The 288,358-nt window shown below is 42.0% G+C and overlaps 2 protein-coding genes across 3 annotated transcripts; both read right to left on the bottom strand.

The window, feature by feature from the left end:
* Positions 1 to 65,398: 65,398 nt before the first annotated feature.
* LOC134614612 (alcohol dehydrogenase 1-like) lies at positions 65,399 to 265,785 on the bottom strand. Of its 2 annotated transcripts, none has more exons than XM_063458590.1 (9): positions 265,696 to 265,785; positions 261,346 to 261,447; positions 260,967 to 261,108; positions 260,118 to 260,205; positions 259,817 to 260,036; positions 254,627 to 254,887; positions 232,468 to 232,603; positions 208,974 to 209,112; positions 65,399 to 65,521 (listed from the first exon to the last, which is right to left on the bottom strand). In XM_063458590.1, exons 1-9 carry the CDS (start codon positions 265,711 to 265,713, stop codon positions 65,497 to 65,499), a joined length of 1,131 nt encoding a protein of 376 aa, XP_063314660.1. In that variant the 5' UTR covers positions 265,714 to 265,785; the 3' UTR covers positions 65,399 to 65,496. The 2 variants fall into 2 exon arrangements, with proteins under 2 accessions (XP_063314660.1, XP_063314659.1); XM_063458589.1 differs by lacking the exon at positions 65,399 to 65,521 and adding an exon at positions 182,835 to 182,939.
* On the bottom strand, positions 87,180 to 111,049 carry LOC134614608 (alcohol dehydrogenase 1-like). Its single transcript, XM_063458585.1, has 9 exons — positions 110,986 to 111,049; positions 106,463 to 106,564; positions 104,630 to 104,771; positions 96,529 to 96,616; positions 95,167 to 95,386; positions 93,946 to 94,206; positions 92,376 to 92,511; positions 88,356 to 88,494; positions 87,180 to 87,334 (listed from the first exon to the last, which is right to left on the bottom strand). Exons 1-9 carry the CDS (start codon positions 111,001 to 111,003, stop codon positions 87,307 to 87,309), a joined length of 1,134 nt encoding a protein of 377 aa, XP_063314655.1. The 5' UTR covers positions 111,004 to 111,049; the 3' UTR covers positions 87,180 to 87,306.
* Positions 265,786 to 288,358: the final 22,573 nt, after the last annotated feature.

The following is a 288,358-nucleotide window of genomic DNA, read 5'->3' as shown; positions in this document are numbered from 1 at the left end:
CCTCTCCAATCATTTTAGAACACACCACAATGGAGATCCAACACTTCTCTTATATTGTGGCATCGAAAAGGTAGAAATACCATGGAGACGAGGTGAATTAAATAAAACCCTAACATACCGGGAAATGTTCTGGATCTATAATTTAAAGACTTTGATCCCCTCGGGTCTCAATGCAGAACTAGAATTGGCCAACATATTATAACAATATAATGATCAAAATTAAGATTGGCCTATATCATATAATTACCATCAAGAAATTAAGTTATATCTTTCCAGTATGTGGACAACAGTGGGAGTATATATTCCCTATAAATTAGGAATTCTTGAACAATAGTGCTCTATAGTGGAATGTTCCTTTAAGAAATACAACCCACTTACTCTTTAACTATAATCATAAAAGTTTTTTTCCTTTTTCAGGGAAATAAGGGGTCATTACAGTGAGTCTATAAAGAAATATAAATGATTATGAAAAATATTACAATGTATTCTTTATACTAAGTATGGTTTATTAGTGTCATTTGATGCACATATCAGTATATTCTCCTCCTTCCAGAAATACAAATTATTTAAGAGATACCATCTGTTAAGAAGTTTCTGTCCCTATGAGAAAACTTTTAACAATGTAATACTGTGCAGTGACATGTAAGAAAAAAAAAAAAAATCACTAAGCCGGGAATATACATGCCAGATTTGATTTTAAATGAACGGTAAAGAAAAAACTATGGCCAACTTTTAGATTGATATATGATGTCAACAGAAATATCCGAATTTAGGGGTTAAACGCACTAATATGCCAGCAACAATCACTGCTATCGTGATAGTTTTTTGTTTTACATTTATGTATTTTATTGGTAGTTCAAATTGTTTTCAAACTACACCTATAGAATATTGTATTTTATATGTTAATATGTATTGTTAGGAAGCATTTTGCTCCCATTTGTATAAGTTGCCGTATGTTTTAACATATGTGTTTAGAAATAAGGGTATACACCCTTAAGAGATTTGAATTCGTTTGCCTGGCAAAGTATAAAACTGCCGAGCTACGCTCAGAGCCCCTATCTTGAAAAAGCCCTTGGAAGAAGGGCGAAACGCGTTGATAGGGTGCCACAACAACTCATCTGCAGCAGACCACCTAAGCTCTCGATAGAAGCCAGACTTATTGCTAGTGTTACCCCACCGATACTAACACGGTCAGCCTTCCTGTGTGCACCAGGCAGCTGCTGTCTTTTGTGAGGAACCAGATCATCAGTCTTGACTTTGCACTACGAGCGTTTATGAAAGATTTTTTTCCTACATGATCGACAATGATGAGTATCAGATTTTATTTAGTGTAAGAGTTTTTAAGTTGGGGGCGTTACCCTTTCTTTTGTACCCTGGGCAATAAATTTTGATACAGAGTTACACTATGTATTTTTTTTGTCTCTCTTTTTCCAAGGTATCTCTACATATCTCTGAGTCCCTACATATTGCAACAATATCTGGACTTTTTTTATTGCAGGACTTTGTAGCCGATTTGTATACTCTGGACATATTTTTCATGACTTTCACATTACTACAAACATCATTTGCATATAAATGCACCCTTGTTATTTTTAAGGGGATTATCTATTAAGCGCTGAAACTTATATCAACATTGTTAAGGAACAGCTGATTGTTATAATGTCCTGACATGTAAAACCATAGAATTCATAGAGGGTGTACTTTCTAATTACCATGACTGTATGTGCACAATTAATTCATGACGTGCACAGTAGGGCACATAGTGCCAGATGCCTTTGACACCATCCGATCCTATTTAGAACATTTTTGAGTCTTTTCACATAAACAGAGGATCTCCTAGGCACACTAACCTAAGTATATTGCTATATAAGAAGTTATGGGGTTAAGATGATAAGGTTTAGGGTTAACAGAATAAAGGTTAGAAAATGATGAACAATAACTACAGAGATGCTAGTACTCAGTAGATAAGAAGCTCTAGAGCTGGGGTTCTCAACCTTATCCTCAAGAACCCACTACCAGTCCAGGGTTTAGGGATTTCACAAAAATAGAGAATAATTATGTCACTCCTTTCTTAAAAAATAGATGATGAAATAATATTTTTGCTACGTGTTATTTAATAATAATGTGAACCGGCCCAATGCCAGAAGTGAGGTCAACGGAAGGGGCCGTGACGTACCCGGAAGTGCGCCGGAAGATGGCGGAGGACCGGCATGGCGCACGGGTGCCGCGTTACAGGCGGCACTCCCAGGGTCAGGAAGCCAGAATGCCGGCGGTCTGGAGACCGTGTTGGCTGCAGCACAGCTGGGAGCTAGAAAGCTCCAGGTGGCATTGAAAGAAGAATCAGAGGAGGAGAGAGGAGCTGGGACCAGTGAACTTGCTGTACTTAGGTGAGTTGGCTTGCGCTAGCGCTTGGGGTACTGCTGGGGGGCCTGGGCAGGACAGTGAAGTTTTGCGCCTGCTTAGGTTATTGGTAGGTGTTAGTCAGACTAAGGGTAGCAGGTCAGGAGTGCTAGGGCAGGCCACCTCCAGTGAGAAAGAGAGTAGGGGTCTCTGGGATGGGGCTTATCATCCATGTATCTCTGGGTGTGAGTTGTCCCCATTAGGCTTGCATGTGCAGCCGGATGTTCAGGACAGGATTCTGTGAGGTGAGTTTGTGGATTTACGCTCTCTGATTCCTCCGGACAAAGAGTCTGTGGACAGACCACGGCATGGCGAACAGCTAGAAGGTGAGAAAGGTAGGGCAATCCCTCAGACGTTCGGTCATTGGTTGCAGGGATTTATAACCATTGCAAGTATCCTGGTGCATCGTTTCCCAGAGCGGGCCCACTCATTGTTTGGGTACCTTGACTTGATTTGGGGGACGTACAAGGTATATGGCGGACAATGCTGGTTTAAATATGACCAGCAATTCCGCAAAAAAGATGGCGGTGTGCCCGGCATGGATTTTGGGGTGCAGGACGGCAGCTTGTGGCTGCTACTCATGACCCCATGTCGCCTGTCTCACTTTCCAGGGACTGCCGGCGTGCCAGCTGGGACATCGACAGGACATAGAAAAGGAGTCTGTTGGCGCTTCAATGAGAGCCATTGTAAGTGGTTCAGCTCCTGGAAGCCCCCGCGGAATGGAAGCCCCCGTGCCTCAACCGTTACCCTAGGCAGGGCGTCGCTGATGTATTGTTCAACAGGTTTAAATTGGGTTTTTGGATCCCATTTGTGGAGTTGGAGGAGGGTCTGTTTGCAGCGAATCTGCGGTTGGTTCGGGGTAGGGAGGATATGTTGCGGGACAAACTGGATTCCAAGGTTCAACGGTGGCGTATCGCAGGCCACTTTGATTCCCCTCCTTTTCCCAATTTGAGGGTTTTCCCCTAGGTTTGGTTCCAAAAAAGGAACTGGGGGCTTTCAGGTTGATTCAGCCCTGTCATACTCAGCGGGTGGGTCGGTCAATGACGACATTGACAAGGAAGTGAGTAGGGTACGTTACGCGTTGTTTGACTCGGTGCTCGGTGTTGCAGCTGGACCGGCGGGCGGGCATAGGGGCGTTGTTGGCCAAATGAGATATCAAGTCCGCATTTAGACTGCTGCCGGTACACCCGGCTTGTTTTCATTTGTTGGGGTGTTTTGTTAACGGGTTTTACTACTATAACATGCGCAATTTCCTGTTATTATTTTGAACGGTTTGCTTCTTTTTTGGAGTGGGTAACAGTGCGTGCATCAGGGCTTGGGGTCCTTGACTCATTACTTTGACGATTTCCTTTTCGTCTGACCTGCTGGTTCGCATGATTATGTTTTCTTGTTTTTGGGGTACCAGTTGCGGAACACAAGACAGTCGGGTCCGGTGCCGGACGAAAAACTGGTGGTTTTGTTACGCCTGGTTAATTTGGTCAGGGGGTCTAAGAAGGTCCAACTGTGCGAGATGCAGGGGTTGCTGGATCACCTACAGATCACCTACAGAAATAAATTACTATCCCACTGCCAACAAATGGTGCCCAGTGGTAATACTAAACCAGTATGTAGCAACACTCATTGACATAAATCTTAACAAGGTCCTATTCACAATACAGGGCAAACTACTCATCACAGCCAAGTTAATTTCATATATCAGAACCATCTTAACTAGGCTGGGACTTAACCTCAGTGCCTTTACAGGACACTCTTTCAGAATAGGGGCAGCCTCTGCCGCATCAAGACAAAACGTCCCAGCTCACATAACCAAAAGATTAGGACGCTGGAAGTCCGCAGTGTATTCCACATACATAACGCAACCAGAGCTAGAATTGAGACAAGACTTTAAGAATCTTGCCATATAAAGATATGTAATAAAGTGAATTTCATTCAACCTTTTTTGCCCTCTTTTAGTACAGGCCTACCCGATACGTCGGTTTCGGCACACCACAACCGACTTGCTCAGATTTCTAACCTGTTATAAGTATGGCTTTTGTCCCCGACTACAAATTAGAAGGTGGAGCCTGAAGTTGTGGGAGGGGTTACCCGGCTATGTAAGCCCAGGCCCCCTACTCCACAGGGCTGATGCATCCGGGTTCATCCCTCCCACCACTCCATATATACATATACTATTACCAGGTGGGCCCTCTTTTATTACAGGCCTACCCGATCCGTCGGTTTCGGCACACCACAATCGACTTGCTCAGATTTCTAACCTGACTACAAATATATATATATATATTTATAGGAGGGGAGGAAATAGAGGAATTATGTTATTGAGAAGAGAAACATTTTGGATTCAGGAACTGGATACAGTTGCACCACGTGGATTAAATGAAATTATAACATATTCTTCATTTATATGAGTAGAAAAAAGTGCCGATAAGAATATACTGCCTACAGTAATCTCTCATTTTTGAATGACCTATGGAATCTACATTCTACAATACACAAATATATATAATGAGTTGATCATTAAAAAGATGTATAGCATGTAAAATATAAATTTAGAAAATTGTGCACACTGTACACAGTTGAGTGCAAACAAAAGGAGTTAATACCACTGTAGGAAAAAGAGGGATCTACAGTAAATAATCTCATAGTTATAAAAGTATAAATAACACTTAATGCAGAAATTCACTGTAAATAGTCTTTTTGTGTACATAATTAGCACGAGTTTCACTTTAGTGTATATACAATACTGGAAGCACTTTACAAGAGCACCAGGCTCACCTTAATAAGGGGGTTCAACTTAAAGTACATAACCAACACAAAGCACTTTTGTGTACGTAGAAGCACATGGATCACTTTAATGTATAAAAAACACTAAGCACTTTTGTGTTAATAATAGACATTAGTATCACTTTAAATAATGTAAGCATAAGTATCACTTTAATGTACATAAAAACGCTGGGCACTTTACTGTAAATAATGGACACAAGTATCACTTTAAAGCAGATTAAGCACTTTTGTGTACATAGAAGCACAAGGATCACTTTAATGTATATAAAAAACATTAGGCACTTTTGTGTAAATAATAGACACCAGTATCACTTTAAATAATGTAAGCATAAGTATCACTTTAATGTATATAAAAACGCTGGGCACTTTGCTGTATATAATGGACACAAGTATCACTTTAAGTAGACTAAATATGCAAGAGACAGAATATTTATATAATAATAAAAAGAGAAAACAATTAATAACTATGTAAATTATACACAGTGGGGATAGATGCTTAATATGCTTAATAGGTAAAATAAAAAGTCTGAAGTCAGAGACAATATTAAACCATGGATTCTGGGTCGCAATATATCTAAATACCATTAAGGAAGAAAAAGTACTTTTATGGTAGAGATTAATTATGACAAAAGCTTGTAGCATTAATGTTTTTAAAGTATTCATCCGTTTTTCTCCCATTCCTGTATGCAATATATTATTGTTACACCTAGTTGCCAGGGAACCGGTATGTATGCTGTGTAACCCTGGCAACAAACGGTGAGAGAAACACGCTACTTCCTGGTCGCGGCTAAGGACGTCATCAAGCCGCACCAGTACACGATGTGTTCGCACATGCGCAGAAACGGCAGACGGACGCCGAGAAAGTAGCGGTGCAGGTGGTGAGTGTTTTTATAATTATTTAATTAGTTAGTTTAGCTATATAAGAGCAATAGTTAGTCTATGTATTATTGTTGTTTTGTTGATCCTGATGAAAGCCACGGACGAGGGCTGAAACGTAGATTTTTTAATGGAAATGGAATAAAGAAATTATACTTTTACAGAAGACCGTGAGTGCAAGCCTTTGTTTACTATTTTTCACTATATATATATATATATATATATATATATATATATATATATATATATATATATTGTAACGGATAGCACTCCAAGGACTTATATCATATATAACTTTAATTTTTCTTCCAAATAAAAAACGGTCAACGTTTCAGCTTGAAACGGTCAACGTTTCAGCTTGATTCCCTCAAGCTCAAGGGAATCAAGCTGAAACGTTGACTGTTTTTTATTTGGAAGGTAAATAAAAGTTGTATTTTAGTCCTTGGAGTGCTATCCTTTACAATTTTTGTGTTCTTGGCTGGACAAGCACCAGACATTATACTAGTTTTTTTGTGGAGTGCAAGATTTTTTCGTTGTTTATATATATATATATATATATATATATATATATATTTAATTCTTTATTTTTGTGTGCATAGTTATACAGTAGGATTAATTTGGACACAACAGCCTTTACAAGCCTAAAATATCACATATGTAACAGTGTCATAGCTTTGATAAACTTGCACATTTTTTGTATAATAAGAGTAATGCAGGCTAGATATGTGTATCCTATTAGCTAAACTGGAAGCTTGTTGTCACAGCAATAGGGAGGATAGATACAGGGTGCACAGGTACATTATAGATTCAGGACATGCTGAGCGTTATTATGATTATGAGAGCTCAACACTATAGGTGTTGCAAGGCTGCAAGGAGCGTATTCTGCTCGTGTGTGGTTGTTGGGCGGTACCGGCAGCCATCTTTAACTGTTGAGTGTCAGCTCCCAACTGCTGGGACTTTGCTTCAATTGATGTGGTTGGTTAGTAGATACGGTGTGCTTATGGGGGCTGGGATATCCCCCCCGGTCCAGAGGGGGGGGGGGGGGGGGGGACGAGGCTGCAAGGCTAGGATACTTAGGCAAGGGGATCCGCAGGAAGAGACAGTGTCCACCTCTCCCACCGAGCAACTCCACCAGGCCCGGTCGAGATTGCCATTGACAGCACGAGTTAGCTCCCGGTCAGTTCACACAAAGCCCCCCCACCTATTCATGGGTGAGGTAGGTCTCAGTTTGGGTGGGTTTGGCAGGTTGGTGGGCTTAAATTCAGCTTAAATTAGCAGTTAAGCCCGGAGCTTGTGTTAAACATGACCAGTCGCCATGAGGTTCAGGCCCCGCCCATATATATTTTTTTTTAACTGACCCTCACGAGGCTGGGCTCTGGATCCGTCTGGTGCAATAGCGAGCATGTTCGTTTTGATTTGTGACTGTAAGCCAACCAATCAGAGCACTCTTACTGATATTACATATCGTGGGAAATTTCCCACACTTAGCAATATCAGTCAGAGCATTCTGATTGGTTCAGAGCAATGTGACAAAGATTACAAGGCGTGGGAAAGGCCTTATAAGGGCTTTCACAATTATGAAAGCTCAGTTTGGGCCTAGTTCTCATTAGTTGAAGATGGATTATTTTATTGCATTGCACTTTTTAAAGAAGAATAAATGTGACATGAGTCACCATCACTGGGAGAAAAGGACACTTTACAATGGTTCCTATATGGCTCCTGTGTCTCAGTCACCCTGTGCCCATTATAGGTGCAGGGTGTTTATAATGTGTGTGTGTGTATATTGTTAAATGTTTTGCCTGCTCTCCTTTAATGTTGAGGATTGCTACCAACTAGGTGGATTTGGCTATGGAGCCTGTGTAGCGCCCTCTGTTGGTAGCACCAGTAATACGCAGTGTCTGAAAAGCAAGGCTGGTTTATTTACATATTCATATTGCATATTGGAAATTCTGCAGGCAGGAGAGATATTTTGTGCTGGTTATTGTCTTCCCCATCCCTTTATAAATATGTTATATTGCTGTTGTAATTTCCTGTATATTTTGTGGCATGTTTTTGTTATTTGAATTTTATATTATTTGTCACAGTCATGTATATGCAATGATCATATGGGCTAGTCCCAAGTAAAATAAAGTTTTGTATGTTAGTTCCTTTTGGAACTTGTGTCCTGTGTGGAATTTTAAGGATCCCAGTAACAGAGTTTTCGGGCCTGTTTGCTGGCTGACAGATCTCTCTTGCCCTGGGATAAAACAAGAGAGCTAGGCCTGAGAGCCGCAAGTGTCTTTTTACAGACAAAAGCTATAACATTGCAGGCGGATGTGGATACCTGCCTGGAAGAAGGGCTGCAGCAGAATAGGCAGAGGGGATGATACCTGCCTGGAAGGAGAGCTGCAGCCTGGTCATGTGGAAAAGCTCATGAGAGACCCCAGTCAAGCTTCGGCGACTGGTGCTGAAGCATTCCAGGGTCCCTGCAAGCGGCAAGGAAGCGGAGGTAGACTGGACAGTATACTGCAATACTCTGGTATTTTGGCATCTTGTCTACTGGACTAATACGGCTAATCCAATCTACACTATATACAGTATATATATATATATATATATAAACCAAAAATAATCAGCACTCCCACGATTTGTAGAAAAAAAACTTCTCTTTTACTCCAATCGTCAACGTTTCAGTTCCGCTTGGGAACTTCATCAGGACACTTCATCAGGACAGCAAGCAACAAACAAATGATACAAAACTGTGCTTAACCCCTTAAGGACACATGACATGTGTGACATGTCATGATTCCCTTTTATTCCAGAAGTTGGGTCCTTAAGGGGTTAAATAAGAACAACACCCCTTCATGCTTATGGTTTTTCGGGAGTGTATAAATGACTGGTGCCCGAGGATTATTTTATGAAGAAAATTGAATAGTTGTATATCCATATATCCCGCAGTCAGTCCGAATTTGAGAGTCTTATGGATTTTTTGTTCTATTTTATTAGTTGGATCCCCTCCAAGGACCTGATAGGTATTTATATCCTCCAACTGTCTGTATATTTCCAATGCATAATCTTTATAATTCTGTATTACGATTCTGCCGCCTTTATCTGCCGGTTGTATTATAATAGAGGAATTTTTAGATAGTTGTTGAATAATCTCTCTCTGTTTTTTTGAAAGATTAGAATGTGTTGAATGTTGATTTGATAGTATTTCTTCCGTCTCAGCTTTAACCAATGTAAAAAAGGTTTTTATTGTAGGATGGCAAGTTGGCGGATCAAATTTACTTGCAATTTTAAATCTGTGTCCTGTACTCTTTTCATAATTTGTTGATAGATCTCTTTGTGACTTATGAAAAAAATCCTTTAATCTTAAATTCCTACCAAATTTGAAAAGTTCCACATCCCATTGGAATTGGTTAGGCAACGTGGTAGGGATATATGAAAGACCCTTATTTAGAAATTCTATTTCTTCTTTAGACAACTCTCTATCAGATAGATTAAACACTGGAATTATTTCCGGAGGGGTGGTTTGTCCCTGAGTCCAGTGGGGATGCCCCCTCTGGCCCCTCCCTGTGACATGTCTCTTTCGTTTCTCAAAGTGCTTCTCGTGATCTTGCGTGGAGGAGATGTCATTTCTATTTGGTCGCTTACCCCTAAAAAAGTAACCGACTTTTGTGGTATTGATCCTTCATTCTCCGAAGCCGACTCACCCGAGGTCACATCTATAGTAGAGATATTGGGTTTTATTATTCTTTTATGAAAACGTCTCGGTCTCTGTCTCTGATCTCCCATCAACCATCTGTATACCTGATTTTCGCTGTAATCCATCCTTACTCTCTCCATCTTCTGACGCTTAAATTTTACCAATTGATTTTTATACTTTAGGACCTCCCTCATTTAATTTAAGTTGTTGATTAATTCCTTCCTGTGAATTAAGGAGCACCGCATGTTCACTTTCTGTTTGTTGTATCTTCAGTCTGATGTCCTGTAAATCCTCCTTGACATCCTGGATTATAACCAACATCAAGTCCATAGAGCATTTATTGAGGACAGATGTCCAGTTTTTCCTCACTTTGGGTTTTATTCTTCCTATGGTGGGTACGTTGTGTATTCTAAAGCCCCTAGGGATTTGTGTGGCCTTATGATAGTCCGACAGGAAGAGACCATGAAGGTCCAAATCAACTTTGCTTTTCCTTAATTTTAATAACTTGAAATAAACATCCTTAATGGTGATGGTAGTCGTTACTTCAAAAAAAGGAGGGAGAGATGATCTCTTTAGGGAAATCTAAGTCCAATGTTGTGGACTTTCCAAAAAATGTTTCTATTTATAAAACTTCACTTTTATTAGCCACTAGAGGTCACTTCCTGAATCATAGCAAAGATTTCCTTTGCTAGAGCGTCGCTGGACGTCCTCATGCTGTGTTAATCCAGATATGATGATTGCAGCTTGTAAATCAGGTATATTCCCAATCATATATAGAGGGTGAGTACTTCTTGAAAAAATTCAAGAGTTTAAAAATAAAAATACAGCAATTATGTTGTCCTTATAAAAGTATGTATAATGTCTATATCCTTCCATATGGATAATAGTGGGTGCATAGGCTGAGTGTAGTGCCAAAACACTCTTCAATATAAAAAAAGAAAGAACCCTTGCACTCCTACTCACATAATAAATGACCCGGTGCTCGATTGCACTGATAAATAAAAACCAAAAATAATCAGCACTCCCAGGACTTGTAGAAAAAAAACGTCTCTTTTACTCCAATCGTCAACGTTTCAGTTCCGCTTGGGAACTTTCATCAGGACAGCAAGCAACAAACAAACCATACAAAACTGTGCTTAACCCCTTAACCCATTGTTTTTGCGATGTTGTACATTTGCGACCAGGCATCTTTTTACACTTTTGTGGTGTTTGTGTTTAGCTGTAATTTTCTGCTCTCTCATTTACTGTTCCCATACAAATTATATATTGTTTTATTTCAGGACAAAAGGAGCTTTCTTTACATACCATTATTTATATAATCTCATGTAATTTAATTAAAAAAAAATGAAAAAATATGATGAAAAATTTAAAGAAATACATGTTTTTTTACTTTTATGTGAAAAATCTTTTACTCATCTACAAAAGCGAATAAAAAAAACCTGCTAAATAGATTCAAAATGTTGTCCTGAGTTTAAAAATACCCAGTGTTTACATGCTTTTTGCTATTTTTTTGCATGTTATAGGACTATAAGTACAAGTAGGATATTGCAGTTTCAAAACATACATTTTTAAAATGTATCAATAGTGACATTGTAACATTATTATCTGTCATAAATCTCTGAATAACACCCCACATGTACATATTTTTTTTAAAGTAGACAACCCAGGGTATTCAATATGGGGTATGTCTAGACTTTTTTAGTAGCCACTTAGTTGCAAACACTGGCCAAAGTTAGCGTTCATATTTGTTTGTGTGTGAAAAAAGTAAAAAACTAAATTGAACGCTAATTTTGTCCAGTGTTTGTGACTAAGTGGTTACTAAAAAAGATTGGACATACCCCATTTGCAATACCTTGGGTTGTCTTCTTTTGCAAATGGTATGCCATCATTGGGGTAATTCTCATTCCTGGGCTACCATACGCTCTCAAAGGCAACGTAACCAACCTGGCAATTTTCAATGTAAAAATATTTGACCCATATATTTGACCCTGTAACTTTCAAAAAACGCTATAAAACCTGTACATGGGGGGTACTTTTATACTCAGGAGACTTTGCTGAACACAAATATTAGTATTTCAAAACTGGAAAATGTATCACAACAATTATATCATCAGTAAAAGTGCTGTTTGTGTGTGAAAAATGCAAAAAAAGTCACTTTCACTGACAATATCATCGCTGTGATATGTTTTACTGTTTTGAATCACTAATATTTGTGTTCAGCGAAGTCTCCGAGTAAAACAGTACCCCCCATGAACAGGTTTTAGGGTGTCGTAGAACGTTACAGGGTAAAATACAGTGCTAGCAAATTAAATTCTCTCGACTTTCGACCTGGGTTTGCAGGCAGGTCCCTCAAAATTACTTAATTATGTAAAAATATTACATAAATACACACGTAGAATTTAAATATATATGCATATTTATATATTTGAAGTCTACATATATATTTATATAATTATTTATGTAATTTTGTATATGGACATAAATATATTTCGTATTCTTTTTATTTATTTATATATACATAGATATATATATATATACAATTTCATTCTAAGTGTATTTTGATATAAATATAGATATATATTAATATCAAAATACAGTTAGAATAAAATTTCATATAGATATATAATTTTTTTTTTTAAATTCATTATTATTTTTACATTTTTTTATTTAATTTAAATTACTTATTATTTGTATTTCATAATAATAATATATATATACAATATATATAGTTATTATATATATGATATATATACGTGTGTAATTTAATTATAAGTGTATTTTTATATTAATATATGTACATATAAATATAAAAATACACTAAGCATGACATTATATATATATGATATATAGACATATATTATATAGGTATAATATATGTCTATATATCATATATATATATATATATATATATATATATATACACATATATAATTATTTTTTTTTTTTATTAACATTAACTTTATTTTTTTTAATGATTTTACACAAGCAGGGAGACTGCCTGTCAGCACAGACAGTCCCCCTGCAGGCAGACACATGGACACCTATTGTGACCATGTGGTTGCTCTGTTGAGCGATCACATGGCCCCAAGGGTCCTAATCCGCCGCGGGGAGACTGTCTGGGCTGCAGGCAGTCTCCCCACACCGGGAGCACCGCTGATCGCCGCCAGGGGAACGACGGCGATCGGGTAAGTAACTAAGACCGTTAGGACGGTTCAGGACCGTCACCGGTCGGCAATGCAAAAATGCCGATGACAGTCCTGAACCATCCTCGGTCCTTAAGGGGTTAAATAAGAACAACAATCAAAATAGACTTACAGATCAGCTGTGTATAGGGGCCGGCCATCCCAAATAATCCTGGGAGTGCTGATTATTTTTGGTTTTAATTTATCAGTGCAATCGAGCACCGGGTCATTTATTATGTGAGTAGGAGTGCAAGGTTTCTTTCTTTTTATATATATATATATTATATATATATATATATATATATATATATATATATATATATACATAGTATGCAGTGTTACCCAGCACACACACTCAAAGTTTTACAAAGTGCCGGGTGCTTAAAAAGCCATAGCCAAAAAATATAATAAGTAATAAATGTAGGCTTGCACTCACGGTCTGTAGGTAGATAAAATTTCTTGTTTATTTCAATTCATTTAAAATATGGTTGCTGCCATTATCGTCAACGTTTCAGCCACTCCTGTGGCTTTCATCAGGACCAATTCAGCATTATGCTGAATTGGTCCTGATGAAAGCCACAGGAGTGGCTGAAACGTTGACGATAATGGCAGCAACCATATTTTAAATGAATTGAAATAAACAAGAAATTTTATCTACCTACAGACCGTGAGTGCAAGCCTACATTTATTACTTATTATATATATCCTGATGAAAGTCCACAGGCTGGACTGAAACGTCGATTTTTATGCGATTTCATTAAAAGTTATATTTTAAACTGAAGAAATTCCGTGAGTGCAGCCATTCTATTTTGTATTTGGATATTTGGAGCCCTGGTAATGCACCCGGTTCATTGCAAGAACTGAAGGACAGCTTGAGTGCAAGGTATTATATATGTTTTTATATATATATATATATAAATATATATATATATATATATATATAATACGGCTAATCCAATCTACATTATATATATATATATATATATATATATATATATATATATATATATTATTTTTTTTTTCTTTCAATAGTTGTGTCTGGAATTATAGATTCTAATTTGGCCTTTTTTTTTACAAAAAGAGTTAGAAGAAAAAAGACTTCTGGTGGTAAGCAGTGATCTATCCACTCCCCTTTATATTAAAGACAGATGGGGTCATAGAAAGGTTTAACGTCTTCTTTATGGTAATATTGTTGAGTATTGACCCCATAAGCTTTTTATTTAATTATTTTAGCTAGCAAGCACTAACCAGCCACCACATAATTAACCATTACCATTGCGCTGCCGAGGGTTTGTAAAAACTTGCCTGCTAGCAGCTAGCAAAAGCAAGTGAACATTAATTTCTGAATGTGCATCCTGCTAGATGCATTTGGTTTTGAATTTTAGTACTTTCAGTGCTTTGTGACTCTCCTGACTGTATGTCGGAGTGCTTACAGAAGTTTGCAATAAAGGTATAATTTTAATTCATCAAATGGACAGTAGTAGAGTTTCCTTCACTGGTGCCAGCCTAATTTTCAGCATTATATTTGAAAGACGAACTGTCTATCTAGTGCACCATAAAGTGAGGGCTTAAAACTTGCTAGATAGCCACAGAGCACCATGTTGTTTTAATTGCCTGACACATACACGAATGAAAGCAAAGAAAGATGCTATCTTTAATATATATAGATTTTTTGATTGCTTGGTTACACACACATACATGCCACAGACAGACCACACACAGACCTCACACACAGACAAAAATATTACACGCAACCCACATAGCACACACACATACATACATAGCACAAAAAGCCCAAACACACACACACAAATATTACAATCAGCCCACATACACACTTTTAGGGTTACCTCAGTAACCAAGGGTCATACAGCTTAGATATTATGAACTTAATAATACGTATTTTAAAGTTTACTGAAATATGATTATTAAAACTTTCTGGAGGTTAGCAATTAAGCACATGGTAATCTTGAAGACAAAATACCAGGACAAACACAACTTTATCTCGGGTATAGCAGAAGCAAACTAGTAGGGAAGGACAAACTGCCAGTAGCTAAGTGGAGATAAGCTAGGATGACTGTTAAATATTCCTGTTTTTCAAAACATTCTTTTGCTTCTTCTGCTGTTTAGCTAAATTTAAATGAAAAAAAAAAATATGAATACTTATATCAAAGATGACTGATGGTCTCTTATTTTACCCTTAACACACGCGCCCAACACAAGACAGCACACACAAAACCCCACACACAAACATAACACAACTGGCATACCAAATTCACACACATAGTACCACACACAGCTTACATAAACACAATACCCATTAACAGATGTATCCTCTCTTCTGCCCCAAGGCCATTGTCCTTAATGCACTACCCATCCCCCTCTCCCAAGCACAAATCACACTTGCTGATCTCTATCCACTGTAAGTGCAATTTTGTCTCCATCTTGTTTCCAACTTTACCACTTTATGCCTGCCTACACTTTTGAACTGTAACATTCCAGAGAGTCTTGATGATGGGTTATGAGTGAGAAGGCCTTAGGGGTAGGCTAGCTTTTGTAGTACATCTCCTAAAATGCTTTTACAGCCCTACGGCTGGCAAAGTATCAAAGATGTTGATGTAGGCCACAACATTGGATTACTGAAGGCTGCCTACCCCTGCCTTAGGGTAGAGGTGTGGGGTACATGCAGGTTATATTTGTTTCTATTGTACACCTGTGCATTGCGTAGTTTGACAAAGTGAATGTTGCTCTGAAAAAACAATGTTATCAAAACAATATCTACTGTCCTGTTACATGATTGCACCAAATTAGATGTGGAAATGCTTAGGTTAAAGTTACTTACTAAATTAAGATGTGTAAGCACATCTTGTTACTTAGCAACCTCTAATTTAGGACTTTAGCTAAGACTATTACACATTCATAACTTGCATGTTGCCTGGGGACCGTGTACAAGTAGGACTCATCAAAGGAAACAAGATTAATTAATGAGTGTGATTTGTGTTTGTGGAAGGAGGATGGGGATTTTAAATATGACTCTTGAAATCAAGAATTTCCAGTTTAAATTTGGTGCAATCATATAACAGGGCAGGTGGACATACATACAGTTCAAAAGGGTATGCAAGCATATTATGATAAAGTCTGGGTATCTGCATGCAGATACCTGTAGTTGGTATAACATGTTGCATGACTATGACCTTGGATATTGAATCATGCCATGTCAATATTCATCAAGTTTGAATATTAACTAAGAGGGCATTGTGAAATCTCTAACCCAAGCTAACATAATTTATTTTACTAGATTTTTTTATGACACATATTCCAGTTTCGAGTAAAAAATGGGTCGCAAGAGAATACTGAGAACGGGCAGCAACTGAAATAGCCTGCCCTTCGGTCGGTCACCGCTCAGTTCTCAAGCTGTTTTTTGCTCATCTTGTGCCATTACAGAGAGAACTTCTCTGAAACATATCAGACTGGTCCCACCCATACGGGCAGTCCAGATCCGAAATGCCAGCAAGTTCCCTCTGCACGAGAGACACAGCAACCCCAGACGATCGTTTCAGCCTTGTAAGGCATCATCAGTGAGGCATAGCTGATGTCTCCCTAGGCACCGTGAGCAAGGGGTCCACGTCTGGATTATCCCTTAAACTTGTGGAGAGTAAAAAATGGGTCGCAAGAGAATACTGAGAACGGGCAGCAACTGAAATAGCCTGCCCTTCGGTCGGTCACCGCTCAGTTCTCAAGCTGTTTTTTGCTCATCTTGTGCCATTACAGAGAGAACTTCTCTGAAACATATCAGACTGGTCCCACCCATACGGGCAGTCCAGATCCGAAATGCCAGCAAGTTCCCTCTGCACGAGAGACACAGCAACCCCAGATGATCGTTTCAGCCTTGTAAGGCATCATCAGTGAGGCATAGCTGATGTCTCCCTAGGCACCGTGAGCAAGGGGTCCACGTCTGGATTATCCCTTAAACTTGTGGAGAGTAAAAAATGGGTCGCAAGAGAATACTGAGAACGGGCAGCAACTGAAATAGCCTGCCCTTCGGTCGGTCACCGCTCAGTTCTCAAGCTGTTTTTTGCTCATCTTGTGCCATTACAGAGAGAACTTCTCTGAAACATATCAGACTGGTCCCACCCATACGGGCAGTCCAGATCCGAAATGCCAGCAAGTTCCCTCTGCACGAGAGACACAGCAACCCCAGACGATCGTTTCAGCCTTGTAAGGCATCATCAGTGAGGCATAGCTGATGTCTCCCTAGGCACCGTGAGCAAGGGGTCCACGTCTGGATTATCCCTTAAACTTGTGGAGAGTAAAAAATAGGTCGCAAGAGAATACTGAGAACGGGCAGCAACTGAAATAGCCTGCCCTTCGGTCGGTCACCGCTCAGTTCTCAAGCCGTGCAGAGAGAACTTGCTGGCATTTCGGATCTGGACTACCCGTATGGGTGGGACCAGTCTGATATGCTTCAGATATGTTCTCTCTGTAATGGCACAAGATGAGCTAAAACCAGCTTGAGTTCTGAGCGGGGACCTACCGAAGGGCAGGCTATTTCAGTTGCTGTCCGTTCTCAGAATACTCTTGCGACCCGTTTTTTCTCTCCATAAGTTTAAAGGGTAATCCAGACGTGGACCCCTTGCTCACGGTGCCTAGAGAGATATTAGTTATGCCTCACTGATGATGCCTAACAAGGCTGAAACGATCGTCTGGGGTTGCTGTATCTCTCGTGCAGAGAGAACTTGCTGGCATTTCGGATCTGGACTACCCGTATGGGTGGGACCAGTCTGATATGCTTCAGATATGTTCTCTCTGTAATGGCACAAGATGAGCTAAAACCAGCTTGAGTTCTGAGCGGGGACCTACCGAAGGGCAGGCTATTTCAGTTGCTGTCCGTTCTCAGAATACTCTTGCGACCCGTTTTTTCTCTCCATAAGTTTAAAGGGTAATCCAGACGTGGACCCCTTGCTCACGGTGCCTAGAGAGATATTAGCTATGCCTCACTGATGATGCCTAACAAGGCTGAAACGATCGTCTGGGGTTGCTGTATCTCTCGTGCAGAGAGAACTTGCTGGCATTTCGGATCTGGACTACCCGTATGGGTGGGACCAGTCTGATATGCTTCAGATATGTTCTCTCTGTAATGGCACAAGATGAGCTAAAACCAGCTTGAGTTCTGAGCGGGGACCTACCGAAGGGCAGGCTATTTCAGTTGCTGTCCGTTCTCAGAATACTCTTGCGACCCGTTTTTTCTCTCCATAAGTTTAAAGGGTAATCCAGACGTGGACCCCTTGCTCACGGTGCCTAGAGAGATATTAGCTATGCCTCACTGATGATGCCTAACAAGGCTGAAACGATCGTCTGGGGTTGCTGTATCTCTCGTGCAGAGAGAACTTGCTGGCATTTCGGATCTGGACTACCCGTATGGGTGGGACCAGTCTGATATGCTTCAGATATGTTCTCTCTGTAATGGCACAAGATGAGCTAAAACCAGCTTGAGTTCTGAGCGGGGACCTACCGAAGGGCAGGCTATTTCAGTTGCTGTCCGTTCTCAGAATACTCTTGCGACCCTTTTTTTCTCTCCATATTCCAGTTTCAGCTTAAAGGGACAATATAGTCACCAAAACAACTTTAGCCTAATAAAGTGGTTTTGTGTATAGATAATGCCTCTAACTGTGGTGGAAGCTCGGTAGAAATTAAATTTAGTAGGCCAGGATTGCCACGTGGCATGTGTTTGTGCATATGTTGGTGTATCAGTTAGTCAGTTACACGTAGCTAAGATACAATCAACAGTGTACTGAGCAAGTGCAGGAATGCAGGAACTGAAAACACTTCCCCTCCTCCATTCTTCTGGGTGAGCCATGTGGTCTAACAGGTAAGGGAAGTTAGGCTTTGTTCAGCTGATTGGGTAAAGAGTATATGTGGGTAGAGTTATATATAATATATAATATATGATAACTAGCTCATATTTTTTCCTTAACAGAGTTGAAATTATACTACCCTCCTAGAAAAAAAAGGGCAACAGGTGGTTATACACCCTTTGCTTCTCTAAATGCTCTGCAAAAATAAATATTTATAAAATGATTAAAAATAATATATATGTAAGATAAACCAGGGCAAAATAAAATTGTAACTATACAGGATCTCTGATAACTTTTAAACTGAACTTATTAAAGGCTTATTTAAATAAAATGTTAAATACATTTACAGCTTTAAATGTGACCAAAAGATACTAAATGATGTGTTAAGCAGCCAGCCCAATTCACTAGAATAGCATAAGTATTCTACTATTTAAAGTGCACAATCCCTGCACATAATGACTTTGCTTACTCAGGTACAGTCTTTAGTCGATTGCAATGGCAGGATTAAAATCCACCAATTTTAAAAGGGAAAGCTTACTTAAATAAGTGGTACTATCCCACTGTACCTGTATTGCTAGCAGTAAGGAAATTAGAACAATGATATTGTACTACTGACTGTAATCAGATCAGACACATGTAATCTCAGTGAATTTCATAAACTAGGTTTTCATAACACATAAAATAAAATAAATACACCAATGTTGTTTATAAATAAATGTATATAGACTAGGTAATAAGAGCATTTACATGCATTCAGCAGCCTGCTCCCTCAGAGCCAGAAACAGATTTAAAAATAAAATAAAAATAAAAAGTAGGTTTTAAAAAGTCCACAGTCAACCACACATGATGGGTGAAATAATTGCTTCTTTAAAAGCTATATGCTGCCGCAATTATGTATATAAATACAGATTAGGGCACAGCGTAGAAATAAAAATACAGTTTCAAATCTCATATATGGGGATTCAGTTCCACCACATATTGGTGTATCTTACACTAATTCCAGTGGTAGATAGTGCTAATACTGAAGGAGGCTAATTTTAATAATATGTTGTAAGAGCATTGTGAATATATATACTGCAAAATTAATTTGATATTGCAAAGCCTGCAATATTCTAAACAGACATTAAAAGAAAAAATTATAAGAAAAAAAGAAAAATAATAATGCATAAAGAATAATGCATAAAAAATGCAGTGTCAATTAAAGTGATAATGCTCTGATATAGTAAATCCCATTGCATATCACATATCTGCTATATGAAAAGTATAATTAAGGTAACTTTACTGTCCAAAGCCCCCTCACATCTATTTTATAGAATCTATACTTTTCTGTGGTCACCTCCAAAGGGGCCTCTGAAACTGGGGGGCTGAGAGGGGTGCTCATCCTAAAAGGAATCAGATTTCACACTTAAAAATAAATAAAAATAAAATAAATTATAATAATAGAAGAAGTATTGTGGGAACATCCAGAACATGCATTTTTGTATATAAACTTAATTTGCAGATATTTTATACCTTAAAGACATATAAAGGATATTTAATTAAATATTCAGGTATCTTTAAAAAATTAAGCAATGGTAAAAAATAAAATAAATAATAATAAAATATATATATGTATATTTTTACCACAATATAAACAGCTTTGTTAAACAGATTTAAGTACAAGTACTTATGTCAAGAAATATACCGAATCCGTTTACAACAGGCAGGTTTAGCATAAATGAGAAGTGGGGGATTTATTATTGCCCGAGAAATCTCTGAACATATTTGGAATTTTTGAGAGCAACAAGTATAGATAGCAGATTGCAATGGACACCATTACAATATTGCTTTACCGATTGAGGTCAGAGCTTTAAAGAATAAATAAATAAATATTCTATGGCTCGCTAGACCGCTGGCTTTTAATGAACAGTTTGCACAACACTTATGAATAGCTTGTTATACTGCACATTATAGCTGTAACATAATATACAGAGTAAAAATACTATTTCACTGTTTAATAGACTTACCAAGTATTTAAGGACGACATGTTTCTTGCAAAGTAATTGGGACTTTGAGGGAAGTTCTAACTACGTTTAATTAATTAATTAATTAATTAATTTACTAAAGAAAAAAAGTTGTTTTTCTTTTCCCCTGCAAGTGAATTTTCAGCGCAAGGTCATTTTGTGTTCACAGACTATTCGGATTTACAAAAAGCTGTTCTTTATCTCACACTACGAACGGCCTTGTAATTCCTATGCACACTAAAAGTTGGCTTTTAAATGTTATTGTTTTAACTTTAATATATCATAGTTAATACAGAGGATAAAGTAATTTAAAGAAAGTATATTGAAAGTATATTAATTGATAGGATTTCATTTATCTATTTTGGTCCACTGTAAACTGATCTCTAGTCTCAGTCTGGTGTTCAAATAGTTTTTCTTACGCTACATCGTGTGTTTATATCCACAACTGCATGTTGCTTTGTGGAAACAAATTGAAAGCCTGGCATTGTAATACGTGTATGGACATGCTTATAACAAAGCATGGTCCCTCTCCTCATATAGTTGGTCATTACCAGGCACTTTGATGCAATGTGTCTACCAACACTGTGTCTGTGGTCACTGGATCACAAAAGCATACCCTATCTCTCAGTCATGATGCAGAGTTTATGCTTGCAAGGATATCCAGACCTTATCCACCTGGTATCCGTATAAATACTCCTATCGTTTAGAGGGGTTAGTTACATAATAACCATTGAAGGTAATATGTTGGTTGTTTTTCCTATAGAGGAAAGATAGACTTGCCCAAAAGTTTTTTCATCGCTAGGACAAGCTCTTATAGAGAGAGGTAATGTACTTCTGACTCCTGAAAAGGAATATTGATGGTCCAATATGGGATATACTGTAATTCATGTGTTTAGTAATCATAAGCATTTGCTTATTGCCACATTACTGATGTACTGTTTATTGAAATATTAATATCTAACGTACTTTTTGAATTACTATACATTGGAAGTTATCAACATCTCATGGTTATGAATATGATTTTGTATGTGTTGATGCATGTACCAGGTTTACTTGGATATATCCTGTGCGAAGTGCAACCTCTGATACCACGTTTTCTAGTCTCACTTCCTTAGTATGCATTTGATAATCCCAGGACCATCCATTTGGATGGTGGTCCTGCAGTTACTGCAAAGGAAACCTAAAACTGGGCAACCACATTTTGGTTACTTTGGGATTTCAGTGCCCCAACCACCCCCAAAGTAGTGGGGTTGTGGTCTGGGAAAATGCTGAGGTTAAATGATTATTAACCAAATTACTAGTTGCTTGCCCCACACAGTGGTATCTATTTATTCCTATGGTACAGATGAGCATTCACAACATACCTGATGATACAAATGGTGAGACACCATATGAAATGTTACATGTTTTTCACTGACAAACATATTTCTGCACCAGGGAGAGCTTAGAACCATTGGTTCTATTAGAGAAATTTAGGGAATTTTTTTTTTCAGCCCATCTCACCATGCACCACCAACTTTTTCTTACTGTTGGCCAGTTTGTCCTGGAGAGGGTGACTCCGAGAACTTTTACTACAGAGAACAATCAGAGCCAACAGAGAACAATAAGTTTTGATATTTTACTAACAGGACGTTCACAGAACCACTGACTGCTGACACAGTGAATGCTGTTAAAGATGACATGATAAAACAAACAGAGGATGACAGAAATGCCACCAGAACACAGCCACCAGAATCATAGCCACATAACAGACTGAATCATGATCTGACATCTGAACCTGCAAATGTGAAGGAGAAAGGATGAACAAACAGGCGTGATACATTCACAGTTAACATGGAATGTATGAAAAATGAATCATCAACATCATTATAAAGAAATGCAAAGATGGAAGCAAAAGGATGCTAGAAAATTGGTTATGGTGTCTCCTTCTTACAATCTGCAGCATTATCATAACATCAACCCTAGCTGTCGTTTTAAAACTGCATTGGGATTATGTTAACAAGCAGGAAGCACCTGAACTGAATTGGACTGCCCACTATACAAGTTATTTGATCGTGAGGACTACCTCCAAGAACTATCTCAAAAGGAGAGACATAGCTCACAGTGCAATGATTGCTAATGTGACCTACACTAGTATTTCACAAGGAACCTATTGAGATCATTCCAAAAACCGATTATACATGAGAAAGATGTGATTGGACTATTACAAATCCTAATAATGGACTCAACGATGATGGCAAAGCATGCTGAAAACAGAAAAAGATGCTTGTGAAAGACTTTGGATGCACCTATGAAGGTAATGTAAGAAAAGACTATGCAATATAGTTTATCATTGAATAACTACCGCAAACAGCCTTCTTATGCTGAAAAGAAGTGCTATGTTAATTCTGGACATTGCTATTATGTTTCCAGACAGAAGATGACCGGAAAAAGAAATAAAGGCTGATAATTGTCAACACCCAGCTGTTTCTCAAGATGGAACATGGTACTGAGAAAACCTGATTGACTATCAAAGCGCCTCACAGTACAAGACGCAGATTGTTGCCTACAACTCAGAAAACGTGGTTAATAGGAAGGAGCAGAAGAAGATGAATATAGATTTCCTACTGGAGTGAAAAACCATCCTGGAACAATATTCTGTGACAATGAACTTTATAATGACATTTGGTGGCATATGAATTTGAATTCGGCAGAAACATATCAATTAACGAAAGAAACCTTTATGCAATTAATAAATAATAACAACACAGGCCTACTAAGAGCAGATGCCCTGCAAAGAGAATGGAATATAAAAGGCCAGCAAAATCTGTCAGAAACCTTACATCATGGGACACTTGTACTAAAGCACAATTTGCAGCTTTTCTTAAACTCTACATATTATGTACATACCTGCAAAGTAAGGAACTCCTGTAAACATAAACACAGAGACATTGCTACAACAAGGAATCTGTAATGGTTCTGTTGCAGATGTGATCTACCGATGTACTCCTTGCTCTTTTGGTATAACTATACCCATCAAAACGGTAAATGGCTCCATAGAATCAAACGACAAAGGATTTTTGCTATATTCTGGACTTCCAGGAATGTGGTGCATGGACAGAAAAATTATAATTACTAAAGCAATCATGCTATTTTTTTTCCCTGTATCAGAAATGTGTCAGTGACGATGTGTAATATAATAGAGATACTATAATTAATGGTATAAAATAAACACATAATGTGTTAATTACAAAGGTGGATAGACTTTGTGAATATCTGAAACGCAATTGAAGATTATTGCTAAAATGCCATATGCAGCTGCAGTCTGGCCTACAAACAAATATATTAGACAAAGTATAAGAGCATAACAGCTAATTACCCAGATGAATAATTGAATCATGATAGTTAAAGATCATATGATTGCAATAACAACTGCAATAACGTTTAATGTTATTAGTTAAAGTTTTAATGCAAACACTTTAGAAAAAAATGTGAATGTTTTTATTACATCAGAAACTACTTGATATTCGTTTAAGTTTGCAGAGTGGTATAATTAATACAATCTAATTAATATAAGTGAAGTACTTCAACAGTTAAAATTTAACTGAAAGACAGGCAGAAACTTTACTTCAACTATCATAAAGTTTATTTATAATGATAAAAATATTCATTCTGCCAGAGCCAAGGCCAGTCAATGGAAAGTCAGAGTATTATGGATTAACCCGTCCAGGTGATATACATGATGATTTTGGAAATTGATTATTTAGGTCACCTATTGCAAACTGGTGAAAAGATGTCAAAGATATAAATTCAACATCCATACCACTCTATGTATATATATTAAAATACACGTAATCAAATATTTTATCGGTTTTTCAAATACCAAGGAAATGTTATTTGGTTTGTGATGTTAAAGGTACATAAAACCACCTATACAAAAGTAGAGTTAAAATATAAATACCTTCAATATTGTATCAGAGTGCTTTCTTAACTCACTTTTAGAAATAATAAACATTCAAATCATCTTAAGCTACACCCAACAGCCGCTGAAAAATATACTTAAACAATTAAGATTCTCATTGCTAAGCATCCAACCTCATGAACGTAACTTTCCACAATGGCTGTCAGATCTTGGTTAAAAAAAAAAATATAAGACAATTTGTGGGTGTTTCTGGTATTTTAAGCCACTAATAACTGTAGTTATTATATTTACTAATTGTAACTTAGGGAATAAGTTGTCTTCTACCTAACAGGCCAAAGAAAGATAATTAACGTCATATTTCCAATTAGCAACTATTCTAAATATATTGAGAGATTTTGAATAAAAGAGTATTTTTAACATTTAAAGAGAATTTACTTTGACATACCATTGTGAACAAAGGCGGTAAACACTTTGCTGCTTCGAATTATCCTTATATCTCTAAATCATATACAAGGGTGTTTATCTTTAAAACAAAACACTAGAAAGATTAACTATGTTACTATTTCATCTATCATTATTAAACAAAGTATAACAAATGTAAAGATTTTTCCACAGATTTTACCTGTTAACATTTTTAGCACAACAGCACCTGATGTCATTGAGATGTCTATCACTAAGATGTTACAAAGATTCCAATCCAGCAAAAAGAGGCGTTCTTGAGAATCCACTTCGATTGCTGTATCAACATAACATTTACTATAATGGGATCCATGTCACTTCAGACAATGTCTTGGAAATGCTGTCAATTAATTTATTCCGTAAAAGAATTTCGGAGAATATCCAATCTATACACATCATAAATGGTGTAAAAATATTTCATGGAAAAAAACTAAATAAAAAGCAAAGACAAAAGACAAAGACAAATACCAACGCCATCACCACGGTGATAACAGATGATGCTGATTTAATATCTGCAACCAATTCTAGCCAAATATTTAGAAAGCTGGACTCTACAACCTATACTCTACAACAAATACCCGGGTATTCTACAAACACAACCTCCAGCAATGTATCTAAGGAATGTAAACTTCTACAGGCCTTTAAAGACTTTGGATTACAAATACAATTACTACTTTTAACTTTGGATTACAATTCGTATACGGATCCATCCAAGAATATCTTACTCTGGAACTTTGTGTTCTTTTCAATTCTTTCCTAGACAAAAGCTTTGCTCATTTTAATCAACCACCTTTACAGGCAAAGATCACACTACGGATATTTTACTGTTACAACAATGATCAAAGATGCTGGGAGCACAAAAAAACCTAAAGACTGTTGGAGAACTTTGGTTCACTAATTTAAGGAAGAAATGCTCTACAATGCCCACAGTTTAATGGAGAGGGTGTTATGGGCAAATGCAAATATTACAAGTTTTAGAATGAAATGTTGTATTTCTTAAACTGTGTACTTTGTCTTTAAGAGATATTGCAAACTGACAAGGTGTTAGAAATGGAACATATTGTTTTTCATAGATGTTTCTTTAAGCAATAACCTCAGTGCATAATATGTTTGCGCCATTTTGTCCCAGACGAATTACAATAACAATAATGCATAAACAAGCTTCAAGGCTATACTACGACTCTTTCAGTACACAATATACTGTGGTAACCCCAAGTTAATGGGACTTCCCCAAATCCGGGAATCTCCCACGACTGTGCACTTATGACTTAGTATAAACAACAGATAAGCTATTCAGACTTTAAGATGCCATCTTGAACTAAGTCAGGAAAATGTCCATGACGTATGCACCCTTTAGTTATTGCCTTGTGTCTTTGCCAAATTAAGGGAGGTCCTAAATTGATTTAAAGTAGACAAGTTACTTTTTCATATATGAACTATGGTAACTCTAAAATGACGACACTTAAGGTATAAATAAGTGTACTTTTAAATGTTAACACACAGAGGAGAGACTTGGAGACAGACGCTGCTCCATCTTAAAATGACTGAGAGGCTGACATGATGACATGTTCAGAAGGGTATGTTAACCTATTAATGATATTTGCAAGCATTTAATTTCATCTTATAAACTCTGCTATAATGGATGTTATATGTCTATATTTATATTTTTATATAATAAATATCTAAAAGACAAAACTATTGCTTCCAAGACAATCCTTATTTTATATTGTATTCTCAATTATTTACATATGTTAAATAGAGGATCTCTTACTAACTATATAACATTATGGCTAAGATATCTGTATGGTTAGCCCTGCTAAGTTCTATGCTTTAAGACATTATAGAGGTAAATAAGGGAACCGCCCACGGTTACAATATGTCTATATCATGCATTTACACAGTCAGTTCTGGGCTCAGACTTTGCTGTATTTTGGTGACATTAGTCCCTCTGAGTCCCTGTCGGTGAATCGAATAAAGAATCTCTTCCTTCCTGAAGAAACCTGTGTCCATCTCTCTGTGCTTGGCTTCCGTCAGTTTCTCCGGTATCATAACGTCTAACTGCTCAATTCTCTGCCATTTAGGAGTTAAATCGTCTTTGTGTCTGTTCACGCAGACTGCATTCAAAAAATAGTTTCATTTTCAATCATATTTTACTTGCTTTAGAAGTTTTATCTCCTGCTTTGTAAATTGAACTTAAATTACATACAGGAGGCTCGTGCAAGGTCTAACAAGATATTAATACTGCAGGAGATACTGCAGGAGATAAGAAATCCTAAATTAAAGCGGCACTGTCATGCCGAACTTACTTTTTTTTAATCGATTACTCTTCTCTCCCTTTGTCAGGACCTGTTCTTCATTTCTTCCTGTCTGCTCTAGTTTTCACAAGACAAAGTAGGGACTATTTGTCTTATGGAGGTTTCCTATGCCTGACCATCTCTGACCAGCGGAGGAGCAAAGTGTGCTTAATTTCCAGTGGTCAGAGCAATTTTCCCCAAATTCTCACCTTTCCTACGTGTTCCCGCTAAGCCTCTTTTCACTTTTCCCGAACTTCCTGTCATTTAGACAGAACGCCAGTGAAACTACAGAATGAGAACAGTTTCTCCATTCGTGTCAGGATGCAATTCGGGACTTTGTTCGGATCGGAATGAATGAAACTCCGATCCTATTCGTGCCCAAGTCCCTAGTCACCCCCCAATCCAAACAAAAAATAGTGAGGGTGGGACAAAAGAACTAAGTACCTGTAAAATCTTTATTTTTCAGCCCCAAAAAGGCCAAATAAAAATCCATAATATCCGTCAAACTTGTAAAAAAACAAGAGCGCCCAAAAAAACAAGACGAAAAAGAAAAAACATGACGCTAAAAAAATTATCCATCTTCACCCATGGAGGGCACGTCACAGACTGAGCTCCGCAGGGTGGGGAAAGGCTTATAAAGCCTTCCTCTGCTCTGCAATTAGGCTCAGAGCGCTCTGATTGGTTGGTTTAAGACAACCAATCAGAGTGCTTTGACAGGTAAATGAAGAGACTGACAGGTAAGTCTCTACATTTACCTGTCACAGCACTCTGATTGGTGGCTTGAAATCCAGGCTGTTTTTACTCCTCCCACGAGAAGAATGCTGTGTCAGAGCATTGACCCAGCATTCTGCTTGCGTGAAAAACTGCCTCCCAGGTCCTACCTCTCACTAACAAAGGGTCTACTCATCACTACTTACCACCGGACCACAAGGGCTGGCAATGTTCCCCCTCCTTCACCAAATGTAAGAAGAAGGGGGGGGCGGGGAATGAGGCTTTTTTAAAATGTATTTTAAATAAAATTAGCAAAAATTACTCTTATCCTACCCTCTCACATACACACAGCACCTCTTACACACACATCACCCCTCACATACATATTGCACTCTTTACATACACACATTGCACCCCTCCCATACACACACAGAGCACCCTTTATACACACACGCAGCCCACCCATCACATACACACATTGCACTTCTTACATACACACAGAGCACCCCTCATACATACAAAGCGCATCCCTCACATACACATATTGCACCCCTCATACACACACACAGAGCAACCCTCATACACTCAAAGCGCACCCCTCACATACACATATTGCACCCCTCATACACACACACAGAGCAACCCTCACATACACACAGAGCACCCCTTACATACACATATTGCACCCTCATACATACACAAATTTCACCCCTCATACACACACACACAGAGCACCCCTCATACACACACAGCACACCCCTCACACACACACACTCAACCCCTCACATTCAGACACAGCACCCCTCACACACACTGCATGCCTCACACACACAGTGCCCCTCACTCAAACACACACACACTCTGCACTCCTCACATACACACTACACCTCTCTCTCACACACATCACCACACACACACACACAGCACCCCTCTCACACACATGGCACCCCTCACATACTGCACCCCTCACACACTATTATCTTTGTTATATTTGGTTTTATTGTTGTAATATTACTGCCATTTGGTCCCTGAGGGAGGTCCAGTGTTGGAACAAAACGCGTAGGATCTACACTCCTCAATTTTATATTCAAAGTTGATGGTGATTGTTCACCTTTTTATAATAAAACTGCTGATACTTTTTTCAACTTATACCTACTGGAGTCTTACTTTACATCTATTCCACTGGAGTGGAAGTGGGAGATAAAGCCTCCCAACAACATCGGGGGAGGCACCCTTGAGCGTATTATACGTCTCAATCCTATTTTGCCCAGCCTTATCCCACATGTTTTTTGTCTTTCTATATATGGTGTCAGGAATACATGCTTCTATACCTGGCAATACAGTGTTCCTTTAAGCAAAATAACTTCAACTAAATGAAAATGCTATGATGCCAGGAAGCCCCTGGGTACTCTCTCTCCTTTAAGGGGTTCCTTTAAGACGCTCTCAAATGGTTCAACCCCAAAGGCTTACTCCAGCTCCAGATCTCAAGGTTGCTCAGCATTGTTCCCAGATTGACACAAAAAAAGGATGATATTATAGGCTAAAATCCATTTATTACAACAAAATTCCTACAGGGGCCCAACCCAACCCTACGCGTTTCGTCCGTTTCCCCACGGACTTCCTCAGGGGTACTTGCTGTCAGACCACCCATGTAGTATGATTTCCTTCCTCCCGACGTTTATTTAAATCGTTCGGTATCCCTTCCGCCTTTCTTCTCCGCCTATCAGCGGTATATGTTCACAGCTGCGGCTCATCTTTCACAGCATGCGTTCCAAGCCTCATTCTCGCATGTAACGCATACTAATGCGCATGCGTGATATTTTGTCGGTCGGGAGATTCAGCGGATACTATTGTATCCCTTAAGCAAGTCTTGTATCAACCTCATAACATCCTGAAAAGTCCCATGCCACTCAGGGGCGAGAGAAACAAAAAATAAAAGATAAGAAATAAGAAATCAAAAGTAAAATATATATATAAAAATAACAATAAAAATATAACCATAAAATATTAAAGTGATGAAGAAAGGAACAACAATAAAAAGAGACAAGGAAAACAGAGCAACAGAGCCTTATGCCTATCCCACGCATGCTTAAACTCCTTTACTGTGTTAACCTCTACCACTTCAGCTGGAAGGCTATTCCATGCATCCACTACCCTCTCAGTAAAGTAATACTTCCTGATATTATTTTTAAACCTTTGTCCTTCTAATTTTAGACTATGTCCTCTGGTTGTGGTAGTTTTTCTTCTTTTAAATATAGTCTCCTCCTTTACTGTGTTGATTCCCTTTATGTATTTAAATGTTTCTATCATATCCCCCCTGTCTCGTCTTTCCTCCAAGCTATACATGTTAAGATCCTTTAACCTTTCCTGGTAAGTTTTATCCTGTAATCCATGAACAAGTTTAGTAGCCCTTCTTTGAACTCTCTCTAAGGTATCAATATCCTTCTGAAGATATGGTCTCCAGTACTGTGTACAGTACTCCAAGTGAGGTCTCACCAGTGTTCTGTACAATGGCATGAGCACTTCCCTCTTTCTACTGCTAATACCTCTCCCTATACAACCAAGCATTCTGCTAGCATTTCCTGCTGCTCTATTACATTGTCTGCCTACCTTTAAGTCCTCAGAAATAATCACCCCTAAATCCCTTTCCTCAGATGTTGAGGTTAGGACTCTATCAAATATTCTGTACTCTGCCCTTGGGTTTTTACGTCCAAGATGCATTATCTTGCACTTATCCACATTAAATGTCAGTTGCCACAAGTCTGACCATTTTTCTAGTTTACCTAAATCATTTGCCATTTGGCTTATCCCTCCTGGAACATCAACCCTGTTACATATCTTAGTATCATCCGCAAAAAGACACACCTTACCATCAAGACCTTCTGCAATATCACTAATAAAAATATTAAAGAGAATGGGTCCAAGTACAGATCCCTGAGGTACCCCACTGGTGACAAGCCCAAGCTTCGAATATACTCCATTGACTACAACCCTCTGTTGCCTGTCACTCAGCCACTGCCTTACCCATTCAACAATATTGGAATCCAAACTCAAAGATTGCAGTTTATTGATAAGCCTTCTATGTGCAACAGTGTCAAAAGCCTTACTGAAATCTAGGTAAGCAATGTCTACTGCACCACCCTGATCTATAATTTTAGTTACCCAATCAAAAAAATCAATAAGATTAGTTTGGCATGATCTCCCTGAAGTAAACCCATGTTGTCTCTGATCTTGAAATCCATGTGTTTTTAGATGTTCAACAATCCTATCCTTTAACATGGTTTCCATCACTTTCCCCACTACTGAAGTAAGGCTTACTGGCCTATAGTTGCCCGACTCCTCCCTATTACCTTTCTTGTGAATGGGCACAACATTCGCTAACTTCCAATCTTCTGGGACTACTCCTGTTAACAATGATTGGTTAAATAAATCTGTTAATGGTTTTGCTAGTACACCACTAAGCTCTTTTAATAGCTTTGGGTGTATTCCATCAGGTCCCATTGACTTATTTGTCTTTACTTTTGACAGTTGAAATAGAACCTCTTCCTCTGTAAACTCACGTGTAATAAATGACTCATTTATCCTTTTTTTTAACAGAGGTCCCTTTCCTTCATTTTCAGCTGTAAATACCGAACAAAAATATTCATTGAGGCAGTCAGCTAGACCTTTATCCTCATCTACATACCTTCCTTCTTTTGTTTTTAATCTAACTAATCCTTGTTTTACTTTTCTTTTCTCATTTATGTATCTAAAAAAAGTTTTGTCCCCCTTTTTTACTGACTGTGCTATTTTCTCTTCTGTGTGTGATTTGGAAGCTCTTATAACTTGCTTAGCCTCTTTCTGCCTAATCTTATAGGTCATTCTGTCTTCCTCACTCTGGGTTTTTTTATAATTACTAAATGCTAACTTTTTGTTTTTTACTATTTTGGCCACATCTGCGGAGTACCACAGTGGTTTCTTGAATTTTTTGCTTTTACTGACAAGCCTAATGCAATTTTCTGTTGCCTTCAGTAGTGCAGCTTTTAAATAATCCCATTTATTTTGGACTCCATTTAAGTTGCTCCAGTTTGATAATGACTCCTTTACACATATTCTAATTTTAGAAAAGTCTGTTTTTCTAAAGTCTAAAACTTTTGTTTTTGTGTGGTGTGACTCAGTCACTGTTCTTATATTAAACCACACTGACTGATGATCACTGGATCCTAAACTTTCACCTACAGTAATATCTGATACCAAATCTCCATTTGTTAACACTAAATCTAGTATGACCTCTTTACGAGTTGGCTCCTCAACGACTTGTTTTAGAGACAATCCCAGTAGGGAGTTTAGAATATGTGTGCTTCTGGCACAAGTAGCTATTTTTGTTTTCCAATTCACATCAGGAAGATTAAAGTCACCCATGGTGATAACTTCCCCCTTCATTGTCATTTTAGCTATTTCTTCAACTAGTAGATTATCTAACTCTTCAATTTGTCCTGGGGGCCTATAAATCACACCTACACGAACTACTGTGTGATTACCAAATTCTAACGTAACCCAAATGGACTCTATGTTCGTCTCACTAACCTTTATTAGGCTAGATTTTATGCTATCCTTCACATACAGGGCCACCCCTCCCCCTTTCTTGCCTTCCCTGTCTTTTCTATATAAAGAGTACCCTGGTATTGCTATGTCCCAGTCATTTTTTTCATTATACCATGTCTCAGTAACAGCGACTAAATCTACACTATCAGTTGCCATTATTGCCACAAGTTCATGGATCTTATTCCCTAAACTGCGAGCATTTGTAGACATGACTCTAAGCTTATCATTTTTTAACACACTTGCTACAGGCACCTTCTGTCCTTGTTTTGGGGGACAATTGGATTGATGTTTTATCACCCTTTTGCCCCCCCCTCCTAGTTTAAATACATCTTAGCAAAACCTCTGAACTGCTCACTGAGAACATTTGTTCCCTTTTGAGAAAGATGCAAACCATCTTTTTTGTACAGTTTATTTCCATTCCAAACAGAGCTACCATGAGCAATAAAGCCAAATCCTTGCTCCCGACACCATTCACCAAGCCACAAGTTAAAGTCCCTAATACGCATCCGCCTGTCATTCTGAGTGTTATGCACAGGCAGAACTTCAGAGAATGACAGTGTGGAAGCAACCTGCCGTATATCATTGGCAAAAACACTAAAAACTTCCTTAACCTCTGAAACCTCATTGCAAGCCAAGTCATTTGTCCCTAAATGGACAAGTACATCCAATTCACCTTCCTGCTTTGCTTGCTTAACAATATTACAGATACGTCTCCTGTCTCTGTGAGCAGTAGCTTCGGGAAGACACCTCACAAGACCACCATTATCAATCTCCACACCTCTTATGATGGAATCCCCCAACAACAACTGCTTTCTATTAGGCCTCATCATAGTCTTCAAGCCTCTCTGCACAACACCACTAGCCTCAGTGCCTCTTTCCACAACACCTCTAGCCTCAGTGCCTCTCTCCACAACACCTCTAGCCTCAGTGCCTCTCTGCACAACACCTCTAGCCTCAGTGCCTCTCTCCACAACACCTCTAGCCTCAGTGCCTCTCTCCACAACACCTCTAGCCTCAGTGCCTCTCTCCACAACACCACTAGCCTCAGTGCCTCTCTGCACAACACCACTAGCCTCAGTGCCTCTCTGCACAACACCACTAGCCTCAGTGCCTCTCTGCACAACACCACTAGCCTCAGTGCCTCTCTGCACAACACCACTAGCCTCAGTGCCTCTCTGCACAACACCACTAGCCTCAGTGCCTCTCTGCACAACACCACTAGCCTCAGTGCCTGTCTCCATGACACCATTACACTCTGAAAGTGCAGAAAATGAATTATGTAGAACAACAGACTGTGCAATATGCCTTTTATCCACAACTCTAAGTCTACCAGATCCTACAGTAATCCATCTGCCATTCCTAGTATGTCTCTGTGGCAGTGGCTTTGCAGCAGTTCCAGCCTGAGTTTGTTTACCAGATAGTTTACAAATCTCAGACTTCAAAAATACAATCTCCTGCCGCAAGATAGAGAACTGTCTACAGATTAGACAACAACTAAACCTCCAAAAAGTGGAACGCGAAACAAATGCATAGCAACTATTACACTGAACTAAGTCTGCCATTCCAATAAGATCAATTATTTAAATCAAACGAATCTTAACTTTTTATTTATCCTCCTGAATACCTCAGATTACCTCCAGTTTATCTCCAGAATATCTCGAACCACAGACACTTAGAAGCAGCACTCTCCAGAATATCTCGAACCACAGACACTTAGAAGCAACACTCTCCAGAATATCTCGAACCACAGACACTTAGAAGCAACACTTAGAAGAAGCAACCAAGCTCTATTAGCCAAGCTAATGACAACAGCCCTTATATACTCCTAAAATCACCTCCCACTAGGAATGTTTAACACCTGGGTAGGCCTCTGCTTATTAGCAAACAATAGCTAATTTACACAGCAATCAATAGCAAGTAGCTACCTAATCCAATCAAATGCCTTATAATTACCAACAGGAAATCAAACCTTGTGCAATCAGTAACCTTTTCCTACAGATGAATCTTACCTGTAACAGTAAAAAAGAAAACTCTTAGCACAACTCTTAGGCAGTTGAAGCTTCTGTAAAACTCTCCAGAATATCTCCAACCACAGACACTTAGAAGCAACACTTAGAAGAAGCAACCAAGCTCTATTAGCCAAGCTAATGACAACAGCCCTTATATACTCCTAAAATCACCTCCCACTAGGAATGTTTAACACCTGGGTAGGCCTCTGCTTATTAGCAAACAATAGCTAATTTACACAGCAATCAATAGCAAGTAGCTACCTAATCCATATATAATATCTAGTCCCATAATGCAGTGTCCAAATAACCTAACAAAATCTTCCAGTGTTCATTACCTAAAAAAATGGAAATTAAGAATATACCACTACCCAAAAGAACCCAATAAAATACATGGCAGACTTAACACTGACCTATAATTCTAAGAAAAAACCTCTTAAAGGGGAAATTTCATTTAAGGAAACACACTAAATCGAAATCCACATTAAGGCCTCTGGGTTGCATAGTCTTCAGCCTATGAATCCAGAAGCCTTCCCTTTTCCTCAATTTCAGCATTAGGTCTCCTCCTCTTTCATCTAACTCTACTTTTTCTATCGCTATAAAGTTAATAGTTTTATTTAAAACGGGGCATTTATTGCAGTGTTCTGGAACGGAGTGAGTGGTGACTTGCTTCCGTATATAATTGTAATGCTCCAAGCATCTTGCTTTTGCCTTTCTGCCCGTCCTCCCCACATATTGCGACCCACACCCACAAGTGATGAGGTACACAACATGTGTGGAGGAACACGAGATACGGCTTTTAATCTTGAAAACCTCCCTTGTTTGAGTACTCTTAAATTCTCTATACGATGTACAAGTATACCTGCATGCTTTACAGCTTCCACATGTGTGGACGCCAGCATTGGGTTTAGTCTTCTCTGTTGTTTTACGAAAGGTGCTTGGAGCTAAAATATTCTTAAGGTTATTCCCCCTTTTAAAAATCATTCTAGGAATATTGGGGATTTTCTTTTTAAGAAAATCATCTTCCAGAAGTAATGACCAGTGTTTCTTAATAATTCTTTGAATATCAAAAGCTCTAGAGTTATATTGAGTATTAAAAGCAAATTCATAGCTAGAAAACGTAATTCTAACATGGTTTCCTCTTAATAAGTCCTCCCTATCTTTTTGTCCTATATGATTGATCTCAGCATCTAAGAACTCTTGCGTGTAACCCTTTTCTAAAAATCTGTCCCTAAGAATACCACTTTGATTAAAAAACGTATCTTTATCGGTGCAATTTCTCCTAATCCAGGTAAATTGACTCTTTGGAACTCCAGTCAGCCACCTCGGATGGTGGCTGCTCTTCTTGTCTACAGGGAGTGCAGAATTATTAGGCAAGTTGTATTTTTGAGGATTAATTTTATTATTGAACAACAACCATGTTCTCAATGAACCCCAAAAACTCATTAATATCAAAGCTGAATATTTTTGGAAGTAGTTTTTAGTTTGTTTTTAGTTATAGCTATTTTAGGGGGATATCTGTGTGTGCAGGTGACTATTACTGTGCATAATTATTAGGCAACTTAACAAAAAACAAATATATACCCATTTCAATTATTTATTTTTACCAGTGAAACCAATATAACATCTCAACATTCACAAATATACATTTCTGACATTCAAAAACATAACAAAAACAAATCAGTGACCAATATAGCCACCTTTCTTTGCAAGGACACTCAAAAGCCTGCCATCCATGGATTCTGTCAGTGTTTTGATCTGTTCACCATCAACATTGCGTGCAGCAGCAACCACAGCCTCCCAGACACTGTTCAGAGAGGTGTACTGTTTTCCCTCCTTGTAAATCTCACATTTGATGATGGACCACAGGTTCTCAATGGGGTTCAGATCAGGTGAACAAGGAGGCCATGTCATTAGATTTTCTTCTTTTATACCCTTTCTTGCCAGCCACGCTGTGGAGTACTTGGACGCGTGTGATGGAGCATTGTCCTGCATGAAAATCATGTTTTTCTTGAAGGATGCAGACTTCTTCCTGTACCACTGCTTGAAGAAGGTGTCTTCCAGAAACTGGCAGTAGGACTGGGAGTTGAGCTTGACTCCATCCTCAACCCGAAAAGGCCCCACAAGCTCATCTTTGATGATACCAGCCCAAACCAGTACTCCACCTCCACCTTGCTGGCGTCTGAGTCGGACTGGAGCTCTCTGCCCTTTACCAATCCATCCATCTGGCCCATCAAGACTCACTCTCATTTCATCAGTCCATAAAACCTTAGAAAAATCAGTCTTGAGATATTTCTTGGCCCAGTCTTGACTTTTCAGCTTGTGTGTCTTGTTTAGTGGTGGTCGTCTTTCAGCCTTTCTTACCTTGGTCATGTCTCTGAGTATTGCACACCTTGTGCTTTTGGGCACTCCAGTGATGTTGCAGCTCTGAAATATGGCCAAACTGGTGGCAAGTGGCATCTTGGCAGCTGCACGCTTGACTTTTCTCAGTTCATGGGCAGTTATTTTGCGCCTTGGTTTCTCCACACGCTTCTTGCGACCCTGTTGACTATTTTAAATGAAACGCTTGATTGTTCGATGATCACGCTTCAGAAGCTTTGCAATTTTAAGAGTGCTGCATCCCTCTGCAAGATATCTCACTATTTTTGACTTTTCTGAGCCTGTCAAGTCCTTCTTTTGACCCATTTTGCCAAAGGAAAGGAAGTTGCCTAATAATTATGCACACCTGATATAGGGTGTTGATGTCATTAGACCACACCCCTTCTCATTACAGAGATGCACATCACCTAATATGCTTAATTGGTAGTAGGCTTTCGAACCTATACAGCTTGGAGTAAGACAACATGCATAAAGAGGATGATGTGGTCAAAATACTCATTTGCCTAATAATTCTGCACTCCCTGTATATAACTGTTCTTATCTGTGCTTTTAAAAAAAGTTTTGGTTTTAATCTGGTTATTATCAATATAGAGGGTGAGGTCCAAAAAATCGACCTGATGTTTCCCCAGGTTGGGGGTAAACTTAAGGGAAAAATCGTTTTCATTGATAAAATTAATAAAATCCAATAAACTCCCCTCTAGGCCCTTCCAAATTATTAAAATATCATCAATGTACCTTCTCCAGAGCACCAAATTCGCGCCAAATGGATTGTTACTCCAGATACTAGATCTTCCCAACAATCCATAAAGATGTTCGCATAACTGGGCGCGAACTTGGTGCCCATGGTAGTACCATTGATCTGAAGATAAAACCCATCATTAAATATAAAGAAATTGTGGTTAAGAACAAAATCTATCGATTTGAGTAAGAAATCTGCAAAGGTCGAATCTAATTCTTCATCTCCCTCCAGGTTCAGCCTTACCGCTTCCAACCCTTTTGAGTGCTCTATGATGGTGTAGAGGGAAGTAACATCCAAGTGGCCCACATATATTCCTCCTGCCATTGAATTTCCTCTAATTTCACTATAAGGTGCTTGCTATCTTTAAGATATGAACGTGCATTCTGAGCGTATCTCTGTAGAAAAAATCAATGAATTCTGATAGTCTCGGGGTCAGTGAATCAATACCACTAATTATAGGTCTTCCTGGTGGTTTCGTCCTGCATTTGTGGACCTTAGGTAAAAAATAAAAGGTGGATATTCTTGGGGATTCTAAAAACAAAAAATTAAAAACATTATCATCTATCAACTAATCTGCTTTGGCTTTCTTTAAAAGGTCCTCCAATTCTCTATTAAACCATAAAATCGGATTCGTGTGAAGTTTGAGGTAGGTTGTGTGGTCATTCAATAACCTATAAGACTCCTCTAAATAATAGTCTGTGGCCATAACTACCACTCCACCCCCTTTATCTGCATTTTTTTATTATTATGTCCTTTCTTTCTTTAAGATTTTTAAGAGTGGTATACTCAGATTTTGTTAGGTTATTCCATTTCACATGTTTTTGAGATTTATTGCACATAATTTCGAAATCTTTATTTAACATTTTTTGAAAGGCCTCAGATGAGAGCCTTTATCGTTCGGGAAGAAGGTTGGTTTGGGTCTAAATTTAGCATTAAACTCTGAATTCTCTTGTCTCAAGCCATTAAAAGGTCCTTCCATTTCTTTCTTAATGAAGAATCTTTTAAGGCACAATTTTCTTATGAACTTTTGAGTATCAATATACAATTGAAATGAATTTGGTGGTTCACTGGGGGCGAATTTTAAGCCTTTACTCAATAGGGAAATTTCTTGGTGCGAAAGACAACAGTTAGAGATATTGAAAAACCCCCAAGTCCTCCGCCTCTAAGTCTCTCCTGTTCCACTCATCCTCCTTCTTTTTCCTGGGATACTGGGACTTTCTAGGGGGGCAAATCTGTTCTTGAGTCTGAACATCTGTGACCTCGGTTGAAAGAACTCTGTTATCTCTCCCAGGGCCGGCCTTAGGGGTGTGCGACCTGTGCGGCCGCACAGGGCGCCATGGCAACAGGGGCGCCGGGCGGCCGACACAGCTCGCACTCAGTCACTCACAGGCCGGTCCGAGTTATGTGCAGAGCAAGTCAAGTGCATTGTGCTGTGCACTTGACTTGCACATTATGAAGAGAGCAGCGGCCGGGTGAGAGAGGAGGTCCTGGAGCACAGAGGAAGAGCATGCTCCGCCTCCACAGTCATTCGCGGAAGGATCCGCACAGTGAGTGTGAGGGAGGAGGTCAGTGCTGGTATCAAGGTCGGCAGACTGGGACACTGTCAGGAGGGTCCAGGGAGCAGCAAGATTTAATGTGAGTCTGTTTAATCTTGTTATAACTAGTGTTTTTCTTTTATTAAATAGATTGTTGGGGAAGGGGTTTTGTAGAAGGGGAGAGGTTTTGGTTTAGGGAGGAGCAAAGGTTTTATACAAGAGGTTAGGGTTTTGGTGTAGGAAAAAGGTTTTGTAGAAGAGGGGGATGGCATTTCTGGTGAAGTGGCAGGGGCTTAGTATAAGGGGGGCAGGGGCTTAGTATAAGGGGGGCAGGGGCTTAGTATAAGGGCGGCAGGGGCTTAGTATAAGGGGGAAGGGGTTTAGTATAAGGGTGGCAGGGGCTTAGTATAAGGGGGCAGGGGCTTAGTATAAGGGGGCAGGAGTTTAGTATAAGGGGGAAGGGGTTTAGTATAAGGGTGGCAGGGGCTTAGTATAAGGGGACATGAGTTTAGTATAAGGGGGCAGGGGTTTAGTATAAGGGTGGCAGGGGCTTAGTATAAGGGGGCAGGAGTTTAGTATAAGGGGGCAGGAGTTTAGTATAAGGGGGAAGGGGTTTAGTATAAGGGTGGCAGGGGCTTAGTATAAGGGGACATGAGTTTAGTATAAGGTGGCAGGGGTTTAGTATAAGGGTGGCAGGGGCTTAGTATAAGGGGGCAGGGGCTTAGTATAAGGGGGCAGGGGTTTAGTATAAGGGGGCAGGGGTTTAGTATGAGGGGAGCAGGGGTTTAGTATAAGGGGAGCAGGGGTTTAGTATAAGGGGAGCAGGGGTTTAGTATAAGGGGAGCAGAGGTTTATGTAGAATGGGAGCAGAGGTTTATGTAGAATGGGAGCAGAGGTTTATGTAGAATGGGAGCAGAGGTTTATGTAGAATGGGAGCAGAGGTTTATGTAGAATGGGAGCAGAGGTTTATGTAGAATGAGTACAGGGCTTTTGTAGAGGGTGGCAGTGGTTTTGGTGGAGGGGGAAGGTTTTAGTGATATTATGTGTACATTGCTATATAGTTGATATATATAATGATAGCATGTGTTTTGTTAAAGGGGGAGAAAAAACTTTGTAGAAGGGTGGGCAGGGGTTGTATTAAAGGGAGAGCAGGGGTTTTGTAGACGGGGCAGGTGTTTTGTAAAAAGGAGGGCAGAGTTTTTGTAGAAAGGGAGGCGGGGGTTTTGTGGAAGGGTTTTGTAGTAGGCGGAACAGGGCTATTGTAGAAGGGGCAGGGGTTTTGCTGAAGGGGGGGGGGCGCCATATGTTGGGCTCGCACAGGGCGTCTGATCACCTAAGGCCGGCCCTGATCTCTCCCCTCTTTGGGTCTCGCCACTTCTCTAAAAAATCCCTTCTGTTCTCAATATTCTGTTCCCTAGAGTGGGCCCCCCCCATTGCTTTTATCGTGAGACATATCCCTTAATCTCTGTTTCTCTCTTATGTGTTGCATGGGTCGTCTAAATGATTCCACTGAATTCCACCTTTCAAAATTGGAATTTTTAAATCTACTTATATCATTCTGACCTCTCTTATCACTACCATGATGTTGGACCATGACGCGTAGGGTTGGGTTGAGCCCCTGTAGGAATTTGCAAAATTTTGTTTTATTTTATTATTGTCATTTTTTTAAATTTTGTTGTAATAAATGGATTTTAGCCTATAATATCATCCTTTTTTGTGTCGATCTGGGAACTAAACTGCGGATGTTGGCTGAGGATGATGGCTGAGGAATTCACACTGTGATTTTGACATGCTGATATAAGCGCTGCTTTCGTGTAAGTATGATTTATTATTGCGCATTTGTGAGTGTTTATAATCTACACTTATTGTGTATTTCTACTTTTCCTACATGCCCAAATCCCGTGTGGAGAACCTCATAACACCTTTAACACTGAGATACGCCTACTATCAATACACGCTTGTGAGTGTAACTTTGAACTTTGGTTTCCAAATGCATAGTGGTGATATTACTCTATGAGTTTTATGTTTTTTCTGTAGATTTTTTCTGTATATTTTGTCTTGTGAGGACTGGGAGGAGTCCTGCTTTTCTACAGTTAAGAACATTTAGGTATTTCATATGAATTATACACAGAGGGTGACTAGTTTGTTTGGCAGCATGTGACCCAGCCTCTATATATAAGCTGGAGTCATGTAGAGCCGCACGTCACATGAGCTCTTATTAGTGTAGGGAGAGGATGCTGTCGCTTTCAGGGACAGATTAGCAAAGAATTCTGCAAACTAGTACATTAGTGGGGTGCACTTCATATCTGAGAGTCAAATAGAAGCGTCAAATACTGCGGTTACATTAGAGTTTTAAAAAGTCAATTAAATAGAAGCGTCAAATACTATGGTTACATCAGAGTTTTAAAAAGTCAATTTTTTTAGGTGCTAAATAGTACATTTGGGGTGTGCACTTCATATCTGAGAGTCAAATAGAAGAGTCACATACTGCTGTCACATTGCAGTTTTAAAACTAAATTTTTTTTGGGTGCTAAAAATTACATTAGTGGGGTGCACTTCATATCTGAGAGTCAAATAGAAGCGTCAAATACTGTGGCTACAGCGCAGTTGTAAAAATTCTAATTGTTTTGGTGCTAAACTGCTAAATAGTAAATTTGGGGCGTGCTCTTCATATTTGAGAGTAACATAGAAGCGTCAAATACTGTGGCTACAGCGCAGTTGTAAAAATTCTAATTGTTTTGGTGCTAAACTGCTAAATAGTAATTTTGGGGCGTGCTCTTCATATTTGAGAGTCAAATAGAAGCGTCAAATACTGCAGTTACAGCGTAATTGTAAACATTCTTATTTTCTGGGTGCTAATCTGCTAAATAGTAAATTTGGGGCGTGCTCTTCATATCTGAGAGTCGAATAGAAGCGTCAAATACTGCGGTTACAGCGCAATTGTAAACATTCTTATTTTCTGGGTGCTAATCTGCTAAATAGTAAATTTGGGCCCTGCACTTCATATTTGAGAGTCAAATAGAAGCGTCAAATACTGCAGTTACAGCGCAGTTGTAAAAATTCTAATTGTTTTGGTGCTAAACTGCTAAATAGTAAGTTTGGGGCATGCTCTTCATATCTGAGAGTCAAATAGAAGCGTCAAATACTGCGGTTACAGCGCAATTGTAAACATTCTTATTTTCTGGGTGCTAATCTGCTAAATAGTAAATTTGGGGCGTGCTCTTCATATCTGAGAGTCAAATAGAAGCATCAAATACTGCGGTTACAGCGTAATTGTAAACATTCTTATTTTCTGGGTGCTAATCTGCTAAATAGTAAATTTGGGGCGTGCTCTTCATATCTGAGAGTCAAATAGAAGCGTCAAATACTGCGGTTACAGCGCAGTTGTAAAAATTCTTTTTTTCTGGGTGCTAATCTGCTAAATAGTAAATTTGGTCCCTGCACTTCATATCTGAGAGTCAAATAGTGCTGTGACATAGCAGTTTTAAACATTAAAACATTTTGGCTGCTAAATAGTACATTTGCAGCCTGCGGTGCACTTCATAACTGAGAGTCAAATAGAACCGTCAAATATTGTGCTTACATTGCAGTTGTAAAAATTCTAATTCTTTAGGTGCTAAAAAGTCAATTTGGTGCCTGCACTTCATATCTGAGAGTCAAATAGAACCGTCAAATACTGTGGTTACAGCGCAGTTTGACCAATTCAATTTCTTTTGGGTGCAAATAGTATATTTGTGGCCTGCACTTCATATCTGACAGTCAAATAGAACCGTCAAATACCAATATAACAATATTGTAATTCAGGGGCAATACCCTCACAAGTCAAACTGAGAGGTCAGTTTATAGGGAAACCTGTTGCCTGGATACAATTCTTAAACAATTCCTATATGTCCTTTGCAGAGTTGTGTGGCTTTCTGCCGTGTGCAGACCGGGTGGAAGATGATGAGGTCCTAGACCCCACATGGAATCAAGGTCATGCGAGTGACGTGTGCAGTTTGGAGGAAGAGGCTCTGGTCACACAGAGGCACCAGCACAGCATAAGAGGGAGCAGGGTGCAAAAGCGGAGCGGCCGTCACCTAGCATTCAGCGGCATGTATTATCTTTAGAATTCTCACAGTTATCCAAGTAACAGATGGAGCATTAAAAGGAACCATAACAGATTTAACAAGTGATTCGCAGTTTCACAGTCCGGTGACCGGGACCCAGACACTATCTGGGCGGCGGTCGGACGACCGGGACCCAGTATGCCTGATGTTGAAGTTAGGAGTCACAGTGTGGAATGGATAAGCAGGGTCTGGTGCAGGGAAACCGCACGCCCCCTGTTGTTGAGCACCAGCGTTTGTGCGGCCACATACCAGGACCCTGATGCAGCTTCAGTCACTGGATACCAGAAGCCATCACCAGACTGATCCGCAACTTGGAACAGGATGTGAAATTCACTGTAGCGGCTGTGCGCGCTTTCAGCGTTCTCACCCTGCTGCTGCTCGCCTGTCTGCGCTGCAGCGTAACTTTGGCCTTCCCACTCAATGCCTCATATGCGACGTGCCCACAAGGTGGAATTTCACCTTGAACATGCTGGAGAGACTGTGCGAGCAGCAGCAGGTGATAGTAGAGTTTCAGCTGCAGCACACACGGGTCAGACGCTCTGCACCAGACTTGCCCTCCAATGGTTTAGAGTTAAAGGATTTCAAGTGGACTTATTACAATTACAGGGCCTCTAAAGAGTCCTGTATTGTTATTTGTCGTCACTACCTTCCCGCGTCGGGAGTGGGTCATTTGCGCGCCTGCTGCCTTCCTTGTTTGTGGTAGTCGTTTCTCAGGCTCCATCTCCTGAATCGAACCCTGATTCCCCGTTACAAGTGGGCATCATGGTAGGCGCAGAAAGTGGCATCGAAAGTTGATATGGATGACATACGAATGCGTCGTCGCCTAGTCGTTGCGGAGCCCATTGAAAAAGTGCTCTAGCATGACAAGCTGGGTGATCTCCTCCGGGAACTTGGCTTGATGGGAGCTTAGCCAGTTCTGGGTGGCCCTTGTGATGCTGCATGCCCACTCCGCATGGGAGTCCTTCTCCCCTTTCCGGGTCTCCCTAAACTTTTGGCGGTATTGCTCGGGGATGACCGCATAACGGGCCAGGAGGATTTGGGTAATACAAGGATAGTCTCTGATCTGCTCCTCTGGTCCAGCCCGGCAAATATCCGCTGTCTTCCCCACTAGTTTGCTGGCCAGGTTGGTGACCCAGTCGCTGGGGTCCACGTCTTGGAGTAGGCACTGGCGCTCAAAGTCTTGTAAAAAGTCATCGATGCCTTCTTCTGCTTCCTTGAAGTCTTTGAAGGCATTGCATGGTAGCTTGTGGGCCAGGGTGATTGTGCTTCCTGGTGCCCTCTGCTCCCTTCTTCCTTCATCTGTGTTCAAGGAGGCTGCCCTCTGTCTATTGGCAAGGACATAGGCTTGCACCTCTAAAAAGGTCCTGCTGACAATCTCCTCTGAGGGTTGCTCTCTGTAATATGCAAGGCGCATTTACACCTCCTTGCGCACTTCCTCCTCATCTCCGGCCCCTGGCTGGGGTTCGTTGCCTCACTGCATGCCTGGTCGTCCTCCATGAGCGCAGCAGTCAATTCGGCCTTGTTACGCCCACCAGGCGTTATTCCTCTGTCTCCACACAAGTCCTGCAGTGTAGGTCGCTTTAGAACACTGTAGTCCAGGGGTCTGTTGGCAGGGACATGGGATCCCTCAGCTTGCCACCAATTGAAGCAGGACCTGGCCCCTTTGATTAGAATAGGTCAGACCCATTTCCCCAGTAACCGGATGGGACACAGATCCAGGATACAATGTTTGACAATCTTTATTTGGGTACACAGCTTTGCCTCCTGTTGCCTCCTCCTCCTACTCAGCTTCTTCCTCCTCCTCCTCTACCACCTCCTCATCCGGTCAGCGTAACACCTTCACCACCAACTTCAGCACAGCCAGTGGGAAACGACAGCATGTTGTTTTCAAACTCATATGTTTGGGGGAAAAACCCCACACCGCGTAGGAGCTGTGGACGGGCATGGAACAACAGACCAATGAGTGATTGTTGCCACTGAGCCTCAAGCCCGGCCTGGTGGTGTGCGATAATGGGCGAAATCTCGTAGCAGCTCTGGGCCTAGCCGGTTTGACACACATCCCTTGCCTGGCGCATGTGCTGAACTTGGTGGTGCAGAAATTCCTGAAAAACAACCCAGATATATCAGAGCTGCTGCAGAAAGTGTGGGTCGTCTGTGTGCGCTTTTGGCGTTCTCACCCTGCTGCTGCTCGCCTGTCTGCGCTGCAGCATAACTTCGGCCTTCCCGCTCACCGCCTCATGAGACTGTGCGAGCAGCAGCAGGCGATAGTGGAGTTTCAGCTGCAGGCCTTAAGGCGCCCTGTGCGAAACATCTTCACAGCGCCCCTCCCCCATCATACCCCTTTATCCATGTACTGTGTGTGTCAATAGGTGGTGTAGTGTCTGTATATAGGATTTATTAAATGAATAATTATTTAAAACAAAAATAATTCCCTCTTCCCTGTTGTTACCTTGCAGGGAAGTGGGCTTGCTGATCTCTGGTGATCCAGTATGCTGAGGTCGGCGCCTCCACCGGGTGCAAGTGACAGAGCTTTCCTGTGGTAATCCGTGGCAACGTTCTGATTGCCCGGAGCTCGGAGGACAGCTACATATTGCATTTTGTATGAGAGAGCTCTGCTGTTATAAATCTCATAATAATATGATGTAGTGTGTGGTGTCTGTGTGTGATGGGAGTGATGGCTGTGTGTGATATGTATGCTATGTGTTGGCTGTGTGTAATATTTGTAATTGCTGTATTGACTATGTGTGATATATGCGTGTATTGGATGTGTGTGATATGTGTGCTGATATGAAGAGCAGAGGTCGTGTACTGGTAGGTGGGGAACAGGAGGCATAGTGGAGGAGGGTGGGGGAGCAGCGGTAGTGTAGTGGTAGGTGGGGGAGCAGGGCAGTGTAGTGGTAGGTGGGGAGCAGGGGGATCAGTGGGGGAGCAGCAGTAGTGTAGTGGTAACTGGGGGAGCAGGGGCAGTGTAGTGGTAGGTAGGGGAGCAGGGTGCACAGTGGTGGTAGGTGGGGGACCAGGTGGCACAGTGGTGGCAACTGTGGGAGCAAGGGTAGTGTATTGGTAGGTTGGGGAGCAGGGGCACAGTGGTGGTAGGTGGGGGAGCAGAGGTAATGTTGGTGGGGGAACATGGGGCACAATGAGGGAGCAGGGGTAGTGTAGTGATAGGTAGGAGAGTAGGGGCACAGTGGGTAACTGGGGGAGCAGGGGTAGTGTAGTTGTAGGTAGGATAGCAGGGTCACAGTGGGTAACTGGAGGAGCAGAGGCACAGAGGGTAGCTGGGGAGAGGGGGCACAGTGGTAGTAGTTGGGGAAGAAAGGGCACAGTGGTAGTAGCAGGGGGAGAGGGGGCACAGTGGTGGTAGCTGGGGGAGAGGTAGCTTGGAAGCAAGGGGCACAGCGGGTAGGTGGGGAAGCAAGGAGCACAGTGGGTAGGTGGGAGAGCAAAGAGCACAGTGGGTAGGTGGGAGAGCAAGGGACACAGTGGGTAGGTGGGGTAGCAGGGGCACAGTTAGGGTAGCTGGGGCACATTGGGTAGGTGGGGGAGCAATGGGCACCATTAGGCTAGGTGGGTGAGCAGGGGGCACAGTTAGGGTAGGTGGGGGAGCAGGGGGCAAAGTTATGGTATGTGGGGGCAGGGGGCACAGTTAGGATAGGTGGGGGAGCAGGGGGCACAGTTAGGCTAGGTGGGGGAAGGGGGCAAAGTTAGGCTAGGTGGGGGAGCAGGGGGCACAGTTAGGGTAGGTGGGGGAGCAGGGGGCACACTTAGGGTATGTGGGGCAGGGGCACAGTTAGGCTAGGTGGGGGATCAGGGGGCACAGTTAGGGTAGGTGGGGGCAGGGGGCACAGTTAGGGTAGGTGGGGGAGCAGGGGGCAAAGTTATGGTATGTGGGGGCAGGGGGCACAGTTAGGATAGGTGGGGGAGCAGGGGGCACAGTTAGGGTAGGTGGGGGCAGGGGGCAAAGTTAGGCTAGGTGGAGGAGCAGGGGGCACAGTTAGGGTAGACAGGGAAGCAGGGGGACAGTTAGGCTAGGTGGGGTAGCAGGGGGCACAGTTAGGCTAGGTGAGGGAGCAGGGGGCACAGTTGGGGTAGGTGGGGGAGCAGGGGGCACAGTTAGGGTAGGTGGGGGAGCAGGGGGTACAGTTAGGGTAGGTGGGGGAGCAGGGGGCACAGTTAGGGTAGGTGGTTGGCAGGGAACACAGTTAGGGTAGGTGGGAGGCAGGAAGCACAGTTAGGGTAGGTGGGGGAGCAGGGGGCACAGTTAGGCTATGTGGGGGAGCAGGGGGAACAGTAAGGGTAGGTGGGGGAGCAGGGGGCACAGTTGGGGTAGGTGTTGAGCAGGGGCACAGTTGGGGTAGGTGGGGAGCAGGGGGCACAGTTGGGGTAGGTGGGGAGCAGGGGGCACAGTTAGAGTAGGTGGGGGGGCAGGGCAGTGTGGTGGTAAATGGGGTGTATCAGTAAGGGCAGAGTTAAGAGGCATGGGGGCGGAGCGCAGCCACGCTACACAGTGCAGCCTGTATTAGGGGAGAGCTCTGAGCACTCCCTCACAGGCTGTCACTAGGAGAGTGTTTGGGCTGCATGGCACCCTGTACTGGCATGGCGCCATGTGCAGCCGCACAGCTCGCACATCCCTAATGCCGACCCTGAGCACGCACGGGTCAGTCATTCTGCGGAACAGAGTTTTCTTTTTTTATATGTCCCAATATTTTGGGGCTACCCCAATTAAAAAAAAAATAGTGTTGGCTACCTCCTCCTCCACCGCCGCTTTCACCTACACCACCACGGTCAACGCCTCCTCAACCTATGGGTCACTTAGTATAAACTATGTACACAATAGCAGAGGCTTGTGAAGGCATTTTCTCCATGCATCAGGACTGCAAGAAATACACCGCAGGCCGCAAATGTTTCTTTTTTTTATATGTCCCAATATTTTGGAGGCTACCTCCATTAAAAAAAAAAATATATATATATATATATATTTATATAATATATATATATATATATATATAGATTTATTTTTAATGTTATTTTAAGTGATTTCCCTATCCACATTTGTTTGCAGGGCACTTGTCCTACTCTTACCCCCATTTTACTTCCTTTTGCAGCCCTCTAGCCCTTTCCAGGACTTTTTTAGAGGCATTTTTGTGCCCAAAAGTTCGGGTTCCCATTGACTTCAATGGGGTTCGGGGTCAAGTTCGATCCCGAACCCGGACTTTTTGTCAAAGTTCGGCCGAACCCGCCGGACCCGAACATGCAGGTGTCCGCTCAACTCTAATGAGTTGCACTAAGTCTGATTAAGAGGTTCTTGCCTCACTTCCTGTTCGCAGTGCTGTATGGGCACATAAAAGGATTATAGTCTTGACGGAGTTCAGATGTTCTGCCTAAAAGATCGCAATAGTGTCATGGAGCTGACAGGACCTCACGCTTATCCACTACCTAGAATTAGAAACTTGCAAGAGCATCTTAGCATCTTTGATCTTTGATCTCTCAAACCTGACACACCAGATATGTTCCCAATTATAGCACCCTTTGGGATGAAGAATGCTTAGGCTATGTTTCAATGGCTCATAAGCAAACAATGGTTTCAACTACATCAATGACATCATCATCTACAGGCAATCCTTTACAGAGTCCAAGTTGTAGACATCACTATTTGCCAAAACAAGTGTCATATTGGGAAAACAGAGTTCCTATATTTAGGGCACGGGGTTGGAAGAGGACTGCTTAGACCAGAACATGTAAAGATTAAGGCTAGTGCAAAGTGGCTATGTCATCAAAGAAGCAGGTTTGGAATGTTTTGAAGACTGTAAGGTACTGTTGTAAGTTTGTCTACTCGGACAGTTCTCTGTCAAGTCCATGAGAAGTCTGAAAATTGCAAATTTTTCCAGCACAGTCATATGGCCTAAAGAGAGCAATTCTGCTTGGTAAACTTGCCTTTATCTTGTTAAGATTGGACAACCGTTATACTTTCAGTTCAAGTTACCGCCAACCTCATCCTAAAACTGCCACCATATCCAATCTGGAATAAAATAAGATTAATAGAAAGACATATCACAACATTTGTGATGTGAAACATGATTTTTTCATATTCTTACAAAGAAAATATTCGTAGACTTAAGATCTCCCTCTTTTAATACAAATTAATGCTGCTGGTGAATCCTCGCCTCCCATTTTCTAGGGTGTGCAAAGATGAATGCAGAATTCATGGATTATCCTTGGACACGTAAACCAGATTTGCATGGGAAGTGGAGTTGACACACCAGACAGTTCATCAGAACTGGTCTGCACATTTCCAAAGCCTATTTTTTTCATTCCTTACACCAGGGCACAAAGGCAAACAAGGAAAACACATTTTTCATCTTGGTACTGTCATGTGCAGTGTAAGAAATTGGTCTCTGATAAATCTGTGATGTTTTAAAATAACCATTTTGATGACCATGCTGCTGCTGGAAAGGCAAGAAGATGGCTGTCTGACCCCCAGCAACAGGTGTCATAGCATTGGCTTTTAGTTAAATGCTTGTTTAAAATCTGACTTGTGGGGGCGGAGCCGAACAACCGAGGCAAACAGATGCACAACTCTGGAGCTCCGTACAAAAATCGGAGAAACCAAGCCTAATCGCAGCCAAAATCACCCCCACTAAAAGCTGACTACACGCAGGAACCCCACAAGCTCCATGGGACGCAAAAATAAGAAAAAGTCGTCAGATAAACCAGCCCCTGGGCTTACAATAGGGGAAATGCGGAGGCAAGCATGCGGCCCGAGTGAAGCCAATATGGTGGCGCTCCACGGAGGCTGCACGGATTTCTCGGACGGCTATTCAGAGGAAGCAGATGAGGAATACCTCCCAACACCAAACCCAAAACCAAAAACAAAACCAAGCAAAACAAGGAATGACCCTGATGCCGACCTCGTGACCACCGGGGTGCTAAAAGCCCTACTGGCAGATCTGCAAAATAATATTCTCGCGGACGTCACTGCATTAAGAGGAGAACTGCAGGGCCTGACAGACCGCATTACTGTGCTGGAGGCCTCCTCTCAAGACCACCAGCGCACTATCGCCATACTGCAAAGTGATATGTGGGATCTGAGCCGCAAAAACACACTGCTTGAACGGCGATTGGATGTCCAGGAGGACACGAGAAGGAGACACAACATTAAGGTCAGGGGGATTCCAGAGGAGCTGCCGGAGACAGAAGTCCCGCACACAATCAAATGCCTCCTGACTAACATACTGCAACCCCAGGTCATACTAAACCTATCGTACCCACACATATCTTCCGGATCCCAAAACCCGCTAGGGCCCCAGACTCAGCCACAGGGGACACAATACTTACCTTTAAAAACGGAGCGGACAAAACAATGATCCTCACCGCCCTCCGGGGAAAACCCCCCCTACAATTTGAGAATGCGAAGTTGACCTTTTACAGCAACCTGTCAAGGGGAACCCTGGCGTGGCATAGATCGCTCCGACCTCTCACCGCCACACTCCAGCAAGACAAAATTCCATATCGCTGGTGGACCCCCCACTCACTCCTTGTGCAGCAGGGTGAGACAACCCACCAAATTCACGACCCACAGGACGCAGCAGAACTACTACAGACCTTGGGCCTAACTTGGGACTCACTCCTCCAAGCGGGCCTCTGAGCCCCCACCACACCGACTCACAGCTGGGACCCAGCGAACAGTGCCCCATTCGTACCCCGAAACCTCACACCAGTCACATACGCCGCGGTCACCACCTAAACAGAACTGAGGCGCCCGCACCCCAACTCCGGCACCGCCATCACCTGGCTATCCCGGACCACGGCACCTGCCTTTGCCGAGCAAAATAACCTCTGGGACTTCACTAACCATCATCTGGATTACTGTTCCACTTTCTGCTGGGCTCCAATATGGCTACCATGGGACACTAGCACAATCCAGCCATCCAGCTAAGGACTCTTACATATGTGCTATATTTTTAGGGATGGTCGTTGCTACCCAATTTTCCAACGCAGCCCCAGCTAACGAGCTACAATGGAATCTTGCATGAACCTGAAGAGGACTACAATCCTGCAGGCTCCAATATCGTGATAATGCATAATATATATGGTTTATGCTTAACGCACTGTTTTTACTTGCTCCTGTGCCTATCTACTGCACTTTCATTTAATGTTTAGACTACTGTTAAGCCGTGGCATGTTTATATATTGAGCATCCAGATATTGCACAAAGTTTGAATAGCCTTATACACCCAGCAGTCACTCACCGGAATGACTGACTAGCATTACACAGCACAACATTACTATAGTTTGATTCTTACCAAGTTAACCTAACCACTGTACCTCTTAATACCCACGTGTCACACTAACCAAAGCCAAGCTGTAGGTTCAGACGCCTCACACAAGCTACAAAATCTCACATGCACAGATCTGCTCGGGTCTTTCCTAGCCCACTATAAGCACACACAGAGCATAAACCTGACATTACTATTGATAAGCTAAATGCACTGACCCACACGCACTAGCCTACTCATGTCTCTACCAAGGTCCTCGCATGCTACCTTAATATCTTTAACTACTCAGTGTTAAACTAAACTGCAAACCTCCAGCAAACACCACGCATTCATAGCCATTGACGCAATTTTGCTTCAACATGTTCGTTACCTTTACTTTTTTTAAAATGTGCATAGTATTTCTAAAGCCATGTTAACAATTGTTAATGCATGGTCACACATCGCTATTGTGGCGCTACTGGCCTAACTGTTAATTCATGCACAAATAAAATAAAGAATTTAAAAAAAATAAAAAAAATAACCATTTTGATTGTGCAATCTTAGTTTGTGGATTTACAAATATTATTTATTGTCATAAAAGTTGCCATAAAAGACCCATGTAATGCAAATGTGGCATGTACAGTTCCTAATGTTTGAATAAGTTGAATTACAAATACAATCAAGTTGCATGTAACCAAATAATAAAATACTTGCCTCTTAATATTTATGTCATTGCTCAATCACATTGCTCAATTATATTTTAAGTGGGACACACCTTATGTCCTCAGCACGACTTTCTATGTATACCAGTCTGCCAGTTACCTATTGGTGGTTCACCCCTCAACCATAGGTTGAGGGGTGAAAAAGACATATGAGAGAGTATGCGGAGATGGCATGATGTTCACTACAGCAAGAGACTCTTCATACCAGTCACCTTTCCTACTCAATCTGCAAAATAAAAGGTATTGTTTAGTGACATTTAGCCTGCAAATGTTTAAGAGCTAAATTTTAAGGCTGGATTAACATAAAATGGAAAATCAGTAACCAAAGATCTGTAGGGCAAAGTACGTTGTTATAAATGTGCTGACTAAACATACTATGAAAATATCTTTGAACACTATTTACTAAGCTGTTCTGCCACCTTAAGATATATATATATATATATATATATATATATATATTGCACTAAAATATGTGCAACATTAAAATAAAACAAAATGAGTACAATCAAAAACATTTAAATAAAAAGATACTCACATCAAATGTCCTCCTTCTGCTGCTAATCCAATGCCCCGTTTCCACTGAGCGGTTCGATTTGGATCGGTACGGTCTGGTACACTATTTTGAGTGTTTCTATTCTGAAAGTGGCGCATACAACTGAACCAAACCGGACCATTCATGGGCCCCATTCAGATGTAGGTCCATAGGAAATGGTACAGTACGGTTAGGGCGGAGCTGCTGGCGTCACACTATACAATCCATTGATTGGCAGACAGGAAAACGTCAATGCTCACGACAAATGACACGCTAGGCATTTGATCTAAACCCCACATGCTCCCTGGCGGTCCAACTTGCAGTGGAAATACTCACCTGAATAGGCTAGACTTTTTAACCCTTCTGAACCATACTGACCCAAACCATACTGCTCAGTGGAAATCGAGGCACAAGTTAAAGGGACACTTCAGGCACCCAGACCACTTCTGCCCATTGAATTGGCCTGCCTAGGTGCCAGCTCAAATCACCCTTAACCCTGCAAGTGTAATTATTGCAGTTTTTATAAACCTACTGTTACAAATCGCTATTTGTAACTGGCCCTTTAAATGAGAAATTGCCCTGCTTCCCTGGATTGTGGAGAAGCATGTTTGCCAGCCTCCTGCCTCATGACTATGGCCCCTGGAAGATTGTGCCCCTGAAAACTTATTAACATTTATTGGGTGTGTATGGCCCTTTAAGAACCGTCTGGGGACATATTGTGACTTTGCTGAACAATGCCCCTTTAAGACTATGTCCCCAGACCGGTAAAATAACTTGCCCCTGGCTTTCTCCCACTTGGTTCAGTAAATAGGGCTTACTGAACCAAGTACCACACAGGCAGACCACCCAGAAGTTAAAGTGTGCAGGCAATTTACCTCCCAGGCTGTGAGGTTACTGCCGGTCAATTGCACGTGGCGGCGGCCATCTTGGTTTCCTCGAATGCGGTCAGCGGTGTATGCTACAGTTTCTGTGGAACTGAAATCGGCTACACATTTTGCCGAACACCGCTGACCCTTACCTTCTCCCATACGGAACTTGCAGCTCCAGAGACTAAGTCCCGTTCGAAATGGGACTTAGTCGTTTTTTCGCATGAAATTGACCGACCGCACAGCCCAAATCTATGGAACTGTTTTGGGCAGGAAATTGTGCTTGCGGTCGGTCATAAAAGGACTTCCAGCTAACTTTTGATCCACTGGAGGGATTTGGCTGATTTTTGGAAGTGTTTATGTTTAATGTATGCTGAGTCTGAATATGCAACTTTTATTGAAATTGAATGTATGGTTTTAAAGTTACAGTGTGTATGTGAAAACTGTATTTTTATTGTATGTAATAATTGGTTTAACTGTTTATCTGAGGGGAGGGAACCTGTGGGCTGTACTATGCTGTTATTGGTTAATTTCATCCTCCCCCTGGGAGTGTCCTGTGTGTACCTTATCCTAATAAAAAGCAGGCTGGGTGTTCCAGTCCTCAGACCTCTTCTGACCCTCAATACGTAGCCTTGTCTCGTTATTGGAGGGAACTGCTGTATCACACTGGGGATTGCTATGCGCTGCATATTCCCCTGAGCTCTTAATCACTTAGCTCTTGTAAGAGCTTGTTCCGGATACGCTCTCCTGGAGGAGAGGTCTTCCCCACACGGTCCTGGAGGACAGAAGCCGATCCAGGGTGGAAGGAAGACGGCGCGGCTCCAGTTAAGCTACGGCGGTTGTGGAGCCTGCGGTGGTTGTGGTGTCGTCTGCAGTGCTTGGAGTCCTCTGAGAGCGCTAGGAGCATCCATCAACGGAGGGTACTCGGTCGGAGTACACGGAGCTCCGTTACACCTACCTCTGCATATTAACCCCCTCCTCCCTCCCACTTAATGAGACCTGGCAGCTTCACCTCCTCTCTACCAGGTCTCCTGCTTCCTGTCCGACGCGGCACTGTGTGATGGGGAGAGGTGGAGCCAGGAAGTGACATCACGTCCTGTTTACTCCTCACACATAGAGCCCGATCAGCAGGGGAAGGAGCAGCAGCCTGGGAGACTAGAGGGAGCAGAAAGAAAGGTAGGCACTACTCACCCCCCCCTTAACTCCTGTCACTGTCATCCCCCACTGTGTCACTACTCACCCCCCTCTCTCTGTCACTGTCACCCCCTCTCTCTGTCACTGTCACCCCCCTCCCTCTGTCACTGTCACCCCCTCTCTCTGTCACTGTCACCCCCTCCCTCTGTCACTGTCACCACCCTCCCTCTGTCACTGTCACCCCCTGTCACTGTCACCCCCTCCCTCTGTCACTGTCACCCCCTCTCTCTGTCGCTGTCACCCCCTGTCACTGTCACCCCCCTCTCTCTGTCACTGCCACCCCCTCTCTCTGTCACTGTCACCCCCTCCCTCTGTCACTGTCACCCCCCTCCCTCTGTCACTGTCAACCCCCCTCCCTCTGTCACTGTCACCCTCCTCCCTCTGTCACTGTCACGCCCTCCCTCTGTCACTGTCACCACACTCCCTCTGTCACTATTCACCCCCCTCCCTCTGTCACTGTCACCCCCTCCCTCTGTCACTATCACCCCCCTCACTGTGTCACTACTCACCCTCCCTCCCTCTGTCACTGTCACCCTCTCCCTCTGTCACTGTCACCCCCTCCATCTGTCACTGTGACCACCCTCTCTCTGTCACTGTCACCCCCTCCCTCTGTCACTGTCACCCTCTGTCACTGTCACCACCCTCTCTCTGTCACCCTCTGTCACTGTCACCCCCCTCCCTCTGTCTCTGTCACCCCCTCCCTCTGTCACTGTGTCACCCCCTGTCACTGTGACCACCCTCTCTCTGTCACTGTCACCCCCTCCCTCTGTCACTGTCACCCTCTGTCTGTCACCCCCTCCCTCTGTCACTGTCACCCCCCTCCCTCTGTCACTGTGTCACCCCCTCCCTCTGTCACTGTGTCACCCCCTCCCTCTGTCACTGTCACCCCCTCCCTCTGTCACTGTCACCCCCTCAATGTGTCACTACTCACCCTCCCTCCCTGTGTCACTGTCACCCCCTCCCTCTGTCACTGTCACCCCCTCCATCTGTCACTGTGACCACCCTCTCTCTGTCACTGTCACCCCCTCCCTCTTTCACCCCTCCCTCTGTCACTGTCACCCCCTCCCTCTGTCACTGTCACCACCCTCTCTCTGTCACCCTCTGTCACTGTCACCCCCTCCATCTGTCTCAGTCACCCCTCTGTCACTGTCACCCCTCCCTCTGTCATTGTCACCCACCTCCCTCTGTCACCCCTCCCTCCCTCTGTCACTAGTCACCCCTCCCTCTGTCACCGTGTCACCCCCTCCCTCACTGCCACTAGTCACCCCTCCCTCTGTCACTAGTCAACCCTCTCTCTGTCACCCTCTGTCACTGTCACCCCCTCCCTCTGTCTCTGTCACCCCTCTGTCACTGTCACCCCCTCCCTCTGTCACTGTCACCCACCTCCCTCTGTCACCCCTCCCTCCCTCTGTCACTAGTCACCCCTCCCTCTGTCACCGTGTCACCCCCTCCCTCACTGCCACTAGTCAACCCCTCACTCCGTCAGTGTCACTAATCACCCGCACCATCCCTCTGTCACTGTGTCACTGTGTCACTAGTCAGCCCCTCCCTGTGTCACTAGTCAGCCCCTCCCTACGTCACTGTGTCACCCCCACCCTCCCTCTGTCACTAGTCACCCCCTCCCTCCCTCTGTCACAAGTCACCCCCCTCCCTCTGTCACTAGTCACCCCCTCCCTCTGTCAATGTGTCACCCCCCCTCCCTCTGTCAATGTGTCACCCCCTCCCTCTGCCACTAGTCACCCCCCTCCCTCTGTCACTGTGTCACCCCCTCCCTCTGTCACTGTCACCCCCTCCCTCTGTCACTGTCACCACCCTCTCTCTGTCACCCTCTGTCACTGTCACCCCCTCCCTCTGTCTCTGTCACCCCTCTGTCACTGTCACCCCCTCCCTCTGTCATTGTCACCCACCTCCCTCTGTCACCCCTCCCTCCCTCTGCCACTAGTCACCCCTCCCTCTGATCACCGTGTCACCCCCTCCCTCACTGCCACTAGTCACCCCTCCCTCTGTCACTAGTCAACCCTCTCTCTGTCACCCTCTGTCACTGTCACCCCCTCCCTCTGTCTCTGTCACCCCTCTGTCACTGTCACCCCCTCCCTCTGTCACTGTCACCCACCTCCCTCTGTCACCCCTCCCTCCCTCTGTCACTAGTCACCCCTCCCTCTGTCACCGTGTCACCCCCTCCCTCACTGCCACTAGTCAACCCCTCACTCCGTCAGTGTCACTAATCACCCGCACCATCCCTCTGTCACTGTGTCACTGTGTCACTAGTCAGCCCCTCCCTGTGTCACTAGTCAGCCCCTCCCTACGTCACCCCCACACTCCCTCTGTCACTAGTCACCCCCTCCCTCCCTCTGTCACAAGTCACCCCCCTCCCTCTGTCACTAGTCACCCCCTCCCTCTGTCAATGTGTCACCCCCTCCCTCTGCCACTAGTCACCCCCCTCCCTCTGTCACTGTGTCACCCCCTCCCTCTGTCACTGTGTCACCCCCTCCCTCTGTTGGGACAGTATATGTCTGTTGTACAGTTCCTAATGTTTGAATAAGTTGAATTACAAATACAATCAAGTTGCATGTAACCAAATAATAAAATACTTGCCTCTTAATATTTATGTCATTGCTCAATCACATTGCTCAATTATATTTTAAGTGGGACACACCTTATGTCCTCAGCACGACTTTCTATGTATACCAGTCTGCCAGTTACCTATTGGTGGTTCACCCCTCAACCATAGGTTGAGGGGTGAAAAAGACATATGAGAGAGTATGCGGAGATGGCATGATGTTCACTACAGCAAGAGACTCTTCATACCAGTCACCTTTCCTACTCAATCTGCAAAATAAAAGGTATTGTTTAGTGACATTTAGCCTGCAAATGTTTAAGAGCTAAATTTTAAGGCTGGATTAACATAAAATGGAAAATCAGTAACCAAAGATCTGTAGGGCAAAGTACGTTGTTATAAATGTGCTGACTAAACATACTATGAAAATATCTTTGAACACTATTTACTAAGCTGTTCTGCCACCTTAAGATATATATATATATATATATATATATATATATATATTGCACTAAAATATGTGCAACATTAAAATAAAACAAAATGAGTACAATCAAAAACATTTAAATAAAAAGATACTCACATCAAATGTCCTCCTTCTGCTGCTAATCCAATGCCCCGTTTCCACTGAGCGGTTCGATTTGGATCGGTACGGTCTGGTACACTATTTTGAGTGTTTCTATTCTGAAAGTGGCGCATACAACTGAACCAAACCGGACCATTCATGGGCCCCATTCAGATGTAGGTCCATAGGAAATGGTACAGTACGGTTAGGGCGGAGCTGCTGGCGTCACACTATACAATCCATTGATTGGCAGACAGGAAAACGTCAATGCTCACGACAAATGACACGCTAGGCATTTGATCTAAACCCCACATGCTCCCTGGCGGTCCAACTTGCAGTGGAAATACTCACCTGAATAGGCTAGACTTTTTAACCCTTCTGAACCATACTGACCCAAACCATACTGCTCAGTGGAAATCGAGGCACAAGTTAAAGGGACACTTCAGGCACCCAGACCACTTCTGCCCATTGAATTGGCCTGCCTAGGTGCCAGCTCAAATCACCCTTAACCCTGCAAGTGTAATTATTGCAGTTTTTATAAACCTACCTCTGCATATTAACCCCCTCCTCCCTCCCACTTAATGAGACCTGGCAGCTTCACCTCCTCTCTACCAGGTCTCCTGCTTCCTGTCCGACGCGGCACTGTGTGATGGGGAGAGGTGGAGCCAGGAAGTGACATCACGTCCTGTTTACTCCTCACACATAGAGCCCGATCAGCAGGGGAAGGAGCAGCAGCCTGGGAGACTAGAGGGAGCAGAAAGAAAGGTAGGCACTACTCACCCCCCCCCTTAACTCCTGTCACTGTCACCCCCCACTGTGTCACTACTCACCCCCCTCTCTCTGTCACTGTCACCCCCTCTCTCTGTCACTGTCACCCCCCTCCCTCTGTCACTGTCACCCCCTCTCTCTGTCACTGTCACCCCCCTCCCTCTGTCACTGTCACCACCCTCCCTCTGTCACTGTCACCCCCTGTCACTGTCACCCCCTCCCTCTGTCACTGTCACCCCCCTCTCTCTGTCGCTGTCACCCCCTGTCACTGTCACCCCCCTCTCTCTGTCACTGCCACCCCCTCTCTCTGTCACTGTCACCCCCTCCCTCTGTCACTGTCACCCCCCTCCCTCTGTCACTGTCAACCCCCCTCCCTCTGTCACTGTCACCCTCCTCCCTCTGTCACTGTCACGCCCTCCCTCTGTCACTGTCACCACACTCCCTCTGTCACTATTCACCCCCCTCCCTCTGTCACTGTCACCCCCTCCCTCTGTCACTATCACCCCCCTCACTGTGTCACTACTCACCCTCCCTCCCTCTGTCACTGTCACCCTCTCCCTCTGTCACTGTCACCCCCTCCATCTGTCACTGTGACCACCCTCTCTCTGTCACTGTCACCCCCTCCCTCTGTCACTGTCACCCTCTGTCACTGTCACCACCCTCTCTCTGTCACCCTCTGTCACTGTCACCCCCCTCCCTCTGTCTCTGTCACCCCCTCCCTCTGTCACTGTGTCACCCCCTCCCCCTGTCACTGTGACCACCCTCTCTCTGTCACTGTCACCCCCTCCCTCTGTCACTGTCACCCTCTGTCTGTCACCCCCTCCCTCTGTCACCCCCCTCCCTCTGTCACTGTGTCACCCCCTCCCTCTGTCACTGTGTCACCCCCTCCCTCTGTCACTGTCACCCCCTCCCTCTGTCACTGTCACCCCCTCAATGTGTCACTACTCACCCTCCCTCCCTGTGTCACTGTCACCCCCTCCCTCTGTCACTGTCACTCCCTCCATCTGTCACTGTGACCACCCTCTCTCTGTCACTGTCACCCCCTCCCTCTTTCACCCCCTCCCTCTGTCACTGTCACCCCCTCCCTCTGTCACTGTCACCACCCTCTCTCTGTCACCCTCTGTCACTGTCACCCCCTCCATCTGTCTCAGTCACCCCTCTGTCACTGTCACCCCTCCCTCTGTCATTGTCACCCACCTCCCTCTGTCACCCCTCCCTCCCTCTGTCACTAGTCACCCCTCCCTCTGTCACCGTGTCACCCCCTCCCTCACTGCCACTAGTCACCCCTCCCTCTGTCACTAGTCAACCCTCTCTCTGTCACCCTCTGTCACTGTCACCCCCTCCCTCTGTCTCTGTCACCCCTCTATCACTGTCACCCCCTCCCTCTGTCACTGTCACCCACCTCCCTCTGTCACCCCTCCCTCCCTCTGTCACTAGTCACCCCTCCCTCTGTCACCGTGTCACCCCCTCCCTCACTGCCACTAGTCAACCCCTCACTCCGTCAGTGTCACTAATCACCCGCACCATCCCTCTGTCACTGTGTCACTGTGTCACTAGTCAGCCCCTCCCTGTGTCACTAGTCAGCCCCTCCCTACGTCACTGTGTCACCCCCACCCTCCCTCTGTCACTAGTCACCCCCTCCCTCCCTCTGTCACAAGTCACCCCCCTCCCTCTGTCACTAGTCACCCCCTCCCTCTGTCAATGTGTCACCCCCCTCCCTCTGTCAATGTGTCACCCCCTCCCTCTGCCACTAGTCACCCCCTCCCTCTGTCACTGTGTCACCCCCTCCCTCTGTCACTGTCACCCCCTCCCTCTGTCACTGTCACCACCCTCTCTCTGTCACCCTCTGTCACTGTCACCCCCTCCCTCTGTCTCTGTCACCCCTCTGTCACTGTCACCCCCTCCCTCTGTCATTGTCACCCACCTCCCTCTGTCACCCCTCCCTCCCTCTGTCACTAGTCACCCCTCCCTCTGATCACCGTGTCACCCCCTCCCTCACTGCCACTAGTCACCCCTCCCTCTGTCACTAGTCAACCCTCTCTCTGTCACCCTCTGTCACTGTCACCCCCTCCCTCTGTCTCTGTCACCCCTCTGTCACTGTCACCCCCTCCCTCTGTCACTGTCACCCACCTCCCTCTGTCACCCCTCCCTCCCTCTGTCACTAGTCACCCCTCCCTCTGTCACCGTGTCACCCCCTCCCTCACTGCCACTAGTCAACCCCTCACTCCGTCAGTGTCACTAATCACCCGCACCATCCCTCTGTCACTGTGTCACTGTGTCACTAGTCAGCCCCTCCCTGTGTCACTAGTCAGCCCCTCCCTACGTCACCCCCACCCTCCCTCTGTCACTAGTCACCCCCTCCCTCCCTCTGTCACAAGTCACCCCCCTCCCTCTGTCACTAGTCACCCCCTCCCTCTGTCAATGTGTCACCCCCCTCCCTCTGTCAATGTGTCACCCCCTCCCTCTGCCACTAGTCACCCCCCTCCCTCTGTCACTGTGTCACCCCCTCCCTCTGTCACTGTGTCACCCCCTCCCTCTGTCACTAGTCACCCCCTCTCTCTGTCACTGTCACCCCTCCCTCCCTCTGTCACTAGTCATCCCCCTCCCTCTGTCACTAGTCACCCCTCCCTCCCTCTGTCACTAGTCACCCTTCCCTCTGTCACTGTGTCACCCCCTCCCTCAATGCCACTAGTCACCCCTCCCTCTGTCATTAATCACCTCCACCCTCCCTCTGTTACTGTCACTAGTAACCCCCTCCCTGTGTCACTAGTCACCCCCCTCCCTGTGTCACTAGTCGCCCCCACCCTCCCTCTGTCACTAGTCACCCCTCCCTCTGTCACTGCGTCACCCCCTCCCTCAATGCCACTAGTCACCCCTCCCTCTGTCATTAATCACCTCCACCCTCCCTCTGTTACTGTCACTAGTAACCCCCTCCCTGTGTCACTAGTCACCCCCCTCCCTGTGTCACTAGTCGCCCCCACCCTCCCTCTGTCACTAGTCACCCCTTCCTCCGTCACTGTGTCACTAATCACTCCTTGTGTCACTGTGTCACCCCCACCCTCCCTCTGTCACTGTGTCAACCCTCCCTGTGTCACCCCATCCCTCCCACTGTCATTGTGTCACTCCCTCCCTCTGTCATTAGTCACCCCTCCCTCCCTCTGTCACTAGTCACCCCCTCTCTCTGTCACTAGTCACCCCTTCCCTCCCTCACTCTGTCCTTAGTCACAACATCTCTCCCTCTGTCACTAGTCACCCCATCCCACCTCTAGTGACAGAGTGAGGGAGGGGGTGACTAGTGACAGAGAGAGGGAGGATGTGACAGAGGGAGGGATGGGGTGACTAGTGACGGAGGGAGGGAGGATGTGACTAGCCACGGGAGGGGCACCCTATAGTGTCAGAAAAAACGCTTTGTTTTCTTGAAACTATAGTGATCCTTTAACATTTAGTTAAGCACATATATTTGTGCATTCAAAGGGCCTGGGATCTAATTTTGCCCGGGGGCCCCAAAGGCTCTCAGTCCGCCCCTGCCCCCAGTGACTGTCTGGTAGATGTTTTACATTGCAGCACTAGTTGCAAAAGGGTCACAGCACCCAGACCACTTCAAGGAACTGAAATGGTCTGGGTACCTACAGTGTCCCTTTAAGATGTGCAATTAAATTGTGCGTTTATAGTCCCTCCAAAGCATTATGGTCCAATATAATACTGTTCTCCATATAAAAGAAACTGCACAGCACTGCTGTTGATCATTACCATGCATAGGAAGGTTTATCACATATGTAAGGCTGGGCCTGTAGTTGTGGGAAGGGCTTGGGTCACCTTTATAATGGCATCCAATCCTCTCCCACTTTATCGTGGTTGGTCTGGCGAGTTAAACTTACCTGTATCCCATTGGTCCAGTCTCCTGGCTTGTTGCCTGTTTTTCTTCACGTTTGCCAATTGCTGAACTTCACCTCCCACGTGTTTTACCTGTACGATCACTTCACGGAGGTCCTGCTGCCGGGCGCCTGTTTTTTCCATGAGGTCTGATCGCTACACAGTGAGTTGCCATGCCTGACCTCTGGCACCCTGCTGGGATGCTCAGCCAGCTGGTATATGGTCTACCTCGCTCATGGTGCTCAGGCTGCGGGTATGGTGTATGCCTCTCTTATGGTGCTCGGCCAGCTGGTATTGTGTCTGCCACTCATGGCGCTCAGACAGCTGGTCTGGCGTTTGACACTCTCTTGGTGCTCAGCCAGCTGGTCTGGTGTTTGCCATTCTTATGGTGCTCAGCCAGCTGTTATGGTGTCTGCCACTCTCATGGTGCTCAGCCAGCTGGAATGGTCTCTGCCACTCTCATGGTGCCCAGCCTGCTGGTCCAATGTTTGCTGCTCTCATGTTGCTTGGTCAGCTGGTTTGGTGTCTGCGGCTCACATGGTGCTCAGCCGGCTGGTATGGGGTTTGCCACTCACATGGTGCTCATCTGGTATGGGATCTAGCACTCTTGGTGCTCAGCCAGCTGGTAAGTTTACCATCACCAGTCTTTTTATTGGTCAAACCTCTAGGGTGTTTGATAAGTCATGCAGCCAGGGAATTGTGTTCTAGTTCTGTGTGTGTTATATATTCCCATATGGTGTGTAATAGTTAATCCCCCCCCCCATAGTACATTTTCTATTTTGATACATGAAGTATGTATAAATAAATAAATTGAGAAAAAAAAAAAAGGTAAAAGGACACAACCTTTAATGTAACATTGGAAAAAAAATGTATGGTGCATTAGGTTTTCACATTTCATAATCCGGTATATGTCATGGGTGCATATTTCTCACACATGTTAAATTATTACGGTAGTCATTGTATTGTGGGTAAGTGTGACTTAGCAACGTGTGTTTTGCTATTTCTAGTGACTCTCCCCTGCTCGCTTGTTTGGTGTATGCCTGTCTCATTCACTTAATTGGCGTTTTTCAGCGTTGAGGTTCGCTCCATTACGCCTCTAAGGTACTCACTGGCATACTCTTGTTACTGGGTCTCTGTCCCTTGACCTGGATTGCCAGATGGCTCTTAACCTTTTGGTCTTTTCTGGGTTGGTCACGGTTTTGTACTTATTTTTGCCATGATCCTATACCCTCCTTGGTTTCCCTTCTCTATGGTGTAGGCCCATGTTTTGCTTATCTGGGTGGCATGCTTCATCCAACCATTGTCCTGCCCGGGAGCTCGTCCTTCCTGGCAGCATTTGCCTTTCTTGCCTCTTGTCCAACTGTGTGGTAGGTCACTTTCACTTATTCCGGTCCGTGATCCGGTCCACGCTGTAGCATACGTTCTCAATCACCATTCCAAATGGGTCTATGATCTGACTCTCACAGAGGCATACGTTTTCAGTCGCTATTCTAAATGGATCCACTATCTGGCCACACAGATGCATACGTTCTCATACTCTAGTCTAATTGGGTCCACGACCCGGCCGCGCAGAGGCATACGTTCTCGGACTCCATTCTACATGGGTCCACGATCTGGCCCACGCTGAGGTCCCCTATTTACTAGATAGTACTGGTTGTTAGGGATCTAGGTGCTCACTATGGTAGGTTTCTGGCCTCTATGCCATAGTCTAGTGGTCCCATACTCGGAGGACAACGCCACCGGACCAATGCATAGTTATTAAATTCGCATTGTTGCATAGGGAGGGCCTCACCTGTCACTCCCATTCTTTCTTATGCTTTAGTAGACACCGAGAGGCCATCACCTGACCACCCGCGTTTCGGTGGCCTCTACCTCCCTTAGGGCCGATGCAGATAGAGCCTCTCATGCCGCTTGGCAACTAGCAGGGCCTCACCTGTCACCCTCAGTAGTTAAATTCTTCGTCACTTGGCAATAGCAATATATGGATCAAACTAATGGTGGCTTTGTATAGTCGTATGTCTCCCAAGTTACTAGGGTACTGTCTCTACCCAACACCTCATCCACTTATACATTATATATACCAGAACTGGTTAGGGATTTGTCAGGTATGCGTGACTTATCTAAGTAATTTTGAAGTGTGGTAGAACGAATATATTTTGTATGGTACACTTCTTTTTGCCCTCTTTCTTACAGGCCTAATGCCTTGTCGGTTCCGGCTCACCACAACCGACTGCGGTTATTAACTATGATGTTTATTACTAATTATATGTTATCTAACCATTACGGCAATATTGCCCCGACCACAAATATATATGGCCTGTATAGTCTTATTTTAGATGGCTTGCCCAAATTGCTGATCACATTAAGTGTTTGAGATCAGAATTTGCAATATGTCAATTTAATAAGACATTTATAGCACAAGCGGTATCACCTAGAGCTTAGATATACAAATTCAACATCTTTTTAAATGAATATGAATTACACATTTGCCAAATTTATTCTTTCTAATACAGTTAAAATATCATAATCTAGCAATATTGTATAAAATACAAATATATAAGGGAAAAAAAAAGTATCTAAAAAAGAAATTAGAACAATTATCCATTTATATCTTCCACATGGTGAGCTGTCTGTTCTGTTGATAATACACGTTACAGGAATTTTGCTCTTAGAACATCAGTATAGTTCGGATGCTAGAAAAAAAAAAAAAATAGGTTAAAATAAGCAAATAAATAAGACAGAATGTGTTTTGTGTAGAATGTGTTTTGTGTTTTAAAGGAACAATTCACAAAAAAGCAAATCTGTATATTGAGGTGTGTGTGTATATATATATATATATATATATATTCCAAGTATGTAATAAGTCTGCACTCACGGTCTTCTTTAAATAAAATTTATTTTATTGCATCAAAAAGGGTCCAGGGAGATCAACGTTTCCTGATGAAAGTCCCAGTAAGGGACTGAAACGTTGATCTCCATGGACCCTTTTTGATGCAATAAAATAAAAGTGTATTTAAAGACAACACAAACACACACACACACAAAAATGTAATGAATTTTGCATTTTTTTTTCCTTTGGGGTTTTTCTTGACTTCCCTAGGGCGCTTCTTAAGGAGGTGGGGGCGCAGATGTGGGACCCATTCTTTGTGTGCCACAGGTGAAGGCACTTGGCGCTAGGAAGCACTTACATGGCTGCAGACTAGCACCCGGTGCCTTCAACCTCTGGCTACAAAGATCACAGAGCTGCCCCCCTTACACACCTGTTATGCCAGCTACACACAGGTGCATCGCACGATCACTCCGCCCTTCCCCTGCACTCTGGGTCAAGTGGGTGGGAGGATAGTGGGGGCGGAGCTAAAAGAGAGTCAAGCAGCCAGGCTTGAACTGGGACCTACAGATAAACTATTTGAAATGAGGGACTTTATGGTGTGTGTGTATTTGTGTCAGTCTGTTTCAGTCAGTGTTTGTCTGCTTGGGTCTGCCTGTGTGTGTGTCAGGATCTTTTTTGCCTAGGGCTGCAAAAATCCTTGCACCGGTCCTGTATAGAATCTGCAGCTACTGCATGCCCACCCCTTCTTCCCCTTAACAGACTTTCTTATCTGTGCCAGGGAATAATCATAGAGATTTGAGCTATATTTAAAGGACCACTCTAGGCACCCAGACCACTTCAGCTTAATGAAGTGGTCTGGGTGTCAGGTCCAGCTAGGGTTAACCCATTTTTTTTATAAACATAGCAGTTTCAGAGAAACTGCGATGTTTATAAATTGGTTAAGCCTTCCCCCTAATCCTCTAGTGGCTGTCTCATTGACAGGCGCTAGAGGTGCTTGCGTGATTCTCACTGTGAAAATCACAGTGAGAGCACGCAAGCATCCATAGGTAAGCATTGTAAATGCTTTCCTATGCGACCGGCTGAATGCGCGCGCAGCTCTTGCCACGCGTGCGCATTCAGCCGACGGGGCGGAGAGGAGGAGGAGAGCTCCCCGCCCAGCGCTGGAAAAAGGTAAGTTTTACCCCTTTTCCCCTTTCCAGTGCCGGGCGGGAGGGGGACCCTGAGGGTGGGGGCACCCTCAGGGCACTCTAGTGCCAGGAAAACGAGTATGTTTTCCTGTCACTAGAGTGGTCTTTTAAGCTCACTGAGTAGAAGACATACTCTCTGCACAAGCACCTGCATTTGAATTTAGCTCCGCAAAGCTAAACTAGCAAAAAGATGCTGACAGCCAGGGAGGTATATCAGCGTTCATTTATAAACCTGTCAATTTCTACAATGTCATATCTGCGTGGTAGTTACTTTTGGAATGGTGGAACTTTTCTTCATATTTGTATACTGTACTATGTTTTTATAAAAATATTTGTTTGCACTTTTTTAAGAAATGAAACACACTTGAGACTCTTGTCGCAAATAAAGAATTTCAGCAAGGTAAGGGGCTTTATATGTTTGGACTAATCTTTTAACCGCTTCACAACATCCAACGGAAATGTTTTGTCATGCTTGTGCTACCGTTGTGCTCACAACGTTCAGAGCCAAGGGAGGCTGCTGCAATTGTCATCTGACTCTGATTATTTTATTATTATTATTTCGTAATTCTATGTAGTTAATTAGGATGGGTGATAATTCATGGGAAATTGAATAGTTTAGTGTTACGTTAGGGGTAAAAAGACAAAAAAATAAAAGATTGAAACAATTAATAACATTATTTAGTTAAAGTTTGTGTGTAAAAAGTTTAAAATGCTTAGAAAATTCAGTGCAGAGGCGGATTCAGAATTCTGTCAGCAAAAGAGAGTTGACAGACAGTGCCTCAGAATTTGATGCAGGTTTATACAGTGATTAATATCTAATTTAAGAAATGGTAGGCCTTTGGTGGGGTAGTATTTTAACAACCTGTTAAAATACTACATATTCACCGTAGAACCAGCATCAAAATTGAAATGTAAAAAAAAACTGAAATGTCTGTGTCTCAAAATTTGCCAATTCCACATCCACATATATTTGAAAGAGGTACACATGGGGTTTTGCTGTACTAAGACGACATAGCTGAGCAACATATTAAGCGTTATACTGCCGTAGCACACATAAGGATTGCAAAATATACAGCAACATCTCCAAGTGTGTGTGTGTGTGTGTCAAAAAGGCAGAAAGTACGGTTATTACTACTAGACTTGGTACAAACTAGCAAATAAACTTTTACTCAGCAGATGTAGGTGAACACTAAATTTTGTTCAGGAATAGCACACATCAGCTTTAAGAAATACCCATCAAAAGATCCTTGTTATAAGTTTGTATGTCAAAACACTGAAAAACACATTTTCACTACAATATTTAGCAGAGATTGGCAGTGAAATTGCTATCTAAAAAGTGTCAAAATAACCTTAAGTAAATAGCTTGTGATGTCTATTTTATATACATATATACTTTTGTGCGGCAATTTTGTTTTCTTTGATGACTATTAAAGAATCACTATAGTGTCAGGAAAACAAAGCGGTTTTACTGACACTATAGTGCCCTAAGGGTGCCCCCAACCTCACGGTCCCCCTCTCGTTGTGCTGAAGGGGTTAAAACCCCTTCAGCAGCTTACCTTATTCCTGCACTGGGCTCCCTCGGTGCTGGTGACATCTCCTCCCCGTCCGATGTCAGTGGAGCCGAATGCGCATGTGCGGCTTTCCTATGGACGCAGAATTCGCATCCAGCATGGCAGATGCGCCTCTAGTGGCTGTCCGGAAGACAGCCACTAGAGGCTGGATTAACCCCAAATGTAAACATAGTTTCTCTGAAGCTTACAAGACAAACATACCAAATTTTAAAATCGCTCCACATTAAAAGTTTATTTTTCTCCTTGTATTTTGTGACCTGTAACTACCAAAAAAAAAAAAAACTTTAAATCCTTGACATATTATATATTCTGTAAATCAGAACAACTAAATGAATTTATTTTTAATTGCTTTCCCTAACTTGCACTAATTATGGGCACATTATTATGGCAAAAACTGTAAAAATATATATATTTTTTCCTTTTTATTTGCATTTTTTTACACCCTGTTCCAAATTATTATGCAAATTCTATTCTGTCACAAAGATTAAATATTTTGTTTTTCAGTTTAACTCATGGATGGCATTGTGTCTCAGGGCTCTTTTGATCACTGAAAACAATCTTGGACACCTGTGATAATTAGATTGCCAGGTGAGCCCAATTTAAGAAAAAACTACTAAAGGAGGGTGTAGCAGATGGTGTCAGGGCTGTCCTAAAAGACTGTACTATTATTGCAATTTGTGTATTATTTTTATTCCTATGGTTAAAATGTCTGTGGATTCGTATAATGGTTCGGTAGTTTCCATCCATACTCCATACGAATGTAAACAGGCCGCAAATGTTTATTTTTTTATATGTCCCAATATTTTGGGGGCTACCCCAATTAAAAATAAATAAATAAATAAATAAAAAAAACAGTGTTGGCTACCTCCTCCTCCTCCACCGCCGCTTCGACCTACACCGCCACGGTCACCGCCTCCTCAACCTACAGGTCACTTAGTATAAACTATGTATACAATAGCGGAGGCTTGTGAAGGCCTTTTCTCCATGCATCAGGAGTTGAGCTCAGTTTAAACAATGAAAGAGAATTTGGGTCTTGTGAGCTAGACCCTGGCTGTGAATTGTCAGGGCTAGTCATCATTATCTTGTATAATTCCGCTTTCCTATGGTATGGTATCCCTCTACGCCTGAGTTCTGCTGCGATCTTTGGGTTTGTCCAAGCTTTTAATGAACAGGGACTAGAGGGGTCTTGACTTTCTGCTGCTGTAGGAGACGTAGTTGGAGGTCTAGCTGGCATGCTGGGTAGTGAGAAATCGTCGCAACACACTATAAATAAGATTTAGACATGATTTTGACTTGCTGTAATTGAAATACTTGCACTATCTGGCTTTTAATTGCCTGGTGGCGAGGAACTTACTTACCAGTGGGATGGTGAGGCCCTGCTGATGCCAAGTGGCTGATAGAGGCTGTCTATGATTTGGCCCTGTGCTGTGCCTTTGAGCGAAGGCAGGGTGTAGGCCACTGGGGAACTAATACATATTATTGGGATGGGGAGACGTGACGCCCTAACTAGTGCTCTTGAGTAAATGGTGTGAGACGACTAGCTATGATTTGGACCGTTTGGGCTGGAACCTCTATGTGAGGATGGGTGTTGGTCTCGCAGGATTACGATTCGCCTTGGGCCGTTTAGTACCCTAACTGCCAGTATAACGTTGTTTGGTGTAAGTGGTATGTTTGAGACCACGTACCTGGTCGTTTCTCAGAAAAGGGATGTAATCAGTCGTGGGGCTTCTGAGATTATTGACTTGTGCCACCTATGAAACCAAGACTAACATTGGTGTCTTTTTTATGGTAAAGTGTGGTTTTAGGATAGATATAAGTGATGCATACCTGGGACAACAGTTGGTCTTCTAAGGGGTGGCCGGTGTGGTTGGTTACTTCTGGATCTAACAGCTTAAGGGAATGAAGTGACTTTTATTTAATTTCACATACGTTAAGCATGATTTTTTCATATGGTGTACCCTTGTTTGTACTTGTGATGTATTATGACCTGAACGTCAAAGTAACGATGCTAAATGTTAGCTTTTTGTATGTATAAATGGCTTTTAGCATAGTGAAAAAAACAGTAGTATACCAACTAGACTTAATTACTCAATCTGCTAAATTGAAGGGGTTCCAGGTGAACCTCACTAGCACCCAAAATGATAAACCAGAGAAAAAAAGTGGAAAACACCTTCAAATGAGCATGTAATCAATACAACTTGGAGAATGTATCCAGAATATGAATATTCAATATGAGAATATAGTGCAATCTGAAATAATAAAAATATATATCATAGCGTAATACAGTTTAAATAAAATAATAGGAGTGTAAAGCTAAATATTAAACTCACAAACGAAAATGCAAATCAGGCCTCTCACCCCCCTGGGGTATATAAGTATATGTCTTGATAGTAGATCAAAAACGAAGTATGTCTTAAAGAAATGGATAAAAAGAGCCATACATGGTGAAGTATGTATAAAATAGTACAAAAAATATTTATTGGGAGCACTTACAGACATAAAATGGTAGTAGGCATATCTCCACTCTCAGTGGAACTGGATGGCAGTGTAGAAATAGACAGCACAAATCCAATTCGAAGTAGTAGAGAGCAGGAACAATAAATCAGCATACAAATAAAAATAAAATATAAATTAAAATAGCAAGCAATAAAGTCCAATATCCAACGCGTTTCGTCCAGGTAAATAAAGGACTTCTTCAGGGATATGTAGAGAATCATCCGTGGAGGGGCTTCTTATACCCATCGCAATCTTCTTTCATGCCGTTCACCGGCAGCGTGCGTTCCAGATTGGAACGCAAGAGGGAACTTCCTGTATCGTCCGTCTTTCAAATTGCGCATGCGTGAAAAGACAAAGTTCTATGCGCTCGAGAATCGAGCTCGTTGATGCGCATGCGTGAGGTCTGAATAAAGAGAAAATGTACACAACAGGCGAACATGTCGCCATATGGATAAATACCGAGATCCACATACTGTAAAAAGAACCTATTTAAGCAAACAGCAACTAGAATAGGAACAAAGAAGTATATGTGAAGCCAATAACAAATAAATATGGCTGTAAATCGTTACCAGAATAGATGAATGTATATTTAGAGACAAAGACATTATTTTAAACATGTATTTAGAAACTAAGGTATTATATAGAACATACCTAGAGAAATAAAAAATAAATAAAATATAAAAATAAAATACAGCAAAAAAATATATAATAATACTATCAAAGATGATAGCAACAAAGCCAAATATAAATACAATAATATAATCAAATGAATAGTTAATGTTAATGAGAGAAAAAGGAAAATACCATATCTAAAAAATGATAAAAAATCTAATAAAATGTACTAATAGAATGCTAAATAAGGCCCTGTAGGTCTATTTCAGCATTAAGACCACAGTGTAATATTCTTAAAGTGTATATCCAGAAAGCTTCTTGGCGAATTAGTTCTTGGAGTTTATCTCCTCCCCTACATCCTAGGGTGACATGTTCTATGCCAAAGGCTTGGAAATTTTCCCACCTAAAAAGTGGACACGTACTACAATGTTTTGGAACACTATGATCGAGTTTGCCCTTTTTTTTCTCTGGCTTTTAGCATAGTCTTACCTCTAGTGTTTGTATCTGGTACGACTCCAATGGTTTTAGGTAATAAGTATGTGTAGGTTTATTCTGATTAACGTGTTTCTGTGAGTGTGGCCAGCTGCCTTCATCTTATTACCGAAATACTGTATTATGTCTGTGTTTAGAAACAGCTATGGATTGGGAATTTTGACTTACTGGTTGTACTTGTGAACTGTAGACATATTCTTTAATGGAATGGTAATCGTTAAAACGTTATTTAGATGATGGGGTTCTGACTGTAATAATTTGATTGACGAAGATTAGGATTTGTTATATTTGCTTTGTGCCTGAGCCTCCCTCCCCACCCCCCTTCGTTGTATGGCATGTACTATTTATTTGACGTGCCGTATGTATCAGGGAAATCAAAATGACAAAGGATGAATATTCAGAGAGTATGGCTCGGGTTCTGGAATACATAATGACTGTGTGAGCATGCCTATGATAACGCCTTGTGACTCGGCCTGTTACCCCTGAAATCACCAGGCCATAGGTTAAAAAGTATACTACAAGCTTGTTATCGTGGCTGGGGAGTTTAACTAACTGCCCATATTCGTCATACTTATTTGTGACTGATTAGCTGTTTTATGCTTATTAGTAGCAAGTACGTACCCCTATTGATTACTGACTATGCAGAGGATTTTTTAAACATAATCGGAGTACGTTCAACGAGTAACTATTATTTATGCAGAGGAACTTTTATAATATTAGAAGTCAACATACTGTACTATTGATTATTGACTAAGCAGAGAAATCTTATAACTATTAGTGATAATTGCATACAACAAACGATTGTTCTCTATGCAGCATAATTATTTAAATATTAGCAGTAAATACGTTCCACAAGTGACTGTTATCTATGCAGAGGAATTTTTATGAACATTAATAGTGATTATGTTGAACCAGCGATTAATATCTATGCAGATCAATTCTTATTACCGGTAAATACTTTTAGCAAGCTATTGTGATTTATGTAGGGGATTCAAGAAACGTATTCTTTTATCCCATGTTCAGTATTCTTAATTTTGTGAGTTTTACTTTTATGTGCAAGTATATATATATATATATATATATATATATATATATATATATTTGTCTCTGGGTTGTTGCCCTTGCTGCATACATCATGTCTTATCTCTGCCAATATTTAAATTACCGGTAGTTGCATTTCTTAGCTCAGGCTTGAATGAATAGTTACAGAGAAGTAAACATTGTGTCTATCTTTGCCTTGTAATACAAAATGAAGTCACCTCTATTCTGATGGTGACTTACAGTATACACTGTATACAAAATGTCTGCCAGTATAAATATACTGACATAAAGAACAAATAAATACTCCTGTGCTCTGGTGCTGAAGCCATGTAATGATGGCCTAGCAAGTGAGATATGCTCCACTGGAACAACTTTTCCACACAGCACTTTTATAAAAATGTAAAATATTGGGGTATTCTTGCAGAAAATGTTGTGCAATTTATGAAATTGTTAATTTACTTATGCTAATTATCTACTTGCTTTATGTTACCTCTATTCACAATCTTTATATAGAAAAGAATAGCAGGCTGTGTAGTTTCCATATATTTCTTATGGCTTGTTTATATATCATGCATGACAGAAGACACAATGTTTTATAGCCTTGCAAATCGTCTGTTTCCCTGTATAGTGCTCTTTTATAATAACTATTTGTTCCTATCAAGACTTTGCCAATTAATATCCTTGTTAAGAGTGTATTGAACAAATATGCCATCTTTTCAAATAATGAGAAGAACCCACAGCAGAATCCTGTGTCCCAAAACATATGCAACAGGGCTCTGTGGCCGGCAGGGGACTTCAAAAAGCATTGACTTGGAAATATTGTGCTGTTATAGTATGCCAAGAACTTTTTAACATATTGTAATTATTAAAGATTTCAAAACACACTTACATACTGTATGTAATAAATAAATGTGGAATGAGTACAGGTGTGCCGAGCTTTGCCGTAGGCTCAAAAAAAAAATCTACTCTTAGCCAAGGATAGGAAGGATGCTAGCTGTTTAACAGTCATATTTAATTATTTCTGTGTTTGGCTTTGGTTGTCCATTGCTTGCATAAACATGTGCAAATACACAGTTTTATGATTTATCTCTGCTCCTTATTATAGTTAATTATAGGACAATTAATTGGGCAAAAAACCTGGTATGTGTAATGCAAAATATGTTTTCTAAACCTCACTGTCAGTGGCTTAACCAATATAAATTGTGGTAAGAAAATGGATAACAGATGACTGGATATTTATTGCCTTCTATTATGTTTGGGAATCACTATATTTGGGCAGAAGGCTAGGCATCTATTGGTCCTACAAATCAGTGGGCTAGATGTAGCTTTCTCTAGTTATTATAGGCTCGCTGTAGAGTCCCAGGTACTAGAGATGACTAAAACATGAGAGAATATTATTCTGCCCACCTAACAACGACCCTGATGCTAGTAGTCATTGCCAACCTTTTTAAAGTTCAATCAGGAATCAATAAATGTAGGCCACAACAGCAAATATGATCTTGGATGTTTTTCTAACTAACATTACAATAAATATATTATTTAGATAAATATGTAGATATATTAGGAAAAACAAAACTCTATGGATTCTTAAATAAAGTTAAACACTCAGTAAATACTCATTTTGTTTTGTGAATCTTTATATTGGAAAACGATGAGTCAAAAATACTATCAACTACATAATAATACTGGCATGGAACATAAACAAGACATGCATTTATTTTGTCATGTCACCATACTCTTTATGGTGTTACCATTATCACATCACTTTTCCTAGGTATATATTAAGAAGTTGTCAATAACACTTCTATTTCCTCCAGATTGAGCATCCTGTCTCTGAAGTAATACGATGAAGTAAAGCCGAAATAAACGTATCAATACAATAGATAAAATAAAAATAAAACATTAAATGGATACTATAATGTAAGAATACAAAGCTGTATTGCTTACATTATTCTCTTTCGTACGACTCTCCCTTGCACCCCCCTTGCATTGCATGGGCTAAAAAACTATTTCTGTATGCCCCTGATTCCAGCGTTCTCCGATCTCCCTCGGCCCTAGGGCCCAATGTGAGCATTGTGAGCGCCACATGCGCATTAGGTCTTCCCCATACAGAAGCATTACTGCGATGCTTTCGTATGGGGTTTTACGGACACTGGATATCCTCATGCAGAGGATAACAAACAGTGCCGCTACTGGCTGTCTGAAATTATGCTATGTTTCTCTAAAACAGCAGTGATTTACATTGCAGGACTAAGAGGGACAGGGACACTGCACCCAGACCACTTCAATGAGATTAAATGGTCTGGGTGCCTATAGTGTCCCTTTTAATGTTAATGATAACTGTGCAGCTATAAATGCCCTGCTGGGTATGGCACTAGCAGGGATATTTACAGTGAATACTCAATTGGTGAATAACCATGTAATTTTCCTTGGAAAAGTGAAACACAGGTCAAATAATTTAGGTTTTTCTGTATTTTTGTTTTCAAAATGTTGTCATCTGAGTGTTCCACAGAGAAAAATAATAAATTCTCAATTTCAAATTCAAGCAGGGGCGGCTCTAGAGTTTGCAAGGCCTTAGGCAAAACTCAAAAATGGGGGGGGTGGCTCAGTGAGGGTGTGAGAGGGGACAGTGTGAGGGAAGGAAGGAGTGACAGGGGCCGAGTGAGGTGGTGACGGGGGACAGAGTGAGGGAAGGAGGGAGTGACAGGGGGCTTAGTGAGGGAGTGACGGGGACAGAGTGAGGGAAGGAGGGAGTGACAGGGGGCCGAGTGAGGAGGGGACAGAGTGAGGGAAAGAGGGGGTGACAGTGACAGGGTGAGGGAAGGTGGGGTGACAGGTCGCAGAGTGGGGTGACAAGGGGCAGTGTCATGGAGGCAGGGGGTAACGGGGCAGAGTAAGAGGTGACAGGAGGCTTAGTGAGGGGGTGACAGGTGGCAGTGTCCGGGAGGGAGGGGGTGACTGGTGGCAGTGTCAGGGAAGGAAGCGTGATAGTAATACCTTTCATTTCCCTGGTGGTCCAGTGTCCTGTGTCCTGGTGGTCATGTGGGCTTCCTATCAGGTCTGTAGCTCCACCGGGTGCAGAGCTGCAGACCACATCATTGGAGTCTCTCGATCTCCATTGCTGTGGAAACCTGTGGCAACACTCTGGCCAGGGATCACAAGACACTTTAGTCTGCAGCTCATACCCGTTGGAGCTGCAGACTGAAGGCTGGCTCTCTAGGCAGATGAGAGGGGCTGAGACACGGCGGGAGCCAGCGGGCCCCTCCTGATGTTGGGTCCTCAGTCATGGACCAATGACCCAACAGTTCAGGCCGCTCTAAGGTGATTTAGGCGGCCGTGAGGCCCCAGCCAGAGAAAGGCCTTAGGTGGCTGCCTAAACCACCTAATTCGAGAGCCCCCTCTGAGTTAAAGTTATCACAACAAAATACATATGCCAACTTAACATTGCTACTGGTTACCTACAGTAAATTGTTTAATTAATGTTAAACTTTTTTGCTTTGTTTTTCATTAGTTTAGATTGAATCTATAGCCATATAACTGATAAAACAATGTTGATAAGAAAGCTTTACTGCCATATTAGTGCAGAGAAAAAAACGGGTCGCAAGAGTATTCTGAGAACGGACAGCAGCTAAAATAGCCTGCCCTTCAGTGGGTCCCCGCTCAGAACTCAAGCTGGTTTTAGCTCATCTTGTGCCATTACAGAGAGATCATATCTGAAGCATATCAGACTGGTCCCACCCATACGGGCAGTCCAGATCCGAAATGCCAGCAAGTTCTCTCTGCACGAGAGATACAGAAACCCCAGACGATCGTTTCAACCTTGTAAGGCATCATCAGTGAGGCATAGCTGATATCTCTTGATATCTCTCTAGGCACTGTGAGCAAGGGGTCCACGTCTGGATTACCCTTTAAACTTATGGAGAGCAAAAAACGGGTCGCAAGAGTATTCTGAGAACGGACAGCAGCTGAAATAGCCTGCCCTTCGGTGGGTCCCCGCTCAGAACTCAAGCTGGTTTTAGCTCATCTTGTGCCATTACAGAGAGATCATATCTGAAGCATATCAGACTGGTCCCACCCATACGGGCAGTCCAGATCCGAAATGCCAGGTAGGAAATTTCATCAAAAGTATAAATATATAAGGAAGAGACATGGAGGGAGAGGGGGGAGAGAGAGAAAAAATTAAAAAAAAGGGCTCTTATTATTATTATTATTATTATTATTATTAAAAAAAGGGGAATTATGGTATACATTTAAAACGTTCTCTCCTTTCTGTCCGGAAAATTATTGAATTGTGATTGAATTGTGATGTTTTTACATATACCTCATGTCATTTCCCTTCTAATGTCTAAATGTTCAATGTTTAAGAGCAAATTGTCTTTTGTAATATTGTATGTGAACACCTTTTTCTTCAAAGGAAAAAAAAAAAAGAAAAAAAAACAATGGAAGAAAAAGGGAGAAAAAATAGAAAAAAGCTTTTCAATAAAGATTAAATATTTAAAAAAAAAGAAGCATCTGTATGACCTTTCAAACATAGCAATAAAAAACATAGCAGTAAAAGACATAGCAATAAAATACAAAGCAATAACACCAGCACACACAGCCTTTAGCTGACTTCAACTGGCTTATATCTAGAGTAGGAAATTCTTAAGTCCATGGCCATCGGTAAGTAGACATATAGGTAATGTCGACTGCTTTGGGCTTTCTGTCAGATTGTGGGCTCCATCGTGAGGTTGACAGTGTGACACATTGCTGCTCTAATGGTAGGTGGGGGAGTAGGGCGCATGATTTAAACAAAACGGGCAGTGTTCACTGCTTGATGGGGTCAGTCCTGTATGGCCTCTGTCCCTCCCAACAGCTGTCACTTGCCGGTCTGAGGGTCCACCGCCGTTTCAACCAATTCCCTGGGTTGGTAAGTCCAGAGCAAGGTTGCGAGGTCTCGGGATCATCCAGGGGATGGTAGTCACGGGAGACATTCCTCCAACCCCAGGTCTTTGTAAAAGCTGACACCTTCTGTCCTTGGATTTGGTACCGTTGCACGGACAGGTCCTGGCCCCTTACGGGGCAGTTGGGAGGTCGGGGTATCATCTGCTGCCTGCGGCGTGCGACCTTCCGCCTGTGTGGTCAGTGTCTTAGGGACATGTCTTTGGTGGATTTCTGCCTGGGAAGGCTGCCGTTGATTTTGGTAGGCTGTTGGGTAGATGTGTTCCCCCTGCCGCCCCCTGTTTGGGCTGGATGGCGGCGGATCGTGCTTGCAGCTTGTCCCAGAAAGCCTGGAATATTGTGTCCAGCCTAGATTCTATGGTGCTTTGCTTGGGCCTCTGTGTCTGGTTGCAGGAAAGTGAGGCTTGTGAGAGGGCCCCTGCCATCTTGTGTGGTCTGGGCACCATTAGGTGGCTGCTGCAATCGGTGTGTTGATGCTGTATGGGTACGTTTGTCTGTTCACCCTGGGGGGACCGGGATAACCCCCACCGGTCCAAGGGGGGGGGATAGGAGATCAGCAGGTTCATTTAGTGAGTCCAGCGCCAGGGAGAGCGGCCGCCTCCCCCCAGCTCCAGACCCAGCAGGCCGCATGTGGCGTTCCGGTCTCCCGACCTCGACGGGCATCGGAGAGGTATCTCACGAATCAGCAGTGCATCCCAAGTGTGGGTAGTGCACCCCGGTGTCTTTTGTGGCTATATAGCCGTCGATTATTCCCCCAATTCTGCCCGCCAGACAGGAGCTCGTGGCTTGCACGTCTGCACTGCTCGGAGGTCAGGCTCCGCCCCCATTCCACTATATTTTGATTATGTTTATATATGTTTTTGAATATAAGTATTTGAAATTTTATGTAGAATGACATTTTAATACAAATATAAAAAGTTGTTTTTTTTCTAATTAAAGTTTTACTTTTCATCACACCTTTCTGCAGGATCTTTTTCTGTTTATTTTATTCACTTTTTACTCAAACAAATAATATAAAATATGATAATAAGAAAATGCACATATTATATAATGAAATAAAAGATCATATGGCATTAATTTTAACGAGCCATGAATCCATCTAGTTTAAGAAAACAGCTATTAGTAGAAATTGGTATAACTGCTGGTTTGCTAGCTGCTCATATATGAAATTTCAAGATTAACTGCAGTTGTTTTTTGATATTTATTTTTAAATGTGCAATGAGCCCATATCCCTTCTTAATACCGACACCAAAATACTGGCCAAACTATACGCACTAAGACTAAGTCCGATACTGCCACACATTATACACGACGACCAAATGGGGTTTGTGATGGGGCGCCAGGGGGCAGAAAACACCCTAGAAAGGTCCTCAACCTTATGCAAAGCCTAGGGACAACACAGGCAGGGGGGTTCTGCTTTCATTGGACGCGGAAAAAGCCTTTGATCGGCTGGGATGGGGGTTTCTGGAGGCGGCCCTACAGCGGTATGGGATCCCGGGGGGCTTCATTTCCGTGGTCAGGGCACTATATTCGGCACCAAGGGCTCAGGTTCTAAATTCAGGTTTCCTGTAAAAAAAAATTGATATCACCAACGGGACGAGACAGGGGTTGTCCCCTGTCCCCTCTGCTGTATGTACTGGCGCTGGAACCTTTGGCTGCGGCAATTAGGGCTCACCCAGATATTCATGGAGTTCAAGTAGGAGACAGGGAGTACACTCTCAACCTTTTTGCGGACGACATACTCCTGACCCTGACACAACCACAAATATCCTTGCCTAACCTACTACAGAGCATACAAGACTATAACAAAGTATCCTACTACAAACTCAATCTCACAAAAACACAGGCGCTGGGAATTCACATCCCAGGACGTACCCTACAAACACTGACGGACTCCTTTAACTTCGGCTGGAGAGACAATTACATAACTTTTCTAGGGATCAAGCTGGCCAAGACGACTCACCTAATGTTTAAATACAACTACGAGAAGTTATCGCAGGAAATCACACAGACATTAGACCAGTGGAACAGTGACTTTCACTCATGGCACGGACGCATAGCCGCATTTAAAATGTCACTGCTGCCAAAATTACAATATTTATTCCGTACGCTGCAGATTCCCATCCCTAGGCAATATATGATCCCATCCCTAGGCAAAGATATGCACTCTCCACAATCAAAAAGCCAACAGGGAAGGGAGGCATGAGCTTCCCAGACATTAAACTATATTACAAGGCCGCTATTCTGTCCATGTTGGCCACGGCACGTAGGGTGGAAAACCCACCGCAATGGGTAGCTATCGAATCCCATTGGTCATGCAGGGCTGGGATGCACCACCTATTTTGGGTACCAAAACACCTAAGACCAGCAACACCACATATGCTAGAGACCACTAAACTATTGATGCACACATGGGACACATACAGGGTGCACATTAGTGGCTCAAGAGTCACATCGTTAGCCTCGACAATGTATAGCATATATCTGAGGAACCACACATTCGACTATCGGACCTGGGCGAATGCAGGGTGAACACATATACACGACCTGTACAATGGGACCTCCCTGAAACAATTCCCGGACATACAAACACAGTACAAAGTACCAAATAAAGCACTTTTCTCATACTTACAGCTCAAGTCTATACTACAACAGTCCATGACCCCTCCTACGACAACCATGATCTCCAGATATGACACATGGTGCCCCCACGGCAAACCGCACAAGCGAGAGCTCTCAATGGAGCATTAATAAAGGCACACACACCTCCACAGACAACTTCATACAAGCATGGCACAAGGACCTGGGATGTACCTTTTCAGAGAACCAGTGGTCCAGAGCCTTCACAATTCCTAAAGGCAATACTGCTTGCATTACACACTTTGAACAAATAAGAAAACTACAGTATAGGTGGTATTTGGTCCCAACAAGGTTGGCACACATGTTCCCCGGCACCTCTGCCCAATGTTGGCGATGCAACCTGGACAGGGGTTCGTTATTGCATGTCTGGTGGACATGCAAAGACATCCTACCTTACTGGACCATGGTGAGCAAAATAATCGACCACCTACTTCCTGTGAAGTTGACATTAACCCCAGCAATATGCCTCTTATACATTTGGCCAGAGGGCATGTCCAAAGTCCACACTAAACTCCTATTCCACACGATAATATCCGCATGCAGCCTCATAGCAAAAACCTGGAAATCGCATGAAGTCCCCACAAAAACCAGGCTGGTTACCCAGATCCAAACGAATTGGGAATACGAACACATAGCGGCCCAACAGATTGGGACAGGAGGGGCAACTATAGAGGCGGCCACAATCTGGGAACAGTACTGGAGCACGGTGAAACTCCAGATAACTGGAGACAAGTAGGAATTACTGTACGAGCAGTCAGGGAAGGGATACCCTGAGGAAAAGGAAAGGGAAGAGAAAAAAAAAAAGTGCTACAGAGACGAACTGAAACTGTATACCTCACCAACACATACCAGGTAGATGTAACACATATAGATGAGACTAAATCCACTTGTGTATATAGGTTAACCCCTCCTCTCCTAGTCATCCGCACCCTTCCTCCAATCCTCTTCATGCAGCATTACAGGGTACAGAGGAACTCACAAAGGTATACCAGCATGTGAAAAATAGATTGTTCGCCATTGAGATACCCCAGGGATGAGGTACACAGTTAATGTTATCCAACGATACTAGCAGAACTGTAAAGTAACAAAAATGTCAAATTGGAAAATTGCTGTACCATGTAACAATGGAAACACTGTATGATGGAAATATGTGATGTACTACCCTACCCCCTAGCTCTCTTCTGTATCCTATGCCCTCATTTCTTGGAAAATAAAAATTGTCAAATTAAAAAAAAAAAAAAAAAATAAGTGCAATGAGCAGTATTAGGGGAATATAATAGCAGATGACCCATCAATATTGGGGCACTGTGATGTAGCACAATATCATCATATGGTGTAACCAAATTCCCACATCTGTGTGTTAAAATAGGTGATTTTAAGTAGCCTTGTAAGATTTAAAACTGTTTTTTTTTTTTATATGTGTGTTGTCCCTTAGTCTGTATTTTGCATATATGCTGGTCTTTATTGCAGCAGCACTGCTGAGAAAATGCATGTTCTAGGTGTGCAGAATTAAAAACAGGTGGTGCTGAGTAATAAAAAAAAAAAAAAAAATCACAACTAGGGCCTTCCAATATATGCATGAATATATGCATGAATTGTATATTCACAGCTCATATCACAATGTAATGCAATTATACATAATTCATAGTTTTCACTTCTTACACATTAGGGGCCACGTCAGAATAATCATGAATGCCCCTTTCAAACAACTATGACAATATGTACCAAAACACAAGCAGGTGCTACACTTGGAAAAGTCGTAAATAACAGGAAATCGCCTTGAAGCAGAATGGAGGTCATGTATAAAAAGTATTGTGTCCAGTTGTTCCTATGTATTCTCTGCTTTGTTTTCATAATTTTCCTCTTTGCTCCTTTTCTGTCAATTTTCTCCTTTTTTGTTCTTTTTTCATGGTTAACAAGTGCATTGCTTCAAAAGTATATAGCAGAAGCATAAACGTGTAACATTTTTTTCTGATATATGTTTCCCACTACTGTCAGAGTTTTTGTAGGAAAAATAGTCAGTTTGTTATTCCTTATAGCAGTGGTTCCCAACCCAGTCCTCAAGTACCTCCTACCAGGCCCAGGCCCTACCAGGCAGGATTTAGGGATTACCCAGTTGTGTTGAAGGTGTTTTTAGAAAAAGGAAAAAAAAACCTCTTTAGATACAACAGGGTAATCCCTAAATCCTGGACTGGAAAGGGGTGCTTGAGTACTGGGTTGGGAACCACTGGTTTAAAGGAATCGTCCAAGCACCATAACGACTACATCATGCTGTAGGGGTTATGGCGCCATGAGTGCCCTGGGTTACCCTTCAATGTAAGTACTCAAAGATTTTTATAATGGTGCCATCATACCTTGGCTACTGGTGGGCTCTGCTCCTTGACTCCACTGCAGCCTGTGCTAAGCACAGCAGTTCATATTGTCTCATTAGCTGAGAGTGATCAGCTGATGCTCTCAGCCAATGAGCTAGCCATGCAAGAAGCATACACTTTCGTCTCTCTGTCAGATGTAGTGGAGGAGGACTGGTGCCGAGTGGACCCAAGGTAATCAGTCTAACCATTGAAATGGATTAATGACACAATTGATTAAGTAATGTCAGGATGCTCTATTATAACAGCTGGCCTTTGACCGTGATTTGTATCTTCTTCTTGTTTCCCCCCCCCCCCCCCCTGCACTGGATATCCTGTTAACACCTTGTCTTTGTGACTATTGGAAAGTGTTTGTTTAATCAAGTAACACCTTTTGACCAGCTAATGCCAAATGTGCTTTAAGTTCTTTGAATATGCAATTGACAGGACATGACTGTATTATGTAAAGACAACCCCTTTTGGATGTGTACAGAATTTTTTTATAAGATCTGTGTTTTCCCCATTAAATTTAGGAGCAGTATTTTGTCATACACTTGTGTGATGGAGTACTGCCCTCCGAGCTCGTATTTCTGCTGTGTCCATTCCTTGTCTTCATACCTGAGAGAAAACATTGCTATCTGCTGAATTTAAACCACAACAATATGGTGTCAGAAGTGGAGAGAGAATCCAAATCGGGTAAGAACATCTTCTGTTTTATTTTTGTGTTCTTTGCCTTGTTTGGATTCTCTGAACAATTTTTTTGTGGTTGCAGAAAAGTAATGTTTTTTTTGTTTTTGTTTTGCCTTTCTTTTTGTTTTTGTTGTACTCTTGGGGTTTGAGTCCCCAAGTAGCTGTGCATTATAATATTTTACATAATATTATATTTTTACAGCATACTTTATGTTATGGGTTAGAGTCCCATAATAAGTTGTTATTAAGTTTGGGTTAGAGTCCCATGTTAAGTTGTATAAGAGAAAAAATTATATTTTATGGGTTAGAGTCCCATCTTACCGGTAAGTTGTATATAGTGGGTATAGCAGTCCCACTGAGTGACCAGATTTAGTCACTATATTGGATGCACGGTTTGGACACAGTAGAATAAATCTTATTTTTGTTTATTGCAGCGCTGCATGTATAGTTGTATTGTTTAAAAAGTGTGCATTGCTTATATATAAAGTGTTATCTGTGTGAAGTTGGAAATGGGCTCCAGTAATGGTAAAAAATTCCCAACAAAATTCTGTAAAATTTAAATCATCTAAAGATGTCCCTAATAGTGCTGCGTCACGTACTCCTCAAGTCAAGTCTCAGGGTCCTCGATTAAGCCAAACTCCATGCCAGTTTGTTCATGAGACTATTGGAGATTACTATGCTGAGCCATTTTGTACAAATTTAGTTATATGGTCAGAGAATTGTGATAAAATGATTTGTAATCCATGGCCAAGAGAGGGTTCTTTTAGTGATTTTCATTTGCAAATGCTGAAAGGTATGTGTATTAAAGGTTTTAAAAAGTGGGGTCCAGGTGGAGATCCAAAATGGGATAAAAAGTATATGCATAATGCAGCTACAGGATGGTTAAAGTGTGCTCAGTTATGGGTTGTTCCTGATCAGGCTACAAAGTATGTTCAGGCTTCTGCAGCATCACCTGCTTAGGTGCCTTCTGTTGTACCATTATATCACAGTTTAGATTAAAAAAAAAAAATAAGAAGAAAAAAAAAATCTTTTTTGGAATATTGATACGGATGAAATTTTAATGGCAATTGGTAGAAGGAACAGGCATGTTGGACAGATGGTTGTGAGTCCTTCTGCAATGGTGAGATGCACTGCAGAAAGTGTTGATGTTGGTATGAAAAATGATAAAGTGACTAGAAAGTTTGTGGATGTTGGTGCAGGGAATAAGCATGTTGTTAGTGTTTTAGTGGTGGATGAGGGTTATAAGAGTTATGGTGTACTAGTTCCCAGACGGAGTTGATTGCTCTTACACAAGCTTGTGTGGCTTTTCAAGATCAAGATGTGACTATTTATACTGATTCAAGATTTGCCTTTGGAGTTGTTCATGATTTTGGTGTCATTTGGCAGGCTAGAGGTTTTGTTGCAGCTGATAGTCGAACTGTTTCTCATTTTGCATTAATTGATGGATTATTGAGGGCCATACTGTTACCTAGATCTTTAGCTATTGTGAAGTGCAAGGGCCATGATACAGATCACTCCATGGTCAGGGATGGTAATGATTTTGCAGATTTTGGTGGCGAAAAGGGCGGCTGCCTCTTTTCCCTTAGGGCCAGATTACAGTATTGTTTCTTGTGACCAGGTCTTAACTGCACTGCATATACCTCCTCATACTGATGATATTGATATTCTTTCTATGCAGGCTGCATAGTCTTCGGATGACTTAGCTTACTGGAATATACATTCTGTTACACCTGATGCAACTTCTGGTATCCTCAAGGATCCTAAAGGTCGCATAGCAATCCCTCAAGCTTCTTCTGTGTTACTCGTCTGACAGTTCCATGGCTATGGACATGTCGGACGAAGAGGGGTATTGGCTATGCTAAAAGAACAATTTGTAATTAACAGGTTAGATCAGACAGTTACCAATACTTTATCCAGGTGCTTAACATGTGCAAGAGTTAATACTACCAAACCACAGTTTGGTAAACACGACTACCTTCATGCAGCGGAAGGCCACATGTTAAATTTATAAATTAACTTCATGCATATGACAACAGCAAAAGTGGACTCAAGTATTTACTTGTCATTGTAGACACATTTTGACTGCCCAGTTAGGATTAATAGTGATAAAGGAACTCCTTTCGCTTCAGCAGTTACACAGCAGGTTTGTAAAATGTCAAGTATAGATTGGAAATTTCATATACCCCATCACCCTCAGTCATCAGGGCAAGTAGAAATGATGAATAGAACGATAAAGGAGAAATTGACAAAAGGAGGCTTGGGTAGCACACGTAATTGGCCAGACAATTTGCCAGCAGTTTTAGCTGAAATCAGAATGACCCCTAGTTCAACTATGGGTTATTCACCATTTGAAATTTTAATGGGGGAGACCTTTTCCAACTTCATGGTGTAAGTTCAAAGGTGCTTCGATGGTGAGCGGAGACCTATATGTTGTGTTATATGTATTGAACCTTGTAGACGAATTGAATGGCATCTATGGTGATTTGTCTCTATCTCTTCCTCATCCTTCAGGTACAACCACACATGCTTTCAGGCCTGGAGACCAAGTATTGGTGAAATCCCTCTTCAAATCCAGAAACTTTGATCCACCATACAGCACTTCAACAACCGTTGTTGCCATCACCAGAAGAGCTGTTCTGACAGAGGAGAACCAGATGTGGATTCATGAAAGCTGATTAGAAATATGTCCCATCAAGCACTCTGGATATTCCAAGCAAAGAATGATCAACCTCAGACTGATCCAGAATGAACAATAGTGCTCGGTGCACCCTAATTAGTCTTCTTTCCATGGGACTTGGTTATGCGCTGATTAATTTTATTTGATCCCAAAGAACAGTGATAGTAAAATATGTTATTAATATATTTCACTCTAAGCAGGCCTTATCTTCTTCATCATGGGAAACAGACAATCATTTTATTGGATCTGCAAAGAATTTATACCAAGCCCTAAAATTGAACTAATTGTTTAATAAACCTTAATTCGTCCAGGAGGGAGGGACGGTCTTATTATAGCCATGGCTCCCCGGAGATTTTCTTCAGAAATAACGGTTCTGACGTTTTTTTTCTTCCCTGAGTGCTATAATAGACATTTAATTAATTTACTGATATGTTATTCTTTCAGAAGATTGGAATGATATGGATTAATGACACAATTGATTAAGTAATGTCAGGATGCTCTATTATAACAGCTGGCCTTTGACCGTGATTTGTATCTTCTTCTTGTTTTATTGGATTTTATGGATAAGAAATTGGTGCAAGTGCACAAACCATGAACGTGAAAGGTAACACTACACTTTAAATATACAACCACAACATGTCTGAATACACTTTGTGTCAAAATAGCACCTATTTTGCCTTGATAAGTAAGATCATATATCTTCACCAAAAGCCATTTGTGGCTGAGAGGTCTCAGAAATAGAGGGAAAGGGAAAGCCAGAGAGAGAGAAACATCTCAATATTCTACTGCTATTTACTTTTAAGTATGGTGATTATATATATTATTTGTATATAAATTGCATTTAAAAGCATGTTTTGGCTAAATGATCGTTAAAGATTTTTATCCTTTTCATCGAAATTTCTGGAAAAGGTTTACTCTGTGATGTTTATCTTGATAACTTGCTGGTAAGCTTACTAGCCCATCATTATAACACTCCGTATGCTGAAAACAAACAAAAATATTGTTAGAATTGTAAAATAGACAAGAAAAAATAGGAAACCATAAAATAAAAATAACAATCAAATGTTTACACTGGCTGAAAGTCAGTATAATAAATCCACCCATAACAAGTTCAGTTATACATGTATTTCGATAAAGGATAAAACGAAATTGATACAATGAAGTTGGACTTCATAGTTATTGCTCATATTAACTACACAGTGATACATTTAAGTGGTTTGCTGCTGATGAGACTGAACCTCACCAGTTCAAAATTCAATTATATGTGCTTTGTAAAGCCCAAGTGTTTTCTAGATCACTTCCTTGGAGAGAGTAATGGCAGGAATTAAGGAGGAATGATGTTATTCAGTTGTATGGAGGATAGTAGTATTATTAAAAGCATATTTATCATAATAAATTAAATCTTCCATATAAATAACAGAACGCCGGAAGATAAGAACGTTATTAACTTTCACGTACTAGATATCTTTACCCTTTTTTTTTTGAGTAAGTTCTTTTTTTTTGGTCAACAGTTCTTGTGTTGTCAAAAAAATAAATTAAAAATATCCTAGACTTAAGATAAGGCCAGGGACTAATTAAAAGTATTTTTAAATATTGGGCAGACTAGATGGGCCGAATGGTTCTTATCTGTCGTCACATTCTATGTTTCTATGTTTCACTACTAGACATTCCCCTGGTGTTCAGTGATATAGTTTTAAAAATACAGCAATTCCATCCTTGTCTCACATGGGCATAGACGTCGTTTAGTTAGACATGTCACATAATGTTTAAAGAATATATTAGCAATATACATACCAATCAATTCCAAATTTGGATAATCTGCACATTTAACTTAACTTATGAGTAATTAAATCCTATGTTTAATTAGAGTCCTCAACACGTCTTGCTCATCTATCTTCTCACAATTAATTATATAGTTAAACCATCATACAGCACCATGTATTTATAATATTGTGATTATGAAGATCATAAACAACATAATTCTATCTAAAATAGAATTTACCTTTTGCCTGATCGCAGTAATTCAAATCCTTCATTGATCTCATCAAGTTTCAGTTTGTGAGTGATCAACCCATCCAGTTCAAACTTGTTTGCCAAAAAATCTTCCACCAGTTTTGGAACTTGATCCTTACTCTTAAAACCTGTAATAAGTTATACAGATAGTTGCATATATGTATTTAAAGAGTTACCTTAACCACCATGACCACTTCAGTGATATGTAGTGACCATGGTGCCTGGAGTCTGTATGTGAAGTATTTTGCCATGAAACACTGCACATACAGAGTTGAACACCTCTGCTGCAGGAGATGTAACTCCACCTTGGCACTGTCATTAGAATGTCATCATCTAATGTTGATTCTGAGCAACTTTTGTTGTACAGAATGTCAGTCATTGCCTGAGAGTGGTCCGCTACTCTCAGCTAATGAATGGCAAAAATCACAGCTTGCGGCTTCTACAGCCTGAAGTGCTTCACCGGGCCTTCAGCTGCTGTTGAAATTAGTTACACTTGTTAGTCAATTTAAAGGTGATCTGTTGCAGGCCTGCTTATGAGTATGACAGAGTTCAGCCAGGGGATAATTTTTCCTAGCTTAAGTTCTGACAAAGTATGACATTGTGAAAATAGCCTTTAAAAAAAAATAATAATACATTATATACACACACACACACACACACACACACACATACATACACATATATATATACATACATACATACATACACATATATATACATAGACACACACACTGAAGTCTGTGAGCTAATCACCTATCTGTGAGAGCTGATTCTCTCTCTCTAACCCTTATATGGAGTTAACCCTTACATTGTCCAGAAGATTGAACATCTTCTGGCTCCCTTCCCTCCCTTTAAAGTCCTTCAGCAGCCCTTGGGGTGGAGAAAGTGGAATCATCAGTCTCTGGGCCTCTCCTAAATTATTGGGAACCCCACTTTTTATAATTTTTAGATTAATAGATTATTAATAGTTAATTGCCATATTTGGGTCATATTAGTGGGACACATTAGGCTTCCTTCTCATTAGGCATCCCTTGGTGGCAGCTGATGATGCTGTCCAATATCATTATGGCTTTCCCTATATATACTTCCCTCTTCCTTGGGGTAATCGCCCTGTCGTGGCTTCTGTTATCCGAAAGTGCGTTCTGAGTTTATTAGTGTTCCTGTTACTGACCCGGTTTAGTTTTGACTATACTGCAGTTCTGTTATTACCTGACCCCGGCTTGTTATTTCGTTTGAGAATTTCTGGAATTCTTGACCTTGGCTATGGTAATCTTATGCTGTATTGTCATCTATCTTGGGCAAACGTTGAGCCCAGCCACTCTAAGATCTGGTGTAAGTTATCTATCTCTCTCTTTCTGTTAAATCCTACTTACTAGCTGTTACCCTATTCTGTGTGTTAAGGTCACCTCATGCTGACAGGCAGCCACTTTAGGACAGCCCAAGAATGAGGGCATCATATAATGCACAAGGGGACCTAGTGTCCCCCCAACCCCCACCCATTAAATGGTAGTGACTTAATTATGTAAATGGGGGCCTTAGTGAGCAGTGTGTGGGGGCTATGAATTAAATAAAGGGATCGGGCTAGTGATGATTGATTAATATAGAAGGGATGAACATAGTCACCACACCTCCAACATTGTAGCGACTCTCCTAGACTCACCAAGCCCCTTTACACTAATGATAATACAAGGATCCATATTAATATCAAACCTATGAAAAAAAAAATCATCTTATAAAGATGAAAGATGATATCAAAGTTTAAGTATAAAAATAACAGATGATAAAAACGTGGCAAAAACAAAACAGAGAATCATAAAAAAAAAAACTGATCCATCATAGCCTGTGGATGGCTCTGCTCTCTTGTCTCAATTCTTGTGTGGGAATATTTCCATTTATTGCATTTATCAACAATCTTTAGTTGTCAAGTCTGATTAGGCCACTTATTGAGCAAAATGTGCATGATGAATGGTAATCAATCATCTCATTCGATATTTTCAACGTAAAGTATTGGTATCGGTTTCAATATTTGAGCCGATTATTATCAGTTTCCGATAAGCATTTAATGATATTAATTGAATTGAGCAAAACTGTAGATAAAGGTGATCAACTCCATATTCCATACTCCATACTCCCACACAAGTTTTGAGAAAAGTGACACTTGCGTATCAGAGTGCTATGGTTGATTGGCTTACAGGCCAACCAAAGCACTCTGATTGAGCTTTTATATTATGGGAAAGCTCTTATAAATGCTTTCTAATTTTGCAAGCTAATTCTGCATAGAGCCCTCCATGAGTGAACATAAATACATTTTTTATGCAGAATAAATGTAATGAATAAATTGGGTAGATTTAATTTTTATAGTAGCAACGGTAATTAAAGGGACACTATAGTCACCAGAACAACTACAGTTTATTGCATTTGTTCTGGTGTAGAATCATTACCTTCAGGCTTTTTGCTGTAAACACTGTCTTTTCAGAGAAAATGCAGTGTTTACATTACAGCCTAGTGATAACTTCACTGGCCACTCCTAGGATAGCTGTTAGAGATCCTTCCTGGGTCATGGCCGCCTAAAATGCATCCAAACATTCAGTATCTCCTCCCTCTGCATGCAAACACTGAACTTTCCTCAGATATTCATTGATTCAATTCATCTCTATAAGGAGATGCTGATTGGCCAGGGCTGTGTTTGAATCATGCTGGCTCTGCCCCTGATCTGCCTCTTTGTCAGTCTCAGCCAATCCTATGGGGAAGCACTGTGATCGGATCAGGCTACCACTTCTGATGATGTCAGCAGACTGCTTGTTTTTTTGGGCAAACAGCATGCAGAGTTACAGTTTCTGGCTTGAATACAGTAAGATGTTGCTATATTTAGGGAGGCATGAGGGGCCCAGGGGGACTAGATGGTGGGTTTAGCACTATAGGGTCAGGTTTGTGTTCCTGACCCTATAGTGATCCTTTAATGGAGGAAAAAAAGATGTCTTATGATAAGTATATAAAACATTTTTTTTAACAGGTATTACATTTATTTAATGCCTTCAACAAATTTTTGTTAGGGTGAGGGTGTAGGCAGATTTCTTTTAATATGAGTAGTAGATATGGGTTAGAAGACCAATAGCTATTCAGGGTTTTTTAGGGGCCCTAATATAGGGAAGTGGTGGACAACCTTCCACCTTCCTTATTGTCATTAATACCCCCCATGCGAAGGCCGTGGGTGGACAGTAGCTTGTCCACCCCCTTTTGTTGTTAGCAGTGTGGACAACAGCATGTTCACCCCCCTTAATAAATGTAACATAGCCCTCACCAACTGTCCATGGTAGGGCTGGGGAGCTACGTCTCTATTATTTAATAGAGCCCTCACCCAATGCCTATGGGTTAGGACTAAGGAGGCACTATGTTGCATTCATTATATATATATATATATATATATATATAAGCCCCTATCCACTGCTCATGTGAAAGGGGTTGTGTGGGACACTAGGATGACCTACACATTAGGATTTAGTTTTGTTTTTTTAGTAGAGCACCCACCCGCTGCTCATGGATCTAGAGGGGACTGTGGTGCTCCCTGTATTTTATTAGTGAATGCACAGCAATAGCGACTCAGTCACTAGTTTGTATATTACAGTAAGTGGTCACTAGCCGCTAACTATTTAGTAAACATACCCTCACCTGCAGCATGGCTGGAGTAAACCTCCCTTATAGTCATGTGGGGATCATATTGACCACCATAGGCTTTTTTTCACTTTTTGCCCTCTGGTTGCTAGTGCTACAACTAAATCTAGACTTCCAATAGAACCCAAGTAATATTACTTCACTTGATCCAAAGAGATGTTGTAGTTTGCTCAATTCCTATTCCAAGTTCATTTTGTTCTCTAACATTCCTGTAAGGATTTGTAGTATAAAACTCCTCTAACATTTGTTTCACATTCTCATAATTACTTATACACAAATGAACAGAATGAGAGTGGAACAATATTATACATTTGCAGTGATATTTCTTAACCATTACCTCCAAACACAGCTCCGCACATTGTGCGGCCTGTAAGAAGCAACATTGGGTCTATCGAAAGCATATCTGATGAAGGAGCCAAACCAACAATAACTGAAGTTCCAGATCCAAAGAAAGCACTTTTAAGAGCAGAAGCCTAAGAAAGGATAGAATTTTTTTTTTAAATAAATGTTATTCAGGAGGAAAAATATGAGAAATATCAAAATTTCTAAATGAAAAGTACCTTTATGGCTGGGTTTCCCATTGATTTCCCATTGCCATTGATTGTAGTGAAAAATGTGAATGTGTATCTTATTATAATGTACCTACATATCCATGCATAGTAAATATCCCCATAAGTACAATCTTAAAATGGCTAGACGTTGTAAAAGAGAATATTCAAGATAAAGTTTAAATTTAGATGTAAACATGTAAATGCTAAATGGCTGTTCAAAAGGTGAAGCATATGGATTGTGGTGTGGCGGGCATTGCTAATCACTTGGAGACAAATGCAATTGTGAGTGGTAAGGAATATGGCTGTCTTAGATGTTAGAAGGCTGTCTGACAATATTCAGAATGAAGGCTGACAGACAAGAGGAGGATGACAACGGGTGACTTGGAGATCTGGGTTACCCATTGAGGTTGGAACACAGGAAGATATTGATGTGTGTGAAACATAGGTGATTGATAAACTTGAGGATGTGTAATACGTGGTGTAGAAAATAGATTATACAAGACACAATGCTGTATTGTTATAGTGGTGTATAACACTGGGAGTGAGACAGATAAAAGAGTGTATAGGAGATAAAGATTCTAACACCTAGAGAGAGATAAGAGAGTTGTGAAACAAAGGGCTCTGGGGTCCTCTGTAATGTATGTTATGTGGTAATAAGGGTCATGCGCATGTTCAATTTTTTAAGTGGCAGGAGAATATCATCCATGGTGACCTAACAGCAAGGGAACCAAGATCTATGTCTGTGTCAGCACAGATCTCAGCAGTTTCTCCCTTGAAATGTGTCCTGTGTAAGGCAGAATGCAACAAGCAATAGTATATAGTCTGCAGCCACAGACCACAGAGGTACACTAATAGGTGTACAGTTGTGAACACAAGATGGGGAAATGTCTCAAGACTCCTATTGTTAAGGAAAAGATGGAGTTTCCTAGAAAATATTGGTCTTCACAATAAGCAAATTTTCAAATAGCTCTCTGTTCAACCAAGTACTAACTTTCATATTCAAATTGATTAGATTTGAACATATATAATATTTTTTTAGCCTCTTTATAATTTTGCCTCTTGTGCATTAACCTTATGGCAAGTCTTTCTAGATTCCACAAATTGGACTTCTAAATAGGTCATATTTCTATAATAAAAAAATTTAAAATTAAAAAAGTAATTAAACTGCAGACATATTAGAAACTTTTGGTATTTACCCTGCATAGTTATTTATAATTTTAATGTTATTTCCTTATTTTAAACTGGAGTTTGCAACTTATTCTGATATAAACTAATGTACAATTTTTTTTAAATATTTTCAACATGTTTATACAATACCAATCATAATAGTTTACCGAGTTGTTTATTGTAACTTACCATTACTGCAGTATTTCCAATGACCTCAAAGACAAAGTCCACTCCACCATTAGACATCTCTGCTAGAACCTCATCAATTGGTTTCTTGTGGTCCTTTGGGTTGACAAAGTGGGTGGCTCCAAGTTCTTTTGCTTTTGCAAACTTGTCACTGTTTATGTCCACTGCTATAATTTTGGCTGCTCCAGCTACTTTACATCCAATGACCACTGAAAGACCAACACCTCCCAAGCCAAACACAGCACAGGTAGAACCAGGTTCAACCTATGGAAAGAGAAATGGATACATGCAAATCTTGTAATCAATCAAGAAATACATGTTAAAAGAAAGCAGACATTTTGAAATTACCCAGATTGTATTTCAGTCATTATTTCACATTAGGAATACTTTAAGACTGGAATATTCCCACATCTACATTCTTCAGAATTAACAATATACAGTAATGAAATGTAAAAAAATAAAAAATAATTAATAACTATACCCCACTCCCTCTAGCATGATATTTTTTTCCCAATTCAGCTATTTTGGCATTTAGTTGGGGGGCCTGCCCTGCCCACATACTTTAAGTTACTATAATTATACCACCTAACATTCCCTAACAAGAGATGATGCCTTTACCCACAGTGTGAACACCCACGGTAGAGCAGCACGGGTTTCCCCGACTCTGAATCCATGCCACACTGTAAGGGTATATCCCAGTCCTATAGAATGCCACCGCTTGTAAGTCCTTATCTTGTTCTCATTACAAAAATTAGGTATGCTGATATTTAATGTTTTCTGATTACTCTGAATCTGCTGAAACTTCTGTTTTGTATAAACATTTATAACTTATATAATGTATCACTATTGCCTATTAAAAACAGAGAATTTGAAAAAAAAGTGACAATTCCTTACTGTAAAATTGACACAAATATGATTACTAAAACAAATGTGTTCACTAGAATGACAATAATTTTTTTATCAAAAATTCATTTTTTTTATATATATATATATATATATATATATATATATATATATATATATATATATATATATATATATATATATACACACATATACACACACACACATACACACACAGTCAAGTTTAAAATAATAAAATAAAATAAAAAAAATAGTTGTGAAATAGGTCAATTTTCATTTTCTTTATAACTTCTTTATAACTTTCTATTTCATTTTTACATTTTTTCTTTCATTTAAAAAATTTGCCAATGTATTACCTACCTTAGCCACTCTCACAGCAGAACCATAACCGGTTGTAAATCCACAGCCTATTAAGCAAACTTTATCCAAAGGAGCCCTATCATCAATCTTAGCCACAGCTATTTCATCCAACACAGTGTATTCAGTGAATGTGCTGGTGGATATGAAGTTATAAATGATCTTTCCCTTGCAAGTAAATCTGCTGGTGTTGTCCAACATCGTTCCTTTGTATTTTCCAATACTGTTGAAAAAAAATAATGTTTTAAGAAAATTACGATTGGCATTCCATTTTTCACTATGTTTATGTCATATAATAGTTACTCAAAGCTAGTACCTCTAAAGTACACCTAAGTACACATTATAATTTTACATGATTGTTATTAGCACATTAAGTGCAATACATAACTTTAATAGAGGAGAATATAAGGGACAAGGGGAGATAGATGTATCCAACCAGGTTACACATATCTTACACCACTAAACTACACTTTATAGCTCCCAGGTTCTCCCTGACCTACATTCCAAGGTTAATAAATAAGTGCTGGTGATGCTCTTGGTAGTAATTTGGATTTTTGTGAAATGGTTAGGAGAAACAAAGCTAAGTAGCATGGCACAAGTTCATGTATATTTATTAGATTTATGCATTTAGTTCTAATCAATTGTGTTAATTGCCCTGTTATTAGAGATGTCTTGAATTTGGATTTTTAGTTATAAAGATAATAATATTGATGATATAATAAAAATACTATAAATAAAATAAGAACATTAAAATCACATAAAGGATTATTTACTAAAGTGAATTTCAAAAGTAAGTTAAAAATAGCTGAACTGGAGACATCAGTCACCTAAGATTCAGTTCGGTTAACTCACCTTAAAGGCAATTAAGTTGTTATGGTGCAAAAAGGCCCCTGGGAACACTCTTACATTAAGGGATTTAACCATTCTTGAACAGTTTAACCCCTAAGTGAGCCCCCAGCGACAATCCTCATGTTACATAGTTACATAGCTGAAAAGAGACTTGCGTCCATCAAGTTCAGCCTTCCTCACATATGTTTTTTGCTGTTTTTTATGTAAAATACTATTATTTCTACGGGGACAATTGTGGTGAATTATGATTTGTTTAGAACTTCATTACTGACCTGAAACATTTTGATTTATCTTTAGGCTAATTTAAGTCATTTGATCCCTTAATTACCAACTAAGATTAGTTTAGTAGGGCTTCAATTAGACAATTATCAGTCTTAATCAATAATTTGTTTTGCTAAATTTGGATTATAGTTAATGTAATCATTGCATTTTAATTGCCAATGGGTTCAAAATGAGCAACACATCCAGTCTTAATTAAATCTTTATATTTGTAAAAGTTTCAATAAAGTCACTAACTCATTTTTATAACATAGGTTGGTCTTTGGATCTTTACAACATCTGCATTCTCCACATTGTGGAACAAAGAGCGGAATGACTTTGTCTCCTGTGAGAACAAAACAGAGAGAGAAAAATAAACAGTAAATAAAAAAAAAAAAAAATGGAAACTTTAACAATACCATAATTTTCTTTTCCTGGTTGTAATTCGTGGCAGCAGTTACTAGAAGGTCATCTTCTCCCACTCAACTGAGAACTTTTTACATATAAAAGAGTGTATAAAACTTGCTGCCGTGGACTACGACCAGGAAAAACAAATTATGGTAAGTATTGATACATTTTCTATTTTCCTGATCTATGTATTCCAACATTTACTAACAATATATTCCTTAGTATGATGGTGGGGAAAGTAAAGAAGAAATAATCACCAGACTGCAAGTACTGCTAAATTAGAAAATGTGTTTTATTATGATTAAATGAATTGGCTTAGGCCAGTCCGGCCAAGCAAATTCCTTTGAGGAAATTTCCAGTTTTTGCAGAAGTAAATACTATATGGGGTACTCATAATGGGTTTAGTATGTTTGTTGGTATGAGACTCCAAACCACTTGACTTCTAAAACTAATTAACTTAAGTTCTAATACATGTTTCACATAATTAAGATCTCCAACTGTTATCCTCTTGTGTTTTAAAGGTTCTATTTATTATCCAATCTGTGTAGCCCCTATCTCTTGATATTTTCTTCATATACTGTTAAAGTGCCCAAAATTGATAGTGAGATTAACAGATACACATCATTCACAATAATTGACCCACATATGTACCTTTCGTCAAGGGAAACGAGGGTTACCAAAAAGGTATCAAATTGTGTTTTTACATCTGATGTTTTTTGATAAATAGTAGTTGTGGCAAAATTAACCTCGCCACTTGTGCCTGGAGAGGACTGCTTGCCAGCCTCTTTCCATGTGATTATGGTCCCTGGGAGATTTGGCCCTTTAAAAACATTATTTGGGCTAATTGATTTATATTGTGCTGCTGCTGGCCCTTTAAGAACTGCATTGTGGCTTATGGCCTTGTATTGGACCATGCTGGCCCTTTAAGAACCATCTGGGGACATATTGTGTGACAATGCCCCTTTAAGACGGTGTCCCCAGTGTCCCCAGACTTAGTTAAATATTTTGTTCCTGGCTATTTTCCACTTGGTTCAGTAAATGGGGCTTACTGAACCAAGTACCACACAGGCGGACCACCCAGAAGTAGAAGTGTGCAGGCAATTTACCTCCCAGGCTGTGAGGTTACTGCAGGTTAATTGCCGAGCGCTGGGTGGCCGCAGTTCGTGCAAACGAACATGTGGCGGCGGCCATCTTGGTTCATTCAATGCGGTCAGCGGTATGTGTAGCCTAATCCATGGAACTGAAATCGGCTACACAGTTCCGCGAACACCGCTGAGCCTTACTTTCTCCCACAGTCATTTTGCAGCCGCAGAGACTAAGTCCCGTTCGAAGATTCGACCGCTCGTTCGAATGGGACTTAGTCATTTTTTCAGCCTGAAATAGGCCGACTACACAGCCCAAATCTATGGAACTGTTTTGGGCATGAAAATGTGCTTGCGGTCGGTCATAAAGGGACCTCCAGCTAGCTTTTTACCCCTGGATGGAATTTGCTGAATTTTCACTATGTTTATAATTAAAGTGTGCTGATTGTTATGCTTGTGGCATGTATATTTAGGAAGTTATTAATATGTTGCATAAAGTGTATTTTTCCTGCCTGTGATAAATTACATTAACCCATTGTGTTCAGTAATTATATCACAGGCAGAGGGGAGGGATTGTATGCTTGTGCTGAGTGTTTTTTACGGTTTGCCTGTAAAGGATTGGTTGTACTGTGTCCCACCCTGTGGGATTTCCCCTTGCATGGGGACTTGCATAAAAGCCAGTGTGTGGTCATTAAAATCTTTGGCTCATGTTTGGGGGAAGGGATACCTACACTCTGGGGAATGTTATAATCACTTACTCCCCAGAGTAAGCTCTTGCAATAGCTTGATTTGTTCTTGCTACGCTCTCTGGATTTAGGAGAGGTTCACCCACTGGGAGCTGGATCCTGGTCGTGGATCCAGGGTGGGTGGAGACGGCTAGACCCCGGCGCAGCTGTATCGCTGGAAGTGGGGTCTGCAGTGCTGATGGTGTCGGTTGGAGTGCTTGGAGTCCTCGGCGAGCACTAGGAGCATCGATTGGCGGAGGTACTCAGTCGGAGTGCAAGCGTTCCGTCACAGTAGTATCACCTCTAAGGCAAATGTTGGATGAGACATCAAATAAATGTAATCACTACTATTAAATTCATTATTATATGTGAATGTTAAGCTCACATAATTGTCACCTACATATCCAGAAAATGTATCCAAATCTGTGTTAGAACCTGTACATAGGAATAGCAAGTCAAAAATAAGTGTTTGAAAAATGCAATACATCCCCTGAAGGGGTTCCACTCCCTAGGACAATGTTGCACATATATAAAAATGGTATAAGATGGAGCAAATGTTTCTTCCATGTTTCTCCAATGCTTATGTCAGTGTTAGTTTACCAGTGAACATTTGATTGAATTCTACAGGTGCATCTAAAATAAAGTCTAACACTAAACAACTTTAGTGGATTTCTCTTTAACTCAATATAGGTTTGTCGATCACTTAAATGGTGCATAGCCTCTTTATGATAGCCCACTGAATTAAGGACCACCACTGTTCCTCCTATATTGGACTTTTTGAAGACAATACTGGTATTCTTTACTAGATTTCTAAGGACTTTTGTCTGACCTACACTCAGGTTACGTTTTGATGTATAACCACTCCTACTTCTCACTAATCTGGCTAGCTAAAATAAAATAGAAGATTTTTCTACCACTCTATAAATATGTCACAACATATGCCAGGGAATAATGAAAGTATTTAGAAAATTGGGCAGACTAGATGGCAGACTAGATGGGCCGAATGGTTCTTTTCTGCAGTCACATTATTATTATTATTATTTTTAAAGCGCCAACAAGTTCCGTAATGCTGTACAATGGGTGGACTAACAGACACGTATATGTAACAAGACAAGTTTGACGCACAGGAACAGAGGGACTGAGGGCCCTGCTCACTGAGCTTACATGCTAGAGGGAGTAGGGTAATGTGACACAAAAGGTAAGGTATGTTTCTATGTCCTTAACACAAATTTAACACAAAGCCAGCATACTTGTAAAATATCATCTCTCACTGTAGATTATAATCTTCCAATGTCATCTAACGATGATAACACTTGCTGCCAACAATAAAGCGTCATATGAGGAATCATACAGGCTACAAAAACTGAAGCATAAAGTTTAAGTTTGCCTTTCTATGCTGGGACAAAATTGAAATAAATCATTTACCCAGCTATAGTTTATCTGATGATCCATATTTGCAGAAAGCAGTCATGTTCATTGGACAGTTATCAAGGCCACTAAAGGTGAACGTTTTGAAAGGCATGGGATTGAGTCCAAGTAAGATTGAGCACCATGCTGTCCTTGATACATAAAATATTCTCCACTTTACTGGCACTAAGCCTGTGCAAGATCTATATCTCAACCGTCAAACTAAAATATAATATCCTGATGGACAAAGCAAGTATTTTGAGTTGTTAGGTTATTGTTAATGAATGCACTTTTATACTTTATAAAGTAAGTGATAGATATATTAGTACATACACCTTTTTAAAGATCTGTGGTTGTGTTACATTACATTCTCCTTTCATGTTTTTTTTTTATTTGTATATATTTAGTTATTTACATAGACTTTCTTTTCTCCATTTAGGATATTGATTTTTTTTTTAGCTTTAAATATTTTTACTTCAACTTGTTATTTGTTTCCAATTAAAAAGCATATATGATATATATATATATATATATATATATATATATATCTTCAGGTTTCCTTAAAAGTTTTTTAAATTTGTCTAACCATGGTTCTCAAGCCTTCATGTTTTGGGTGACTGTATCTTGAATTTGTACAATCGATGTTTCCATGTTGTGTATGTGCCAAATTTTATTAAGGAGCAGTTGGGTGGATTGAGGAGTGCGTCTCCAGGTTTGTGCAAAACATCAATGCACCAATGTACAGATTCAAGGATATTCTAAGCAGTTGACATATATTGCCTATACCATTCAATATGGCCATGGCTAAAAATTGATCTTGAAAAGGTGTTCCTACTGGAGAATGGACATAAATAATGATTTCTTCCAAAATGTGTGAATTATTTGTGTACATGCACCAAACATTGAAATATGTGCTATTTTGCTCACATCCCCTCATACATAGTAGGGAGGTTGTGTGACTGATATGATTCAACTACACCAGGTCCAAGCATCTTTCAACTATCATGTTAAAAACATTTCATTTTAGGAGTGTACCGGCAGTTATTATAAAGAAACAAAAATCTAACATTTACCTTTAATTTTGGACTGCTGCATAGAGTAGAGAATTGATACAAGGCCTCTTGCATTTGAATGATCAACAAAGAGCCTTGTATGTTTTTTTTGTTTGTTTTTGTTTTTTTTAATTAGAAAATGATGTCTTAATAAATTCTTCTAAGAAATTTTAATTTCTCAGTAGGTATAACCTCTTGAATCAGGAAGGTTGTATGTTTCTGTCAGGGATGTCAATACCAGTATAGAGTTTGGAATCAGGACTAGACACCTGATTTGAGGAACAAAACCCACAAATTATTTTTTGATTTATATTTCAGTGGATCAGTCTCAACACTGTTTGAGCTTCTGAACCAAGTTACAATAGCAGCTATACTCCTGATGAACCATAGAAAGAGAGTGAATGTCGGACTTGGTTCTCTGCCAGAACACTTTGTTTTATTCAGATTGTAGTTAGAGGTTCCAAGTGTAACATTACTAGATGTGATGCTGTATTAAGCTTTAATAGAAAGTCTTTTGTCCAAGTATGCACCATTGTTTCAAACATTTTCCATTAATTACTATAATGTGTGTAATACGAGGAGTTTAATTGGCTGATTGGATGATCTATATGTACTATTTAGTAACCATTACTGTAAAGAAAACACATTTTCTACTATCTTTTTAGTCATTAGAATAGTACTTTGGACTTTTCTTTGAGCTCAAATTGAGGAAATGCTATTTTCACCAGAGATAAATAATCACTATGCTCATTAACCCCTTAAGGACCGGACTGTTTTTGCGATGTTGTACATTTGCGACCAGGCATCTTTTTACACTTTTGTGGTGTTTGTGTTTAGCTGTAATTTTCCGCTCTCTCATTTACTGTTCCCATACAAATTATATATTGTTTTTTTCAGGACAAAAGGGGCTTTCTTTACATACCATTATTTATATAATCTCATGTAATTTAATTTTTAAAAAATGAAAAAATATGATGAAAAATTGAAAAAAATACTTGAAAAGTTTTTTGACTTTTATGTGAAAAATCTTTTACTCATCTACAAAAGCGAAGGAAAAAACTGCTAAATAGATTCAAAATTTTGTCCTGAGTTTAAAAATACCCAGTGTTTACATGCTTTTTGCTATTTTTTTGCATGTTATAGGGCTATAAGTACAAGTAGGATATTGCGGTTTCAAAACATACATTTTTAAAATGTATCAATAGTGACATTGTAACACTATTATCTGTCATAAATCGCTAAATAACACCCCACATGTACATATTTTGTAAAAGTAGATAACCCAGGGTATTCAATATGGGGTATGTCCAGACTTTTTTAGTAGCCACTTAGTCGCAAACACTGGCCAAAGTTAGCGTTCATATTTGTTTGTGTGTGAAAAAAGTAAAAAACTAAATTGAACGCTAATTTTGGCCAGTGTTTGTGACTAAGTGGTTACTAAAAAAGACTGGACATACCCCATTTGCAATACCTTGGGTTGTCTTCTTTTGCAAATGGTATGCCATCATTGGGGTAATTCTCATTCCTGGGCTACCATACGCTCTCAAAGGCAACGTAACCAACCTGGCAATTTTCAATGTAAAAATATTTGACCCATATATTTGACCCTGTAACTTTCAAAAAACGCTATAAAACCTGTACATGGGGGGTACTTTTATACTCAGGAGACTTTGCTGAACACAAATATTAGTATTTCAAAACTGGAAAATGTATCACAACAATTATATCATCAGTAAAAGTGCTGTTTGTGTGTGAAAAATGCAAAAAAAGTCACTTTCACTGACAATATCATCGCTGTGATATGTTTTACTGTTTTGAATCACTAATATTTGTGTTCAGCGAAGTCTCCGAGTAAAACAGTACCCCCCATGAACAGGTTTTAGGGTGTCGTAGAACGTTACAGGGTAAAATACAGTGCTAGCAAATTAAATTCTCTCGACTTTCGACCTGGGTTTGCAGGCAGGTCCCTCAAAATTACTTAATTATGTAAAAATATTACATAAATACACACGTAGAATTTAAATATATATGCATATTTATATATTTGAAGTCTACATATATATTTATATAATTATTTATGTAATTTTGTATATGGACATAAATATATTTCGTATTCTTTTTATTTATTTATATATACATAGATATATATATATATATACAATTTCATTCTAAGTGTATTTTGATATAAATATAGATATATATTAATATCAAAATACAGTTAGAATAAAATTTCATATAGATATATAATTTTTTTTTTTAAATTCATTATTATTTTTACATTTTTTTATTTAATTTAAATTACTTATTATTTGTATTTCATAATAATAATATATATATACAATATATATAGTTATTATATATATTATATATATACGTGTGTAATTTAATTATAAGTGGATTTTTATATTAATATATGTACATATTAATATAAAAATACACTTAGCATGACATTATATATATGATATATTAGACATATATTATATAGGTATAATATATGTCTATATATCATATATATACACATATATAATAATAATTTTTTTTTATTAACTTTCACTTTAATTTTTTTAATGATTTTACACTAGCAGGGAGACTGCCTGTCAGCACAGACAGTCCCCCTGCAGGCAGACACATGGACACCTATTGTGACCATGTGGTCGCCCTGTTGGGCGATCACATGGCCACAGGGGTCCTAAACCGCCATGAGGAGACTGTCTGGGCTGCAGGCAGTCTCCCCACAACGGGAGCACCGCCGATCGCCGCCGGGGGAACGACGGCGATCGGGTAAGTACATAGGACCGTCACCGGTCGGCAACGCAAAAATGCCGATGATGGTCCTGAACTGTCCTCCGTCCTTAAGGGGTTAAATGGGAAGAATTTAGCATTGAACATTAAAAACCAACATAAAAAACCAACTCAAATTATTTTTGTGCTGCTGGTGTGAACAGTTCTACAACACAACATTTTATCTTGGGAACAAGTATATTTGCATATGTAATACATAGCTCACAACATTGTGAGGTATGAAACCATGAGAAGGGATGGTCAGGCCTACGAGGACGTGCCAGTGAAACTATTTGCATCACTGGCAATGTCGAAAGGGATGGTCATCTACGTAAGCGGGAAGAGCTACCCAAACAATAGGTGTGACAGTCAGTCAAGTGTGAATGCACACTAGGCTGACAGCCAGCCTCACTGGTCAATCCCACTCAGAGTAGACCATACACAGAGTGCTGCAGAATACCAGGGAGCCAACGTGAGACAGGGCATGGGAGTCCGACATTGGGACAGTACTACTGGATCAAGGACTCTTGGTAGGTATGGACTAATATGCCATTTGTTATTTTGATTTCATAGCATGTACTAACTTTAGAATTAATCAGTCGTGATAAATAGTGAAAAAAAGGCAAACGGTAAATATAATTTGCACAAAACAACAAGTTAAAAAAGGATACTATACTGTGCTTCAAAGCATGATCAACTAAAGTGGTAAATTAGTTATAAGGTGTGAATATATTTCCTAAGGAAATTAACTAGCTAATTGCCATCTAGTCATTAATGCTAAACAAAAAAGTAGTAATTATTTATTTAAATTATTTTTATTTTTACATAATCATAGTAAACACCTCCCTCAGTGGAGGCACACAATTAGTAAGACTATAGCATTTTGTCTAGAGAATTTTCTTACCTGGTTTTAAATTGGTTACTCCTTCACCTACACTTTCCACTATCCCGGCAGCTTCATGACCTAAAATCACTGGATAAGTCGCTTCAGTTATTGCTCCACTTAGAAAATGATCATCTGAACGGCAGATCCCGGTAGCAATAATCTGCATAAATACAATTACAAAGTAAGTATTAGAAAGATTTAAATGAATGCTCTGCCCTGCCACCATAACCACTACAGTCTATTGTAGTGTTGGTGATGCCAGGAGTGCCCTGTTGCCCCCATTAAGAAAGAGGTCAAACTGATTAGAATGGTGGAGCTTAACCAGATTCTCCTTGGGAGGACACAGGTCACTTCTGGTACCATATCCTCTACAGTAGGCTGTAGTGGTTATGGTGCTTGGAGTTTTGATTTAAGAAGTTATGAAAAATCATTCTTAATCACAAAAAAAGTTGTAGAGTCTATTTATGCTCCTACAACATTGCTTTTCTGTTGTCTTTTCCTTTAACTCTGTTTTAACCCCCTTTGCAGGCACACTTTAAAAAAGAAAGTTGTCTACTTGTGAAATACATTTTTTTTTTTTAATGGCTCTCAGTTTTATCTAGGAACGGGACAGTTTAGTGCAACACCTTCAAACATCAATTCATAGAAACAGAGGTGTAACTACAAACCATAGGGTCCTGTGTGCGAAAATTGTCCTGGGCTCTCCCCTCCATGTGTCTCATTCCCTCTCCCCCAGCCCTTTCATGTGTCTCATTCCCTCCCCCCCTAAAGCCCCTCTATGTGTCTCCTTCCCTCCCCCCTCAGCCTTTCCATGTATCCCATACCCACCTCCCTCCCTAGCCCATCCATATTATTATTATTTATATAGCGCCAATAATTACGTAGCGCTTTACAGTGGGTGGACGAACAAACTTGTAGTTGTAACCAGACAAGTTGGACACACAGAAACAGAGGGGTTGACGGCCCTGCTCAATGAGCTTACAATGAGGGAGCGGGGTAAAGGGACACAAAAGGTAAGGATAGCATTAGACTAATGACAGTTGCAAGAGAGGAATCAATCAGGAGCTATTGACAGTTTAATTGATACGCTTTTATGAAGAAGTGGGTTTTTAATGATTTTTTTAAGGCTGGGTAAGCAACTAATGGAGGAGGGAAGTGAGTTCCACAGGAATGGTGCAGCCCTCAAGAAGTCTTGAAGGCGAGCATCAGAGGTGGGAGTACAGACAGAAGATAGCAGAGCGTAAGGGCCTAGATGGGACATATGTGCCATACCCTTCCCCCCTGTCCCTCCATATGTCCCATACCCTTCCCCCCAGCCCCTCCATGTGTCTCATACCCTCCCCCACACCCCATCAATTTGTCCCATCCCCTCCAAGCCCTTCCATGTGTCCCATTTCTCTCTCGCTCCCCCTCGCCTCCCCTCCATGTATCCCATTCCACCCTGTCTACCCCCTCCCATCCATGTATCAAATTCTTCCCTCTCTCCCTCTTTCCCCTCCATGTGTCCCTTTCCTCCCTCTTGCCCGTCCATGTGTCCCTTTCCTCCCTCTTGCCCCTCCATGTGTCCAATTCCTGTACCTGATCACCAGCGCAGTTCCCGGCCTGAACTGCGCGGGCGGACAGTGAGCAATTCCTGTCCGCCCGCTTGGCCATTCTACACACAGGCAGTGACCGTGGTAGGTACGCCACTGCATAGAAAGACCAGGCATTTAAAAGTATGAATAAAGGTTTTGTTTTTTTAACCTACACCACCTAACTCAGTGTCTGGCCTTCCAATAATTACTGCCTTTAACTTTGTCTCCATTACTATTACAACAATGAACGCAATTATAACAATACTTCAGTCTTCACCTTAACACGAACTTCATGTGCTTTTGGTGGAGCAACTTCAATCTCCTCGATGGTAAGTGGCTGGTGAGGCCCCCAGGCCACTGCTGCTCTGCATTTAATAACCTATAAAGTACAAAATTAAATATATTAAAACAAGCATATAGTATTTCTCATCACATGTCCAGACCCTGGCAATCCCTGCAGAATATTGTGCCCTTTGTATATTGAATATTGTGTCCTCTGTGTATTGAGTAACGACGTAGACCAGAGCCTCCAACTGTAAGAGCCCAAAATGTTTTGAAAACAAAGAGTCTAAAATGTTTTGCTACTTATGAAAGGAAGAACCCCAATAACAACTTAAGTTAATTTAAGTACTAGTGGGGGCAAGAGTTTCTTACCTTCATGGGTAAATGAGTTATCACAGTCATGATGGAACAAAAAAACGGGCTTCAAGCTGTTTCCATGAAGTTAGAAGCACCCAATTGTCTATTATGTCTCTGCATCCTGCAGCATTGAGATGACCCTTCACTAGAAACAAAGGCCATAGCCTAGATCCTGAAAAACAGCTCCAGACCATTAACCCTCCTCCACCTAACTTTATAGTAGGTTTTATGCATTCCAATAGTTAGGGTTCTCCTGGCATTCACCAAACCTAGATTAATCTATCAGACTGAAAGATTCATCACTCCAGAGAAAGGGTTTCCAAAGTTGCATAGTCCACTGCTTTACATTACTTTGGCCAACAGTACCATTGCATGTGTAAGGAGTCCCCATGGTATCTTACCGGTCCACAGATCACGTGGTGATCCAATCTGGCAGACCACCATTTTGACATGTGCATGTTAATTTGAAACTTGTGCAAAGCTGATTAGCCATAGAAACCCCATTTATGATGTTCGTGGCACACAATTCTAGTGCTGATGTTGCTTGCAGAGACAAGTTTGAGTGATGCAACACATCTTTTATGTGTTACTCATCTCGTATTTGCCAAACTGGGGCCTATATTTCAGGTCTATGGAATTTATATTGCTAGACATGTGAAAAATCACCACTGTGTGGGTATCTATGAACAACAGTTGTTTTACTCTCCCTACTAGCATACACACAGTTAACGTGGATCTGGATTTCATGCATTTCTAAATTTTTCCTGCCAACATTTCAATTGAACAGTGAGGGGCACTTTAATTTTAGGGGTGTGGTCAGGAACAGACTGTTCTGAAAAAGTTTAGGTGACTTACTAATAGCAATTTCTGCAACTACAATATCATTTAAAACAAGTACAATGTATCTTATTTACACATTTGTTGTAGTTATAATACACATTAATGTGAGTATTATTATTGTAGAACACTATTATACATTCAGACACACCAACAATATGGAGCTAGTAGAGGGACATTAGGATAGAAAATAGGGACTGTCCCTGCTGAATAGGGACACTTTGGAGGTATGTTTCTAGGAGCTAAGACTCCATTATACTATTATTAAACTTACAGCAGGAGATTTGTCAAAGTGTCATGTTCTGAAATGAAGTTAAAAAATTTAAAAGTGGGTCTCTTAGTATGGAAACTATTGCAACAAACAAAAACCATTCCATTATTGACAACTCCATCGTCATAGCTTTACACCACTTTCCAGGATAGGATATTTTGATAAATCTCCTTCATGATTCATCCAAACATGCAACAAACATGTGCATGTAAGAATTTCTGTAATGTGAATCATTTGTGTTACTTTCTCTACAGTTTCAAATAGTGTGCACACACATTTGTAAACACACTGTGGGGAGAAAAAAAAACAACAACAACTTTTCATTACAATTGGCAGAACCAAGTTGTAAAGTGACTACTTTTAATACATATTTAGTTTGCTTAGGCTCTTGGCAGGCTGCTCAACTGCAATTAATCATTTATGGGCATAGCAGCACAAACTGAAAAATAATTGCTTGAAAAATGTAGTGGATCGTGAACAAATTCTGCCTCCAAAAAGCCATGGAAAACCTAACCTGCAGATTGTATTATTTCCTAATTTTAGCGGAACACATTTTGGACGTATACTCTGTGGCTACATATAAACATAGTAACATATTAGCATTATGCTATTATAAACCTGTTTTAGTGGATTTGCTTGACTTGACAATGCTACCTTCACTAGTTTCTTTTTAGCTAACTTATCCATCCCAACATTTCACATGGAAAAAGGGGGCACTTTAATTTTAGGAATATGAGTAGGGGTGATCAGTGGGGGATGGCTGAAAAATTGTAGTTGACTTACTAATATCAATTTATGATAGTAAAAAGTAATTTAGAATGTAATAGAACAATTTATCTTATTTACACAACTGAATTTCTAAACACATTTATGGGCGTTTAAAAACACATTACTCTGAATATTATTGCTGTGGAGCTCAGGTATACACTCAGAAACACCAATAATATGGAGCACCAAGAAAATAAGTGATTAGGATAGAAAAGAGGAACAGAGTGATTAACACTGAACATAGGGACTGTCCCTCCTGAATAGAGACATTTGGGAGGTATGTTTCTGTCAGACTCTGTCCGTATACTATTATAAGACTTCCAGCAGGAGATTTATCAGAGAGTCATGTTTTGAAATGTAGTGAAACATTTTAAAAGTGGGGCTGTTACTATGGAAACCATTAGAACCAACAAAAACATTACAATGTTGACAACTCCACCTTTATAGCTTTACACCACTTTTTAGAATAGCTTACGTACTTTACTAAATCTCTCCCATAATGTATCAAAGCGTGCAGAAAACATGTGCGTGTAGGAATCTCTGTTAACTGAATCAGATATTTGAGGAATTTCCTCTACAGTTTCAAAGAGCATGCACGCATGCACGCACATTTGTAACACACTGTGGGAGAAATAAACTTTTCATAAAAATACATATTTATACAACTTGATTTCTAAACACATTTATTGACATCTAAAATCACATTACTCTGAATATTATTGCTGTGAATCTCTGGTATACACTCAGTCACACCAACACTATGGAGCTTCTAGAAATAGAATTATGATAGAAAAGAGGAACAGAGGGATTTGTGCCCAAGATAGGGAGCATCCCTCCTAAATAGGGACACTTGGGAGGTATGCTAATTTGAAGTTTCGTGTCAAACCATGCCATTCTAAGTCCCTGATTAACCTTAAACTATCTTTAACTTCTCCACCCTGAGATTAAGCAGTGGGTATGATGGCAAAAAAGCATAACCTGAGTGCACGTGAATCCCAACAATCTTGCTACCTTTAAATTACTCTGGTTTCAGTTGGACCACCAATAAGTTATGATATAGCATACAAATATTAAGTAACATATGTTCTTTTGAAAGAGGAAATCTTATTCTTCTGTTAGCGTCAAATTAAAAATGAGCAAAGTCACAAAACCAGATACAGGTTTGAGGACTGGTCTTTTCACTTTGCGACTATTTCTCTTCACCGCGACCCAGTAAAAAGCTGTTAAAGCGTTTACTGAGGTGAGGAGTACAGCAGATGTACGGTATGTATAAAACATAATTACTAGCATTACTTCTGGGTGATCTGTGTCGCCATAATTCTGAAACACCATTGAGCAAACACACGTGGCTGTTTACTGAACAGTTTTAATTTTCATTACATTTTAGGAGAAAATTTGTTTTCATACATGTATTTACATTTTGAACATCAAGATAGTTCATAAACATGTTATAAAGGAACGAAATTTACATAGGCAAATTATCACTATATTTAATTTTTCTAGATCTATCTATGTTTATTTGTCAAACTAAACTTTATTATTTTATACCTGACACACACATATACCTGATACACACATATGTGTGTGTCAGGTATAAAAGACACCTGATTAGCACAATTTCAACTATATATATATATATATATATATATATATATATATATAGTTGAAATTGTGCTAATCAGGTGTCTATCAGCATTTTTACATTCTTTCTCTTTAACCACACAATGAACAATAACAGCTTTTATTTCTGCACAGGTGTATAAATCTGTCCAACATTATGTTACTGACAAGAATAAGTACAACACCTGTCTATTCCTACACACATTAAAAAAAAATGTATGTTGTCGGGGCAGTGGGGTAGGAGATAGATATTTTTCCAACAGAGTAGCGGTGAAACTAGATACCGATTAACCAATATTCTTGCAAGATCAAACTGGAGAAATTAACCTTAATGCAGCTCTGCATAATGCATTTAAAAATAATAAAATAAAGTTGTCTTACTGCTTTACCACATAATTTAAAGGGAACAGCAGCAATGACTGTGACTGCAAATTTAGTTTTTAGGGCTCACCAATGCTATCTAAATGTTGCCCATGTTATATCCTGCAGACATGTATAGTATGTGCACAATCACATTAACACTTTGTGAGGCCTGGTGCATTTAGCTCGTATTTATCCCTGAAATTACCCTTAATTTTAAAATAAGTGTGTTTCCTTTATAATACATCTTGCACATTTCTATGCATCAGTAAATACATTTTTTTTTATATAAATCACTTGCTTACTTTTCCAGCAGAAGCCATGGCCTTTCCTGTACGTTTCAACAGTGGAATAGCCTCTTCAATCACAGTTACATATTTATAAACAGCAAAAAAACAACCCACCCATTGTCCCTCCCCTATCAGTTTATGGAAATGCTTACAGCCCACACCCAACAGCAGACAAACAAATGTTTCTAAATCTTCTAGAAAATAAAAATTATACCGTTTATTTAAAATGGTAATCTAGGACATTCAGAGATCAGAGTTTACAGCTTTAACTTCCACCTATGAGCGGACTTTATGAATGTTCAGCTTTTCAAACATTGCTGTGCCTGAAGTGTACTTAAAGATTATTAACAGCTTCAAAAACAATGCCCGTGGTTCTTTCAAGTCACAGGTATTGTTAAGGAACAAAAGATCAAAAAAGAGAGCGCATATGGAGAGCAAATACAAGACCTGAGTAATAGTCAATATACGGTCTAAATAAAATAGTAGAGATGGTACTTGAGGTACTATGAAAAATAATAGCAGCTAAAACAATAAGAAATTTCACAATTTCAATGTACAAATGTTGATATAAAAATCAAAAGAAGTACAGTATTACCAGTGGAACACACATATGCTGAAATAAACCAAGAATTTCTCATACACCTTTAGTGAGTACCCTTCGCCCTCACAACAAACAGAATATACATACAATATAAGGTGGAGTATCTTCTTGTTTAAAATGGATTTAAAGTAACCTAGAGATGAAACAAAAAAAAGACACATAATGGTGCAATATTGTCTAAATCTCCTATGAATATCAGGGAAGTATGTGGAAATAAACTCACAAAGCAGGAGCCTATAGTGTAAGGCTCAATCTTCCAGCGTTGTGGGATTTAGGTTCCCACTCCCTTCTTTATACTGCCTGGAGGTGATGAATAAGGTGATGTCCTCTCACAGGTAAGTTATAGTAGTAAAAAGTGCTTTATTGATAAAGTGCACAAAAAATATAAAAATCACAAGACCTTACTGTTGAAGGAAATCTTGTAGAGATTGTCTCTGATAGCAACCTTCTATCCATTTTGTTTTTTCTAATATTTGTAGGACGTGAATGGTATCCTTAAGGTATGTGGGATTTTTTATGACAATTGGCTGGAGGATAGTATCTATATACTCGGAAATTCTAGTGGAAATTGAATCTATACCGGATATAATTGGTCTTCCTGGGGGATTGGTTATATCTTTATGAATTTTTGGTAATAGATAAAAAAACGGTATTTTGGGGTTATCTATCCACAAATAGTCGGCCTCTTTGTCAGTAAGGATTCCTAAGTTTTTTCCTTTCTCCACATACTGCTTAAAAATTTTTATAGTTTCATTCGTGGGATTATGTGTTAATTTCTGATAGGTTGAGGAATCCGAAAACCTATCAGAAATTAACACATAATCCCACGAATGAAACTATAAAAATTTTTAAGCAGTATGTGGAGAAAGGAAAAAACTTAGGAATCCTTACTGACAAAGAGGCCGACTATTTGTGGATAGATAACCCCAAAATACCGGTTTTTTATCTATTACCAAAAATTCATAAAGATATAACCAATCCCCCAGGAAGACCAATTATATCCGGTATAGATTCAATTTCCACTAGAATTTCCGAGTATATAGATACTATCCTCCAGCCAATTGTCATAAAAAATCCCACATACCTTAAGGATACCATTCACGTCCTACAAATATTAGAAAAAACAAAATGGATAGAAGGTTGCTATCAGAGACAATCTCTACAAGATTTCCTTCAACAGTAAGGTCTTGTGATTTTTATATTTTTTGTGCACTTTATCAATAAAGCACTTTTTACAACAATGTTGATATAAGTTTCAGCGCTTAATAAATAATCCCCTTAAAAATAACAAGGGTGCATTTATATGCAAATGATGTTTGTAGTAATGTGAAAGTCATGAAAAATATGTCCAGAGTATACAAATCGGCTACAAAGTCCTGCAATAAAAAAAGTCCAGATATTGTTGCACTATGTAGGGACTCAGAGATATGTAGAGATACCTTGGAAAAAGAGAGACAAAAAAAGATAAATAGTGTAACTCTGTATCAAAATGTATTGCCCAGGGTACAAAAGAAAGGGTAACCCCCCCCCCCCCCCAACTTAAAAACTCTTACACTAAATAAAATCTGATACTCATCATTGTCGATCATGTAGGAAAAAAATCTTTCATAACCGCTCGTAGTGCAAAGTCAAGACTGATGATGTGGTTCCTCACAAAAGACAGTGTCACGATTCTGGGAACCAAACACGCTAACACACACACATAGAAAAGGTGCTGTACCGGACCTTAGAGTGGCCGGGCTAAGCACACAAAGAATAGTCAGGAGACAAGCCGAGTAAGGGGAACCAGAAGACAGAATAACGAGAAACAAGCCGAGGTCAAAGGGTAGGAGAAAGTCTTCTATAGATGGTACATTGATGACTGTTTCTTTGTGTGGAAAGGAAAGGAGGTGGAGCTCATTGAATTTCTAGCTTATATCAACAAGAACGAATACAATTTATAGTTTACATATAAGTACAGTTCTACAGACATAGATTTCTTAGATTTGGTCCTATATATTGACCAGCATAACACTCTAAAGTCTAAGACCTTTTTCAAAAGCGTAGACGTGAATAGCTATATTTGGACCTCGAGTTGCCACTATCCATCATGGCTACCAAGTGTCCCATTTGGACAATTCTTAAAAGTCAAAAAAAAATGTACAGATCCCGAGATATGTGATTTACAATTCCAAAAGGTCAAACAACAATTTATGGAAAAAAACTATAATGAGAAATCACTAGACACAGCCCTCCAAAAAGTAAGAACTATAGAACGTCCAACTCTTTTACAGACTAAACAGGAAAAGGCCAAAACAAATAAAGACACTGAGGACTTATGCCCTCTAGTGTTCAATTATTGATACACAAGCACACTGTATAAAAAAAAGTGTACAAAAACATTGGCACTTGCTTAGGCAAGACCCTGTTCTAGCCACGCTTTTACCCATACAACCGATGGTAATCTTTAGGGGGGCTCCAACATTGCAAAATAGACTGGTACACAGTTGTAATAAGCCAATGGGACCTCACCATTTTTTAACTGGCCAAAAAGGATTTTACAAATGTGGTAACTGCAATATATGCAAATCAAGCTCCAAAGGGAAAAATTACACTACTTTCCAGTCCTCAGTTACAAAAGAAATATTTGATATTAAGGACTGTATCACATGTAACACCAAACAGGTCATCTACATGTTGGAGTGCCCTTGTGGCCTCCAATACGTGGGACAAACAAAAAGAACACTCAAAATCAGACTTAGAGAACACGCCTATAATATCAAAAGGGGTTTTGAGAAACACTCCCTCTCCAATCATTTTAGAACACACCACAATGGAGATCCAACACTTCTCTTATATTGTGGCATCGAAAAGGTAGAAATACCATGGAGACGAGGTGAATTAAATAAAACCCTAACATACCGGGAAATGTTCTGGATCTATAATTTAAAGACTTTGATCCCCTCGGGTCTCAATGCAGAACTAGAATTGGCCAACATATTATAACAATATAATGATCAAAATTAAGATTGGCCTATATCATATAATTACCATCAAGAAATTAAGTTATATCTTTCCAGTATGTGGACAACAGTGGGAGTATATATTCCCTATAAATTAGGAATTCTTGAACAATAGTGCTCTATAGTGGAATGTTCCTTTAAGAAATACAACCCACTTACTCTTTAACTATAATCATAAAAGTTTTTTTCCTTTTTCAGGGAAATAAGGGGTCATTACAGTGAGTCTATAAAGAAATATAAATGATTATGAAAAATATTACAATGTATTCTTTATACTAAGTATGGTTTATTAGTGTCATTTGATGCACATATCAGTATATTCTCCTCCTTCCAGAAATACAAATTATTTAAGAGATACCATCTGTTAAGAAGTTTCTGTCCCTATGAGAAAACTTTTAACAATGCAATACTGTGCAGTGACATGTAAGAAAAAAAAAAAAAATCACTAAGCCGGGAATATACATGCCAGATTTGATTTTAAATGAACGGTAAAGAAAAAACTATGGCCAACTTTTAGATTGATATATGATGTCAACAGAAATATCCGAATTTAGGGGTTAAACGCACTAATATGCCAGCAACAATCACTGCTATCGTGATAGTTTTTTGTTTTACATTTATGTATTTTATTGGTAGTTCAAATTGTTTTCAAACTACACCTATAGAATATTGTATTTTATATGTTAATATGTATTGTTAGGAAGCATTTTGCTCCCATTTGTATAAGTTGCCGTATGTTTTAACATATGTGTTTAGAAATAAGGGTATACACCCTTAAGAGATTTGAATTCGTTTGCCTGGCAAAGTATAAAACTGCCGAGCTACGCTCAGAGCCCCTATCTTGAAAAAGCCCTTGGAAGAAGGGCGAAACGCGTTGATAGGGTGCCACAACAACTCATCTGCAGCAGACCACCTAAGCTCTCGATAGAAGCCAGACTTATTGCTAGTGTTACCCCACCGATACTAACACGGTCAGCCTTCCTGTGTGCACCAGGCAGCTGCTGTCTTTTGTGAGGAACCAGATCATCAGTCTTGACTTTGCACTACGAGCGTTTATGAAAGATTTTTTTCCTACATGATCGACAATGATGAGTATCAGATTTTATTTAGTGTAAGAGTTTTTAAGTTGGGGGCGTTACCCTTTCTTTTGTACCCTGGGCAATAAATTTTGATACAGAGTTACACTATGTATTTTTTTTGTCTCTCTTTTTCCAAGGTATCTCTACATATCTCTGAGTCCCTACATATTGCAACAATATCTGGACTTTTTTTATTGCAGGACTTTGTAGCCGATTTGTATACTCTGGACATATTTTTCATGACTTTCACATTACTACAAACATCATTTGCATATAAATGCACCCTTGTTATTTTTAAGGGGATTATCTATTAAGCGCTGAAACTTATATCAACATTGTTAAGGAACAGCTGATTGTTATAATGTCCTGACATGTAAAACCATAGAATTCATAGAGGGTGTACTTTCTAATTACCATGACTGTATGTGCACAATTAATTCATGACGTGCACAGTAGGGCACATAGTGCCAGATGCCTTTGACACCATCCGATCCTATTTAGAACATTTTTGAGTCTTTTCACATAAACAGAGGATCTCCTAGGCACACTAACCTAAGTATATTGCTATATAAGAAGTTATGGGGTTAAGATGATAAGGTTTAGGGTTAACAGAATAAAGGTTAGAAAATGATGAACAATAACTACAGAGATGCTAGTACTCAGTAGATAAGAAGCTCTAGAGCTGGGGTTCTCAACCTTATCCTCAAGAACCCACTACCAGTCCAGGGTTTAGGGATTTCACAAAAATAGAGAATAATTATGTCACTCCTTTCTTAAAAAATAGATGATGAAATAATATTTTTGCTACGTGTTATTTAATAATAATGTGAACCGGCCCAATGCCAGAAGTGAGGTCAACGGAAGGGGCCGTGACGTACCCGGAAGTGCGCCGGAAGATGGCGGAGGACCGGCATGGCGCACGGGTGCCGCGTTACAGGCGGCACTCCCAGGGTCAGGAAGCCAGAATGCCGGCGGTCTGGAGACCGTGTTGGCTGCAGCACAGCTGGGAGCTAGAAAGCTCCAGGTGGCATTGAAAGAAGAATCAGAGGAGGAGAGAGGAGCTGGGACCAGTGAACTTGCTGTACTTAGGTGAGTTGGCTTGCGCTAGCGCTTGGGGTACTGCTGGGGGGCCTGGGCAGGACAGTGAAGTTTTGCTCCTGCTTAGGTTATTGGTAGGTGTTAGTCAGACTAAGGGTAGCAGGTCAGGAGTGCTAGGGCAGGCCACCTCCAGTGAGAAAGAGAGTAGGGGTCTCTGGGATGGGGCTTATCATCCATGTATCTCTGGGTGTGAGTTGTCCCCATTAGGCTTGCATGTGCAGCCGGATGTTCAGGACAGGATTCTGTGAGGTGAGTTTGTGGATTTACGCTCTCTGATTCCTCCGGACAAAGAGTCTGTGGACAGACCACGGCATGGCGAACAGCTAGAAGGTGAGAAAGGTAGGGCAATCCCTCAGACGTTCGGTCATTGGTTGCAGGGATTTATAACCATTGCAAGTATCCTGGTGCATCGTTTCCCAGAGCGGGCCCACTCATTGTTTGGGTACCTTGACTTGATTTGGGGGACGTACAAGGTATATGGCGGACAATGCTGGTTTAAATATGACCAGCAATTCCGCAAAAAAGATGGCGGTGTGCCCGGCATGGATTTTGGGGTGCAGGACGGCAGCTTGTGGCTGCTACTCATGACCCCATGTCGCCTGTCTCACTTTCCAGGGACTGCCGGCGTGCCAGCTGGGACATCGACAGGACATAGAAAAGGAGTCTGTTGGCGCTTCAATGAGAGCCATTGTAAGTGGTTCAGCTCCTGGAAGCCCCCGCGGAATGGAAGCCCCCGTGCCTCAACCGTTACCCTAGGCAGGGCGTCGCTGATGTATTGTTCAACAGGTTTAAATTGGGTTTTTGGATCCCATTTGTGGAGTTGGAGGAGGGTCTGTTTGCAGCGAATCTGCGGTTGGTTCGGGGTAGGGAGGATATGTTGCGGGACAAACTGGATTCCAAGGTTCAACGGTGGCGTATCGCAGGCCACTTTGATTCCCCTCCTTTTCCCAATTTGAGGGTTTTCCCCTAGGTTTGGTTCCAAAAAAGGAACTGGGGGCTTTCAGGTTGATTCAGCCCTGTCATACTCAGCGGGTGGGTCGGTCAATGACGACATTGACAAGGAAGTGAGTAGGGTACGTTACGCGTTGTTTGACTCGGTGCTCGGTGTTGCAGCTGGACCGGCGGGCGGGCATAGGGGCGTTGTTGGCCAAATGAGATATCAAGTCCGCATTTAGACTGCTGCCGGTACACCCGGCTTGTTTTCATTTGTTGGGGTGTTTTGTTAACGGGTTTTACTACTATAACATGCGCAATTTCCTGTTATTATTTTGAACGGTTTGCTTCTTTTTTGGAGTGGGTAACAGTGCGTGCATCAGGGCTTGGGGTCCTTGACTCATTACTTTGACGATTTCCTTTTCGTCTGACCTGCTGGTTCGCATGATTATGTTTTCTTGTTTTTGGGGTACCAGTTGCGGAACACAAGACAGTCGGGTCCGGTGCCAGACGAAAAACTGGTGGTTTTGTTACGCCTGGTTAATTTGGTCAGGGGGTCTAAGAAGGTCCAACTGTGCGAGATGCAGGGGTTGCTGGATCACCTACAGATCACCTACAGAAATAAATTACTATCCCACTGCCAACAAATGGTGCCCAGTGGTAATACTAAACCAGTATGTAGCAACACTCATTGACATAAATCTTAACAAGGTCCTATTCACAATACAGGGCAAACTACTCATCACAGCCAAGTTAATTTCATATATCAGAACCATCTTAACTAGGCTGGGACTTAACCTCAGTGCCTTTACAGGACACTCTTTCAGAATAGGGGCAGCCTCTGCCGCATCAAGACAAAACGTCCCAGCTCACATAACCAAAAGATTAGGACGCTGGAAGTCCGCAGTGTATTCCACATACATAACGCAACCAGAGCTAGAATTGAGACAAGACTTTAAGAATCTTGCCATATAAAGATATGTAATAAAGTGAATTTCATTCAACCTTTTTTGCCCTCTTTTAGTACAGGCCTACCCGATACGTCGGTTTCGGCACACCACAACCGACTTGCTCAGATTTCTAACCTGTTATAAGTATGGCTTTTGTCCCAGACTACAAATTAGAAGGTGGAGCCTGAAGTTGTGGGAGGGGTTACCCGGCTATGTAAGCCCAGGCCCCCTACTCCACAGGGCTGATGCATCCGGGTTCATCCCTCCCACCACTCCATATATACATATACTATTACCAGGTGGGCCCTCTTTTATTACAGGCCTACCCGATCCGTCGGTTTCGGCACACCACAATCGACTTGCTCAGATTTCTAACCTGACTACAAATATATATATATATATTTATAGGAGGGGAGGAAATAGAGGAATTATGTTATTGAGAAGAGAAACATTTTGGATTCAGGAACTGGATACAGTTGCACCACGTGGATTAAATGAAATTATAACATATTCTTCATTTATATGAGTAGAAAAAAGTGCCGATAAGAATATACTGCCTACAGTAATCTCTCATTTTTGAATGACCTATGGAATCTACATTCTACAATACACAAATATATATAATGAGTTGATCATTAAAAAGATGTATAGCATGTAAAATATAAATTTAGAAAATTGTGCACACTGTACACAGTTGAGTGCAAACAAAAGGAGTTAATACCACTGTAGGAAAAAGAGGGATCTACAGTAAATAATCTCATAGTTATAAAAGTATAAATAACACTTAATGCAGAAATTCACTGTAAATAGTCTTTTTGTGTACATAATTAGCACGAGTTTCACTTTAGTGTATATACAATACTGGAAGCACTTTACAAGAGCACCAGGCTCACCTTAATAAGGGGGTTCAACTTAAAGTACATAACCAACACAAAGCACTTTTGTGTACGTAGAAGCACATGGATCACTTTAATGTATAAAAAACACTAAGCACTTTTGTGTTAATAATAGACATTAGTATCACTTTAAATAATGTAAGCATAAGTATCACTTTAATGTACATAAAAACGCTGGGCACTTTACTGTAAATAATGGACACAAGTATCACTTTAAAGCAGATTAAGCACTTTTGTGTACATAGAAGCACAAGGATCACTTTAATGTATATAAAAAACATTAGGCACTTTTGTGTAAATAATAGACACCAGTATCACTTTAAATAATGTAAGCATAAGTATCACTTTAATGTATATAAAAACGCTGGGCACTTTGCTGTATATAATGGACACAAGTATCACTTTAAGTAGACTAAATATGCAAGAGACAGAATATTTATATAATAATAAAAAGAGAAAACAATTAATAACTATGTAAATTATACACAGTGGGGATAGATGCTTAATATGCTTAATAGGTAAAATAAAAAGTCTGAACTCAGAGACAATATTAAACCATGGATTCTGGGTCGCAATATATCTAAATACCATTAAGGAAGAAAAAGTACTTTTATGGTAGAGATTAATTATGACAAAAGCTTGTAGCATTAATGTTTTTAAAGTATTCATCCGTTTTTCTCCCATTCCTGTATGCAATATATTATTGTTACACCTAGTTGCCAGGGAACCGGTATGTATGCTGTGTAACCCTGGCAACAAACGGTGAGAGAAACACGCTACTTCCTGGTCGCGGCTAAGGACGTCATCAAGCCGCACCAGTACACGATGTGTTCGCACATGCGCAGAAACGGCAGACGGACGCCGAGAAAGTAGCGGTGCAGGTGGTGAGTGTTTTTATAATTATTTAATTAGTTAGTTTAGCTATATAAGAGCAATAGTTAGTCTATGTATTATTGTTGTTTTGTTGATCCCGATGAAAGCCATGGACGAGGGCTGAAACGTAGATTTTTTAATGGAAATGGAATAAAGAAATTATACTTTTACAGAAGACCGTGAGTGCAAGCCTTTGTTTACTATTTTTCACTATATATATATATATATATATATATATATATATATATATATATATATATATATATATATATATATATATATATATTGTAACGGATAGCACTCCAAGGACTTATATCATATATAACTTTAATTTTTCTTCCAAATAAAAAACGGTCAACGTTTCAGCTTGAAACGGTCAACGTTTCAGCTTGATTCCCTCAAGCTCAAGGGAATCAAGCTGAAACGTTGACTGTTTTTTATTTGGAAGGTAAATAAAAGTTGTATTTTAGTCCTTGGAGTGCTATCCTTTACAATTTTTGTGTTCTTGGCTGGACAAGCACCAGACATTATACTAGTTTTTTTGTGGAGTGCAAGATTTTTTCGTTGTTTATATATATATATATATATATATATATATATATTTTTAATTCTTTATTTTTGTGTGCATAGTTATACAGTAGGATTAATTTGGACACAACAGCCTTTACAAGCCTAAAATATCACATATGTAACAGTGTCATAGCTTTGATAAACTTGCACATTTTTTGTATAATAAGAGTAATGCAGGCTAGATATGTGTATCCTATTAGCTAAACTGGAAGCTTGTTGTCACAGCAATAGGGAGGATAGATACAGGGTGCACAGGTACATTATAGATTCAGGACATGCTGAGCGTTATTATGATTATGAGAGCTCAACACTATAGGTGTTGCAAGGCTGCAAGGAGCGTATTCTGCTCGTGTGTGGTTGTTGGGCGGTACCGGCAGCCATCTTTAACTGTTGAGTGTCAGCTCCCAACTGCTGGGACTTTGCTTCAATTGATGTGGTTGGTTAGTAGATACGGTGTGCTTATGGGGGCTGGGATATCCCCCCCGGTCCAGAGGGGGGGGGGGGGGGACGAGGCTGCAAGGCTAGGATACTTAGGCAAGGGGATCCGCAGGAAGAGACAGTGTCCACCTCTCCCACCGAGCAACTCCACCAGGCCCGGTCGAGATTGCCATTGACAGCACGAGTTAGCTCCCGGTCAGTTCACACAAAGCCCCCCCACCTATTCATGGGTGAGGTAGGTCTCAGTTTGGGTGGGTTTGGCAGGTTGGTGGGCTTAAATTCAGCTTAAATTAGCAGTTAAGCCCGGAGCTTGTGTTAAACATGACCAGTCGCCATGAGGTTCAGGCCCCGCCCATATATATTTTTTTTTAACTGACCCTCACGAGGCTGGGCTCTGGATCCGTCTGGTGCAATAGCGAGCATGTTCGTTTTGATTTGTGACTGTAAGCCAACCAATCAGAGCACTCTTACTGATATTACATATCGTGGGAAATTTCCCACACTTAGCAATATCAGTCAGAGCATTCTGATTGGTTCAGAGCAATGTGACAAAGATTACAAGGCGTGGGAAAGGCCTTATAAGGGCTTTCACAATTATGAAAGCTCAGTTTGGGCCTAGTTCTCATTAGTTGAAGATGGATTATTTTATTGCATTGCACTTTTTAAAGAAGAATAAATGTGACATGAGTCACCATCACTGGGAGAAAAGGACACTTTACAATGGTTCCTATATGGCTCCTGTGTCTCAGTCACCCTGTGCCCATTATAGGTGCAGGGTGTTTATAATGTGTGTGTGTGTATATTGTTAAATGTTTTGCCTGCTCTCCTTTAATGTTGAGGATTGCTACCAACTAGGTGGATTTGGCTATGGAGCCTGTGTAGCGCCCTCTGTTGGTAGCACCAGTAATACGCAGTGTCTGAAAAGCAAGGCTGGTTTATTTACATATTCATATTGCATATTGGAAATTCTGCAGGCAGGAGAGATATTTTGTGCTGGTTATTGTCTTCCCCATCCCTTTATAAATATGTTATATTGCTGTTGTAATTTCCTGTATATTTTGTGGCATGTTTTTGTTATTTGAATTTTATATTATTTGTCACAGTCATGTATATGCAATGATCATATGGGCTAGTCCCAAGTAAAATAAAGTTTTGTATGTTAGTTCCTTTTGGAACTTGTGTCCTGTGTGGAATTTTAAGGATCCCAGTAACAGAGTTTTCGGGCCTGTTTGCTGGCTGACAGATCTCTCTTGCCCTGGGATAAAACAAGAGAGCTAGGCCTGAGAGCCGCAAGTGTCTTTTTACAGACAAAAGCTATAACATTGCAGGCGGATGTGGATACCTGCCTGGAAGAAGGGCTGCAGCAGAATAGGCAGAGGGGATGATACCTGCCTGGAAGGAGAGCTGCAGCCTGGTCATGTGGAAAAGCTCATGAGAGACCCCAGTCAAGCTTCGGCGACTGGTGCTGAAGCATTCCAGGGTCCCTGCAAGCGGCAAGGAAGCGGAGGTAGACTGGACAGTATACTGCAATACTCTGGTATTTTGGCATCTTGTCTACTGGACTAATACGGCTAATCCAATCTACACTATATACAGTATATATATATATATATATAAACCAAAAATAATCAGCACTCCCACGATTTGTAGAAAAAAAACTTCTCTTTTACTCCAATCGTCAACGTTTCAGTTCCGCTTGGGAACTTCATCAGGACACTTCATCAGGACAGCAAGCAACAAACAAATGATACAAAACTGTGCTTAACCCCTTAAGGACACATGACATGTGTGACATGTCATGATTCCCTTTTATTCCAGAAGTTGGGTCCTTAAGGGGTTAAATAAGAACAACACCCCTTCATGCTTATGGTTTTTCGGGAGTGTATAAATGACTGGTGCCCGAGGATTATTTTATGAAGAAAATTGAATAGTTGTATATCCATATATCCCGCAGTCAGTCCGAATTTGAGAGTCTTATGGATTTTTTGTTCTATTTTATTAGTTGGATCCCCTCCAAGGACCTGATAGGTATTTATATCCTCCAACTGTCTGTATATTTCCAATGCATAATCTTTATAATTCTGTATTACGATTCTGCCGCCTTTATCTGCCGGTTGTATTATAATAGAGGAATTTTTAGATAGTTGTTGAATAATCTCTCTCTGTTTTTTTGAAAGATTAGAATGTGTTGAATGTTGATTTGATAGTATTTCTTCCGTCTCAGCTTTAACCAATGTAAAAAAGGTTTTTATTGTAGGATGGCAAGTTGGCGGATCAAATTTACTTGCAATTTTAAATCTGTGTCCTGTACTCTTTTCATAATTTGTTGATAGATCTCTTTGTGACTTATGAAAAAAATCCTTTAATCTTAAATTCCTACCAAATTTGAAAAGTTCCACATCCCATTGGAATTGGTTAGGCAACGTGGTAGGGATATATGAAAGACCCTTATTTAGAAATTCTATTTCTTCTTTAGACAACTCTCTATCAGATAGATTAAACACTGGAATTATTTCCGGAGGGGTGGTTTGTCCCTGAGTCCAGTGGGGATGCCCCCTCTGGCCCCTCCCTGTGACATGTCTCTTTCGTTTCTCAAAGTGCTTCTCGTGATCTTGCGTGGAGGAGATGTCATTTCTATTTGGTCGCTTACCCCTAAAAAAGTAACCGACTTTTGTGGTATTGATCCTTCATTCTCCGAAGCCGACTCACCCGAGGTCACATCTATAGTAGAGATATTGGGTTTTATTATTCTTTTATGAAAACGTCTCGGTCTCTGTCTCTGATCTCCCATCAACCATCTGTATACCTGATTTTCGCTGTAATCCATCCTTACTCTCTCCATCTTCTGACGCTTAAATTTTACCAATTGATTTTTATACTTTAGGACCTCCCTCATTTAATTTAAGTTGTTGATTAATTCCTTCCTGTGAATTAAGGAGCACCGCATGTTCACTTTCTGTTTGTTGTATCTTCAGTCTGATGTCCTGTAAATCCTCCTTGACATCCTGGATTATAACCAACATCAAGTCCATAGAGCATTTATTGAGGACAGATGTCCAGTTTTTCCTCACTTTGGGTTTTATTCTTCCTATGGTGGGTACGTTGTGTATTCTAAAGCCCCTAGGGATTTGTGTGGCCTTATGATAGTCCGACAGGAAGAGACCATGAAGGTCCAAATCAACTTTGCTTTTCCTTAATTTTAATAACTTGAAATAAACATCCTTAATGGTGATGGTAGTCGTTACTTCAAAAAAAGGAGGGAGAGATGATCTCTTTAGGGAAATCTAAGTCCAATGTTGTGGACTTTCCAAAAAATGTTTCTATTTATAAAACTTCACTTTTATTAGCCACTAGAGGTCACTTCCTGAATCATAGCAAAGATTTCCTTTGCTAGAGCGTCGCTGGACGTCCTCATGCTGTGTTAATCCAGATATGATGATTGCAGCTTGTAAATCAGGTATATTCCCAATCATATATAGAGGGTGAGTACTTCTTGAAAAAATTCAAGAGTTTAAAAATAAAAATACAGCAATTATGTTGTCCTTATAAAAGTATGTATAATGTCTATATCCTTCCATATGGATAATAGTGGGTGCATAGGCTGAGTGTAGTGCCAAAACACTCTTCAATATAAAAAAAGAAAGAACCCTTGCACTCCTACTCACATAATAAATGACCCGGTGCTCGATTGCACTGATAAATAAAAACCAAAAATAATCAGCACTCCCAGGACTTGTAGAAAAAAAACGTCTCTTTTACTCCAATCGTCAACGTTTCAGTTCCGCTTGGGAACTTTCATCAGGACAGCAAGCAACAAACAAACCATACAAAACTGTGCTTAACCCCTTAACCCATTGTTTTTGCGATGTTGTACATTTGCGACCAGGCATCTTTTTACACTTTTGTGGTGTTTGTGTTTAGCTGTAATTTTCTGCTCTCTCATTTACTGTTCCCATACAAATTATATATTGTTTTTTTTCAGGACAAAAGGAGCTTTCTTTACATACCATTATTTATATAATCTCATGTAATTTAATTAAAAAAAAATGAAAAAATATGATGAAAAATTTAAAGAAATACATGTTTTTTTACTTTTATGTGAAAAATCTTTTACTCATCTACAAAAGCGAATAAAAAAAACCTGCTAAATAGATTCAAAATGTTGTCCTGAGTTTAAAAATACCCAGTGTTTACATGCTTTTTGCTATTTTTTTGCATGTTATAGGACTATAAGTACAAGTAGGATATTGCAGTTTCAAAACATACATTTTTAAAATGTATCAATAGTGACATTGTAACATTATTATCTGTCATAAATCTCTGAATAACACCCCACATGTACATATTTTTTTTAAAGTAGACAACCCAGGGTATTCAATATGGGGTATGTCTAGACTTTTTTAGTAGCCACTTAGTTGCAAACACTGGCCAAAGTTAGCGTTCATATTTGTTTGTGTGTGAAAAAAGTAAAAAACTAAATTGAACGCTAATTTTGGCCAGTGTTTGTGACTAAGTGGTTACTAAAAAAGATTGGACATACCCCATTTGCAATACCTTGGGTTGTCTTCTTTTGCAAATGGTATGCCATCATTGGGGTAATTCTCATTCCTGGGCTACCATACGCTCTCAAAGGCAACGTAACCAACCTGGCAATTTTCAATGTAAAAATATTTGACCCATATATTTGACCCTGTAACTTTCAAAAAACGCTATAAAACCTGTACATGGGGGGTACTTTTATACTCAGGAGACTTTGCTGAACACAAATATTAGTATTTCAAAACTGGAAAATGTATCACAACAATTATATCATCAGTAAAAGTGCTGTTTGTGTGTGAAAAATGCAAAAAAAGTCACTTTCACTGACAATATCATCGCTGTGATATGTTTTACTGTTTTGAATCACTAATATTTGTGTTCAGCGAAGTCTCCGAGTAAAACAGTACCCCCCATGAACAGGTTTTAGGGTGTCGTAGAACGTTACAGGGTAAAATACAGTGCTAGCAAATTAAATTCTCTCGACTTTCGACCTGGGTTTGCAGGCAGGTCCCTCAAAATTACTTAATTATGTAAAAATATTACATAAATACACACGTAGAATTTAAATATATATGCATATTTATATATTTGAAGTCTACATATATATTTATATAATTATTTATGTAATTTTGTATATGGACATAAATATATTTCGTATTCTTTTTATTTATTTATATATACATAGATATATATATACAATTTCATTCTAAGTGTATTTTGATATAAATATAGATATATATTAATATCAAAATACAGTTAGAATAAAATTTCATATAGATATATAATTTTTTTTTTTAAATTCATTATTATTTTTACATTTTTTTATTTAATTTAAATTACTTATTATTTGTATTTCATAATAATAATATATATATACAATATATATAGTTATTATATATATGATATATATACGTGTGTAATTTAATTATAAGTGTATTTTTATATTAATATATGTACATATAAATATAAAAATACACTAAGCATGACATTATATATATATGATATATAGACATATATTATATAGGTATAATATATGTCTATATATCATATATATATATATATATATATATATATATATATACACACATATATAATTATTTTTTTTTTTTATTAACATTAACTTTATTTTTTTTAATGATTTTACACAAGCAGGGAGACTGCCTGTCAGCACAGACAGTCCCCCTGCAGGCAGACACATGGACACCTATTGTGACCATGTGGTTGCTCTGTTGAGCGATCACATGGCCCCAAGGGTCCTAATCCGCCGCGGGGAGACTGTCTGGGCTGCAGGCAGTCTCCCCACACCGGGAGCACCGCTGATCGCCGCCAGGGGAACGACGGCGATCGGGTAAGTAACTAAGACCGTTAGGACGGTTCAGGACCGTCACCGGTCGGCAATGCAAAAATGCCGATGACAGTCCTGAACCATCCTCGGTCCTTAAGGGGTTAAATAAGAACAACAATCAAAATAGACTTACAGATCAGCTGTGTATAGGGGCCGGCCATCCCAAATAATCCTGGGAGTGCTGATTATTTTTGGTTTTAATTTATCAGTGCAATCGAGCACCGGGTCATTTATTATGTGAGTAGGAGTGCAAGGTTTCTTTCTTTTTATATATATATATATTATATATATATATATATATATATATATATATATATACGGCTAATCCAATCTACACTATATATATATATATATACATAGTATGCAGTGTTACCCAGCACACACACTCAAAGTTTTACAAAGTGCCGGGTGCTTAAAAAGCCATAGCCAAAAAATATAATAAGTAATAAATGTAGGCTTGCACTCACGGTCTGTAGGTAGATAAAATTTCTTGTTTATTTCAATTCATTTAAAATATGGTTGCTGCCATTATCGTCAACGTTTCAGCCACTCCTGTGGCTTTCATCAGGACCAATTCAGCATTATGCTGAATTGGTCCTGATGAAAGCCACAGGAGTGGCTGAAACGTTGACGATAATGGCAGCAACCATATTTTAAATGAATTGAAATAAACAAGAAATTTTATCTACCTACAGACCGTGAGTGCAAGCCTACATTTATTACTTATTATATATATCCTGATGAAAGTCCACAGGCTGGACTGAAACGTCGATTTTTATGCGATTTCATTAAAAGTTATATTTTAAACTGAAGAAATTCCGTGAGTGCAGCCATTCTATTTTGTATTTGGATATTTGGAGCCCTGGTAATGCACCCGGTTCATTGCAAGAACTGAAGGACAGCTTGAGTGCAAGGTATTATATATGTTTTTATATATATATATATATATATATATATATATATATAATACGGCTAATCCAATCTACATTATATATATATATATATATATATATATATATATATATATATATATATATATATTATTTTTTTTTTCTTTCAATAGTTGTGTCTGGAATTATAGATTCTAATTTGGCCTTTTTTTTTACAAAAAGAGTTAGAAGAAAAAAGACTTCTGGTGGTAAGCAGTGATCTATCCACTCCCCTTTATATTAAAGACAGATGGGGGTCATAGAAAGGTTTAACGTCTTCTTTATGGTAATATTGTTGAGTATTGACCCCATAAGCTTTTTATTTAATTATTTTAGCTAGCAAGCACTAACCAGCCACCACATAATTAACCATTACCATTGCGCTGCCGAGGGTTTGTAAAAACTTGCCTGCTAGCAGCTAGCAAAAGCAAGTGAACATTAATTTCTGAATGTGCATCCTGCTAGATGCATTTGGTTTTGAATTTTAGTACTTTCAGTGCTTTGTGACTCTCCTGACTGTATGTCGGAGTGCTTACAGAAGTTTGCAATAAAGGTATAATTTTAATTCATCAAATGGACAGTAGTAGAGTTTCCTTCACTGGTGCCAGCCTAATTTTCAGCATTATATTTGAAAGACGAACTGTCTATCTAGTGCACCATAAAGTGAGGGCTTAAAACTTGCTAGATAGCCACAGAGCACCATGTTGTTTTAATTGCCTGACACATACACGAATGAAAGCAAAGAAAGATGCTATCTTTAATATATATAGATTTTTTGATTGCTTGGTTACACACACATACATGCCACAGACAGACCACACACAGACCTCACACACAGACAAAAATATTACACGCAACCCACATAGCACACACACATACATACATAGCACAAAAAGCCCAAACACACACACACAAATATTACAATCAGCCCACATACACACTTTTAGGGTTACCTCAGTAACCAAGGGTCATACAGCTTAGATATTATGAACTTAATAATACGTATTTTAAAGTTTACTGAAATATGATTATTAAAACTTTCTGGAGGTTAGCAATTAAGCACATGGTAATCTTGAAGACAAAATACCAGGACAAACACAACTTTATCTCGGGTATAGCAGAAGCAAACTAGTAGGGAAGGACAAACTGCCAGTAGCTAAGTGGAGATAAGCTAGGATGACTGTTAAATATTCCTGTTTTTCAAAACATTCTTTTGCTTCTTCTGCTGTTTAGCTAAATTTAAATGAAAAAAAAAAATATGAATACTTATATCAAAGATGACTGATGGTCTCTTATTTTACCCTTAACACACGCGCCCAACACAAGACAGCACACACAAAACCCCACACACAAACATAACACAACTGGCATACCAAATTCACACACATAGTACCACACACAGCTTACATAAACACAATACCCATTAACAGATGTATCCTCTCTTCTGCCCCAAGGCCATTGTCCTTAATGCACTACCCATCCCCCTCTCCCAAGCACAAATCACACTTGCTGATCTCTATCCACTGTAAGTGCAATTTTGTCTCCATCTTGTTTCCAACTTTACCACTTTATGCCTGCCTACACTTTTGAACTGTAACATTCCAGAGAGTCTTGATGATGGGTTATGAGTGAGAAGGCCTTAGGGGTAGGCTAGCTTTTGTAGTACATCTCCTAAAATGCTTTTACAGCCCTACGGCTGGCAAAGTATCAAAGATGTTGATGTAGGCCACAACATTGGATTACTGAAGGCTGCCTACCCCTGCCTTAGGGTAGAGGTGTGGGGTACATGCAGGTTATATTTGTTTCTATTGTACACCTGTGCATTGCGTAGTTTGACAAAGTGAATGTTGCTCTGAAAAAACAATGTTATCAAAACAATATCTACTGTCCTGTTACATGATTGCACCAAATTAGATGTGGAAATGCTTAGGTTAAAGTTACTTACTAAATTAAGATGTGTAAGCACATCTTGTTACTTAGCAACCTCTAATTTAGGACTTTAGCTAAGACTATTACACATTCATAACTTGCATGTTGCCTGGGGACCGTGTACAAGTAGGACTCATCAAAGGAAACAAGATTAATTAATGAGTGTGATTTGTGTTTGTGGAAGGAGGATGGGGATTTTAAATATGACTCTTGAAATCAAGAATTTCCAGTTTAAATTTGGTGCAATCATATAACAGGGCAGGTGGACATACATACAGTTCAAAAGGGTATGCAAGCATATTATGATAAAGTCTGGGTATCTGCATGCAGATACCTGTAGTTGGTATAACATGTTGCATGACTATGACCTTGGATATTGAATCATGCCATGTCAATATTCATCAAGTTTGAATATTAACTAAGAGGGCATTGTGAAATCTCTAACCCAAGCTAACATAATTTATTTTACTAGATTTTTTTATGACACATATTCCAGTTTCGAGTAAAAAATGGGTCGCAAGAGAATACTGAGAACGGGCAGCAACTGAAATAGCCTGCCCTTCGGTCGGTCACCGCTCAGTTCTCAAGCTGTTTTTTGCTCATCTTGTGCCATTACAGAGAGAACTTCTCTGAAACATATCAGACTGGTCCCACCCATACGGGCAGTCCAGATCCGAAATGCCAGCAAGTTCCCTCTGCACGAGAGACACAGCAACCCCAGACGATCGTTTCAGCCTTGTAAGGCATCATCAGTGAGGCATAGCTGATGTCTCCCTAGGCACCGTGAGCAAGGGGTCCACGTCTGGATTATCCCTTAAACTTGTGGAGAGTAAAAAATGGGTCGCAAGAGAATACTGAGAACGGGCAGCAACTGAAATAGCCTGCCCTTCGGTCGGTCACCGCTCAGTTCTCAAGCTGTTTTTTGCTCATCTTGTGCCATTACAGAGAGAACTTCTCTGAAACATATCAGACTGGTCCCACCCATACGGGCAGTCCAGATCCGAAATGCCAGCAAGTTCCCTCTGCACGAGAGACACAGCAACCCCAGATGATCGTTTCAGCCTTGTAAGGCATCATCAGTGAGGCATAGCTGATGTCTCCCTAGGCACCGTGAGCAAGGGGTCCACGTCTGGATTATCCCTTAAACTTGTGGAGAGTAAAAAATGGGTCGCAAGAGAATACTGAGAACGGGCAGCAACTGAAATAGCCTGCCCTTCGGTCGGTCACCGCTCAGTTCTCAAGCTGTTTTTTGCTCATCTTGTGCCATTACAGAGAGAACTTCTCTGAAACATATCAGACTGGTCCCACCCATACGGGCAGTCCAGATCCGAAATGCCAGCAAGTTCCCTCTGCACGAGAGACACAGCAACCCCAGACGATCGTTTCAGCCTTGTAAGGCATCATCAGTGAGGCATAGCTGATGTCTCCCTAGGCACCGTGAGCAAGGGGTCCACGTCTGGATTATCCCTTAAACTTGTGGAGAGTAAAAAATAGGTCGCAAGAGAATACTGAGAACGGGCAGCAACTGAAATAGCCTGCCCTTCGGTCGGTCACCGCTCAGTTCTCAAGCCGTGCAGAGAGAACTTGCTGGCATTTCGGATCTGGACTACCCGTATGGGTGGGACCAGTCTGATATGCTTCAGATATGTTCTCTCTGTAATGGCACAAGATGAGCTAAAACCAGCTTGAGTTCTGAGCGGGGACCTACCGAAGGGCAGGCTATTTCAGTTGCTGTCCGTTCTCAGAATACTCTTGCGACCCGTTTTTTCTCTCCATAAGTTTAAAGGGTAATCCAGACGTGGACCCCTTGCTCACGGTGCCTAGAGAGATATTAGTTATGCCTCACTGATGATGCCTAACAAGGCTGAAACGATCGTCTGGGGTTGCTGTATCTCTCGTGCAGAGAGAACTTGCTGGCATTTCGGATCTGGACTACCCGTATGGGTGGGACCAGTCTGATATGCTTCAGATATGTTCTCTCTGTAATGGCACAAGATGAGCTAAAACCAGCTTGAGTTCTGAGCGGGGACCTACCGAAGGGCAGGCTATTTCAGTTGCTGTCCGTTCTCAGAATACTCTTGCGACCCGTTTTTTCTCTCCATAAGTTTAAAGGGTAATCCAGACGTGGACCCCTTGCTCACGGTGCCTAGAGAGATATTAGCTATGCCTCACTGATGATGCCTAACAAGGCTGAAACGATCGTCTGGGGTTGCTGTATCTCTCGTGCAGAGAGAACTTGCTGGCATTTCGGATCTGGACTACCCGTATGGGTGGGACCAGTCTGATATGCTTCAGATATGTTCTCTCTGTAATGGCACAAGATGAGCTAAAACCAGCTTGAGTTCTGAGCGGGGACCTACCGAAGGGCAGGCTATTTCAGTTGCTGTCCGTTCTCAGAATACTCTTGCGACCCGTTTTTTCTCTCCATAAGTTTAAAGGGTAATCCAGACGTGGACCCCTTGCTCACGGTGCCTAGAGAGATATTAGCTATGCCTCACTGATGATGCCTAACAAGGCTGAAACGATCGTCTGGGGTTGCTGTATCTCTCGTGCAGAGAGAACTTGCTGGCATTTCGGATCTGGACTACCCGTATGGGTGGGACCAGTCTGATATGCTTCAGATATGTTCTCTCTGTAATGGCACAAGATGAGCTAAAACCAGCTTGAGTTCTGAGCGGGGACCTACCGAAGGGCAGGCTATTTCAGTTGCTGTCCGTTCTCAGAATACTCTTGCGACCCTTTTTTTCTCTCCATATTCCAGTTTCAGCTTAAAGGGACAATATAGTCACCAAAACAACTTTAGCCTAATAAAGTGGTTTTGTGTATAGATAATGCCTCTAACTGTGGTGGAAGCTCGGTAGAAATTAAATTTAGTAGGCCAGGATTGCCACGTGGCATGTGTTTGTGCATATGTTGGTGTATCAGTTAGTCAGTTACACGTAGCTAAGATACAATCAACAGTGTACTGAGCAAGTGCAGGAATGCAGGAACTGAAAACACTTCCCCTCCTCCATTCTTCTGGGTGAGCCATGTGGTCTAACAGGTAAGGGAAGTTAGGCTTTGTTCAGCTGATTGGGTAAAGAGTATATGTGGGTAGAGTTATATATAATATATAATATATGATAACTAGCTCATATTTTTTCCTTAACAGAGTTGAAATTATACTACCCTCCTAGAAAAAAAAAGGGCAACAGGTGGTTATACACCCTTTGCTTCTCTAAATGCTCTGCAAAAATAAATATTTATAAAATGATTAAAAATAATATATATGTAAGATAAACCAGGGCAAAATAAAATTGTAACTATACAGGATCTCTGATAACTTTTAAACTGAACTTATTAAAGGCTTATTTAAATAAAATGTTAAATACATTTACAGCTTTAAATGTGACCAAAAGATACTAAATGATGTGTTAAGCAGCCAGCCCAATTCACTAGAATAGCATAAGTATTCTACTATTTAAAGTGCACAATCCCTGCACATAATGACTTTGCTTACTCAGGTACAGTCTTTAGTCGATTGCAATGGCAGGATTAAAATCCACCAATTTTAAAAGGGAAAGCTTACTTAAATAAGTGGTACTATCCCACTGTACCTGTATTGCTAGCAGTAAGGAAATTAGAACAATGATATTGTACTACTGACTGTAATCAGATCAGACACATGTAATCTCAGTGAATTTCATAAACTAGGTTTTCATAACACATAAAATAAAATAAATACACCAATGTTGTTTATAAATAAATGTATATAGACTAGGTAATAAGAGCATTTACATGCATTCAGCAGCCTGCTCCCTCAGAGCCAGAAACAGATTTAAAAATAAAATAAAAATAAAAAGTAGGTTTTAAAAAGTCCACAGTCAACCACACATGATGGGTGAAATAATTGCTTCTTTAAAAGCTATATGCTGCCGCAATTATGTATATAAATACAGATTAGGGCACAGCGTAGAAATAAAAATACAGTTTCAAATCTCATATATGGGGATTCAGTTCCACCACATATTGGTGTATCTTACACTAATTCCAGTGGTAGATAGTGCTAATACTGAAGGAGGCTAATTTTAATAATATGTTGTAAGAGCATTGTGAATATATATACTGCAAAATTAATTTGATATTGCAAAGCCTGCAATATTCTAAACAGACATTAAAAGAAAAAATTATAAGAAAAAAAGAAAAATAATAATGCATAAAGAATAATGCATAAAAAATGCAGTGTCAATTAAAGTGATAATGCTCTGATATAGTAAATCCCATTGCATATCACATATCTGCTATATGAAAAGTATAATTAAGGTAACTTTACTGTCCAAAGCCCCCTCACATCTATTTTATAGAATCTATACTTTTCTGTGGTCACCTCCAAAGGGGCCTCTGAAACTGGGGGGCTGAGAGGGGTGCTCATCCTAAAAGGAATCAGATTTCACACTTAAAAATAAATAAAAATAAAATAAATTATAATAATAGAAGAAGTATTGTGGGAACATCCAGAACATGCATTTTTGTATATAAACTTAATTTGCAGATATTTTATACCTTAAAGACATATAAAGGATATTTAATTAAATATTCAGGTATCTTTAAAAAATTAAGCAATGGTAAAAAATAAAATAAATAATAATAAAATATATATATGTATATTTTTACCACAATATAAACAGCTTTGTTAAACAGATTTAAGTACAAGTACTTATGTCAAGAAATATACCGAATCCGTTTACAACAGGCAGGTTTAGCATAAATGAGAAGTGGGGGATTTATTATTGCCCGAGAAATCTCTGAACATATTTGGAATTTTTGAGAGCAACAAGTATAGATAGCAGATTGCAATGGACACCATTACAATATTGCTTTACCGATTGAGGTCAGAGCTTTAAAGAATAAATAAATAAATATTCTATGGCTCGCTAGACCGCTGGCTTTTAATGAACAGTTTGCACAACACTTATGAATAGCTTGTTATACTGCACATTATAGCTGTAACATAATATACAGAGTAAAAATACTATTTCACTGTTTAATAGACTTACCAAGTATTTAAGGACGACATGTTTCTTGCAAAGTAATTGGGACTTTGAGGGAAGTTCTAACTACGTTTAATTAATTAATTAATTAATTAATTTACTAAAGAAAAAAAGTTGTTTTTCTTTTCCCCTGCAAGTGAATTTTCAGCGCAAGGTCATTTTGTGTTCACAGACTATTCGGATTTACAAAAAGCTGTTCTTTATCTCACACTACGAACGGCCTTGTAATTCCTATGCACACTAAAAGTTGGCTTTTAAATGTTATTGTTTTAACTTTAATATATCATAGTTAATACAGAGGATAAAGTAATTTAAAGAAAGTATATTGAAAGTATATTAATTGATAGGATTTCATTTATCTATTTTGGTCCACTGTAAACTGATCTCTAGTCTCAGTCTGGTGTTCAAATAGTTTTTCTTACGCTACATCGTGTGTTTATATCCACAACTGCATGTTGCTTTGTGGAAACAAATTGAAAGCCTGGCATTGTAATACGTGTATGGACATGCTTATAACAAAGCATGGTCCCTCTCCTCATATAGTTGGTCATTACCAGGCACTTTGATGCAATGTGTCTACCAACACTGTGTCTGTGGTCACTGGATCACAAAAGCATACCCTATCTCTCAGTCATGATGCAGAGTTTATGCTTGCAAGGATATCCAGACCTTATCCACCTGGTATCCGTATAAATACTCCTATCGTTTAGAGGGGTTAGTTACATAATAACCATTGAAGGTAATATGTTGGTTGTTTTTCCTATAGAGGAAAGATAGACTTGCCCAAAAGTTTTTTCATCGCTAGGACAAGCTCTTATAGAGAGAGGTAATGTACTTCTGACTCCTGAAAAGGAATATTGATGGTCCAATATGGGATATACTGTAATTCATGTGTTTAGTAATCATAAGCATTTGCTTATTGCCACATTACTGATGTACTGTTTATTGAAATATTAATATCTAACGTACTTTTTGAATTACTATACATTGGAAGTTATCAACATCTCATGGTTATGAATATGATTTTGTATGTGTTGATGCATGTACCAGGTTTACTTGGATATATCCTGTGCGAAGTGCAACCTCTGATACCACGTTTTCTAGTCTCACTTCCTTAGTATGCATTTGATAATCCCAGGACCATCCATTTGGATGGTGGTCCTGCAGTTACTGCAAAGGAAACCTAAAACTGGGCAACCACATTTTGGTTACTTTGGGATTTCAGTGCCCCAACCACCCCCAAAGTAGTGGGGTTGTGGTCTGGGAAAATGCTGAGGTTAAATGATTATTAACCAAGTTACTAGTTGCTTGCCCCACACAGTGGTATCTATGTATTCCTATGGTACAGATGAGCATTCACAACATACCTGATGATACAAATGGTGAGACACCATATGAAATGTTACATGTTTTTCACTGACAAACATATTTCTGCACCAGGGAGAGCTTAGAACCATTGGTTCTATTAGAGAAATTTAGGGAATTTTTTTTTTCAGCCCATCTCACCATGCACCACCAACTTTTTCTTACTGTTGGCCAGTTTGTCCTGGAGAGGGTGACTCCGAGAACTTTTACTACAGAGAACAATCAGAGCCAACAGAGAACAATAAGTTTTGATATTTTACTAACAGGACGTTCACAGAACCACTGACTGCTGACACAGTGAATGCTGTTAAAGATGACATGATAAAACAAACAGAGGATGACAGAAATGCCACCAGAACACAGCCACCAGAATCATAGCCACATAACAGACTGAATCATGATCTGACATCTGAACCTGCAAATGTGAAGGAGAAAGGATGAACAAACAGGCGTGATACATTCACAGTTAACATGGAATGTATGAAAAATGAATCATCAACATCATTATAAAGAAATGCAAAGATGGAAGCAAAAGGATGCTAGAAAATTGGTTATGGTGTCTCCTTCTTACAATCTGCAGCATTATCATAACATCAACCCTAGCTGTCGTTTTAAAACTGCATTGGGATTATGTTAACAAGCAGGAAGCACCTGAACTGAATTGGACTGCCCACTATACAAGTTATTTGATCGTGAGGACTACCTCCAAGAACTATCTCAAAAGGAGAGACATAGCTCACAGTGCAATGATTGCTAATGTGACCTACACTAGTATTTCACAAGGAACCTATTGAGATCATTCCAAAAACCGATTATACATGAGAAAGATGTGATTGGACTATTACAAATCCTAATAATGGACTCAACGATGATGGCAAAGCATGCTGAAAACAGAAAAAGATGCTTGTGAAAGACTTTGGATGCACCTATGAAGGTAATGTAAGAAAAGACTATGCAATATAGTTTATCATTGAATAACTACCGCAAACAGCCTTCTTATGCTGAAAAGAAGTGCTATGTTAATTCTGGACATTGCTATTATGTTTCCAGACAGAAGATGACCGGAAAAAGAAATAAAGGCTGATAATTGTCAACACCCAGCTGTTTCTCAAGATGGAACATGGTACTGAGAAAACCTGATTGACTATCAAAGCGCCTCACAGTACAAGACGCAGATTGTTGCCTACAACTCAGAAAACGTGGTTAATAGGAAGGAGCAGAAGAAGATGAATATAGATTTCCTACTGGAGTGAAAAACCATCCTGGAACAATATTCTGTGACAATGAACTTTATAATGACATTTGGTGGCATATGAATTTGAATTCGGCAGAAACATATCAATTAACGAAAGAAACCTTTATGCAATTAATAAATAATAACAACACAGGCCTACTAAGAGCAGATGCCCTGCAAAGAGAATGGAATATAAAAGGCCAGCAAAATCTGTCAGAAACCTTACATCATGGGACACTTGTACTAAAGCACAATTTGCAGCTTTTCTTAAACTCTACATATTATGTACATACCTGCAAAGTAAGGAACTCCTGTAAACATAAACACAGAGACATTGCTACAACAAGGAATCTGTAATGGTTCTGTTGCAGATGTGATCTACCGATGTACTCCTTGCTCTTTTGGTATAACTATACCCATCAAAACGGTAAATGGCTCCATAGAATCAAACGACAAAGGATTTTTGCTATATTCTGGACTTCCAGGAATGTGGTGCATGGACAGAAAAATTATAATTACTAAAGCAATCATGCTATTTTTTTTCCCTGTATCAGAAATGTGTCAGTGACGATGTGTAATATAATAGAGATACTATAATTAATGGTATAAAATAAACACATAATGTGTTAATTACAAAGGTGGATAGACTTTGTGAATATCTGAAACGCAATTGAAGATTATTGCTAAAATGCCATATGCAGCTGCAGTCTGGCCTACAAACAAATATATTAGACAAAGTATAAGAGCATAACAGCTAATTACCCAGATGAATAATTGAATCATGATAGTTAAAGATCATATGATTGCAATAACAACTGCAATAACGTTTAATGTTATTAGTTAAAGTTTTAATGCAAACACTTTAGAAAAAAATGTGAATGTTTTTATTACATCAGAAACTACTTGATATTCGTTTAAGTTTGCAGAGTGGTATAATTAATACAATCTAATTAATATAAGTGAAGTACTTCAACAGTTAAAATTTAACTGAAAGACAGGCAGAAACTTTACTTCAACTATCATAAAGTTTATTTATAATGATAAAAATATTCATTCTGCCAGAGCCAAGGCCAGTCAATGGAAAGTCAGAGTATTATGGATTAACCCGTCCAGGTGATATACATGATGATTTTGGAAATTGATTATTTAGGTCACCTATTGCAAACTGGTGAAAAGATGTCAAAGATATAAATTCAACATCCATACCACTCTATGTATATATATTAAAATACACGTAATCAAATATTTTATCGGTTTTTCAAATACCAAGGAAATGTTATTTGGTTTGTGATGTTAAAGGTACATAAAACCACCTATACAAAAGTAGAGTTAAAATATAAATACCTTCAATATTGTATCAGAGTGCTTTCTTAACTCACTTTTAGAAATAATAAACATTCAAATCATCTTAAGCTACACCCAACAGCCGCTGAAAAATATACTTAAACAATTAAGATTCTCATTGCTAAGCATCCAACCTCATGAACGTAACTTTCCACAATGGCTGTCAGATCTTGGTTAAAAAAAAAAATATAAGACAATTTGTGGGTGTTTCTGGTATTTTAAGCCACTAATAACTGTAGTTATTATATTTACTAATTGTAACTTAGGGAATAAGTTGTCTTCTACCTAACAGGCCAAAGAAAGATAATTAACGTCATATTTCCAATTAGCAACTATTCTAAATATATTGAGAGATTTTGAATAAAAGAGTATTTTTAACATTTAAAGAGAATTTACTTTGACATACCATTGTGAACAAAGGCGGTAAACACTTTGCTGCTTCGAATTATCCTTATATCTCTAAATCATATACAAGGGTGTTTATCTTTAAAACAAAACACTAGAAAGATTAACTATGTTACTATTTCATCTATCATTATTAAACAAAGTATAACAAATGTAAAGATTTTTCCACAGATTTTACCTGTTAACATTTTTAGCACAACAGCACCTGATGTCATTGAGATGTCTATCACTAAGATGTTACAAAGATTCCAATCCAGCAAAAAGAGGCGTTCTTGAGAATCCACTTCGATTGCTGTATCAACATAACATTTACTATAATGGGATCCATGTCACTTCAGACAATGTCTTGGAAATGCTGTCAATTAATTTATTCCGTAAAAGAATTTCGGAGAATATCCAATCTATACACATCATAAATGGTGTAAAAATATTTCATGGAAAAAAACTAAATAAAAAGCAAAGACAAAAGACAAAGACAAATACCAACGCCATCACCACGGTGATAACAGATGATGCTGATTTAATATCTGCAACCAATTCTAGCCAAATATTTAGAAAGCTGGACTCTACAACCTATACTCTACAACAAATACCCGGGTATTCTACAAACACAACCTCCAGCAATGTATCTAAGGAATGTAAACTTCTACAGGCCTTTAAAGACTTTGGATTACAAATACAATTACTACTTTTAACTTTGGATTACAATTCGTATCCGGATCCATCCAAGAATATCTTACTCTGGAACTTTGTGTTCTTTTCAATTCTTTCCTAGACAAAAGCTTTGCTCATTTTAATCAACCACCTTTACAGGCAAAGATCACACTACGGATATTTTACTGTTACAACAATGATCAAAGATGCTGGGAGCACAAAAAAACCTAAAGACTGTTGGAGAACTTTGGTTCACTAATTTAAGGAAGAAATGCTCTACAATGCCCACAGTTTAATGGAGAGGGTGTTATGGGCAAATGCAAATATTACAAGTTTTAGAATGAAATGTTGTATTTCTTAAACTGTGTACTTTGTCTTTAAGAGATATTGCAAACTGACAAGGTGTTAGAAATGGAACATATTGTTTTTCATAGATGTTTCTTTAAGCAATAACCTCAGTGCATAATATGTTTGCGCCATTTTGTCCCAGACGAATTACAATAACAATAATGCATAAACAAGCTTCAAGGCTATACTACGACTCTTTCAGTACACAATATACTGTGGTAACCCCAAGTTAATGGGACTTCCCCAAATCCGGGAATCTCCCACGACTGTGCACTTACGACTTAGTATAAACAACAGATAAGCTATTCAGACTTTAAGATGCCATCTTGAACTAAGTCAGGAAAATGTCCATGACGTATGCACCCTTTAGTTATTGCCTTGTGTCTTTGCCAAATTAAGGGAGGTCCTAAATTGATTTAAAGTAGACAAGTTACTTTTTCATATATGAACTATGGTAACTCTAAAATGACGACACTTAAGGTATAAATAAGTGTACTTTTAAATGTTAACACACAGAGGAGAGACTTGGAGACAGACGCTGCTCCATCTTAAAATGACTGAGAGGCTGACATGATGACATGTTCAGAAGGGTATGTTAACCTATTAATGATATTTGCAAGCATTTAATTTCATCTTATAAACTCTGCTATAATGGATGTTATATGTCTATATTTATATTTTTATATAATAAATATCTAAAAGACAAAACTATTGCTTCCAAGACAATCCTTATTTTATATTGTATTCTCAATTATTTACATATGTTAAATAGAGGATCTCTTACTAACTATATAACATTATGGCTAAGATATCTGTATGGTTAGCCCTGCTAAGTTCTATGCTTTAAGACATTATAGAGGTAAATAAGGGAACCGCCCACGGTTACAATATGTCTATATCATGCATTTACACAGTCAGTTCTGGGCTCAGACTTTGCTGTATTTTGGTGACATTAGTCCCTCTGAGTCCCTGTCGGTGAATCGAATAAAGAATCTCTTCCTTCCTGAAGAAACCTGTGTCCATCTCTCTGTGCTTGGCTTCCGTCAGTTTCTCCGGTATCATAACGTCTAACTGCTCAATTCTCTGCCATTTAGGAGTTAAATCGTCTTTGTGTCTGTTCACGCAGACTGCATTCAAAAAATAGTTTCATTTTCAATCATATTTTACTTGCTTTAGAAGTTTTATCTCCTGCTTTGTAAATTGAACTTAAATTACATACAGGAGGCTCGTGCAAGGTCTAACAAGATATTAATACTGCAGGAGATACTGCAGGAGATAAGAAATCCTAAATTAAAGCGGCACTGTCATGCCGAACTTACTTTTTTTTAATCGATTACTCTTCTCTCCCTTTGTCAGGACCTGTTCTTCATTTCTTCCTGTCTGCTCTAGTTTTCACAAGACAAAGTAGGGACTATTTGTCTTATGGAGGTTTCCTATGCCTGACCATCTCTGACCAGCGGAGGAGCAAAGTGTGCTTAATTTCCAGTGGTCAGAGCAATTTTCCCCAAATTCTCACCTTTCCTACGTGTTCCCGCTAAGCCTCTTTTCACTTTTCCCGAACTTCCTGTCATTTAGACAGAACGCCAGTGAAACTACAGAATGAGAACAGTTTCTCCATTCGTGTCAGGATGCAATTCGGGACTTTGTTCGGATCGGAATGAATGAAACTCCGATCCTATTCGTGCCCAAGTCCCTAGTCACCCCCCAATCCAAACAAAAAATAGTGAGGGTGGGACAAAAGAACTAAGTACCTGTAAAATCTTTATTTTTCAGCCCCAAAAAGGCCAAATAAAAATCCATAATATCCGTCAAACTTGTAAAAAAACAAGAGCGCCCAAAAAAACAAGACGAAAAAGAAAAAACATGACGCTAAAAAAATTATCCATCTTCACCCATGGAGGGCACGTCACAGACTGAGCTCCGCAGGGTGGGGAAAGGCTTATAAAGCCTTCCTCTGCTCTGCAATTAGGCTCAGAGCGCTCTGATTGGTTGGTTTAAGACAACCAATCAGAGTGCTTTGACAGGTAAATGAAGAGACTGACAGGTAAGTCTCTACATTTACCTGTCACAGCACTCTGATTGGTGGCTTGAAATCCAGGCTGTTTTTACTCCTCCCACGAGAAGAATGCTGTGTCAGAGCATTGACCCAGCATTCTGCTTGCGTGAAAAACTGCCTCCCAGGTCCTACCTCTCACTAACAAAGGGTCTACTCATCACTACTTACCACCGGACCACAAGGGCTGGCAATGTTCCCCCTCCTTCACCAAATGTAAGAAGAAGGGGGGGGCGGGGAATGAGGCTTTTTTAAAATGTATTTTAAATAAAATTAGCAAAAATTACTCTTATCCTACCCTCTCACATACACACAGCACCTCTTACACACACATCACCCCTCACATACATATTGCACTCTTTACATACACACATTGCACCCCTCCCATACACACACAGAGCACCCTTTATACACACACGCAGCCCACCCATCACATACACACATTGCACTTCTTACATACACACAGAGCACCCCTCATACATACAAAGCGCATCCCTCACATACACATATTGCACCCCTCATACACACACACAGAGCAACCCTCATACACTCAAAGCGCACCCCTCACATACACATATTGCACCCCTCATACACACACACAGAGCAACCCTCACATACACACAGAGCACCCCTTACATACACATATTGCACCCTCATACATACACAAATTTCACCCCTCATACACACACACACAGAGCACCCCTCATACACACACAGCACACCCCTCACACACACACACTCAACCCCTCACATTCAGACACAGCACCCCTCACACACACTGCATGCCTCACACACACAGTGCCCCTCACTCAAACACACACACACTCTGCACTCCTCACATACACACTACACCTCTCTCTCACACACATCACCACACACACACACACAGCACCCCTCTCACACACATGGCACCCCTCACATACTGCACCCCTCACACACTATTATCTTTGTTATATTTGGTTTTATTGTTGTAATATTACTGCCATTTGGTCCCTGAGGGAGGTCCAGTGTTGGAACAAAACGCGTAGGATCTACACTCCTCAATTTTATATTCAAAGTTGATGGTGATTGTTCACCTTTTTATAATAAAACTGCTGATACTTTTTTCAACTTATACCTACTGGAGTCTTACTTTACATCTATTCCACTGGAGTGGAAGTGGGAGATAAAGCCTCCCAACAACATCGGGGGAGGCACCCTTGAGCGTATTATACGTCTCAATCCTATTTTGCCCAGCCTTATCCCACATGTTTTTTGTCTTTCTATATATGGTGTCAGGAATACATGCTTCTATACCTGGCAATACAGTGTTCCTTTAAGCAAAATAACTTCAACTAAATGAAAATGCTATGATGCCAGGAAGCCCCTGGGTACTCTCTCTCCTTTAAGGGGTTCCTTTAAGACGCTCTCAAATGGTTCAACCCCAAAGGCTTACTCCAGCTCCAGATCTCAAGGTTGCTCAGCATTGTTCCCAGATTGACACAAAAAAAGGATGATATTATAGGCTAAAATCCATTTATTACAACAAAATTCCTACAGGGGCCCAACCCAACCCTACGCGTTTCGTCCGTTTCCCCACGGACTTCCTCAGGGGTACTTGCTGTCAGACCACCCATGTAGTATGATTTCCTTCCTCCCGACGTTTATTTAAATCGTTCGGTATCCCTTCCGCCTTTCTTCTCCGCCTATCAGCGGTATATGTTCACAGCTGCGGCTCATCTTTCACAGCATGCGTTCCAAGCCTCATTCTCGCATGTAACGCATACTAATGCGCATGCGTGATATTTTGTCGGTCGGGAGATTCAGCGGATACTATTGTATCCCTTAAGCAAGTCTTGTATCAACCTCATAACATCCTGAAAAGTCCCATGCCACTCAGGGGCGAGAGAAACAAAAAATAAAAGATAAGAAATAAGAAATCAAAAGTAAAATATATATATAAAAATAACAATAAAAATATAACCATAAAATATTAAAGTGATGAAGAAAGGAACAACAATAAAAAGAGACAAGGAAAACAGAGCAACAGAGCCTTATGCCTATCCCACGCATGCTTAAACTCCTTTACTGTGTTAACCTCTACCACTTCAGCTGGAAGGCTATTCCATGCATCCACTACCCTCTCAGTAAAGTAATACTTCCTGATATTATTTTTAAACCTTTGTCCTTCTAATTTTAGACTATGTCCTCTGGTTGTGGTAGTTTTTCTTCTTTTAAATATAGTCTCCTCCTTTACTGTGTTGATTCCCTTTATGTATTTAAATGTTTCTATCATATCCCCCCTGTCTCGTCTTTCCTCCAAGCTATACATGTTAAGATCCTTTAACCTTTCCTGGTAAGTTTTATCCTGTAATCCATGAACAAGTTTAGTAGCCCTTCTTTGAACTCTCTCTAAGGTATCAATATCCTTCTGAAGATATGGTCTCCAGTACTGTGTACAGTACTCCAAGTGAGGTCTCACCAGTGTTCTGTACAATGGCATGAGCACTTCCCTCTTTCTACTGCTAATACCTCTCCCTATACAACCAAGCATTCTGCTAGCATTTCCTGCTGCTCTATTACATTGTCTGCCTACCTTTAAGTCCTCAGAAATAATCACCCCTAAATCCCTTTCCTCAGATGTTGAGGTTAGGACTCTATCAAATATTCTGTACTCTGCCCTTGGGTTTTTACGTCCAAGATGCATTATCTTGCACTTATCCACATTAAATGTCAGTTGCCACAAGTCTGACCATTTTTCTAGTTTACCTAAATCATTTGCCATTTGGCTTATCCCTCCTGGAACATCAACCCTGTTACATATCTTAGTATCATCCGCAAAAAGACACACCTTACCATCAAGACCTTCTGCAATATCACTAATAAAAATATTAAAGAGAATGGGTCCAAGTACAGATCCCTGAGGTACCCCACTGGTGACAAGCCCAAGCTTCGAATATACTCCATTGACTACAACCCTCTGTTGCCTGTCACTCAGCCACTGCCTTACCCATTCAACAATATTGGAATCCAAACTCAAAGATTGCAGTTTATTGATAAGCCTTCTATGTGCAACAGTGTCAAAAGCCTTACTGAAATCTAGGTAAGCAATGTCTACTGCACCACCCTGATCTATAATTTTAGTTACCCAATCAAAAAAATCAATAAGATTAGTTTGGCATGATCTCCCTGAAGTAAACCCATGTTGTCTCTGATCTTGAAATCCATGTGTTTTTAGATGTTCAACAATCCTATCCTTTAACATGGTTTCCATCACTTTCCCCACTACTGAAGTAAGGCTTACTGGCCTATAGTTGCCCGACTCCTCCCTATTACCTTTCTTGTGAATGGGCACAACATTCGCTAACTTCCAATCTTCTGGGACTACTCCTGTTAACAATGATTGGTTAAATAAATCTGTTAATGGTTTTGCTAGTACACCACTAAGCTCTTTTAATAGCTTTGGGTGTATTCCATCAGGTCCCATTGACTTATTTGTCTTTACTTTTGACAGTTGAAATAGAACCTCTTCCTCTGTAAACTCACGTGTAATAAATGACTCATTTATCCTTTTTTTTAACAGAGGTCCCTTTCCTTCATTTTCAGCTGTAAATACCGAACAAAAATATTCATTGAGGCAGTCAGCTAGACCTTTATCCTCATCTACATACCTTCCTTCTTTTGTTTTTAATCTAACTAATCCTTGTTTTACTTTTCTTTTCTCATTTATGTATCTAAAAAAAGTTTTGTCCCCCTTTTTTACTGACTGTGCTATTTTCTCTTCTGTGTGTGATTTGGAAGCTCTTATAACTTGCTTAGCCTCTTTCTGCCTAATCTTATAGGTCATTCTGTCTTCCTCACTCTGGGTTTTTTTATAATTACTAAATGCTAACTTTTTGTTTTTTACTATTTTGGCCACATCTGCGGAGTACCACAGTGGTTTCTTGAATTTTTTGCTTTTACTGACAAGCCTAATGCAATTTTCTGTTGCCTTCAGTAGTGCAGCTTTTAAATAATCCCATTTATTTTGGACTCCATTTAAGTTGCTCCAGTTTGATAATGACTCCTTTACACATATTCTAATTTTAGAAAAGTCTGTTTTTCTAAAGTCTAAAACTTTTGTTTTTGTGTGGTGTGACTCAGTCACTGTTCTTATATTAAACCACACTGACTGATGATCACTGGATCCTAAACTTTCACCTACAGTAATATCTGATACCAAATCTCCATTTGTTAACACTAAATCTAGTATGACCTCTTTACGAGTTGGCTCCTCAACGACTTGTTTTAGAGACAATCCCAGTAGGGAGTTTAGAATATGTGTGCTTCTGGCACAAGTAGCTATTTTTGTTTTCCAATTCACATCAGGAAGATTAAAGTCACCCATGGTGATAACTTCCCCCTTCATTGTCATTTTAGCTATTTCTTCAACTAGTAGATTATCTAACTCTTCAATTTGTCCTGGGGGCCTATAAATCACACCTACACGAACTACTGTGTGATTACCAAATTCTAACGTAACCCAAATGGACTCTATGTTCGTCTCACTAACCTTTATTAGGCTAGATTTTATGCTATCCTTCACATACAGGGCCACCCCTCCCCCTTTCTTGCCTTCCCTGTCTTTTCTATATAAAGAGTACCCTGGTATTGCTATGTCCCAGTCATTTTTTTCATTATACCATGTCTCAGTAACAGCGACTAAATCTACACTATCAGTTGCCATTATTGCCACAAGTTCATGGATCTTATTCCCTAAACTGCGAGCATTTGTAGACATGACTCTAAGCTTATCATTTTTTAACACACTTGCTACAGGCACCTTCTGTCCTTGTTTTGGGGGACAATTGGATTGATGTTTTATCACCCTTTTGCCCCCCCCTCCTAGTTTAAATACATCTTAGCAAAACCTCTGAACTGCTCACTGAGAACATTTGTTCCCTTTTGAGAAAGATGCAAACCATCTTTTTTGTACAGTTTATTTCCATTCCAAACAGAGCTACCATGAGCAATAAAGCCAAATCCTTGCTCCCGACACCATTCACCAAGCCACAAGTTAAAGTCCCTAATACGCATCCGCCTGTCATTCTGAGTGTTATGCACAGGCAGAACTTCAGAGAATGACAGTGTGGAAGCAACCTGCCGTATATCATTGGCAAAAACACTAAAAACTTCCTTAACCTCTGAAACCTCATTGCAAGCCAAGTCATTTGTCCCTAAATGGACAAGTACATCCAATTCACCTTCCTGCTTTGCTTGCTTAACAATATTACAGATACGTCTCCTGTCTCTGTGAGCAGTAGCTTCGGGAAGACACCTCACAAGACCACCATTATCAATCTCCACACCTCTTATGATGGAATCCCCCAACAACAACTGCTTTCTATTAGGCCTCATCATAGTCTTCAAGCCTCTCTGCACAACACCACTAGCCTCAGTGCCTCTTTCCACAACACCTCTAGCCTCAGTGCCTCTCTCCACAACACCTCTAGCCTCAGTGCCTCTCTGCACAACACCTCTAGCCTCAGTGCCTCTCTCCACAACACCTCTAGCCTCAGTGCCTCTCTCCACAACACCTCTAGCCTCAGTGCCTCTCTCCACAACACCACTAGCCTCAGTGCCTCTCTGCACAACACCACTAGCCTCAGTGCCTCTCTGCACAACACCACTAGCCTCAGTGCCTCTCTGCACAACACCACTAGCCTCAGTGCCTCTCTGCACAACACCACTAGCCTCAGTGCCTCTCTGCACAACACCACTAGCCTCAGTGCCTCTCTGCACAACACCACTAGCCTCAGTGCCTGTCTCCATGACACCATTACACTCTGAAAGTGCAGAAAATGAATTATGTAGAACAACAGACTGTGCAATATGCCTTTTATCCACAACTCTAAGTCTACCAGATCCTACAGTAATCCATCTGCCATTCCTAGTATGTCTCTGTGGCAGTGGCTTTGCAGCAGTTCCAGCCTGAGTTTGTTTACCAGATAGTTTACAAATCTCAGACTTCAAAAATACAATCTCCTGCCGCAAGATAGAGAACTGTCTACAGATTAGACAACAACTAAACCTCCAAAAAGTGGAACGCGAAACAAATGCATAGCAACTATTACACTGAACTAAGTCTGCCATTCCAATAAGATCAATTATTTAAATCAAACGAATCTTAACTTTTTATTTATCCTCCTGAATACCTCAGATTACCTCCAGTTTATCTCCAGAATATCTCGAACCACAGACACTTAGAAGCAGCACTCTCCAGAATATCTCGAACCACAGACACTTAGAAGCAACACTCTCCAGAATATCTCGAACCACAGACACTTAGAAGCAACACTTAGAAGAAGCAACCAAGCTCTATTAGCCAAGCTAATGACAACAGCCCTTATATACTCCTAAAATCACCTCCCACTAGGAATGTTTAACACCTGGGTAGGCCTCTGCTTATTAGCAAACAATAGCTAATTTACACAGCAATCAATAGCAAGTAGCTACCTAATCCAATCAAATGCCTTATAATTACCAACAGGAAATCAAACCTTGTGCAATCAGTAACCTTTTCCTACAGATGAATCTTACCTGTAACAGTAAAAAAGAAAACTCTTAGCACAACTCTTAGGCAGTTGAAGCTTCTGTAAAACTCTCCAGAATATCTCCAACCACAGACACTTAGAAGCAACACTTAGAAGAAGCAACCAAGCTCTATTAGCCAAGCTAATGACAACAGCCCTTATATACTCCTAAAATCACCTCCCACTAGGAATGTTTAACACCTGGGTAGGCCTCTGCTTATTAGCAAACAATAGCTAATTTACACAGCAATCAATAGCAAGTAGCTACCTAATCCATATATAATATCTAGTCCCATAATGCAGTGTCCAAATAACCTAACAAAATCTTCCAGTGTTCATTACCTAAAAAAATGGAAATTAAGAATATACCACTACCCAAAAGAACCCAATAAAATACATGGCAGACTTAACACTGACCTATAATTCTAAGAAAAAACCTCTTAAAGGGGAAATTTCATTTAAGGAAACACACTAAATCGAAATCCACATTAAGGCCTCTGGGTTGCATAGTCTTCAGCCTATGAATCCAGAAGCCTTCCCTTTTCCTCAATTTCAGCATTAGGTCTCCTCCTCTTTCATCTAACTCTACTTTTTCTATCGCTATAAAGTTAATAGTTTTATTTAAAACGGGGCATTTATTGCAGTGTTCTGGAACGGAGTGAGTGGTGACTTGCTTCCGTATATAATTGTAATGCTCCAAGCATCTTACTTTTGCCTTTCTGCCCGTCCTCCCCACATATTGCGACCCACACCCACAAGTGATGAGGTACACAACATGTGTGGAGGAACACGAGATACGGCTTTTAATCTTGAAAACCTCCCTTGTTTGAGTACTCTTAAATTCTCTATACGATGTACAAGTATACCTGCATGCTTTACAGCTTCCACATGTGTGGACGCCAGCATTGGGTTTAGTCTTCTCTGTTGTTTTACGAAAGGTGCTTGGAGCTAAAATATTCTTAAGGTTATTCCCCCTTTTAAAAATCATTCTAGGAATATTGGGGATTTTCTTTTTAAGAAAATCATCTTCCAGAAGTAATGACCAGTGTTTCTTAATAATTCTTTGAATATCAAAAGCTCTAGAGTTATATTGAGTATTAAAAGCAAATTCATAGCTAGAAAACGTAATTCTAACATGGTTTCCTCTTAATAAGTCCTCCCTATCTTTTTGTCCTATATGATTGATCTCAGCATCTAAGAACTCTTGCGTGTAACCCTTTTCTAAAAATCTGTCCCTAAGAATACCACTTTGATTAAAAAACGTATCTTTATCGGTGCAATTTCTCCTAATCCAGGTAAATTGACTCTTTGGAACTCCAGTCAGCCACCTCGGATGGTGGCTGCTCTTCTTGTCTACAGGGAGTGCAGAATTATTAGGCAAGTTGTATTTTTGAGGATTAATTTTATTATTGAACAACAACCATGTTCTCAATGAACCCCAAAAACTCATTAATATCAAAGCTGAATATTTTTTAGAAGTAGTTTTTAGTTTGTTTTTAGTTATAGCTATTTTAGGGGGATATCTGTGTGTGCAGGTGACTATTACTGTGCATAATTATTAGGCAACTTAACAAAAAACAAATATATACCCATTTCAATTATTTATTTTTACCAGTGAAACCAATATAACATCTCAACATTCACAAATATACATTTCTGACATTCAAAAACATAACAAAAACAAATCAGTGACCAATATAGCCACCTTTCTTTGCAAGGACACTCAAAAGCCTGCCATCCATGGATTCTGTCAGTGTTTTGATCTGTTCACCATCAACATTGCGTGCAGCAGCAACCACAGCCTCCCAGACACTGTTCAGAGAGGTGTACTGTTTTCCCTCCTTGTAAATCTCACATTTGATGATGGACCACAGGTTCTCAATGGGGTTCAGATCAGGTGAACAAGGAGGCCATGTCATTAGATTTTCTTCTTTTATACCCTTTCTTGCCAGCCACGCTGTGGAGTACTTGGACGCGTGTGATGGAGCATTGTCCTGCATGAAAATCATGTTTTTCTTGAAGGATGCAGACTTCTTCCTGTACCACTGCTTGAAGAAGGTGTCTTCCAGAAACTGGCAGTAGGACTGGGAGTTGAGCTTGACTCCATCCTCAACCCGAAAAGGCCCCACAAGCTCATCTTTGATGATACGAGCCCAAACCAGTACTCCACCTCCACCTTGCTGGCGTCTGAGTCGGACTGGAGCTCTCTGCCCTTTACCAATCCATCCATCTGGCCCATCAAGACTCACTCTCATTTCATCAGTCCATAAAACCTTAGAAAAATCAGTCTTGAGATATTTCTTGGCCCAGTCTTGACTTTTCAGCTTGTGTGTCTTGTTTAGTGGTGGTCGTCTTTCAGCCTTTCTTACCTTGGTCATGTCTCTGAGTATTGCACACCTTGTGCTTTTGGGCACTCCAGTGATGTTGCAGCTCTGAAATATGGCCAAACTGGTGGCAAGTGGCATCTTGGCAGCTGCACGCTTGACTTTTCTCAGTTCATGGGCAGTTATTTTGCGCCTTGGTTTCTCCACACGCTTCTTGCGACCCTGTTGACTATTTTAAATGAAACGCTTGATTGTTCGATGATCACGCTTCAGAAGCTTTGCAATTTTAAGAGTGCTGCATCCCTCTGCAAGATATCTCACTATTTTTGACTTTTCTGAGCCTGTCAAGTCCTTCTTTTGACCCATTTTGCCAAAGGAAAGGAAGTTGCCTAATAATTATGCACACCTGATATAGGGTGTTGATGTCATTAGACCACACCCCTTCTCATTACAGAGATGCACATCACCTAATATGCTTAATTGGTAGTAGGCTTTCGAACCTATACAGCTTGGAGTAAGACAACATGCATAAAGAGGATGATGTGGTCAAAATACTCATTTGCCTAATAATTCTGCACTCCCTGTATATAACTGTTCTTATCTGTGCTTTTAAAAAAAGTTTTGGTTTTAATCTGGTTATTATCAATATAGAGGGTGAGGTCCAAAAAATCGACCTGATGTTTCCCCAGGTTGGGGGTAAACTTAAGGGAAAAATCGTTTTCATTGATAAAATTAATAAAATCCAATAAACTCCCCTCTAGGCCCTTCCAAATTATTAAAATATCATCAATGTACCTTCTCCAGAGCACCAAATTCGCGCCAAATGGATTGTTACTCCAGATACTAGATCTTCCCAACAATCCATAAAGATGTTCGCATAACTGGGCGCGAACTTGGTGCCCATGGTAGTACCATTGATCTGAAGATAAAACCCATCATTAAATATAAAGAAATTGTGGTTAAGAACAAAATCTATCGATTTGAGTAAGAAATCTGCAAAGGTCGAATCTAATTCTTCATCTCCCTCCAGGTTCAGCCTTACCGCTTCCAACCCTTTTGAGTGCTCTATGATGGTGTAGAGGGAAGTAACATCCAAGTGGCCCACATATATTCCTCCTGCCATTGAATTTCCTCTAATTTCACTATAAGGTGCTTGCTATCTTTAAGATATGAACGTGCATTCTGAGCGTATCTCTGTAGAAAAAATCAATGAATTCTGATAGTCTCGGGTCAGTGAATCAATACCACTAATTATAGGTCTTCCTGGTGGTTTCGTCCTGCATTTGTGGACCTTAGGTAAAAAATAAAAGGTGGATATTCTTGGGGATTCTAAAAACAAAAAATTAAAAACATTATCATCTATCAACTAATCTGCTTTGGCTTTCTTTAAAAGGTCCTCCAATTCTCTATTAAACCATAAAATCGGATTCGTGTGAAGTTTGAGGTAGGTTGTGTGGTCATTCAATAACCTATAAGACTCCTCTAAATAATAGTCTGTGGCCATAACTACCACTCCACCCCCTTTATCTGCATTTTTTTATTATTATGTCCTTTCTTTCTTTAAGATTTTTAAGAGTGGTATACTCAGATTTTGTTAGGTTATTCCATTTCACATGTTTTTGAGATTTATTGCACATAATTTCGAAATCTTTATTTAACATTTTTTGAAAGGCCTCAGATGAGAGCCTTTATCGTTCGGGAAGAAGGTTGGTTTGGGTCTAAATTTAGCATTAAACTCTGAATTCTCTTGTCTCAAGCCATTAAAAGGTCCTTCCATTTCTTTCTTAATGAAGAATCTTTTAAGGCACAATTTTCTTATGAACTTTTGAGTATCAATATACAATTGAAATGAATTTGGTGGTTCACTGGGGGCGAATTTTAAGCCTTTACTCAATAGGGAAATTTCTTGGTGCGAAAGACAACAGTTAGAGATATTGAAAAACCCCCAAGTCCTCCGCCTCTAAGTCTCTCCTGTTCCACTCATCCTCCTTCTTTTTCCTGGGATACTGGGACTTTCTAGGGGGGCAAATCTGTTCTTGAGTCTGAACATCTGTGACCTCGGTTGAAAGAACTCTGTTATCTCTCCCAGGGCCGGCCTTAGGGGTGTGCGACCTGTGCGGCCGCACAGGGCGCCATGGCAACAGGGGCGCCGGGCGGCCGACACAGCTCGCACTCAGTCACTCACAGGCCGGTCCGAGTTATGTGCAGAGCAAGTCAAGTGCATTGTGCTGTGCACTTGACTTGCACATTATGAAGAGAGCAGCGGCCGGGTGAGAGAGGAGGTCCTGGAGCACAGAGGAAGAGCATGCTCCGCCTCCACAGTCATTCGCGGAAGGATCCGCACAGTGAGTGTGAGGGAGGAGGTCAGTGCTGGTATCAAGGTCGGCAGACTGGGACACTGTCAGGAGGGTCCAGGGAGCAGCAAGATTTAATGTGAGTCTGTTTAATCTTGTTATAACTAGTGTTTTTCTTTTATTAAATAGATTGTTGGGGAAGGGGTTTTGTAGAAGGGGAGAGGTTTTGGTTTAGGGAGGAGCAAAGGTTTTATACAAGAGGTTAGGGTTTTGGTGTAGGAAAAAGGTTTTGTAGAAGAGGGGGATGGCATTTCTGGTGAAGTGGCAGGGGCTTAGTATAAGGGGGGCAGGGGCTTAGTATAAGGGGGGCAGGGGCTTAGTATAAGGGCGGCAGGGGCTTAGTATAAGGGGGAAGGGGTTTAGTATAAGGGTGGCAGGGGCTTAGTATAAGGGGGCAGGGGCTTAGTATAAGGGGGCAGGAGTTTAGTATAAGGGGGAAGGGGTTTAGTATAAGGGTGGCAGGGGCTTAGTATAAGGGGACATGAGTTTAGTATAAGGGGGCAGGGGTTTAGTATAAGGGTGGCAGGGGCTTAGTATAAGGGGGCAGGAGTTTAGTATAAGGGGGCAGGAGTTTAGTATAAGGGGGAAGGGGTTTAGTATAAGGGTGGCAGGGGCTTAGTATAAGGGGACATGAGTTTAGTATAAGGTGGCAGGGGTTTAGTATAAGGGTGGCAGGGGCTTAGTATAAGGGGGCAGGGGCTTAGTATAAGGGGGCAGGGGTTTAGTATAAGGGGGCAGGGGTTTAGTATAAGGGGAGCAGGGGTTTAGTATAAGGGGAGCAGGGGTTTAGTATAAGGGGAGCAGGGGTTTAGTATAAGGGGAGCAGGGGTTTAGTATAAGGGGAGCAGGGGTTTAGTATAAGGGGAGCAGGGGTTTAGTATAAGGGGAGCAGGGGTTTATGTAGAATGGGAGCAGAGGTTTATGTAGAATGGGAGCAGAGGTTTATGTAGAATGGGAGCAGAGGTTTATGTAGAATGGGAGCAGAGGTTTATGTAGAATGGGAGCAGAGGTTTATGTAGAATGGGAGCAGAGGTTTATGTAGAATGGGAGCAGAGGTTTATGTAGAATGGGAGCAGAGGTTTATGTAGAATGGGAGCAGAGGTTTATGTAGAATGGGAGCAGAGGTTTATGTAGAATGGGAGCAGAGGTTTATGTAGAATGGGAGCAGAGGTTTATGTAGAATGGGAGCAGAGGTTTATGTAGAATGGGAGCAGAGGTTTATGTAGAATGAGTACAGGGCTTTTGTAGAGGGTGGCAGTGGTTTTGGTGGAGTGGGAAGGTTTTAGTGATATTATGTGTACATTGCTATATAGTTGATATATATAATGATAGCATGTGTTTTGTTAAAGGGGGAGAAAAAACTTTGTAGAAGGGTGGGCAGGGGTTGTATTAAAGGGAGAGCAGGGGTTTTGTAGACGGGGCAGGTGTTTTGTAAAAAGGAGGGCAGAGTTTTTGTAGAAAGGGAGGCGGGGGTTTTGTGGAAGGGTTTTGTAGTAGGCGGAACAGGGCTATTGTAGAAGGGGCAGGGGTTTTGCTGAAGGGGGGGGGCGCCATATGTTGGGTTCGCACAGGGCGTCTGATCACCTAAGGCCGGCCCTGATCTCTCCCCTCTTTGGGTCTCGCCACTTCTCTAAAAAATCCCTTCTGTTCTCAATATTCTGTTCCCTAGAGTGGGCCCCCCCCCATTGCTTTTATCGTGAGACATATCCCTTAATCTCTGTTTCTCTCTTATGTGTTGCATGGGTCGTCTAAATGATTCCACTGAATTCCACCTTTCAAAATTGGAATTTTTAAATCTACTTATATCATTCTGACCTCTCTTATCACTACCATGATGTTGGACCATGACGCGTAGGGTTGGGTTGAGCCCCTGTAGGAATTTGCAAAATTTTGTTTTATTTTATTATTGTCATTTTTTTAAATTTTGTTGTAATAAATGGATTTTAGCCTATAATATCATCCTTTTTTGTGTCGATCTGGGAACTAAACTGCGGATGTTGGCTGAGGATGATGGCTGAGGAATTCACACTGTGATTTTGACATGCTGATATAAGCGCTGCTTTCGTGTAAGTATGATTTATTATTGCGCATTTGTGAGTGTTTATAATCTACACTTATTGTGTATTTCTACTTTTCCTACATGCCCAAATCCCGTGTGGAGAACCTCATAACACCTTTAACACTGAGATACGCCTACTATCAATACACGCTTGTGAGTGTAACTTTGAACTTTGGTTTCCAAATGCATAGTGGTGATATTACTCTATGAGTTTTATGTTTTTTCTGTAGATTTTTTCTGTATATTTTGTCTTGTGAGGACTGGGAGGAGTCCTGCTTTTCTACAGTTAAGAACATTTAGGTATTTCATATGAATTATACACAGAGGGTGACTAGTTTGTTTGGCAGCATGTGACCCAGCCTCTATATATAAGCTGGAGTCATGTAGAGCCGCACGTCACATGAGCTCTTATTAGTGTAGGGAGAGGATGCTGTCACTTTCAGGGACAGATTAGCAAAGAATTCTGCAAACTAGTACATTAGTGGGGTGCACTTCATATCTGAGAGTCAAATAGAAGCGTCAAATACTGCGGTTACATTAGAGTTTTAAAAAGTCAATTAAATAGAAGCGTCAAATACTATGGTTACATCAGAGTTTTAAAAAGTCAATTTTTTTAGGTGCTAAATAGTACATTTGGGGTGTGCACTTCATATCTGAGAGTCAAATAGAAGAGTCACATACTGCTGTCACATTGCAGTTTTAAAACTAAATTTTTTTTGGGTGCTAAAAATTACATTAGTGGGGTGCACTTCATATCTGAGAGTCAAATAGAAGCGTCAAATACTGTGGCTACAGCGCAGTTGTAAAAATTCTAATTGTTTTGGTGCTAAACTGCTAAATAGTAAATTTGGGGCGTGCTCTTCATATTTGAGAGTAACATAGAAGCGTCAAATACTGTGGCTACAGCGCAGTTGTAAAAATTCTAATTGTTTTGGTGCTAAACTGCTAAATAGTAATTTTGGGGCGTGCTCTTCATATTTGAGAGTCAAATAGAAGCGTCAAATACTGCAGTTACAGCGTAATTGTAAACATTCTTATTTTCTGGGTGCTAATCTGCTAAATAGTAAATTTGGGGCGTGCTCTTCATATCTGAGAGTCGAATAGAAGCGTCAAATACTGCGGTTACAGCGCAATTGTAAACATTCTTATTTTCTGGGTGCTAATCTGCTAAATAGTAAATTTGGGCCCTGCACTTCATATTTGAGAGTCAAATAGAAGCGTCAAATACTGCAGTTACAGCGCAGTTGTAAAAATTCTAATTGTTTTGGTGCTAAACTGCTAAATAGTAAGTTTGGGGCATGCTCTTCATATCTGAGAGTCAAATAGAAGCGTCAAATACTGCGGTTACAGCGCAATTGTAAACATTCTTATTTTCTGGGTGCTAATCTGCTAAATAGTAAATTTGGGGCGTGCTCTTCATATCTGAGAGTCAAATAGAAGCATCAAATACTGCGGTTACAGCGTAATTGTAAACATTCTTATTTTCTGGGTGCTAATCTGCTAAATAGTAAATTTGGGGCGTGCTCTTCATATCTGAGAGTCAAATAGAAGCGTCAAATACTGCGGTTACAGCGCAGTTGTAAAAATTCTTTTTTTCTGGGTGCTAATCTGCTAAATAGTAAATTTGGTCCCTGCACTTCATATCTGAGAGTCAAATAGTGCTGTGACATAGCAGTTTTAAACATTAAAACATTTTGGCTGCTAAATAGTACATTTGCAGCCTGCGGTGCACTTCATAACTGAGAGTCAAATAGAACCGTCAAATATTGTGCTTACATTGCAGTTGTAAAAATTCTAATTCTTTAGGTGCTAAAAAGTCAATTTGGTGCCTGCACTTCATATCTGAGAGTCAAATAGAACCGTCAAATACTGTGGTTACAGCGCAGTTTGACCAATTCAATTTCTTTTGGGTGCAAATAGTATATTTGTGGCCTGCACTTCATATCTGACAGTCAAATAGAACCGTCAAATACCAATATAACAATATTGTAATTCAGGGGCAATACCCTCACAAGTCAAACTGAGAGGTCAGTTTATAGGGAAACCTGTTGCCTGGATACAATTCTTAAACAATTCCTATATGTCCTTTGCAGAGTTGTGTGGCTTTCTGCCGTGTGCAGACCGGGTGGAAGATGATGAGGTCCTAGACCCCACATGGAATCAAGGTCATGCGAGTGACGTGTGCAGTTTGGAGGAAGAGGCTCTGGTCACACAGAGGCACCAGCACAGCATAAGAGGGAGCAGGGTGCAAAAGCGGAGCGGCCGTCACCTAGCATTCAGCGGCATGTATTATCTTTAGAATTCTCACAGTTATCCAAGTAACAAATGGAGCATTAAAAGGAACCATAACAGATTTAACAAGTGATTCGCAGTTTCACAGTCCGGTGACCGGGACCCAGACACTATCTGGGCGGCGGTCGGACGACCGGGACCCAGTATGCCTGATGTTGAAGTTAGGAGTCACAGTGTGGAATGGATAAGCAGGGTCTGGTGCAGGGAAACCGCACGCCCCCTGTTGTTGAGCACCAGCGTTTGTGCGGCCACATACCAGGACCCTGATGCAGCTTCAGTCACTGGATACCAGAAGCCATCACCAGACTGATCCGCAACTTGGAACAGGATGTGAAATTCACTGTAGCGGCTGTGCGCGCTTTCAGCGTTCTCACCCTGCTGCTGCTCGCCTGTCTGCGCTGCAGCGTAACTTTGGCCTTCCCACTCAATGCCTCATATGCGACGTGCCCACAAGGTGGAATTTCACCTTGAACATGCTGGAGAGACTGTGCGAGCAGCAGCAGGTGATAGTAGAGTTTCAGCTGCAGCACACACGGGTCAGACGCTCTGCACCAGACTTGCCCTCCAATGGTTTAGAGTTAAAGGATTTCAAGTGGACTTATTACAATTACAGGGCCTCTAAAGAGTCCTGTATTGTTATTTGTCGTCACTACCTTCCCGCGTCGGGAGTGGGTCATTTGCGCGCCTGCTGCCTTCCTTGTTTGTGGTAGTCGTTTCTCAGGCTCCATCTCCTGAATCGAACCCTGATTCCCCGTTACAAGTGGGCATCATGGTAGGCGCAGAAAGTGGCATCGAAAGTTGATATGGATGACATACGAATCCGTCGTCGCCTAGTCGTTGCGGAGCCCATTGAAAAAGTGCTCTAGCATGACAAGCTGGGTGATCTCCTCCGGGAACTTGGCTTGATGGGAGCTTAGCCAGTTCTGGGTGGCCCTTGTGATGCTGCATGCCCACTCCGCATGGGAGTCCTTCTCCCCTTTCCGGGTCTCCCTAAACTTTTGGCGGTATTGCTCGGGGATGACCGCATAACGGGCCAGGAGGATTTGGGTAATACAAGGATAGTCTCTGATCTGCTCCTCTGGTCCAGCCCGGCAAATATCCGCTGTCTTCCCCACTAGTTTGCTGGCCAGGTTGGTGACCCAGTCGCTGGGGTCCACGTCTTGGAGTAGGCACTGGCGCTCAAAGTCTTGTAAAAAGTCATCGATGCCTTCTTCTGCTTCCTTGAAGTCTTTGAAGGCATTGCATGGTAGCTTGTGGGCCAGGGTGATTGTGCTTCCTGGTGCCCTCTGCTCCCTTCTTCCTTCATCTGTGTTCAAGGAGGCTGCCCTCTGTCTATTGGCAAGGACATAGGCTTGCACCTCTAAAAAGGTCCTGCTGACAATCTCCTCTGAGGGTTGCTCTCTGTAATATGCAAGGCGCATTTACACCTCCTTGCGCACTTCCTCCTCATCTCCGGCCCCTGGCTGGGGTTCGTTGCCTCACTGCATGCCTGGTCGTCCTCCATGAGCGCAGCAGTCAATTCGGCCTTGTTACGCCCACCAGGCGTTATTCCTCTGTCTCCACACAAGTCCTGCAGTGTAGGTCGCTTTAGAACACTGTAGTCCAGGGGTCTGTTGGCAGGGACATGGGATCCCTCAGCTTGCCACCAATTGAAGCAGGACCTGGCCCCTTTGATTAGAATAGGTCAGACCCATTTCCCCAGTAACCGGATGGGACACAGATCCAGGATACAATGTTTGACAATCTTTATTTGGGTACACAGCTTTGCCTCCTGTTGCCTCCTCCTCCTACTCAGCTTCTTCCTCCTCCTCCTCTACCACCTCCTCATCCGGTCAGCGTAACACCTTCACCACCAACTTCAGCACAGCCAGTGGGAAACGACAGCATGTTGTTTTCAAACTCATATGTTTGGGGGAAAAACCCCACACCGCGTAGGAGCTGTGGACGGGCATGGAACAACAGACCAATGAGTGATTGTTGCCACTGAGCCTCAAGCCCGGCCTGGTGGTGTGCGATAATGGGCGAAATCTCGTAGCAGCTCTGGGCCTAGCCGGTTTGACACACATCCCTTGCCTGGCGCATGTGCTGAACTTGGTGGTGCAGAAATTCCTGAAAAACAACCCAGATATATCAGAGCTGCTGCAGAAAGTGTGGGTCGTCTGTGTGCGCTTTTGGCGTTCTCACCCTGCTGCTGCTCGCCTGTCTGCGCTGCAGCATAACTTCGGCCTTCCCGCTCACCGCCTCATGAGACTGTGCGAGCAGCAGCAGGCGATAGTGGAGTTTCAGCTGCAGGCCTTAAGGCGCCCTGTGCGAAACATCTTCACAGCGCCCCTCCCCCATCATACCCCTTTATCCATGTACTGTGTGTGTCAATAGGTGGTGTAGTGTCTGTATATAGGATTTATTAAATGAATAATTATTTAAAACAAAAATAATTCCCTCTTCCCTGTTGTTACCTTGCAGGGAAGTGGGCTTGCTGATCTCTGGTGATCCAGTATGCTGGGAGTCTGGTCGGCGCCTCCACCGGGTGCAAGTGACAGAGCTTTCCTGTGGTAATCCGTGGCAACGTTCTGATTGCCCGGAGCTCGGAGGACAGCTACATATTGCATTTTGTATGAGAGAGCTCTGCTGTTATAAATCTCATAATAATATGATGTAGTGTGTGGTGTCTGTGTGTGATGGGAGTGATGGCTGTGTGTGATATGTATGCTATGTGTTGGCTGTGTGTAATATTTGTAATTGCTGTATTGACTATGTGTGATATATGCGTGTATTGGATGTGTGTGATATGTGTGCTGATATGAAGAGCAGAGGTCGTGTACTGGTAGGTGGGGAACAGGAGGCATAGTGGAGGAGGGTGGGGGAGCAGCGGTAGTGTAGTGGTAGGTGGGGGACAGGGGAGGGCTGGCAGCCTTAGGCTTGGGGGGCAAATCCAGTCAAGTGGCCCATTGCACCAAGAGGAGAGTAAAAACAACTTTCCCATGCGATTGAAGAGGGGGGGCGGGGAGGAGCAGTCACCTAAACAGACACTCAATGACAGGCACACATACACACTTGCTGATTTGGCACACACTACAAAACACACAGACACACACAGAAATACACACTGTTACAGAAATATCAACTCAGATAGACAGATATACTGACACACACACAGGCATACTGGCTGACACACACACAGAGACATACTTGCACACACACAGACAGACATACTGACACACACAGACATACACCCAAACTTTACACTTTTAAAACCAGTAGACAGGGGCTGAGTAATGGGACAGGGCTGTAGTGGGGGGACAGGGGCTGTAGTGGAGGGTATAAGCTACAATTGGGGGTTTAGGAAATGTAGGGGGGGATAGGGGCTGAAGCAGGTTGATGGCTACAATTTGGGAAAGGGGCTGTGGTGTGGGTGATATGGGTTGCAATTGGGGGAGAGGAGCTGTAGTGGGATGTTATGGGGCTGCGGTGGGGGGCATGGGGCTGAGGAAGGGGGCAGGAGCTGAGAGAGGGGAAAGGAGCAGGGAAAGGGTGGGACAGGGGCTGAAAGGGTGGGACAGGGGCTGAAAGGGTGGGACAGGGGCTGAAAGGGTGGGACAGGGGCTGAAAGGGTGGGACAGGGGCTGAAAGGGTGGGACAGGGGCTGAAAGGGTGGGACAGGGGCTGAAAGGGTGGGACAGGGGCTGAAAGGGTGGGACAGGGGCTGAAAGGGTGGGACAGGGGCTGAGAGGGGGGACAGGGGCTGAGAGGGGGGACAGGGGCTGAGAGGGGGGACAGGGGCTGAGAGGGGGGACAGGGGCTGAGAGGGGGGACAGGGGCTGAGAGGGGGGACAGGGGCTGAGAAGGGGGGATAGGGGCTGAGGAAAGGGACAGGGGCTGAGGAAAGGGACAGGGGCTGGGCAAAAGAGGACAGGGGTTGAGGAAGGAGGACAGGGGCTGGGCAAAAGAGGACAGGGGTTGAGGAAGGAGGACAGGGGTTGAGGAAGGAGGACAGGGGCTGAGGAAGGAGGACAGGGGCTGAGGAAGGAGGACAGGGGCTGAGGAAGGAGGACAGGGGCTGAGGAAAGGGATAGGGGCTGAGGAAAGGGATAGGGGCCGAGGAAAGGGACAGGGGCTGGCCAAAAGAGGACAGGGGTTGATGAAGGAGGACATGGGCTGAGGAAGGGGGACAGGGGCGAAGAAAGGGAAAGGGACAGGGGCTGGGCAAGGGGACAGAGGCTGAGCAAGGGGACAGAGGCTGAGGAGGGGACAGGGGCTGAGGAGGGGACAGGGGCTGAGGAGGGGACAGGGGCTGACTAAGGGGGAAGGGCCTGAGGAGGGGGGCAGGTGCTGACTAAGGAAACAGGGCTGAGGAGGGGGGGCAGGGGCTGACTAAGGGCACAGGGCTGAGGAGGGGGGACAGGGGCTGACTAAGGGGACAAGGGCTGAGGAGGGGACAGGGGCTGACTAAGGGGGAAGGGCCTGAGGACGGGGGGAAGGTGCTGACTAAGGGGACAGGGCTGAGGAGGGGGGCAGGGGCTGACTATGGGGACAGGGCTGAGGAGGGGGGACAGGGGCTGAGCAAGGGGACAAGGGCTGAGGAGGGGACAGGGGCTGACTAAGGGGACAGGGCTGAGGAGGGGGGGGGGCAGGGGCTGACTAAGGGGACAGGGCTGAGCAAGGGGACAAGGGCTGAGTAGGGGACAGGGGCTGACTAAGGGGACAGGGCTATCGAGGGGGGACAGGGGCTGAGCAAGGGGACAGAGGTTGAGCGAGGGGACAGAGGTTGAGTGAGGGGACAGAGGTTGAGCGAGGGGACAGGGGCTGAGCAATGGGACAAGGGCTGAGGAAAGGTGAAAGGGGCTGACTAAGGGGACAGGGGCTGAGGAAGGGGGGCAGGGGCTGAGGTAGGGGACAGGGCTGAGGAGGGGGGACAGGGGCTGACCAAGGGTATGGGGCTGACGAGGGGACATGGGCTGACTAAGGGGACAGGGCTGAGGAGGGGGGACAGGAGCTGACTAAGGGGACAGGGCTTAGGAGGGGGGACAGGGCTGAGGAGGGGGGACAGGAGCTGACTAAGGGGACAGGGCTTAGGAGGGGGGCAGGGGCTGACTAAGGGGACAGGGCCTGGCTATGGGGACAGGGCTGAGGAAGGGTGACAGGGGCTGACTAAGGGGACAGGGCTGAGGAGGGGAATAAAAATAAAACTAAAGTGTATTTCCCCACTCCCTGAGTCTTACCTTAGGCCAGGGAGGGGTGTACAGCAGCCAGCAGGAGCAGCAACCAGCATACAGTAGCAGCCACTGAAGTCGGCCTCTCCTGATGATGTCAGGAGGAGGGGGCGTGACTTCCTCTGCTCTTCTCCCATACTCCCCAGCAGTCCTATGAGAAAACAGTGAAAGTCACGCCCCTTCCTCCTGACATCATCAGGAGAGGCCAGCCGACTCCACTGGCTTCAGGGAGAGTGAGGTAAGTTGAATAATCTGAGTCCTCAGCCAGAGGCAGGAGATTTTCATTTTTTTGTTGGATGTGGGCAGCCCTGATCCCTGGGTTTAGGGCGGCCTGGGGGGCAATTTCCACCCTGCCCCCCTTGCCAGCCCGCCCCTGGTGGGGGAGCAGGGCAGTGTAGTGGTAGGTGGGGAGCAGGGGGATCAGTGGGGGAGCAGCAGTAGTGTAGTGGTAACTGGGGGAGCAGGGGCAGTGTAGTGGTAGGTAGGGGAGCAGGGTGCACAGTGGTGGTAGGTGGGGGACCAGGTGGCACAGTGGTGGTAACTGTGGGAGCAAGGGTAGTGTATTGGTAGGTTGGGGAGCAGGGGCACAGTGGTGGTAGGTGGGGGAGCAGAGGTAATGTAGGTGGGGGAACATGGGGCACAATGAGGGAGCAGGGGTAGTGTAGTGATAGGTAGGAGAGCAGGGGCACAGTGGGTAACTGGGGGAGCAGGGGTAGTGTAGTTGTAGGTAGGAGAGCAGGGTCACAGTGGGTAACTGGAGGAGCAGAGGAACAGAGGGTAGCTGGGGAGAGGGGGCACAGTGGTAGTAGTTGGGGGAGAAAGGGCACAGTGGTAGTAGCAGGGGGAGAGGGGGCACAGTGGTGGTAGCTGGGGGAGAGGTAGCTTGGAAGCAAGGGGCACAGCGGGTAGGTGGGAAAGCAAGGAGCACAGTGGGTAGGTGGGAGAGCAAAGAGCACAGTGGGTAGGTAGGAGAGCAAGGGGCACAGTGGGTAGGTGGGGGAGCAGGGGCACAGTTAGGGTAGCTGGGGCACATTGGGTAGGTGGGGGAGCAATGGGCACCGTTAGGCTAGGTGGGTGAGCAGGGAGCACAGTTAGGGTAGGTGGGGGAGCAGGGGGCAAAGTTATGGTATGTGGGGGCAGGGGGCACAGTTAGGATAGATGGGGGAGCAGGGGGCACAGTTAGGGTAGGTGGGGGCAGGGGGCAAAGTTAGGCTAGGTGGGGGAGCAGGGGGCACAGTTAGGGTAGGTGGGGGAGCAGGGGGCACAGTTAGGGTATGTGGGGCAGGGGCACAGTTAGGCTAGGTGGCGGATCAGGGGGCACAGTTAGGGTAGGTGGGGGCAGGGGGCACAGTTAGGGTAGGTGGGGGAGCAGGGGGCAAAGTTAGGGTAGATAGGGAAGCAGGGGGACAGTTAGGCTAGGTGGGGTAGCAGGGGGTACAGTTAGGCTAGGTGAGGGAGCAGGGGGCACAGTTGGGGTAGGTGGGGGAGCAGGGGGCACAGTTAGGGTAGGTGGGGGAGCAGGAGGTACAGTTAGGGTAGGTGGGGGAGCAGGGGGCACAGTTAGGGTAGGTGGTTGGCAGGGAACACAGTTAGGGTAGGTGGGAGGCAGGAAGCACAGTTAGGGTAGGTGGGGGAGCAGGGGGCACAGTTAGGCTATGTGGGGGAGCAGGGGGAACAGTAAGGGTAGGTGGGGGAGCAGGGGGCACAGTTGGGGTAGGTGGAGAGCAGGGGGCACAGTTGGGGTAGGTGGGGAGCAGGGGGCACAGTTGGGGTAGGTGGGGAGCAGGGGGCACAGTTAGAGTAGGTGGGGGGCAGGGCAGTGTGGTGGTAAATGGGGAAACAGGAACATCTTCCTGCTTCCCCTAACTTACCAGGCAGAGGGTTCGCCTGCCTGTAGCTCCTCCCCCTTGCAATGTCGCAGTTTAGGGTAGGTGGGGGAGCAGGGGGTACAGTTAGGGTAGGTGGGGGAGCAGGGGGCACAGTTAGGGTAGGTGGTTGGCAGGGAACACAGTTAGGGTAGGTGGGAGGCAGGAAGCACAGTTAGGGTAGGTGGGGGAGCAGGGGGCACAGTTAGGCTATGTGGGGGAGCAGGGGGGACAGTTAGGCTAGGTGGGGTAGCAGGGGGCACAGTTAGGCTAGGTGAGGGAGCAGGGGGCACAGTTGGGGTAGGTGGGGGAGCAGGGGGCACAGTTGGGGTAGGTGGAGAGCAGGGGGCACAGTTGGGGTACGTGGGGAGCAGGGGGCACAGTTAGAGTAGGTGGGGGGGCAGGGCAGTGTGGTGGTAAATGGGGAAACAGGAACTCCTTCCTGCTTCCCCTAACTTACCAGGCATAGGGTTCGCCTGCCTGTAGCTCCTCCCCCTTGCAATGTCGCAGTTTAACTCCGCCCCCTTTCCCTCACTGATAGACCCGAGTGGGGTGTATCAGTGAGGGCAGAGTTAAGAGGCATGGGGGCGGAGCGCAGCCACGCTACACAGTGCAGCCTGTATTAGGGGAGAGCTCTGAGCACTCCCTCACAGGCTGTCACTAGGAGAGTGTGTGGGCTGCATGGCACCCCGTACTGGCATGGCGCCATGTGCAGCCGCACAGCTCGCACATCCCTAATGCCGACCCTGAGCACGCACGGGTCAGTCATTCTGCGGAACAGAGTTTTCTTTTTTTATACAAAACAAAGAAAATAAATCCAAAGGTGGTCTAACTAAGAGACAACCATGAGGACAAATACCCAGTATTACAATAGTAAATGTTAACAGGAAAGAAAATAATAAATAACTTTATTAAGGTATATAATACAATGTATACATAAATACCAATCTAAATAGATAGAGTCAGTTAAGAGGAATAACCCACCATCAAAAATAGAGATAGGTGGCTAAATAGTAGCCTACTGTATATAATCCTTCTAAAAAGAAAAGTAATGACTCAATGATGCTTGGGCTAAGGGTATAGAAACACTCATATGGGTGGAGAGTCTAAGTGGAGAGTAGTGGGTAATGGAATGTGTGGATCATAATCTCACATTCACATAGCCCCACATATAGTAAACTCCTCCACAGGTAGTCACCCTTAGTGTTCCAACCCTATACTCCTGGGAAACACCTTCAAGGGTGTTCCAATCCAGACTTATCTATAATAGAAAAATACACCAAACTTAAAATAAAATAAAAACTAATGGTAACCAGTCTAAATAGAGAGAGACAGAGAGGAAAGAGGAGAGGCCAGGCACGAAATGGAAGTGGCTAATTAATAGCCTACTAAGAGAGCTACCTTTCTAAAATAGAAAGGAGATTAACTAAATAGTGCTCTGGCTAAGGGTGTACAAGCAATAAGAGAGAAGGGGAGAAATAAAGGAGAGAGGTAAATGCATAAGCATATATAAAAACGTTTTAGGTAAGGTATCAAAAAACCAACCATATAATATAAACCTCTCCCCCCACTTGTAGACTCCCAGCAAACAAACACTCTCTATGCTAAACCCTATACTCCTAAAGAAACACCTTCGAGGGTGTTCTAATCTCAGCTCAAACTAACATTGGAAAAGGTTCCAAGAGTTTAAATAAGTGTCAAATCATCTGTGCAGAGTGCTCAAATCGTGAGTGAATCAGGGGTAACGCTAATGCAGCTAGCCCAGCAGTCTGTTTTATACCCTGTATCAGTAAGTCCACCAATCAACGATCGTCCCACTAATGAGGCAAACGGGGCGTGTCTAGAAGCTCCGTTACGTGACTCATTCGGCGATCAGGTGGAACTGAAAGCATAATAGCATTAACTGTTTGGGTGCCCAATTGAGGTCCAGGATTAACCCATAGAGTGTGCAATTATACACACCAACATAGAGAATGTGAAGTACACAATGTATCTGCAAGAATAACACTGAGGAAAAGATAGCAAATGAAGCTATATATCCAACTAATTATATAGTGTTATGCTTATACTAGTGTAAATAACAACCTGTACCTACGTCAGTTTCAGATAGTATATACACTGTATATGATTGTGAATAACCTGATTACACAAGTTATGCCAGTATTGGTGTAACAAGTTGTACATATGTCAATTACACATGGCATGGATAGTGTATATAATAGTAACAAAACGGGTTAAACACAGTGTGCCAGAAAAACGTACATAGCAGGCTGTGCATGTATAGAGTAGTAGGCAAACAAATTATGCCTGTATAATGTGCATAGCTAACTGTACATGTACCAATTACAAATGGCATACTCAGTATATATAATTGTGGGGCAGGTTTAAACAGGTCAATGCTCCTTCAGAAAAGGGTATAAAAAAAGAGAATTTTAAGATATCGGTGTTAAAGTGATATATACATATGTGAATAAACTTAACTCGAAATAGCATTGTTAATCAGTTTGTCAAATAAATGGGGAATAGGAGAAGCCTTCATTTAACCCTGATGGTGACAGGGTTTTTAATTGGTAAATCCAAAAGGCTTCTCTCTGTCTCAATTTCAAATCCCAGTTCCCTTTACGTGGCGGTTGTGGAACATGTTCAAGGCCCATGAACCGAATACCAGCAGAGGAGTGGTTATGGTGTAAATGCAGATGTCTTGACACGGGTGTCTCTAGGTGTCTCCTGACAGAGTTCACGTGCTCACGTATCCTAAACTTAAAGTGACGGAAGGTCTTGCCTACATATTTTAAACCACAGGAGCAAATTAGCAAATACACTACTCCTGTGGTTAGGCAATTGAAGAAGGAGCGAGGTTTGAAATGGCTCATGCCACTACTATCAATGGTTAATTTAGAGTGTCTCTTGATAAAGGGGCAAGCACTGCAACGGCCGCATTGAAATGTGCCTAATGGTAGATACTTCTGGAAATACCCAGAGGGTGCTGTAGTCTGGAGGTGACTGGGTGCTAGCATATCCCTTAAATTTCTCCCCCTCTGTGCTGTAATAGAAGGGGAGGGGGCAATACATCCTTTAGATGTTTGTCAGAGTAAAGGATAGGCCAAAATTTTTGAAAGGTTTTTAGCATAACATCCCATCCTGTGTCAAATGTGCCGATACAACGTATTTTTGTGTCTTCGGTCTTAGTAATCCTATCAGTAATCAGGATTTCACGTTCTGAGTGGATTGCCCTGAAATAGGCCCTCTTGAGGACTCTATTGGGGTAACCCTTGTTTTTAAACATGTGGCGCAATTCATTAGCTTTTGTTTTAAACTCCTCCAAAGTTGACGAAGTCTCAAGTATTGTCCAATTGGAATTCCTGATTTAAGTGACACCGGGTGATAACTCGTCCAACACAAAAGATTGTTGGTGGCTGTCTTCTTTCTATATAGTGTGGTTTCAATTCTACCTTCTTTGGAAATCAATGAGGTTAAGTCTAGAAAGCAGAGGTTTTGGCCCCCAACTTCACTAGTAAAGTGCAGTTTGAAATCATTGACGTTCAGCAGATGTACAAACTCATGGAATCTGTCTACTGTATCTAACCATATTAGAAACACGTCGTCAATGTATCTCTTCCAATAGAAAATCTGATCAAAGTACGTTTTGAGCCTAGGGTCTACCCTAATGCACCGTTCCCACCAGCCTAGATGTAAATTTGCGTATGATGGCGCGCAAGACGTCCCCATAGCAGTACCAGTGGTCTGGTGGTAAATTTTTCCATTGAACAGAAAAATATTATGGGTTAGAATGAAATCCAGTAGTTCCATCACAAAATTGATAATGCTTTCAGGTAAATTGATTTCAAGCCTTTCTTTTTTTATATGTCCCAATATTTTGGGGCTACCCCAATTAAAAAAAAATATATAGTGTTTTCTACCTCCTCCTCCACCGCCGCTTTCACCTACACCGCCACGGTCAACGCCTCCTCAACCTATGGGTCACTTAGTATAAACTATGTACACAATAGCAGAGGCTTGTGAAGGCATTTTCTCCATGCATCAGGACTGCAAGAAATACACCGCAGGCCGCAAATGTTTCTTTTTTTTTTATGTCCCAATATTTTGGAGGCTACCTCCATTAAAATATATATATATATATATATATATATATATATATATATAAAACAGTGTTGGCTACCTCCTCCTCCTCCAAACAAAGATTCCATCTAGTGCTATTTTATGGCTCAGCTGTATTTTTATTTTTAATGTTATTTTAAGTGATTTCCCTATCCACATTTGTTTGCAGGGCACTTGTCCTACTCTTACCCCCATTTTACTTCCTTTTGCAGCCCTCTAGCCCTTTCCAGGACTTTTTTAGAGGCATTTTTGTGCCCAAAAGTTCGGGTTCCCATTGACTTCAATGGGGTTCGGGGTCAAGTTCGATCCCGAACCCGGACTTTTTGTCAAAGTTCGGCAGAACCCGCCGGACCCGAACATGCAGGTGTCCGCTCAACTCTAACGAGTTGCACTAAGTCTGATTAAGAGGTTCTGGCCTCACTTCCTGTTCGCAGTGCTGTATGGGCACATAAAAGGATTATAGTCTTGACGGAGTTCAGATGTTCTGCCTAAAAGATCGCAATAGTGTCATGGAGCTGACAGGACCTCACGCTTATCCACTACCTAGAATTAGAAACTTGCAAGAGCATCTTAGCATCTTTGATCTTTAATCTCTCAAACCTGACACACCAGATATGTTCCCAATTATAGCACCCTTTGGGATGAAGAATGCTTAGGCTATGTTTCAATGGCTCATAAGCAAACTATGGTTTCAACTACATCAATGACATCACCATCTACAGGCAATCCTTTACAGAGTACAAGTTGTAGACATCACTATTTGCCAAAACAAGTGTCATATTGGGAAAATAGAGTTCCTATATTTAGGGCACTGGGTTGGAAGAGGACTGCTTAGACCAGAACATGTAAAGATTAAGGCTAGTGCAAAGTGGCTATGTCATCAAAGAAGCAGGTTTGGAATGTTTTGAAGACTGTAAGGTACTGTTGTAAGTTTGTCTACTCGGACAGTTCTCTGTCAAGTCCATGAGAAGTCTGAAAATTGCAAATTTTTCCAGCACAGTCATATGGCCTAAAGAGTGCAATTCTGCTTGGTAAACTTGCCTTTATCTTGTTAAGATTGGACAACCGCTATACTTTCAGTTCAAGTTACCGCCAACCTCATCCTAAAACTGCCACCATAACCAATCTGGAATAAAATAAGATTAATAGAAAGACATATCACAACATTTGTGATGTGAAACATGATTTTTTCATATTCTTACAAAGAAAATATTCATAGACTTAAGATCTCCCTCTTTTAATACAAATTAATGCTGCTGGTGAATCCTCGCCTCCCATTTTCTAGGGTGTGCAAAGATGAATGCAGAATTCATGGATTATCCTTGGACACGTAAACCAGATGTGCATGGGAAGTGGAGTTGACACATCAGACAGTTCATCTGATAAATCTGTGATGTTTTAAAATAACCATTTTGATGACCATGCTGCTGCTGGAAAGGCAAGAAGATGTCTGTCTGACCCCCAGCAACAGGTGTCATAGCATTGGCTTTTAGTTAAATGCTTGTTTAAAATCTGACTTGTGGGGGGCGGAGCCGAACAACCGAGGCAAACAGATGCACAACTCTGGAGCTCCGTACAAAAATCGGAGAAACCAAGCCTAATCGCAGCCAAAATCACCCCCACTAAAAGCTGACTACACGCAGGAACCCCACAAGCTCCATGGGACGCAAAAATAAGAAAAAGTCGTCAGATAAACCAGCCCCTGGGCTTACAATAGGGGAAATGCGGAGGCAAGCATGCGGCCCGAGTGAAGCCAATATGGTGGCGCTCCACGGAGGCTGCACGGATTTCTCGGACGGCTATTCAGAGGAAGCAGATGAGGAATACCTCCCAACACCAGACCCAAAACCAAAAACAAAACCAAGCAAAACAAGGAATGACCCTGATGCCGACCTCGTGACCACCGGGGTGCTAAAAGCCCTACTGGCAGATCTGCAAAATAATATTCTCGCGGACGTCACTGCATTAAGAGGAGAACTGCAGGGCCTGACAGGCCGCATTACTGTGCTGGAGGCCTCCTCTCAAGACCACCAGCGCACTATCACCATACTGCAAAGTGATATGTGGGATCTGAGCCGCAAAAACACACTGCTTGAACGGCGATTGGATGTCCAGGAGGACACAAGAAGGAGACACAACATTAAGGTCAGGGGGACTAACATACTGCAACCCCAGGTCATCCTAAACCTATCGTACCCACACATATCTTCCGGATCCCAAAACCCGCTAGGGCCCCAGACTCAGCCACAAGGGACACAATACTTACCTTTAAAAACGGAGCGGACAAAACAACGATCCTCACCGCCCTCCGGGGAAAACCCCCCCTACAATTTGAGAATGCGAAGTTGACCTTTTACAGCGACCTGTCAAGGGGAACCCTGGCGTGGCATAGATCGCTCCGACCTCTCACCGCCACACTCCAGCAAGACAAAATTCCATATCGCTGGCGGACCCCCCACTCATTCCTTGTGCAGCAGGGTGAGACAACCCACCAAATTCACGACCCACAGGACGCAGCAGAACTACTACAGACCTTGGGCCTAACTTGGGACTCACTCCTCCAAGTGGGCCTCTGAGCCCCCACCACACCGACTCACAGCTGGGACCCAGCGAACAGTGCCCCATTCGTACCCCGAAACCTCACACCAGTCACATACGCCGCGGTCACCACCTAAACAGAACTGAGGCGCCCGCACCCCAACTCCGGCACCGCCATCACCTGGCTATCCCGGACCACGGCACCCGCCTTTGCAGAGCAAAATAACCTCTGGGACTTCACTAACCATCATCTGGATTACTGTTCCACTTTCTGCTGGGCTCCAATATGGCTACCATGGGACACTAGCACAATCCAGCCATCCAGCTAAGGACTCTTACATATGTGCTATATTTTTAGGGATGGTCGTTGCTACCCAATTTTCCAACGCAGCCCCAGCTAACGAGCTACAATGGAATCTTGCATGAACCTGAAGAGGACTACAATCCTGCAGGCTCCAATACCGTGATAATGCATAATATATATGGTTTATACTTAACGCACTGTTTTTACTTGCTCCTGTGCCTATCTACTGCACTTTCATTTAATGTTTAGACTACTGTTAAGCCGTGGCATGTTTATATATTGAGCATCCAGATATTGCACAAAGTTTGAATAGCCTTATACACCCAGCAGTCACTCACCGGAATGACTGACTAGCATTACACAGCACGACATTACTATAGTTTGATTCTTACCAAGTTAACCTAACCACTGTACCTCTTAATACCCACGTGTCACACTAACCAAAGCCAAGCTGTAGGTTCAGACGCCTCACACAAGCTACAAAATCTCACATGCACAGATCTGCTCGGGTCTTTCCTAGCCCACTATAAGCACACACAGAGCATAAACCTGACATTACTATTGCTAAGCTAAATGCACTGACACACACGCACTAGCCTACTCATGTCTCTACCAAGGTCCTCGCATGCTACCTTAATATCTTTAACTACTCAGTGTTAAACTAAACTGCAAACCTCCAGCAAACACCACACATTCATAGCCATTGACGCAATTTTGCTTCAACATGTTCGTTACCTTTACTTTTTTTAAAATGTGCATAGTATTTCTAAAGCCATGTTAACAATTGTTAATGCATGGTCACACATCGCTATTGTGGCGCTACTGGCCTACCTGTTAATTCATGCACAAATAAAATAAAGAATTTAAAAAAAATAACCATTTTGATTGTGCAATCTTAGTTTGTGGATTTACAAATATTATTTATTGTCATAAAAGTTGCCATAAAAGACCCATGTAATGCAAATGTGGCATGTACAGTTCCTAATGTTTGAATAAGTTGAATTACAAATACAATCAAGTTGCATGTAACCAAATAATAAAATACTTGCCTCTTAATATTTATGTCATTGCTCAATCACATTGCTCAATTATATTTTAAGTGGGACACACCTTATGTCCTCAGCACGACTTTCTATGTATACTTTACTGACTTGATGTTATCTGTTCCTTTTTTATGAGTTTTAACAGTTGCATAGTTTGGACAAGTTTAAACATCTACAGACCAAAGCTGTCCAGATCTTCCACAGCTAACAGTGACATCAGGATGGTGTTACCACCGTTTTTTTTTTGTTTTTTTTATATGTATATTATGTTGGTGATGTCAGCAACATAGGCACAGTTTTATCACCAGTCTGCCAGTTACCTATTGGTGGTTCACCCCTCAACCATAGGTTGAGGGGTGAAAAAGACATATGAGAGAGTATGCGGAGATGGCATGATGTTCACTACAGCAAGAGACTCTTCATACCAGTCACCTTTCCTACTCAATCTGCAAAATAAAAGGTATTGTTTAGTGACATTTAGCCTGCAAATGTTTAAGAGCTAAATTTTAAGGCTGGATTAACATAAAATGGAAAATCAGTAACCAAAGATCTGTAGGGCAAAGTACGTTGTTATAAATGTGCTGACTAAACATACTATGAAAATATCTTTGAACACTATTTACTAAGCTGTTCTGCCACCTTAAGATTTATATATATATATATATATATATATATATATATATATATATATATTGCACTAAAATATGTGCAACATTAAAATAAAACAAAATGAGTACAATCAAAAACATTTAAATAAAAAGATACTCACATCAAATGTCCTCCTTCTGCTGCTAATCCAATGCCCCGTTTCCACTGAGCGGTTCGATTTGGATCGGTACGGTCTGGTACACTATTTTGAGTGTTTCTATTCTGAAAGTGGCGCATACAACTGAACCAAACCGGACCATTCATGGGCCCCATTCAGATGTAGGTCCATAGGAAATGGTACAGTACGGTTAGGGCGGAGCTGCTGGCGTCACACTATACAATCCATTGATTGGCAGACAGGAAAACGTCAATGCTCACGACAAATGACACACTAGGCATTTGATCTAAACCCCACATGCTCCCTGGCGGTCCAACTTGCAGTGGAAATACTCACCTGAATAGGCTAGACTTTTTAACCCTTCTGAACCATACTGACCCAAACCATACTGCTCAGTGGAAATCGAGGCACAAGTTAAAGGGACACTTCAGGCACCCAGACCACTTCTGCCCATTGAATTGGCCTGCCTAGGTGCCAGCTCAAATCACCCTTAACCCTGCAAGTGTAATTATTGCAGTTTTTATAAACCTACCTCTGCATATTAACCCCCCCCCCCCTCCCTCCCACTTAATGAGACCTGGCAGCTTCACCTCCTCTCTACCAGGTCTCCTGCTTCCTGTCCGACGCGGCACTGTGTGATGGGGAGAGGTGGAGCCAGGAAGTGACATCACGTCCTGTTTACTCCTCACACATAGAGCCCGATCAGCAGGGGAAGGAGCAGCAGCCTGGGAGACTAGAGGGAGCAGAAAGAAAGGTAGGCACTACTCACCCCCCCCTTAACTCCTGTCACTGTCACCCCCCACTGTGTCACTACTCACCCCCCTCTCTCTGTCACTGTCACCCCCTCTCTCTGTCACTGTCACCCCCCTTCCTCTGTCACTGTCACCCCCTCTCTCTGTCACTGTCACCCCCTCCCTGTCACTGTCACCACCCTCCCTCTATCACTGTCACCCCCTGTCACTGTCACCCCCTCCCTCTGTCACTGTCACCCCCCTCTCTCTGTCACTGTCACCCCCTGTCACTGTCACCCCCTCTCTCTGTCACTGCCACCCCCTCTCTCTGTCACTGTCACCCCCCTCCCTCTGTCACTGTCACCCCCCTCCCTCTGTCACTGTCAACCCCCTCCCTCTGTCACTGTCAACCCCCTCCCTCTGTCACTGTCAACCCCCCTCCCTCTGTCACTGTCACCCCCCTCCCTCTGTCACTGTCACCCCCTCCCTCTGTCACTGTCACCACCCTCCCTCTGTCACTGTCACCACCCTCCCTCTGTCACTATTCACCCCCCTCCCTCTGTCACTGTCACCCCCCTCCCTCTGTCACTATCACCCCCCTCACTCTGTCACTACTCACCCTCCCTCTGTCACTGTCACCCTCTCCCTCTGTCACTGTCACCCCCTCCATCTGTCACCCCCTCCCTCTGTCACTGTCACCCTCTGTCACTGTCACCACCCTCTCTCTGTCACCCTCTGTCACTGTCACCCCCTCCCTCTGTCTCTGTCACCCCCTCCCTCTGTCACTGTCACCCCCCTCCCTCTGTCACTGTGACCACCTCCCTCTGTCACTGTCACCCTCTGTCTGTCACCCCCTCCCTCTGTCACTGTCACCCCCTCCCTCTGTCACTGTGTCACCCCCTCCCTCTGTCACTGTGTCACCCCCTCCCTCTGTCACTGTCACCCCCCTCAATGTGTCACTACTCACCCTCCCTCCCTGTGTCACTGTCACCCCCTCCCTCTGTCACTGTCACCCCCTCCATCTGTCACTGTGACCACCCTCTCTCTGTCACTGTCACCCCCCTCCCTCTTTCTCCCCCTCCCTCTGTCACTGTCACCCCCTCCCTCTGTCACTGTCACCACCCTCTCTCTGTCACCCCTCTGTCACTGTCACCCCCTCCCTCTGTCATTGTCACCCACCTGCCTCTGTCACCCCTCCCTCCCTCTGTCACTAGTCACCCCTCCCTCTGTCACCGTGTCACCCCCTCCCTCACTGCCACTAGTCACCCCTCCCTCTGTCACTAGTCAACCCTCTCTCTGTCACCCTCTGTCACTGTCACCCCCCTCCCTCTGTCTCTGTCACCCCTCTGTCACTGTCACCCCCTCCCTCTGTCACTGTCACCCACCTCCCTCTGTCACCCCTCCCTCTGTCACTAGTCACCCCTCCCTCTGTCACCATGTCACCCCCTCCCTCACTGCCACTAGTCAACCCCTCACTCCGTCAGTGTCACTAATCACCCGCACCATCCCTCTGTCACTGTGTCACTGTGTCACTAGTCAGCCCCTCCCTGTGTCACTGTGTCACCCCCACCCTCCCTCTGTCACTAGTCACCCCCTCCCTCCCTCTGTCACTAGTCACCCCCTCCCTCCCTCTGTCACAAGTCACCCCCCTCCCTCTGTCACTAGTCACCCCCTCCCTCTGTCAATGTGTCACCCCCCCTCCCTCTGTCAATGTGTCACCCCCTCCCTCTGCCTTTAGTCACCCCCTTCCCTCTGTCACTGTGTCACCCCCTCCCTCTGTCACTGTGTCACCCCCTCCCTCTGTCACTAGTCACCCCCTCTCTCTGTCACTGTCACCCCTCCCTCCCTCTGTCACTAGTCATCCCCCTCCCTCTGTCACTAGTCACCCCTCCCTCCCTCTGTCACTAGTCACCCTTCCCTCTGTCACTGTGTCACCCCCTCCCTCAATGCCACTAGTCACCTCTCCCTCTGTCATTAATCACCTCCACCCTCCCTCTGTTACTGTCACTAGTAACCCCCTCCCTGTGTCACTAGTCACCCCCTCCCTGTGTCACTAGTCGCCCCCACCCTCCCTCTGTCACTAGTCACCCCTCCCTCTGTCACTGTGTCACCCCCTCCCTCAATGCCACTAGTCACCCCTCCCTCTGTCATTAATCACCTCCACCCTCCCTCTGTCACTGTCACTAGTAACCCCCTCCCTGTGTCACTAGTCACCCCCTCCCTGTGTCACTAGTCGCCCCCACCCTCCCTCTGTCACTAGTCAGCCCTCCCTCCATCTATCACTAGTCAGCCCCTCTGTCACTAGTCATCCCCTCTCTCTGTCACTAGTCACCCCCCCTCTGTCACTAGTCACCCCTCACTCCGTCACTGTGTCACTAATCACCCGCACCATCCCTCTGTCACTGTGTCACTAGTCACCCCCTCCCTGTGTCACTAGTCAGCCCCTCCCTACATCACTGTGTCACCCCCACCCTCCCTCTGTCACTAGTCACCCCCTCCCTCCCTCTGTCACTAGTAACCCCCTACCTCCCTCTGTCACAAGTCACCCCCTCCCTCTGTCACTAGTCACCCCCTCCCTCTGTCAATGTGTCACCCCCTCCCTCTGTCACTGTCACCCCCTCCCTCTGTCACTGTCACCCCCTCCCTCTGTCAATGTGTCACCCCCCTCCCTCTGTCACTGTGTCACCCCCTCCCTCTGTCATTAATCACCTCCACCCCCCATCTGTCACTGTCACTAGTCACCCCCTACCTGGGCCACTAGTTGCCCCCACCCTCCCTCTATCACTAGTCAGCCCTCACTCCCTCCCTCTGTCACTAGTCACCCCCTCTCTCTGTCACTAGTCACCCCCCTCTGTCACTAGTCACCCCTCCCTCTGTCACTAGTCACCCCTCCCTCCCTCTGTCACTAGTCACCCCTCCCTCTGTCACTAGTCAACCCCTTCCTCCGTCACTGTGTCACTAATCACTCCTTGTGTCACTGTGTCACCCCCACCCTCCCTCTGTCACTGTGTCAACCCTCCCTGTGTCACCCCATCCCTCCCACTGTCATTGTGTCACTCCCTCCCTCTGTCATTAGTCACCCCTCCCTCCCTCTGTCACTAGTCACCCCCTCTCTCTGTCACTAGTCACCCCTTCCCTCCCTCACTCTGTCCTTAGTCACCCCATCTCTCCCTCTGTCACTAGTCACCCCATCCCACCTCTAGTGACAGAGTGAGGGAGGGGGTGACTAGTGACAGAGAGAGGGAGGATGTGACAGAGGGAGGGATGGGGTGACTAGTGACGGAGGGAGGGAGGATGTGACTAGCCACGGGAGGGGCACCCTATAGTGTCAGAAAAAACGCTTTGTTTTCTTGAAACTATAGTGATCCTTTAACAATTAGTTAAGCACATATATTTGTGCATTCAAAGGGCCTGGGATCTAATTTTGCCCGGGGGCCCCAAAGGCTCTCAGTCCGCCCCTGCCCCCAGTGACTGTCTGGTAGACAGCCACTGAGGGCAGACTTAGGGCTGCAATGTAAACATTGCAGTTCTCTGAAACTGCAATGTTTTACATTGCAGCACTAGTTGCAAAAGGGTCACAGCACCCAGACCACTTCAAGGAACTGAAATGGTCTGGGTACCTACAGTGTCCCTTTAAGATGTGCAATTAAATTGTGCATTTATAGTCCCTCCAAAGCATTATGGTCCAATATAATACTGTTCTCCATATAAAAGAAACTGCACAGCACTGCTGTTGATCATTACCATGCATAGGAAGGTTTATCACATATTTAAGGCTGGGCCTGTAGTTGTGGGAAGGGCTTGGGTCACCTTTATAACGGCATCCAATCCTCTCCCACTTTATCGTGGTTGGTCTGGCGAGTTAAACTTACCTGTATCCCACTTACCTGTATCTCCTGGCTTGTTGCCTGTTTTTCTTCACGTTTGCCAATTGCTGAACTTCACCTCCCACGTGGTTTACCTGTACGATCACTTCACGGAGGTCCTGCTGCCGGGCGCCTGTTTTTTCCATGAGGTCTGATCGCTACACAGTGAGTTGCCATGCCTGACCTCTGGCACCCCTGCTGGGATGCTCAGCCAGCTGGTATATGGTCTACCTCGCTCATGGTGCTCAGGCTGCGGGTATGGTGTATGCCTCTCTTATGGTGCTCGGCCAGCTGGTATTGTGTCTGCCACTCTCATGGCGCTCAGACAGCTGGTCTGGTGTTTGACACTCTCTTGGTGCTCAGCCAGCTGGTCTGGTGTTTGTCATTCTTATGGTGCTCAGCCAGCTGTTATGGTGTCTGCCACTCTCATGGTGCTCAGCCAGCTGGAATGGTCTCTGCCACTCTCATGGTGCATTAGGTTTTCACATTTCATAATATATATATATATGTCATGGGTGCATATTTCTCACACATGTTAAATTATTACGGTATGTCACTTACTATACTAATAGCTGGTAGTCATTGTATTGTGGGTAAGTGTGACTTAGCAACGTGTGTTTTGCTATTTCTAGTGACTCTCCCCTGCTCGCTTGTTTGGTGTATGCCTATCTCATTCACTTAATTGGCGTTTTTCAGCGTTGAGGTTCGCTCCATTACGCCTCTAAGGTACTCACTGGCATACTCTTGTTACTGGGTCTCTGTCCCTTGACCTGGATTGCCAGATGGCTCTTAACCTTTTGGTCTTTTCTGGGTTGGTCACGGTTTTGTACTTATTTTTGCCATGATCCTATACCCTCCTTGGTTTCCCTTCTCTATGGTGTAGGCCCATGTTTTGCTTATCTGGGTGGCATGCTTCATCCAACCATTGTCCTGCCCGGGAGCTCGTCCTTCCTGGCAGCATTTGCCTTTCTTGCCTCTTGTCCAACTGTGTGGTAGGTCACTTTCACTTATTCCGGTCCGTGATCCGGTCCACGCTGTAGCATACGTTCTCAATCACCATTCCAAATGGGTCTATGATCTGACTCTCACAGAGGCATACGTTTTCAGTCGCTATTCTAAATGGATCCACTATCTGGCCACACAGATGCATACGTTCTCATACTCTAGTCTAATTGGGTCCACGACCCGGCCGCGCAGAGGCATACGTTCTCGGACTCCATTCTACATGGGTCCACGATCTGGCCCACGCTGAGGTCCCCTATTTACTAGATAGTACTGGTTGTTAGGGATCTAGGTGCTCACTATGGTAGGTTTCTGGCCTCTATGCCATAGTCTAGTGGTCCCATACTCGGAGGACAACGCCACCGGACCAATGCATAGTTATTCAATTCGCATTGTTGCATAGGGAGGGCCTCACCTGTCACTCCCATTCTTTCTTATGCTTTAGTAGACACCGAGAGGCCATCACCTGACCACCCGCGTTTCGGTGGCCTCTACCTCCCTTAGGGCCAATGCAGATAGAGCCTCTCATGCCGCTTGGCAACTAGCAGGGCCTCACCTGTCACCCTCAGTAGTTAAATTCTTCGTCACTTGGCAATAGCAATATATGGATCAAACTAATGGTGGCTTTGTATAGTCGTATGTCTCCCAAGTTACTAGGGTACTGTCTCTACCCAACACCTCATCCACTTATACATTATATATACCAGAACTGGTTAGGGATTTGTCAGGTATGCGTGACTTATCTAAGTAATTTTGAAGTGTGGTAGAACGAATATATTTTGTATGGTACACTTCTTTTTGCCCTCTTTCTTACAGGCCTAATGCCTTGTCGGTTCCGGCTCACCACAACCGACTGCGGTTATTAACTATGATGTTTATTACTAATTATATGTTATCTAACCATTACGGCAATATTGCCCCGACCACAAATATATATGGCCTGTATAGTCTTATTTTAGATGGCTTGCCCAAATTGCTGATCACATTAAGTGTTTGAGATCAGAATTTGCAATATGTCAATTTAATAAGACATTTATAGCACAAGCGGTATCACCTAGAGCTTAGATATACAAATTCAACATCTTTTTAAATGAATATGAATTACACATTTGCCAAATTTATTCTTTCTAATACAGTTAAAATATCATAATCTAGGGGCGGGGCCTGACCAGCGAGGCTAGCAGACGTGCTACTGCAGAGCTCCTCAAACAATAGGGTAAAATTCCACTTTATAGCCCTAAAAACTTATGAAAAGGCAGCCCAAACAGCTTCATTCGACCTCAGAAGGGGCACTAAACCGACTTCGCAACCTGCAATCATTCTGACACCGGCTGACAGACCGACTTGCGCCATGAGGCCTGGCGACCGTAGAGCGGGAGAGGCGGCCGATCCCCCGGTCCGGCGCCATGAGAGGCCGACACAACGCAAGAAGGAACCCCGTTACCCCCCCCCCTGGACCGTCGGGGGTGATCGCGGTCCACAACCGAGTGAGAAATCGAGACCGGAGCGGGAGCAGAGGGGGAATGCATGGGGAAGTATGCAACTCAATACCGCACCCAACATGGCGGACGCCTCATGTTCCCCCGAGCCCACAGACCCACAGCATGAGACCCAGCAAAGATTAGAAGCTATCTTCAACGACTTCTGGCGTAAACTGGAGGCCAAACTGAAACCGACAGCCTCACAACGACTAAGCAAGGACTATAAAAGCAACAAGCATGGCGCCACTGGGAGGGCTACCGAGACACATCCCAAACTGAGCAATGCAGGCCTACCAGCACGAGAGCAGGAGGAAACCTGTAAGTCTACAACAACACCCAAATCAGCACCACACATCAAAAAGGTGTACAAAGCTGCCGCCCTGACTACCCGACGTCCTTCTGGGCTGGGAGCCCATCGGGGGTTCACCCCATGCCGTCCATACACCCGTGGAGATGCCCGGGACAGGGAGAACCCACGGGCCCCCGAGCCAACCTCCATGCCAGGGAGGCTCCATGGACTCAAGGCGAGGGCTCTCGCTAAGGCCCGGAGCCAGAGCGCCGGGAAGCAGAGTCGCAGTGGGAACACCCGAACGGAACGGAGAGACCACCACCACACACCAAGCCCCCCCTCTTCCAGAGGACATCGAACTCAGACCCCAGCCGGGAGAAGCTCTACTGACATGTGGACACTATCTCTGAGCACCGCCTATATCTCACCGGTAGACGCCATGAGAATGCCGACTAAGGGAGAAGGCTGACTTTCGGTAACACACTGGGGGCTAGCTTGCTGCCCTACCACCATGCCCATACAAAGTCTCGGTGGTGCACTTTTATATTTTTATAGTTTTATGTTTTGAGACCAGCATCCAACATCGAACTTTTCAGAGTTCTTCACTGTTTATTCATTACCGTATGGCTTTGTATTTTTCAGAATATTCTTTGCACAATACTAAATGTCTCATTACGCCTACTAGACACATGCCTGTATAGCCTGTCCCCTGCTAACTCCGGGTTGACAAGCCAGATTACCTGGCGATCTAACTGTTGGCCTTTCCTTATTCATTTTAAGGCGCCCTACCGGGCCTCATACATCAAGGCAACCCCCATAGCAACACTTGCTTTGTTACTGTTACTCTCTTCGCTTTAATCGATTGATTTAATCGCATACAATATGCGCGGTGGCTTAATCACTTATCCACACTGGCACTGACGACCTAATAACTCACTCGGGCTTACTAAGCCTTTAGTTTAGCCATTGCTGCATTGACATATTTAATGTACATTAGCTAGATTCGCATCATAAAAATGCCACTCCAGATAATGCTAAGATGTCTTATATGCATATTTTATTCAACTAAACATTGTTTGCCTGTAATAACCTATTTTTAAGCGAGTTGATAACATAGGATGTTTCACAATTCAAACATGTCGAACCAATCGTGACCCAACAAAATAGAAAAGTGTCACAAACGAGCACTTACCGTACTCTTTAGTTTAACATTGTTCCTAGTGCGTTATGTCTACTTAAAAAAAAAATAAAATGTGCTGTATATCTATGCCATGACCATGTATGTCGCTGGAATGCCTGTAACTGCTGTTGTGGCGTTACAGAATACTCTGTTTTGTAAAACATTGCACAAGAAAAATAAAGAATTATAAAAAAAAAAAAAAAATATCATAATCTAGCAATATTGTATAAATATACAAATATATAAGGGAAAAAAAAAAGTATCTAAAAAAGAAATTAGAACAATTATCCATTTATATCTTCCACATGGTGAGCTGTCTGTTCTGTTGATAATACACGTTACAGGAATTTTGCTCTTAGAACATCAGTATAGTTCGGATGCTAGAACAACAACAAAAAAAAATAGGTTAAAATAAGCAAATAAATAAGACAGAATGTGTTTTGTGTAGAATGTGTTTTAAAGGAACAATCCACAAAAAAGCAAATCTGTATATTGAGTTGTGTGTGTGTGTGTGTGTGTGTGTATACATATATATATATATATATATATATATATATATATTCCAAGTATGTAATAAGTCTGCACTCACGGTCTTCTTTAAATAAAATTTATTTTATTGCATCAAAAAGGGTCCAGGGAGATCAACGTTTCCTGATGAAAGTCCCAGTAAGGGACTGAAACGTTGATCTCCCTGGACCCTTTTTGATGCAATAAAATAAAAGTGTATTTAAAGACAACACAAACACACACACACACACACAAAAATGTAATGAATTTTGCATTTTTTTTTTCCTTTGGGGTTTTTCTTGACTTGCCTAGGGCGCTTCTTAAGGAGGTGGGGGCGCAGATGTGGGACCCATTCTTTGTGTGCCACAGGTGAAGGCACTTGGCGCTAGGAAGCACTTACATGGCTGCAGACTAGCACCCAGGGCCTTCAACCTCTGGCTACAAAGATCACAGAGCTGCCCCCCCCCCCCTTACACACCTGTTATGCCAGCTACACACAGGTGCATCACACGATCACTCCGCCCTTCCCCTGCACTCTGGGTCAAGTGGGTGGGAGGATAGTGGGGGCGGAGCTAAAAGAGAGTCAAGCAGCCAGGCTTGAACTGGGACCTACAGATAAACTATTTGAAATGAGGGACTTTATGGTGTGTGTGTATTTGTGTCAGTCTGTTTCAGTCAGTGTTTGTCTGCTTGGGTCTGCCTGTGTGTGTGCCAGGATCTTTTTTGCCTAGGGCTGCAAAAATCCTTGCACCGGTCCTGTATAGAATCTGCAGCTACTGCATGCCCACCCCTTCTTCCCCTTAACAGACTTTCTTATCTGTGCCAGGGAATAATCATAGAGATTTGAGCTATATTTAAAGGACCACTCTAGGCACCCAGACCACTTCAGCTTAATGAAGTGGTCTGGGTGCCAGGTCCAGCTAGGGTTAACCCATTTTTTTTTTTATAAACATAGCAGTTTCAGAGAAACTGCGATGTTTATAAATTGGTTAAGCCTTCCCCCTAATCCTCTAGTGGCTGTCTCATTGACAGGCGCTAGAGGTGCTTGCGTGATTCTCACTGTGAAAATCACAGTGAGAGCACGCAAGCGTCCATAGGTAAGCATTGTAAATGCTTTCCTATGCGACCGGCTGAATGCGCGCGCAGCTCTTGCCGCGCGTGCGCATTCAGCCGACGGGGCGGAGAGGAGGAGGAGAGCTCCCCGCCCAGCGCTGGAAAAAGGTAAGTTTTACCCCTTTTCCCCTTTCCAGAGCCGGGCGGGAGGGGGACCCTGAGGGTGGGGGCACCCTCAGGGCACTCTAGTGCCAGGAAAACGAGTATGTTTTCCTGGCACTAGAGTGGTCCTTTAAGCTCACTGAGAAGAAGACATACTCTCTGCACAAGCACCTGCATTTGAATTTAGCTCCGCAGAGCTAAACTAGCAAAAAGATGCTGACAGCCAGGGAGGTATATCAGCGTTCATTTATAAACCTGTCAATTTCTACAATGTCATATCTGCGTGGTAGTTACTTTTGGAATGGTGGAACTTTTCTTCATATTTGTATACTGTACTATGTTTTTATAAAAATATTTGTTAAAAGTTCTGATTTCTTTTAAAATCTGCACTTTTTTAAGAAATGAAACACACTTGAGACTCTTGTCGCAAATAAAGAATTTCAGCAAGGTAAGGGGCTTTATATGTTTGGACTAATCTTTTAACCGCTTCACAACATCCAACGGAAATGTTTTGTCATGCTTGTGCTACCGTTGTGCTCACAATGTTCAGAGCCAAGGGAGGCTGCTGCAATTGTCATCTGACTCTGATTATTTTATTATTATTATTTCTTAATTCTATGTAGTTAATTAGGATGGGTGATAATTCATGGGAAATTGAATAGTTTAGTGTTACGTTAGGGGTAAAAAGACAAAAAAATAAAAGATTGAAACAAATAAAATTAATAACATTATTTAGTTAAAGTTTGTGTGTAAAAAGTTTAAAATGCTTAGAAAATTCAGTGCAGAGGCGGATTCAGAATTCTGTCAGCAAAAGAGAGTTGACCGACAGTGCCTCAGAATTTGATGCAGGTTTATACAGTGATTAATATCTAATTTAAGAAATGGTAGGCCTTTGGTGGGGTAGTATTTTAACAACCTGTTAAAATACTACATATTCACCGTAGAACCAGCATCAAAATTGAAATGTAAAAAAAAACTGAAATGTCTGTGTCTCAAAATTTGCCAATTCAACATCCACATATATTTGAAAGAGGTACACCAGGGGCGTATTAGCCGCGAGGCAAACAAGGCATTTGCCTTGGGCGGCATTTTCCAGGGGGCGGCAAAAATAGCCGCCCCCAAATGCCCAAGGCAAATGTCTTGTTAGCCTTGCGGCTAACAGACATGCCGGCGGGCTGCTGGGCGATCGGGCGGCACTGCCTGGCGGGCGGGCGGGCGGTCAGCCGGCGAGGGAGCACTTCCCCTGAGCTGTCTGCTCAGCTCCCTCGCCAGCCGCAGAGTGAGGCTGGGAGGCGGAGCCGGAATATGACGTCATATTCCGGCTCCCAGCCTCACTCTGAGGCGCGCGAGGGAGCTGAGCAGACAGCTCAGGGGAAGTGCTCCCTCGCCGGCTGGCCACCCGCCCGCCAGGCAGTGCCGCCCGATCGCCCAGCAGCCACTGGACCACCAGGGAGGAAGAGACACCCCCACCTCCCCAGCATTCCCAAAGGTAAGGAGGCTGGGGGGGGGGTGTTAAATTAAAAAAAAATGTGTTAAAAATAAATGTAAAAAAAATGTGTTAAAAATAAATTTAAAAAAAAATGTGGTAAAAATAAATTTTAAAAAAAATGTGTTAATGTGGGTGGGTGAGTGTGTGTCTGTGTCTGTTAGTGTCTGTGTCTGTTAGTGTGTGTGTCTGTCTGTTAGTGTGTGTGTCTGTGTGTGTGTGTGTGTGTGTCTGTTAGTGTGTGTGTCTGTTAGTGTGTGTGTCTGTTAGTGTGTGTGTCTGTTAGTGTGTGTCTGTTAGTGTGTGTCTGTTAGTGTGTGTCTGTTAGTGAGTGTGTTTGTCTGTTACTGAGTGTGAGTGTGTCTGTTAGTGTGTGTGTGTTTCTGTTAGCGAGTGTGTGTTTCTGTTAGCTAGTGTATGCGTATCTGTCAGTGAATGTGTGTGTGTGTGTGTGTATTTAGAATGCGGGGCGGGGGGAAAGGTTGGGTGGGGGTGGCGCGGGGGGAGGGGGGGCGCCTGAGTTTTGTCCTGCCTAGGGCAGCACAAAACCAGGATACACCACTGAGGTACACATGGGGTTTTGCTGTACTAAGACGACATAGCTGAGCAACATATTAAGCGTTATACTGCCGTAGCACACATAAGGATTGCAAAATATACAGCAACATCTTCAAGTGTGTGTGTGTGTGTCAAAAAGGCAGAAAGTACGGTTATTACTACTAGACTTGGTACAAACTAGCAAATAAACTTTTACGCAGCAGATGTAGGTGAACACTAAATTTTGTTCAGGAATAGCACACATCAGCTTTAAGAAATAACCATCAAAAGATCCTTGTTATAAGTTTGTATGTCAAAACACTGAAAAACACAATTTCACTACAATATTTAGCAGAGATTGGCAGTGAAATGGCTATCTAAAAAGTGTCAAAATAACCTTAAGTAAATAGCTTGTGATGTCTATTTTATATACATATATACTTTTGTGCGGCAATTTTGATATCTTTGATGACTATTAAAGGATCACTATAGTGTCAGGAAAACAAAGCGGTTTTACTGACACTATAGTGCCCTAAGGGTGCCCCCAACCTCACGGTCCCCCTCTCGTTGTGCTGAAGGGGTTAAAACCCCTTCAGCAGCTTACCTTATTCCTGCACTGGGCTCCCTCGGTGCTGGTGACATCTCCTCCCCGTCCGATGTCAGTGGAGCCGAATGCGCATGTGTGGCTTTCCTATGGACGCAGAATTCGCATCCAGCATGGCAGATGCGCCTCTAGTGGCTGTCCGGAAGACAGCCACTAGAGGCTGGATTAACCCCAAATGTAAACATAGTTTCTCTGAAGCTTACAAGACAAACATACCAAATTTTAAAATCGCTCCACATTAAAAGTTTATTTTTCTCCTTGTATTTTGTGACCTGTAACTACCAAAAAAAAAAAAAAACTTTAAATCCTTGACATATTATATATTCTGTAAATCAGAACAACTAAATGAATTTATGGGCACATTATTATGGCAAAAACTGTAAAAAAAACTTTTTATTTGCATTTTTTTACACCCTGTTCCAAATTATTATGCAAATTCTATTCTGTCACAAAGATTAAATATTTTGTTTTTCAGTTTAACTCATGGATGGCATTGTGTCTCAGGGCTCTTTTGATCACTGAAAACAATCTTGGACACCTGTGATAATTAGATTGCCAGGTGAGCCCAATTTAAGAAAAAACTACTAAAGGAGGGTGTAGCAGATGGTGTCAGGGCTGTCCTAAAAGACTGTACTATTATTGCAATTTGTGTATTATTTTTATTCCTATGGTTAAAATGTCTGTGGATTCATATAATGGTTCGGTAGTTTCCATCCATACTCCATACGAATGTAAACTACCGAACCCATGGACCACCTCAGAGAGAAGTGTGTAGCTTATTAATCGTTTACACTTCTCTAACCGCAGGTTAATTGGTACTTTAGTGCGGTATCTGGGTGGCCGCTGTTCAGGATACGAACATGTGGCGGCGGCCATCTTACGCATGAAAATATCAGCGGTGTTTGGTCGTCGAGTGTCTGGAACTCAAATCGGACACTCGATTACCCGAACACCGCTGAGACCTCCATAGCTCCGTAACTCGCAAACGGGAAGGCTAATCAGTCTCCCGTTCGGTAGTTTCAAAGTACCGAACAAGGGGATTCATACGAATCCAAGATTAATTGTGGATGGCAATATTTAATGTGTATTCTACCTCCCGAACGAAGACCAACCGCAGGGCCAAAATCTATGGAACTCTTTTCGGATACCACCTCGTGTGCGGTCGGTCAAATTATACCCTCCACCTAACTCCCGAACCCCTGGACCGATCTGGGTGATTTTTGGATATGTTAGTCACCCAGATCAGGGCTACCAGGGGGTACCCCCAGGATTATTGTAACTACTTGTTTTAGGGTACATTCAGAACTGGGGGGAAACTACAGTATATGTAATGGGATTAAGTGTCATACTGAGGGGAGGAGATGTGTGGGAGGTAACGGTTATACTATTGGTTACTGTCCTAATTAATGTGAATCCATCCCTTGCATGGGAGAATGCTTTATAAGGAGACTGTGTGGATTAAAAGTCAGTTCTGTTCCTGATGCTGTGTGTCGTCCAGTTATTGGGAGTGCTGTTGGGATATTATTGGATTATTTTGCCTGCTGGAATTACTACTCTATGGATCTATAATAGATAGAAAAATCCCAAAGGTCAGAGTTTCTGAAAGTGGAACAGAAGTCCCACTTACAAAACACGCTGACAGAGGGTGTGCCCATACACAAAGGTATATAGTATAAATCCCCTTGTATAAGACGTAAAAAATAATAAATCTTTAATAGATGAACATATAAATATATATAAAAAAATTATAAATTGCTGCACCTTATAGAAAAATAAATAAAGAAAAAGAACCGTGAAAAAAAGAAAAAAAGTGCTATGTACACTGGGTATGGGTCTAAGGTGAATCTTAACTGCTGAGATTAGGTTATCTTAGTACAAAATTCCATAAGATAAATAGATATCAGGCAAGGATGTTGTAGGGTAAATTAGACCGGTAAAAAATACCTTGAAGTTAGCCTGCAGAGGTAAACTAGCATATAGAGGTGTATAGAGCAAAAATATCTGCATATGTAAGTCAAAGACTATTATGGGAAAAAAACACCCAAAGAGAAAAGAAAATAAAGTAAATAGAGTAAAATAAACTCCCTGTTTTTAAATTCAGGGTGGTGTATATTCCCTGTAGTCTAAAACAGGACGCTGTCCTGTATGTTGATATAGTGAAGGGTTCTCAGGTGCTGTTAGAGATGACTGCTTAGGCACACACAGTCCAAAATCAAAGTATAGTACGTGGAGAGAAAGATCCCTAGAAATGGGTTTAGTATTTATATTCCCCCACGTATATAACGTTGCCAATGCCTCAGTCTTCAGAGCAGATAACTTAAGAGCCCATAAACTAAATAGTACGGCATACAAAGTATCGTTCCCCTTATACACACTAATGTGTAGTGTCCTCTAGGCTAATAGCCTGGATCCGGATACATGGTTGCAAAAGAGAAACACTGTACTAGGAGAGATACAGGCAGCCGATAATTGCTACAAATGCTTACATCCGCTAAACAAGGTCTATAAAGTCTTAACCATATCCTCGTCCTTAATACCCATCTCATGGAGGAAATAATAATAGTAAACCTAGACCTGACAACCCATAGTGATTTAAAAAAAAAAGGAGAAGCCTAAACCTAGCGTCCTACTCGACGCGCGTTTCGGCGCTATATGGCACCTTTATCAAGAGCGGTAAGATGCCTGAGAAACCGCCACGGTTTTAAAGGATACAGGGCCAGCCCCTTTCGTGACGTCATGTGGCCAATTGTGTAGCGCCACGTCACAGGAGGGGGGAGGGGACAGAAATTGCGTGATCGGGCAGTATTGTTAGCGAGGGGGAACATGTGTAAATTTATACATATCGATAGAAAAGCTCCCTGCAGTACTGCCCAAACATATATGGCTGTTTAACCACATAGTAAATGAATGTATCCCTTCATTAAATCATGTAGTAATCAATGTATTGTAAATATGTACAGAATCTTAGAATCTAAGAGATTACAGTACAGTATTACTACTTAGGGTAAGGAAAAATAAAATTAATTAAATTATAATATATATGATATACCCATTAGGGTTAAAGTAAATAAGACTTTACCAAGTGTTGAAATAACACAGAATGAAATACTATATATATATATATATATATATATATATATATATATATATATATATATATATATATACACATAGATAATAAAAGGGGTGTTATTAATTTATGTTAATGTCTCAGAGCCACCATACGTTACAGGAAAGGGGAGAAGGAGAAGCCCTCATTGAGACCTTTTGGACTCAGAGTTTTAAGTTGATAGATCCAAAAGCATTCTCTTTGCCTAAGAAATTTATCATAATCCCCCCGCCTAGGGTTCCTTTTGACCAATTCCAGACCACAGAAACGTAGCCCCTTAGGGTCACTGATATGGCATTCACGAAGGTGTCTTGAGATCGGATTTTCAGTCGAATATTTACATGATCTGATATGTTCCTATATCCGTTTTTTAAAAGGGCGAAACTTTTGCCCACATATTTTTTGTTACATTCACAGGTCAGCAGGTATACAACACCTGATGTGTTGCAATTGAAAAAGGAGGTTATAGCAAAGTCTTCCTTTTCCAGACTGTCCTTAACCGTTTTAGAATCTCTTTTAATAAACTTGCAAGAGATGCATCTCCCACACCCATAGGATCCAACTAAAGGGGTCTGGAGCCATGTTGTGGGGGGGAGATCCAGTTTTCAAATGACTGGGGGCTAAAAGGTCTCGTAAGTTTTTTCCTCTCCGAGCCGTCATAGAAACATTTGGAGCCAGTACTTCTTGGAGATGTGGGTCACCCGTTAACAGCGGCCAGAAGCGTCTAAGGGAACTTTTTATATTCTCCCAGCCTGCATCATAGGTGGCAATTAAACATATATTCCTCTTTGGGTCCTCAGGTGATTTTTGGGTATCCCCACTTATCAGAATGCTGCGGTCAGAGTCAAGTGCTCTTTTGTATGCTTGTTTAAGGCATCTGTTAGGATACCCTTTAGCCTTGAATTCATTCTTTAATTCCCTGGCCTTGATCTTAAATTCGTCAATGGTGCTGCAGTTACGTCTAATTCTAAGGTATTGACCAGTAGGGATACCTCGTTTGAGGGGTACAGGGTGGAAGCTGTCCCATCTAAGAAGACTGTTGGTCGCCGATGGTTTGCGGTAGAGAGTGGTATGTATTTTATTCTCAGCTGTAATGGAGATCGTTAAGTCCAAGAAGTTTAGGCTCGAGCCCCCAAATTCATTGGTAAATCTCAAGTTTTCGTCGTTAATATTTAGAATTCGGACGAACTCATTGAAATCCTCAGAGCTACCCAGCCAGACTATAAGGACGTCGTCAATGTAACAACGCCACAGATATATGTAGGAGAGATATTGTGAAATCCCTGTATGCTGGGAAAGGTTCTCCTCCCACCATCCTAGATGGAGGTTGGCATATATCTGTGGCGTCGTTACTCTATTTACTTTATTTTCTTTTCTCTTTGGGTGTTTTTTTCCCATAATAGTAGTCTTTGACTTACATATGCAGATATTTTTGCTCTATACACCTCTATATGCTAGCTTACCTCTGCAGGCTAACTTCAAGGTATTTTTTACCGGTCTAATTTACCCTACAACATCCTTGCCTGATATCTATTTATCTTATGGAATTTTGTACTAAGATAACCTAATCTCAGCAGTTAGACTTCACCTTAGACCCATACCCAGTGTACATAGCACTTTTTTTCTTTTTTTCACGGTTCTTTTTCTTTATTTATTTTTCTATAAGGTGCAGCAATTTATAATTTTTTATATATATGTATATGTTCATCTATTAAAGATTTATTATTTTTTACATATTATACAAGGGGATTTATACTATATACCTTTGTGTATGGGCACACCCTCTGTCAACGTGTTTTGTAAGTGGGACTTCTGTTCCACTTTCAGAAACTCTGACCTTTGGGATTTTTCTATCTATCTATTGCCTTGGGTTATGCCCTGTATCTGTTGCCCATCTAGTCCTTGCTTTTCACTATTGGGTCAGTGTCTTCTGACCCGCTAGTCATCCCTTTTTTTGTGATTATGGATCTATAATACTTGTTCCTGAGCCTCACTGGGATCTATAGTGGATTTAACCTGTGAAATATCAGGCCTCCGCTACAGAGGGTGTTCCACATTATTAAGCAGAGCACCATTTTCATGCAATATGGGGAAGAAAAAGGATCTCTCTGCTGCCGAAAAGAGTGAAATAGTTCAATGCCTTGGACGAGGTATGAAAACATCAGATACTTCACGAAAACTTAAGCGTGATCATCGCACTATTAAGAGATTTGTGGCTGATTCAGAGCACAGACAGGTTTGTGCAGATAAAGGCACTGTTGCGGTCACCGGCCCGCCGAGCCTCGCGGTCGTGCCCGACCGACACGACCGCTCCGACTACTCGAGCTTACCTGCTCGTCGGCGAGCCGGGAACCGCTCCTTCCGTTCTTCCGGGCATCACGCCCGAATCAAACATGGCGCCGACCACGTGGTCACGCCTAAGAGTAGCTCCGCCCCCGAAAATTATACTAACGTGTGCGTGACGTCACGACGTCAACGCACACGCATGTTTTGGGGTCAGAGGCCGCCCTCTGACCAATCATAGCCTAGAGAGGGGTATTTAAACCCCTAACTTACCCTAGTACTTTGCCATGTCGTGGTTTCAGTTCCCTGGTTTCCTGAAAGTGATATTTTCGTGTTTCTGATTTCCTGGTATCCTGATCCTTGGCGTTTCCCTGGTTATTCTGATCTCTGGTTTCCCTGACTTGGCTTGTTTTATCGGTATTGAGTATTTTCTGGCTTCCTTGACCTCGGCTTTCCCTTTGACCATTCTCTGTCTCTAGCGTATTAGTCCGGCCATTCTAAGGTCCGGTTTACGCTCTGTCCTGTTATTTTTCCTTTTCTGACTTATGTATATGTTTACATAGTTTCTGCGTGCTGGACCACACTACTAGTCGTGACATTACGACATGGCCTTGGATCCTGCAGAACTATGCAAACATATGATCGCCTGTGAAAATAGGGTGGAAGATATGGACCACAGGTTAGACCAATTTGCCCAGGCATTTCAGACCTTGCTCCAGAGAATTGCCTATTTAGAGGCACCCCCTGTACCACCTGTGGTTCCGCCACCTGTAGTGGTTCCCGTACCACATAGACCACCGTCCATAACATTATCACCGCCCCCTCGTTATGGAGGTGATTCTAAGGAATTTAGAGGTTTTTTAAACCAAATAGAATACCACTTTGAGGCCTCCCCAGGTTCATTCCCAACAGATAGATCTAAAATAGGCTATCTGATGAACCAATTAACTGGGAAAGCCTTGACTTGGGCTAACCCCTTATGGGAAAGTGGTGACGCTATAGCCCGTGATTACAGTACCTTTCTTACGGCCTTTAAGGCTACATTTGAACCTAAAGGCAGGGAGAAAAACGCTGCCAAAGCCCTTATGAGAATCAGGCAAGGCAGTCGTCCTGTAGCCGATTATGCAATAGAGTTCAGGACATTAGCGTCTGAGGTTGATTGGACCAATAGCGGTCTGGTGGCTGCTTTCTCTGAAGGTTTAGCTGAGAATATACAAGATGAGACTGCAGCTAGAGACCTTCCGGTTAGTCTTAATGAGTTTATTGCCTACATGATAGACATTGATAACCGGCTCAGAGAGAGAGAGAAAAACAAACAACGTAACAGACGTTCTAATTTGTCCATAGCTCCTCGTTTCTCTAACCCAGTGGGGAGTAGCCAAACGCCTCTTCCAGAACCTGAACCCATGCAATTGGGTAGTGCTAAACTCACTGAGGCAGAGAGACAACACAGACGTAACGAGGGGTTATGTATGTATTGTGGCAAGAAGGGACATCTAAGATCGTCATGCCCGGTTCGGCCGGAAAACTTGCACACCTAAGGCACGTACGGGGACCGACCTTAGGTGTGATGTATATGTCCCCTAAATTGACTAAGAACCGTTTCCTTGTCAAAGTAACCTTATCTTTCGAGAACACTACTGTTCAGTGTGAGGCTATGATTGACTCTGGGGCAGCGGAGAATTTCCTAGACAAAGAATTCTCTGCAAAACATCTCCTGCCCTTAAGACATAAAGAGAAACCTATCGTAGTCGAGGCCATTGATGGAAGGCCTCTTACCCAGCCTTTCATCACACACGATACTTTGCCAATCACCGTCTCAGTGGGTATTCTCCACTCTGAAGAAATGATCTTTCAAATCATATCTTCACCTACAGTTCCGATAATACTCGGTTTCCCTTGGCTCCTGAAACACAATCCACGTTTGGATTGGATTGAAGGAGAGATTGTGAGTTGGGGTGAGAGATGCAAAGGTGTTTGCTTTAAGCAAATCCCACAACCTATTGGTACCATTAATGTTCCTGTTGCACCTCCCTGGACCACACAAATTCCACCGCAGTATATGGATTTGAAAGAGGTATTTAACAAGGTCCAGTCAGAAGGATTACCTCCTCATAGACCTTATGACTGCACCATAAACTTATTACCAGGGACTATGCCTCCCAAGGGAGGAGTCTATGCCTTGTCCCCCCAGGAAAATCTTTGTTTGGAGGAATATATTAAAGATGCTCTCAGAAAGGGTCATATCCGTAGGTCCTCCTCACCAGCCGGGGCTGGATTCTTCTTTGTCTCTAAAAAAGAAGGAGACCTACGCCCTTGTATTGATTATAGGGGTTTGAATAGGATTACAATAAAGAATGCCTACCCTATTCCCCTTATATCAGAGCTGTTTGACAGATTGAGGGGAGCTCGAGTCTTTACCAAGCTCGATCTCCGAAGCGCATACAATCTAGTCAGGATTAAGGACGGTCACGAATGGATGACCGCATTTAACACCAGAATGGGACATTACGAATACCTGGTTATGCCGTTTGGATTATGTAACGCTCCAGCGGTATTCCAGGATTTTATTAACGATGTCCTGAGAGAGTACCTTCACATGTTCGTTCTAGTTTACTTGGACGACATTCTCATCTATTCCCCAGACCTAGAGACACATCACGAACATGTGAGAATTGTACTGAAAACCCTGTTACAGAACGGCCTTTACTGTAAACTGGAAAAATGCCAGTTTGACCAAACGGAGATACAATTCCTTGGATACGTTATATCTCCGTCTGGTTTCCAGATGGATCCCCGTAAACTGGAGGCAGTCTTACAGTGGCCATTACCCAAGGGCCTTAAAGCCACTCAACGCTTTATAGGTTTTGCGAATTACTACCGCAAATTCATAAAGGGTTTTTCCTCCGTGATTTCCCCTATAACCAATTTAACCAAAAAAGGAACAAATTGTACGTCTTGGCCCAAAGAAGCAAGAGAGGCATTTGAATTGTTAAAATCTTTATTTTCCTCAGCACCTGTCCTGACCCATCCTGATCCAACCAAACCATTTATCCTAGAGGTGGATGCATCAGAGACAGGAGTTGGAGCCATTCTGTCTCAAAGAGAAAGTCCTGATACACCTTTACATCCTTGTGGATTTTACTCTCGCAAACTCACACCTGCAGAGAAGAATTATGACATAGGGAATAGGGAACTTTTGGCCATTGTACTTGCCCTTAAGGAATGGAGGCATCTCTTGGAAGGTTCCAAAGAGCCACTTTTGATCTTTACGGATCATAAGAATTTGGCTTATATCGGGGACGCTAAGAGACTGTCCTCTCGTCAGGCTAGATGGTCATTGTTCCTCTCCCGATTCAATTTCATAATTACGTACAGGCCTGGTACCAAAAACACCAAGGCAGATGCACTTTCTAGGCAGTTTGAGACAGATGAAGCTCCGGAACAGGTGATATATCCTATTGTACCTCCTGAATGCCTCATTGCCACCACAGTTACCGAAGTGTCTTCTCCACTCTTCTGTGCCATAATAGCGGATCAAACTCAGGCACCTGTGGGAAAACCTCCGGACAAACTGTATGTGTCACCTCAGTTTAGAAAGAAGGTACTAGATTTGTTCCATGACAACCTCACAGCAGGCCATCCTGGAGTTCACAAAACCCTCTCTGCCATCTCCCGGAGGTTTTGGTGGCCTGCTCTTAGAAATGACATCAAAGAATATGTTGGGGCATGTCAAATATGTGCCGTTTCTAAAGTTCCTCCTAGATCGCCTCCTGGACTCTTACAACCACTGCCCATACCCAGTGCTCCTTGGACCCACTTAGCCATGGATTTCATTGTGGATCTCCCCAGTTCAAACGGGTTTAATACAGTCCTTATGGTTATCGATAGGTTCACAAAGATGGCACATTTTGTCCCCCTTAAAAAATTACCATCTGCTCAAGATCTAGTTCAAATATTCTTGAGAGAGATCTTTCGGTTACACGGGGTACCTAAAAGCATAGTATCTGATAGAGGTACCCAGTTTGTTTCTAGGTTTTGGCGTTCCTTTTGTAAGCAATTAGGCATTGAACTCTCCTTTTCGTCGGCATATCATCCTCAAACAAATGGAGCAGCAGAGAGGGCGAATCAGTCTCTAGAAGCCTATTTACGTTGCTTTATAAATGCCAATCAATCTAACTGGTATGAGCTCTTACCCATGGCTGAGTTCGCCAGGAACAACGCCACTCATGAATCTTCTAATCACAGTCCATTCTTTGTTAATCAGGGTTATCACCCCGCTGTCTTTCCTTCTGAATTCTCAGACACGGAAATTCCTGCCTTGAACACCCGTTTGGAATCAATTCATGACACCTGGGATTCCGTCCATTCAGCTCTGCAAAAAGCTTCATTACGAGCGAAGGCCCAAGCTGACAAAAAACGGGGCGCTAATCCTGTATATCTTCCAGGTGACAGGGTGTGGCTCTCCACAAAACATATCAAGCTTAAGGTCCCGTCCATGAAATTTGCCCCTCGGTACATTGGTCCCTTTCGAGTTACCCAACATATTAATCCAGTGACCTATACCTTGGCACTACCGGCTCATATGAGAATTGCGAATACTTTCCATGTGTCTCTGCTCAAGCCCCTTACTTGCAATCGCTTCACCAGGGTATCCACTCCTCCTCCGCCCTTGGTAGTGGGTGATCAAGAGGAATACGAAGTCCATTCTATCATGGACTCCAAGTTATCCAGAGGTGTCTTGTCCTATCTCGTTGACTGGAAGGGTTATGGTCCCGAGGAACGTTGTTGGGTTCCTGCTGACCGGGTCCATGCGCCCCGTCTTATCCGGTCATTTCACAACCGCTTTCCTCTTAAGCCGGGTCCTTCCCGCCCGGTGCGCGGTCTTCGAGTGGGGGGTACTGTTGCGGTCACCGGCCCGCCGAGCCTCGCGGTCGTGCCCGACCGACACGACCGCTCCGACTACTCGAGCTTACCTGCTCGTCGGCGAGCCGGGAACCGCTCCTTCCGTTCTTCCGGGCATCACGCCCGAATCAAACATGGCGCCGACCACGTGGTCACGCCTAAGAGTAGCTCCGCCCCCGAAAATTATACTAACGTGTGCGTGACGTCACGACGTCAACGCACACGCACGTTTTGGGGTCAGAGGCCGCCCTCTGACCAATCATAGCCTAGAGAGGGGTATTTAAACCCCTAACTTACCCTAGTACTTTGCCATGTCGTGGTTTCAGTTCCCTGGTTTCCTGAAAGTGATATTTTCGTGTTTCTGATTTCCTGGTATCCTGATCCTTGGCGTTTCCCTGGTTATTCTGATCTCTGGTTTCCCTGACTTGGCTTGTTTTATCGGTATTGAGTATTTTCTGGCTTCCTTGACCTCGGCTTTCCCTTTGACCATTCTCTGTCTCTAGCGTATTAGTCCGGCCATTCTAAGGTCCGGTTTACGCTCTGTCCTGTTATTTTTCCTTTTCTGACTTATGTATATGTTTACATAGTTTCTGCGTGCTGGACCACACTACTAGTCGTGACAGGCACATTGAGGAAGATTTCTGTCAGATCCATGCATCGGATCAAGAGAGCAGCTGCTAAAATACCATTACATAGCAGCAAACAGATATTTGAAGCTGCTGGTGCCTCTGGAGTCCCACGGACATCAAGGTGTAGAGTCCTGCAGAGTCTTGCAATTGTGCATAAACCTTCTATTCGGCCACCACTAACCAATGCTCACAAGCAGAAATGGCTGCATTAGGCAGAAAAATACATGAAGACTTTTCAAACAGCCCTGTTCACTGATGAGTGCCGTGCAACCCTCGATGGTCCAGATGGATGGAGTAGTGGATGGTTGGTGGACAGCCACCCTGTTCCAACAAGGCTGCGTCATCAGCAAGGCGGTGGTGGAGTCATGTTTTGGGCCAGAATCATGGGAAGAGAGCTGGTCGGCCCCTTTAGGGTCCCCGATGGTGTAAAGATGACCTCTGCAAAGTATGTGGCGTTTCTGACTGACCACTTTCTTCCCTGGTACAGAAGGAAGAACTATGCTTTCCGTAATCAAATCTTCATGCATGACAATGCACCATCTCATGCTGCAAAGAATACCTCTGCATCAATGGCTGCTATGGGGATAAAAGGAAAGAAAGTCATGGTGTGGCCTCCATCCTCCCCTAACCTCAATCCTATTGAGAACCTTTGGAGCATCCTCAAGCAAAAGATCTATGATGGTGGGAGGCAGTTTACATCCAAACAGCAGCTCTGGGAGGCTATTCTAACATCTTGCAAACAAATTCAGGCAGAAATCACAAGTTCAATGGATGCAAGACTTGTGAAGCTGCTATCAAATAAGGGGTCCTATGTTAAAATGTAACGGGACCAGTTAAAATGTTTAAAAAGTTAAAATGTTGTTATAAGTTTGATTGAAATAGCTTTTGATTTCAGTAAATATGTTGCAAACACAACAAATGACAATTTTCAGTTCTTTACAACCTATAAAGTGTTTTGAAACTTACTGTGCGTAATAATTTGGAACAGTGCATTGTAAGTTTTTTATATTTAAAAAAATTACTGTTGTCATTAGGAGGTTTGTTCAATAATATTTGAATTGTACTCTAATAGCTGATAACATGAGAATTATGCGGATTGTTATTTACATCAATTATTTAGGTAAATGAGAAAAATATCATTTGCATAATAATTTGGAACAGGGTGTATAATAATTTAAGAATATATATATATATATATATATATATATATATATATATATAGAAGAAAAAAAAAAGCAAGATGGTTCCTGCACTCACGCTATATCACCCCTTAGTAGCCGGGTGCCAGCCAAATGTGGCTAATGTATCCAGGAAATTCAAATAGATGGCTGCACTCACGTTTTTTTTGGTATAAAAGTCCAAAATTTATTGTAGAGTCATTTAAAAGATCAACGTTTCAGTCCTTCTAAGAGGACTTTCTTCAGGATCATAAAAATATATATATATATAGATATGTCACATTAAATTAAAGCTCTTTTTGTCCTTTAAAAAAATGGTATTGCAAAAATTGCTTGCAATACAAGCTTTTGAAGCTGTGTCCTTAAGGTTAATTAAGGACCCAAGGCATAATAATGACAACAAATGTATTTACTTCATAGCCTTCACCACACCCATGTATGGAAGCAAGCATGATCAAGCAGATTATGTTTTACTTTCCTTTGCCACATAATTCTAAATCTGCCGTAGTAAGCTTTGGGGGAAATTAATCTTCTAAGTATAAATTAGGTGTGCTTTAGATACTGTATTTTTCTTGCATTGAAGTGTGACTTGGGCCAGAAAAGTTGGGAACCACTGCTCTGTACTCCACTCTGGGGTTTGCAGAATATTTAGTCAGTCACAAGCTGCCAAAATAACTAATAATTATTTGACTCTAGTCACCAAACCAACTTTAGCTTAATGAAGCAGTTTTTGTGTATATATTATGCCTCTTAAAGGACCACTATAGTGCCAGGAAAACACTTGTTTTCCTGGCACTATAGTGCCCTGAGGGTGCCCCCACCCTCAGAGACCCCCTCCCGCCGGGCTCTGGGGAGAGGAAAGGGGTTAAAACTTACCTTTCTACAGCGCCGGGCGGGGAGCTCTTCTCCTCCGATCCTCATCCTCTCCTCCCATTCGGCTGAATGCGCACACATGGCAAGAGCTGCACGCGCATTCAGCCGATCTAATAGGAAAGCATTTACAATGCTTTCCTATGGACGCTTGCGTACTCTCACTGTGATTCACAGTGAGAATCACGCAAGCGCCTCTAGCGGCTGTCAGTGAGACAGCCACTAGAGGATTTGAGGGCTGGATTAACCCATTTATAAACATAGCAGTTTCTCTGAAACTGCTATGTTTATAAAAAAAAATGGGTTAACCCTAGCTGGTCCTGGCACCCAGACCACTTCATTAAGCTGAAGTGGTCTGGGTGCCTAGAGTGGTCCTTTAAGTTTCACTGCTAAATTCACTGTCATTTAGGAGTTAAATTGCTTTAGTTTCTGTACATGCAGCCGTAGCCATATCTCTCCTGGCTGTGGCTTACACAGTCTCAACTGACACAGTCACAACTTTCAAACAGGTTTTTATTTTCTGCTCTGTAAATTGAATGTTAATTACATACAGGCAGGGCCGCCACCAGAAATTGTGGGGCCCCTAACTCAGCTCAGGGTCTGGGCCCCCTGGGGCCCGCCTCCAAATACCACCCACTGGGTCCGCCTCCAAATACCACCCACAGGAATACACACAGACACAAACACACACACTGATACAAAATGACACAGATACATACCAACAGACACACACATGCATAGATAGTGACAGACAGACACATACTAACAAACATACAGACACACATGCATGAGGACATAAAGACACATACATACATACATACATACAAAATGGCATACAGACATCCATACACACATTCATAATGATATGCAGACATGCATTCATACTGACATACATATATACATACATATATAATGACATACATATATAATGACATACAGACAGACATACATACAGTCAGACATACACACATACATACAGACATACATACATATAGACATGCATACAGACAGAGACAGACATACAGACACACACACATACATACAGACATGCATGCATACAGACATGCATACAGACACACAGACATAGACATGCATATAGACATACACAGACAAACAGACATACACAGACATACAGACAGACATACACACACATACATACATACAGACATGCATGCATCCAGGCAGACATACAGACAGAAATGCATACAGACATACATAGACACATACAGACATACAGACAGAGACATACATACAGACACACACACACACACACACAGCTCATTTTCCAGCCACCCTCCTGTCTCTTACCTTTTCAGGAGGGTGGCTGGGGATGATGGGAGTCGGCGCGGCTCCCTCTTCACTGCCTGGCTCTCCCTCTTCACGGCTGGGCGCGCGCTCCTCCCGCGCGGAGCTGGGAGGAAGTGACCACTTCCTCCCAGCAGCACTTGCGGCTGCTTTTTTTTTTTTTTTTTTTTTAAGTGGCCCGGTCTTGCTATACCACGGCCACAGCGCTGACCGGGCCCCTGAAGGAGGGGGCCCATCGGGTGGCCCTAAGTGTGTGGGCCCCACATGTGGGCCCTTGGCGGCCGGGCCCCCCAGGGCCCGTGACAACCGTTATGGTTGTCACCCCCTGATGGCGGCCCTACATACAGGAGGCTCCTGCATGGTCTAGCAAGTTAATAACAGAGCAGGAGTTAAGAAATTTGAAATTAAACAGAATTTGCAACAAAGGAAGTGTAAGCATTAGAGGACTCTTTACAGGAAATTGCATAGGAAGGCTGTGTAAGCCACATGCTGGGAAGTGTGCCTAGGGCTGCATAAACAAAGTGATTTAACTCCTAAATAGTAGATAATTGAGGAGTGAGACTACAAGGGCATGATCTAAACACCAACACTGCTTCATTAGGCTAAAGTTGTTTTGGTGATTATAGTGTCCCTTTAATTTTTATTCTGTCTATTTAATAATAGCCATTTGTTTGTTGGTTTCAAGTAAACTATTTAGGTATAAATCCTGCATACAAATACACAAAAATGAATCCTGTGCTCAAACTCCCACTACTCCGGGGCGGCAGAAATGACCATAGGCACATAACATCACCAATACATACAAAAAAAGTTACCTTTGCACTAGCCCAAATCTATGTGGATATTTAAATAAATGAAGGTTATTTAGTAACTCCAATAGCTATTAGTTGTAAATCCACCTGCCACATCAAGGCAAACCTCTTAAGTGGGTCCTACACTAACAATTATTCACCTTGCTTCCTTGAGCTTCAGGCAAAGAAATCTCTAATGAGAAGAGAAGGGTACTTTTGTGTATTTGTGTGCTATGCTCGTTACTGCAGCCCAGGAGTAGTGGGAGTTTGAGCACAGGACTTATTTTTGTGTATTTGTATTTACTTTTGCATCACACCGTCATGTTACAGTGATGCCGCCCACCCTGTGTGTTCCCTATTATGAGTTAATAAGTATGTAGAGGTTTAGAAAATACCGCTCTCTGTCTCATTAGAGATTTATTTGCAGAAGCTCAAGGAAGCAAGGTGATTTGTTAGTGATGTTTGCCTTGACTTGGCAGGTGGGCTTACATCTAATGGCCATTTGAATTACTAAATAACCTCCATTTATTTAAATAGGCATATAGATTTGGGCTAGTGCACAGGTAACTTTTTTTTTTTTTTAAACTACTACTACAACTACTACTGTCAACTATGTAATGACCTACGTTTATGGGAAATGTAAATTAGTGGTCATACAGTAGACAGCAAACTGCAGTTACCCTCACACACACAAAGTCACCCCTCATACACAGCACAGCCTTGCAATATAAAAATAAAAATAAAAAATAAAAAAAACAATGAACACACCACAAGCAGCTCCCCACTCACATATGCTCCCAGACACAAACACATGCATTCACCGGCACACACAAGAATACTTACAGTGTATATAACCGTGTGTAAATCAGTGTGTCCATAATTAAAAAAAATATATATATTTTCTCTGTATGCTTTTTACATGCTGACTGCCTAGTGCAAAGGACAGAGCGTATAATAATGATTGACAGAGAGCTAAAATGGAGGTGCCCAATTGAGTTGCAGGATAAAAAAGGTCTTTATTTATACATTTATTATAAGTCATAAATACATATTTGTTAAAGGAACACTACAGTTACCATAACAACTTTCTCTTAATGAAGTCACTAATGAGCCTGGAGGCCTCAGCGGTTTAAAAGATTGTTTTCATCTTTAAGTTGTCTTTGTGATAGAATTTATCTTGATTCCAAGGCTCAAGCTTATAGGTGTCATATAATGATATCCTATATTAAAATTGGCTAACTTGGACTCAGGAAATGCTTGATGCTTAAACAACACTTACGACCATATATGTCTAAGTTCCGGAAGCAGAGAGCCCCCACCTAAGATGTCTCTACTCTAATCATTTTGTTCTCTCTTACCTTGAATCTTATTTGTTATGTGTACATGACGCTCATCCCTATGTCTTATCTGTACTCCCTTACTATTACTGTTCTAAGAGTATTTGCACGTAAGCACTTACTTTTTAATGTATAAAACCCAGCTGATGAATAAAACGTCAGAGGCTTATTTTGAATACCAACATGTGTCTGGTGTCTAATTCTCGCTTCTCCAAGTGCACTTGTAACAACAATTTGGGTTTCCTCTGAATATAACAAAGATCAACATTCTGATCCACAACAATTTGGTGCCGTGACCCTGGGATCTGAAGGTCGAGAGACTCGGACACTAGCGTACAGGGGGACGTCCCTCTGACAGTGAAATCAGCTGTACAGGAAGGTAAGAAAAACTTTTTTTCTACCTTTATCAATTTCGCTCTCAGATCCACGTCCTACTAGTCTGTCTGGGTAAAGAACGACTTAAAAACGTCTGATTTAAAGAACTTGTTTTCTGTGGTATTATGGTTATATTCAGGTGGAGGTTGTGTTATATCTTGTGAAAGGAATCTTGAGATAGTGGATTAGAACTGTGGGTTGTAAGTTATTTTTATTGTTTGCCTTTTCATTTGTTTTATAATTTGAGTTAGAATCCTCAAAGGGCAGATCTCCTGATCTGTGTTTAGAATTCCACTGGCCCCTGTCTCTCTTCCTCCAACTCTGTCTCTGCTACTAATGCTTATCACTAGTGATGTCCCGGACGGTTCGCCAGCGAATAGTTCCCGGCGAACATAGCGTGTCCGCGTTCACGGCGGCGGGCGAACATATGCGATGTTCGGTCCACCCCCTATTCGTCATCATTGAGTAAACTTTGACCCTGTACCTCACATTCAGCAGACACATTCCAGCCAATCAGCAGCAGACCCTCCCTTCCAGACCCTCCCACCTCCTGGACAGCATCCATTTAAGATTCATTCGGAAGCTGCATTCATTTTTTTTTTTAGTGCATATAAATGTTACAAGCAGATACTCCCCCCAGACACTATGTATTACTGCAGATACTCCCTCCAGACACCCTGTGTTACTGCAGATACTCCCCCCAGACACCCTGTGTTACTGCAGATACTCCCCCCAGACACCCTGTGTTACTGCAGATACTCCCCCCAGACACCCTGTGTTACTGCAAATACTCCCCCCAGACACCCTGTTTTACTGCAGATACTCCCCCCCAGACACTGACACAGAGCAGAATAGGGACAGTCCCCCCTTACATAGGGTCACTTGGCAGATATGGATTGACACCTATCCTAAGGATCCCTGATACACACTGACACAGAGCAGAATAGGGACTGTTCCCCCTACATAGGGTCACTTGGCAGATATGGATTGACACCTATCCTAAGGATCCCTGATACACACTGACACAGAGCAGAATAGGGACTGTTCCCCCTACATAGGGTCACTTGGCAGATATTGATTGACACCTGTCCTCAGGGACCCTGATACACACTGGGGGGGGGGGGGGGGGGAGACCTACTGTAAAGCCTTGCCACGCCCTGCAATTAGGCTAAGAACACTCAGATTGGCTGGTTTAAGCCAATCAGAGTGCTCTTTGTCATTTTACACAGCGTGGGAAAATTCCAAAGAGCACTCTGATTGGCTTAAACCAGCCAATCAGAGTGTTCTTAGCCTAATTGCAGGGTGTGGCAAGGCTTTATAAGCCTTCCCCCGCCCTGCAGAGCTCAGTCTGCGCGGAGCCCTCCATGGGTGAAGATGGATAAATTGCGTTGGTTCTTATGGCTTTTTATTTGGCCTTTTATTTGGCCTTTTAAGACGTCAAATGGTAAGTTGAATTTTTCTTTACAGGTTAGTTATTTTATTCCCCCATCACTATTTTTTAGGGTGAGGGGGGTAGGTAGAGGGTAACTTCTTTTGGGGTGGGGAACTAGGGGCTTGGGGACTCCTAGTCACCTTTGATTGGGGGGGGGATTTTTATTTAGGGCCCCCACCCACCGCGCAGGGGTCCTCCCCCCATTGTGATTTACGGCCCCCACCCACCGTGTAGGGGTGGGGGCCGGGGGGAGGACAGTAGGTCCCCCCTTCATTAATTTTTTGCCCCCACCCACCGCGCAGGGGTGGGGGCCCGGGTGGGGACAGCAGTAGGTCCCCCCCCTCATTATTTTTATGGCCCCCACCCAACGCTCACGGGTGGGGGCGGGGGGAGGACAGTATGTCCCCCCCAGTGTGTATCAGGGTCCCTGAGGACAGGTGTCAATCCATATCTGCCAAGTGACCCTATGTAGGGGGAACAGTCCCTATTCTGCTCTGTCAGTGTGTATCAGGGTCTCTGAGGACAGGTGTCAATCCATATCTGCCAAGTGACCCTATGTAGGGGGAACAGTCCATACTCTGCTCTGTGTCAGTGTGTATCAGGGTCTCTGAGGACAGGTGTCAATCCATATCTGCCAAGTGACCCTATGTAGGGGGAACAGTCTCTATTCTGCTCTGTGTCAGTGTGTATCAGGGTCCCTGAGGACAGGTGTCAATCCATATCTGCCAAGTGACCCTATGTAGGGGGAACAGTCTCTATTCTGCTCTGTGTCAGTGTGTATCAAGGATCCTTAGGATAGGTGTCAATCCATATCTGCCAAGAGTCCCTGTGGGTTTTAAAATTCGCCTGCCCATTGAAGTCTATGGCGGTTCGGCCGGTTCGCGAACGTTTGCGTTCGCCGTTCGCGATTGCCGTTCGCAAACCGTAAATTTTATATTCGCGACATCACTACTTATCACTGACCATAGAATGCATAGCTAGCAATGAATTAGGTTTTTGGGGGGTCTGGAGTGTTCCTTTAACTATAGGGGATTAGTAAACATAATTTAAAAAATCCTGGTAAGTGAAAGTTTGCCTTTAATAAAATGCTCTTAAAAATATGAATGTGAATCAGAATATCTGAAATATTTACACCAATAAACAATTGTAGAAAAACTGGATCTATTTATAAAGCTTGTATGTGACAAGATCATCTTTGGGATGATACAAGAATTTAATGTTTCTAGTATGATGGTAGCATAGAAACATAGAATGTGAAGGCAGATAAGAACCAGTCGGCCCATCTAGTCTGCCCAATTTTCTAAATACTTTCATTAGTCCCTGGCCTTATCTTATAGCTAGGATAGCCTTATTCCTACCCCACGCATGCTTAAACTTCTTTACGGTGTTAACCTCTACCACTTCAGCTGAAAGGCTATTCCATGCATCCACTGCCCTCTCAGTAAAGTAATATTTACTGATATTTTTAAACCTTTGCCCCTCTAATTGAAGACTATGCCCTCTTGTTGTGGTAGTTTTTCTTCTTTTAAATATAGTTTACTCCTTTACTATGTTGATTCCCTATATGTATTTACATGTTTCTATCATACCCACCCCCCATCTTTCCTCCAAGCTATACATGATGAGATCCTTTAACCATTCCTTGTAAGTTTTATCCTGCAATCCATGAACCAGTTTAGTAGCCCTTCTCTGTGGTCCTTAGGTCCCCCCCACCCTCATGGCCCCCCTCTCACTGGGAACCTCTTCAGCCACTTACCTTTCTCCAGTGCCGGACTCCCTCAGTGCTGGGAAACTCTCCTCCTGCCGACGTCAGCGCCGAATGCGCGACAAGAGCTGCACGCGCGCATTCAAATCGCCCATAGGAAAGCATTACTCAATGCTTTCCTATGGACATCAGCGTCTTCTCACTGTGATTTTCACAGTGAGAATTGCGGAAGTGGCCTATAGTGGCTGTCAGGGAGACAGCCACTAGAGGCTGGATTAACCCTCAGGGTAAACATATCAGTTTCTCTGAAACTGCTATGTTTTCAGCTGCAGGGTTAAAACTAGAGGGACCTGGCACCCAGACCTTCATTGAGCTGAAGTGGTCTGGGTGCCTATACGGGTCCTTTAAGTATCAATATCCTTCTAAAGATACAGTCTCCAGTACTGCGTACAATACTCCAAGAGAGGTCTCACCAGTGTTCTGTACAATGGCATGAGCACTTCCCTCTTTCTACTGCTAATACCTCTCCCTATAAAACCAAGCATTCTGCTAGCATTTCCTGCTGCTCTATTAAATGGTCTGCCTACCTTTAAGTCATCTGCAATACTTACCACTAAATACCTTTCCTCAGATGTTGAGGTTAGGACTCTATCAAATATTCTGTACACTGCCCTTGGGTTTTTACGTCCAAGATGCATTATCTTGCACTTATCCACATTAAATGTCAGCTGCCACATCTCAGACCATTTTTTAGTTTACCTAAATAATTTGCCATTTGGCTTATCCCTCCTGGAATATCAACCCTGTTGCATATCTTAGTATACCTTCTGCAATATCACTAATACAAATATTAAAGAGACTAGATCCAAGTACAGATCCCTGAGGTACCCCACTAGTGACAAGACCATGCTTCGAATATACTCCATTGACTACAACCCTCTGTTGCCTGTCACTCAGCCACATCCTAACCCATTCAACAATATTGGATATCAAATTTAAAGATTGCAGTTTATTGATAAGCCTTCTATATGCAACAGTGTCAAAAGTCTTACTGAAATCTAGGTAAGCAATGTCTACTGCACCACCCTGATCTATTATTTTAGTTACCCAATCAAAAAAATCAATAAGATTAGTTTGGCATGATCTCCCTGAAGTAAACCCTTGTTGTCTCTGATCTTGAAATCCATGTGATTTTAGATGTTCAACAATCCTATCCTTTAACATGGTTTCCATCACTTTCCCCACTACTTAAGTAAGAATTACTGGCCTATAGTTGGAAACCAGACTAATCTGAATGTACTGTTCATTGTTAAATACTGTGTTATTATATTAGGCTAAACATTTCTTCCATTGCCTCCAGTATGACTGCCACAATGATTGTGAGCAGAGACACATGTATCTTCCCACTCGATATATCATTTGTCACACAACACACCTCTCCTAATATGGACAATTAAATGACAGATCTACAGTGGAAACAAAAGGACACACATTTCATAGTGTAATAAGCATAGTAAAAGTGCTCCACACCACACAGACAGGTTTATTCACTAAAATGAGAATTCAAACTGAATCTCCAATTTAAGGTCAATTGTACTCTTAAGCAGCAAAAGTATGTTCAGTATGTAGCATTGGTAGGAGTGTATCTAAGTAACACTCTTTGTATTCGATATGGAAAAGGTTTCTGAATTTATTCCTCAAGTTTTTTTTCTTATCTAAGAAGTTAATAAAAGGACCACAATTATGGAAGAATCGTTAGAACTGGATGATTCCAGGCAATCCGTTCAGAAGGCATTAATTAGTTTAGACTGAAGTAAGGCTTTTGATGCAGGCTCCAAACTCCAACATATTTTACAGACTCTGGAAAAATTTGGTTCTGAATACCCTGAAATAACTGTATTTTTAAAATCATTGTCTACCCCTAATGTCCCATAAAAAGGCATCTGTTTATAGATCTGTTTACACTTGATCATAAGAAGAAGAAAAAAAACAAAAAACTTCTCATGAGCTGAAATAATGTGATATTATGTGCAAAATAAAAAATTAGTTATACCAATCATATGAAGTGAAAATGCTGTCTATTCTTTGTGTCACTATTATTTACAAATAATAGAATACTATGGATTTAGTGCTCCTTATTACCAACCTCATCCCAGAACGAAGAAGATGAAATCCTTGATTAATCTCATCAAATGGTAATGTGTAGCTCACCAACCCATCCAAATTAAATTTATTTTCCATGTATTCAGCAATCAGTCGAGGAACACTTTCCTTACTCTTCCAACCTGTAAAATATAATGGATTGCAAAGATGATCTCTGTGATTACAAGGTGGGACAGCTATAGTTTCATTAATTAAATGGGTTACCATGGGAATATAAGGCAGGTTACATATTATATGAAAAACTAATAGCATACCACTGAATTATTTGCATGTGACAGTTGATAGTTGGGCCTCCATGTCACGTCTAAACATTTGTTATGAAGGAACACAACTGCAGATTTCGTATAGTTTGAATATTTATTATAAAAAGTAAAAGGTATTGACTTTAATTCCAATTTACAGGTACTGTAGCTTTAAGTAATAAACGATAACTGAAGTCCACAATTACAGGCACTGTAGCTTTAAGTAGTAAATGATAACTGAAGTCCACAATTACAGGCACTGTAGCTTTAAGTAGTAAATGATAACTGAAGTCCACAATTACAGGCACTGTAGCTTTAAGTAGTAAATGATAACTGAAGTCCACAATTACAGGCACTGTAGCTTTAAGTAGTAAATGATAACTGAAGTCCACAATAACAGGCACTGTAGCTTTAAGTAGTAAATGATAGTAAATTGCAGACACTGAATCAATAAAGAGTCTCTTAGTAGAATCAACGGTTTAGGTGATAAGCAGTCACAATAGCTGTTCCATAGATTTTAACCGAAGCAAGACTGATGCAGCTAACTGAGATAAAGTATGAGTTGAAGTTAGCTGTAACGGTTTTGTATTATCGAAGGATTTTGGAGACAGGAAATAACAGCTTTGAGATACAACGCTTATCACAGAGGTTTTACTTAGCTTCCGGCACATAGAACACTGGTTCCCGAGATCTCCTCAGAGGCGTTTATCCTGGATGGAGAGTGTTAAGCTTTTAGTCGTGGATGAGGAGAGGTGAAGGGAACTTGCAGAGTCTTTCAGTCCGGTCTGGTAAAAGAGGTTTTCACAACGAAGTTGTAGCCGGTTCGTGAGTACGGAACGTAGTTCAATAATCCAGCCTCGATCAGCTGGTGCAGTCAGATTAAATAGGCAGACCGTGTCATAAAGGGGTGTGGCTAGGCTCCGTGGAACCAGGAAGTAAGAGGATACCATAGTTAAGGCATTACAGTACCCCCTCTCTAATGAGCAACCTCTGGGTGCTATTGACTTGGCTTAGAAGGGTTATGCTTGTGAAATTTGGAAATCAATTTATTAGCATGAACAACAGAGGAGTTTTCCCATGTATCTTCATCAACACCATATCCTTTCCATCTGATGAGGTATTGTAAGGAGCCACGACGGATCCTTGAATCCAGGATACTTTGAATTTCATATTCTTCTTCACCCTGGACCAATATGGGATCGGGAGAAGTAGTGACATTTCTTTGGAAAGGATCAGGATGATGAGGCTTCAGCAAGGACACATGAAAAACAGGATGTAGCTTCAAAGTAGGTGGAAGTTTCAATTTAACAACATTACGGTTGATAACCGATATTATTGGAAAAGGACCCAAAAAAAGAGAACTTAACTTCTTTGATGGACGGTGTGTAGAGATGTTCTTTGAGGAGAGCGAGACAAGATCACCGATTTGATAAGAGGGTGAAGGTTGTCTTTTTGCATCAAAAAACTTCTTTTGATTGGAGGAGGCCGATTCTAGATTTTCATGCAATTTCTTGAATAAAGAGGACATACGAGAGATTTGATTCGAATCGGAGAGATTAGATGAAGAAACTGATGGTTGATGATGGACATGTTTGGATCTTTGGCATATAGAACAAGATTTGACATAAGATTCAATAGTTTGGTCTTGACGAGGCCACCAATAGTATCTCTTAGACAATTTAAGGGTCTTTTTTATACCTGGATGACCTGCCAGAGGAGAATCATGAATAAATTCGAGTACTTTAATTCTGAGAGAAGGAGGTACGTAAATCCGGTCTTTGAAGTAGTAGAGACCGTCTTTCTTGGATAATTCAATTGATTTAGGAAGTTCGAGAACATCTTCACTGAGGTCCTTAAGATCTTTAATAAGAGAAGATAAGATTCCAATGACTTTAGGCGGAGGAGGTTCTTGAGGAGTGGTTTCTTAACCATTTGATCCCCATTATAACGGGATAGAGAGGTGATGGAATAACATCAAATGCTAGAGATTCGGTATGAACATGATTGGTGGTTACCTTTAGAGGGATGGTTTCATGAAGAATCGGTCCCGAGGAGATAAGGGAGCCGTCAATCACTCTAATAGGAACAGAAGTGGTTTTTCGAACACAAGGAATTCTATTCTTTGTTACAAAAGTTGAATCGATGAATACTCCATTTGCACCAGAATCGATGATAGCTTCAGTAATGATTCTCACCTTATCCCACTGTAGTATAAGAGATATAGGAGTGAACTGAGTGGTTGGTGTAGAAGGGAGTGCACTGAAGATCGCAGAGGTATAGGCTTGCTTACCAGCCTTAGTCCGTTTTAATAAGGGACAATCAGAAACCAAATGATCTGGAGAGGCACAATACATGCATAAGTTTAATTGACGTCTTCGGTTTTTCTCTTCAGGAGTAAGAGGACTTCTTCTTACCCCTATTTCCATAGGTTCGCTTGGTAAGGAAGTCTTTTCAGGAGCTATAGAGGGAATGAAAGGTTTTCGGTCTTTAGAATGTAAGAGGGCTTTTTCGGCCTTTCTTTCTCTTAATCTTCTATCAATGCTAATTGATAAGTGAATTAGAGCGTTCAAAGTAGTAGGGAGTTCTGTTCTAGAGAGTTCATCTTTTACAGCTTCAGATAAACCAATTCGAAACTGGTTGCGCAATGTGATGTCATTCCATTGCGTTTCAACAGCCCATCTTTTGAATTCAGCAATATAATCTTCAACGGGTCTATTTCTTTGCTGTAGTGTTGTGATTGTTAAATCAGCTGTAGCTTGTTTGTTAGGATCTTCATAGAGAAGAGACATGGCTTCAAAAAATTCATCCAGTGAGCCTAAGATGGGGTCATCATTGTCCAAAAAGGTATGGGCCCAGAACATAGGTTCACCTCTTAGAAAGGAAATAACTGAAAAAACCTTAGATCTTTCTGTGGGATAAGCTCTAGGTTTTAAAGCAATCAATAGTTTGCAGGAATAAAAAAACTCCTTATATTTGGAACGATCACCATAGAATTTTTCAGGGTTACATACAGCAGGATCGCTAGCCGAGAGCAGAGTAGTATGAGGAGTACGAGTTTGTAAATCTCTGACATAAGTGAGAATTCTTTCGTTAGTGACTTGCAGGTCTTGCACACCTTGGGTTACTGTATCAACTCTTTGATTCAGCGTAGTTATCGTGGGATCGAAATCTGCTGGATCCATTACAATGGCTGGATTATTCTGTCACGTCTAAACATTTGTTATGAAGGAACACAACTGCAGATTTCGTATAGTTTGAATATTTATTATAAAAAGTAAAAGGTATTGACTTTAATTCCAATTTACAGGTACTGTAGCTTTAAGTAATAAACGATAACTGAAGTCCACAATTATAAGCACTGTAGCTTTAAGTAGTAAACGATAACTGAAGTCCACAATTACAGGCACTGTAGCTTTAAGTAGTAAATGATAACTGAAGTCCACAATTACAGGCACTGTAGCTTTAAGTAGTAAATGATAACTGAAGTCCACAATTACAGGCACTGTAGCTTTAAGTAGTAAATGATAACTGAAGTCCACAATTACAGGCACTGTAGCTTTAAGTAGTAAATGATAACTGAAGTCCACAATAACAGGCACTGTAGCTTTAAGTAGTAAATGATAGTAAATTGCAGACACTGAATCAATAAAGAGTCTCTTAGTAGAATCAACGGTTTAGGTGATAAGCAGTCACAATAGCTGTTCCATAGATTTTAACCGAAGCAAGACTGATGCAGCTAACTGAGATAAAGTATGAGTTGAAGTTAGCTGTAACGGTTTTGTATTATCGAAGGATTTTGGAGACAGGAAATAACAGCTTTGAGATACAACGCTTATCACAGAGGTTTTACTTAGCTTCCGGCACATAGAACACTGGTTCCCGAGATCTCCTCAGAGGCGTTTATCCTGGATGGAGAGTGTTAAGCTTTTAGTCGTGGATGAGGAGAGGTGAAGGGAACTTGCAGAGTCTTTCAGTCCGGTCTGGTAAAAGAGGTTTTCACAACGAAGTTGTAGCCGGTTCGTGAGTACGGAACGTAGTTCAATAATCCAGCCTCGATCAGCTGGTGCAGTCAGATTAAATAGGCAGACCGTGTCATAAAGGGGTGTGGCTAGGCTCCGTGGAACCAGGAAGTAAGAGGATACCATAGTTAAGGCATTACACTCCAGCTGAAATGGTTCTTTTTCTGGATAAGAATAGAAATGTATACCCTGTTCAAATATCACCTGCCCATTCCTGATACCGGAGAAACTGACGGAAGCCAAGCACAGAGAGATGGACACAGGTTTCTTCAGGAAGGAAGAGATTCTTTATTCGATTCACCGACCGGGGCTCAGAGGGACTTATGTCACCAAAATACAACAAGATCTGAGCCCAGAACTGACTGTGTAAATGCATGATATAGACATATAGCTCCTCCTATAGTTAACTCTACCCCCATATACTCTTTACACAATCAGCTGAACAAAGCCTAACTTCCCTTACTTATTAGACCACATGGCTCACCCAGAACAATGGAGGAGGGGAAGTGTTTTCAGTTTCTGCATTCCTGCATTTGCTCAATATGGTGTTGATTGTATCTTAGCTACGTGTAACTAACTAACTGATACAACATTTACACATATGCCACATGGCAATCTTGTCCTAGTAAATTTATTTTTACTGAGATTCCACCACATTCCCCCCTTTGATGCTTCTGATATTTCACAATTCCAGATGCATCACTTAACCATAGTTTGCTTACACCTCAGGTTGCCATGAATCAGAACAGACCTCGTAAGCATCTTAGCATCATTACAAATTCCTTCAGCACTCCTCATTCTGAATATATTCTCTCTGGGCTAAGGGTTCATACTTGCAAACAGCCATTACATGCGCAGCTGGATTCCTTTCTGTCGTGCTCTCTATGACACTCTGTATGGACCTAATTACCAATGGAACCAAACATGGTAGAAAGAGACACACTATAATCAACATGACTCCTCCTACCAATGTCTTGATCCCTCCAAGCTGTTCGTACCTACTTCCAAACCAACTACTAGAATTGTACCCGTTCCAGGCTTAAGTCGGTACATGCGTCAGTTTAGCCATGTGGCTTGTGAGATCAGCCACTGCCTGCCCTTCATCATCTATGTGCAGACAACAGTTGCTGAGATTGAACTTTCCACATACACCTCCTTCTATTTGCACTGGAAGTGAATGGAGGACTTTATCAACAGCCCAACTTGTTTACCTGGTAATAAGGCTATGTGCTTTACAGAGGAATCCAAATTGCCTAATGGTAGAATGAGGCTTGAATCCCTGTATTAGAATACAATAACACTTCATGGGCATACAGTTTTGCTGTTAACCAGTTCCCTCTCATATTACATCCCTCCTATTGGCAATGAAGCGCGCTAAGGTAGCCAGTGACACTCATTATCTTCCCAGCTACCTACATTCAAGGATGCTAGCTTCTTTTTATGATTCACATCATAAACTTTAACTCCCAAGGTCTCTCCTGTTTCAATTGGCAACAAGAAGAAGGATGGTTTGAGCATACCCAACACACATGCCCCTTCCCAGTCCTGTGGTAACTCCGAATAGGCTTTCTTACCACAAATCCAGTACAAATTTGCTGGGTCTCTCCAGTTAGATGTGATGGATAAATCAAACCACACATCCTTTAAATTGGTATAAATTGCAAACAGATTAGGTGGTTCTGAGACATTTGAAGCCGACCACCAAGTTGTATCTTTTGTACTATCACTATAAGCTTTTTGCCCTAGACAAGTTAGTTCTCCTACAGATGTGTTAAACATTATTCCTTTTCTTGCTATGCAAACATAACCTATAATGGAGGTCTTTAATCGCCACTCAAATTTACCTCTAACACTCATTTGATAATCGGCTTGAGAAGATATTAACTGTTCAACTGTCTCAGAACCGGAATACATTACCTCCTTTGCTTCCCATGGCCATTGGTCTCCCATGTTAGTACCTCCACACACATAGCAGTTGGTAACATTAAGACTACCGGCAATACTTTAGGCTAAATCTATGAACAGGTTTTTAGCGTTATGGGGGATCTTATTATCTATGCTCATCTCTTCATAAAAGGAACGATATACTTGATGAGTTTGGGAGGTTACCGTATCAGTCTCTATCCCTATAAACAATACTGTCCCAGGATCTAAACCCGTCCCATATATTTGAAACCCAAATAAATTACCATATTTATCTAAGAACTTGTCGGGGTTATTTATAAGTATATGGATTGGATTGCATTCCATAGACTTACAGTATGGATTGGTAGACAACTTAGTCACAATCATATCCTTGTCTGCTGTCTGTCCCCAAGTTGCCCACCCCACACAAGACCAATATGGGCAAAAGTTATAATCTCTATTTGGGCATCTAGGACTCACATATTTATTTTTACTACTGGGACAAATATATTTATCGTTAGACCCATACGTTCTCTCCCATCTAAGATCCCCACATACATTCCACGGCTTTCTACCACTTGATATCACCTTACACGCATCAAATAGCAGAACACCTGAAGAATATACGGATTCTAATACCGTCTTATTAATTAGGGTCCCCTGAGGATCTCCATTCCTGAGAGTCAACCAAATTGTACGGGGTTGATACTCTGGACTGAAGCACTTAGGTTCTCCTACTCCTAAATGGCACACACTATATTCTATATTTAAGTATCTACATCTTGATACATCTCCGTTACATTCATATTGTGAATGCCAAATTAGGGTCTGGGAAATATGGTTACCTGTTCTTGTAGTCTTAATGCATACCTCACAGCTAGGAGTGTCGGTACCTCTACCTTCCTGAATATAAAAAGACACAAAAATATACATTATCAAAAGCACTTCTTTCGACGTCTTCATCCTCAGTCTTCGTCCGTGCGATGGCACCTCAGCTTCCAGGATGTAAGGGCTGCAGGGAATGGAGTTCTGCTCTTCTTCACAGAGGTCCCTTCGAGACACCCTGGCTATAATACGTGGGTGAGTGGTCAGGCTTTATTATGGCCGTCAAAAACACTCACTTGTAGATCTTTGTTGATGTTCCCTTTTAACAATATTATCTTCGCAAAAAACACTTTTAATCCAACTCGGTCACACGCTTCAACTGGATCTTGCAAGGATTCTCTGGATCTATGGTAGCTTGTCAGGAATCTGCCGCTGGTTTTTTTACCCTAGAGTGATGAATCCACGGAGTCACTTCTACAACCTTTACAACTGTTGGGGTAGATAAAAGAACAACATAGGGACCTCTCCACTTGGAACCTAATGGAACAGTGTTCCATTTTTTTTATCCACACTTGATCCCCTGGATGGTAAGAATGAACAGGTGGATAAATACACAGGTAATCTATCTTGTACCCATTTCTGTACCTCCTCCATAGTTTTACCCAACTCTACAACCTGCTGCCGGGTAATTCCTTCTCCCAACTGACTCAAATCCCCCGTTAAGTTACCAAGTATGGAAGGTGAATGCCCATACATAATTTTTCAGCAGTACCCCAGAAACAAAAGAAAGCATCTTTGAGGTCTAGGAAGGTATAGTAGGTTGCCCCACCTGGTATTAAAGCAAGCAGATTATAGGGGATGGGTACCACTGGGTGTATATTGACTACTGCATTATAAACTGCGTTTAGATCTTGTACAGGATGATACTCATCTGATCCCGACTTCTGAACAGGTAATAATGGAGTGTTCCAAGGGGAGGTACAGAATTTTAGGATGTCATACTTTACACACTTATCCACATAGGTTTGTATATTTTCCTTAGCCCTCTATAATATATGGTACTAAGGCTAACAGGATACGCTCCAAGCTTTAATTCAATATGTATTGGTGGAATATTGCGAGCAAGTCCTGGAGGATTATTCTCTGTCCATATTCTTGAAATGTCAAATAAGGATTCATCACTCTTAGGGTCTGTATTTGTTATTATAGAGTAGAAGTGCCATTCTTCTTCCCTTTGCACCGATACTGATATTATGCCTGGTGATCTATTAAACTTCAGAGACGTTGATCCGTTGGGTTTAAAAGTTATCTGGGCTTGAAGCTTTGATAATAGATCTCGTCCTAGAAGCTGAACTGGACACTCCAGCATATATAGGAACTGGTGCTTAACAAAATGGCCTCCTAGAATACAAGTATGACTCCTGAGAATTGGTCTAGCAGCGCTTTTCCCAGTAGCTCCTATCATAATTATAGTCTTCCTGAAGGAGGAGCAACTAGGTTAGTTACCACAGAGTACTCAGCACCAGTGTCAATCATGAAAGAGCTCCTCTTTCCCTCTATTGATACATCGACCATAGGCTGCACTCGGCTAAAGGGGGATGGAGCCCAGTCGGTATCAATAGTCTTCCATGACAGTGTCAGCCAGACCGACAAAATCTCTATCTTCTCTATCCCTTAATCTCTGGGTAGGGGAATAGTATCTACTTCCCTGAACACCTCCTCTGTTACTACTGTCATTCCCTCCAAGACTTTCTCTATAGCCACCTCTGTAACCATCTCGTAACCTTCTCTCTTGTCTTATCTATAACTTGCTTTATATTCCCTCTGTGAGCAGTCACTTTTCCAATATCCTTCCTCTCTACAATATGCACGGTGATTCCTACTTCCTCCCTTACTCAGGCTATTCTCAACTCCTCTATTCACCTCCCTTCCCTGTCTCTCTACACTTATGATAGCTACAGCTAGCATATCTGCCTTCATCCTCATTTTAAGTTCTTCCTCCTGCTTTGTTTCAATCTCCCTGTTCATATACACCTGAACTGTGATATGGACATTCCTACAAATCCCTTTAACTTTAGCAATTTTCTTTTGATATCACCTTGGGTCTGGCTGACAAATGCTGAGTTGTTCATTCGAGAGTTCTCAGGGGCCTCTGGATTAAAAGGAGTATATAATCTATATGACTCCAGCAATCTCTCATAGAAAGCACTAGGTGACTCGTCTGCTTTCGTAAAGGAATTATGGGTCTTCCAATTAAACAGATCAGTCATGGTGAACGGGACATAAACAAATACAGGGTCTGCCAACTGTAATTGACCATTAATATCAATGTGTGGGGGACCAGGGGTAAGATGCAGTGGCATTTGTAAATGTCAAAGTTGGAGGGCACCGGTCATTTGTCAGGTTAGGGTGGGACTTAAATAGGGTTGTTTAGTCATAGGTTCCGGTCGGAGAGTGGTGAGGTAGGTGGAAATGGATACATTAATTTTACTGGTCAGTAACTTGGTTAACAAAATGTTTCGGACAGGGCTAGGAGGAGCCTGACCAGTAACCAAAAATGGTAAAAGTGTATTCCAGCGTCCTATACCATTGACCATTTCATCCAGTTGTATTTCAAAACTAATTTACTGTTACTAAAGGCACACAAGGCTCAGTAATTATAGTGTTATGTCAGTGGTTATGGTGTTTTCAGTGATTATGGTATTATCAGTGGTTATGGTATTATCAGTAGTTATGGTGTTTTCAGTGGTTATGGTGTTTTCAGTGGTTATGGTGTTTTCAGTGGTTATGGTGTTTTGTAATTGCTGAGAATTATCTGATTTCAGTGGATTCAGTTACTGTTATTAAGAATTCTCCTCACAATTTTGACTGCTAATAATAAAACTGAATACAAAGAACCAGTTGGGGGGGTAGGTAGGCACAGAAATAGGAGGGGACAGGCATCTGAGAGCCAGAGACAATTAGAGCACAGGGGGACATACCAGCTGCACTAGTTTTTGCTAAAGAATTTAGTTGAGGGATGGTCAGATGGGTCAGATTCCATTGGGGATGGACAGACCAGTTTTGATAACCATCTAGTAACACAAACTGTGTTAACAGTCAAAAACTGGTCATTCTCTACTACATAAGGTAGTCCCCAAAATCACACACATTATATCCCTTTTTAAAGTTATTTAGCATACATTCTAAGGGATCAACAATCTTTAAATCGGCGCTGCCATACTTAGCAACGGAGCGTCTAATTCAAAGAAACACAACAAACACACCTACAACAGTCACATTTGTTTTCCTGGCAACAGCACCATGTGGCACAGTTACTAGGTCAAACTCATACAACAAAACATACAGGGAATTCCCGTACACACACAGCTGTTACACCAGTCACTAAGTAACTAATACTGTGCCCTTTGGCGAAACTATACAGTCACCCACGCTATAATTCTCTATATATGAATTACCTGTCTATAACACACCCCAGTAACATCGTCTTTTACAAATAGCGGTTACAGTACGGTTAGCATAAGTCAAAGCACAATTTAAGGTCACAATACAATTATTAGTGGTTATGGTGTTAAACATGCATTAGACGACAATGATTAGTACTTATATACAATGTCAGTAAATATACAGGGTTATGGTACCGTGCACTATGATACAGCAACACACTATTAACACTCTCGCTAGACGGCTGAGCTCGCGCTAACAAGATATACACTTTACTAAACAATCTTTAACACATTTACAATCCCAACTAAACTATTGGCCAGTACCTTGAATGGACTACCTAAAACTATATACATCCGTTTTGGTTAGCCACACTGCCCAAGCACCACATATAGCGAGCTAGAGGACCGAATTTACACAGACGCCTCTTAGTCGATTACTACCAAAAATCTAGTGGGTTCCAAATTTACACGCCTTCCCACTTAGCCAAGATAGGTTGAGAGCTAGCGAACCGAATTTACACAGACGCCGCTTAGTCTCCCGGTCCCTCCGACCTAGCGAACGTAATATACACCCTAGAACGCTAGTCTAGACAAGACACCGGTGTCCGGCTAGGGCTATTTACACCAGAACCCCGCCTGACTAACCAAATCAAACGGTCTTACTAAAGAGCGTTCGATTGAGCGGTGCGCCTTCGCTCCTTCCCTCCGACAGAGGGGGCAGATTCCATACACAGATTTAAACCCCTTTTGGGCCTACCGCACAATCGGTATACCCCTAGTGGGTCTGCCGTCTAAAACAGCAGTTGTCTTACCTCCTCGTTCCTGAACCTGAGTTCACACTCATCGACGGGGACACCCCAGCACTTACTACGTAGAGGCCGATGATCTCCTGGACAAAAGACCAGTGGCGCCGAGACGAAGGGAGGTCCACGCAGAAGTTCAGGGGTGCAGCCATAGAGAACGTGGGCAAAGATAGACCGTCTCACGCCTCTGCTTCTCAGCTACCGTTGAACGATGAGCTTCCCGGCCCAATGCACCAAATGATACCGGAGAAACTGACGGAAGCCAAGCACAGAGAGATGGACACAGGTTTCTTCAGGAAGGAAGAGATTCTTTATTCGATTCACCGACCGGGGCTCAGAGGGACTTATGTCACCAAAATACAACAAGATCTGAGCCCAGAACTGACTGTGTAAATGCATGATATAGACATATAGCTCCTCCTATAGTTAACTCTACCCCCATATACTCTTTACACAATCAGCTGAACAAAGCCTAACTTCCCTTACTTATTAGACCACATGGCTCACCCAGAACAATGGAGGAGGGGAAGTGTTTTCAGTTTCTGCATTCCTGCATTTGCTCAATATGGTGTTGATTGTATCTTAGCTACGTGTAACTAACTAACTGATACAACATTTACACATATGCCACATGGCAATCTTGTCCTAGTAAATTTATTTTTACTGAGATTCCACCACATTCCCACTGTGTATCCTGTCCACTTTGCACCATAACTGTATGTTTGTTGGCTATTTCTCTTGTGCCCATGGAGAAAAGGTCTATGGTAGCACAAAAAAGCATAACAAGGGGCAAGAGCACTTTCTTATATATCCTAAGTTATTTCCTTACTCCACCGCCTATGCAAACATTTATTTATTGTTTATAGCTTTAGCACAGTTTGATACGTTACCTGGGTCTACTGTGCTGTATCTAGTCTTCTCCAGCAAAAGAAACCACATGTCTGTATTATGTAAAGTAGAACCCATGCAGGACAAGCTTTGCCCATCTTTGCTCTATAGAACAATATGGTTTCTCTGTTAAAGAAGAGTGGGTACAGGGGATACCGCCATCGCAAACCAGCAGGAGCAAGGTAAGTCAAATTGTGCTAAAACGGTTTGACATCTTACCAGCACTAGGACACTCTTGGCATTATAACCCCTACTATGGGTTTTAGTGGTTATGGTGCACGGAGGGGTCCTTTAAAAAAAATTTACACATCGTTCCATCCACACTTGCATTGATTCTTACCATGAAGAAAATGTTGTACAATTTATTTTTAGTAAAATCGCAAATGAATACACACACCCCAGAACCCTTCTTGATGCTTTCCAATGCGGTCATATAGGTCCACTGAAACGTTTGCCTGGCCTTTACAAGATACAATTATCTATGTTGATCGTTAGGGTGTTACTTTCAAGAAGAGCCTCCCTAAAATACTGTCAGGGTTGTTCACTAGAATGAGAACTGCCAGGAATTCAAAGTAAATTGAAAATTTAAGCCCAGAATATTTAGAGACACTATAGTTATCAGAATCATTACAGCTTAATGTAGTGGTTCTGGTGTCTACAGCCTGTCCCTGCAGACTTTTGAATGTAAACACTGCCATTTCAGGCTTTTATATGTAAACACTGTCTTTATATTATTGCCTAGGAACACCTCTAGTGGCAGCCACCCAGATGTCCACTAGAGGTGCTTCCTGTGTCAGTGCTGCACAGTGTGTAGCATTGGCATGCAGCATCTCCACACCCTACATGGAGAAGCTGAATGTTCCATGAAAAGATGCTGATTTGAACAGTGCAGCGTTTTGCGCAACAGTCTTCCAAGGCTTTCCAGTGATTAAGTGTTAAATTGGCTAAAATCATCATGATCTCAGTCATTAAGGCGGAGTCAGGCAGGGCCAGCCGTGGTGAGACCAGCCTAGATACACTTCCAGTTCAGCGACTCTGGCCTTGGATTTTCAGCAACTTTGATTTTCCAACAATTATCACTTCAATAAATAACTCTGTATATTTTTAAAACAGTGATAAGACGAGTACTCGTGCCATTCATGACACAGTTATCATTGGAGTGTCAATAAAGGATTTTACTGTGATCACAGCCCCACGCCTATACACATTACCTAAGATGCCAGCACAGTTCAGAGCAGACTCAATTGCTCTACACTTGTGAGTTATTTTGGTTTACATTCACTTCATTTATTGCATATGCATATTGCCCTATGAGTCTGTTTTTTTTCTTTTTGAGAAACCCATTGAAGTCTTGATAGAAGCAGAATATAAGAGCCACTTATAAGTGAGTCATTAAAAGTCTGTTTCTATTATCACACGATGCACTAATCAGTGTGGTTTTATCACAAGTGCACTTTGACACTTTGGTTATTTTTTTTATTATCACATTTCACCTATGTTTTACACTTGTGTGATCCTTGTCTGCAGTTAGCACGGTCCTTTTGGGTACAAACATGCACAGTCTTTAAACGTAACTTAATTCCAGGCACTTTATTTTTAAGTCCACACAGGAGACCGCAGCAAATGAAAATATAAATACAACACAAATCACTATAAACAAAAACCTAGCTCGTCTGAGCACTAACATCAGATTCCCTATCTCTCAGAGGTTAAACTATAACAAAATAATATTGGTTTCACCAACCTAGTGTCTTTGTCAACTCTCAGCACTCAAGTGTTTCGTCAGCCTGCTGCTTCGAGCTCTTCAAGATAGAAAACAAACATTCTCCCCTTACCTGCCTAGCAGGGAGGGGTTTATTCCCACTGCTGCAGCTGATTACCTGCAGCTGAGCAGTGGGTTCGAGACAGTCCAAAAACCCTGGCCTGGATCTATGTCTCCCAAGAAAACCGCTAAACTGCGGAGTGGAGCACTGGCCCACCCTGCTCTCCAAATGCTCCACCCCAGGGGCCCATAACTAAATATTCATTGCGGTTATATACACAGAAACATACACCCCCCCCCCCCCCCCCCCCGGGGTTAAAAATCATATGCCTCTCTGAACAATTTTGTCAAAATATTAACTCCCTCACAGACCACCCCATTCACCTTATCACAGTGGTATCAATATTATTCATTCATTGATTTATAGTCTTAAAGGCACAGCACACTTTATTTTTTATTTCAAAAAGATTCAAAGGAAATACAAATAGTATACCATGAAGGGAGTAAAATGCTTCTGGAGGTTGCTATTTTCTCAAAATTGAAATGGGCCCAGAAAATCAATTGCTCATAAATGCAAGTCTGAACACTGTTGGCACGTTTGTAATTTGACCCTATAACATTCTGAATAAGACCAGTACAGTCTTCAATATCTATAACTGGAAGTTCCAAGGCTTGCAAGAAATTCGGGATATCGTTTGGGAAGGTAATTGATAGAATCATACCACAAGGCTCTTTGGGAGATTTTCCCTGTCAAATGTAATAGAATGGTCATTAGGTCATTAGGATGATTGTAGGGAAACTATAGTGCCAGGAAACCAAACTCATTTTTAGTTTTTCCTGGCTCTATAGGTTCCCTCTCTGTCAAGTCCCCACCCCCTGTGGGGCAGAAGAGGTTATTAAATCCTTCTGCCACTTACCTGGGTCAGTGCTCCTCCCATGAACTGAATGAGTGCTTTCTGATTTATTGGATGCTATATCTCGAGCAGCTGACTCATTTTATTGGGTTTGGCTGCAAGAATTTCAGCTGGTATTAACTCCAATAAATCCATAATATCGACCCAAACCATTTTATATATTTATAAAATGTTTTCGGTTTACAGAAGGCCATTATGTTATATATTTACAAAAAAATAATAAATAAATATATACAGTTGTAATTAAAAAATATTCAACCCACACTGAAAATCAGGTTTATTGTCAAAATGTTTATTTTTTTTTAAATTATTGATTTTTTATTTTTGTCGTGCATGAGACAAATAACATAAGTGGCAGTTAGGACAGTGCATAACAATATAAGAAGTGACCAATATTGTAGCATAAACATGACAGGGAATCCTCACTTTTTTTTTTGTAATAACAGGCTTGTATCAACATTAGACTTATCAGGGTGAAGTCCCCAGGAGGCCTCCAGCTAGCTGCATGAGGAGAGAAATAAGGGGTAGGCTGAAGGGAAAACAGTAAGACAAAAAAACACTTGTAAGCTGAGCTTTGTCAGATCCCTGCAATAGCAAAACGGTTGAGCAGAGGACTCAGGGCTCATCCTACATTAGTCTGAGATTTATTGTTAGCCTACACCAACCAAGGGGATATTAGAGTCCTCCATCTCAGGTAGGAAAGACCGCCCTGATGGGAGTCGGCAAACAAAGCCAGGTGCCACGGTCGGTGAGTGTGCAACAGACCTTGTGCTGGATTGTATCGGCACCCTCCTGCTTGCTGATTTGCTCCTGTACATCTTGCTCCGCCGCCGTGTTGGGGCCTGCATTGTTGCCGCTGCTGTAGACTTGTGCTGTAAGGTAGGTATCCGCTTGTGAGAGGAGTAGGCAGATGGTTGTGTCTGGGCATGTTGGTGCATTCTTTTCTCGAGCTTACACCAGAATTCACTGAAAATTCTATCCAGCCTGGACTCCAAATCCTGTTTGCCCTCTGTAGTGCCGGGAGCATACCTGGCGTCTGCCATCTTAGGGGAGTCCCCGGAATGGGGTAAGTGGCAGAGTGCAGCATCGCACAGAGCTGGTGATCGGCTGTTTCACCCATGAGTTAAAGCCAAATCTTAAGCAAGTGGAATGTGATGAGGAAAATGTGGAAGCTTTATGGGTAAATTTCTGCTTGGGGGAAAAGAAGGGCAATCAACTATTGGTTGGGATATGTTATAAACCACCTAATTGACGAGGAACAACAGCTGTTTGAGAAAATTGAGAAAGCTGCAAATCTGGGTAACACTTTAATTATTGGAGATTTTAATTACCCGGACATAAATTGGGACAGAGGGACTAGTAGCTCAGTCTTACAATGCCACGATGGCAGAAGTAAGCGATAATATCAATGCAGTACAAATACATGGCAGGAAAAAGTGGCACATTTTTGTAAGTATTATGGTAAGCAGGCTAGTCATATTTGTCCAGTTAGGCACTCGAATAGAAGTAGAGACAAGTATAAAACAAGTTAAACAATATTAACGTCGCTAGATGGGCAATATTAAAAAACAATATGAACGTCGCTAGATGGGCAATATTAAAAAACAATATTAACGTCGCTTGGTAGTGCTATAAATGATTGATATGTCAATGGGAGCTTTCTCTGAGTCTGACACAGTGTTAGATGCCTTTATGTATACGATAAAATAAAGTAAACATGCTTAACTGATGTAAAACAGAGAGCAGGCTTCAGCAGGACAGTTATTTGCTATAGAAAGAGAACGATTAAGTCAAGTGACCATAGAAACCATAGAAATACCTTGGATTATATGGTAGCCACATGGGTCCGGCAGGTTGGTTAATTCTGGCGTGACTTGTGCGGCAGGAGGTAAGACTTACCTCCTGCCGCACAAGTCACGCCAGAATTAACCAACTCCCGACAGTGGGAAGTGCAGAGACCCTGTAAGATGATATTCGGCACGTGTGTCTGCTGGCTGGTGCCACTGTGGTTTGCTTCCACCTCTCCTTAGATACACAAGGGCCGGCAGAGTGTCTCGTGTGTGGATGCTGTGAATGGCCCGGGCTGGATCTCTGGTAGTGTTTGATGGCATCTGGTGACTCCGTGCGGTTCTCGCTACCCGAGGCCGAGTGCTGTGTTTGGGTGGACACATCCGCTTGAACTGGGCTCCAGGTAAGTGAGCCTTAGTAGTGGGATGGTGTTTCTCGAGTCGGGGTATCCTCCGTGCCTTCCTTCGTCTCTTGAGCGGGCACTTGGTGCAGGCAGAAGGCGCTTGGCATTTTGCTTCGCCCGGGATGGGGCCATATCGCTTTCTGCGTCTACTGCTCCCCACTGTGTCAGCTCGTGAGGGGGTGCCTGAGAGGTCCCCTTCTCCAGCTTGTCCCAGAAGCTCTGGAATATAGCATCCAGACGCTCGGATAGTGGCTGTGAGGGTATCTGTCTGCAAGCGCCATCTTCCGTCGCCATCTTGCCATCGAGATGTGGGTGGTCCGGGAGCCCAGACAGGCATGGTAGCTTGAGTGCCAGCTCGGTGAGGACCGGGATAACCCCCGCCGGTCCATGGAGGGGGAACATAGGCATGTGAGGAGTTCAGTCGAGTATATAGGCGGCGGGAGAGCGGCCGTCTCTCCCGTGCCTCGCATGAGTGTAGGCCTCATATTATCGCTGGGTGAGTTTGAGTGGGGTATCTTCATGTGTGGTATCGTCGCGCAGGTCGTGAGTTGCTTTGTCGTTTTCCAGCCCTTGGGTGACCGGTTTCAGTGTCTATGTGGGAAAATTGTAGCTTAGAACACCGTTTATCGCAGGAGCTCTTGCTGCCTGCGTCCACTCCGCTCGGCGGTCAGGCCCCGCCCCCGGGAATTAAGTTTTGAAACTTGTTAAATGACACCTTCGTGTCACAACTTGTACAAGCACCAACTAGAAAGGACGCTTGTCTGGACCTGGTTTTAACAAACAACGTTGATTTTTTTTTAACCAACATTCATGTAGGTGAGCACTTGGGAAATAGTGATCGCAATATAGTGTCCTTTGAAATAAACTCAAAAAAACACAGAAGCACATGGGGTATACTAAAACATATAATTTTAAAAAGGCCAACTTCTATAAGTTAAGGGCAGCTTTACAATATATTGACTGGCATAAACTCTTTAATGAAAAGAACACTGAGGATAAATGGAACATCTTCCAACAAATATGTACCATTGGGTAATAAATATAAAAGAAACAAATTAAAACCAATGTGGCTTAGTAGAGAAGTAAAACAAGAGATTAAAAAGAAGAAAAGGGCATTTAAAGCATTTAAATCAGACATATCAGATGCATCTTATACAAAATATAAGGAAGCCAATAATGCGAGCAAAAAGGCGTTTAGATTTGCTAAACTTCAAAATGAAAAAATGATAGACAAAGAGAGCAAAACAAACCCCAAAGCATTCTTTAAGTACATAAATTCGTAAAAAAAACAAAAAATGAAAGTGTAGGTAAACTAAAAACTGAAATGGGGGTGTTAGTTAATGAAGACCAGGAAAAGGCAGGAATTTGAAATAACAATTTTCTCCTCCATATATATTAAGGAAGAAACCATGGCATTAGATGTGCAAATGATTGCTACTAAAAACTTGCTGAATAATTGTAATTGGTTAACTCAAAACAAGGTGCTGCAGCAACTAAAGAAAGTTAATATAGACAAAGCTCCAGGGCCTGACGGTATCCATCCACGAGTACGTAAGGTACTAAGTGTAGAAATAAGTGATCCTCTGTTTTTAATCTTTCAAGATTCTTTTCTTTCAGGAAGTGTTCCGGAGGATTGGAGGAAGGCAGATGTGGTTCCTCTATTCAAAAAGAGTTCAAAATCCTTGCCTGGAAATTATAGACCTGTAAGCTTAACTTCTGTGCCTGGGAAAATATTTGAAAGGTTATTAAGGGATAATATTCAAGAATTCCTTGAGAAGAGCATGGTTATCAGCTAAAATCAGCATGGTTTTATGAATCACAGGTCATGTCAAACTAACTTGATTGCGTTCTACGAAGAAGTAAATAGAAGTATAGATCAAGGTGTTGCAGTGGATGTGATCTATTTGGATTTTGCCAAGGCATTTGATACAGTTCCACACAATCGATTAGTGTTCAAACTCAAGGAAATCGGTCTAGATGAAAATGCTTGTTCTTGGGTAGAGTACAAAGAGTTGTCATTAATGGTAAAATGTTAAGCTGGCTGTACGGACTGCCCTTCAATGTACTATTTGCAAGATAATACATGCTCTGTTGTGACCTGCGTGTCACCGATATATGACTGATCGAACGTCACTTGCTACTGTAATTGTTATGGTTTCATTCTGACGGGACCTGCGCGCCCCAATTACTGCATACTTATAACTCTTTGGCGAGCTGAACGATTGCACAACTTAATAAAAGCGTATTTACAAAAACAAAAAAAATGTCAAGCTGGACAGAGGTGGCAAGTGGTATCCCCTCAGGGTTCTGTTCTGGGATTCTTCTATTTAACATGTTTATAAATGATCTTGAAAAAAGCATTGAAAGTCATGTTTCAGTGTTTGTAGATGACACAAAACTCTGTAAAATAATACAATGTGAGCAAGATATTACTTTGCTGCAGAGGGATTTAGATAGACTGGGGGACTGGGCACTGAAATAGCAGATGAAATTTAATGTTGAAAAATGCAAAGTTATGCACTTCGGCGTAAAGAAAACACAAGCCTTAATGGAAGCAAATTAGGGATAACAACACACGAAAAGGACTTGGGAATTGTTATAGACAACAAACTATGCAACAATGTGCAATGTCAATCAGCAGTGGCTAAGGCCAGTAAGGTATTGTCATGCATGAAAAAGGGCATTCATTCTCGGGATAAGAATATAATTTTCCTCTTTATAAATCACTTGTAAGACAACTGTTCTAAAGAAGGATATTATGGCACTAGAAAAAGTGCAGAGGCGGGCTACAAAATTAATAAAAGGAATGGAACATATCAGCTATGAAGAAAGGTTAACAAATGTAAACCTATTTTGTTTAGAAAAACGTCGCCTGAGAGGGGATATGATAACATTATACAAACATATTCGGGGCCAATACAAACCATTGTGTGGAAATCTATTCACAAACCGGACTTTACATAGGACACGAGGTCATGCGTTTAGACTGGAAGAAAGAAGATTTCGTCTAAGGCAAAGGAAAGGTTTTTTTACTGTAAGAACAATAAGGATGTGGAATGCTCTGCCTGAAGAAGTTGTTTTATCAGAGTCCATACAGATGTTCAAACAGCAACTAGATGCATACTTGCAAAAACAGAATATTCAAGGATATAATCTTTCAAGTATGGTAATAACTGCTTAATCCAGGGATAAATCCGACTGCCATTCTGGGGTCAAGAAAAATTTTTTTTCCTAGCTTATTGCAAAATTGGAAGTGCTTCAAACTGTTTTTTTGCCTTCTTTTGGATCAACAGCAAAAAACTAATGTGAGGAAGGCTGAACTTGATGGATGCAAGTCTCTTTTCAGCTATGTAACTATGTAACCTGTCCTGCAGCGATGGTAGGCCGCAGTGGGATCTCCATGGGAAATTCAAGTTGGTAAGTCGCACAAAGTCTCAGGAGCTTCCCCCAAGGGCACCAGACAATGGTATGTAGCTAGGTAAGTCGTTTGTGGCGAGCTGGCTGTCAGTAAAATAGTATGTGAGTCAGTATGTGAGTCAAGCTGGTAGCCTACTCTATGTGCAGCAAGCCGCCATGATGCCCAGGCACCGCCCTCTATTGTCAAAATGTTTTAATGAACAACTCAAACAAAAGCAATTGAAATAGCTCAACACAAAAAATGCTTCAAGTGATTTACCTAAATTCAACTGAAAATGCAACTTATAATAACTTTTCAAGTCTCAAAATTATTCAACACCTTCCATAAAACATATTTAGTACTTAGCACCCTTTTCCTGTTATGGCCTGCAGCAAACAAGATGCTCAACCAGACACCAGCTTTTAGCAAAATTTCTGAGGAATTTTAGCCCATTGCTCAGGAGCAATGGCATCCAGTTCAGTAATATTCTTGGGTTGGCGTGCTGCAACCGACGTCTTCAAATACCCCCAGAGATTTTCTATGGGGTTTAAGTCTTGACCACTGTAGAATTTTCCAGGACTTCATCTGCAAAAATGCCTTGGTGGAATTTGAGGTATGCATAGGATCATTGTACAGGGAGTGCAGAATTATTAGGCAAATTAGTATTTTGACCACATCATCCTCTTTATGCATGTTGTCTTACTCCAAGCTGTATAGGCTCGAAAGCCTACTACCAATTAAGCATATTAGGTGATGTGCATCTCTGTAATGAGAAGGGGTGTGGTCTAATGACATCAACACCTTATATCAGGTGTGCATAATTATTAGGCAACTTCCTTTCCTTTGGCAAAATGGGTCAAAAGAAGGACTTGACAGGCTCAGAAAAGTCAAAAATAGTGAGATATCTTGCAGAGGGATGCAGCACTCTTAAAATTGCAAAGCTTCTGAAGCGTGATCATCAAACAATCAAGCGTTTCATTCAAAATAGTCAACAGGGTCGCAAGAAGCGTGTGGAGAAACCAAGGCGCAAAATAACTGCCCATGAACTGAGAAAAGTCAAGCGTGCAGCTGCCAAGATGCCACTTGCCACCAGTTTGTCCATATTTCAGAGCTGCAACATCACTGGAGTGCCCAAAAGCACAAGGTGTGCAATACTCAGAGACATGGCCAAGGTAAGAAAGGCTGAAAGACGACCACCACTGAACAAGACACACAAGCTGAAACGTCAAGACTGGGCCAAGAAATATCTCAAGACTGATTTTTCTAAGGTTTTATGGACTGATGAAATGAGAGTGAGTCTTGATGGGCCAGATGGATGGATTGGTAAAGGGCAGAGAGCTCCAGTCCAACTCAGACGCCAGCAAGGTGGAGGTGGAGTACTGGTTTGGGCTGGTATCATCAAAGATGAGCTTGTGGGGCCTTTTCGGGTTGAGGATGGAGTCAAGCTCAACTCCCAGTCCTACTGCCAGTTTCTGGAAGACACCTTCTTCAAGCAGTGGTACAGGAAGAAGTCTGCATCCTTCAAGAAAACATGATTTTCATGCAGGACAATGCTCCATCACACGCGTCCAAGTACTCCACAGCGTGGCTGGCAAGAAAGGGTATAAAAGAAGAAAATCTAATGACATGGCCTCCTTGTTCACCTGATCTGAACCCCATTGAGAACCTGTGGTCCATCATCAAATGTGAGATTTACAAGGAGGGAAAACAGTACACCTCTCTGAACAGTGTCTGGGAGGATGTGGTTGCTTCTGCACGCAATGTTGATGGTGAACAGATCAAAACACTGACAGAATCCATGGATGGCAGGCTTTTGAGTGTCCTTGCAAAGAAAGGTGGCTGTATTGGTCACTGATTTGTTTTTGTTATGTTTTTGAATGTCAGAAATGTATATTTGTGAATGTTGAGATGTTATATTGGTTTCACTGGTAAAAATAAATAATTGAAATGGGTATATATTTGTTTTTTGTTAAGTTGCCTAATAATTATGCACAGTAATAGTCACCTGCACACACAGATATCCCCCTAAAATAGCTATAACTAAAAACAAACTAAAAACTACTTCCAAAAATATTCAGCTTTGATATTAATGAGTTTTTTGGGTTCATTGAGAACATGGTTGTTGTTCAATAATAAAATTAATCCTCAAAAATACAACTTGCCTAATAATTCTGCACTCCCTGTATTGTTGAAAGGTCCAATGACGCCCAAGCTTCAGCTTTTCTCATAGGATTTCAAGTTACTTCAAGGAATCCATCTTGTCTTCCACATTCAGCAGGTTTCCAGTGTCAGAGGATGCAAAGCAGCCCCACAGCATCACTAAGCTACCACCATGCCTAACTGTAGTCAGCCTGTTCCCTTCCTCCAGACATACTGCTGATCCATTGGGCTGAAAAGTTCCAGTTTTGTTTCATCACTCCACAGAACAGAACCCAATAACTTCTGTTACTTATTTGTATGATTCTAAGCATATTGCAGCTGACTTTTCTTGTGCTTTTGGGTCAGTAGTGGAGTTCTGGCATGGAAACCTCAGTGCCTGCTGCCACCAAGTCTTGCAGCAGGTCGTTTGCAGTCACTCAATGATTTTTCACAACCTGCCTTCTCAGAAATCTGGTTGCAGTCATTGATAGTTTCCCTTTTCTGCCCCATCCAAGTAGTGTAACCACTGTTCCTTCAACTGTGAACTTGCAAACTGTGCTTCCAGTGGACATTCAGTGACTTTCCTGCCTTTTTGTACCCTGTTCCTTTTTTGTGAAAGGTGATGATTCTTTTAACTTTGTGGACTATTCTTATCCATATTTCTAACATTCAGTCAAACGTGACATGCAACAAACTCTTAGGCAGTTCAGGTATTTCATGTGTTCCAGTTCAAGCACACCTGGAGCAACCAATGAAGCCCTTGATCGGTTGCATCAGGTGTGCTCAAGACAACACCTGTTTTGCATATGTGTGCTGTTGTCTATTTAACAGTTGGATAATTTTGTGACTGGAGAACTCATTATACAAAGTTTCACAGAGCTCAACATATACACTAGTACTAAAACAATAGCAACAAAACTTTTTTACTGCCTTTAATAAAATGTACCTCCAAAAATGCTCCCTTTCCATGTCCGTCCTGTAAATAGCAGGAGTGGGTCAAAAGAGATTAACTCTGCAGATGGAGCTTCTCCAATAATCACACTGGTTCCATACCCCAAGTGGCAAGACTCCAGAGCTGCTTTCTATGAAAAGAGAAAATAAACAATAAATACATTTAAAAAAATGGAAATTAGAAACTAACAAAAGTAAATACTACTGATGAGCATACTGAAACAGCATATTTGCCACACTGAAGATCTTACTTGTCTTTGTGTGTATCTTGAATCACAGATACTGCTTAGGACCTTCTAATTTTTCCTCAAATCTCGTTTGTTGTGGCTGATTTTGGTGTCAGCTATTATTTTTTTTTTAAAAATACTTTTTATTCATAAATTTTGTTTTGATATTACAAGACAATTCATAGACAACGAATACATACACAAAATCATACAAATTTTATAACATGACAGGAGGCTTCGTATTTGCTTAATTCTCTCTTTACTAGAACTCCACAGCAGCACAGAAAAACAACCAATCAGAAAAAAGTTAGGTACTATAAAACTCCCCTCCTCACGCATCATTTCCTCTTTCTTTGCTGCTCTGCAGACAGTACAGGTCAGAGTACCACTGCCTCCTGCTTATAGTGGGTGGCTTTGGGATTTTCTTTGTCTTATTTATGATTTATATTTGTTATTCTAGTTTCATATTATATATTATTTTTATAGATATATACTTTTTTTCTCTATTAGATTTTATTTTTCACATTATTTATTTATATTTTTTTTATATACACATCTTGTATATTATATTTATTTTCGCTTTTCTTCCTATATCTATTTTATGATATTTATATATATATATATATATATATATATATATATATATATATATATATATATATATATATATATAGATATTATGTTTGATTATTTTTTCATATTATGTGGTTTGGGGTTACTGCCCTTTTTACTGTTCTTTGGGTTTCCCCTGTTTCTCTGGGGTAGCCCCCTCTTATTGTGGTGGATTGTATGGGGGGTTTGCCAGGGATTTCTGCAGTTTGCTCCTTTGTTTTTCTCTCCCCCCCCCACCCCACTCTCTACGCCCCGCGGTTTATCCTCCCAGCGGACTATGGGCGCTTAGCTGGGGTTTCAGGAGACTAGCCGTTTGGCTAACTCCTCTGACTCCCCGTGCTCCAGGGTGAGCCTGCCGGCGCCCGGGGTATATCGCGGTCGGGCGCGAGTGCCCGGCGGCCCGGAACGCTCGCGCACGTGGCCACCTCGCCGTGCGGCGCCCGGGGTATCTCGCGGTCGGGCGCGAGTGCCCGGCGGCCCGGTACGCTCGTGCACGTGGCCACCTCGCCGTGCGACTCCCCCCTGGAACCGCATGCATCCGACCAGCTAGAGGAGGGTGCGCTTGCTAATCGCGCCCCCCCCCTCCTCCCACAGACTACTGTAATAAGATACTCACTATCGGTGGTCGGACACCGAGTTTTCTTCCCCTCTGGGGTCTGGCTCTGTACCAGGGCGCATACAGAGCCAGAAGTCAGGTAGCTCACTATTCTTGTGAGTATCTGTATTTCTTGCATATTTCAGTTCCTCTTTGATAATATGCAATGGATAATATGTTAGTATCTGTATTTCTTGCATATTTCAGTTCCACTTGATAATATGCAAGGGATAATATGTGAGTATCTGGATTTCCTGCATATTTCAGTTCCTCTTGATAATATGCAAGGGATAATATGTGAGTATCTGGATTTCTTGCATATTTCAGTTCCACTTGATATTATGCAAGGGATAATATGTGAGTATCTGGATTTCTTGCATAATTCAGTTCCACTTTGAGGGTTTGCAGGAATATATTCCAGACGTATCTTGAATTCACGCTTTGCATATTTTCTGCATGGTATTTTTTATGCTTTCTATGATGTGACTTTTTGGACTATGTCAGTATCCATTGTTTTCTTCCATGAGAGGGTTTTTCACTACTCTCCCCTCAGTATCTACCTCCTATTAAATATAGAGTAAGAACATGTTGTATGGTAGCTCAGTGGTTACAGACCAGCACTGGGGATTTTCACCCATGAGTTCAGATCCCCTTTACAGCAAGAGATCAATCTGTGTGTAATTCCATGCTGGCTGGAGGAACACGTGGATCTTGTGCGCTGCTATTCTTTTGTTGGATCTTATATGATGCGAAGGACACGTGAAGTTTTTTATATTGCACAATTATGTCGAACTACCAATCCCTATGTTTCAGTATTTATGTACCTGGTCCGTCCATGGAGTCAGAGACCAGACTACTGTAATAAGATACTCACTATCCTGGGTGAATATATAAAGCTAAGCAGACCTGGCCCTGGCTCCAATTGATATGAGAGACCAGTCTATGCCGACTCTAATTCTATTCATTTGGCACACTGATGAGACATATATTGATGAAGAAATCTCAAACCGGTCTGCAGCTTCATGTGAATGCCATTCACAGTCATAAATTAATCACGCTGTATGTTGTGATTCATGGACTCTATAATCACTGGACCAGGTTCAGCCTGTATCCGATACAGCTGGAATACCACTATTTTGCCTGCTGGGCATTTAGGGACTGCCAGTCCCGGTTCAGGTTTTCCACACGGAATTACGCTGTCTAAAAGGGTTGGTGTCTAGGGGTCCTATGGCACGGATGCTCTGAGGATCTACGATTTTTTTTTAGGGACCTCTACCCACACTCAGAGGTCCCCATTACTCGTTCGATACCCCTTGTAAAGCACTGCGGAGTTGGATGGTGCTATATAAATACCAGGATATGATATATAATAATGATACACAACCCAGGATTGGCCTGCTATGTCTGTGCCCCATTGATTGGCCTGCTATGTCTGTGCCCCATTCATTGGCCTGCTATGTCTGTGCCCCATTCATTGGCCTGCTATGTCTGTGCCCCATTCATTGGCCTGCTATGTCTGTGCCCATAAGATTGGCCTGCTATGTCTGTGCCCATTTAAACGGCCTGCTATGTCTGTGCCCATTTAAACGGCCTGCTATGTCTGTGCCCATTTAAACGGCCTGCTATGTTGTTGCCCATTTAAACGGCCTGCTATGTCTGTGCCCATTTAAACGGCCTGCTATGTCTGTGCCCATTTAAACGGCCTGCTATGTCTGTGCCCAATTGATTGGCCTGCTATGTCTGTGCCTACTTGCTGGGCCTGTGCCCTACTGCCTGGCCTGCACTATGTGTGCCGAACCCCTTTCTGACCGCAGGCCTGGGGGAATATCACTGAGGAAATCCCAGTGCCCACCAGTGACATGGAGATAGGCAGGTGTCCAGTCACGCACCATTGCCATACTATCCAAGAGGACACCAGTATACGGCCTTCTGAATATGGTGGGAAGGGTGAAGGCCCTAAACCTCATGCCTGAAGGGCAAGGTTCCTTATGAAGACCCCAGACCGATCCACGATTTACACCAAACTGGCGACGGCACATCTCAAAGGAAAACTTCGCACAGACAAGGACCGGTACTCAGACTCCTCCAGAAGAAAGCGGTGTTTTTTCCTTGTCTTTACCAGCTACTCCGTATCTGCCTCCCGGAATCCTTATAGGTTCGGTAGTTTTTTCCTACGTTAGGTTAGCTCCTGGCCCTCTCCAGTGGGACTCACTTTTCTTACCTTCCGGCCTGCTGCTTGCCTTCTATCCGAGATAGAATAGGTTTATTTTTCTCTTATCTGTTAATTGTTGCTTTTTGTTTTTTCATGACTTCCTTTTCACTCGGGTCGTCGTGAGGCCTGACTTGGCCTCCTCCGACCTCCCGGGCACTCGTGGATTGCGGAGAACGTCTCCAGCTTTCCTCGGACTACCAATGGTCTACCTGGACCCCGCGCGCGCGCACGGGATCCGGATAGTCGGTTGATAGTTTTTCCATCGTTATTTCCCAGATTGCCCTCAGCCTTATGCTGGCATTTATAATTGGTGCACCCTACAGTTTGGTCACCCTGAATCTCTAGGGACTCTAGTTTGCACCACAGGAGGGTGCGGCCCTCCATCACCTCGGTCCGAGTATATTTATTTTCAGGAACAGAGGGCGAACCCTCTCATACAGAACCGGATACTGATTTGTTTTAAGAGGGCGCAGCCCCTCACTCGTCCTCGACCAGATACTGGGCTGGATACAGAGGACAGGTTGGGTGGACCCATTCTCATAGAGAGAACCGATCATGGAGGTAGACTCTGCTGTTGGTTACTAACAGGTGCGGCCCGCTCAGGCTAACAGCCGGACGCTCTCACGGTATGCGATCACAGTAGTAGAGAGCGGCTCTCTCATAGACTCGAAGCTCTACAGTACCGGCCATTTGTTCATCACACAGGCTTGTGCCTGTGCGAGACATTGAGGTCTACATAGAGGGGCGTCCCTCCTGCATTCAATTAGAACTGACATCCACGCTATTAACCTCGTTCTAGAGGACAGCCTTGTCATGCAAGAATTACATGTTTAGACTAGATCCCTCTATTTTATCTCCTGTGATGGATCTACTGGAGCCGGACTGCTGTAAATCACGCGAGAAATACTCAGAGGTATAACGGGGGGAGTTATTTACACACACTCCTGGAGATGGTACGGCTAACGGATGGTCCTCCGGTATTATGAGAGTGCAGGTTTTTGGCATATTCTGCACCATATAATACAGAGATTGCTTTCTGTTTTGGATATCCAGACCATTACGTACAAACTGCACAGAAAGTTTCTCCCATGTCAAGATGTCAGGAGATACGGAGACCTTCATGGAGCAAACGGGCACTGCCTTGCTCGGGTAACATGATTAAGGAAGGCCTATTATCCGGTCTGAAGGTAAAAACGTACGTAGGGGTCACAGGATAAGACCAGAAACCCCAGTTGTCTTGACCTCCCCGGTCATTACGATCTTGGGATAAGATGGCAGGACTGCCCCATCTCCTCAGAGCGCATACCTGGTGAACAGGGTTCGGAGATGGTGGGTCCTCCGTCTATACTCTATTTATCCCTCACGGGAGCCGTTTTGATTTAGGATTTGCGCCAACCTACTTTTCGACTACAGTCAAGGAGACCTACGAGACCTTATGGGGATACCTGGTGTACCCCGAATCCTACACAGACATCTTTCACGCTTAGACGGGGACATATCTGGAGGGAATTCTGCACTCCGGTTTGCATTTCCCAGAATAGTCGACCACCATTCCTCCTCATGAGTTCAATTCGGAACCCTGAATGGACGTCCTTTTGGAGTCTTTCCCCTACCGCATCCGAGGATTACACAGTCCACTTGGAATATTGGAATCACTTAGGATACGGCTAGTTTGACCACACTCTGGCGTGCATTAGAAATGTATTCTCGGATGAGACATCTCACCGGGTAGGCCAGGAGGGAACGAAAGATCCTACTTGGTTCTATTGCGATTTGGTGGTGGACTTAGGCGCATTCCTTGAGATTCAAGATCTACCTGCAAGGCCGCGTTGCCGGGTGACCCTGGCACGATCGGTGGAGCAACCTTACACATCAAGAGTTGAGACATGGTGGCAGTGTCTTATCGCGGCCCTAAGTCCGCATATGACTTTCGAAATTTTTTCACTGCAGGGAAATGGCTAATAGGGCGGCTTGTCAGCTCATGGACCAGCTGGTAGGCAACAGGTTGCATCCCCACGTACAATGGATCTGTCAACGGACAGTGTTTTTTCAGTTTTTGGGATACTTCTTCAGCTGGCGTCTCCATCGATCGGTGTATTGTCATCTATCGCAGTTGGAAAGTCCATTTAGGATTGCTCGGGTAGCTCCGAGAATAGGTACCAGCGAAACAAACAGCGTTGGATTTGTTGTCTGAGCGTTGAAACAGCAAATACGAAGCCTCCTGTCATGTTATAAAATTGTAGATTATGCTAGCTTTAGTGTACCTATAATCTTAATTTTATTAATGACAGGAGGCGAGTATTTCCCACCCATTCTTTTCCCACCCTTGTTTTATGTTAAAAAATTGGATTAATCGGGGGGGCGGGGCCTGGCAGCCAAAATGGACGGAGGTGCTTTCTGTGGGCTCCTGCACTAGCGGGCATAAAATCAACCCTCACGACTGCTAAAACTGTGCCAGCTACGCAAGAAGCCTGTAATCAGACCAAGAACCGCACGGGGAACAGAACGATACCCGTCCAACGATCCAACTCAACGCGAGCACCGGTACCGAACATGCGGCCTACATCAGAGCAGAGCCTGAGGCCTGGGGGAAACGGCCGATACCCCGGCACAGAACCTCCTCACAAGCGGCAATCCCACACTACCCTGCTACCCCCCCCTCTGGACCGGCGGGGGTTATCCCGGTCCTCAAGGGGGCCGACCACCCCCTCAAAACAGCTCACAAAAGCGGCCAAAATTACAGCCAAGCGGGACTGTGGAGGCCCTAGCAAGATGGTGGCACAACAAACGCGACCGGCAACAAACGGGACCCTCACCACACCGCCTGCTCACACTCTGGAGTTTTTTGACCAACTGTATGCTAACCTGCGAATACAACTCCGCACCAAGTGTCAGCACCTCCACCGGGTCGTGAGGGAAATGGCGGCGTGGATACGCCCGGCCACCCGGCGCCACCTACGTTACCATCCACTCCGAGCCCCTAAAGCAGCCTCCAGCCGAGTGAAAAGCAGGAGACCAGAGGGCCAGGAAACTCCGTCATACCCCACTCACCTTCGTACACAGCAGAGTGAGTCCACAAAGCTCGACTCATCCACTCGCCACCAGGCGGCACCGGAATCCCCCGCCAAACGGAACGAACTCCTGCAAGCAAAGTCTAATACCATAGGCTGCACGGCGCACCCTACGACAGCACAGCTCCTCACCAGCAATAGACACGGGCGGAGAACACCTCCGGACCCCGCATGTGGAGACATGGGGTCGCGGCACCACATCACCTGTTACAGCTGGCCCGTCTACCAAGTTCCCAGAACCGGCAAGGGGTAATCGAGGGAGGAAGCACAGGTGGCAGATTAAGCCCCTATAGGCCCATAAGCGGGGTCACTACATAGCCCCACTAAACCGGCTATAACTGAGGAACTGTATCCTGGACTACCCTTAAACAACATGAAGATTTGTTATTCTCCATTTGCCTAGCATACTCTTGCTGCATGAACTATTATTTTATGTTTAAAATCATTTTTATTTTTACTTACAATGCACAACCACACTGTTTGGCAAACGAAGTACATTTCTTGTCATGCCTTAACTATAATATCCCCTTACTTCCTGGTTCCACGGAGCTTAGCCACACCTCTTCATGACTCGGTCTCCCTATTTAATCTGACTGCACCAGCTGATCAGGGCTGGATTATTGAACTACGTTCCTTACTCACAACCCGGCTACAACTTCATGGTGAAAGCCTCTGCTACCAGACCGGACTGAAAGACTCTGCAAAGTTCCCTTCACCTCTCCTCATCCACGACTAAGGATTAAACACTCTTCATACGCCTCTGAGGAGATCTCGGGAACCAGTGTTCTATGTGCCAGAAGCTAAGTAAAACCAATGTGATAAGAGTTGCATTTAAAAGCTGTTATTACCTGTCTCCAAAAGTCCTTCGGAAAAAACAATCCCGTTACAGCTAACTTCAATTCATACTTCATATCAGTTATCTGCATCTGTCTTGCTTCAGTTAAAGTATGGAACAGCTATTATAATTACTTATCACCTAAACCGTTAACTCTACTAAGAGACTCTTTATTGATTCAGTGTCTGCAATTTACTACCGTTTACTCCTTAAAGCTACAGTGCATGTAACTGTGGACTTCATTTATCGTTTATTACTTAATGCTACAGTACCTGTAAAGTGGAATTAAGGTCTTTACCTTTTACTTTCTTTAATAAATATTCAAACTATACGAAATCTGCAGTTGTGTTCCTTCATAACAAATGTTTAAACGTGACAGAATAATCCAGCCATTGTAATGGATCCAGCAGATTTCGATTCTACTATAACTACGTTGAATCAAAGAGTTAATGCACTAGCCCAAAGTGTGCAAGACCTGCAAGTTACTAACGAAAGACTTCTCACTTATATCAGAGATTTACAAACTCATACTCCTCATACTACTCTGCACTCGGCTAGTGATCCTGCTGTGTGTAACCCTGAAAAGTTCTATGGAGATCGTTCCAGATACAGGGAGTTCCTCAACTCTTGCAAATTGTTAATTGCTTTGAAACCTCGATCCTACCCTACAGAAAGAACTAAAGTTTGTTCGGTTATTTCCTTTCTAAGAGGTGAACCTATGTCATGGGCTCATTCCTTTCTGGAAAACGATGACCCCATCTTAGATTCACTGGATGAATTTTTTGAAGCCATGTCTCTTCTCTATGAAGATCCTAACAAACAAGCTACAGCTGATTTAACAATCAGAACACTACAGCAAAGAAATAGACCCGTTGAAGATTACATTGCTGAATTCAAAAGATGGGCTATAGAAACGCAATGGAATGACATCACATTGCGCAACCAGTTTCGAATTGGTTTATCGGAAGCTGTAAAAGATGAATTATCTAGAACAGAACTCCCTACTAATTTGAACGCTCTAATTCGCCTATCAATCAGCATTGACAGAAGATTAAGAGAAAGAAAGGCCGAAAAGTCTCTTTTTCTTTCAAAAGACCGCAAACCTTTCACTCCCTCAAAAGCTCCAGAAAAGACTTCCTTAACAAGTGAACCTATGGAACTAGGGGCTCCAAAGCCTCCTGACAACCCATCTGAACCAATCGAACCTATGGAAATAGGGATAATAAGAAGTCCCCTCACTCCTGAAGAGAAAAATCGAAGACGTATGTTAAACCTCTGCATGTATTGTGCCTCTCAAGTTCATTCAGTCTCTGATTGTCCTTCATTGAAACGGACAAAAGGCAGAAGGCCGTCTCATGCCTCTTCCATCCTAAGTGTACTTCCCTCTACAGCAAATACTCAAATGTCCCCTATCTTTCTTGTATTACAGTGGGACAATAAAAGAATCATAACCAAGGCTGTTATCGATTCCGGTGCAAATGGAGTATTCATCGACTCAGCCTTTGTAACAAAGAATAAAATTCCTTGTGTTCGTAAAAGAACTTCTGTACCTGTTAAAGTGATTGACGGGTCCCTCATCTCATCGGGACCAATACTTCATGAATCCATCCCTCTAAAAGTAACCATCAATCATACTCATACGGAAAGTCTTATATTTGATGTCATCTCATCACCATTTTTTCCTATTATATTGGGGATCAACTGGTTAAGGAACCACAACCCTCAAATCTCATGGTTTCCCTTCTCTCTTGCATTTGATTCTGATTATTGCAAGAAAACATGCTTGCAACGTATTCCAATTCTTCAGTCTACGAAAGAACTAGCTAAAACCTCATGTTGTTCTGACACCGAACTGGAGTCTCCTCCTCCTACAATCATTGGTGAATTAAAGAGAAAGTTTACAACAGCTCCTATCCTTCAACTTCCAAATCCTTCATATCCTTATGTCCTTGAAACGGATGCTTCGGAATTTGCAATTGGAGCTGTCCTTTCTCAACACAAAACTCCTCAAGTACCTCCTTCGCCTAAAGTCATTGGAATCTTATCTTCTCTTATTGACGACATTAAAGGTCTCAGTGAAGATGCTCTTGAACTTCCTAAATCAATGAAATTATCTAAGAAAAACGGTCTCTACTATTTCAAAGACCGGATTTACGTGCCTCCCTCCTTCAGGATTAAAATACTTGAATTAATTCATGATTCTCCTCTGGCAGGTCATCCAGATATGAAAAGGACCCTTGAATTGTCTAAAAGATACTGTTGGTGGCCTCGTCAAGACCAAACTATCGAATCTTATGTCAAATCTTGTTCTGTATGCCAAAGATCCAATCAATTGTCCTTGTTGAAGCCTCATCATCCTGACTCTTTCCAAAGAAATCTCACTACTTCTCCTGATCCCATATTGGTCCAGGGTGAAGAAGAATACGAGATTCAAAGTATACTGGATTCAAGGTTCCATCGTGGCTCCTTACAATATCTCATCAGATGGAAAGGATATGGAGTTGATGAAGATACATGGGAAAACTCCTCTGACGTTCATGCTGACAAATTAGTTTCCCAGTTTCACAAACGCTACCCTTCTAAACCAAGTCAATAGCACCCAGAGGTTGCTCATTAAGGAGGGGATACTGTCATGCCTTAACTATAATATCCCCTTACTTCCTGGTTCCACGGAGCTTAGCCACACCTCTTCATGACTCGGTCTCCCTATTTAATCTGACTGCACCAGCTGATCAGGGCTGGATTATTGAACTACGTTCCTTACTCACAACCCGGCTACAACTTCATGGTGAAAGCCTCTGCTACCAGACCGGACTGAAAGACTCTGCAAAGTTCCCTTCACCTCTCCTCATCCACGACTAAGGATTAAACACTCTTCATACGCCTCTGAGGAGATCTCGGGAACCAGTGTTCTATGTGCCAGAAGCTAAGTAAAACCAATGTGATAAGAGTTGCATTTAAAAGCTGTTATTACCTGTCTCCAAAAGTCCTTCGGAAAAAACAATCCCGTTACAGCTAACTTCAATTCATACTTCATATCAGTTATCTGCATCTGTCTTGCTTCAGTTAAAGTATGGAACAGCTATTATAATTACTTATCACCTAAACCGTTAACTCTACTAAGAGACTCTTTATTGATTCAGTGTCTGCAATTTACTACCGTTTACTCCTTAAAGCTACAGTGCATGTAACTGTGGACTTCATTTATCGTTTATTACTTAATGCTACAGTACCTGTAAAGTGGAATTAAGGTCTTTACCTTTTACTTTCTTTAATAAATATTCAAACTATACGAAATCTGCAGTTGTGTTCCTTCATAACAAATGTTTAAACGTGACATTTCTATAATGCAAGGCTAACCAGACTAAAGCTGTACGTATGTATGTTTTATCTTTTGAAAAGCGCTGCCTAACGTCCACAGCCTATTATTATTATTATTACTTATACCTATCTTAACTCAGCCTGCGACCCCACGACCGTACGGTCTCCAGCGACAGCCAATACAATGTTCAATGTATTAATTCAATGTTTAAAAGTCCAACTCCCAGTTTTCGCTTTAGCGACCAGCTGAGTCCTCAACTAAGAGGTACACTGAGTAACCTGCCTGCTTAATTTAAAATTAGAACACCTCTACAAGTTCCTACCTAGCGTCTGACACAGCATATTACCCTACTACATAGAATACAAAAGCGTTGTTCTTATATGTTATGTTTTTCAAACTCTCTAAGCGATGTACATCATTATTGTTCGTGTTTTTACCTAAAAAATGTGTGCAAGATCTCATGTTTACCCCTATGTTCACACTATGTCTAACGTGCTAGAGGACTGCCTCTGGGGTACCTCTTCAGCAAATGTTATTACTATGCGCACTTCAAAAATAAAGAATTAAAAAAAAAAAAAAAAAAAAAAAAAATTGGATTAATCAGGTACGTATGCAACTCTGTTTGTTGTCTCTGCTACCTGTCGCCTGTTCTTCTATCTATTTTTATTTTCATAAGTAGGGTTGGGATATCTTCGTTTTAAGGTAATTTTGGTTGTTACATGGGGTGCACACATGTTTATTCAGAATACTTTTTCATTGGATAATCAACCTGTTTGGTTCTGTTTTTTACTCTCGTTTCAGTTTGCGGTCCATCAACACTATCTGGTTTGGCAGTTCTTCTCGGATGGTGGACATCGTTGTATTCATCGTATCTAGGACTTCGTTTCTCCCCATTATGTTTTCTGCTTTTTGTTCTGTTTTTGTCGCAGCTTGAAAGAGGAAATGATGCGTGAGGAGGGGAGTTTTATAGTACCTAACTTTTTTCTGATTGGTTGTTTTTCTGTGCTGCTGTGGAGTTCTAGTAAAGAGAGACTTAAGCAAATGCTCGCCTCCTGTCATTAATAAAATTAAGATTATAGGTACACTAAAGCTAGCATAATCTACAATTACATCCGATTGACATCAATAAGTCATAATATATAAGAAAAGATTAAATTCATTAGGATATAGCAATCAAATGTCCTTATTAGAGAAAGGAGAGGAAAAAAGGAAAAAAAAACAAAAAAAAAACACAGGAAGTCATTTATATCGCTTAGACAAAAGTCTGTGAGAATGTAGTTAGAAGTATATCCCTGAGAATAAGCAGAGAGTTTATGAGTTACCATAGAGTAGGTACCAGTTTTTTAACCAATTTGCATACCAATCACTGACTGAGTTTTAATAATTTCATTTTCCATTGTTAGTTGGAATTTGACTTGATTAATTAGGGAAATCTTCTGAAAAGGGACAGAGGATTTCCACTGTCTTGCTATGATAATTTTAGCTGCAATAAAACAATGAATAGCTAAGCAGATATGTTTACTTGATTTAAAGGGCCAGTTCAGGTGAAGAAGGGCTGAGGCTGGATTTCTATTTGTATCCTTAAATGATGCCTCATTCAGAGATATTTCAGATATTTGGTGTCAGCTATTAATTAATTAACACACAGCAAAACTAATAATCTTGTAAAACTTCTAGTGCCAACATATTCTGCAGCGCTTTACAATAATAAAATGAGAATATTTGACAACAAGTAAATAACATACAGATCATTAACAGAGAAAAGAGGTGTTGAAGCCCCTACTTAAGAGAGCTTACAGTCTATTAAGGAAAAATCACAATGGGGGGGGGGGGGGGGGAGAGAGACAGCATGTCAGTGTGGAGGAGGGAGTGATGGATAAGATGCCTGTATAAAAATAAACTGGTAAAAGTGGAATGTGAAAGAATCAAATTTGACTAAGGAGTCAAGGTAATGGAGAAGGGCAATTGTGATGAAAGAAGTGTCGCCCTGGAAGATAGTAAACTTTTTAAAATAACTAGGTTATGGGAGAGTCTGATGGTACAGGGTAGGAAAATCATGCAGATGGGAGTTAGCAGGGCAGGAATAGGCAGATAACAGGAGAAGGGGCTTATTTTGAGGCGTAGACTTCTGGTATTGTACTATTAGCAGTTTTATATTGAATCCTAAAGTGTACAGGAAACTGATGTAATGATTGGCAAAGGGGTAAGGTGTAGGAGTAGCTGGAAGGAAGCATTTATTACAAACTGGAGAGAGGCAATGTGTGTATTTGAAAGGCTGAAGAGAAGTGAGTCGCTATAATCAAATATAAAGAAATAGCTATAACTGGTACTTTAGTCTGAAAGTTTATACAACAGTATAAACAGGGGGTATCTTTTGAAAAATAAGAAACAAAATACAAAAAACAATAGTCTTATTGTGATTAAGAACTTGCTTAATTGTACATATTCGCAGGGCCTAAGCTACCATAAAATGGTACAGATGGCCAGCTTAGAAGCAACGGCATCATGGGGTTTAATGTCTGGGTTATAAGCACAGAGCACTCCATCTCCCTCTGTAGCCAAGTCTGGCTCACCAAGCTGCTCTAGTCTGGGGCTGGCCCTCGCTACATAAAAATAAAAGTTTTAAAAAATAAATATATATATATATATATATATATATATATATATATATATATATATATATATATATATACACACACACACAGAGAGTGCAGAATTATTAGGCAAGTTGTATTTTTGAGGATTAATTTTATTATTGAACAACAACCATGTTCTCAATGAACCCAAAAAACTCATTAATATCAAAGCTGAATATTTTTGGAAGTAGTTTTTAGTTTGTTTTTAGTTTTAGCTATTTTAGGGGGATATCTGTGTGTGCAGGTGACTATTACTGTGCATAATTATTAGGCAACTTAACAAAAAACAAATATATACCCATTTCAATTATTTATTTTTACCAGTGAAACCAATATAACATCTCAACATTCACAAATATACATTTCTGACATTCAAAAACAAAACAAAAACAAATCAGTGACCAATATAGCCACCTTTCTCTGCAAGTACACTCAAAAGCCTGCCATCCATGGATTATGTCAGTGTTTTGATCTGTTCACCATCAACATTGCGTGCAGCAGCAACCACAGCCTCCCAGACACTGTTCAGAGAGGTGTACTGTTTTCCCCCCTTGTAAATCTCACATTTGATGATGGACCACAGGTTCTCAATGGGGTTCAGATCAGGTGAACAAGGAGGCCATGTCATTAGATTTTCTTCTTTTATACCCTTTCTTGCCAGCCACGCTGTGGAGTACTTGGACGCGTGTGATGGAGCATTGTCCTGCATGAAAATCATGTTTTTCTTGAAGGATGCAGACTTCTTCCTGTACCACTGCTTGAAGAAGGTGTCTTCCAGAAACTGGCAGTAGGACTGGGAGTTGAGCTTGACTCCATCCTCAACCCGAAAAGGCCCCACAAGCTCATCTTTGATTATACCAGCCCAAACCAGCTCCACCTCCACCTTGCTGGCGTCTGAGTTGGACTGGAGCTCTCTGCCCTTTACCAATCCATCCATCTGGCCCATCAAGACTCACTCTCATTTCATCAGTCCATAAAACCTTAGAAAAATCAGTCTTGAGATATTTCTTGGCCCAGTCTTGACGTTTCAGCTTGTGTGTCTTGTTCAGTGGTGGTCGTCTTTCAGCCTTTCTTACCTTGGCCATGTCTCTGAGTATTGCACACCTTGTGCTTTTGGGCACTCCAGTGATGTTGCAGCTCTGAAATATGGACAAACTGGTGGCAAGTGGCATCTTGGCAGCTGCACGCTTGACTTTTCTCAGTTCATGGGCAGTTATTTTGCGCCTTGGTTTTTCCACATGCTTCTTGCGACCCTGTTGACTATTTTGAATGAAACGCTTGATTGTTTGATGATCACGCTTCAGAAGCTTTGCAATTTTAAGAGTGCTGCATCCCTCTGTAAGATCTCTCACTATTTTTGACTTTTCTGAGCCTGTCAAGTCCTTCTTTTGACCCATTTTGCCAAAGGAAAGGAAGTTGCCTAATAATTATGCACACCTGATATAGGGTGTTGATGTCATTAGACCACACCCCTTCTCATTACAGAGATGCACATCACCTAATATGCTTAATTGGTAGTAGGCTTTCGAGCCTATACAGTTTGGAGTAAGACAACATGCATAAAGAGGATGATGTGGTCAAAATACTCATTTGCCTAATAATTCTGCACTCCCTGTATATATATATATATATATATATATATATATATATATATATATATATATATATATATATATATATATATATATATATATATATATATATATATATTTTTTATATATGAGGACACGCTACATGGAACAGGGACAAGAGAGTCAAATATGGGAATGAGAGACACAAAAGGGGATAAGAGACACAAGATTGCAAAAGGAATAAGATACATTAAAGGGAGGTAAGACATTCAAAAGATGGATGAGAAACCACAAAAGGTGTGCTAAAAATGCAAAAGTGTGAATAATAATGTCAATCAGGGAATACAATATGCAAAAAGGGGTAAAGATATACACTGCGGTAAGAGTAAAATTTTATCTATATGCTGATTCAGAGGGTTTAATCTCTAAACCAAATATTTGTTAATTGAGAAAAAAATTGCTAAAATATAAACAGTGCCTATAGCAGTGTTGGAGACTTTTTCAAAATTCTCTTTTTTAGATGAAATTTGCAAGTAGGTTTTCAATGCACTACTGAGCAAATCTCAATTGTGCTTCCAGATAATCAAAATGGATGATATTTAAGTAATTATTAAAGTTGCTATTGTTATTTTAAATTAAAATATAACAGCAGTTTACATAAGCAGCCAAGCTTTTTGTAGCACATTTGAATTTGTGGCAATGTAAAAGGTTACATTATAGCTGACTGTATCAAGTAATTACTAACCAATACCCATACCCATATGCAGGACCCAGAGTGGGGAACACCAGCCAATAAAACTGTTCATATCACTGGTGACATTATTTGGATGAGCCCATCTGTGAAACGGGTGGCAACATTAGGAAAATAAGTGCACGAACTACGAAAATACGAGCACCAACTAGAAAGGACTTTTATCTGTATCTGGTTATAACAAACAATGTTGATCTTTTGGCAAACATTCAAGTAGGTGAGAATTTAGGAAATAGTGATCACAATATGGTGACCAGCACCTTAGTCGCATCTGGCGTTAAGTAGTATTATTTTTAAAATGGAAACAACAGGATTTGGCAATAGACTGAACATGAGGCATGAAGGAGAGGTCGGAGTCAAAGAGAACACCTAGGCAGCGGGCCTGCATGGTGGAGCTGATGGTAGCACCATTGACTTGGAGGGAGACAGACACAGGAGTAGCAACACTTGAGGGACGAAAGACCAGAATTTCAGTTTTGGTCAAGTTGAGTTTAAGGAAGTGGCAGCCATCCAGTTAGAAATAGCAGAGAGGCAGTCAGAGACACTAGTCAAGAGGGACAGGGAGAGATCAGGAGAGGAAAGGTAGATTTGCATGTCATCCGCATAGAAATGATATTGGAAGCCAAATGGAGCTAATGAGTTTACCAAGGGAGGCAGTATAGGTAGAGGACAGTAGGGGACCAAGGACTGAACCTTGGGGGACACCAACAGAGATGAATTGGGGAGAAGAAGCAGATACAGAGAAATAAACACTGAAAGAGCGCTGGGAGAGATAGGAGGAGCACCAGGAGAGAACAATATCTTGTAGACCGATATTGCGGAGGATGAGAAAAAGCTGTTGATGATCAACAGTGTCAAAAGCCGCAGACAGGTCAAGGAGAATTGGGATAGAGTAGTGGCCATGAGATTTTGCAGCGAGCTGATCATTGGATACTTTGGTCAGTGCGGAAACCAGACTGAAGCGGGTCTAGCAGAGAGTTGGACTTGAGGAAGTCTGTCAATCTCGCATACACAACTCTTTCAAGAATCTTGGATGCATAAGGCAGTAGCGAGATAGGACGGTACTAGGACGGTAGTTGGATGGGGAGTTAGGGTCAAGGTTGGGCATCTTTAGAATTGGGGTTACAGTTTCATGTTTGAAGGGCGATGGGAATTTACCAGAGGGGAGAGAGATTGAGAATTTTAGTGAGAGGTGGAGAAAGAGAAGAAGACAGAGTATGGATGAAATGCGAGGGAATTGGATCTAGGGAGCAGATGGTGGGGCGGGAGGACTGGAGCTGAGCAGAAACCTCTTCCACTGTAACGGCGGGTGCGAATGAACATAGAACAGCAGAGGGAGTGAGGTTAGGGGAAGTATTGTAGGAGGAAGAAGAAAGATGAGAGATCTCTTCCCTGGTTGTAGAGTTCTTTTCAGTGAAGTGAGTTGCAAAGTCTGGGGCGGTCAAGTTAGTAGGTGGAGGAGGAACAATAGGGCGAAGAAGAGAGTTAAATGTGTGAAATAGTCGTTTAAGTTCGCAGGAGAGTGTGGGGTTATGAGGGTATTGAAGTAATTTACTTTTGCAGAGAAAAGAGCCAAGCTGTATGAGCTCAGCATAAATTTATAGTGGAGAAAGTCAGACGCACAGTGAGCCTTTTTCCAACAGCGTTCAGCAGTTGTAGAGCATTTTTGGAGGTATCGAGTCAGGTTGGTGTGCCAAGGTTGTTGTTGGGGGCGCCTGCTTCGTTTAAATGTAGGAGGTGCCATGATGTCTAGTTGAGAGGAGGGGGTGGAACTTAATGAAGACAGGAAAAGATAGACATTTTGAATAGCAATTTTTTTCTCAGTATATATATTTTATATAGCCACCAAAACAACTTTTAGCTTAATGAAACAGTTTTGGCGTATAGATCATGTCCCAATAGTCTCACTGCTCAATTATCTGCCATTTAGGAGGTAAATAACTTTGTTTATGCAGCCCTAATCACGCCTCCCTGCATGTGACTTGTACAGCCTTCATAAACACTTCCTGTAAAGAGTCATCTAATGGTCATACTTCCTCTATAGCAAATTCTGTTTAAGCTAGAATTTCTTATCTCCTGTTCTGTTAATAGCTTCCTAGATTCTGCAGGGGCCTTCTGTATGTAATTCAAGTTCAATTTACAGAGCAAAAGATAACTATTAAAGTAACATTGGATTAAAAGTGAAACCATTTTTTATCATGCAGGCTGTGTCAGTCACAGCCAGGGAAGGTGTGGCTAGGGATGCATAAACAGAAACAAAAGTGATTTAATTCCTAAACGGCTGGTAATTGAGTGGTGATATATAACTGTTTCACTAAGCTAAAGTTGTTTTGGTAACAATCATGTCCCTTTAAGGATGAACCTTTGGCAAGAGATATGCAAATGATTGATGCAAAAACTCGCAGAAAAATTGTGATTGGATGACTTAAGACAAGTGCTGCAGCAACTAAAGAAAATTAATATAAACAAAGCTTTGGGGCCTCACAGTACTCGCCAACAAGTACTTAAGGAGCTAAGTGGGAAAATAAGTGAAACTATGTTTTTAATCATTCAAAATAATTTTCTTCCAGGAATTGTACTGGAGGATTGGGGGAAGGCAGATGTGTTTCCTATATTCAAAAAAAGTTCAAAATCTTTGTCTGGTCATTATAGACCTTTGAGCATAACTTATGTAGCTGGGAAAGTATTTGAAGGGTTATTATAGGATAATGATCAGGAATTAATTGAGAATAACTTTGTTATTAGCAAAAATCTGAATAGTTTTATGAAACATTAAATTATATCAAACTAACTTAACTGCATTCTACAAGAAGTAAATAGAAGAATAGATAAGTGTGTTCAGTGGATGTGATCTACTTGGATTTTGTCCAGGCGTCTGATACGGTTCTATAAAATAGGTTAGTGTTCAAACTAAAATAAATTGGTCTAGATCAGGGTATCCCAATTATTTTTCCCGTGGTACCCTTTGACATGTAGGGACTGACAATGTGGAACGCTAACAATGTGGAACCCCCCAAAAATGTTGCAGCTGTAGCACAGATAACAAACAGATAGTAATACTTAGGAGCAGGTGTGCTTTTGTGTGTACAGTTAGTGTTTGCATATAATTATTATTATTATTATTGCCATTTATATAGCGCCAACAGATTCCGTAGCGCTTTACAATATTTTGAGAGGGGGGATGTAACAATAAATAAGACAATTACAAGAAAACTTACAGGAATAATAGGTTGAAGAGGACCCTGCTCAAATGAGCTTACAGTCTATAGGAGGTGGGGTATTAGAAACATTAGGATAGGAAATATCAAGTAGGAGTGAAGCAGAGCTGGAGGAGAGAGCAAAGCACTATTAGTGTTTGCATATAATGTTAGCATTTTGATACCGGGGTGTGTTTGTATGTAATCCTTGCATTTGCGTGCAGGGGTTTGCTTTTAAATGCAGATGTACATTTGTGTGTAGTATTTGAGTGTTTGAGTGAATGGTGTGTTTGAGTGTTTGTATATAAATTTGAAATTTGAATTCAGGGGTTTTTGTATGTAATGTCTGTGTCAGGAGTGTGTTTGCATGTTGTGCTGGTGTTTGATTGCTGGGATGTATGCACATATGATTACTGTACGTATGCCATACATACGTATATACATACACAAACAAATTAACACACAGACAAACATATAAAAAACATTGACACATACTGACATATACACACAGACACAAAGATATACACCTTGACACATGCACAGACCTTGACACACAGATACACACATCAAAACACACCTACTGATACTCACACACACACTCAGATGCACACAGTGACACATACACAAATCTTGACACACAGATACACACATTGACTCACACTTTGGCAGACACACATACACTCACTGACAAGCACGCATACATTCTCACTGAAACACATACACACTCAGTGATAAGCACACATACACACTCAGTGATAAGCATACATACACACTCAGTGATAAGCATACATACACACTCAGTGATAAGCATACATACACACTCACTGAGAAACACACATACACACACACACACACACACACTCACTGACAAACACACATACACTCTCAGTGACAAACACACATACACTCTCAGTGACAAACACACATACACTCTCAGTGACACAAACACATACACACACACACACACTCACTGACAAACACACATACAAACTTCTTAAAGACACACCAAATATTTTTAAATTTCACCCCACCCAGCCTCCCTATCTTTGGGAGTGCAGGCATGGAGTCTATTTCCCTGGGATGCAGTGGGCCTGCTGGGCTGAAAGGCTTGCGAGCGGTCCCTGGGGTCCAGTGGGGCTGCTTGGCAGAGTGGCTGGTGTGTGGTCTCTGGGGTCCAGTAAGGCTGCTGGGCTGAGCAGCTGGCGTGCAGGCATCCATTTCAGGCGGTGAGGGAGCAGTGATCTTCCTGCTCAGCTACCTCACGCGCCTCTTAGTGATGCCAGGGCAGGAGTTACATCATATTCTGGCTCAGGCATCACTGCGATGCACGCAAGGGAGCTGAGCAGGGGAGAGTGCTCCCTCCCCGCCCGTCTCAATTATCAGCGGTGGCCATTTTATTTCCTGAAAAGGCGGCGGAACCCAGTTTGTGTTCTTGCGGAACCCCAGGGTTCCGCGAAACACCAAATGGGAAATGCTGGTTTAGATTAACATATTTGTTCTTGGTAGAATATTGGCTTAACGATTAAGTACAAAGAATTGTCATTATTGATACATTTTCACACTGGACAAAAGTGGTAAGTAGTGTCCTTCACGGTTCGGTTTTGAGATCCCTTCTATTCAACATATTTATAAATGTACCACTTCAGTAGCAATTAGAAAATATTGTGGTTAGAGGTAACTGAGATATAAGCTTTTAAAATGCTATTATGGTAGTAAGCACAGACTATTGTTACGCCATTTACCTTTATAGTAAGGTCATAAGAAAAAAATTAATTTCTTTTAGAAGTGTCCTCCTTCACATCTACAACAATAAAGCCATTTTGAGGCACTTCATATGTTGAAGACATTAAAGGGACACTATAGTCAACAGGACAACTGCAACTTAATGTAGGTGTTCTGGTGTCTATAGCCTGTCCACGCAGGAATTTTAATGTAAACATTGCCTTTTCAGAGAGACACCTTTTCATGGAGATGCTGAACATTCCTCGTAGAGATGCATTGATTCAATGCATCTCTGTGTGGAGATGCTGGTTGGCGCAGCCCTGCATTTTGATGTGCATACTTAATAGCCTTCCAAAGGTTTCCTATAAGAAAGCATTGGATTGGCTGAGATTGTCAAATTTAATGATCTCAGCCACAGAGGTGAAGAGGGGCAAGTCGTTGCGGAAACGACACAGCACTGGGAAACAAGTCCACTTTTAAAGGTTAAAGGGACACTCCAGGCACCCAGACCACTTCTGCTCATTGGAGTGGTCTGGGTGCCCACTCCCACTACCCTTAACCCTGCAAGTGTAATTATTGCAGTTTTTTTTAAACTACAATAATTACCTTGCAGGGTTAAGTCCTCCCCTAGTGGCTGTCTATTAGACAGCCACTAGAGGACACTTCCTGCTCTATAGCACAGGTTTTCTGTGCTAGAGCGTCGCTGGATGTCCTCATGCTGTGTGAGGACCTCCAGCGTCGCTCTATTCCCCATAGGGAAGCATTGAAATTCATTTTCAATGCTTTCCTATGGGGTGCGCTAATGCGCGGCATTGCCGCGCATGCGCATTAGGTCTCCTCGGCCGGCGGGCGAGATCAGTCTCGCCCACCGGCCGACGTAAGCAGAAGGAGGAGCGGCGGGGGAGGAGGAAGCAGCGACGTGGGACCTGTCGCTGCCTCTGGTAAGTCACTGAAGGTATAGTCACTTCCTATGTAGTATAATGAGAGCTGTTTGCAACTGGATTTTTAGTAGCATCTGCCAGTAACCTTTGAAACTGGCAGATGTTAAATAGCCACTACTTACTATAAGTAGTGACAGATATTTGAGTATGTAGAAACCAGTAAAAAGTAACTTTAGGGCAGGTGTAGGATTTCCACCGTAAATATACATGTAATCAATTTCCACTTGTAAGCTGCTTAGACTATCTAATAAATACCATTACCCATCATGATTCCATATTTCTCAAAGGGACTTTTCTATTCCAGCATAACTGATTTGATATGGACTCTAGTAAATGCCATTTTTGTACAACTTTCACCCAGTCCTAAAATGTTAATGGATGGCCCTTATAAATCAAGGGGACTTGAGTCTAGATCAGACTCCCAAGACGACAAGCTACGCATGAAAAAGTATATTTGCTTACCATAGTCTCTATAGTGCCAATGCACTCAAATGAATAATGCACTCCACCTTCTGTCATTTCAACAATAACCTCATGAATGGGTTTTGTGTAGTCTAGTGGGTTGATGCAGTCTGTTGCCCCAAACATCTTTGCCTTCTCAAACTTCTTACTGTTTAGATCAATGGCAATTATTCTTGCAGCTCCTGCTGTTTTACATCCGATGATTGCTGACAGCCCAATCCCACCTAAGCCAAAAACCGCACAGGTAGTACCAGGCTCCACCTACAGAATGACAAATTAATGTAAGCATTAAAAGAGTGCAAAAAGAAACTTATCTTGTCACTTGTCACCATTATAATTTATTTCCATTAAGCTCAAAGAACACCTTATTTTTAGATTATCTGACTAGGGGTAGACGTGATCACGCATACTACGCCTCCCGGAAGTATCCCGATCGAGAGTACTGCCAGACCTGGAGCGATTACAACACGAAATACAGATAAGCCGGCAGCTATATTCATTCCAGGACAGACTGTTACTATAAGGGATCCGGTGATATTTTACCTACAGCATACTGTTTTGTTATTTTGGAAATAAAGACAGTGTTTACCTATCTACATTGGCTGCAGTGGGAGTCTGTGTTTTGGGCCATTACAGTTAGAGCAGACTTTTCTGCTCTACGTTTGTGATTTTACACCCTGTTCCAAATTATTATGCAAATTCTATTTAAGTGTCTCAAAGATTAAATTTTTGTTTTTCAGTTTAACTCATGGATGGCATTGTGTCTCAGGGATCTTTTGATCACTGAAAACAATCTCGGACACCTGTGATAATTAGATTGCCACGTGAGCCCAATTTAAGGAAAAACTACTAAAGGAGGGTGTTCCACATTATTAAGCAGGGCACCATTTTCATGCAATATGGGGAAGAAAAAAAGGGTCCCCGAAGGTGTAAAGATGACCTCTGCAAAGTATGTGGAGTTTCTGACTGACCACTTTCTTCCCTGGTACAGAAGGAAGAACTATGCTTTCCGTAATAACATCATCTTCATGCATGACAACGCACCATCTCATGCTGCAAAGAATACCTCTGCATCAATGGCTGCTATGGGGATAAAAGGAGAGAAAGTCATGGTGTGGCCTCCATCCTCCCCTGACCTCAATCCTATTAAGAACCTTTGGAGCATCCTCAAGCAAAAGATCTATGAGGGTGGGAGGCAGTTTACATCCAAACAGCAGCTCTGGGAGGCTATTGTGACATCTTGCAAACAAATTCAAGCAGAAACTGTCCAAAAACCTCACAAGTTCAATGGATGCAAGCTGCTATCAAATAAGGGGTCCTATGTTAAAATGTAAAGTGACCTGTTAAAATGTTTAAAAAGTTAAAATGTTGTTATAAGTTTGATTGGAATAGCTTTTGATTTAAGTAAATATGCTGCAAACACAACAAACGACAATTTTCAGTTCTTTACAACCTATAAAGTGTTTTGAAACTTACTGTGCGTAATAATTTGGAACAGTGCATTGTACGTTTAGGTTTAAAAAAATGACTGTTATCATTAGGAGGTTTGTTCAATAAAATTTGAATTGTACTCTGAATAGTTGATAACATGAGAATTATGCTGACTGTTATTTACATCAATTATTTAGGTAAATTAGAAAAATATAATTTGCATAATAATTTGGAACAGGGTGTATTTCCAATATCTTTTGCATTTTAGCTATTTTTTTCTTACAATATTATACAATATTTATTTATGCTTTTTTGTTTCCTTTTATGTTCCTCATCTGGAGATGTATTTCACCTCATCAATGTTTTTAGTGTAAGTTGCTACTAATTTATACACTAAATCACTTTGAGTGTTTGTTGCCTTGCAGATTGTACTTTATATATAAATATTTTGCACATACAGTATATGCTGATTATCAGCATACACTGTCATTTTATGTAAGTGGGGTTGCATTTTGCACTTTTGTACTGTATATGTTACGCTGTTAAATGACAGTCGTACTTTTTTGAATATGCACTTTAATTTATAACGCACCTTTTTTCTGTTTGTATTGCATTTGGAGTGTGCTGCTTTATTTCTAAAAAAAAAATTTATTTATTGGTTTATACATTGATCTAATTTTAAGCTCCATTGTTTCACTTGTTTATTTTATTTCTATCATGTAATTACATTGTAGCACAAAGCAGCAGATTGAGTTATTCAATGTATTAAGTTTATTAAGGTGGGTTTTCGGTGCAGGTGCATATACTTCGTCCCCGTAATCAATGATTGGCATCAGCATTTGCTGTACAATCTTTTCCTTTACTGTAGGGCTTAGACAGGATTTGTTTCTGTTCAGGGCACATAGTTTTGGACAAAGTTTAGATGCAAGTTTTTCTATATGAAGGCCAAAAAATAGATTGAGGTCTAACAACATACCCAGGCAGGGCCGGCGCTACCATTAAGGCGAATAAGGCATTCGTCTGGGGCGCCGGCCTCCGGGGGGCGCCCACTGGGTGGTTTCCCGGTGGGCTGTCCTGCTGCTGTCTGAGGATGCTGTGCTGGGTGAGCGGCTCCTTAGCCACCCTCCAGCGCAGCCACTCTCCTGCTGGGCTCCCTCTGCAGCCGATTACCTGCTCAGGGAGTGGGGTTTACTGTAACCCCATCGCCCGAGCAGAGCACTGTGCTTCCTGCAGGCTGGGGGAAGCCGGGATGTAAACTGGTATCCCTGATGCCCCCTGTCTGTGAACACAGGAAGCACTCAGAGGGGAACAGGAAGCAGCCTTTGCTCACAGTGTACGGCTCCCCTGCTCCCCCAGTAGCAAGAAAAACAACATACTGGATCCTGCTGCCTGGACCTCTTCACAGCACCCAGGTATGGCACGGGGGATTGTTTATAGTATGAATGTTTGTAAATTGGTGTGTGTTACATTTCTGTGTTTGTGTGTGTAATTAAAGTGTGACTATATTTAGAGTGGTGTGCTTTTGTGTTTGACAGTGTGTGTGTGTGTTAATGAGAGTGTGCAAGTGACACTGTGTGTGTGTGTGTATGTGTGTGAGAGTGTGCAAGCGACTGTGTGTTAGGGAGTGTGCAAGAGACTCTGTGTTAGTATGTGCAAATTACACTGTGTGTGTGTGTGTGAGAGTGTGCAAGATACTCTGTGTTAGGGAGAGTGTGCAAGTGACACTGTGTGTGTGTGTGTGTGTGTGTGAGAGTGTGCAAGTGACACTGTGTTGTGTTAGTAAGCGTGTGTAACTGTCAATGTGTGTTGGTGAGAGTGTGTAGGTGACACTGTATGTCAGTGAGAGAGTGTGTGTGGTAGTGAGAGTGTGTAAGTGACATTGTGCACGTCAGTGAGAGAGTGTGTGTGTGTGTTAGTGAGAGTGTGCAAGTGACAATGTGTATGTCAGTGAGAGTGTGCAAGTGACAATGTGTAGGTCAGTGAGAATGTGTATGTGTTAGAGTGTGTAAGTTAGTTAGAATGTGTAAATGTGTATGCCAGTGAGAGAGTGTGTGTATTAGTGAGATTGTGTGACACTGCAAAGGTAATTATTGCAATTTTTAAGAAACTGAAATAATTACTGTCCTGGGTTAACGTTAACTCCTCTAGTGGCTATGCATTGAGACGTCCAGCGTCACGCAAAACCTAGTGTCTTGGAAATACCACTGCGAGCGCGGCCATTAAGGAGCGAAGGCGGACCTAAGCCAGCACGAAAGACATTGGTGCTGGACCCAGGTAAGTGACAGAAGGGGTTTTAACCCCTTCTGCACCACAAGGGGGGTGCGTTTGACAGAGGGGGAAGCTATAGTGCCAGGATAACACGTTTTTTTCCTGGCACTATAGTTTCCCTTTAATGCCTACTCAGTGCGTATCTTTCCCTAAATGTCTCCTCACTGTAATTCAGAATTTAGTGAATAAACATCTAAAGGGAATGTAGTTGCATTCATGAGGGGGCGGCAAAATGGATTGTTGCCTAGGGCGGCAAAAATCCTTGCACCGGCCCTGTACCCAGGTATTTGAAAGCAGAGACTGTGGTCATTGTGCTATTTGATTTTGTTTTGATGGATAGATGGGAATTTTTTTATTTGTGTATTTAGATACTGTTACAAAAATCATTGTGACAGTTTTGTCAGTGTTTAGGAAGAGTTTGTTTTTTGTGATCCACTTCTCTACCTCTGTGAACTGGTCTTTGATCACAGCCTCAAGCTGCGGTAGATAGGATTTGCTTGCATAGATTACTGTGTTGTCTGTGTACATTTGAGAATTTGCTAACATTAGGCAGATCATTTATAAATAATGTGAATAGTAGTGGGCTGAGAACGGAACCTTGGGGAACACCACACGTGACTGGGAGAGGGAGGGAGTCACTGTCAGAAATAGACACAAATTGTGATCAATCATATACATATGATCGAAACCAGGTTAGCAGATGATCACCAATTCCTGAGTTTTTTTAATTTGTGCAGTAGAATGCCGTCTCTACGGTGTCAAAGGCCTTTGCCAAATCAAGGACAATAGCTCCAGTTAGGTCTCCTTGTTCCATGCCAGTTTGGATGTCATTGCAAACTTTTAAGACGGCAGTTGTAGTGGAGTAATTCGTGTGAAAACCTGATTGTTCAGGGGTCAGATTGTTAGACTGTTGGTAATACTCACATAATTGCGTATGGATGCATTTTTCTAAAATTTTTGACAATACTGGGAGTAATGACATTGGGCAATATTTAGAAACCAAAGTAGTGTCACCATGTTTATGGATAGGCACTACTCTTGCAGTCTTCCAAAGTTTGGGTATGTATCCAGACACCAAGGATTTGTTAATTAGGGTTGTGACAGGTTTAGCAATTGCCGGCGCACTGACATTCAACAGCATTGCTGGGATTTAATCAGGTCCAGACTGTTTTTTTCATTTTTAGCTTATTAAGGTGTTTCTTAATGACACTAATAGGTACAGGTCTAAAATTGAACTTTTCTATATTGGGTCTTTGCAAATTTAGTGGGGCCTGATGCACATTTGTAGTTCCAGGATGTGTGTCATTTATTAGCTTGGCAATCAGGGTGGTGGAGCATCTGACAAAATAATTGTTAAATAATTAATTACTTTTTAGGAATATCACCAAATTAATGAATTTACCTAACTCCTTGTCATAAATAGGTTAATACAATTACCAATCTCTGCAACCTCAACATGTTCAAAGCCATTAATAGCTTTTTGTTCATTACCTTAGCAGTATTAACCACAGCTCCATATCCTGTGGGAAACCCACATCCAAATAGACAGGCTTTGTCCATAGGTGCATTGTCGTGAATTTTTGCAACAGCATCAACTGGAACAACACTATATTCCGAAAAGGTGCTTGTCCATAAAAAGTGATACACAACCTTCCCCTTGCATGAAAATCTGGAAGTCTTGTCAGGCATCACATTTTGTGATTCACTAAGACTAAGTAAAAGGAAATGTTTTACTGTTATTAGTTAGAGTAGTACAATTACTATAGAAAGAGCAGTAGATGAATAAACTTACTGAGTTTTTAGACAGCAGTTGGTATGAGGATTAAGACAAGAGCTGCACTTTCCACATTGTGGAATACACAATGGAATTACCTTGTCACCTACATAGAAAGAAATGTCAATAGCAGTCCTGAAAAGCCAAAAACGTTAATGGTGATTTGGTGGATGAAATCTGTTTATTCATACAAATATTTTGGATACATAATGAGAAAATTGAAACATTCTCAGATGGTGTCCCTTTAAAATCCACTGTTTTGGTTAGGCATAATATAAAGAGCACGGTTACTTAGCATTTTGTCAAAGTGGGCAATCAAGCTTTTATTTACAAAAACATATTCATGAAGTGTGGAAAAAGCTTTCTTCTACTTACAATGTCCATTCCTTCCAAAGAACAAATATTATGGAATATTAAGAAATCAGATGCCGACTATAAATCATCAATTTACACAACATTTTTAGGCTTATTTACTAAAGCGAAAATCAAAGTGAGTTTATTTTTTAAGGTCAGAGTACTCAAACTGAAATTAATTTTGAATTCTCACTTTAGCAAATAACCCTGTTTTTTGTATTTCTTAGTTTGCGCATATATCTTGATAAGGTGAAAAGAAGATGCTTTTAAATGCTTTTTTAGCATAGTTTATTTACAAAAATATCATAATCTTACCTAATGTTCCTAAAGAGTGAACTGCTAAAGACATATAAATCATTACATTCAATTTCAAAATTTTAACAAGTTGTCAAATTCTAGGAATGAATCCCACTACCAAAGGAAGAGACAAAGGCACAAAATAGTTGAAAATATAGTGAACCTGTGAAAAACAATTGATGACGTGCTATAATTTTGAATCTTCTTTTTACATACCTGGTTTCAGCTCAGTCACTCCTTCTCCAACACTTTCTATTATCCCAGCTCCTTCATGACCAAGAATAACTGGAAAATCTATACTTTTCAAGGCACCTTTTATCACATGATCATCTGTCCGACATATTCCTGTAGCTATCATCTAAATACATTGAAATGTAGGTGTTATGTTCTGCTTTTTAATATAGATCATTTAATTTTTTATTTTTTTAAAATACAATTTACTTAAAATTATATTCATGATGTAAATCAGAAAACTATGAGGAAATGTGGTTTAGTTTCATAAACTAGTTATCACACAATATGAGTTGATAGGGTGATAAAGAATAATGGACTATAATTTTCTAAAGTATACATTTAAAAAAAAAAACGAACTTACCTTAATTCGTACTTCATTAGCTCTTGGTGGTTCAACATCTACCTCTTCTATTGATAGTGGCTTGCCTGGTTCCCAAGCTACTGCTGCCTTGCATTTTATAACCTAAAATTATAAAAAAATAAAAATAAATAATAAAATCACAGAAAGGAAGAACACAAGTATGTATAACTGTGTGCTGTGTACAAACTATTGTTCTGTTAGAGAAACCATATGGATTAATAGACTATTATAGTTATAGTGGGTGAGCAGTGGCATTCTCAAGTTTAAGGCTAATGGATTGCTATACTCATTAATTTTATTGTGTTTATGGGGATATTCTAATTTATAAAAAGCAGATACATACCCCCATTGCAATCAGGACGGGTGTTGCAATATTTGCCATTGCAAGAGGCACCACTGGCAAATGATGCCAAATACTGGAGGTCCTGCCCCCAAAACTGTAACCTACAGGACGGCAGGTCAGGAGCACAAAATTGGCATAGTCCCATCAGACAAGGTCAATAATGGGTGCAGTGATAGCCAACATCTCTACTGAAAAAGCTATTATACTATAATTTGTCTTTATAATGGGTGGTGATGTATTTCACATATATCTGATTGGCTAATTAGTGCCAATATTAGCTTTCACTGATGCAGTGGGTTATATAGATGCATCAGGAATATTGCAGTCCAGCAAAACGGCTCCTGTAGCTTTCACGGAATAATACATTGTAAAAAAAAAAAATTATAATAATTTAAAGTTGATTTATTTTAATAAAATGCTTATAGAGAAATACATCTAAAGATAGTGTTTTATTTAAGATACAAAGTCCAAAGGTTCTTTAGCATGAATAATTGTTGTAGCAGAGCTCCAATATTCAGCATAGATATCTCTGCTGTAGAATACTTGTAGCTGGGGAAACAATAAAATATCCAAGGCAAAATCCCCCCCAGTAACTGGAAGACACACAGTTCTGGAAGTCAACTGATTTTTATTCAGCCACAGCTAGCTTTTATGCATCTCCCCATGCAAGAGGTTTCTCAAATCATAGTCCAGGGGCATTTCACTGATGGACCTGAGAGGGGGACAAGTAAACAGTACACAAACTCCTCCTCTGTGCCAGAGAGATAATTGGGTACGAACAACTCATTAATTAACTTATCTCTCAGGTACAGAAAACATACAATATTTACAAACATCATAAAACACATTTTAAATATTTCAGAACCCCACGAAAGTCACAACACCGAATAGCTGAGATCTGAGCGCCTACTCTGTCAAAATATCACTCAGATTCATTTGGTGGTTCGAGAACGCCATTCGAGTGAAATTTTGACCAGTCAGCCATGACGTGAAGCCCCAAAACAGTTCCAGATAAATTTAGGCTTCGACCGGTCTTCTTTTGGGGGTTCTCATACGAATGTCGATGAAGGCTTCCCCTGGCTGCTAAAATGTGCCCTCTGTTGGTAGTTTAGATCACCCAAACGCTGTTCTCCTACTGGTTCGGGAAGTTGGATGGGCAATAGTATCAGTTTACCGGTTGTTCATGGAGTAGAGTAGTCAACAACCATATCCCACTGCCCACATTCGAGAGAAAAAATGGCCGCCGTTTGTTTGCACACGTGTATTCGGTAATACGAATGGTGGCCACAGAGGGAAAAAAAAAAAAAAAAAAACTTTCTTTAACAAGCAATTTGTGGATAACAGTCAGGGGTGGTCGATTGTTAAATGATGCGAAACCAGGGACCACACAGATGGGGTTCGGTAAATAAACAGGGGGTACAATTGTATATCCAATCCAGTATAGAGATAACATGCACTTTATCACAGCAAAAAGATAAACAAAGTTAAAGGGACACTATAGTCACCAGAACAACTACAGCTTATTGCAGTTGTTCTGGTGAGTAGAATCATACCCGTCAGGCTTTTTGCTGTAAACACTGTCTTTTCATAGAAAATGCAAGGTTTACATTACTTGCCTAGTGTGCATCACAACATATCAGTATCTCCTACCTCTGCATGCAGACACTGAACTTTCCTCATAGAGGTTCATTGATTCAATTAATCTCTATGTGGATATGCTGATTGGCCATGGCTGTGTTTGACTTGTGCTGACTTTGCCCCTGATCTGCCTCCTTCACAGTCTCAGCCAATACTATGGGGAAGCATTGTGATTGGCTCAGAACAACACGTCTGATGATGTCAGCAGACAGCTTGCTATCCTGAGGCAGACAGGGGCAGAGCCAGCAGCTTCAGGCTTGAATACAAGTAAGATTTTACTGTATTTAGGGAGGCAAGAGAGGGCCAGGGGGGCTAGATGGTGGTTTTAACACTATATAGTCAGAAATATATGTTTGTGTTCCTGACCCTGTAGAGGGTCCCCACCCCACAAAGTGACTGGACCAGCTTCCAATGGTAAAACTAATCTGAAAAGTTTTCATTTTAAATATACAATCATTTGGTTTCAAATATTAAAGATTATAATAACCAACCATTATAATAACCAACTTTCCTATGGGGAGCGCTAATGCGCATGCACGGCATTGCCACGCATGCGCATTAGGTCTCCTCGGCCGGTGGGCGGGATCAGTCTCGCCCACCGGCCGACGGAAGCACAGGGAGGAGCGGCGCAGAGGAGGAGGCAGCGACGAGGGACATCGCCGCTGCCTCAGGTAAGTGACTGAAAGGGTTTTCACCCCTTCAGTAACTGGGGATTGGTGGGTGGGAGGTAGAGGGACCCTCCAGTGCCAGGAAAACGGATCGTTTTCCTGGCACTGGAGTTTCCCTTTAAGGCCTACCACTTGTGAACGTAGATATTCCAAGGTATCTCAAATAGCATATTTTGAACCTTAACTTGGGCCTTTTCTTCACTAGTTTGTAGTAACACACATTGAGTGAAATGGCTGTATAACTCATAAGATGTTGCTTAGCGGTTTCTTCTGCATCAAGGTATACCCTACGTGTAAATGTGGATGTTGAAAGTGCAAGTTTGAGACACAGGGGGAATATTTGGTGTATGTAACATTATCCAGGGGTGCCCAGTCATCTACATCATGGACAGCGCTAAGGAATCACATAATAATATAGTAATCTAGGTTGAAAAAATACCAAAGTTCATCAGTGTCACGGCACAGCCAGGTACCCACCTGCCCCTGGGCGCCCGCGCGGCAGAATCATAGTTCTCACCAGTCCTGAAGGCTCCCCTTCTAGGCCTCCAGCAGCTTCTTCTATTCCTCTCACTGCTGAGGTCAGCGGTGAGCACACCATTGTGGCAAGATGGTGGCCGCCATGCATACCCGGTGTTCTGCACAGGGAGGAGAACTGCAGATCCATAGGGGAGGAACAGGTCAGGGACCATGGTATAAAACAAGATGGCGCCGAGTCCCTGACCTCTTTATATAACCCCCTGTGTGCTCCACCTACTAGTGAGAGGTGGCCGGTCATTTGATCCCAGCCACCTATTTAAACCTGGCACACCTTCCAGTCAGTGCTTGGTTATTTTGCTTATTACCTGCCTATTGCCCTAATTTCCAGCGTATGTTCCTGGTTCCTGACCTAAATCCAGATTGATTGACTACTTCTGCCTGCAATTTTAGTTTACTTTTCCTTATTGCCCTAATTTCCAGCTTATGTTCCTGATCCTGGATTCCTTGGATGATTGCTCCCGCCTGCTTCCTGACCTAAATCCAGATTGATTGACTACTTCTGCCTGCTGCCTGACTGCAATTTTCGTTTATTTATTTTTCTGCTTCTCCTTCATGGAATTCTTCTATTCATTAAAGGCCTCCACATACCCTTTGGGACCCTGTTTCCACTTCCAGGTGCTCCTAAGGGTCGTGCAATTGGGTTCCATCAGCTCCACAAACCTCCAAGTCTTCCTGCTGTGGGCAGACATTTTGAAAATAATTGCTGTATACAACAGCGCAAAACTCTGAGGCACTGTCGACTGTGTGTTCGTTGTTAGAGTTCTGTTAGTCTCCTCGGCACTGAACTTCCTAAGCATTTGGAACTTTTTACTTTAACTAACAATGTTATCAAACATTAAGTTTTTCACAAGTTCAGCTATTTTGATCTTAAATTTGAAATCCACTTTGAATTCTCACTTTAGTGAATAACCCTGTTAGTAAATAAATCTGAGTGACAGGATGAAACTGAGAGACATTTTCTAGAGAATGTTACTATTATTAATAACCAAAAATGACACCCTAAACACATCAAAAAATTCCATTCACCTAAATTAATCTCATTTATTGCATTTTATTCTTAAAATCAGAGACACTTCATGGAAATTCAAAAAGCGAAAAAATTTAAATTAAAATAGATGTACAAATACAATTTACAGATCATATTACAATAATATGATTTCTTACGGTTCCTGTAGTATCCATGTCACAGCACTGTCCTCAGTTTTGTTCCAAGCTGAAGAATGCCTCAGTCAGCATTCAGCAGACTGTCTATCAACTGGTAATTCTACTTCCTGGTTACTGCCCCTAATGATTAACCCCTTAATGACCAAACTTCTGGAATAAAAGGGAATCATGACGTGTCACACACGTCATGTGTCCTTAAGGGGTTAATCAGCTGATCAATGATCACATGATCCAAATGGTACTGATGCAGTAGCATGTATTTTAATATTCTAGAATGGAATTATTCCAGTTAATGACACTAAATATAATATTCATTAATGCTTATTACATATGCTTAATTAATGCTTTTAAAAAAATGCATAAAGATAATAAGTAATGTTACAAATAAGTGCTCCTTTTTTTTTTCATTTCCTTTTAACTAATTATTGTTTAGAACAACTGTAAACCTATGCATGTTTAAATATACTGTCAATATATATATATATATATTTGTTTTTTTTTTTTTTTTTGCAAATTCTAAAATATGTAAGAGAAAAATAAAAGCTGATTTAGTACTGCTATGTATAATTTATAACACATCTTAATGTTGAGAGCTAGTGATGTACCGAACTGTTCGCTGGCGAATAGTTCCTGGCGAACATAGCGTGTTCGTGGTTTCTTACTCAGAGACAATGCCTAAAGAATCTTTGCACCAAAACCATTAATGTGTAGATTTTCAACTTTCAACTTACAACACATGGGCGGTTCGATCCGCCCCCTATTCGTCATCATTGAGCAAACTTTGACCCTGTGCCTCACGGTCAGCAGACACATTCCAGAAAATCAGCAGCAGACCCTCCCTTCCACACCCTCCCACCTCCCTCCCAGCATCCATTTTAGATTCATTCTGAAGCTGCATGCTTAGTGAGAGGAGGGAAAGTGTAGCTGCTGCTCGTTAGATAGGGAAATTGATAGCTAGGGTATTCAGTGTCCACTACAGTCCTGAAGGATTCATCTGATCTCTGCTGTAAGAACAGCACCCCAAAAAGCAGTTTTTAGGGCTAGAACATCAGTCTGCTTCTTTTGTTTTTCTGTGTAATTGCAGTTGCCTGCCTGCCAGCTTCTGTGTCAGGCTCAGTGGATACTGTGCCCATTTGCCCAGTGCCACCACTCACTCACTGGTGTCACAATAGCTTATGCTTGACATTTAAAAAGCAAAAAAAAAAATTTCACTGTAATAGATTGAAGAGCATTTAGTTGTCTGCCAGCTTCTGTGTCAGGCTCAGTGGATACTGTGCCCATTTGCCCAGTCAGTGCCACCACTCATATCTGCTGTCTCTATAGCGTGTTTTTACAAAGCAAAAAAGTTTTCCAGTGTAAGCTAATAGCAGTCAGTGTCCTTAAAGCGGGTGTTTCAGGCCTTCAGCGTGTGCTCTGCAGACCCCTGCCATTGCACATTGCCACTCATATCTGGTCTCACAGTAGCTTGCATGCATAGTATCACTAATCCCCCAAAAATGACAGGCAGAGGCAGGCCACCCCGCAGGGGCCATCGTGGTCGTGGTGCTGTGATTCCCTTTGGCCCTAGAATAAAACCCAGTTTTCAGAGGCCACGTACCCTGAACTTGAAAAGTTCTGAGGACATAATTGACTGGCTAACACAGGACACCCAATCTTCTACAGCCTCCGCTCGGAACCTGGCGCACCATCCTCCTCCAGCTTAGCTTCAGGCACCTCTCAAGATACCACTCACCCGACTGCCGCCACCACCAAAACTAGCACCACTGCCGCTTTACTTGGTATGTCAGAGGAGTTATTCGCACATCCGTTTGAAGAAATGAGTGATGCGCAACCATTATTGCCAGAGGATGTAGATAACAGGGATATGTCTCAGGCAGGCAGCATTCCAAAAATGGACGTACGGTGTGATGATGATGATGTTGTACCCGCTGCTGCTAACTTTGCTGAGTTGTCAGATACAAGTGAAGCGGTTGATGATGACGATGCGTCCATGGGTGTAACGTGGGTGCCCGCTCGGCAAGAAGTAGAACAGGGCAAAAGTTCAGATGGGGAGACAGAGAGGAGGAGGAGACGAGTTGGAAGCAGTGGGAGGTCGTCGCAAGGAGCTAGTGGCACAGTCAGACAGCATGCATCGGCACCCGGGGTCAGCCCGAAAGCACGCCAATCAACGCATGCTGTGCCCACCACCAGAATGCCGTAATTGCAGAGCTCAGCAGTGTGGATTTTTTTTTGTGTGTCTGCCTCTGACAACAGCGATGCCATTTGCAACCTGTGCCAAAGGAAACTGAGTCGTGGGAGGTCCAACACCCACCTAGGTACAACTGCTTTGCGTAGGCACATCATCTCACATCACAAACGCCTATGATCAACACATGAGTACAAGCAGCATGCCTACTCTAAACCGCCATCCTCCTCCTGGTCCAGCATCTTCAGCCACGTCAACCACTGCTGTCCTCCTTGCCCCCTCTCAACCATCCGCCACTCCATCTCCCGCCTTGAGCAGTTCCCGCTCATCTGCCCACAGTCATGTGTCTGTCAAGGACATGTTTGAGCGTAAGAAGCCAATGTCACCAAGTCACCCCCTTGCCCAGCGTCTGACAGATGGCTTGTCCGAACTATTAGCCCGCCAGCTTTTACCATACAATCTGGTTGAGTCTGAGGCGGTCAAAAAATTTTTAGCTATTGGGACACCGCAGTGGAAGGTACCCGGCCGGAATTTCTTTTCACAAAAGGCAATCCCCAACCTCTACTCGATTGTGCAAAAGGAAGTAATGGCATGTCTGGCACACAGTATTGGGGCAAGGGTCCATCTGACCACTGATACCTGGTCTGCAAAGCATGGTCAGGGCAGGTATATCACCTACACTGCACATTGGGTAAACCTGCTGACTGCTGCCAAGCATGGAATGCATGGCTCTGCAGAGGAGTTGGTGACACTGCCACGACTTGCAGGCAGTCCTGCTGCCACCTCCTCTACTCCTCCCACTCCATCCTCTTCCATAACCTCCTCGGCTGAGTCCTCTTCTGCTGCTGCGTCTTGCTCCACATCAACGGCACCCCCCCAGCTCCCCAGGTACTATTCCACATCCCGGATACGGCAGTATCACGCCGTCTTGGGTTTGACTTGCTTGAAAGCAGAGAGTCACACCGGACAAGCACTCCTGTCCGCCCTGAACGCACAGGTGGAAAAGTGGCTGACTCTGCAGCAACTGGATATCGGCAAAGTGGTTTGTGACAACGGAAAAAATTTGTTAGCGGCATTGAAGTTGGGCAAGTTGACATATGTGCCGTGCATGGCACATGTGTGTAATCTGATCGTACAACGCTTTGTGCATAAGTACACAGGCTTACAGGATGTCCTGAAGCAGGCCAGGAAGGTGTGTGGCCATTTCAGGCGTTCCTACACGGCCATGGCTCACTTTGCCGATATCCAGCGGCGAAACAACATGCCAGTGAGGCGCTTGATTTGCGACAGCCCGACACGTTGGAATTCAACATTCCTAATGTTCGACCGCCTGCTCCAACAAGAAAAAGCTATTAATGAATATTTGTATGACCGGGGTGCTAGGACAGCCTCTGGGGAGCTGGGAATTTTTTTGCCACATTACTGGATGCTCATGTGCAATGCCTGTAGGCTCATGCGTCCTTTTGAGGAGGTGACAAACCTAGTCAGTCGCAACGAAGGCACCATCAACGACATCATACCATTTGTTTTCTTCTTGGAGCGTGCCCTGCGAAGAGTGCTGGATCAGGCCGTAGATGAGCGTGAAGAGGAAGAGGAAGAGTTGTGGTCACCATCACCACCAGAAACAGCCTTATCAGCATCGCTTGCTGGACCTGCGGCAACACTGGAAGAGGATTGTGAGGAAGAGGAGTCAGAGGAGGAATGTGGCTTTGAGGAGGAGGAGTAAGACCAACCACAACAGGCATCCCAGGGTGCTCGTTGTCACCTATCTGGTACCCGTGGTGTTGTACGTGGCTGGGGGGGAAGAACATACCTTCATTGACATCAGTGAGGAGGAGGAATGGGAAATGAGTAGCTCGGCATCCAACCTTGTGCAAATGGGGTCTTTCATGCTGTTGTGCCTGTTGAGGGACCCTCGTATAAAAAGGCTGAAGGAGAACGACCTGTACTGGGTGTCCACGCTACTAGACCCCCGGTATAAGCAGAAAGTGGCGGAAATGTTACCGAATTACAACAAGTCGGACAGTATGCAGCATTTGCATAATAAATTAAAAAGTATGCTTTACACAGCGTATAAGGGTGATGTCACAGCACAACGGGAATCTAACAGGGGGAGAGGTGGAAGTCATCCTCCTCCTCCCACGACCACGCCGGCAAGGACAGGACGCTTTAAAGACGTGTTGTTGATGGAGGACATGCGGACCTTTTTAAGTCCTATGCATCGCCACAGCCCTTCGGGATCCACCCTCAGAGAGCGACTCGACCGACAGGTAGCAGACTACCTCGCCTTAACTGCAGATATCGACACTCTGAGGAGCGATGAACCCCTTGACTACTGGGTGTGCAGGCTTGACCTGTGGCCTGAGCTATCCCAATTTGAGATAGAACTTTTGGCCTGCCCCGCTTCAAGTGTCCTGTCAGAAAGGACCTTCAGTGCAGCAGGAGGTATTGTCACTGAGAAGAGAAGTCGCCTAGGTCAAAAAAGTCTAGATTACCTCACCTTTATTAAGATGAATGAGGGATGGATCCCGAAGGGACTGACACTGGGCGATACATTCGCTTAAAAAAGGCCTGATGAGAGTAGCTGCCTTGGGCTAAAAATGGTCCACACGCTGCTGTATTTTAGCTCTGAATGCCGGTTGACTTACGTGACTTATCCGCCACCAACTAGGGTTCAAGCCGCCATGTTTTAGGGCACTTTCTGCCTGTGAAACAAACATCAATTTTTCTGCCCGCTTGTCATGCCTTAATTATGATATCCTCTTACTTCCTGGTTCCACGGAGCTTAGCCACACCTCTTTATGACACGGTCTCCCTATTTAATCCGACCGCACCAGCTGATCGAGGCTGGATTATTGAACTACGTTCCGTACTCACGAACCGGCTGCAACATCGTTGTGAAAGCCTCTGTTACCGGACCGGACTGGAAGACTTCAAGTTCCCTTCATCTTTCCTCATCCACGACTAAAGCTGAACTCTCACCATTCAGGATAAACCACCTCTGAGGAGATCTCGGGAACCAGTGTTCTATGTGCCGGAAGCTAAGTAAAACCTCTGTGATAAGCGTTGCATCTCAAAGCTGTTATTTCCTGTCTCCAAAGTCCTTCGTTAAAACAAACCCGTTACAGCTAACTTCAACTCATACTTTGTCTCAGTTAGCTGCATCTGTCTTACTTCAGTTTAAGTCTATGGAACAGCTATTGTAACTTCTTATCATCTAATTAATTAATACTACTAAAGGACTCTTTCTGCTTCAGTCATCGTTTACTACTTAAAGCTACAGTGCATATAATTGTGGACTTCAGTTATCGTTTACTACTTAAAGCTACAGTGCCTATAATTGTGGACTTCAGTTATCGTTTATTACTTAAAGCTACAGTACCTGTAAATTGGAATTAAAGTCAATACCTTTTACTTTTTATAATAAACATTCAAACTATAAGAAATCTGCAGTTGTGTTCCTTCATAACAAATGTTTAGACGTGACACCGCTGCTACAGCAGCGGCTGCAACAATACCAAATTTTTCAGGCATGTGTGCATGCCTAATTTTTAGGCCCTCTGGTGCTGCACTGTGGCTTCAAAAACCAAACAAAAAAAAGGCACATATTGACCCTATGTAGGGGGAACAGTCTCTATTCTGCTCTGTGTCAGGGATTTGACGATCTTTATTCAGATTCAAAAATTACAATTCCAGGAAAAATGTAACAAACATTTACAAGAACATGTTATGCACATCATAGAAACAACGTGAACCTCTTTAAAGCCACAATCTTAAGACAAAAAAATACGTACACACAATGTGTAAGGGTTTGAAAGAAATTTCTGAATCCTTACATGTTTACTTTATCGTTTATGGTTCCCAAAAATCAAACATATAAACTACAAGCAGCGTAAAAACTATAAAAACTCAAGTGGCCATGCTGATCAAATTAAATAGTATGCTTTACACAGCGTATAAGGGTGATGTCACAGCACAACGGGAAACTAACAGGGGAAGAGGTGAAAGTCATCCTCCTCCTCCCACGACCACGACATATCTGCCAAGTGACCCTATGTAGGGGTAACAGTCTCTATTCTGCTCTGTGTCAGTGTGTATCATGGGCTTTGAGGACAGGTGTCAATCCATATCTGCCAAGTGACCCTATGTAGGGGGAACAGTCTCTATTCTGCTCTGTGTCAGTGTGTATCAGGGGCTTTGAGGACAGGTGTCAATCCATACCTGCCAAGTGACCCTATGTAGGGGTAACAGTCTCTATTCTGCTCTTTGTCAGTGTGTATCAGGGGCTTTGAGGATGGGGAACAGTCTCTTTTCTACTCTATGTGAGGAGGAGGAACGGGAAATGAGTAGCTCGGCATCCAACCTTGTGCAAATGTGGTCTTTCATGCTGTCGTGCCGTGTTGAGGGTCCCTCGTATAAAACGGCTGAAGGAGAACGACCTGTGCTGGGTGTCCACGCTACTAGACCCCCGGTCTCTATTCTGCTCTGTGTCAGTGTGTATCTGGGGCTTTGAGGACAGGTGTCAATAAATACCTGCCAAGTGACCCTATGTAGGGGGAACAGTCTTTATTCTGCTCTGTGTCAGTGTGTATCTGGGGCTTTGAGGACAGGTGTCAATCCATACCTGCCAAGTGACCCTATGTAGGGGGAACAGTCTCTATTCTGCTCTGTGTCAGTGTGTATCAGGGGCTTTGAGGACAGGTGTCAATACATACCTGCCAAGTGACCCTATGTAGGGGGAATAGTCTTTATTCTGCTCTGTGTCAGTGTGTATCTGGGGCTTTGAGGACAGGTGTCAATCCATACCTGCCAAGTGACCCTATGTAGGGGGAACAGTCTCTATTCTGCTCTTTGTCAGTGTGTATCAGGGGCTTTGAGGACAGGTGTCAATCCATACCTGCCAAGTGACCCTATGTAGGGGGAACAGTCTCTATTCTGCACTTTGTCAGTGTATATCAGGGGCTTTGAGGACCGGGAACAGTCTCTATTCTGCTCTGTGTCAGTGTGTATCAGGGGCTTTGAGGACAGCCGTCAATCCATACCTGCCAAGTGACCCTATGTAGGGGGAACAGTCTCTATTCTGCTCTGTGTCAGTGTGTATCAGGGGCTTTGAGGACAGGTGTCAATCCATACCTGCCAAGTGACCCTATGTAGGGGGAACAGTCTCTATTCTGCTCTTTGTCAGTGTGTATCAGGGGCTTTGAGGACGGGGAACAGTCTCTATTCTGCTCTGTGTCAGTGTGTATCAGGGGCTTTGAGGACAGGTGTCAATCCATACATGCCAAGTGACCCTATGTAGGGGGAACAGTCCCTATTCTGCTTTGTGTCAGTGTGTATCAGGGGCTTTGAGGACGGGGAACAGTCTCTATTCTGCTCTGTGTCAGTGTGTATCAGGGGCTTTGAGGACAGGTGTCAATCCATACCTGCCAAGTGACCCTATGTAGGGGGAACAGTCCCTATTCTGCTCTGTGTCAGTGTGTATCATGGTCTCCGAGGATGGGGAACAGTCTCTATTCTATTCTATGTGAGGAGGAGGAACGGGAAATGAGTAGCTCGGCATCCAACCTTGTGCAAATGTGGTCTTTCATGCTGTCGTGCCTGTTGAGGGACCCTCGTATAAAAAGGCTGAAGGAGAATGACCCCTATTCTGCTCTGTGTCCGTGTGCATCAGGGGCTCTGAGGACAGGTGTCAATCCATATGTCAAGGTGTCAATATGTCATATGCCAGGTGTCAATCCATATCCATTGTGATTTAGGAATGTTAGGTGATTTCTGCCCTTTATGGATTAAAACCAGACTCTGCATCAACTGTGTAATTTTCCATGGGAGTTTTGCCATGGATCCCCCTCCGGCATGCCACAGTCAAGGTGTTAGTCCCCTTCAAACAACGTTTGCATCACTTTTGTGGCCAAAAAGAGTCCCTGTGGGTTTTAAAATTCGCCTGCCCATTGAAGTCAGTGGCGGTTCGCCCGGTTCGCGAACGTTTGCGGAAGTTCCTGTTCGCCATTCGCGACATCACTATTGAGAGCTAAAGAGACAGGTGCACACTGCAAAATAGCTTGAGATTAGCATGATTTAACTGTATCTTTGCTAACTAAACTAAAAGAGTATTTATTTTCTGTATCTGTAAAATTATTCCTCACATAGGTTGCATTAATATGTATTGCCATGTTAATTAAACACATCGTGGCAAGTTCATTGTGTATTATCTGTAACTACAGGTTATACCAATTATGTAGGTGTGAATTTGATATCTTAAAGTTGCACTGTCACCCGCCTCTGAAAGCTAAAATCTTTATGAAATACAAATTTTGACAGTGTTGGAATTTCACTGAAATTCTAACTCCGTGAAGAGATATACAGAGACAAAATAGGGAATACTTTGTCTCTATATATTTACACCTCCAGACTTTCCAAGACTCTGGGCTGAACTACAGTGTCAAACCTAACAGCTGTCACCAGTGAATGACCGATTCAGTGCTTTCCTGTGGGAAAGTTTAAATGTGCGTGCGTAATTAACCACTCATGTGCATTAGGTTCCCAGTGCTCTTCTGTGATTGGTCTACTCTGTGATGTTTTGGGAGTTAGAGAGGCAAGTAGCACTGAGGAAGCCTCGTAGCTAGAAAAAGATGAATTAAATATTTTTTTATTCTCGCCTTTTAATATAACTATTATTTAGCATAATAAAAAAAAAAAAAACACGGTGTGTGTGGTTTTTCCTTTCATCAGCCAAAGGGGGGTTGTGTTTGTTTTTGGTTTTTTTAACCTTTCTTGGAGAGCTTTCACTGTCTTACTCTTCGTATTTGATTATGTTTCTGTTCTTTTTCTTTTTCCCGGTACTCTGCAGGTATATGGACTTTCTATATTAGGGGAAGTTGAGGTATATTATCGTGTATCACTAGGTCAGATAAGTGCTTAGATCAATGCCTAGGACCTGGGCAGTGGTTCAAATACGGGTCAGACCAGTAGGCATCCCTGAGCAAGACACTTAATATTCTATGTTCATGTCCCCTGTGACAGAAGCTCCAATGCAATGGCCTTTTGGAGAGGCTTGATGGCCAGCCTCTTGCACACAGAGCACTTGAAAAACAAACTATAGCAACTGGCAACAATTAAAAAAAACTAACTATTCAATATTACTTGATAACCCTGCAGTGCTCTCTGATGACTGAATGGAAGTATTTACATTTACTTAATGCTTGTATGCAAATTAGGGCAACCAAATACATAGTTAAATGCATATATTGTTGCTTTTTGTTGTGTGTAAAAATGTTACTTGTATTATATAGTTCGTGTATCATTCATAATTGTTCATTCTCCAATATTCTTTATATTTGTATTTTAAATGTTTGTCACCACAGGTTTAATGACTACTCCCCATAGGCTAGTTCAACATAAAGAATTGTGTGTTAATTCTTTTTAGATTCCTGGTTGATTTATTCAGTGGTCCCAGTGTAACGGAGCTCCAGTACTCCAACCGAGTACCTCCGCCAAGTCTGCTACCACATACTTATCAGGGACCTTGGAGCATTTCATATCCAGTCACAGAGGCTTGTCTGGGATCACTGAGGGCCTTTTCCACCCTGGGATAGGCAACTTTGTATGTAGTCCTGGACACCCTTTCCATCAGCAGATTATATCCCTTTCCCCAAACACCAGACGACACATGGTGACGGTTAACACAGCAACTCCTTTACTAGACATATCACACACATTTTAAGCCCCCAACAGCCTCATTTACATACATTAGGGTACAAAGATTACTATAGTACAAGGAAGGGTGGAGTCAGACAATAGCAAGGGCTGATTTGAGATTGAGGAGGGACAATGCAGCCAGTTTAAACCGGTCTGGCAGTGTCCCTGGGACAACGCCCTGCTAGAGAAACAATGGGACAGGAAAAAGGGGGAGGGCGAGAGACACAGACAAGCAATACATTAAACATACACTGCACTAATACTGGGCACAGGGTGACCAAAACACAAGAGGAAGATAGGGACCTACATATATTGTCTGTCTTCAATTCTCAGTGACTGTGACTACTGTCACATATCACCCCCCCCTACCCCCAAAGGTAGACTAACCAGGTACCAGATCTCCAATCGATCTGTGTTTGAGTTAGTCGGGTAACGAGTCCCAAAGAGTCAATCCATTCTGGCAGTCTCCTCGACAAAGTTCCAGATAGTTTGTCCCGGTCGGGCAAATGGAACTCTCGACGATCATTCTGTGGAAGTCTGGTTTGGGTAGGCCAGACTGGGCTTCCTGGTCACCCTAATAAGCACAGGGTGACTTAGACATAAGAAGGTACTTGGAAGTGGAGAAAGGGAGTTCCCAGACAACCTGCCATGGCTCCCCTCAAGAACTCAAATCTATCCCCATATGACCACACTCTAAGCGGCCCACCATGACACCCACACACCCCAACAGCAAATCTGGAATCCTGTGTCTCCAGCCTAGGATAGTTCCCATCTCTCTCCCTTTGGAAGAGGACCAATAGAGGATGAGACCTGAGACAGGTTGACTTGCAAGTTAGTCAGTCCATCCAGCCCACGAACGCCATCATCTCCGACCTGGCTCAATACCGCATCCCATCTAAACATTTAAGCATCTTGACCTCAGAATGCAAATAGGTCTCTGTGCAGTGGGCCTGGGATCTGGAACGGCAGGTCAATCCCCAGTAAGATGTCAGGGGGGAGCTCCTGTATCAATCCCTCATCAATCAGACCTGACCCGGCACCCCAATTCAAGTGGACCCTCGTAATGGGTAGCCGGTGTACTGCTCCCCTTGATACCTGTACAACTACTGAACCTCCGGTCCGGGCGGCATCTGAAACCAGATGTCTCTTGACCAAGGTGGGAGTGGCTCCCGTGTCTCGGAGACCTTGCGCTGGCTTTCCATTTAACTGGACGGATTGGCGATGGTGCTGTCGGTTCTCTGTAGTGGCTTGCACCGGGTCAGCTTCGTGAAGGGTACCCAATTGCTCCTCGTGGGTTCGAACTTGGGTACAACTCGGGGAACATAGAATGATCAATAAACAGACAATGTAAATTCACCTGTGTGTAGATAGCAGACACACTTAGTGGGTATTAGGTGAAACAAAAACACACAAATTACCCTTAGTTAACTGTATCGTAGATAAAGGATTCCTCTTATATCCTCAAGACAATAACAACAAAACACCAAAAAGATGGCAATCTACAATACAGAAATAATAGAGACGGACATAGCGCAATACTGTTGCAAAATAATTATAATCGTAGTTATAAATAATTGCACTCACAAAACCAATTTGATTGAAGGCATATCAAAATATGATGATGTGGATAATTCAGGACTTGTGGAGCATCAGAATCATGTATAGGAGGAAAAAGACAAATAATAGTGTCTAATGATGACCTTAAGACAACGTGAGGGTTATTGGATCCATACATTGAAAACCATGAAACCAAGGGGTTTGAACGTAGATTTGGATCTGATTTGTTTTTTATAATTATTATTTATTTTTATTTTATTTTTATTTATTTTTATATTTATTTTTATTTTTAATTTTATCTTTATTTTCATTCTTTACCTTTATTTTTAATTTTAATTTTAATTCTAAATTTATTTTTCTTATGTTTCTTTTTGTTCTATTCCCCCTAAGGTGTTTTCACACCAGTCATAGGCTTTACTATGTTATCTTGATTGTTTCTGGCTATATATATATATATGATATGCTGTTAATTCATGTACTATATTTGTTTTTCTTTATACCATGGACTTGTGTTTATGATAAAACGGAACTCTCCCTATGTGCCACCTCTGCACTGAAACGAAATCAAACTGAGGCTTGGACAGCAACTCCGGAACGCATGACGTAACCGGAAGTAGCCCGAACCCAGAAGTGAGCGGCTGAGCCGGCGTTTTCGCGCCAAACCGGACGGACTTAAAAGGGAGGTTTCTGGACTTGATTTTCATGCTTGCATATGGATGATTGTATGCTCGATGCCCCTGAGGAAGTTCATTTCTGAACGAAACGCGTAGGGCTTTGTTTTTAGTGCTAGAGTATTAGCATTTTTATTTTCATTATCGGTTTTATTTATTTATTTAATTTTTATGCATCTGGTTCCTCTGCTCCACTGGATTTCTCCATTGGGATGTGAGATTCCATCTGAACCTTGATGTGCCTATTTGACACTGCAATTTTGTAAGTGTACCTGTGAATAAAGTGTGTCATTTTTTACTTGGATACTCTGCACTATTATTTGTCTTTTTCCTCCTATACATGATTCTGATGCTCCACAAGTCCTGAATTATCCACATCATCATATTTTGATATGCCTTCAATCAAATTGGATTTGTGAGTGCAATTATTTATAACTACGATTAAAATTATTTTGCAACAGTATTGCGCTATGTCCGTCTCTATTATTTCTGTATTGTAGATTGCCATCTTTTTGGTGTTTTGTTGTTACAACTCGGGGAACCTCTGCGTGATACTAGGGAACTGTTGTATGTGCTGGAGGGGGTGACCCTGGTCGGATCCATGCAGCTTGGTTCCTGCTCTGGGTACAGTCTCGTCGATAGTGCCCAAACTCCTTGCACCTCTGGCACTGTACCCTACTGCGGGACTGGTATCTGAGTCCCCCCCCCCGTGGTAGTGGGGATCCAAGGTTGGTGATCAAGGGCTTGAGCATTGGTCTGAGGTTAGGTCGTTGCTGCCTGTGAGTGTGGTAGTAGTGGACTGCGGCCTGAGCTGACTGCGGAGGGGTGCGTTCCCAGCTCCCTCGGTTCCGGTGTGGGCAGTTAGCTTTCTAATGTCCCAGTTGACTGCACCCATGGCACAAGGGCGCAGTGCATCGGAAAGGTGCTGGGGTAGTGACCGGTGTAACTGGAGTTGGTCTGGGTGGGGGTGGTGCGCTTTATGCCAGGTAGGATAGCCTGAAGGGAGGTTGCCCTTCGCTGGGCTCCATTCTCTTGCCATCCTGGTACTAGTCAGCCAATCTGGCTGCTTCCTCCACGGTTCCAGGCTTACGGTCCCTCATCCAGTCCCTGATCTCTGTAGGTGTATGATCAAAGAACTGCTCTAGCAGTAGCAATTGCAGAGCGTCATCCAGAGAGGTTGCCTGGCAGCCCTGCATCAAATTCTTTGCTGCTCTGCGCATTCAGAAAGCCCACTCAGTAAAAGAGTCTTTATGGTTCTTCCCGAGCCCCTGAAACTTCCTCCTGTAGGCCTCGGGTGTCACAGCGTACCGTGCCAACAAAATATCCTTTACCCGCTCATAATTGTGTATGTCTGAGTCGGGTACTGCCCGGTTAGCCTCAGCCGCTCTGCCGGATAATTTGCTGCTCAGTATCGCTGTCCAGTTCTCTTTATCCAGACCTTCCAGAGCACATTGTCTTTCAAAATCCTGTAAATATGCATCAATTTTCATTTCGCCATCTGTAAAGTTTTTATAAGCAGCATAATTCATTTTCTTACGCTGTCCTCCCTTGGTAGATCCTGGTAGCGATGCTGTCTCTCCTGGATACATGCTGGACTGCTGTGCCATGGACACTTGTTCTATATTTTGAATCACCAGCTCTGGTGAAGGGTTTGCTCCAAACAAACTGAGCCGCCATTTCACTTTCTTTTGGAATTCGGTTTCCTCCCGGCTCAATTCCACTGTATCGCTGGCTCGGTTGCGCTCCATTAGTTCGGCTATAATTATGGCTAAATACTTGCCGAATGTTAGATCCCGTCGCTTGCCACCAATGTAACAGAGCTCCAGTACTCCAACCGAGTACCTCCGCCAAGTCTGCTACCACATACTTATCAGGGACCTTGGAGCATTTCATATCCAGTCACAGAGGCTTGTCTGGGATCACTGAGGGCCTTTTCCACCCTGGGACAGGCTACTGTGTATGTAGCCCTGGACACCCTTTCCATCAGCAGATTATATCCCTTTCCCCAAACAGCAGACGACACATTGTGACGGTTAACACAGCAACTCCTTTACTAGACATAGCACACACATGTTTAAGCCCCCAACAGCCTCAAGATTACTATAGTACAAGGAAGGGTGGGGTCAGACAATAGCAAGGGCTGATGGGAGATTGAGGAGGGACAAAGTAGCCAGTTTAAACCAGTCTGACAGTGTCCCTGGGACAACGCCCTGCTAGAGACACAATGGGACAGGAAAAAGGGGGAAGGTGAGATACACAGACAAGCAATACATTAAACATACCCTGCACTAATGCTGGGCACAGGGTGACCAAAACACAAGAGGAAGATGGGGACCTACATATATTGTCTGTCTTCCATTCTCAGTGACTGTCACACCCAGTAACAGTCTTTGGACCTGTTGGCTGGCTGCTTGGTCCCTTTATCTTGGGACAAGTTAATACAAGAGCTGGGCCTGAGAGCTACAATTGCATCTATTAAGGCAGTAGCTGATCACAGTATAGGCAGGGGTGTGGATACCTGCCTGGGTAAAGAGCTGAAGAAGAAAAGGCAGTGTGGACAATACTTGCCTGGAAGGAAAGAGTTGCAGCCTGGTTGGGTGAAAGAGTTCCTGAGAGACCCCAATCAAGCTTCGGACAGAATCATTTCAAGTGTCTAGGAAGCAGACTGGGCAGAGGTACTCAGTCGGAGTACGGACATCCATCACATCCCCTTTTTGTAATTGTAAAGTGTTTGTGCTATATAAATGCTAAAAATAATAACATTCAGGATGTTTGCCTGTATTAATACCTGCATTACATGGCTAAAGGAAATTAAGGGTTCCCAGCCACTTGGTACATGCACCATCCAGCATTGCTGCAGTCCAGAAAATGCCATTAATGTACGTGTGAGCTAACGGAGGTATTTGAATTGAGGTAAGTTGAGGTAACAGGATTTAGGCATAATAGTAGTCTTCTATCGTAGTAACCAGCCCAGTAGGTTTAACTGTTCTGATTTATATCTGTAATTACCTTTTCTCACCATCCAAACAATATTTTTGTTTTACCCTTTCTGTTCACCCAGTCTGAGTTACCGTTACTTGCAATACTGCCATTTCTGGTAGGAGAGCGGTTACCTTTCTACAGCAGCATGCACACACGGGAAGTTTAGTAGACTCTGTCCAAGTCTGAGTCAGACTAGCAGTTCCTATGAAATAGTTCTGATTAACTTATCACACATATGTATATTGTCACTCTATATAGAGAGATATTTGTTTATCTGGCTCTCTTCTATATACTGTATGATACAGTTAGTACTCAGTGAATTTGTATCCAAATAGTTACTCTTTCATCCTGTACTTTTTACAGAAATTAGTGAATTAGTACAGGATTAGATCAAGGAGGCTTCCTGCACTCCAAGCATGCCTAATGGATACAAGAGACAGAGATAATTTCTCATAGGAATTATCTTTTGGTGGAAACTTCTTCGCTGTGTCTACTAAGGTCTGATCCAACAGGGATACACTCACTTGTTTGTGCCCCATCTTGTTCCCTCATCAGTTTTTTTTTTTTTTTTTTTTTATAATCTCAATAAAACAATACATTTTTCAAAAGTGGACAACCAAAATTATTTTATATGGGATATTCTCTCTTTTAATGAGTACTTTTTACCACCATTCTTATAGTTATATTTTTGCATACACATAACTATGTTCTGTTGATTGCATTATTATCATCTGTGGATTGCATGCACAAGATTAAGTTAAGGCACGAAAATGACCAAACTTCTCTTCAGCTACAGCCCATTAGTAGATAAATATTTATATATATTATGAGAGAGAGAAAGAGGGAGGGAAAGATATGTAAATGAAGTGCTTATCTTCTATTAAACACACATATATATATATATGTGTGTGTGTGTGTGTTTTGGAGAAAAATTGTGTATTGCCATTTATTTTTGATGCATATTTCAAATACACATCTTGTATCAGAATTAATACCAACACATTTGTTCATTTACATGCCCTGGTTACATCATTGCCTTGATGCATACCTTTGATAATTGTTTTGTGAAATTGCAAACACAAATAGGTGACCTGAACATTTTAGTTTTCAATCATGGAATTTCAGCAGATACATTTTCTCAATATTTATCTTATTTGTGGACATTAAAGGAGCTCATAAATTTAAATGACTCCTTAAATACCATTTGCAAAATACATAGGAGTATCCATACCCACCAGCAGTGGGAGAGGTAAAAAAAAAAAAAAAAGGGAAGGAGTAGTGATATGATTTCCATCACTAATGCCACCAAAAAGTAGGTGGAGCAGACCGGGCCAATCATGCAGACCGGCCCACTTACGGTGAACCATGCAGAGAGCCCTATTTCAGTACTCTGTTGTTATAATGCTGTCTAAGTATAAAGATGCACTCACACTTCACTTTCTGGTGATAGTTCCCTGGTGGAATAGGACAGAAAGGACAGGACCCTAAACTAGGGACTGAGAAAATAGTGCAGCGCACTCAGACTACAAAAAATACAAAAAACAAAGAAGGCTACTAAAGTGCCTAACTCAGTATAAATATGGGGATTTGGTTCCACCATATGGCCATATGTTGTTAAGCCCATCACTACTTTCAAAGTACCCCATTATCGGTGGGTCCTACACTACACTGTGGGAGACAAAATAATAGTAATCGTGTTATAAATAATATAGTGTTAAATACTAGTAAGAGCATAGTCAGTATACAAACAAAAGCGATGAAAGCAATTAAAAGCAGTGTTAAAGCTAAACAATTAATGTGTTAGTGCTGAAAATGAGTATACTCACTAATGCAGATGACTGTGCTCACTGGAAAAAATAATAAAAGTGACTTGACTACTGATAAACTCCTCCTTAATATACACACCTGTGGCCACCTCTAAAGGAGACTCTGAAGCTGGGGGGGCCTGGGCGGGGTGCTTAACCCCTAAGGAATCTGGTCTGGACTCCAAATATAGTATAAACAGAGAAAGGATAGGGGGCACTCCCGAGACCTGAATTTTGCATGAAAGGTGCTGCCGCTGTGACCAAGATTTCATGAATGAGAAAATAGTGCAGCGCACTCAGACTACAAAAAATACAAAAAACAAAGAAGGCTACTAAAATGCCTAACTCAGTATAAATATGGGATTTGGTTCAGAGTCTCCTTTAGAGGTGGCCACAGGTCATGGGCGTAGGAACCGGGGGGGGATGGGGGGGACGCATCCCCCCCAGCAAATCATGCGGGGGGGACAGGTAATGGGGAAATCCCCCCCAGCTCCGCCGGCCCCCCTTTTGCTGCAGCCGCCCGAGCGCTCTGCAGAGAGCCTCAGGCGGCTGCAGCTCTGCCCGGGCTGGTGCGTCCATGAGGGCGCACCACCCGGGCGCAGCCAGAGGAGAGGGGCTGACAGGAGGGAAGCGCTCAGCGCTCCCTCCTGTCACTCCCTCCATGTAGCGTGGCCGAGCCCTGTATAGTCCGCCGGTACAGGGAGCATCTGTCTCCTGTACCCGGCCGGACTAAAAGGAAGTGAACACTGAGTGTGCACTTCCTGTTAGTCCGCCGGGTACAGGAAACAAAAGCTCCCTGTACCCGCGGACAGTACAGAGCTCGGCCACTCTACAACACAGGTAGGGGAGGGGGGAAGAAAGAAACAGGGAGGGAGGGAGGGGGTGGGGTGGAGAAAGAAAGAGGGAGGGGGGGGAGAAATAGGGAGGGAGGGAGGGGGTGGGGGGGAGAAAGAAAGAGGGAGGGGGGGAGAAACGGGGGGAGAAAGAAACAGGGAGGAAGGGGGTCAGAAAGAAACAGGGGGGGTGATAAAGAAACAGGGAGGGGGGGTGATAAAGAAACAGGGAGGGAGGGTGATAAAGAAACAGGGAGGGAGGGTGATAAAGAAACAGGGAGGGGGGGGTGATAAAGAAACAGGGAGGGAGGGGGGTGACAAAAGAAACAGGGATGGGGGGTGATAAAGAAACAGGGAGGGAGGGGGGATAAAGAAACAGGGGGGTGATAAAGAAACAGGGAGGGAGGGGGGGTGATAAAGAAACAGGGAGGGAGGGGGGGATAAAGAAACAGGGAGGGAGGGGGGGGATAAAGAAACAGGGAGGGAGGGGGGATAAAGAAACAGGGAGGGAGGGGGGATAAAGAAACAGGGAGGGGGGATAAAGAAACAGGGAGGGGGGATAAAGAAACAGGGAGGGAGGGGGGGATAAAGAAACAGGGAGGGAGGGGGGATAAAGAAACAGGGAGGGAGGGGGGATAAAGAAACAGGGAGGGAGGGGGGGATAAAGAAACAGGGAGGGAGGGGTGATAAAGAAACAGGGAGGGAGGGGGTATAAAGAAACAGGGAGGGAGGGGGTATAAAGAAACAGGGAGGGAGGGGGAGGGGATAAAGAAACAGGGAGGGAGGGGGAGGGGATAAAGAAACAGGGAGGGAGGGGGGATAAAGAAACAGGGAGGGGGGATAAAGAAACAGGGAGGGGGGTAAAGAAACAGGGAGGGAGGGGGATAAAGAAACAGGGAGGGGGGATAAAGAAACAGGGAGGGGGGTAAAGAAACAGGGAGGGAGGGGGGATAAAGAAACAGGGAGGGAGCGGGGTATAAAGAAACAGGGAGGGAGGGGAGGGGATAAAGAAACAGGGAGGGAGGGGGAGGGGATAAAGAAACAGGGAGGGAGGGGGGATAAAGAAACAGGGAGGGGGATAAAGAAACAGGGAGGGGGGATAAAGAAACAGGGAGGGGGGATAAAGAAACAGGGAGGGGGGTAAAGAAACAGGGAGGGAGGGGGGATAAAGAAACAGGGAGGGGGGATAAAGAAACAGGGAGGGAGGGGGGATAAAGAAACAGGGAGGGAGGGGGGATAAATAAACAGGGAGGGGGATGGGATAAAGAAACAGGGAGGGAGGGGGGATAAAGAAACGGGGAGGGAGGGGGGATAAAGAAACGGGGAGGGAGGGGGGATAAAGAAACAGGGAGGGAGGGGGGGATAAAGAAACAGGGAGGGGGGAAGAAACAGGGAGGGGAGGGAGAAAGAAACAGGGAGGGAGGGGGGAAAGAAACCGGGAGTGAGGGGGAAAGAAACAGGGAGGGGGGGAGGGGGGGAAAGAGTGACAAGGGAGGGGGAGAGTGAGTGACAAGGGAGGGAGGGGGAGAAAGAGAGTGACGAGGGAGAGAGATTGACATCCATCACACACACACACACACACACAATCATGCCACCCTCACACACACAGAAACACAATTCATCCTTACACACACTCAATGCACCCTGTGCACACACACACAATCATGCACCCCGTGCACACACACACAATCACACAATCATGCAATCCTTACACACACAGAAACACACAATGCCTTCCTTACACACACTCAATGCACCCCGTACACACACTTAATGCACCCCTTACAGACGCACACACTGCATCCCGTACATACACAGAATCACATCTTGCAGCCCTTACACATACAAGCACAGATTCACACAATGCATTCCTTACACACATATCAGGACATCCCCTACACACTCCACCCCCTGTGAACAAACTCATTGGTGGAACGTGAAGGTGGACCCTGGGACCCAGACCTTGAGCTGTGTAAAGGGCCCCCAAAAAATGGAGCTGCTTCCCGTTCTCACAGAACATTGATTTTTGGGACCACAGTTGCAAACAGCCTCCAGAGAGCCTGTTCTACACCAGACCAGTGGAGCCAGACTGCAGCTAGAGTCCATCATCATCCTCATCTGGTTGTAAGTAGGCAATCTAGCATATTATTCGTGACACTAATCTCTAATTTACCTCACATTAAAGAAACACTATAGTCCCCAGAAGCACTGCAGCTTAATGTAGTGGTTCTGGTGTCTATAGCCTGTCCCTGCAGGCCTTTTAATGTAAACACGGCGGCACTCCAGCACTGGCGTTAGTTAACATGGCAGAAAAATAATTGGAAAGGGTTAGGGGGGCTACTAATAAGGATAGGGGGAGAGGGGTAGGTAGAAAAATAATTGGAAGGGTTTAGGGGGGCTACTAATATGGATGGGAGGAGGGGGGAGGTAGAAAAATTATTGGAAGGGGTTAGGGGAGTACTAATATGAATGGAAGAGGTAGGGTGGGTTCTAATATGCATGGAAGGGGTAGGGTGGGTTCTAATATGCATGGAAGTGGTTAGGGGGTACTAATATGCATGGAATGGGTAGGGGGTTAATATGCACGGAAGGGGTAGGTGGGGTTCTTTTGTGCATGGAAGGGGTAGGGGTGGTTCTAATATTCATGGGAAGGGTAGGGTGGTTCTAATCAGGAGGATCCCGGCGCTGTATCCAGGTAAGTAAAACCCCTTCCTTGTAGTGACCCTTTAATGTTATTATTTAATCATTTATATAGCGACTGCAAATTCCGTAGCGCTGTACAATGGGATAAACAACTCCTAGTTTACGGAATAAGAATATACCCGGCGAGTAAAAATGCTATCCCCCATCAGATTTTTTTGGGTTCCTACGCCCATGCCACAGGTGTGTATATTAAGGAGGAGTTTATCAGTAGTCAAGTCACTTTTATTATTTTTTCCAGTGAGCACAGTCATCTGCATTAGTGAGTATACTCATTTTCAGCACTAACACATTAATTATTTAGCTTTAACACTGCTTTTAATTGCTTTCATCACTTTTGTTTGTATACTCACTATGCTCTTACTAGTATTTAACACTATATTATTTATAACACGATTACTATTATTTTGTCTCCCACAGTGTAGTGTAGGACCCACCGATAATGGGGTACTTTGAAAGTAGTGGTGGGCTTAACAACATATGGCCATATGGTGGAACCAAATCCCCATATTTATACTGAGTTAGGCATTTTAGTAGCCTTCTTTGTTTTTTGTATTTTTTGTAGTCTGAGTGCGCTGCACTATTTTCTCATTCATGAAATCTTGGTCACAGCGGCAGCACCTTTCATGCAAAATTCAGGTCTCGGAAGTGCCCCCTATCCTTTCTCTGTTTATCCTAAACTAGGGACTGTCACACTGAAATTGGGACAGTTTGGAGGGTTGGGTATACTAATCATGGTGCAATTTTCTTTACCAGCATTTTATTTCTAAATTTGCTGTATTCATTTTTGTACAATTTCCACAAGGCCATTGTTTATTTGCAGTTAGGTACATAAACATGAGGAGTGCTACTGCAGTAAAAATGTCTGATTTGTGTGCAGATACATATCTTATAGCTCTATTTTTACCTTTACCATATTTTTGTGAAGTTACAGAACCAAATTAGAGAACAGCATGAGGTTAATGTATAATTTATTTCAAATTCATAATATTGTCACAATTTGGTGTACCTTATGAATTCACAAATTCAAGGAAATTGAATAACATGTGAAAGAGAAAAATGCAAGGTATCTCACATTTTGTATATTTTTGGGCCATTTTAGAAGCACTGACATTGGTATAGCAGTGTGCAAATGTATGGTACTCCCGGGTCAGAAAACATATGTGTGTCTAATAGTGATGTCCCGAACGGTTCGCCGGCAAATAGTTCCTGGCGAACATAGCTTGTTCGCCACGGCTGGCGAACATATGCGATGTTCGGTCCGCCCCCTATTCGTCATCATTGATTAAACTTTGACCCTGTACCTCACAGTCAGCAGACACATTCCAGCCAATCAGCAGCAGACCCTCCCTCCCAAACCCTCCCACCTCCTAGACAGCATACAATTTAGATTAATTCTGAAGCTGCATTCTTTTTTTTTTTTTAGACAGAAGTGTGTTATATTTGAGCATGCTAGGCTGAACGTGCGTATATCATGGCTAGTTGCACTGAGGGTATGAGTATATAGCAGTACATTGTTGTGAAAGATGGCTGTCATGTTTAGGGTGTAGCTTGCACGTTATCAACTGTGTATTTATATCAGCAGCTCCACAACTAGTTATAAATCAAGTGTGAGTCGCCCCATGAGATGAGACTAGTGAATAACATAATACATGAACGGTTAAGGTAAAGGCATGTAAGGAACTATGACAATAAACTCTTTAGGAGGTGAAATAATGACATGTTTAAACGCTTGCTACTTTACGATTAGTTAATGTGCAGAGAGCAATTCATGTGATCAAAGGCATGGTGTGGAGGATCGGCTATAGTGGGACATGCTTGGCAGGCTGCTGTTTACTGCTTGTGCTCATCCGATCCCTTCTGGGCGCCAGGTGCAGAACCTGGGAGTCCCTGATACCTGGAACAACAAAGGCAAGTCTCTGGCTGAGTGCCGGGTTCGCGGCTTGAGGTGGTGGAAGCTTGTTTTGTCGGGTGGTCGGATCTGTCCCGGTGGTGCTTCACGTCCGGTGAGGGATTGTGGTGGCTTAAGGTGGAGGTGAGTGCTTGACGTGGGGCAGGCTCTGCATTTCTGTTTGTGACTCCGGTCCTGTCTTCGACGCCTTTTGCGTTGGTGGATTTTAATGGGGACTGCTTCGCTTAGCTGTGGTGGAGCTTGTTGGGGCTTCCTGCTTGTTATTTGCTTCCAAAATTGATTAAAGAGTCTGTCCAGCTTTCCTCCATGACAGCTAGGCCCCG

This window comes from Pelobates fuscus, chromosome 6, assembly GCF_036172605.1.
Source record: "Pelobates fuscus isolate aPelFus1 chromosome 6, aPelFus1.pri, whole genome shotgun sequence".
Lineage (NCBI taxonomy): Eukaryota > Metazoa > Chordata > Amphibia > Anura > Pelobatidae > Pelobates > Pelobates fuscus.
This window is presented reverse-complemented; position numbering and strand designations above follow the sequence as displayed.

Coding starts and splice junctions, on each gene's coding strand:
- LOC134614608 (XM_063458585.1), bottom strand. Junction 104,772..106,462: donor CACATGAAGTTCGTGTTAAG/GTGAAGACTGAA, acceptor GTATTTATGCAG/ATTATTGCTACCGGGATCTG. Junction 94,207..95,166: donor CTGCTGTGAGAGTGGCTAAG/GTAGGTAATACA, acceptor CTCTTTCCATAG/GTTGAACCTGGTTCTACCTG.
- LOC134614612 (XM_063458590.1), bottom strand. Junction 260,037..260,117: donor AACTGCTGTCTAAAAACTCA/GTAAGTTTATTC, acceptor CCTTTTACTTAG/TCTTAGTGAATCACAAAATG. Junction 209,113..232,467: donor GAAAGGGAGCATTTTTGGAG/GTACATTTTATT, acceptor TATATTTTACAG/GTTGGAAGAGTAAGGAAAGT.